Source organism: Dermacentor albipictus, chromosome 5 (assembly GCF_038994185.2).
Source record: "Dermacentor albipictus isolate Rhodes 1998 colony chromosome 5, USDA_Dalb.pri_finalv2, whole genome shotgun sequence".
NCBI lineage: Eukaryota > Metazoa > Arthropoda > Arachnida > Ixodida > Ixodidae > Dermacentor > Dermacentor albipictus.
In genome coordinates this window covers 34,106,753-34,367,419 of record NC_091825.1, presented here as the reverse complement: position 1 = coordinate 34,367,419, position 260,667 = coordinate 34,106,753, and the positions used below count along the sequence as shown (strand labels likewise).

General features: G+C 46.0%; 1 protein-coding gene, 3 long non-coding RNA genes and 1 other non-coding gene across 8 annotated transcripts; 2 read left to right on the top strand and 3 right to left on the bottom strand.

Annotated features, from left to right (window-relative positions):
* Positions 1–16,119: 16,119 nt before the first annotated feature.
* On the bottom strand, positions 16,120–23,360 carry LOC135908086 (uncharacterized). The gene is made up of 4 exons (XR_010566201.2): positions 22,947–23,360; positions 21,850–21,954; positions 19,006–19,140; positions 16,120–16,226 (listed from the first exon to the last, which is right to left on the bottom strand). It is a non-coding gene; the product is annotated as an uncharacterized lncRNA (long non-coding RNA).
* Positions 23,361–46,899: 23,539 nt separating this feature from the next.
* Positions 46,900–47,083, bottom strand: LOC135908123 (U2 spliceosomal RNA). Its single transcript, XR_010566210.1, has one exon. It is a non-coding gene; the product is annotated as a U2 spliceosomal RNA (small nuclear RNA).
* Positions 47,084–52,857: 5,774 nt separating this feature from the next.
* Positions 52,858–231,325, bottom strand: LOC135908084 (juvenile hormone acid O-methyltransferase-like). Of its 3 annotated transcripts, XM_065439831.1 has the most exons (5): positions 231,162–231,325; positions 231,002–231,071; positions 97,580–98,204; positions 96,163–96,328; positions 52,859–53,244 (listed from the first exon to the last, which is right to left on the bottom strand). In XM_065439831.1, exons 3-5 carry the CDS (start codon positions 98,132–98,134, stop codon positions 53,072–53,074), a joined length of 894 nt encoding a protein of 297 aa, XP_065295903.1. In that variant the 5' UTR covers positions 98,135–98,204; positions 231,002–231,071; positions 231,162–231,325; the 3' UTR covers positions 52,859–53,071. The 3 variants fall into 3 exon arrangements, with proteins under 3 accessions (XP_065295904.1, XP_065295903.1, XP_065295902.1); XM_065439832.2 differs by lacking the exons at positions 231,002–231,071; positions 231,162–231,325 and adding an exon at positions 151,155–151,254 and having other exon boundaries at positions 52,858–53,244; XM_065439830.1 differs by lacking the exons at positions 231,002–231,071; positions 231,162–231,325 and adding an exon at positions 181,699–181,781.
* On the top strand, positions 113,662–119,125 carry LOC135908107 (uncharacterized). The gene is made up of 4 exons (XR_010566207.2): positions 113,662–113,786; positions 114,530–114,620; positions 116,995–117,133; positions 118,989–119,125. It is a non-coding gene; the product is annotated as an uncharacterized lncRNA (long non-coding RNA).
* Positions 195,820–258,747, top strand: LOC135908085 (uncharacterized). 2 transcript variants are annotated; one of them, XR_010566200.2, is made up of 3 exons: positions 195,820–195,951; positions 196,055–196,244; positions 258,676–258,747. It is a non-coding gene; the product is annotated as an uncharacterized lncRNA (long non-coding RNA). The 2 variants fall into 2 exon arrangements; XR_010566199.2 differs by lacking the exon at positions 258,676–258,747 and having other exon boundaries at positions 196,055–197,867.
* Positions 258,748–260,667: the final 1,920 nt, after the last annotated feature.

Below are 260,667 nucleotides of genomic sequence, written 5' to 3'. Positions count from 1 at the left end.
AAGCAGCCCCAAACATTTTAAACCACCTAGAACTCATTCAATGGCCGACGTTGAGTGTGAAAGGCTTCGGGCAATGAATGCGCCGCAGATCTGAGAGGCGTGTTCATAGGCCACTGTCTGTAGATGATATTCGTGACGCCAGGCGAATGCAAAGACATACGCAACGTCACCTGGAGAAGGCCGACAGGAGGCAATGGCGTACCTTCTGTTCCAGACTTTACCCCAGAAAACCGCTGTCAAGAATATGCAGCATTGTGCGCGGCCTGAAAAGACTACCTACTCAATTGCATTCTTTCAGTTCTATAGCACTATCCCCTAACAGCAACGAGGTGGAGGTGCGGGAGACATTGTGTTACAAGATCCTGGATACAGCGGTGCTCACAACTTTGCCCCGAGTAGCACAGAACGTTTCAGCGACAGTGACCATTATTCAAGCAGAAGAACCCTTTTTAGATCATGGAGCAAAGTGGGCGTTGATGAACAAGTCCTCATCTCCTGGTCCAGTCTGCGTAAGCTACGCCGAGTCGACACATTTAAGCGACCAGTCAAAAGGGGGCCTGCTTACCATATTCAATGCCAGCTGGGAGAGTGGCCGTGTTAAAGCTTGCTGAAAACGAGCTCATGTTTTTTCTGTCCTCAAGCCTGGTAAGTCTCCAACAGAAATAAACCTCCGTCGTGCGATTGCTATTAGTTGCGCAGGAAAGCTTATGGAGGAAATGGTATTGACGCTCCTAGAACGGTTGTTGAGGAATATGAATGTCTACTCGCCGCAAATTTCATGGCTCATAAAGGTCCCGGCGGCAACATAGACAGCGTGGTCAGCTTTGTCAACTGCACAAAACTAAATATTAGCTGCACGCAAGATCACTATTGGCGTATTCCTCCACATCAAGGGAGCGCATGGTAATGCCACTTACGAGGCTATTTTATTATGGGCGTATTCCTCCACATCAAGGGAGCGTATGATAATGCCACTCACGAGGCTATTTCATACGCTCTGATGTCTGTTAGAGTTAGTGGTCGCATGCACCACTGAATCTCTGACTATCTCACTGATCGCTCAGTCTGCATTTCCACAAAAGATGACACTGCTCACCATACAGTGCATCTAAAACGGTACCCCAGGGCACCGTTTTAGGTGCGACTCTATTTCTCTTTTATATTTGTATTTCTCTTTTTCGACTTTATTTCTCTTTTTTTTCCTCTTAGGTGCGACTTTATTTCTTATCTATTTTATTGGAATAGAGAAGTATTTTCTCACGTTGGTCGAAATCTCTTTATAAGCAGATGACATGGATATGGAGCTGTGGTCGCAGCATACGTGTCCTACGTTCATGATTGCAGAAAACTATCAATTCTATGAAAATTTTCTATTCGCACGAGGTCTAACGATGTCACAAGGAAAGTGTGCCGCCATTCTTTTCACTAGGCATAATGCCTCGCACTACACGTTAAAGATTGCACACTCTCCCATTCGGTTTTGGTCAAGTTACAAGTTCCTGGGCGTGACAATTATTGGACAGACGAATGACGTGGACACCCCACATTCGAATACTAAACGAACAAATTGGGCCATACGCGAGCACCTTCCGTATGCTACAAAGCAACACTCGGGGCTGCTCCGCGAATTCTATGCTACGCATGCATGCAGCTCTCGGTGAAGGTATCCTACGATACAGCCTTCCTGCGCTAAACGGTATTTCCCAAACCAACATAGAAGCACTCATTGGTGTGCAAACAAAATTTTTGAAGGTGTGCCTCGGCCTACTGAAAAACACATCAAGTGTAGGAGCCCTTGCAGAAAGCCGATGCCCATCGGTTCCAGTGCTTCTGCAGCAGGGGTTTCTTGGAGTACACATACACTGTGCCGCCAGAGTGCCGGGTCATCCGCTTGCTTCAGACAGCGGTCTTGTGGTGCGGAGCTTGCTCTTGCTGAATTACCAAAGCCATTATATGTCGACGGAACCCCGGTGGAAAATTATTTCGTGGTGTATTGTCCCTTTCGTGCCTGTGTTCAAGAGCAATAGAAATACTCGTGGTCTTGCGCTGATATATTTTGCTCTAGAGCATCTTAAAACCAGCTACAGGGCTCATCGTCATATTTACACTGATGACTATTACGCCTGCATCTTCTGCCATTGGCTTGTGGATGCCCTCTGCGAGTGTTACCATCTCTAGCACTCTCAGTCACCACACTTCAGCTGTAGCCACTGAACTAGCTGCACTGCATGCTGCTTTTAATACATCATTGACAAGGCATCTGACTCTTCGGCCACCTTCGCCTATTCAAGAGCGGCCCGCCAGTTCCTGAAGTCACCACGCTTGCTGGAAGAACTCGTAATGGACATGAGACAATATTGCAATAAAGCCTGCGAATTGCATCACAGCGTTGTGCTGTAGTGGTTACCAGTCAACTGCGGAATACAAGGCAGTGTCCAGGCTGATCATGCTGCCAAAGCTGTACACGACACTTCAAGAGTAATGGTCCAGATACCTTTCTCAGTAATATGCCGGTCATTGTCGACTGTGCTAAAATTCCCATTGGCTAGCCCAACTATTTGCAATGTGCATACAGAGCTATTGCTATAAGAAAAATTTTATTGTCCAATATATGGTGACTGTTACACCAAGTGGTCGTACTACCCACATAAATGAAGGATATGGAGGCTTAACATCCGACTAGGCAATTTTGGAGCAAAGCCGCGTTCATCAAGCAACTACACCCAACATCGGATGGCATAATGGCAGACCGTGGCTTTCTCATTGATGACATTTGTGGAGACCACTTAACTGAGTTAATCAGGATTCTGTAGAAAAAACACAGAAGCGGATGTCAACGGGTGACGCACTTGAAAGGCAAAAGATAGCATTAGGAAAGGTTCATGTAGAGCGTGCTATACAGCGAGTGAAAATATTCAAATTGTTGTCAACAAGAATTCCATGGAGCATGCAGCGAATGCTTGACAACATTGCCATAGTAGCGGCAGGCATCACAAACCTCTCGTCCCTAATCTTAGCAGGTGATCTATTTTTGTGAACGCTGCATCAATTCACTTTGGTGAACCTAGTATGTGCATCCTTAAAGTGGTACGTGCTGTCCATGCGAGGAAGCTCGAAAAAAATTTGTTGGCGTGGAAGCTCCCTGTTCCTTGTCAGCTGAGGTGAAGCCAGCACTTCGCCGTAAATCATGCCTGAAATAGAACCTTGTCGAGCTGTGTTCACATACAGATCGAGTGGTTTGCACTGGTAATTGAATCGCTTGGCTAATTAGAAACTGAAAGCGTGTTGTTCCTGTAAGAAATACTACAGTCTTGACTGATTACAGTCTTTCTCAAGCAATTTACCTAGCCCTTATGGCTTCATACTAAAACCAGGAACACTAAGATAAACGTCAACCAGTCTTCGTACGGCAAAATAAGTCTTATTGAACTAGGGGGAGTGTGAGGAAAGCAATACTTTTCTTTAAGAGCAAACTGATGTTTTACAGGACCCCCCGTGAAATGGCGGCCATCCAGCTTCACCTTCGGCACATCAATTTCGCTGCAGCAATTTGTTTAATTTCCGTGTTTCTATCGTGCAGTTTTCTTCGTTACAGTAGAATGGTTTAATTTTTCTTTGATTTTTTGCCTTTCTCCGCAATCTTCTTTTGCATTGTTGCACCCCATTTGAACCTAAAATGTGTTGCTATGTTGCCTCAGTTTACCTTTTATCCACGTTAGCAAAAAACTATTTTGTGTGACCTCCAAGGGTCCCGCACCAAACCCTAATGTAAATTCTGGTTATACCCTTGTAGCTGTAAGGTGCTGTTTAGGGACCCTTCTTACCAAAACAATTTTTAAAATTAGTTCATTATGGAATGAAATAGGAGAAACTGGCCTGTTACCATGTTGTCAGGAGGCATATGTCACTGCTAACAGATATTCCCTCATTTTGCCTCAGCTAGGGTTTCCCTGCTTTCCTCATACCGGAGCGGAGATACTGTGTCACGTGAACTTATTGTACACCACGTTTAAAAAATTTGTACACCACGTTTTTTGCTGCGCAGCACACTTACAGTTGCAGCATTGCACATTTGGCTTTAGGTGATTTAACCGCATTCACATACCTTGCCTTGTGACATTGCAAATAGTCTGTCTTGTGTAGAGGCATTTGTGCAGGACCTCGACTCTCCGTCACAGTGTGCGACAGTAAGCCCACGCGGCCTTCTCTTTCGAAATTTAGTGATTTTCGTGGCACTTGGCCATTTCATACTTTTCAGACATAATAGTTACCGTCTGATCTACATGATGCACTTGTTTGTTTGCAATGGCCAAACCTGCTGACGGGCCCTTCAACACATTTTTTTTGTTGATTAGCAACGCCAGGCACGCTTTTATGCTTTTCACATTCTTTTGCAACTTGTAGTCTTCACTAAAGTGCGCATTTATGCTATGCATTATATGCAATTTTCGTCTTATGGTACTCCGAGGTATTTGTACTTTCGTTATTTATGACCTGTGTGCATAGAGTTCTGGTTTGGTTTCAATAGCTGTGTGCTGTCCCTCTTGCCTTACATAAATTGTTTCACAAAATAAGCCACATAAACTCATTTTTTGTTCACTGTGCTCTCTGTTAAGCAATATGCCTCGCTCATTTTACTCGGACCCATTTTTGTTTCGCTTCTAAGCTTATGAGAGTTCTTCTTATCTTGCCGAACAGAACATGAGAAGTAACATGGACCCTCTTCAGATCTGCGTGCAAGGAATATTTTGAAAATTTGGCCACCAGAGGACAGTAACCAGTAAAAATTGTATTTATTTATTTCAGCATGCTGTCAACCCTTTGACAGTGGGGTACGGAAAGAAGAAAGGCTTACTCATAAGCAGTTACAATAATAGTAATTGTCAAGGGAAAATTTGCTAAACAAGTACAAATAACAAGAAAGAAATATACGCAGAACAGTAAGTATGAATACGAATATTCACAAACATGCCAATAGAAACAGGAACTAATCTTATAGAGAATACAAAAACATAGTATGACATCAGGCTGATGAGTACCTGCTAAGTGAGTTATTTAACAGCTCAAGGAAATTACCAATTCTTTGCTGTTCGACTACAAGTCAGTCAAGAGTATTCCATTCCTGAATGCATCTAGGGAGGCAAAATAATAGAATGCATTGTTTTTGCGTGAATATTCTTGGATTGTGAGATCATGTGTATAACGTAGGTGCCTTGTTTTATTAGTTTCGACGTATCTTGTGTGGTCTATGTAAAATAGATGTGCAGTAGCCTATATAAAAAAGTTCTGGCGGTGAATTTTAGCTCGATTTTGGAGTGAGGGCATACCGGCATGGCGTAGCCATTCTGTCGGGGAATTCTAGAATCGGTCATTCAAATTGCTGCAGCTTGTATAAGTAAACTCATTTGCACTTCTTCTTAATTTGTTAAACATAATGCAAATACCTGTCGTGGGAGGCATCACTAAAGACCACCACTAATGGAAGACGAGAAAATTTGTGCAGAGCTAGCATCAGTGCATGGTAATTATCAGTTCCCAAAGCGAAGATAGGGCTCTCCTTACTATAAACATATCAGTAAATCGAAAGTCACATGTCAAAATATAATAATAAGAAAATTGAGGAAGGTCTTAAAGAGGCCCTGAAACATTCTTCTGGCTAATCATAGTGACCTCGCTACTAAAGGACTGTATCACGAATCTCCTGCTGCAGTAAGTTTTCAATCTTCGAAGTATAAGCGGATATACAGGTAGCTATCGTACCGATGCATTGCTTTCTGCTTTCATCTCCACTATTGCACTGGAACCTACACAGGGGGCATAGAAAGGGGGTAAGACCCTGCTCAAAAGTGTTTTCGTTTTTTATCGTCAAATTTTACTGCTTCTGGTTCAGATGTGTGTGGCACTCTCTCGACGTGAGATGGGCGCCTGGAGCTACATCACTTACCGATACCAATCAATATGCACCCTTGTCTGATGATCCTGCCGCGAGGGCTTATCGCCGCTCCTTGCAGCGGTCACAATATCTATGTTTCAGGGCCCCTTAAGAAAAGAACAAACAAACACATCAAAAAGAGAAGTTGGTTTCGCGAGGTCTGCCTGAGTCACCACTGACGATGACGACACTTAGTTGCTCGTGCGCAAATCATCAATGTGTAACGTATGAGCTTAGGAAACGAGCAGTTGGGCTAAAAAAAAAACATAGGATGTGTATTGCTCTGGCCTTGAGGCTAGGTGAGCTCAAGCGCCACAGCGCAAGGTGAAGCTGAGATGAGCTCGGCACACTTCTCCTTACGATGGTACGTGCACATGGACATTTCCTTTAATAAATTCGCTGCAATATGAACAGCACTGAAACGCAGTGTAGCGATTACACAATAGAAGGACTGACAACCACCACAAATGTACCAGGAGATTTTGGTGGAAATGAAAAGACAACCACGTATAGTGATAGCATCGATGACGTTCTTTCTAATTTAAGCAAAAATGACAGTTTTAAATTGGCATGGAAAGTATCGAAATAACGTAAGCGGCGAGAACTGGCTGTGAAACTTTGGTACCTGCGTTTTGTGCAGCGAAATATCTGTAGGAAAGTACGCCTAGGGGGCACGTCGGGTGGCCGCCTGTCACAGTTATGACCAACCCGTCAGTTTACTTTATGCAGCTGCTCCAGCTACGAGCGACATGGACGTGCAACGCATCCCTCAAGACAATGGATTTCGCCAACAGAGCACTCTTGCATCTCGGCTACTGCACAGAATACAATTCACTGTGCCTGAAGTTGTTGGTGCCACCGCAATCATCGACTGCCACCTATATAAGCAATCAACTGCTCAGATTGCTTCTAATGGGCAAGTCGGCTGGCTGCTTGTCAAAGCTATGACGAACCCGTTACATTATGCAGGTTAGTAACGAGCATTATACAGTCAAATCTAATGACCCCTGCATTATCCAGCTGGCGTGCCCCAACAACTTGTGTTTGTGTTGCTTGCATGTACGAAATACAGTGTTGTCATTGCTGAAACTTGGTGGCGACATAGAATCCAATCAAGGTCCATCTACGGAACAATTATAAGAACTTCTTCAGGGCTAAAAGACCATGCATAAACAATTAGATTCAATAGAGTTAAAAGCTCAAGAAGGTTGAAGCATCAATGTCCGTCGTTAAGAACTGGGTACCAAATTATCCAGTCTGAAAAAAGCTGTTCAGGAATTGGAAAAAAAAGTAGGGAGTTTTGAAGACAGAAGTAGGCGAAACAATCTTCTGGTTTTTGACATCCCTGAAAAAATCGGAAGAAGCGCATGCTTCGCTTGAATCAATCGTAGTTGACAACTTCTTCAAAAATAAGCTTGGTGTAGAAGTGAACTCTGTGGAAGGACTGCGTAGAATAGGGCGCACGCAGCCAAATAAACCAAGAGTGGTAATTTCGAAATTCATAGACGACCGGGAAAAACGAAGCCCGTCGAAAAACTGTTTTTAGCTAAAAGTAACTTCTTTTTCAGTGTCAGAGGACTTTTCAGCAGTCACCAGGCAAATCAGGAAGAACTTATGGGATAGTGCGTCGAATAACAGAAAAGCAGGCGCTAAGATGAAACTAACATATCACAAGATTATAATTGATAATAAATGTATGAATGGGACAGTCTTCATATGAAAACTGTTCCTCTTGGTCGGTGCAGCCGCAGGCTTCGTGATGAACAGTGACGAAAAAGCGAGGTTACAAAACAGTTTCGACGCCTGAACATAAACGCCCGAAGCTTAGTGAATAAAGTTGCTGACCTAGAAAGGGTTGTAATGGCACACAAGCCACATGTACTTATAATAACGGAAGCTTGGTTGCACTAACATATCATCATGAAATAACACCACCGGGCTATATGATATATCGTAACGACAGACTCCCGCGGTGGCGTCGTCTCCATTTTGTTCCAAGAATCAATAACTGTAATGCGATTGCTCGACATCAGACTCGAAGAAATTTAATGTATTATTGTTAAAGTTTTTCTAGATGAGCTCGATATGGTAATTGGGGGTTTTTATCGTCTACCGAATTTTTGTGACGAGCTTGTGGATCAGTTGAACGAATGTTTGTGTTTGTACAAAACTAATGCTTGCATTATTTTAATAGGAGGTGATTTTGATTTTCCTAGGGTGATTTGGGCAGATGAGTTTCCAGAGGCCCTTTCACGTGCTTCCGTACCTTTCCTTGATGTTTTACTTTTTCATGATCTGACGCAGTTGGTAAAAATGTCCGCTCATATTGAAAACGACTACAGCACAGTTTTAGATATTTTTCTTGCTAGCAGAGACATATGCTGCCGCAGTCCAGGTGTGCACATATATTGACACGTGTATTTATATTTATCGGGCGACCAGGTTTCACCGCCTAACAAATCTTATCGCACAGCGAGGGACGCGCCTGCATGTATCCGACGTTTCTGGAAAGTTATCGATGCTTCTATCCGCAGTCTGTTGTTGCCGAAACTTGTGTTATCCGATTTATTCGTCTGACGCGAATGATGTAGCACTTTATGGAAGGCACGCGGGTCCCAACGATTAGTCTGGAACATTCGACGATTGTGTATAAAAGCCGACGCGCTTGAACCGCTGATCAGATTTTCGACGATCACCGACCGTGTTCGCCGCTATCGTTGTGCTATAAGTGTAGCCTGTTTTGTGGGCACAGGTTCGCCCAATAAAAGTTAGTTTTGTCTATCACAGTATTGCTACTGTGTTCTTAACGTCACCACCACGTGACATCTGGTGGAGGTGCTTTTGGTCCATGTACCGGACGCCCCCGACAAGCCGTGATCCAAGCCCGGAACGCAAAGACAACACCAACGCAGTCCCGGACCATCGAGCAAGCCGCCGTCTTCAACGACTGCCCCCGGAGCACGGACTTTTGCCTGAGACGACCAGAAAGATGGCCACCAAGTCTACCCCAATGGCAGCCCCGGCATCGCCCATCGTGCTACAGCAGCCCAGGGAGCCTCCGACGTTCCGTGGTTCAACTTTCGAGGACCCGGAAGGCTGGCTTGAGACGTACGAGAGAGTCGCTACGTTTAACAACTGGAACAGCGACGACAAACTGCGATATGTCTTCTTCGTATTGGAAGACGCGGCCAGGACGTGGTTCGAGAACCGAGAAGCCACCCTAACGACCTGGGAACTTTTCCGAAGCGGCTTCCTGCAGACATTCGCAAGCGTCGTACGCCGAGAACGAGCCCAAGCGCTATTGGAAACCCGGGTGCAGCTACCTAATGAGACGACCGCTATCTACACGGAAGAAATGAGCCGTCTCTTCCGCCACGCCGACCCGAAAATGCCCGAGGAGAAGAAAGTTCGCCTGCTGATGCGTGGTGTGAAGGAGGAACTTTTTGCCGGAATGGTACGAAGCCCACCGAAGACCGTCAACGAGTTTCTTCACGAGGCCACCAGCATCGAGAAGACACTCGATGCTGGTGCTCTGCAATGCTAAATACTTCTCATCGATGGACCTCAAGTCTGGCTACTGGCAAATAGAGGTCGACGAAAGGGATCGCGAAAAGACCGCCTTCATCACGCCAGACGGCCTCTACGAGTTCAAGGTTATGCCATTCGGACTGTGTTCGGCGCCTGCAACGTTCCAGCGCGTCATGGACACAGTATTTGCAGGACTGAAGTGGCAGACCTGTCTCGTTTACTTGGATGACGTCGTCGTCTTCGCCGGGAATTTCGACGATCACCTCAAGCGGCTTGCGACAGTACTAGAAGCCATCAAGTTGTCAGGGCTCACTCTGAAGCCGGAAAAATGCCGCTTCGCTTACGATGAGCTTCTGTTCCTAGGCCACGTAATCAGCAAATATGGTGTCCGTCCAGACCCGCAAAAGACAGCTGCAATCGCACAGTTCCCGCAACCCATCAGCAAGAAGGCAGTGCGTAGGTTCCTTGGCATGTGTGCCTACTATAGGCGCTTTGTCAAGCACTTTTCACGCATCGCGGAGCCGCTAACACATCTAACGAAATGTGATGTCGAGTTCAAGTGGGAAACACCGCAGGCCGACGCATTTGAAGAACTCAAACGACGCATGCAGTCGCCGCCGGTACTTGCGCACTTCGACGAGTACGCCGATACAGAAATCCATACTGACGCCAGTAGCCTAGGCCTCGGTGCCGTTCTAGTCCAGAGGAGAAACGGAGTCGAACAGGTGATAGCTTACGCTAGCCGGTCGCTGTCAAAAGCGGAAGGCAACTATTCTACGACCGAAAAGGAATGCCTCGCCATCGTTTGGGCTACAGCTAAATTTCGCCCTTATCTTTATGGCAGGCCATTCAAAGTCGTTAGTGACCATCACGCGTTGTGTTGGCTAGCGAATATAAAGTATCCTTCAGGACGACTCGCGCGGTGGAGCCTCAGACTACAAGAATACGACATCACTGTCACCTACAAGTCCGGACGAAAACACTCCGATGCCGATTGCCTATCACGCGCCCCCATTGACCCGCCGCCGCAAGACGACGAGAATGACGACGCCTTCCTCGGAGTGATAAGCGCGGAAGACTTCGCTGCACAGCAACGGGCAGACGTGGAGCTAAAAGGCCTCGTCGAATATTTGGAAGGGCACACCGACGTTGTCCCCAGGGCATTTAAGCGCGGATTATCTTCCTTCAAGCTTCAAAACAATCTACTCGTGAAGAACTTCTCCCCAGTCCGCGCCAACTACCTTCTTGTTGTCCCGTCAGGATTTCGTCCAGACGTATTGCACGCCCTACATGACGATCCGACCACTGGACACCTAGGAGTTTCCCGGACACTATCAAGGATACAAGAAAAGTATTATTGGCCGCACCTGACCGCCGACGTCGCCCGTTATGTCAGAACATGCCGACACTATCAGCGACGCAAGACATCGCCGACAAGGCCAGCCGGATTACTACAGCATATCGAGCCTCCTTGCCGACCATTCCAGCAGATCCGGATGGACTTGTTGGGACCCTTTCCGACGTCAACAACCGGAAATAAGTGGATCGTCGTGGCGACGGACTACCTCACCCGCTTCGCTGAAACTAAAGCACTTCCGAAAGGTAGCGCAGCCAAAGTGGCGAAATTCTTTGTCGAAAACATCCTGCTGCGACATGGTGCCCCAGAAGTCCTCATCACCGACAGAGGAACGGCCTTTACAGCGGAGCTCACCCAAGCCATTCTGAACTACAGTCAGACAAGGCACAGGAGGACAACGGCCTACCAACCGCAGACGAATGGTCTTACGGAGCGGCTGAATAAGACCCTCGCCGACATGGTAGCGATGTACGTGGACGTCGAACACAAGACGTGGGATGCCGTCCTGCCGTACGTAACATTCGCTTACAACATGGCGGTGCAAGAAACACAGATCACGCCGTTTAAGCTGGTTTACGGCAGGAATCCGACGACGACGCTCGACGCCATGCTGCCCCACGTCACTGACGAGGAAAATCTCGACGTCGCTAGCTATCTCCAGCGCACCGAAGAAGCCCGACAGCTCGCCCGCCTGCGGATCAAGAACCAGCAGAGGACCGACGGCCGACACTACAACCTCCGACGATGCTTTGTCGAGTACCAGCCCGGTGACCGTGTTTGGGTTTGGACCCCCATACGCCGACGAGGACTGAGCGAGAAGCTTTTGCGTCGCTGTTTTGGACCGTACAAGATCATCCGACGTATTGGTGCACTGGACTACGAGGTCGTGCCAGACGGCATTTCGCTGTCACAGCGGCGCCGCTCACGACCTGAAATTGTCCACGTTGTGCGGCTCAAGCCGTACCACCAGCGTTGACGAACTTTGGGACTTCGCGTAACTGACCTTTGGACTTTATTTCTTTTCGTTGTTTTGTTACTTATGTTTAATAAGTGTCCCTTTGTGTTTCGCTCTCTTCGTAGCATCGGGACGATGCTTTTTAAGAGGGGGGTATTGACACGTATTGACACGTGACATATTTATATTTATCGGGCGACCAGGTTTCACCGCCTAACAAATCTTATCGCACAGCGAGGGACGCGCCTGCATGTATCCGACGTTTCTGGAAAGTTATCGATGCTTCTATCCGCAGTCTGTTGTTGCCGAACCTTGTGTTATCTGATTTATTCGCCTGACGCGAATGATGTAGCACTTTATGGAAGGCATGCGGGTCCGAACGATTAGTCTGGAACATTCGACGATTGTGTATAAAAGCCGACGCGCTTGAACCGCTGATCAGATTTTCGACGATCGCCGACCGTGTTCGCCGCTATCGTTGTGCTATAAGTGTAGCCTGTTTTGTGGGCACAGGTTTGCCCAATAAAAGTTAGTTTTGTCTATCAAAGTATTGCTACTGTGTTCTTAACGTCACCGCCACGTGATAATATGATGGCATTACGGACCATAAATAAGTGTCTCTAACCATGCAACTACGCTTTGTTAGAATAGTTGAATAAAAAGACGAGCACGGTAGCTGTTTTCGCGTTCTAGTGGCGTGCACATTCCAGACTGTTTACGCGATTATTTCTCTTATTTTTGGACAGTTTTTGAACAATATAAGTGCACTGTAGACGAATTGTTTCTCTTTTTTAGGGACCAGGTGACAAACTGTACTAATGATTTCGTCCCGCATAAGCACAAGGTATTAAACTCATCGAATCCCTGGGTGACGAAAGAAATTGTATGCCAAGGACGTAAAGTAAAAAAGGTGAGCACTGCTTCAGAAGAACTTCAGTTTGGCCTAGTTGGTATTTACTGCAAATCATATTGACCGCAAAAAAGACGAGGACATAGGAAGAAAACACATAAACACATAAGAACACATACCGCCTGTGCTGTTTATGTGTTTTCTTCCTATGTCCCCGTCTTTTTTGCGGTCAATATGATTTGCAGTAAAAAAGGTGAGAAAACAAAAAACTAGACCGTCAGCTTATGTCATAGGCAATTTAACTGAGATGCATATAAAGCTAAAAGACAGTTTGAAGAAAGCGAAAGAAAAATATCAAAGTGAAGATTCGCAGAATTTTCTTCTAATATCACCAGATAAATTTCAGCATTGCCATTTGTTGGGCGTGTTGGTAAACTGACTTGGAAAGCATATTTAGCGCCAGCGAACAAGGACAGAAAGGAAAAGACACCACAATGCTCTAACTTAGCCCACTGTGGTGTCGTCTCCCTTTTGTCCTTGTTCGCTGGCGCTAAATATGCTTTCCAAGTCACCAGATAAGTTGTGGTGGTACCTTTCGCTTGAAAGAGTACGATTGCCAGCGTATCAGTGAACAAAGAGGTAGTAACTGATAAGAGGGAAATAGCAGAAGCATTGAATAATAATTTTTGCTCACCTAGCACGTCTGGTAATTACTTCACGCCCGATTTCCCACTTATGACGAAATCATAGCTATCGAGAACGTTTCTATCTCCAAAGAAGGCGTACTGTCACTTCTTAATCTAGATCCTAAGAAATCACCAGGGATTGGTGCAATACCGAACGCCTTTGTTATATTGTATGCTAAATGGCGTGCCAAATATCTATTAAAGCGTCATTTTCTCGTGGTGAACTGCCCTGCGATTGGAAGTACGCTAACATCACACCAGTACGTGTAACCAATGACCACTCGCTTGTGTCTTTTTTCAGCCATATTTCCCTACGACGCTCTAGTGTAAAAATTCTTGAACATATAATATTTAAATATCCTACCGTCTTTGTTGAAAGTAGTAACATAATTATCCTCCAGCAACATCATTTCCGCAAAGGATTCTCAGCGGTAACCCAGCTTGTTGAGACAATACATGACCTTGCAGCAGTGGTTGGTATGCATAGCCAAATAGATATTATATTATTAGATTTAACAAAAAGCCTTCGATTGTGTAATCCACCAGAAATTACTGCTTAAACTCAAACCAAGTCTGAAAAACGAGTCTTTATTTTCGTGGATAGTAGAATATCTTTCCATGGGAAGCCAATGTGTGCCAGTCGATTGTGTGAACTCAAGGTCAGCCCGCGTGAAATCAGGTGTCCCACGGGGTTATATTTAAGGGTTATACTTTTTCCTGTTATTTATCAGTGAAATCAGGTGTCCCACAGGGTTGTATTTAAGGGTTATACTTTTTCCTGGTATTTATCAGTGACATCGTACATAATATATATGTAAAAGTAAACGTTTTTGTGGACTATGGTATGCTACCTCAACATGATCGCGGTCCGAGTGATCAAGAATGTTTAAACACTGAATCATCCACATTACGCACATGGCGTATAAATTGGCAGATCACAATTAATCACAAAAAACTGTCGTAATGAGAGTAACATGGAAAAAACAACCGTTTTTGCTTACTCACCACATTGATGGTCATGTTCTCTCAGAGGTCTCTAGACGTAAATACTTAGGGGTAATACTCACATGTGGTTAAAATGGAATTACCACGCTGATCACATTGAAAAATAGGCATGAAAAAGCTGTGTTATCTAAGGACGAGGATTGGAAATGGCACGCCACACATAAAAATTCTCGCCTACAACACATTTATTAGACCGTCGTTGGAATACGCAGCTGTAGTGTGGGATCCCTCTGCTGTGTTCAACATAAAAAAACTGGAAAAGGGAAAAGGAAAATTTATCCGATTTGTCTTTAATTGTTATAGCTGTCAGACTTAGAAAAAGCGGAACTTGAAGGGCTACAAAGAAGAAGTACGGAAAGGCCAAATTTTTTTTTAGTTTTTCGTGACAAAATTGAAATTGATAAGACATCATATATAAAACCATCATCAGAATATACAATGCAATTTTATCACTCTCAGAAAGTTGTCGATTATATAAATAGCACTGATACGTCCAAAAATTAATTTTTTTCCGAGAAGAACCCGTGAATGAAATTGTCTATCAGTTGATGTATAAAAAGTCGAACTATCTATAAATGCACTCGAAAACAATGCTGATTTTTGTCTCATTGTGTTGGTTGTATAATGAAGCATTTCATTATAGATAATGCAATATGTTCTTCTGTTTGTTGAGTTATTTTTCTTTGTTTTTCACCATGTCGTTGGGATAATATATGTTGCAACTATTTTGTGAAAAAGTTATTTATGCTCACTCCTGCTTCAGGCCTGGTACCCACGCTAGCAGTACGGAATAAATAAAAAAAAGATTGTTATGTGCCGCATACTGATTGTTTAAAATGAGTCTCTACACTATAGACGTTTTCACTTTGTTTCAAGTGCATTACTAGCTAAAAAAGAGTGCACAAGTGCGCAACGTTGCCTTCGCAGCACTGAGTTAAGGGGCAGCCCTACTAGAAAATCCTATTTGTTTTCAAACGGGTTTCATCAAATAGGGTTATGGAACGGGACCCCGTTTGATCCTGTTCAGTCCTGACCTGTTTAAATCCCGTTTGTTCCTGTTTAAACCTGACCCGTTTAAATCCTGTTTAAACCTGACCCGTTTAAATCCTGTTTAATCCTGACCCGTTTAAATCCTGTTTAATCCTGACCCGTTTAATCCCGTCCTATCTAACCCAGACCTGTTTGCCCCTGTTCAGACCTATTTTTTGCTACATTCATACCAGGTCCTTTCAGAATGGATTGATGTTGCTTAATATAATTTACTCTTTACACATATTTTGTGCACTTGTGTATTTGCGATCAGCATTGAAGAGAAGTAGATCTCCATTAGGTTCGCAACAAGAAGCCACTTTCATATGTAGGTTTGCCTGGTACATTGCTTGATACGAAGATGAACACAATTTTCGGCATAAATTGATTAGCACTACCAACACTGATGTGATACATTATGAACAAGTTTTGTATGACCCACGAGTACGTTCTCTATGTATGACCTACAAGAAAATGCACCCTGAAGAAGATTGTACCTCCTTTTCATATTTATACTACAAGTATGCAAATGTAATTCTTGCTAGTTTAGTATATGTTCGATTACTTGTACTCTTCTTAATGCAGTGCTTCTTGCTGTAATGGTTTGTACACAAATCCACAGTAAAGTGTAATTTTGGGGTGAAAAATGTCAGGCAAAGTATTGGCATGTACTTGTAAGTGAAAAAGACAAGTATACTTTACATAGGTATTTCTGTACACCCACTTGAGCTTTCATTAAGCCTGAAGTCCTCCGGCCTAAATAAAAGCATGTCATAAATGTCTCAAGCACTGTTTATTGGACCTTCTAACGGTATTTCGATGCATCCAGTCTGCTGAGAGAAGACCGCTGGAGTGGGTTGCTTGGGTGCGAGCGAGCAGGGCACCTGAAAAAGTAAAGCCAATAATTTATCTTGACTCATGCAACAGGTTAGCACATAGGCGAATTTGCCTATGTTCTCACAAATAAGAAAGGTTCAGCATTCCGGTCATAGAAGATAACGAATACATCTTATTGAAAAATATGTGGTTTCATGCACTGCCTATGTTTCAAGGGAACATGGATTACTGTGGGAGAATAAGCTGTCATAATTAGCAGGAGATTGAAGCAAGTCTTATAGGAAAAAGATGGACACATCGTTTGATTAACAATAATTACTAGTATTGAAGCAACAGAATACAAACATGAAATACCTTTAAAAACAACACCGACAGGTTGAGATAATAAATTATTCAGAAACTAAACCCGTCTGCCAGCAAAATACCGTAGTGTACTGGCTTTGACATTGCGCTGCTCAGGCAGAGGGCATGGGATTGAATCCCAGCCACAATGGCTGCATTTAGATGGCAGAGAAATGCCAAAACCCCTATGTAAGGTCTATTGGGTACATGTTAAAGGAGACTAGGGATCCCGCCAACTTGAAGTTATAAAAACCGGGGTAAATTTCGAGATAAGTAAACTCACAAAAGTAGAAGGCCCTGGCCATGCGAAGACCATATAAAGCCTTTTAAGGTAGGTGCCAGCAGCCGCTAAATATCTTGCAAAAGCGAAATATAGCAGAAGCGGTATTTTTCCGTAGATCACTTTTGCAAGCTATTTTACAATTTGACACCCGACATGTTGGGCATCTACGGGCAACAGCAATTCTGGCACAGATCATAGCAAACACTGTTGCACCTAGGTATACATAGACACATAGGTATAGGTACAGTCGCCGACTGATTTTCCGGACATGATTACTCGGTCTGCTTCACGGCACCGCCATTCTCCCCATGGACCATAATATATAACAACTTCCGAAAATTAGGACGCCTTGCAACCTCTCGTCTGATTTTTCGGACACTCCTTGAGCCAACTTGATCGAGAGCACCATGCACCGACTCTCACCGTGGCATGGTTCTACTTGCTGAACGCCATTTTTGTTTTGAACGAAGCCTCCTTGGTGCCCCACGAAGTGGCGCTACTACAAATCCCTGCTCATCATCATCGTTTCTGCCTGGTTTGTAGCTACAGCAGTTCCGGTCTCAGCTTAGTATGCGATGCCAAGACAATCCAGCAGCTGATTTGTTTGTTTCTTCGTGCACGACGCTGCAAGTAGGCCAGGTTTTTTGTTTGTGCAACTGATGTCGGCGTGACGATGTTTGACGAAGCAAGATGGGCCAATTCATTTCACTAATATTTAGAATAGCTACCTGTAAGCACCACCTACCTTTCAACAACATTTGCAAAGCAAAAAACCTCATCCTGAAAATCTGCACACGAAGACATCGGTAGCATCATCAGCGTGGGGCCTCAAGATAATTCGGCAAGCCAAGAAATTACTGACAGCACGAGTGCAATCATGCCAACAGGAAATATGTGGCTGAATAATGCACCTTCTACCACTTGGCAGACAGTGCATTTTCGCAAGGCCCTAACTACGGCAGATCATTGTTAAGGAGTTCCTGAATGCACAACTCTATGCCATTTTCCCGCTGACTCTAGGGAAGCACCTCTGCACAGTTGCAAGAAAAAAAGCTAGATGCCCCAAGAGAAATGAGCCCACTCAAGCCATGGAAGTTATGTTTACCTTGTCTTCCTACAACTACTCTAAACCTAGGACTGCTGTTTTGCACAAGGGAACAAACATCAACATTGGTGCCTCGCCCAACACAAGTGGTCTGCGCCGTAGAAGGTGCCATCAGTCAGCCCACAGATGAGGCCCACACCAGTGCTGTCAGTGTGCTGTACAAATTGCAGAAGCACAGCCTACAAGCTTGTCTGCCTTAGTGTGATCGCAATAATGAACGAAAACCAACGAATCAAGTTTGTTTCGTGCTGAGAACAGTTGCCTCATGCTGGATTTTCCTACAATTCTTTCTAAGCACAGATAATGCTTCGTTTGTTGTGTAGGCATGTAAATAATGAAAAGGCCTGCATCACTATCTCTGAAAAAAATAATGTAAGAAAGCACGTACAGTACACAGGTGCAGTGTCTATCACATACTATTTCGTGCAGTAGAGGCTACATCGGATAAACCGGCAAATGTATAAATGACTGGCAGCGTGACCAAGCAAACTTGATGTGTGGGTCAGTTAGCAGTGGTAGTGCACTACTCTCGGTGCACATGCACCTATGTTTAAAAGCTGCTTGATCGTGACAAAATAAAAAGACAAAAGCGCTGGAGAGATATCTGAAACTTTTCTTATATGTATGACGAGGAACCTAGCACTAGCTCCCCATGCAGAGAATTACTAGACAGTGAGACTGCTTCTTATCATTGTAAAACAAATGTCACACTCACCATGTGATGCATCCTTTTCGTTTCTGTGCGAACAATATGTATTCAGATCTATTCTCCCCCTTTCACCTTTTGCACAATATTACTGTGCGAGCTATAATACTGAACTGTTAGTAGCACTCTGTCCTGTTGCCTCCTTTCTTTCCTTGTGAATTGTGTGCTAAATACGGCTTTTTTTGGTGAAAGAGTGCTAGTTTAACGCATAAACTAGCGCCGTGGCACTTTACAATAAAGGACTGTTATAATTCTCTAAAAATATGTCCATGCAGAACAGTGTCAAAAGAACACCTTAAAGAAAGAACATGAGTGTATCTATCATAAAGACCAATCCTTGTCTTTTTCCTTAACATAATTTTCAATACCGATATTGAAGTACAAGCTCACCATATTATATCACCTTGTCAATGAAGCAAGGCACAATGGCGCCCAACTGTCACGGGACCAACTTGGATGTGGAGATCAGCAACATAGCATGGTCTGCTTACACTTCTTCTCCAGGTCCAGCCACACCTATAGCAGCTATAAAACAAGTGAGCTTAGAATAACAAGCGAAACAATATAAAAAGTGGCAAAGTGAACAAAGCAACTTTCGGTAGGCATAAATAGGATCGCATTGCTGACATTATGCACATAAGTAACTTCATTTTGAGCAACAAAGCATCCAATTTAGGAAACATTATATGTATGAGCTATCTATGTGAGAAAGATTAATCGAACGCCCTCTATTTGCTACACCCCTCCCCTTATGCATGGATGTCTCCCTGACTGAGTGAGCTGGGCTGATCCCAGGTATACTGTAAGTAAAGGGTGTCACTTGGTGGGCCAATCTCGATACCATTGCATGACTTGTACAATAATTTTAATGTGTATTGTAATGCTGGCCATCCTGCAGGCACTGCAACATTATAGCACCCATAAGGCTAATGGTATTACCTGATAAGGTTAACTAATAAGTGTCCCCAGAAGCATAACTCGGCATGTATACTCGGAGGCCATTATTATAAGAGAAGCAATAGCAGAGGCGAAGCTTTATCCTGTGCCATATGCAAAATGGCCGAGCACGCCCAGCTTTTGGTTACATTCTCACTTGTGACCACTGCAACAGGCTGACTGACATGCGTAACCAGCAGTTTGTAGGACCATATTTTCATAACCTGCATTTTTTTTATATCTGAAGAGATCAGCCTCAAGCTCCATGCTGCGCTGCACTCGAGAAGCATTATAAACTGGCAACATTTAAATGCTATGCTGCATGGTTTGTTGCATGCTTTAGGAATTTACTTACTTATTGTACACATAGCTCATAGTCTCCAGTTGGAGTATTGCATGAGGTGGCAAGAAAACAAATTCTGAACTAACAAGGAGAACATTCAACAAAACAAGTCAGACCAAAGAAAAAAAATAACATACTCTCATAATGGGACTATGTATCTGGCAGCTAGCTTATAAAAAAGACAATTAGGAATGTTTTACTACTGGTAGCGCTTTAGGGGATGGAATGTAGAATTCCAAGCATCATACACTTTTAAGCCACCTTTCGTGGTTTTTTGTTTTGAAGTCCTATTCTCTGTACTATTATAGAAATGAATAGCCCCTCCAAAATAAAACAAAGAAAACATGTAATGCACAGTAATGTAACACAATAATGTAATGCACAACAGTGAATACTTAGAAAAATGTAATTAAGAACATGGAGTCTATGTGGGCACAGATGTTAGATGTCTACATGAAAGCATAATAATAAAGGTGGGCAGAGCATTTATGCTATTGTCGGGCAACCTGCTGCAAGACATACAGGTAAAAGGATATGCATGCCTCACAACACAGTCCCTAAAAATATATGTCACAATACAGTGAGTAGGTATATCATGCTTATCTACAATAGCTCCTAATTATATTTATTTCAGAGGGGGCTACCTATGAACCTTGATCAAACTGAAGGTGGGCCAAATTCTAAATATACGATTCAAGTAGACAGAAAAGGGACGTTATGAATATGACATCTACAGCAAAAGTGTTGTACATTATTGTTGTACATTATGTCATACCTGCCAACCTGTGAACATAATATTTTGTAAAAATGCTGCAGACACTAAATTCTTTGTTGGGGACATAACACACATTATTTTAAAGCTTGCTCTCAGCACCCCCATTGTTGCATACACACACACATTATTAATAAAGGGAAAATCGCACATCCACCCACTCGTAGCAATCGCTACAAAAGAAACCCGTACGGATTCCTCGAAAGGAAAGCCTCATAGTTGAAAAAAAGAAACCGTCCAGGTCCGGGACTCAAACCCGGGACCTACGTCTTTCCGAGACAGCCGCTTTACAATCTAAGATAACCAGGCGGCTAGCAGATGGCCGGGCGAATTCGAATTTGTCGACAACATGAAGCAAAGGCAAGGGTGTGACGTAATAGTTCTGCGGAAACGCGCAAGGTGTAGAGAGGTAATTAATAAAGGGGAAAAAAATATTACGTCAAACCCTTGCCTTTGCTTCGTGTTGTCAACTAATTCGACTTCGCCCTGCCATGTGCTAGCCACCTGGTTATCTCAGATGGTAGAGTGGCTGCCTCGGAAAGGTGGTAGTCCCGGGTTCGAGTCCCGGACCAGGACGAATTTTTCTTCAACTGTGCAGCTTTCCTTTTGAGGAACACATACGGGTTCCCTTTGTAGCAAATGCTACGATGTCTGATTTTCACTTTAATAAAAACTTCTCTCCACCTCGTGTGTTTGCGCAGAACTATTACGTCACACACACATTATCAACCATTATTTACCTTGTCGTGCAGCACAAAAAGCAGCAGTGAACTTGAAACCAGTAACTGACAACTTTGTTTTTTCTTTAGATTACAGAGCTTTTACAGCGTGTATGCTGCTGCCGCTTTACGCTGCTTCATGAATTTATCTGACCAAACTTCCCTAAAGCAAGTGCCCCTCTGATGTTCTCGTTAGAGATATTGCATCGCTAATAATAAACCATTACAAGTACCATTACAATTAATTTTACGTGCATTTTAACAATGTCATGCCCTTAATCTCTCAACAGCTTTAAAATATCTTAACCAACACAACTTCATTGTCTTTCTAAAGTGACATCCATAAAATTGTAAAATGAGCCCACATTTGTAAACCCACGGAAAATTCAGGAGAGTTTCCAAGCATGGATGATACCAACAAAATCTGCAGCTCGTGTACGTGGCAGCAACTGCTTTGCACACACCTTGTCACAGTATGCACATCAGGTACTTTGCCGTGCTGTTGAGGCTGCAGAAGTGCCGCAGGTGCATATCTGGAGGTGCCTCTGGTTCACAAAATCTTGCCATCCCTAAACAATAATAAATGCTTAATTTATTGTAATCTCTGCTGAAACTGCAAACTTGTGATATAAAAAGATCACGTCATATTTTGAAAAAAGTCTCATACAACCAGTTACATGAAGCTGCAACTGGTTGTGCAAATATCTGACCGTAACATCACAGGCGGTTAAATAACACGTAAATCGAACTGTAGCAAACATGAATCTACTATGAAAAGGTTCACACAAACGTACAGCTGTATAACGTGAAATGTGAATTGTACTATCAAAAAATTCCTTAGGACATGAAAAGCGTTCCAAAACCTAATTTGTTTATGCGGCGCAACAAAGCACTGCTCCCAAAGGACGATGCGCTCAAAATTTCAACAGACCACCTCTTTTTCTGGAGAGACAATACAGAAAAGAGAAAGATTTTTCGCTTAAAAAGAAACATTGCTTTTGTAATTTCGGCTTCTCTGCAAGATCGCAACCCTTTACAAGTACACGAAAACACACAGGACACTAATACACGTCATCTGACGACACTCTATAAACAGACGAATTTCCATACAAGCTGAAAATCTGGCCATGCGTCGACGAAGAAATCGGGTGCTATCTCGCGCAGCTGTTAGCTGTGAAGACGACACATCGACGTACTACTTCTGGAAATGCCTATACCATTTCTCAATGAAAAATTATGTACACAAGCAGTAACTTTCTTTGCTTGAATTTTTGTGCCCATTTAGATAAAAGAACCACCCGCGCTAGCGTGCTTCATAGGTGAAAGTAAATAAACCACAGATAGAGCTGTTGGTAACATGAATACGTTTTAGGGCAATTTCCATGGAACGTTTTGCTAAATGTGCACTGCGACATGAAGAACAACCATTTGAAAAGCACATTTATAATTCTTGCTGCTTTACTCATTCGGATTCGGTTGTTGTACGGATCTTGCGATACGTACAAGAACGCACACTTCACGAACCATAGACAGGAAGAATGCGCGCAAGCGCCGGACTTACCTTTCTAGGCGTACTCGGAAAACGCTCCTTTTAGCGTCACAGGTGCCGCGGCATCCACTGCACCAACGGTCCTTCCGGCGCACACACTGTTGAATTGCGGATCAACTACAGGACGTAAGAGCACAATTTTCACCAAATTCTTCCGTAGAGTGTGACACGATGCGAGAGTGCCAGAGGAGGAGATCCTTTTCGTGAGCCCGGAACAAAGAAAGTGGCGAAGGCTCATACCTTCGACATCGGCGCACCACACGAAGGATACTGCGGGCTACATTACGCGGTCCCAGGGGTTTTGTGATTCTCAATGAATACAAAATGCACCACAATTACTCTCGGCACAGCGTACATACGATTAAACAGCTGCATCGGACGGCGTCAATGCAGCGCGCACTCACATGTAGCTAAGGCAGAAGACGGCAAAATAATATCACCTGTAACTTTACCGGCGCTACCTGTGCTGCCATCTGTAGGCAGCCACCGAAAGTGCTTTCGGTGATCTCATGGATGGTGACGGCGTTGTATTTCGATGTTATGCGAGTCGTACAGCGTCTTGTACGACGTGTTTCAGCAACGTTGCTTTTAATGAAGAGGACGGCAATGTGCGCATACGCCTTATAGACGTCTCACCCACTTGAATAACACAACAGGAAATTTTCAGTCTGTCGTATTTTGGGACGTTGTGACTGTCGTTCTGTTCTCTGTTGTGTGACGTCTTGTAGTCGAAAATTCTGTAGCTTCTGATCAATATATTTGATTAAAAATTGACAGACACCTCTTTAAGGATAAGAAAAATTATTAATACAAAAAAAATGAAAGTAGAAAAAAAAAAAGCTTTCGCACGGGATTTGAACTGCGGACCTCACGATTCCGAGACAAGCATCTTACCACCGCACCACGCCGAATTTTTTTTTTCTTTCTTTCATGGTATTTATTACAGTAGCAGCAACGCGATATTCACCAGTTGTGCATAGTCAGAGAATGGAGAGCACAATCATAGTCACTCAGAGAAAAGGCATCGTTCATACAGTGGGTAGAAATGGGGCTTCACTTTAGAAGGGTGGTAAGGATAGGCACCTCACCAAAATGGGGTACGAGTCCGGCTGGGTATCAAGTCCATCATAAACCTGCTTTAGGTGTAGTGTCATTTGGATGAAATTCACCCTTGTAGGTACAACCGTTTCGGCGTTTCGGTCCATCATTCGCGTTTTCCACAAACTGTGCATTCCGATGAGAAAAAACATATCGAAAACCGCACCACGCCGAACACGCCCGCACCTCGACTAGGCCAGCAATATAAATCTTTTTCTGAGTTGCTGTTTACATTTACATTTTAAAAGCCAAGATGCGCTTTCACTTCACCGCGTCAACTGCCGCATCTCTATATGCGCGAAAGTGTTGTTACCATCGACAGGTACATCGTGGAATGCTAGAACATCAATTTTGCTGTACCGATATCCATATTTAATAAGAAATTCAGAAATAGACAACGGTGACCGGGGACACTGCAGGTTGTTACTGCTAATTTCGACAGTTGTCTCTTGCTCTTTACAGTTTCGAGCTCGCATATAATTCGTCCGTTCAATGCAAAATAGCTACATAAACACTCGTGGGTGAGTCTTGATCCGGACAGTATACTGGCTTCTCACGGCAGCGCTGTACCAGATTAATGAGACCCGAGCGAGAAAGCTTTTCACGCAACTTTGTGGAACAATCCAAAACTTCTTTTCCGCTTCGCATAAGCTTGTGCAATATTTCTGGGAAATTAACTAATGTGTCAGTGTAACCGCAAATGTAAGTCCACAGGACTGTGTGCCCCATCTTACCAAATAAAACAAAGCGCGGATACGCAGCCATTCCCGCAGATGGTATGATTTTGATCAGCGGCCGATTTTGAGGAGGCCGGTAGCGCGTTGCTGGTGCCGCGTCGTCACGGCACAATTATAACAATTGGCCACGTCGACGTTAATACCGGTGTCGGTGCTATCAGTATTGCCGGCTTCAGAGAAGCACGATTGAATACCGCGCAAGAGAAAAGTACAGTGTACACCACCGATGCGAAGCTGACATTTTAAAGGGCCGCGACGGAAAGTGCTTCTGTTGCGACTTCAGAACTCTTGGCCGTCGCGACCGAATGTTTCTGTTGCGACGTCAGAATTGCTGTCGTAACGTCAGAAATGTCTGTCGCAGCTACAGAAACGTTAGGAACTTCTGTCGTACAACAGAAATTTCTGTATTTGCAGCAGGAATTCCTGTTGTCTTTTTCAACTGGGCAGGACCGGGAATCGGTTTGAAATTCGCAGCTAGCATATCGCAGTTTGGTCTGTGAATGTTCCGAGGTGTTCACGCAATTTCTGCAGAGCTTGATAATGGCCCAATTTAGCACTAGGGGTTAAATTGTCAGGATGTCGAACAATAAAAAAGCTCCTCCCCAGTTATATTCAAGCATTAAACTGGTATGCATGATGCCATCCAGTATAGTTGCCAGAAACCTTCAGATTAAACCAGCTTTTGTGACAAACAGGCGACCCTATATGGTGCCACTGCGTCCAGTATAAGCTAGTTTAGTTGCAAACAGGGCCCCTGTTAAGACCCATTTCTGCGTGAACTGGTCATGCCTATACCTGCTTGCATGCCAAACGGGACCCCGTTCAGACCTGTTCGTGTGTGAACTGGTCCTGTTTATACCTCTTTGCGTGCCAAACGGGACCCCGTTCAGACCTGTTCGTGTGTAAACTGGTCCAGTTTATACCTGTTTGCATGCCAAACGGGACCCCGTTCAAACCTGTTCATGTGTAAACTGGTCCAGTTTATACCTGTTTGCATGCCAAACGGGACCCCGTTCAAACCTGTTCATGTGTAAACTGGTCCTGTTTATACCTGTTTGTTGCTGAACAGGTCCCTGTTAGAACCAGTTTAAACCTGTATAACCCAGTTTGAATTTAAATAGGATTTTCCAATAGGGTGAGCCATGGCATTCATTGTTGACAGTCTTGTTGACTTCAATAAGCACTCTCATAACGCCAACAAGCCTCCACCGGATAGCTTCCTCGCAATTCATTGTCACAAATGCAGATGCATTCCGCGGTTTGAAAATACAGTTGTTACAGGGAGAAGCAAATGCGAATTAACTCGTCTCATCCTTGAAAGTTCTCGCACTGAAGAGTTTGGCAATGCTTGTGTTAGCCAATCGTCCATGTGAATATCAAATGAGGAGTGGAAATTCCTGCGCATGCATTAAACATAATAGTTTTTGCATAGTCTGCAACTGACTTGTACTATCATTTGCTCTGTTACTTTGCCAGTAGACACGTGCTTGCAAAAAAAAAAAAGGAAGGCGAGAGAAAAAAGTGAGGGCATAAAAGTGTCGTCCGTCCGAGAAATAAATTGTTGTTGGAAGTTAGCGCCTGTGTCTGTCCCTTTTCTTCTTTGCATCCTTGTGATGTTTGCGCTATAGGCAAAAAACTGCAAGATGCAGTTACGAGGCGTCTTCGCTATCATTGTGATTATTCAGAATTTTACTGTCCCCGCGCTAAGAATTCACTGTCTACTGGCACTGGCTCCACATACAATTCACACACATGCAGGATCACTTCGTGTGGTGCCCTCTGCGTGAGTTTATTCCCTTGCACCCTTGGCATTTCCAACATAGGAAGTGGGTGGGAACGGCAGGCTTATTTAGCTGCAAAGGTAAACACAGACCTGCGTTAGGCGTACGAGAAAGAAAGCACCTGGGCCGCTATTTTGTAGCGATGCCTTATGCCTTATTCTATGCTATTCTTATCATCCACCACACAGGGCCGCCTGATCCCGTTGATAATGTGGGCAGACCGTCACTCTGACCACTGGCCAAGCGCGAAAAGCCGGAAAAAAGCATAGAATGGGAAAAGGCATCGCTACGAAATACCGGCCCTGGGCAGTAATAAGCCTGCACCAAAATCCCAATTCTGCAGCTATGATTATCTGCTAAATTATTTGAGGGGATACTTATGCAGAAATTATAAAAAAGAAAATGCTACTGGAAAGCATCAGAGTAACAGTAGCACCTCCTTAATAACTAAACTATATCTAGCAGCGACTCTGCAATGGTGGGGCAGGCGCCATTTCTCTATTAGTTTACTCGGTACTGAAAGTTGTTGCCACCTGCTCATTTAGGCCCGCATGAAAACATTCTCAATAGAGTTTTAGAATTGAGGACCCAAACGGCTTCGGGACCCAAGAAATTTCCGGGCCGCAAGTGCGCATGCGCAATAACCAAGCCAGTCTTAGGTTCCCTTGTTGACGTTGTCCGAGACCCAAAAAGTGAAAACTAGCCTGGGTCCCCAAGGCGACATGGGATTTAAAACAGCATTCTCAGCTCGTAGTTCTAACACAGACTTACGTTTATTACCTGTTACTGTTTGCCCTTTTTGCTCCAAAATACATTGTTTATTTTCAATTGTATGAAAAGCGTTTCTTCCTTTTTTTGCTTTCAAGTGTCTTTCTTATTTTTCCCACTTCGACGTCCTGAGCACTCAACCCAACGCTGTCTGCGTTTGACCCAATTCTCAAACTCTGCTGCTCTTCTAAGCCCAGGAGCGGCTAGGAAACGCGGCTTGGAGACCCATAGACTTGAGACCGAATTCGAAAACTTTCTAATGTCATGAGGTGCCGACTTCTTAACTACTTGCCCCAACAGTGTTCAAGTGCAACTGATGCCATACATAGCCATGTGATGGACACATGTACTTGTTATCTTTATCGGGTGACCACGTTTCACTGCCTAACAAATGGTATCGTACAGCGCAGGATGCACCTGCATGTATCGGAAGTTTCTCGAATGTTATCGATGGTTCTATTTACTGTCCGTTGTCACCGAACCTTGTGTAATATGATTTCATGTATGCGCGACGCGAATGGTGTAGAACTTTCTTGAAGACACGTGTGCACCAGCTACTACTCCGGAACCTTCGATGAACGATGTATAAAAGCCAACGCGCTTGACCCGCAGGTCAGATTTTAGACGATGGCCGACTCTGTTCGCCATTATCGCCGTTTTTTTGACTGTAGCCTGTTTTTGAGGGCACAGGTTCGCTCATTATAACGCTAGTTTCGTGATTCCCAGTTTTGCTGCTTTGTTCACCGTCACTACTATGTGATAATATGCTCTTTCATGTAGGCTGTGTGCAGCTGTAGAAAATAATGCATTCTGTTATTGCAGATAAAGATGCAGGCAGGTGAACTGTAAAAGCTAAAGCATGTCATACAGAAAAACGATGTTTTCTGTAGGATACCAAATGCTGTGTAATCTGCTAATACCTTCGTGTTTCCAGTAGAAAACCTGCAGCTATGGTGTACTTGCAGTGACGACGCGCGTGTGTGTGTGTTCCTCTTTCCATCTGATGCCCAAACACCTTGTTTAGTAAGGTGGATTTAGAAAGTCTGCTCCCAGATATATCAATGACCACATATTGTATATGTTACTCAGCCCTTCAATACATTTACATATGAGACTTGCTTTGTATGGGCGGCGATGAAAAAAAAAACACAACACCGCTCAGAACAAAACTGTGCAAAAATATAACAGATGCCATATGCTGCATCCGTGCAGCAAGTAATGCCTAGTTAGGTGAGACGGCACAGTATACGATGAATAGTTGGACAAGTTGCTCTTAATAAAGCCTGTGTAAACTTGGATTTCCCGTTATAACCATGACACTAGCTCATCGATGATTTCCACGCCTCTTTCCAACTGTGAGGACAGCTCTGTTCGTGAAAAACAAAACCCACTGACTTTGTAATCACACAAACGGAATAAGCAAGGTCTAAATATTTGTTTACCAGGCCAGAATTATTTCGCTCGAGAGTAAGCGCCACAGTCATTTAAAAATGTGTCAACTTATAAGCAATGATTTTTATGTTAGTATCTGAGAGAATTAAGCAGTTGGGAGGCGAACACAGCCTTAAAATGCAAGAGACAACTACAGAGCAGCATTCAAAGATAGTGCAGGTTTGTGCAAGAGGTGAGTCAACATTAGTTTACACAGAAACACATTCTCTCCTTTCATTAGTTTACACAGCAGCTAATGGTAGTGACACTCAAGAAGCAGGCAGCAATCAGTTACGATCATGTCATGCATCGCAAGTATAACCAGCACTTGGTGTACAGAGGTTTGTTTTAATTGTAAGTTGGTGGTTCGATTCCTTTTTCTCGTTTCTTTCTACGACAACAACAGCGAGCAGCTTACTGCAGTAACTACTGTTAAACGAAGCAGAAGTCACCATTGGCTTATCATGAATGTAGAATACAAAACAGAAATTTCAGGAACGCAGTACTAGAAAGAAACCTTTGCCACAGCCTGGTAAAGTGTGTTAAACTAGGCTGCATGACAAAGTGCAAAGCTCGAGTTTAGATTCCTTGCTACAGGCTTAGTGTGCAAAGCTTCTATGTGAAAAAGAAAACGTCAGCTGTGTTCGTGTAACGTAAACAGCTATTTTCCTCGATTCTATTCGTGTCCTCGACAACAGGTCAGCGACAGCCCCTCGGGCATCGGTCGCGACGATTGACAGCGAGAGGTACGTGAAAAGGAAAAGAACAGGTTTGGAATAGGAGCAGAGTCAGTTACAATATCCGGCCCTGCTTCAAAAGCTGTTTAAGCAACTGATTTGCTCTTCGCTCCCATGCGCATCGATTCAGGGACTCAGTGACGGGAGACTTACCTGTAAGAGTGGATAAAAAAAATTACCGACGATTACGTTACTTCCTAATGCGAAATTTGAGCGCAGCAAATAAGCTGTTTCACCTTTTCGATAGATTGAGGCAAAGAAATCGAGCAACACATGTATGCGCTATCACAGAATTTTTTTTTTATTTTTCACACGTATTCCTTTAACAAAGACTCCACTAACAGTTCTTGACAGTCATGAAGGAAGCTTTGTGGTCGGAGAAATAGACTGATATATGTTCGACTTGGTACACCAATGCTTGATTCTCAAAGCCGAGATCTATACAAGTGCCTCGCGAGGTTGTCACAGCCGTGGGACGCGTTACGAGCGAGAGGAACGGGATGTTCTCCCGCATAAGTGTTAGGAAATTGCTGTTTGTCTTTATGTCAACATCAAAGTCCCCCACTACTAACATCGGTGTGGATCGATGGACGGTTAATGCGAGTTGCAGGAAGTGCACGACGTCTTTCGTGAGTGCGGTAGCGGACTCACGAAAGCGGTATCAGTCGGTCGCTGCTAGCGCTGGGGGGATGAAAGGGGGGCGGAGCTGGTTACGAGGCCGACGACAACGCCGACGACGACGCGAAACCCAGGAACGGACGCCAAAGAGCCATTTGTGTAGCCAGCCCTCCTCCACAGTCTCTCCTCCTCCCTTCCATCATCCTCCCTCGCCCGGAGAGCCGACAGCGCGCATGCGCGGCGGCGGAGCAGATTCGTCGGCGAGCTGGTTACGAGGCCGACGACAACGCCGACGACGACGCGAAACCCAGGAACGGACGCCAAAGAGCTGCGCTCTAAACGCCGACGACGACGCGAAACCCAGGAACGGACGCCAAAGAGCCATTTGTGTAGCCAGCCCTCCTCCACAGTCTCTCCTCCTCCCTTCCATCATCCTCCCTCGCCCGGAGAGCCGACAGCGCGCATGCGCGGCGGCGGAGCAGATTCGTCGGCGAGCTGGTTACGAGGCCGACGACAACGCCGACGACAACGCCGACGCCGACGACGACGCCGACGACGACGCGAAACCCAGGAACGGACGCCAAAGAGCTGCGCTCTAAAACAGCTGAGACGTACTTGCACTTTTCCGACAATCCAGCAGTGCACGAACACTTTGCCTCCACGATCGATGGGTCTCGGGATGCGCTGGTGGTTCTCGTGAGAATCTCGTGCGGGTCCGCTGCCACGCTGGAGGTTTGCACACACCCCGTGACTACTTCAACCTCACTGGTCACTGTACCACTGGTGCCGACTAAAAGGGACTGCTCGGCGTCAAATACCCACTCTCCCTCCATAAAACAGCACGAAGTATTGTCACACTACAGGAATCTTAATATTTTCATCAGAGAGCGGTCGCAGGGACCTTCGTGAATCCGCCATACTCCACAGATTTCACCGCGCCTCTAAATGTTGGTTTGAGTTGCGAACAGCTGAAAAGTTTTCTGAAACTATTATTTCTTCTCGTTCATTATGCTTACTTTCGATGTGCGTTGCACGTTTAGAAAAGAAAAAAAAAACATTCTTGGTGGATATTTATGGGTGCCTTCAGTAAAGTGTGACCAGTTTTTACTCAATGCCAGGAAATGTGCCATATTTGTTTCATCCGAAAATGACCCATTGCTAAGATCTTTGAGTTGCCTTCTAGACATACCACAGGTGTAATCCATTCAATACCTTGGAGTGATTTATTACAGCTCTCAAAAGCGGCGCCTACTCAGAAATCGTGTGACTAAATGCTAATTGCACAGATACCTTGTGCGCTTAGCACTTAGCATTTAGCGTGAGCTGAGCCATCGTCGAATGGGATTGAGAAGACACACGTCTAATGATATATCGTATGTACGTTGGTCCTATATTAGAATTTCGCTTTCTACTCTTCTCTGCAACCACTGCGTACAAGTCCCACCCTTCATATCCCACCCAGCAATAATGTTCTGAAGAAGTTGTGAATCACCTTAATCCGTTCTAAAACGGTCTTTATTTCCCAGCCTGCGTTGTTTTGGGTGTCAGCTGTCTCTGATTACATACACTGCAAATTACGTTCGTGTAGCAATTACTTGACCTCTTAGACGTGTCCATCTGCCATTTACTTACGTCTCACGCAAGCTCTGTCATTATTCATATGTATTTCCAGGTAATATTTTTTCTAATAACGCAAAATCACTCCCACATGGTCTTTTACAGGGCTTATGCAGAGACATAAAATAAACATCGTAATTGTACATATCGCTTGGCTATGTGAAGAAAAGTCAGATGTAGGTGAATTTAGTCCAACCCACCACTGGTCGTTTTCCCTTCGGCTGCCAGATGTTATACAGATCTTTCTTGCCGAATTCTGGGAAATGGTGCTGGTTATATACAAAGTAGGCCTATCAAAAACACCAGCCGCGACTTCTCACTGATTTCGTGTCTGTGCTCATCCTTTACCGTTTCTCATATCTGGACGTGTAATGGGGACGCTTCATTCATTCATAGTTGGGTGCTTCAGAAGCGTGCGTTTAATTTGGGTTCCACACCATAGGGGACTGTTTATAAATGAAATTGTATATTCTCTTCCCAGAACAAACTATAACGAAAGTTCAAGGGGTTCAGACACAATTATTTATTGTGGGCTAACTTGTGCCCGGGGAGTAAATAAAAAAAACGACTGCCGTGTTCCGAACAGCAGCCTTCTTCTCTTGCTCTCTCGAGCGTCGTTTCACCTCTTCTTCTAATTCTTGTATTACCCGACAACGTTCACCTATGATGCGAGTGCGTGCTGCGAATTCACGTGTCATTATGCGTTTCTTTTTCACCATTATGCCGGTGTCCTCTTGGAGGCGCACGAACCTCCGCGCATTGTTTAAACATGGTTTCTGCCTTGTATCATTATCCCCCCTCCAAGAACGCATGGTCCCGTTCTGATGCGTAAAGCGACGAAATGGTTGACAAGCTGTTGTCCATACTACGGTGGTTCATTGTACAGACTAGATGTGTTTGGCAGAATATTCGCTGCCTAGCTGTCATTCTGACCACATGCACGGTTTCTTTGCGACGTCGGCATCATAATGAGCTCGCTTGGCCTTATGGCATAGCTACGTAGTTTAAGGGGCCGATGCGGCGATGTACTCGGTAAGGGTTGAAATAACGGCGCAAAAGCTTTTCGGACAGGCCGCGCGTCCGCACGGGAGTCCACACCCATACTCTGTCACCTGGTGCATACTCGACTTCTCTTCGCCACAAGTTGTCTCGGTCTGCGTCGATGCACTGTCTTAGCTGAATGCGATGTGGCGTCAGTGGACGTGCGTCTTCGGTCCTCTGTGTAAAGTCGCTGATGTCAGAGTTATGTTCTGCACTGTCGCTGACAGGCAGCATTGCATCCAAGGGCGTCGTAACAGTTCGGCCAAAAATTAGCTGGGATGGCGTTATTTGAGTGGCTTCTTGCAATGCGGTATTGCAAGTGAATGTGTCGTAGGGTAGTATCTTGTCCCATGTATGGTGCTCTTGGTCTACGTAAATTGACAACATATCGGTCAGCGTCCTGTTCAATCGCTCGGTTAGTCCATTTGTTTGAGGGTGATAGGCAGTTGTTTTCCTGTGGCTGGTATGAGTCAGTTTCGTAATGGAGTGCGTCAAATCGTCTGTGAACGCAGTTTCTCGGTCCGTAATAATAACTGCAGGGGCACCGTGTCAAGTACTATGTTGGTGACAAAGAATTCAGCCACTTCAATGACCGTTGCACTGATTAGAGAGGATGTCTCGGTATATTGGGTTAGGTAATCCGTCGCTACTACAATCCATCGTTTCTCTTGTGATGATTTCGGAAATGGACCGAGAAAGTCCATTTCTACTTGTTTGAACGGGGCTTCTGAGGGTTCTATTGGTTGAAGAAGCCCTGCGGGTTTTAATGGAGGCGTTTTGCATCTTCGGCAGTCCCGACATGTTCATACATAATGCTGTACTGAACTAAATAGCTTTGGCCAGTTGTACTTGGCATGAACTTGGGCCAATGTTATCGAGACAGGCTTCCAAGATTTCGGATCGCAAGGCAGAAGGAACAACGAGTAGGAATTTCTTTTGCAGAGGACGCTATTCCTCTTCACATACAATGACAATCGCCGGCTGAAAACTTGCGGAACATGGACGGAGCGTCCCTGCAGGTGCCTGATGAGTAGGATCAACTCGGCGTCAGACTGTTGCTGTTTGGCTATCTGAAATGTGGTCACGGCTCCAGGAAACGCAAAGCCGTGTCCATCTTCCACAGGAGCAGATTCGACCGGCGCACGGGATAAGCAATCAGCGTCACTGTGCTTGCGACCCAGCTTGTACACGGCCATTATGTCGTATTCATGCAGCCTCAGACTCCATCTAGCAAATCGCCCAGAAGGGTCTCTCAGGTTTGCAGGCCAGCACAACGAGTGATGGTCACTGATTGCTCGGAATTGTCTACCGAACAAGCATGGTCGGCAGTTTCCTATGACCCACATTACTGCGAGGCCTTCTTTGTCTGTTGCTTAGAAGTTAGTTTCAGCCCTAGAAAAAGTGCAGCTAGCGTATGCAATCACACTTTCCTCTCCGTTTTGCCACTGAACGAGGACGGCACCAAGTCCTAAATTGCTGGCGCCTGTGCGGATGTCTGTTTCCGCATGGTCATCATCGTGCGCAAGAAGCGGGCGGTTTTGAAGGCGTCATCGGTAACTCATTGAATGCATCTTTTTGTTCAATTAGCAGGACGAAAGGCATATCTTCTTTCGTCAATCGCGTTCACGACTCGGAAATGTTCGAAAAATATTGGACGAAAGGTCTGTAATAGGCACAAAATCTTAAGAATCGCCTCACTGCGCTTTTATCGGTTGGTCTAGGAAACATTTCTACTGCGGTGGTCTTCTCAGGGTCAGGACAGATGCCTTCAGAACTAATCACATGGCCGAGCAAAGGGAGCTCATAGCAGCCGACATGACATTTTTGTCCCTTTATCGTCAGCCCTGCTGAACTAGTAGCTTTGACGGGAGCCCATAGTCGTTCCACATGCTAATAAAAAGTGGCAGAGAAAATCACATCATCAACATGAACAAGACAGGACTGCTACTTTAACCCGGAGAGCGCAGCGTCCATAATCCGGTGAAAGGTAGCAGGTACGCAACAGAGGCCGAACGAAAGCATCTTGGATTCATGTAGCCCATCTGGTGTGACGAATGCTGTCTTCTCACGATCTCTCACGTCCACTTCTATTTGCCAGTATTCCACTTTTGAGATCGCGAGAGCAAAAGAATTTCGCATCCCGTATTCTATCAAGGGTTCATCGATCCTCGGAAGTGGATAGACATCCTTCGCTTTCTGACGACATTAAGCTTTCGATAATCAACACAGAAGCGCAGGGTCTGATGTTTTGTTTTACTAGTACCACAGGCGAAGCCCACGTGCTGGTCGAGGGTTGAATTACGTCGTCTCTTGATTGGGAAGAATTGGGGATAAGAGTTAATGGAGAGTACCGTAGTAACTTGCAATTCGCTGATGATATTGACACGTGTATTTATCTTTATCGGGCGACCAGGTTTCACCGCCTAACAAATCTTATCGCACAGCGCAGGACGCGCTTGCATGCATCCAAAGTTTCTGGAAAGTTATCGATGCTTCTATCCGCAGTCTGTTGTTGCCGAAACTTGTGTTATCCGATTTATTCGTCTGACGCGAATGATGTAGCACTTTATGGAAGGCACGCGGGTCCCAACGATTAGTCTGGAACATTCGACGATTGTGTATAAAAGCCGACGCGCTTGAACCGCTGATCAGATTCTCGACGATCACCGACCGTGTTCGCCGCTATCGTTGTGCTATAAGTGTAGCCTGTTTTGTGGGCACAGGTTCGCCCAATAAAAGTTAGTTTTGTCTATCACAGTATTGCTACTGTGTTCTTAACGTCACCACCACGTGACATCTGGTGGAGGTGCTTTTGGTCCATGTACCGGACGCCCCCGACAAGCCGTGATCCAAGCCCGGAACGCAAAGACAACACCAACGCAGTCCCGGACCATCGAGCAAGCCGCCGTCTTCAACGACTGCCCCCGGAGCACGGACTTTTGCCTGAGACGACCAGAAAGATTGCCACCAAGTCCACCCCAATGGCAGCCCCGGCATCGCCCATCGTGCTATAGCAGCCTAGGGAGCCTCCGACGTTCCGTGGTTCAACTTTCGAGGACCCGGAAGGCTGGCTTGAGACGTACGAGAGAGTCGCTACGTTTAACAACTGGAACAGCGACGACAAACTGCGATATGTCTTCTTCGCATTGGAAGACGCGGCCAGGACGTGGTTCGAGAACCGAGAAGCCACCCTAACGACCTGGGAACTTTTCCGAAGCGGCTTCCTGAAGACATTCGCAAGCGTCGTACGCCGAGAACGAGCCCAAGCGCTATTGGAAACCCGGGTGCAGCTACCTAATGACACGACCGCGATCTACACGGAAGAAATGAGCCGTCTCTTCCGCCACGCCGACCCTGAAATGCCCGAGGAGAAGAAAGTCCGCCTGCTGATGCGTGGTGTGAAGGAGGAACTTTTTGCCCGAATGGTACGAAGCCCACCGAAGACCGTCGATGAGTTTCTTCACGAGGCCACCATCATCGAGAAGACACTCGAGATGCGAAACCGGCAATTCGACCGCCGCACGACCTCGATAAACTACGCCGGAGTTCAGTCACTGGCCGCCGACGACCTACGCGAGACTATCCGAGCTGTTGTGCGGGAGGAGCTACAAAAGCTGTTCCCATCATCACAGCCTCAAATGGCTTCGATTGTCGACGCCGTGCGTGAGGAACTCCAACAACAACTTGGAGTAACCCCTGAATCGCCGCAGCGTGAGCCGCAAGCGATGACCTACGCCGCCGTCGCACGCCGTCAAGGACCCCCTCCGCGACCGCGCCAGGGCCCTGTCACGCCACAGTTTCGTCGTCCGCCGCCGCCGCCGCCAGCACGACCACCCGTCGCCCAGCGCACCTACGCAAGGAAGACGGACATCTGGCGTGCTCCTGACCACCGCCCGCTCTGCTACCACTGCGGAGAAGCGGGTCACGTCTACCGACGATGTCCGTACCGGGAGATGGGACTGCGAGGTTTCGCCGTCAACGCGCCGCGTCCACAGCTTGGCGAGCGCCCACGTGACATCGCCGATTACCTCGCCGCTACTCAGTGGAGCCCTCGACGGCCGTCCCGTTCGCCATCACCAGGCCGCTACCTGTCGCCGCAGCACCGACCATACACTGGCCCAGCCCGGGGCCGGTCAGCGAGCCCATATCCGGAAAACTAAAAGCAGCAACCGATGGAGGTGCGGTTCGACGACATAACAACACATCACATAACATCTCGACACATAACAACGACACGCCGCCGTCCCGACGAAGTCAGGAAGGCAAGACTACACCGACGAACGACGACTTGACGACGCGACGTTCCAACTTCAGTTCAACACGACGCAGCCGTGATCCGACGCCACGACCTAACTGCAACGCCAGACAAAGAACCACCGACCTCGACGTGCTTCTCGACGGCCACGCAGTCACTGCCTTAGTCGACACAGGGGCTGATTACTCCGTCATGAGTGGACACATCGCCGCCCAGTTGAAGAAAGTTAAGACTACGTGGGAAGGCCCTCAAATTCGAACCGCTGGAGGACACCTCATCACGCCGTCTGGAGTCTGCACGGCAAGAATTACCGTTCATGACCGGACTTACCCCGCACCTCCACCAGATGTCACGTGGTGGTGACGTTAAGACCACAGTAGCAATACTGTGATAGACAAAACTAACTTTTATTGGGCGAACCTGTGCCCACAAAACAGGCTACACTTATAGCACAACGATAGCGGCGAACACGGTCGGCGGTCGTCGAAAATCTGATCAGCGGGTCAAGCGCGTCGGCTTTTATAGGTCAGTCGTCGAATGTTCCAGATTAACTGATGGGACCCGCGTGTCTTCCACAAAGTTCTACACCATTCGTGTCACGCGATGAAATCTGATAACACAAGGTTCGGCGACAACAGACTGCGGATAGAAGCATCGATAACTTTCCAGAAACTTTGGATACATGCAAGCGCGTCCTGCGCTGTGCGATAAGATTTGTTAGGCGGTGAAACCTGGTCGCCCGATAAATATAAATACACGTGTCAATATTGCCTTGCTCAGTAACTCATGGGACCAACTGCAATGCATGCTCACTGACCTGGAGAGGCAAAGCAGAAGGGTTGTTCTAAAAATAATGTGCAGAAAACGAAAGTAATGTTTAACAGTCTCGGAAGAGAACAGCAGTTTACGATAGGTAATGAGGCACTGGAAGTGGTAAGGTAATACATCTACTTAGGACAGGTAGTGACCGCGGATCCGGATCATGAGACTGAAATAACCAGAAGAATAAGAATGGGTTGGGGTCCGTTTGGCAGGCATTTTCAGATCATGAACAGGTTGCCATTATTCCTCAAGAGAAATGTTTAAAACAGCTGTGTTTTAGCAGTACTCACGTATGGTGCAGAAACCTGGAGGCTTACGAAAAGGGTTAAAAAATACTTGAATTGAGGACGATGCAACGAGTTATGGAAAGAAGAATGATAGGTGTAACGTTAAGGGATAAGAAAAGAGCACATTGGGTGAGTGAACAAACGCGATTTAATGACATGTTTGTTGAAATCAAGAAAAAGAAATGGGCATGGGCAGGACATGTAATGAGCAGGGAAGATAACCAATGGTCATTAAAGGTTACGGACTGGATTCCAAGGGAAGGGAAGCGTAGCAGGGGGTGGCAAAAAGTTAGGTGGGCGGACGAGATTAAGAAGTTTGCAGGGACAACATGGCGAAAATTAGTACATGACCGGGGTAGTTGGAGAAGTATAGGAGAGGCCTTTGCCCTGCAGTGGGTGTTACCAGGCTAATGATGATGATGATTGTCGAGATAAATTGCCACGCTTTCATTGTTTCGTTGGCTTCTGGCTTGCAAAGCGGCTTCAGCTCTTTTCCTCCGGTCTGGGCTCGGATACGTGGCCAACAGCTCCCTTCGGAAGTTGTCCCGTGACTGAAGGCTGCTTCATGGTTGTCAAACGAGGTTCGTGCAGTCTTGCAACGCAAAGTAACCGTTGTGGAGCTTCCGGTTTTCATCCTATCCACTGTAGTGTGCGATTCGCGCAAAGCCCTCTAACCAGCTCTCGGCGTCTTCGAAGGTTTCGCCGTGGAAAAGCTCTGGCGTCCGCGGCAGATCAAGGACGATGCGGGTTGAGGTGGTCTGGGATGTCATATCGGTATTGTCTGCTGCTACTGCTGCTGCTCTAGTTGGCTCCGGCAAAAGAGGAAACTCAGGCGGCCCCCCACGTAGGCGACAGCTCGAGCGCTGGCGGATAGGCTTGAACTCGTCGGGTGTGAAATTGCGTGTCTCCGGGTAGCATCTTCAACTTGAATGGGACTGGCAATCATTACAAAGCACCTCCGTCAGAATTATAAGGAACAGTTGAAGGGGTTCAGACACAACTATTTATTGTGGGCTAACTTATGCCCGGGGAGTAAATAAAAAGACGACTGCCGCGTTCCGAACAGGAGATAGGAGTGCCTTCTTCTCTTTCCTTCTCGAGCGTCCTTTCACCTCTTGTTAATCATCTTGTATTCCCCGACAACGGTCCCCTACGATGCGAGTGCGTGCTACGATGCACGTGCACCTACGATGCACGTGCCATTTTGTCTTCTATTTTTCACCAATACGCCGTTGTCCTCTTGGAGGGCGCATGAACCCTCGTGCGTTGTTTAAAGATTGTTTCTGCCTTGTATGAATATGAAAGCGGCCCGATGCACCTTTATTGTCCTTTGTCTCTTTTTGTCATTGGCACTAGATTTTGTAGGAGGGTCATTAGGCCGGCAGTGTCAAGCTCCGCAATCACTTGCTCTGCGGATTACGGACATATTGTATACCTCTCGCACAGAAGTTTTGCCAAACAAGACATCCTCGAAGTGTCCAGCGCGTGACTGCGCTGGACACCTTATATTTCTATTTGCACCAGTCTGTACTGGCCCCTCATATTTAGGCTCATTCTGTGCTGAAGCGGAAACTGTATTTCATTTCTTCTCGCCTCTTACGGGTATTTTTGCCATAACAAAAATGATAGGCAACCGTAATCTTTTTCTTAGGCCTCTTAGTGACACTCGCACCCCGGCGTTGGTGTTCTTTAAGTTAACTGTAAGGAAACACACCGCACACACCGAACTCGGAACCAATTGTTTTTCAATAATTAGCGGGTTAAATATCATGACACGTTCTTCCGTGTGACGACTTTAGTGACGTAATTGCTTGCGTTTTCAGCTTCCAGGTTTCCAGGAATTTCGCCAAAGTCGTTTCCACGTGGTGGGTCTCTAATGCCTACGATTATGTGCTTTAGTGTGCGTTAATAAGTGATTTCTAATCATTTCGAATTATTCCGGATACTGCAGTAACTCAACTTGTAACTCAACCTATGCTCTGATATCATATATATATTGTAACCAATAAATTTGTACGGTACTACCTTTGTCTACTTTTATTTGTTTTCAATTTGTCCCCGGTTGTCTCAGTGATTTCTAATTCTAAGTATTCCAGACACTTCTTTAAGTCAACTTGCAGGTAAACTTATGTTTTGATGTCATATGTATAACGAAATCTATCAGTGGTTTACTTTGAATTTCGTTCCGGGCCGTCCCAGCGATTTCTAATTAATTCTAATTATTCCAGACACTTCAGTAACTGAACTTGTAACTGAACTTATGCTCTGGTACGATGTCTATAACTAATTTCACGAATATTGTACCGGGCTATCTTTTTTCGGTTTTTTTAGTGGTTTATTCTGAATGTCTGCCCTTCTTGTTTCAGGAGGTGAACCGGAAGCGCTGCGGAAGAAACAAGAGTGCCACTTGATGCTCGTGCCGCTAAAAACTTTACCTCGGACTGCCGCCTTCGGAATATTTGCGTAGGCATATCTTCACCTGTTCTTTGGCCTTTCGGAGCTTCTTTTGTTGCAGTAAAGCACACGAACTTCTCCTTGGGGTCCAAATTACTTCATCGAAGCTAATCGATGATAAACTGAACTGGCTGACCCCCGTTCCGAACCATAGCTTTTTGTTTAGTACTTTTGGCTCGTAAATTTATTTAGCGGTTTCGATGCAATTGTGTCTTTATATACTGCACTTTTGTTCCTCATACAAAAAAAGCAAATCTTATAGCGATAGCAACTATATGAATACTCCAAGGGCCTTTCTGCCGTCGACGTCGCTGTTGCCGTCAGCGTCACCGTAAGGTTCTGTATAAAGTCTAAGGGCAATGAAATCCTCGCGGCACCCCGAGCGCTGTATCTGCGAGGTAAAGTGTACGAGGGCGAGCCCGCGATTGCGGCTAGATTTTGCGCACGCAAGGAAGGGGACCGCGGAGGAAGCGCGCCTTCTTGCGTCGCGCGAAAGGCCGTGTGGGAATGGGACGGAGGAGGGCGCGTTCCACTCCGGGCAGCGCGGGTGGCAGCGTGGGCGGCAGCGCGCGCCCTCCCAGGCCACTGTATCTTGAAAGCTATCTGCGACCGGGGCACAGGCCGCTGTGCGCTGTTTTTTCGCGGCTTACTTCGCGTTGATGCGAGACGCAGCACGTAGGTCAATTCGTCCGCTGCCGTTGCGGCGGTTCGTTGCTCCAGCGTTTTGACAGTGAGTTTTCGCGGTCATCGAATGAGATGTGTTCATGTTTGCTTGTGCGCGAGTTACACCCTGCTAGTTAATTTAGTAAACATGCCTATGTTTACGAGTTTACACGGCCGATAAATGTGCTATGCTTACTTTGTGCACCTGTCCACTGATTTGCTATCGCAACCGATGCTTCGCCTTGCGGGCGAAATTGCGACATTTTTTTTAGGTTCCATGATCTAAATTATGAATTCTCCTTTGTGGACCCGGTTAATTTAACCACCCAGCTTTTTTCCAGTCAACCGCAGTGAGTAACAATAGCTCTGCAGACTACTTAGTCGAACATTCCAGGCCAATATATATATATATATATATATATATATATATATATATATATATATATATATATATATATATATATATATATAGTCATATCATAAGAAGCCAACAAACACTGACACCAAGGACAACATAGGAGAACTTACTTGTGCTTAATAAATGAAATAAAGAAACGATAAATTAATGGAAATTAAAGTGGCTGAAAACACAACTTGCCGCAGGTGGGAACCGAACCCACGACCTTCTCATATCGCGTACGATGCTCTACCAATTGAGCTACCGCGGGGCTGTTTCCCCATCCACTTTCTTGGGTCTAAATACCCAAGAAATACTCGCCGCGCGCAAGCTCATGATTCTAGGTCGTGTCGTTTCACAAGACGGCATTTGTCCCGACCCATCAAAACTTCGAGCTGTGGCAGAGTTTCCTAAACCTAAGACACTCAAAGAACTGCGCGCCTTCATCAGCCTCTGTTCGTACTTCAGACGCTTTGTTCGCAATTTCACCTCGATTATATCACCTCTGACACAGCTCTTAAGTGGCGCCAACGACCTATCCTCCTGGTCTCCTGCATTCGACAACGCTTTCGTGACCTTACGCCGTCTTCCGACGTTTCCGCCTATACTGCGACACTACGACCCCACCGTCCCAACTGAAGTGCACACCGATACCAGTGGTATTAGAGACTTTTAGCTTGTACGCTATTCCGGTAAACGGGAGCGGTTTGGGCGGATTACCGGATGGTCGGGGCGTAAACGTGAGCGGTGAAGCCGCCTGGGATTGTAGAGCTCAACAAGACAAACGCATAGCTAAAACTGCAGTAACTCACCATATCCTGCTTCGCCACTCGTGCAAATTTTTGGCAGCGGCGTAATTGTGACCACGATTACGACACTGTCGAAAATTTACGCCAGCAGCTAAGCAGAATATAGTAATTAGCCCTGTGTTTGTGTGGTTGAGCTTTGCGCCACCAGCTGGCACCACCCATCTGGCCGCTCACCTTGACGCCCCCGTAAAACCGAAAAACCGCCCGCGCTTGCCCGAATACCGGACACGCTAAAGGTCTCTATTGACCTTGCCGATCTCCTTGCGTAGCACAAGCCTGGCTACTCCGATTACGTCGTTGCTTACGCCAGTCATGCGCTGACCAAAGCGGAACGCAATTACCGCGTCACACAAAAAGAATGCCTGGACATCGTTTGGGCACTCGGGAAGTTTCGCCCTTATTTATCCGGCCTTTCCATGTGGTTACTGGCCATCGCGACCTTTGTTGGTTATCCTCTTTAAACGGCAAACCTGGACGCCTTGGCCGCTGGGCCCTACGAATTCAAGAATGCGATATACACGCCATCTACCGCTCAGGTCGCAAGCACACTGACGCGGACGCTCTGTCCCGTTCTCCGCTGCCAGCCGACACGGCCTCCCTCTGACGGCCTCCCTCTGAGAGAGACTATTGAGGCGGTATCCTCGGTCGACATCGACACCTTCGCGTCAGAACAGCGCAAATATCCTTGGGTCTCTCCTTTCTCCTTTCTATATCTCCTTTCTGGCTCGCCTGCATCTCCCATCTCCCGCTCCCTGCGTCGCCAGGCCGCCCATTTTGCTGTCCGGAATAACCTCTTGTATCGACGCAACTACCAGCCCGATGGTCGCAAGTGGCACCGGCTTATCCCTAGGACTTTGCGTTCGGACATGTGCACGTCTTTCCATACTGACCCACAATGTGCACACGCAGGCGTTTTGAGGACGTATGAGCACATGTGGCAACGTTACTACTGTAGAAGAATGTTTACTTTGATCCAAAAGTTTGTCCGCTCGTGCCCGCAACGTCAACGCCGCAAATCTGCACCTCATCCGGCCCACGGTTTACTACAGCCGCTTCCGTGCCCTGCTCGTCCCTTCGACCATGTGGGAATTGACCTGTACGGGCCGCTACCGCTAACACCCGCTGGCAAACGATGGATTATTGTCGCAGTTGATCACCTTACACGCTATTCTGAAACCGCTGCTTTACCTGCAGTGACCGCAAGTGACGTTGCATCCTTTCTCCTTCATCGCTTCATTCTTCGTCATGGCCCAACTCGGGAGCTGCTGAGTGATAGAGGCCGTGTGTTTTTGTCGCAGGTGGTTAAAGCTCTGCTTTCTCAATGCCGCATAGTTCACCGGACCACCACGGCGTACCATCTGCGAACTAACGGGCTTACGGAGCATTTCAATCGCACCCTTGGCGATATGCTCGTCATGTACGTTTCATCGGAGCATACAAACTGGGACATCATCCTCCCATCTGTCACGTACGCATATAATACGGCTACACAAAGTACTACAGGATTTTCTCCATACTTTCTTCTCTACGGTCGCGATCCTTCCCATACCATCGATATGGTTTTGCCTTATACACCAGACACGTCAGAGTGTGCTCGCGTTTCCGCCGTCACCCGAAACGCCGAGCAGTACCGTCAATTAGCCCGAAAGTTCTCCTCCGCTGACCAACAACGACAAAAAGCCAATCGGGATGATGGCGCTACGAATCCGAACTTCGCTCCCGGCACACTTGCCTTGTTGTCCGTGCCTTATACCACGCCTGGACTTTGGACAAAACTTCTCTCCCAGTATGATCGACCATACCGCATCGTCGAACGCACCTCTCCGGTCAACTATGTCATAGAGCCGCTTGCACCGACATCCAACAAGCGCCGCCTTCGACGGGATGTTGTTCACGTTCACCGCCTGAAGCAATTGTATGACCCGCTTGTCTCCACGTGGTAAGTCGCCAGGATGGCTCCGCTTTTGCACCGGGGATAATTGTAATGCAGAAGAAGAGCACAAGGACAAGGCCAGCGAGATCGTCTATTCCATGCCTGCAATGCAACCAGTGGGCCAGCCGGATCGCCAGTGCTTAGTACGGGTGTGAGCCGTTCGGGCAACCAGCTGTTCCACCTGCCTTCTCGAATACGAACAGATGCTACCATCTGAACTATTGAATACACTCCATTTTAATATATATATATATATATATATATATATATATATATATATATATATATATATATATATATATATGTATATATATATATATATATATATATATATATATATATAAATATAATTGCGCCATAGCATAAGTGACTGGTGTAGTCACGACATCCTGCTGGTGAACAGCCGGCAGCGCTTCCGCGACCTCTTCATGGATCACGTTACGGATATCAGACGGCAAAGTGCTGGCAGAATCCGGAGTGACGGACACCAGAGATAGCTGTCGTGCGACTTCTTCGCGGACAAAATCCTTGATTTGCGTTATCAAGGAGGCTTGTTCTGGGCCGGTGGTAAGGCTGCAGAGTGATGCCGCATTTGGCGTGGAATGTCGCCTGGTCAGAGCTCGCTGCTTACGCAATTCATCATAGCTCTGGCACAAGCTGATGACGTCGCCAACAGTGCACGGGTCCTTGGCCAGAAGCATTTGGAACGCGTCATCGTCGATTCCCTTCATGACGTGCTTGATCTTTTCCGCTTCCGTCATGGCAGCGTTCACGCGCCTGCACAAATCGAGAACGTCTTCTATATAGCTGGTGAATGTCTCACCCGTGTCCTGTGCGCGTGTACGCAAACGCTGCTCGGCTCGGAGTTTCCTGACGGCGGGTCGGTCAAATACTTCTGTAATGGACATCTTGAGCGCCGAACACATTCGGATATCCCTTTCATGATTTCGGAACCAGAGACTGGCCACGCCCGCGAGGTACAATGAGACGTAGGCCAGCTTGTCCGAGTCATTCCATTTGTAGTGAACGCTCACCCGTTCGTAGGACGACAGCCACTCTTCAACGTCGTTCTCGTCGGTTCCGCTGAAGGTGGGAGGCTCCCGCTGGCGAACGGTGCCAGCGCAAAGGACGGGTGGCGATGGAAGAGTCTGCTGGTCGGCGTCCGGCATGGCAGAGGGTAGCGTCCGAGAACGGAGTTCCAGGATGGTAGAGTGGAACGTTACCCCGCACGGCTCCACCACTTATAAAGGAGGTTTATTCGGGTTCGCAGCGACCGCCGGTTCTACGATGCACCGAGCACAGTCCCCGAGCACGAGCCAGACAAGCAGAGGAATGTCGCCAGCTTGCCCGCCGATTCACCTCGGACGACCAGCACCGCCAAAAAGCCGTTCACGATGCCCAGAACTCGACTTCCACTTTCCTCCCAGGCGCTCTCGTCTGGTTGTTAGTGCCACACCGCACGCCTGCGCTCGCTTCAAAGCTCCTTCCGAAGTACAACGGTCCATACCGCGTTCTCGAGAGAACATCAACCGTTAATTACCTGGTTGAGCCGCTAACGCCGCCGTCCGACATGCGACGTCGTAACTGCGAAGTCGTTCACGTTCAGCGTCTCAAGCCGTACCACAATTCTACCGTCCTTCCAGAACACTAAGTCGCCCGGATGGCTCCTTTATTTCCGCGGGGCCATTGTAAGGAAGATGACGAACGTGCGCGCAGTCAGCAGCATCGGCAGCATCAAGCGCGCAGCAGAAGCTCGTGCTCGGGGACTGTGCTCGGTGCATCGTAGAACCGGCGGTCGCTGCGAACCCGAATAAACCTCCTTTATAATATATATATATATATATATATATATATATATATATATATATATATATATATATATATATATATATATATTGTGGCAGCATTGACGATGCCTGCAGGTAGCACGTGTGGGTTTCTTGACCAGTCTCCTTCACCCACAAAGATCACGTACTCGTGTCTGCTGCGGAAGAATGGATGTTTGAGAGGGGTGGCACTGGCTAAAACTCTCAGGGTTAATTCTAGGCATAACACATAAATACCTCAGAAAGTGGATGGGAAAATGGCGCCACGGTAGCTAATTGGTAGAGCATCGCACGCGCAATGCGAAGACGCGGGGTCGTTTCCCACTTGCGCCAGGTTGTTTTTTCAACAACTTGCAATTCCAATAATTTATCATTCTTTAATTAAAATTGTAGGTAATTATCCCTGTGTATTGGTGCATTTTTTCGTTGGCTTCTAATGATATGATTGATAAACATCGGGCCCCTCGGTTAACCTCCTTCTCCTTAATCTACGTATCTAGAAAGATTTTCAGCTACGGTGCCAATGCATGAGATAATAGGGCGTTTCGGGTTGTTCACTTAATGTATAATTGGCAGGAGATAAAATCTACCTGGTACTTGGCTTAGTGGACTTAGAGAATGGGCGGTCGCGAACGGTAGCACGAAAAAATTGCGTGCGTCTATTGAGCCGTGTAGATCCAGAAATTCTCCCTATGAGTGGGCTGATACCGAAGATAGTACAATACCGGGCCGACCCGTGGCGGAGGTGAAGTAAGCTTTAAGCACTCCACGACCTTGCAAAAATACGTTGAATATATTAGGTGCAGATACAACCCGTATTAGATACCAAGCTAATAAGAACAGATGCTACACTTTGACCCGCATCGGCCATGTATATGTTCGCACCGCCCTCACTTTGCCACCGTTCGAAGCGCTTGCGTATATCTCCTTTCCTTTCCTTCCGCTCTCCCACGGTGGCGGTCAAGTAAGCGTGCTACCCGCCAGGACCGTGCGGCGGAAAGATATGCGAGCCGTCTGTGTGGTCCCTATCCCCCGGCCTTGGAACGCTTCACCGGAGCAACGGCCAGGTTTTGGCCAGTTCGTGAGGAACCAATTTTGTGTGGCCTGTGTTGCTTGTGACCGCTTGTGGTTTTCGAGTGACCTTATAACCATTACTGCACTGCGGGCCGTTGACCAACGCACTATCGCCTTGAATACGGTGAAGCAGTGTTTGACCTCGAAGAGCGGTGAGGTGCATGTCTGTTTTACGTGCCGAGATTGGTTAGTAAAAGATATGTCACGTTTGGCAACAATACATGGGTATGTATGCCCCCCCCCCTCTAAGTGCCTCATCATCTTCCGAGACTCAACATAGGGAAAGAGCGACTAGTCGCTCTTGTCCTTCCACTTATGTGCACACGGCGTTTGACGCACAGTAATTGACAGTTTGCCATTATACGGCCCGGATAAACAGCTTCGATGGTCATCCAGCTTGAGAAAGTGGAATGACAGTGATTTTTCTTTTGGCGCTAAAACTCGTCAGCGGCGTTATGACATCCAGATGTAAGATGTGGCACAGATGCAGAGGCTATTAAAATACTCTTGCTAAATTCATAGTTCCAGAATAAGCATTTACTAATAATAATGTGCCAGTTGAAAGCCAAGTGAAATGTGGCGGCACAGAGAGCCGGAGAGCAATTGGTCAGGGGAAAATGCCTATGACCAGAGATCAATCAATCAATCAATCATTTTATTTCCTTAAAGAAGGAGGAGTACAGGACTAAAAGCTTGGACAGCTTGACGAGGTCCCGACCCCTTGTAAGTTGGCATAACAGCAAGATGACAGCCAGTCATACACAAGAAATGAAAAAAAAAACATCACAATGTAACGGGTAATACAGAGTGAAACAAGACGGCAAGAAATAATCAACACTCATAAATAACAGTGGAAAACAAAATTAGGAGAAGGCAATGTCTAGTCTTGCAAATAAATAAGTTGACAAAAACGTTTAATGCGAGAGTTTCGGTTTCTGGAGGGATCAAAATTTTGTCGGTCTAATAGGTTTAAAAGCGAAGGTAATGTATAGGATAAAGATTGCTCATCATAAGAGGTTCTTGGGGTAGGTACGAACCACATTTCTTTATGTCGGGTCTGTAGAATATTTGTATTTTCCCGAATTTTCGCCAGATGAATTGTATCATCAATGCCAAATTTTACGAAATCTTTGTAGCATAACATCAACCTATAATTGTAAAAACAAAATACAGGAAGAATTTCATATTTAGAAAAAAGTGATTTTGTGGAGTGCGTATAATGGACATCAGCTATGTAACGCACAACTCTTTTTTGTAGCAAATGTAGTTTGTGCAAGTTTGTCACACCAGTTGTACCCCACACCATGACGCAGTACTGCATGACAGATACCACCAGAGCATTGTACAGCATAATTTTTACCTTGGTCGGGAGTAAGCGACGCAGACGAGCAATAACACCAATGGCAGATGACAATTTAGATTGCAGATGATCAACATGCTCATTCCAGGTTAGGTGCTTTGTAAAACGCACCCCAAGGATATTAACGCAATCCACTATCTCTAACTGCTCACTGCCCAGACACAAATTCATATTAGTTGTCAACAACTTTCCTCTAGGCGCGTACAAGATAACTTTTGTTTTCTTAGGGTTGATTTTTAAGCAGTTTATCACGGACCACCGCTCTAAGTCAGACAGCGTCTTATTAGCCTTTATTTCTATATCTGTTTCCACGTTGCCTGTAATAAAAACGGTTGTGTCGTCGGCATACGAAACGAATGTAGCGTTATCTGTACAGCGTACTATGTCGTTTATATGAATCAAAAATAAAAGTGGGCCCAAAATGCTGCCTTGCGGCACACCAGTGATAACTGGCTTCCTTGAAGATATTGTGTTACTAGCATCTACGAACTGTGATCTGTGGGACAGATAAGATGTCATAAGCGAGTGGGCGGTTCCACGTACACCATACATTTCTAATTTGTTAAGAAGGATGGAATGATTAATTAAATCAAAAGCCTTAGAGAAATCTATGTATATGCCTAGTGCCATAATATGCTTCCGGCTGAATGCATCTAAAATTATTTCTTTTTGGCTCAGGAGGGCTGTTTCCGTAGAGCGGTGCTTTCTAAAACCATGTTGAAAGTCTGCAATCAAATGGTGACGGTTAAAGAATGAGAGTAATCGCGCATGCATTATTTTCTCAATACCCTTAGAAAATACTGGAATTATTGATATAGGCCGATAATTATTTAATGCTGTTTTATCACCGCGCTTGAAAACGGGAACAACGCGGGTAATTTGCATTCTCTTAGGAAAGGCACCTGTTGATAATATTAAGTTATAAACATGGGCTAGAATAGGGCTTATAATATCGAGCACATACTTTATAGGGCGAATCTGGATACCGTCGGCGTCTAGTGACTTGCTGTTGCTTGTAGCTCTAATAGACGAAAAAACTTCAGGAGAAGTAGTTGGAGCAAGGAAAAGCGATGCTCCATTCCTGTTTACTGGTAGAAACTGAGCGTGGTTAGTTAGGCTTTGTTCAAGGTCCTGTTGCGGTGCTAGAGTAAAGACTTCATTAACTGCATTTGGTACTGCGTCTCCAGAAATTTGTTGCCCATCATGTTCCAATATATCAGGAATAGCTGAGTAAGAGTTAGGCTGTAACAAGGCATTCAATTTGCGCCGAAGTACATCACTTCGTTGATTAGCAGGGTCACTAAATATTCCTAAAAAATAAGCATCCTTGGCAGTTCTAAGTTTATTTGTTAAACTGTTTCTGTATTTCTTAAACGCCTTAAGCAAGGCTTCATCCCTAGATTTCACAAATTTGGCATATAAAACATGTTTTTGTTTAATCATATCAAGAAGCTCAGGGGTCAGCCAAGGTTTCCGCGCTTTAGGTGGCCTCGTAATTTTTTTGCATGGAAAATGCGTATCATACAACGGTTTAAAAATATTAATAAAAGCGGAATATGCAGAGTCGCTGTCTTGTGCACAATAAACACTGTCCCAAGTTTGCTGAGCAATGGCATGGCGAAAAGCCTCCAGATTAGATGGCGTAATTGACTGAATGTAGACTGGTTCCTTAGTTTTTTGAGTCACACGATTGATTTTACTCACTAGCAGAATAATGCCTAGATGGTCACTGATATCAGTGTACAGAACGTCGGCCTCTAATGAATGAATATTTATATTTGATATGAACACATCTAATAAGGAGGCGCTGTCAACAGTGATGCGTGTTGCTGTAGAAATTGTATTTGAAAAACCGCAAGTTGTAATTAGAGTCTGGAAATCGTTTTGCAGCGGAGAAGATGACAGCATGTTTATATTGACGTCACCACCTAAAACAAGATTCATTTTTTCTTCTGTTGCATAACTAAAAAGCTTTTCAACGAAAGCAAGAAAGCGGGTCGCATCACCTGATGGTGGTCTGTACACAACAGAGAACAAGTTTGTATGGCTTTGTAGTGTCAGTACCTCATAATCGGTAGTTATACCAGTGAACTCGTCGACTGGTTCAGCAAAAATATTATCTTTGAGCAAAAGCGCTACACCGCCCCCTCGCTTATCCTGTCGACTACAGAAGAACGACTGATAACCAGATAGCTGGAACAATTGTGATGTGGGCGTTACCCACGTTTCGGTTAACATTATGACAGTAATCGGTATTCCGAAGCTGTGTATTAACATGGTAAGTTCATCAGTCTTGATTTCGAGCGATCGAACATTTTGATGAAAAAATGTCATTGCTGGTTGCTTATCTGATATAAGATCCTTTACCTCGGATGGTACATAACCCATATTTTAGATAAGAAGCTACCAGAAAAAAAATGGACCCAACTGTTGTTCCTACGTCATCTTCTGCAAGTCATCAAGATGGCAAATGGGGACAATGGGGCTGCCGTCTGATTTCCGGGCAAAAATCTTGCCATTACGATACCAGGCATATTTCCAGCCGAGTTGTTTCTTTTTGCTGTTCACCGCTCCAAACAAGCGTTTCATGGGAGGAGATAAGTGTTCATTGATATAAATCGGAGTGCTGGGCTCTAGCTGAATATCTTCTGTTGTCAGCTGCTTTTTCCTTGCCTTCTCTAGGAAAGAATCGCGCTTGGCCCTGTGTCTGAACTGCACCACAATATTAGGGCTATTAGCGTTACCGCTTGTCCTAACTCGGTGGCAAACTTCAACATCAGAATCCTCGAAAGGTACATCGAGTGTACCTGCAAGTTTTCTGGTTATATCCAGGGTGTTTTCTTTTGGCTTCGTTGGTACACCTTTGATTTCTATGTTGAAACACCTGGTATGCTGGTCATTTTGCATGAGCCTTACTTCATGATCCTTGAGTCTTGCGAGCAGGGCATCTCGGTCCTTTTCCAGACCCTCCACTGTGTTCCTTAGATCAGAGTTTTCATTTTTCAGCTCACTCACAGATCTTTTCATTTCCTCATAGTTCTTGTTCGCAAATTCCAAGAATCCCTTCATTTCTCTAATTTCTTTCCTTAAGTCTCTTTCCAGGCATTCGCGCAGTTCTATAAATTCATTCTTCAACTCGCGTTTAAGTTCTTCGAAAAGTTTAGATAACTCTTGCTTGCCTGTCATTGCTACCAGAGCGCGGGACAAAACGGAGATAAGCGAACAAGAACGCGAGATAAACAACGGAAACAACAGTAACAGGAATGTGACAGCAATGTGGCATAAACAGGAATGTGGCAGCAGCAGCTACGGCCGAATGTGCATCCCACTATTTAGGAGGGGCATAAAAATCACCAACCTGTACAGGCGGAAAGAAGTGGTTCAGTATGCGTGCACGTAGCCGTAACCGCTGCTGCCAACTGATGCGAACGTGCTTCTTGCAGGGCTTTTAAACCAAGGGGCTTGGGGTCCCGCGCAGGCGCGCTGCGGTAGACGGCAGGCGGCAGACTCGGCCACTGTCAAGATGCTTTTTCTTGGGGCGATAAGCGGCTCAGCCTGGGTAGATGAAGTCTTCTTGCCGGCAGTTCCTTGCAGCTGTGATCTGTACAGGCGGAAAGAAGTGGTTCAGTATGCGTGCACGTAGCCGTAACCGCTGCTGCCAACTGATGCGAACGTGCTTCTTGCAGGGCTTTTAAACCAAGGGGCTTGGGGTCCCGCGCAGGCGCGCTGCGGTAGACGGCAGGCGGCAGACTCGGCCACTGTCAAGATGCTTTTTCTTGGGGCGATAAGCGGCGCAGCCTGGGTAGATGAAGTCTTCTTGCCGGCAGTTCCTTGCAGCTGTGATCTGTGCAGGCGGAAAGAAGTGGTTCAGTATGCGTGCACGTAGCCGTAACCGCTGCTGCCAATGCTGCTGCTGCTGATGACCAACGCTGCTGCTGATGACCGTAGCTTGCCGCACTTTTGGAAACTGCGCGTCTTAGTCTCATATTGCCTCAGTCAAGTGAGGAAGAAGATCCTAGGCTCACCTTCTTACTAACTGAGCCCCATAGGAATGACTGCTTCCTCTACATGTGCCCGTTTATAAATCTCTCTTAATATGAAAACGATTCCTGCTGATGAACATGGTTCCTTTATCCTTCCGAATCCACACGAAATATACTTTGGCCATAGAATGACGCCTAGAAATAGTTTAACACAGCATACGACCTAATGGTACTGACGCTGTGTGCTTTATTATATGAATCTGATCAAGAATTATTAGCTGTGGTAGAATAGCACATTTAACCAACGCTTTAGGCAGTGTTACACCGGGGTAAGGTGCCAGCTGCCTAACACAGTGTTTTATTCATTGCGCCTGTTTTTGGCGGGTTGGTCATCATATTCCAGTGAATGTAGATAGGCTGACATTCAAATAAAGCCAACACTGACGCTATTCTTGAGGGGCTTTCTCCAAGTGGACTACAACAAAGCTGTGTCTCATGGAGCATCCTTCGGCTGCCGAAGTCGTTCTTTGTGCGAGCAGATTTCTGCAGTCATTCCGGAAGGCGCCCCGTTTCTCTTCGGGAATATTGACTGCCAACTTGAAGGCAGGCACGTAGAGATCTGCGAACACAACAGAATATAGGCTTTCTTGGACGTTCAATTTCAAACCGAATAACATCTTTTAATGTGCGCTTACGTAGTATAGTTACAAGAAAGAGCCCTGCACAGCAGCTTCGTGACACATGAACATGTCGATAGAGAGAGAGAGAGAGACAACTTCATGTAGTCGCCTGCAGAACGATACCATGACTAGCACTGAAAGTAGAACGACAGAAAGCTGAGGTAGTTTGTAAAGATTCATTATGCAAAAAAGAAAAAGGGACGTGGCAGGTTTGTGTCGCTAGAGACCTACAGAACTACTTAGCTTCACTAGTTTTTTCAGACCCATTTTTCTTGCCTAATTCTCAGGCACTAAATCAATATTTGAGAGAGGAAAATCCTACTGATTGTAAAGCTTTTAGTATGCATATTGAAGACCTGTATTATTCCTTGCCGCATGACGGGGTGCTAAATACCGTAAATGAGTGCATTAAAGAACAAGTGCAAGAGTCGGCTTTTATTGACAGATGAGGTGTTTCCACGAGAGCTTTTCTAGAAATTATTTTGATGTACTTAATGTCCACGTTGATTGGGCGGAGAGATGGCGTGTTTCTGCAGAAATCAGGCATTTGTATTGGCTCAAAGGTTGCCCCTATTCTTAGTAATATTTACGTGAGTAAGGTAAATATTGTAATCGTGAGGTAAATATTGGTAGATTTCGTTACGTTGATTAGCTGATTTTCTGCAGTAGGGAAGAATTCGATTCTGCTGCTACCTCAGTAAGTGAGCAAGTTGAACTTTATGGAGGAGGATTAAAGTTTACAAAGGAATCCCTCAGCGACGTGTAATTCAGTTTCTTGTCATTTTCTTGGTCCTCGAACAAAATCACGTTTGTTGGTAATATTCCCCAAGATCTTCGAAGCCGTTGCTAAACTTTCAATCTAAGCATTCCAAAGTAGTAAAAAACGGAATTGCCATGCCATGCCTTAAGTCTTCTATCCCTACATCTTGCATGCACAAAATGAGTGCCAGTTTTAATGTGCATGTCCGGCGCTATTAGAAGCAGGTTATCCTAGTGTAGCAGTGGCCACTGTGGCGGAGCGCTTAACGAAGTCGGTTTCGAGGGAGACGGACGTGGTTACAGAAACCAGTAATAGCAAATAAAGACTAGTGGCTATTTCGTACGTTCATTCAGTGTCGCACAGGCTTAAAAAGTTTCAAGTAGATATGATGTTAATCCTGCTTTCACTGCTCCCAATAAGATAGGTAAGATATGTGCTGCCGTACAGAGGAAAAAGGAACAGGTAAAAGCCAAAAAAAAAGAACAGATATTTGTCCAGTGAAGCACAATAAAAACAACAGTTTTACTGACTGTCGTATGGGTGTGGTTATAAAATTCCCCTTAGCTGTGGCTAGTTCTACCTAGGGCAAACGGGACGTTGTATCAACCAGAGGCTAATGGAACATAAAAGGTCGTTAAGCGGTGGATCGCCTTCCCAGGTAGCACACAAAGTCTTGAAAACGTCGTATTAAGGGATTCAACGTCTGAAACGGATTTTTGACCAAAATCGACGCATCAAAGACGTTCCAAACAAGATAGCTTAAAAACGAGGGGTGAAGACGTCTCGATAACGTTGGAAGCCAGGCAGCATAAAAACAAAGGGTGAATACGTTTTGAAAACGACTCAAGGCGCACAGCCACGCTACGGCGCGTCAGCCTCTTTAGCGGCTTCTACAATATTCAACCCATCAACGCGATCCAACCTTGCGCATGGTGGCGATACCGTCGTCAAATCATGTGACCAAGGTGGCTACGTGATTCGTGATGCCGGGCATAGTCGCGTCGTCATGGCGTCGTAGCGTCACCGCACTCGCATTGCGCTGTGGTGTGTTTGCGGCTGTTCTGAATGTGCTGCCGCTGCCCTTTGCTATGTAAGTGTTGCAGTGTTTTGCTGTCAAGAAAACGATATTTTGTGATCAGTTTGGGTTGTGCGATGTGTTTGTGTGGTTTTAATTTGGAAATCAGTAGTGTTTTCAATTGTTATGTGACCAAGGCGGCCACGTTATTCGTGAAGCCTGGCATAGTTGTGTTATAGCACTCTCATGACACTATGGTCTGTTTGCGACTGTTCTGAATGTGCTGCCGCTGCCCTTTGTCATATAAGTGTTGCAGTGCTTTGCTGTCAAGAAAACGACATTCTGTGATTAGTTTGTGTTGTGCGATCTGTTTGAGCCGGGCATAATAGCGTTATCGCACTTGCATTGCGCTGTGGTATGATAGCGGCTGTTCTGAATGTGCTGCCGCTGCCCTTTGTCATGTAAGTGTTGCAGGGTTTTGCCGTCAAGAAAACGACGTTCTGTGATTAGTTTGGGTTGTGTGATCTGTTTGTGTAGTAGTAGTGGTTTGTGTAGTAGTAGTAGTAAATCAGTAGTGTTTTCAATTGGAGGGCGCGGAGTGGAGGGCACTAATCAGCTCTTCAAGTTCATTGTCATGTTATGTGAGGCGCATTTTCACTGACGCTGTAATTAATGCGTTAATGGCAGTATAAAGACGAAAGTTAGAGGGACGAAATCTTGCCTGTGTGTCCCTAGCGTCGGGATCAGCCGCTATGCGAGATCCTAACAAGAAAGCATTTTGCAGAATCCGAAGAAAGGCGGCACAATTTCTGACTGTGCGCACCTTGCCGATCTCCGCAATATAGCAATCATCGTGGTATTTTAGTCTCCCGTTTAGCAAGAGTGTTGCAGACAAGGGAACTGGTTCAAACAGGCTTTTCTTTTAATCATTCAGTACTAGTGCGGTATCCCAAAAGATGAGGTCAAGTGCTCGCCCTATTTTCTTATCTCGCGCTACAGCGCACTGACAGAATTTTGCGTGCACCATACCGTGCTTTTATCGTTTGCGCTTCAGGTTCTCGATTGTGTTTTCGCCCCTTTTACCCACGTGATGGGTATTGGTATTACTGGGTACCACATGTGTCCATATATTGTGTCCAATATATGAAACGGCCAAATTCGATTTTATTTGACACCTCAAATGGTAGTAATGTATTGAGTCTCTTGTAGCTTCGTGCTTGTTATCAATTTTACTATTTGGCGAATGGATACAGCATGTACGCTGCATTACTCGCTTGTGGATACTACATACGTGAGTCGAGTATGACCTTGGGATAAAATAACTTGTATGCTTTAGGTAGTACGATTGTTTGCAGTTTGGGACATGTGTCGGAATGTACGCTGTGCGCCATTCGCCGCGCTTTACAGCGGCCTGCCGAGTTCGTGCGGTTGCCATGTGTGCGCATGGAGTTCGCGAAGCGTTCTCGCAGTTTATACATATATATATATATATATATATATATATATATATATATATATATATATATATATATATATATATATATATATATATATATATATATATATATATATACATGTGTTCTGTTCGCGCGCTTCGCACAACAGGGCATGTCGCAGTTCTTTGTCCTTGTGCAACACATTTGCTTAGCGTGCGTCTGTGCATTATTTGATACCGGTTTCACACGAGGCTCTTTTAGCCGCTATCCAGTCCGTTACAAACCAAATTTCTCGGTCGTGATTGGCTCCTCTGCGCAAGCTACGAGAGTGAGCCAGTCGCATCGATAATTTCGATCCGGATCGGGCTTGATCGCGATCGAGAGTGGTCGTGTGACACCGGTTTTACACAAGGCTCCCACATAGGGAACACTTTAGGTTCAATGCTACTGAGTGAAGAGCAAGTGCATATATATGCCAGTGGTGGTATGTGGGCAAGTCTTTCTGGTGAAGACAATACTTGTGCATTCAAAACATTTCAATTACCAGCGTAGTGCATCAATGTGTCTACTTCGACAAAATGGAGCGCCAGTGCAGATATCTGAGCATACCTGTCCAGGGCAGCAAGTGTGTCTACATTGAAACCACTACCAGCATGTGCGGCAGTTCTATTTCCAGCAGCGGGACTGCGCAATAATCAGTAGGGTGCTCTCAAGCTGTTTATCTGTGAAGCTCTGCCTGGACTGTGTGCCAAATATTTTAGGACGTGAAAGTGGGGGTGAATTGGTAGACATCAGTGGAACTGTGCCTGGACTTTGTGGCAAATGTTTTTGGATGTGAAAGTGTGAGTGAACTGGCAAAGAATTTGCTCTGGGCTACATGTGTTAAACGTTTTTCTCATTCAGAGTGCTTTTTTTTGCTTTAGGAGACTGGAGATGTGCGCAAAGTGTGAAATGTCAGTGTTCTAATTAATGTATTTTCTGGTTTGCAAATTATTCGTTGCAACTTTGTTTTTACCAGAGAGGTACAACTTTGCCTCTTGTAAAGGGCTTTTTAGATAAAACACTTACTATTTATTATGACCATTGCTTCCTTTGTTACACAAATGCAGCTTCCAGTGCATTCCAGTTTATTTCCATGTTTATGTAAGTTTCTAATATGAGGCTTGCATATTCATTTCTCACGTTCTGGAGTGGCAAGATGCAGCATTACTGTCTCATCGTTCGCTGTACTACAGTAGTGTTCACTTGTTACACTGAATCCCCCGTTTAAGTATTCTGTACTAATTTCACTTTATTACTTTTTTGTTGTATGGTTACTTTTTCTCGCCATTACGTTCTTTGATATATCCTAAAGGCAATATTTCTAATTTTGCATTGTTCCCATTTTTTTTATTTCGGTCACAGGATTGTTTTATGATGGTATGCGGTGGTATTTCTTTTTGTGCTCTATTCAAGCTTCTAGCTTATTGGTAACATGGCTTGGAGGCAGTTACCATCCGATTCATACTCTTGCATTTTTCAGTCTACTTCTTCCATTCGCTCCGATGTCACTTCTGTATTACTCTAGTCCATCTAATAGCACGTGCTCTTTACTATGATAAATTAGACACTTTAGTACACTCCAGGTTTTTCTGTTCATATTTGTATGTGTACTTGGAATTTTGTTTATGTCCTAGTGAATGTTGACTTTCGAGTTCATTACGAATCCTTTCTGCGACTTTTGTCATGGTTGATGTACTTTTACTTCTATTTGCATTTCTCACACAGTTTGTTCGAACCTTGCATAAGCATTACATTTTAATAAATTGTTTTTGCTTTGTCACAATGTTCTCATTTCATGCACTCTTGGCATGAAGGGCTTGGTCTGGCCACCTGCCAAGACGTGGCCATTTGTTCTTTGCAGGAAGTCATTCTCATTGTGGTTGTAAGCATCGTGGCTTACAAAAGGCGGTATTAAGGATTTATTATTCCTAACAGGCTCATTTTCGTGCGACTTGGTAGAGGATGCGCCGGCCATGCGGGGAACAGTGCTTGGCACACTGCCATGGCTCTTACAGTCAACACCGACGCCTCTACTCATCTGGGGCGCGATTGGAGATCGTTGTTCGAAACGCCCGATCAGTTTCACCTCACGCTATTGGCCTAGGCCATGCCAACGGGTGCGGCTGACGACGTCTGCGCGGCATAGGCCAGTCGTGTGAGGCGAAACTAAACGCGTGTTTTGAACAACGATGTCTGATCGCGCCGGTCACCCGCGAAAATCAGCTTCAGATGATCGTAAACCTTTCAAGACCGCTTCTAGACCAGCTTTTTGATAACGTCCTAAAAACGTTTAGAAATTGGTTACGCATAGTTTTGGCAAAGAAATTACTTGTGTCTTTCCCAATCCTATTTCTAGACCAGCTTTTGGAATACGTCTTGCAGACCAGTTCTAGATCGTCTCAAGAAAGTAATTAAGCCGGACATTAGCAGAGATATACGACGTTTTCCCACCGAAGTTCTCTCATTCGTGTCTTCTTTAACCCGTTTTTATCGTCTTGGATAAACGCTACGAAAACGTTACGTATCTCTTTTGTGCTACCTGGGTTCTAATCTTTCCTTACATTGCCAAGATTGTAACTGCACGCCAGAGCTAGATGAATGTGCGATATTCCACAGGCATAAGAATGAAGATACGTCTTATGGTAGAGGCATGGCATATCTATAATGGTGGAAGTGCATGCGTGAGTCAGTCTTCGATTACTTTACATAAGGAAGAGATTAAGTGCTTTAACAGTTATCTCTCACGTACACCGGCACATGTACCCGCCTGACACGTGGTGATACCATTCCTGAGCTTGCGCAGACGAGTTTTGTGTCTTCTTCCTTTTTTCGCCTCAGTGCTCCCTTCAGTTGATAGTCGGCGTTCGTGTTGTCCACTTCACTACTCTCTTGTGTCCTGTCTGCACGCCTCACCTCGTTTTTGCACACTGAAAGAGCACTTACGATAAGAGAGAGAAATGCGTGAAAACTATGTAATGAGTCTAGAATAAACTTTGACATAACTCCTTCGCCCGAAGGCTTTATTACTGCTTAAGTTCACGTCTAACCTATCAACAATAATTCACGACTGACTTGGCACATAATACCGTGTGATCAATTCAATGTATACAAAGCCGTAAGCAGTACGTTCGGCGAAGAGGCGGGGTGAGAATGATAAATAAACATTAAGCGATGACAAAGAAGGCCAGGAAGAGGTTTTGGGTGGGTACGCGTTCCAGGACTCAAGTGGCCACCACGACACGCCAAACTCGACCTATGAGGTCCTTCTGGGCCCCAACGGCAACAGTGAGGATGGCTGTCGCAGTCCCATCTTACGTAATATCTACTTCGTTTCTTCTGTTTCCAGCTCACATTACATACAACTATAGTAGCCCCAAGTATGTCAGCGCTATGCGTATACTCTGCACAAGGTAGTACTAAGGCATTTTTTGTGCTTCTGTAATTTATACTATGAGCTTTCCATAGAAACATTGATAATCGGTCAAAATGTGTGAACATAAACAATTGAGAAATAATTTCCTGCTTTCTGAGTTGCCATTTGGCTTATGGTATAGCTACAAAAGCTTATCGTATCCATAGTACAATGAACAGTTGGTTATTCTGGGTAAGATGCGAGCGAAATAATCATTTGCTGTCATCACCACATGGCTGGAGCTCCGTGAAATTTCAAGGCTGGAGCATCGCGCAAGCTTCGTGCGCGATGCAGACAGCAACGGAGGCGGCAAATGAAGCTTCAATCATAGAAGGCTAGGCGCGAGTAGGAAAAAAAAAATATGCGTGGCTCTGCTATCGCAAACACCAGAGACCACCGGAGCTGGGGGAAGGCCAGTAAAGTAGTGCCCAAGCGCATGCACACTTAGTCTAACTTTCGCTGGGCTTCCCCCATCTCCGCTGGTCTCCAGTATTTGCGTTAGCAGAGCCACGCTTAATTTTTTTTTTTACTGCGAGAAAGAGGACCACCGAAGTTTATCGGAGACCAATGACTTAACACCATGTGTGTCTCTGCCGCGCCGATCCTCCCCCCGCTGGGCTCCATCCACCCTCACCATGTCACTATGCTGCGCGATGCTAGTTTTATACTCTGCTTTCACTCTATCTCAGCTCTCTCTCCTTCAGCTCGGCGAAGCTGCGGGCGTCGAGAGAAACGCAGCGAGGTTCTAGCAGCTCCAGTGCAAAAAAGCAGAAGTAAGAAAGAGGGAACGGAAAAGTGAGGAACATGCGGCCGCAGAGCCGTTAGAAGAGCGCTGCTTGACAGTTCATGGTGCAGAATTTCATGGTCGTTAAAAAAAAGGACAGTTTCCCCCACATCGCGAAACATTCACTGCGATTGCAAGATTATTTATCCACATGAACTCTCGAAACGGTGCTTTAACTACGCGAGGGTGCAGCACTGTGATGTGCTGCAACACGCAAGGCAATTGCTGCTTGGAAGAAGGAAGAACGCCTAGGCAGTTAACAGGCGTCTCACAACGTGGGTGCTATGAGCTCTGCCAATGAGGTTAGAGGCGTCGAAGCGCGGGAGTGTACCAGACGAGACCTATCGGAAACCATGCGCAAAAAGTCAAAGCACAGTCAAGTATTAGATAGCACTAAATTGAAGTTTACTGCTCAGGCCAGAGCATGCACACAGCAGTTCAGCAGGAACGCTAGTTTCGCACAGTGCAGATGAAAGCAGCTGAAGGCAAAACGCCGGCCTCACTCCACCAACGAGATGGTTGAGCGCCGCTCTGATGGTCTGTCCACTTTGCTTCGTCGTTTTATTACAACAGATACGGACCGAATGAACTTTAATGCAAAGGATGGCTCAGTGGCCGAACAGGGGTGAGGGTCAATGGTGAGGTTCATGGAGTCAACAAAGAAATAGGCGCAAATATATGGACGCTACAAGCGAGTTTTCGCCGTTGTCGCCACCGTCAGCGTCGATGTCGCCGTGGGGCTTCATGAATAATCGGTATATGTTTGCTATACGCTAAACTATGCCATTTGGGCTGGTTATATTGCTTCACTATTCAATCATTAAACTATCTAATACCAGGCCTAATGTGTTTGACTAGATTATTCCCCAGAATTTTGAGAATTGCAGCCCACAAATAAACGCTACGATACTTTACATTCACATCGCATCATTTTATTTAGATTTTCTCAGACTAATTAAACCACAGAAGCGTAAAACAAAATCACTGGTCAAGCCTGAAAGTGATGTAATAATACTGGGGAGGCTCTTTACGGGCAGCATAGTGGCGCCTGTGTGAGGTCATTACAGCCCTACAGGGCGTGTTGACACCTTTAAGAGTGCCAGATTTTTTTTTTTTTTTGCAGCCACGTTTATGGCGTCTGCGTCAGTCGGTACACGTTAAGTCAGAACACCGCTCGAGACTTTCAAGCGCCACGCTGACCCTTGCTGTCGAAGTCGGTGTTTCGCCATTCAGGGGAAACACCGACTTCAATTTTTTTCCTACCGGCCATTTTTGATGCTAACGTGTCAAAGGTCCTATTGAGAGAAAAAGCCGGCGTCTGTCTATCACCGAAGCCGAACCTAAAGTCGCATGGGCTGCGACGCCATGGCCCGAGCCAAGAGTGTGCCTCGACGGAGCAGGGCTGGCGAAAGGATACTCCTTTTGCCGCATTAGCGCGCCAGGTGTTGTGTGAGGCGAGAGGGCATCGCCGCGACTCTACTTCACCGTCGCTCTCGTTCTCGGAAGACGGCGCGCAGCACCCTAGCCAGCATCGCGGGCTGCTGCTGCTTGTTGGCTCGGGCAGGACGTACCGCTGCGGAGTCCGAAGCATCTATATCGTCGGCGGCCGCAATCTCGGCCGTAGCGAAACGTTGTCGTCCATGCCAGTACACTGCAGACGAAGTAAGAGAATGGAAGAACGCAGCAAAATGTGCTAATAGGCAGGCAGCGAAATCCACCATCGTCGCCAACTTTCGCAATACAAGGCTGGCCGAAAGAGTAGCAACGCGACGCGCTAGGAGGCAGCACGGATCCCTTCGAAAGCGTGAGGCGGAAGTGGATCGCCACGAAAAGTAGCGTCTCAAGCGGCAAGAGGACGGACCTCTTCGACAGCGCAAAGCCGAAGGAAAGCGTCGTGCTAGGCAGCCCGAAGCATTAATGCTTGCGCATTCTCAACTCATAAGAAGTGCTTAGGTGTGCTCAGATTTTTTTCTTTTTTGGCCTTAGCCTTCTTTTTTACTGTTCTTTTCTCATTCCTCCCTTTGAAAATACATGTCGATGCCGTAATCTCAAATCCAACGTCATTACCGGTGACGACCCTTTACAAAAATTGATTGCTATAGACTTACATTTTTATCAATGCAACTTTCTTTGATTGCAACTGTTGCACAGTACTCAGCAGTACAGGCACTGTCTTGGCGCTAACTTCCTCTTCTTTTATAATTTTACCAGAAAATCCGGTGAATGATTGGCTTACCCACACCAAGTGCTTCTTACATATCTGTAAAAGCTATTCTGCAGTGGCCGAACACGAAAGAACGCTCACGATCAATGTTTCCGTCTTTGCACGAGATACAGCCATAGTGCGGATGGTGTTGCCTTGTGCTTAGGGTCTTCACGGCCTTCTGAAAACGATGGGCCCATTTGGCCACAGTTCTATAATTAGGTTCAGGGTTCCCAAACTGGATTCTGCGGAGGCTGGGGGTTCTGCGAAAAGATATTTAGGCCTCCGTGAATGGCCAAGACATTTACGATGTTCCCCTCCTCCCTCCTTAATCCATTGGATATGGCATTATATTTCGCAATCCCGCACTCCTGGAGGCGTCGCAATAAAGACCCCCTAGCGCTGCAGCAGCCTTCAATACTGATTGCAATGCGTTTCACAGGCCTTCGTTCTCCGCACTGAACATATTTCATTCGGGCTCGCAGGGTGGTCTGAGCGAGAAAGGATCCTGTAGGAACCATGCACCTCTAAGACTGCGTCGGCATGAACGTCTCTAGCGGCGTGAAGCACGGCTACGTCGGGCAAGCAGGCGCTCTGGTAACTTTGATAGTTCTAGTTCTGTGAAATGTGCAGTACAGCGTGCAGCATTTTACCGCGCTCAATACGACTTCAATTTATGGATTTATTAGCCTCCGTTGACAGAACAGTATGCAGAAAACCATTCTACGAATTGGAGTGAAAAGTGCCTATATTTATTGGAATTATGCATGCAAGACACAGCCCAGTATTCATTTCAATAAAGAAAAACGAAAAACATTTGTCAAAACCGCGGGATAGATGATACGGCGCCTTCGAAGAATGCGAATTTGCCGAAAGCGTTCAGCTGTAGCATACGAAGCAACCACTGACGTCACTACACTTTCATATGTAAAAGAAGAACCAGCCTTCAGTAGAGCACGGTTAAAAAGAAGAACCATATTTCATTTGCGTTATAATGAAGCTATGGGAAGGCCACGCATAGTTAGCACTCCCGAAGAGCAGCGTGAACACGATGAGAGGCGACGGCAACAGCAAGGTCACTGCGCACAACGGCGTCGGGATCAGGCAGGACGCAGTGGTTCCAGCGCAAAGAAAGCCAAGCACTGGCTCATGAGCGGCGCGAATACGACGAACGGCGAAGGGAACAGTAAAGTAAATATGCACGAAGGCGTCGCACTCAGGCTCAACGGGACCCAGTGGTTTATTCCTTGTTGCCAATCATTTCAGGTACTGCATTGCTCAATCGTTCAAGGCTACGCCAGATTGCTCTATCGGATCAGGAGGTTCCACAGGTTCACTGGCCAACAGACCTTCAGAGCGTAAACTGGAGGCAATTTTTAATTTAAAAGAAATATGTGGGCACGGTTTTGGAGTTGAAGTCACAACAGTAGGTGGTGCCGAAATCCACGCACCCTAGGGTGACGTCCTCTGAATTTAAAACATGGATCTTAAAGTGCCCCTCACCAGGCGCCGTAGCAAATTTCGGTTACACGCTGGAAGTTATTACGTGTCCTCTAGGGAGCGTTCCGCCACAAATTTTTTTTCAAGTAGGTTCATACATAGCCGAGGTAGAAATATTTCACTGCCGCGAACCCATGATTTCAGTGGGCGGGCTCCACTGCATAGCGAGACTCCCTCTCCACTTCCCTGTCTAGCCTTCGCAAGCGAAATTCCTTTCCTGCGTTTTCCAATGCCGGGCTTCGAGGATACCATGGCACATAAGTAATACTTTTTTTTTCTCCTCGCTTTCTTTTTTCAGGCGCTATGCCTTTCCCCTGACGTAGTCGCGCGGGAGGTCGACTACGTCGCTTGTCTCGATCGCGCAGCGCACAATTTTTCGCGCTGTGCACAAGGAAACCCGACTAGCGGTACAATTACGTACTACACGAATACTGAAACAGAACAAGCGGATAGCAGGGCATGATCACGTGCTGGAGCATGGTAGAAAATGGCATAGTTTCGGTACCTACGCTCGTGACCACATGACCATGGGAACAAGCAGACGAAGTTGAAGTACATCTCCTCTGCTTCGGTGCGAAGTAAAGCAAAAAATACGCCGACATTCCATTTGTGTGTTTTATTATTTCTCTAAACTTGAATTCATCAATGGAACCAACAGATCGCACAAATAACAGATGGTGCATTGAATAATTCTCGAAGGCACGTATCACCACGAGCAAAGTCGCACTGCGGACTCCAGTACGTAGGCGCAGGGACGCGAGTACGGCATCCTCCGGCTTGGAGCGCGGCGGCCGCGAGGAGAAGGAAATATGGCATTCGGTTTGAAATTTCAGATCTTTCTGTGGCGCGTAGCGACGTAATAGTTTGCGGACATGATTGTTAGCACGCAATGTATGCTTTTCGCTTTTCAGCTCAAAATGGCCAGACCTGGTGAAGGGCCCTTTAAAGGCTATATATTTGCTGACTGAAAGCGGCAGAAGCGATTTCGTGAGCCGAAAACACATCACAGAGATTGGGTTTTGGACACCACCTATTTCGCTATTGTGGGATGCAACAGTGCGAAGGGAAAATTAGGCGGAGACAAAATTTTAGCGTTTCCTAGTTGCGCGCCTGGAGACAAAGCACCGTCAAGTTCGCGGGCAACATAAGTACGGTTGTTCCTTCCGTTTGTAAACTGATGTTTCTGAGTGACTGCCAAAAGTGTGGGCCTCTACTGTGGTGGCATATTTAATGAACGTGCCTTAGCTAATCAAACGTGAATTGTTTTAATACGGATGTATTCGTTGATGGTTTTACGATATCTATTGTGTTTTTCTTTCTTTTCTTTTTTTCTTACCAAAATCAGGAAAACTTGGGGGTCCACAACTAAGAACAAAATATGCAGTGAGCCCTTTGTCGGCAATGTGAACTTAAATGAAGAGTTATACCTTTATTACAATACTTATTCTCACGGAAGTCTACAAGAATACGCTGGCTGTTCGTATGAATGGCCTGAATGGTAATGTCAGGCATAAATTTGTCGTTTGATGTATTTTCAAATTTATGTTGTAGAAGAGGAGCATGATACGACTGTTTAAAACTAAGGCAATTGCTCCCAGAAGGGTTGCATGGCTCTTCCTATGATAATGTCCCAGGCCTAAAACGGCGCGTTTATTCGTTCTTGAGGAATGCAGTGGCCTGTAACCTCGATTCCAGCCATCGACACAACCTCTTTCACGACGAAAAGATAGCATGCTTCGTTGAAGTATTCGCCTTTCTTAAAAATATTGCTACATCGAAAAAAAAAAAGGTGAGTGCAGTGCTTCGCCGTAAAATAAATCGCATTTTGTGAAGGCAGGTAGTGTGGGAACCTTTGCTTTAGGACATGGTTCCCTTACGTATTTTTTAAGATTTGACAATTTTCCGCAATATTCTTGTCAAAGTTCGCAGGAATTTTGATGCTGATCCTTTGTTTTGTCCTTCCGTCTTTGGACAGAATGAAAACGATTTACACAAGAAAGCGCAGACAAGAGATTCTGCCTTGTCATGCCGCAATCCGGTTCATACAGACGGCCAACCAGGTCCTTTCCAGTGAAGAGTACGAGGCTGCGGCACCGCTACACTATCTCACCCTTTGTTGCAGAATAAAATTTTACATTAGTACATATTCATTGTTATTGTCACCATCAACATCAGCCTATTTTTATTGACACTAACACGAAAAATTCCTTTCCCAGCGATCTCCAGTTACCGCTGTCTTGGGCTAGCTAAGTCCAACTTGTGCCTGAAAGTTTACTAAATTCATCACGCAACCTAATTTTAGGCTGACCTCGACAGTATTCCCCTCCCCACGCCATCCATTTTGTAAGTCTAATGGTCCACCGGTTATCTACCCTACGCAATACATCGCCTGGCAAGTCCATTTTTTCTTCTAATGCTAACTGGCTCATCGGGTGTCCCCGTTTGCTTTCCGATCAGCAGCGCTCTCTTTCTGTTTTTAAACCGTAGGCCTAATATTCCTCTTTTCTTTGTGCAGTCCTTAACTTATTCTCGTGCTTCGTTGCTAAGATCAGGGTTTCTGCCCGGCACGTTAGCACTGATGGAATGTGATTATTGTGCAGTTTTTTCCCATGAAGCTCGTAATCTATCAGTCAGGATTTGACGGTGCCTGCCGTATGCACCACAACAAATGTTTACTCTTCTGTACGTATGTTTCTAATTGTCAGGGTCCCCAGTGAATAACTGACCCGAATAAACACAGTCCTGCACAGACTCTAGAGGCTGACTGGCGAGCATAAATTCTTGTTTCCTTCCCAGGCTATGGAACATAACATTTGTCTTCTCCGTATTACTCTTCAAATCTACTGTTTCACCTTCTCAGCTAAGGTGCTTAATCTTTTTTTTTTCAATTCATCCCAATTGTTGCTGAATAGGACAATGTCATATGCAAACCGAAGGGTGTTTAGTAATTAGCCGCTGATCATACATTTTAGGCCTTCACAGTCAAATACCTCGAATACTTCTAGGAATGCAGTGACAAAGCTTGGATAGATTGTCTTCTTGCATGGCTTTTTTCTTGATAGGTATTTGTCCCCTTGTCGAGAGTGAAGGTAACTGTGGAAGGTTTGTAGGCATTTCCGAAGATATTTAGGTATGCCTTTTGTACTTCTTGATTACAATATCCATTGATGACTACTGGTTTCTCTAAGCAGTAAAATTACTTTTCATATAGTATGAAAGCAACATAGAGATGCTGATTGTATACCGCGGATTTCTCATCTGCCTGATTGATGATATGGAGGTGATCTATTGTAGCATATCCCTTCCTGAACCTAGCCCGTTCTCTTGGTTGAGTGAAGTCAACTCTCGCTCTGATTTTATTGGAAATTATCTTGGTTAATATGGTAAACGATACAGAACGCAAGCTAATAGGCGAATAATGTCTCAATTCTTTAACGTCTACCTTCTTATGAAATTGTATAATGTTCCCATTCTTTCAGCTCCCTGAAACCCTGCAAGTTGAGAGGAACCGCGTATAAATGATCCCAAGTTTTTCAAGCAATCTCCTCGAACTTTGAATATATTGAATCTTATTCCGTATTCTGCTGCCACTTTTCCGCGGAACACGTCTTACGAGGCACTTGTAGCTTCATTAATAGATATAGAAGGAGAGAAAGAAAGAGAGAGAGAAAGAGAGAGAGAAGCTTTAGTGATACGCTGGAGGTGTTACGCTGGCTCTTCACCTGACATGCTATTCCAGATTCTTGCTGGAGATTACGACATACAGTGTATACAGCGATAAGCACTTAACAACACAGTCACACACGCACATTATACAATATAGAGATATTTACAAAGTTTCGTTGAGATTAGTAGCCCGCAAGAACAACAGAGCTGTCGTGGCTCGTAACTCGCAGGTGGTGGTTTGCCATGGGCCGAGAATGTGCCGCAGTTCCAAGCCCGAGACCCTTTGCAGGTGCACTGCCACCTTCAAGGACTCTCTCTCTCTGACGCGTAGTGGCAGAAGTCGCACAGGACATGTTGCAGGTCTTCAGCGGCGTTGTATTCAAGGCACATTGGCGAGTCCGTCAGTTGAATTTTTCACTTCAGTAATTCGTGCAAGGAGCCTGAGTACGATCTTTGTCACTACTTTCAGCGAAGGCTGCGTGGCTTCTCTGGGCACTGCAGGAATCAGTATAGAAGTTTTCTGACAATTTTAGTATATTGTCGTAATTCCTCATGACATTACCCTTCTCACCTGTCACTGCATACACCTTTGTCTGTCCTAGGCCAAGCTTTTATCTCACCGATATCATGGCCCGGCCATATTGTTCTGCTTCCTAACCTTTCGCACGTTGTAATTTGGAATGTCGCATATATATATTTGGTTGAAAAGTAAGCCTTCCTCCAAGCTCTGTCGGAATTAGAGCTAATTGACATAGAATTTGTTTATCTGGACATTTCAGCCGGGATCAGGCGCTTATGTAGAGTGCGCTAAGACTGTGCAACAAGTTTAAAAGAAGGGAGCACAGGTTGCGAATAAGTTATAATCATCATCTTCGCCATCGCTAGGCGAATACTTAACAAACACACAGCCACTGCATATATAAGAACCACGCAGCTAGTAAATAATTATATGATCACGAAAGTGGATTTTACATAAATGTGCTTTTTTGAAGCATCAGATAAAATAAACAGAGGCAAATAGCGGGAAAGCCTGTCACCATCTAAAAACTGGGGAAAAATACCCTACAGGAATGGGAGGCAAAATTAGACCAATAATTTTTTTTCGTGGTGGTTATTCTTTTCTCGTTCGAGCCAATGTGCACGCTTGTGTATACTGGCTGTTTCTACACTGATTTGCACGTGCACGTGTTGCCACTTCTTGTTTCGGGAAGGGAATTAGTAGCCTCAGGTTAAGCTTACTGTGGTTTAAGAAAAACTGGGTGCAGGGCTCGGAATGGGACAAAACTTAGGGTTCTTGTGACGTGTAAAGGAAGATAAATAAAAGAAAGAGATGCAGAGAAAAAAAGAATAAAGTAAAGGTAACAGGGAGACAGTGCCGATAGAGTTAAGCAGTTTTTCATTATATGTCTGTAGTGTATACGTGAACATTGTAAGGAAAAGTAACCTTGTGTTATTGCTTTCGTGCCCCCTTTTCAGGGCGACATGATTATTAACTCACATATGCCCAGTGTCCTACATGTGATACACTATTTTGATCTGCTTTAACGTCGCTATTTCTTTGACTGAAGACCAGCACCACCTACAGTGAATCAAGCCGGTCTATACCTCAATATGTCTACACATCGCTTATCCATACTATTGCCACGTGCGGACTGTTTCATCCGGGCAAACGAATACTGGGTATGAAAGAGGCCATGGAGCGGAAGGAAAGCATGACGCTTTCTTTCTCGATTGCAATACTTTCACGACTATCTCATAGGGGTTGAGAAATTAAGCGGAGTCAGTTCTGTTGTTCAACTGTCAGAAGGTCGTGAGGTACAACGTGGTAATCCCAGCTGTCTCATATTTAGGACACTGGGAAAATAAAGTGTGAGGCGGACGTATGAGTGAACGGAACCATCCGCTGCGAAATTGTATCACGTGCATAAGCACCGCGCCGATTATTCAGCACCGCTCATGGACACGTTGTGCCACATGTTGTATCATAGATGAATTTGTTTCCTTTGGCGGCTATTCTAGAACATGCTTTGAAGATACACGTCTGCTAAAGCACTGGCTCGTTTTATTTACGCCGCACTGCATAGCCCCTCCCCTTGCATCTGTAACTACATAATAATAACAATTACGGGGAAACACGGGTGCGAGCGATTCATGCAGGGAAGACCGATCAGATACTGACACGAAATGTGGTGCATGTGCATGCCGCCTGGCTTTTCATTTTCAGTCAAGCCCTATGAAGGAAAATTTGGCGTGACCTTTTACAGCAAAAATGACCTTCGTCTTCGTGGTTACGTTGGGATGGACATGGCTGGGAGATTCAAAACAAGAACTGACCTCTGTTTTCACGTCTATGTGTTTTTCGACAATTTCTTCACGAGCTGGAAGCTTGCGCGAAAAGTGACTGCTATTAATTTATCTATTTTATTTATTTAACATACCGCCAATCCTAAGAAGGGAATATTGCAGGGAGGGCAAGAGACGCACAATACAAGAAGTACAAATTGATGAATGAGTATACAAACAGACTAATTTCTTGTGGAGTAGTGAAAGTATTACTATGTTGTTCATGGGGAACATGCAATATTAGTCATCAAGAGTACGTCATCAATATGCACGAATACATGGGTGGTAGAAAGTGGAATAGGTTACATATTTTTTGTGCATTATACGATTTTCAGAGAATGATTTAAGCAAACAATACACGACAATTAACAAGTTTTTAGTGGTATTTGCAACAGAATGGAATAAGGTCGACACGTCATGTCTGCGAGGCAAGTAGGTGAATCTCATGAGATTGTGAAAAGGCTTCTAGTGATGGACTGCGGATAATATGTGAAGATAAATTGTTGCATTGTCTGGTTGCGAGTGGAAAGAAGGAAAACCTAGTAGAGTCGGTGCAAAACGGTAATGTTGTAGCGATTGGGTAAGATTATGACGTATTTGCCCAGTTTCAGATTTAATCTAGTAGCGGGAGCTATATATAAGTAACATATTACGTAGTACTTGATAGATTACTTTCTTTCGGGCAAGTTTGACACGATTTTGTAAAGTGAGTAATCCGGCTCTGTTAATTAGTTGGGATGATGAGGCAGTGAGGTTGTACATGTTGCAAATAAATTTGATTGCCTTTCTCTGCACTCTCTATCCTTGTTATTAGTTTATTAGCATGTGGAAGCCAGAAGAAACTTGCGTATTCTAGGATAGGTCTAACGAATGTGGTATAGGCGAGTAGTTCAATTTCTGGTGTAGTTTGATAAAGCGCCTTCGGAGGAAGAAAAGCCTTTTAAAGCTTTAGGTGTTATGGCTTTAACATGAGAGTACCACCTGAGATTTGCTTATATATTTATATTCTTTAACTGTTCTCGATGGAGGGCCGCCAACTGCATAAGGGTATATCGAGACGTACTGATTTCTAGTAATATGCATGACGGCTCATTGGCTTACATTAACACTCATTTGTCGGTTGCAACACCGGTGTGTTATTCATTTTAGCGCATGATTCAGTATATAGTGATCCATGGGTGAGCTTATTTCTTGATAAATTATGTAATCGACAGCAAACAGTGCTATGTTAGTACTGAGAATACCAGGCAGACCATTAATGAACATTAGAAATAAGATTGGGGCAAGGACACTACCTTGCATAACACCGGAGGTAACCGTGGTGATTTATCAACCTTTCTGATTCACTTCGACAAGCTGAGTCCTGCAAGAGAGATAGTTTTTAACCCATTTTGTAATTGGTTCATCGCCTATTATAAACTGAATCTTCCTAATCATGTTTCTATGGGATACTTTATTGAATACTTTGGACAAGTCAAGTAGGATTAGGTCTATTTGCTTTGGAGATCGATATTAAAGGATAGGTTATGAATAAGTTCTATTAGCTGGGTGACTGTAGATAGCGCTCGGCGGAAACCACGTGAAAAGGTGATAAAAGATGTTTTTTCTCAAGGTACAGAGTAATACGCTGGAGGATGATATGGGGTGGGGGGGTTCAGGAATTTTAGACACCGTGCTAGTTAATGAGATGGGTGGATAGTTGCAGGCATCCGCTTTGTTACCCGATTTCTCGGCGTGAAATGCACGGGAACTGTCCGTGAAAACAGGATTGAAAAACGTCCACTTCTTGCACAAAACATAGAGGAATGTAATAATCAAGGCACATTCGATTACAGAGTCGACATTAATAACGAAGTAATTGTATGCTACTCGATAGACAACAGTGTTGTTACTGTTGTCTCAAATGCTCACGGTGTTGAGCCAACGCAGCAGGTGAAGCGATACTCAAGAAAAAAAGAAAGAAAAAGTCGCGGTAAATCAGCTATTATTGGTTCCTCAGTAGAGTTACAACATGTGAGGTGTAGGGAGAATGGACCAGAACATCTCTAAGTACCGGACGATCATGAGAGGAGAAAAGTGGTGTTCTTCTCCGTTTACCTATCTTCTCGACGCATTCGTGAACAACGCGCCGCGGTTGTGTAAGCTAGGAACATTGACCATCTTTCGTTTTGACCGAACATTGACCATCTTTCGTTTTTGGTCGATTGCAGTTTCCTACCTCAAGACACATGGATGCAAGCAGACCCGCGGAAAGAACCGGCAGTCCCCCATTCAGGTACAAAGTCGTTTTTAGCCCACTGAACATATTTTGTCCCTCAATGCTAACAGCCAAGGTGCACTCATTGCCACGAGTAAACAACCCCTCGGTGCGACCAGTGCGTCGTGGGTGTGCACATGAGATGCTATAAGGTTTATCACACCCGCACAAAGCAGCCCATATGCCCAGATTCCTATATGCAAGACGGATTGGAAAACAGCGTCACACTTGCTTGAGAATAAGTAAAATATCTTACTTTCTGTTGAGAGTACAAGGGCCCTTCTTGTAAAAAAAATATTTATTTTGCCAATTTTTCTAAGTTTGTGCGTGTATGATTTTGGGCATATATGGGTTAAGGCCAGAGCCTTCAGTGGCTTATGCTCCCGATGGTCTGGAAAACGCGGCGTGCGGTGCGAAAGTAATGTGACCACGTTTTGCGCATACGCGCAGTCGTGCCACTGCTGGCGAGGTCACCGTCGTCTTTTTCCACAGCTGGCTCTGATTCCGCTCATCATGCCAGAAAAGGCGAAATTATTTATGATGGATTTCATTCAGGTACTCGAGCCCCAACCTTCGGTGGGAGACGCACCCTCGAGCTTGTGTGGAAGTCGAACCCAGGACGCTTGCTCTTAATAAGTTAATTAAGGCACTTTTATTTAATATAGAGCTCATTAGGGCACCCGAACCCACGACCTGTGTTGGCGCCAAGGTAATTATTGCACAGTTAATTAAGGTAGCGTCAATTAAAGCTCTCGAACTTACAATCTCTGGGGGGGGGGGGAGAAAACAAAAAAGCAACAAGACATTCGAATTAGAATGTCAAGTAGTTTAATGAATGAATCTTGGGCGCACAGGCTTTCAACTTAACCCTTTTTGGCGTATGCTAAGGTGACTGTCAATTTTTGTTTGAATTTTTCAGAGGTAACGGCGAATATGCAGTTGTTTTCATTGATGCCCCCCTCCCCAAAAAAGAGTAAATAAATTAATTAATTACGACCCATAAGTTGGCATGTTGTAGCTGTTTTGAAATGCAGACTGTAAAATACCGACCTTAAACGCCTCAAATGGGCACCATGTGTGCGTGTTTACATGTTTTATAAGGATATCGTGTCTGCGGGTAGGCCAGGCTCAAAGCTGATCTGAAATGCCTTTGACTCTTTTAGAGGAAACCAGACAACCTTTATATGCGCCGGGGATAGGTGAAGGAATCAATTCATTGTTATTATTCCGTGAGACAAGCCGTTTTGGGCATAGGGGGAAAGGTTTCCTTTCACGCAGGAATTGAAGTAAACCCCAATGCTGACGCTCTTTCACGCCTAGCGCTGACTTGCGCCCCATACAGGAGAGCGCCAAACATTAAATCAGATGGAATCAGATGGAATCTACAATCACTTTAGGGGAATCCACGAGACTCCACAGTAAGATTGTGTGATCCATGGACTGACTCGCGTGGAAACAACGCTGCTGTACCGCAGCAGAACCGACTCTACGTGCACCGCGGTTTGGTTATTCAAGACGACGTTGCTCTTTCTGGCTCTGTAGCTTCAGCGTTGATATCTGCGACATTGAGCATTTCATTTGGCTATGCCCGCATTTACACACAGAAAGAAAAGTGATGATTGACAGCCTGCAAAGCATTGGTCTTATGCACGGGACCACTGAAGACGTCGTTTTACCCCGAGGGCCCGCTGCAATCAGGTAGAGAGTGCAACGACTGCTTATTGCCTACCTGCGATACACGGGGCTCATCGAAGCCTGGGGACACACCTCTGATTTCAACTCACAGGAAGCTCAGGCTAACTCCCTCTGCTACAACACCACCACCACTTCCACCATCACCACTGCCATGATGTTTACAGTGGAAATAAAAAAAAATTGAATTGAGAAAAGACGGATGAGGTAGCAGCCGCTGTTGTTTCTAATGCGGTTATCATACTTTTGTCAGCATATTCAGAGAGGAAGCGAAAGCATGATTTAATAGCCATGTACGTGCGTGCCAACAATGATGCAGTAAGCTTCTAGCCACAATAAAATTCCCAGTCAAAAGATAGAGACAACTCAAAATAGACCTCAAATGATGTGGTTGACATAATTCTGGAAATTACACTCTAGGATGGAGGGGGGGGGGTTCAGAATCCCCGGGGGCTGGGGGCTCTGCTCCCCCTAGGAAAACTTTGAAAGGCCCTCGCGCCACGAAGCCCACCGTAGTTGGCGCCTACGGTTTTGGGCATATCCAGTAGGGTTGGCATCTCTCAGGTTACGAGCTCCTTGAATGATGCGTACAATTACAGCGCAAACTGGTGACTACATGCATATTGCACATATTTCCATGGTTTCTCCCGCAAAGAAAGGGGATGGCAGGACGATGCGAGTCTCAAGTACGAAATGCTTGCTTTCGCCTGCAACTACAATAGAAATTTTCGCTCCCGCAAAAAATTCTGGGGTTACCACACTCCGACGCACTACGTTGACATCACTGCCTGTATCCCGGAGCACAAAAACATCCGGCCCATTGATGACACGAGACACCACCGGTAAGTTTCTTAAATTTGTGCACGCTACAACCAAAGGGCTGCAGCGATGGCGTAGAGGTAGAGCATCCGCCTCGCGTGCAAGAGGACCGTGGTACAAATACCGGTGCCGCGCAATTTTCCACCGGATTAAAAAAAAAATCCGTGTGTTCATAAAATTGCTCAAACAGGCCTGGAGTGCGGCCTGATCCTGGTGACCGAAACCGTTAACACACTCCCTGACCAGAGGAGGATTGGCCACCCTGGTGCAGCACTTTGCCACAACCTCCCATATGAACATAACAATCAAACCCTGGCCCTCAGTCCCCAGCAGCTGCGAAGCAAGTGACCACGGTGGTGGTCAGACCTGCAACGCAGCAGAGGGTGCTAAGAATCCCTGGATCCGGACAAGCCGCCATTGGAATCTGAACCTGGCAGCGTTCAACGCTATGACGTTATCTAGTGAGGCGAGTCTAGCAGTGATATTGGAGGTATTAGAGGGCAGTAAATGTGATAAAATAGGGCTCAATGAAGTTAGGAGGACAAATAAAGCATAAACAGCTCTAAAAAGCGGGCACGTCCTTTGCTACTTGGGCTTAGCGGGAAGGCGAGAACTAGGAGTCGGATTCCTGATTAATAAGAATATAGCTGCTAACGTACATGAATTCTATAGCATTAACGAGAGGGTGGACATCTTGTTGTGAACTTTAATAAGAGCTGCAAATTGAAGATCGTACAGGTGTAAGCCCTTTCATCGAGTCATGATAACGAGGAAGTGCAAAACTTCTATGAAGACGTGGAATCGGCGATGGGTAAGGTCAAAACAAAATACACTGTACTGACGGGCGACTTCAGTGCCAAGGTAGGCAAGAAGCAGGCTGGAGACAAGGCAGTGGGGAAATATGGCATAGGCACTAGGAATAGCAGGGGAGAGTTATTAGTATACTTTGCAGAACGGAATAAGATGCGGATAATGAATAACCTTCTTCCGCAAGCGGGATAGCCGAAAGCGGACTTAGAGGAGCCAGAATGACGAGACTAGAAATGAAATAGACCTTATACTCTGCGCTAACCCTGGCATCATACAAGATGTGGACGTGCTCGGCAATATGCGCTGCAGTGACTATAAGATGGGAAGAACTCCAAATAGCCTAGGCTTGAGGAGGGAGTGGGAGAAACTAGTACATAAGAAGCCGATCAATGAGTTAGCGGTAAGAGGGAAAATAGAGGAATTCCGGATTAAGCTACAGAACAGGTATGCGGCTTTAACACAGGAAGAGGACCTTAGCTTTGAACCAATGAACGACAATCTTATGGGCACCATTAAGGAGTCCGCAATAGTAGTCTGTGGCAACTCCGTTAGACAGGATACCAGTAAGGAATTGCAGGAGACGAAAGATCTGGTCAAGAAACGCCAATGTATGGAAGCCTCTAACCCTGCAGCTAGAATAGAACTGGCAGAACTCTCCAAGTTAATCAACAAGCGTAAGACAGCTGACGTAAGGAAGTTTAATATGGATAGAATTAAACATGCTCTCAGGAACGGAGGAATCCTAAAGGCAGTGAAGAAGAAACTAGGAATAGGCAAGAATCAAATTTATGCGTTAAGAGACAAAGCCGGCAATATCATTACTAATATGGATGAGATCGTTCGTGTGGCTGAGGAGTTTATATATAGAAATTTATACAGTACCAGTGGCACCCACGATGATAATGGAAGAGAGAATAGTCCAGAGGAAATTGAAATGTCACAAGTAACACCGGGAAAAGTAAAGAAAGCCTTGGGAGCTATGCAAAAGGGGAAGGCAGCTGGGGAGGATCTTGTAACAGCAGATTTGATGAAGGATTGTGGGCAGATTGTTCTAGAAAAACTGGCCACCGTGCATACGCAATGCCTCATGATTTCGAGCGTACCAGAATCTTGGAAAAACGTTAACATGATCCTAATCCATAAGAAAGGGGATGCCAAAAACTTGAAAAATTATAGGCCGATCAGCTTACCGTCTGTTGCCTACAAAGTACTTACTCAGGTAATTGCGAATACAATCAGGTACACCTTGGACTTCCCTCAACCAAAGGACCAGGCCGGATTCCGCAAAGGCTACTCAACAATAGACCATATTCACAATATTCATCAGGTGATAGAGAAATGTGCGGAATATAACCAAGCTATATACACAGCTTTCATTGATTACGAGAAAGCGTTTGATTCAGTAGAAACCTCAGCAGTCATGGAGACATTGCGGAATCAGGGTGTAGACGAGCCGTATGTAAAAATACTGAAAGATTTCTATAGCGGCTTTACAGCCACCGTAGTCCTTCGTAATAAAGCAAGAAAATCCCAATAATGAAAGGCGTCAGGCAGGGAGATGCGATCTCTCCAATGCTATTCACAGGGTGTTTACAGGAGGTATTCAGAGACTTGGATTTTGAAGACTTGTGGATAAGAGTTAATGGAGAATACCTTAGTAGCTTGACATTGGCTGATGATATTGCCTTGCTTAGTAACTCAGGGGATCAACTGCAATGCATGCTCACTGACCTGGAGAGGCAAAGCCGAAGGGTGGGTCTAAAAATTAATCTGCAGAAAACTAAGGTATTATTTAACAGCCTCGGAAGAGAACAGCAGTTTATGATAGGTAGTGAGGCACTGAAAGTGGTAAGGAAATACATCTATTTAGGTGAAGTAGTGATCGCGGATCCGGATCTTGAGAGTGAAGTAATCAGAAGAATAAAAATTGGCTGGGGTGCATTTGGCAGGCATTCTCAGATCACGAACAGCAGGTTGTGATTATTCCTCACGAGAAAAATATATAACAACTGTGTCTTACCAGTACTCACGTACGCGGCAGAAACCTGGAGGCTTACGGAAAGTGTTCTACTCAAATTGAGGACAATGCAACGAGCTATGGAACGAAGAATGATAGGTGTAACCTTAAGGGATAAGAAAAGAGGAGATTGGATTTAACCCTTAATGCCCAATGGTCATCAAGGTTTACGCACTGGATTCCAAGGGAAGGGAAGCGTAGCAGGGGGCGGCATAAGTTTAGGTGGGTGGATGAGACTAAGAAGTTTGTAGGGACAACATGGCGACAATTTGTTCATAACTGCGGTAGTTGGAGAAGTATGGGAGAGGCCCTTGCCCTGCTGTGGACGTAACCAGGCTGATGATGGTGATGATGATGATGACCACCATTTTGTTGATGGAACATAAAACGTTTGGCTATGCCTGCGTGACAATAACCCTCCCATCTGTCACCCCTTTCCATTTGCGTAGCGTGCTCTTTTAATCTAGATAGAGAATCGTGTGCACTAGATGAATTATCAATGTCACAAGAAGATTGAGCGGGATGATGCGCTCTGTTCGGAGATAAGGGCAGATACAGGACGATGCTGCACTCATGTAACAGTGTCATTACATCTCCCTTTTCTCTTCCCATTCGCCTCCTTCCTGGAGTGCTTGGCTAAAATCACACTCGGCTGATCAACAACGGGCCTTAGCGGAGCAAGTACTCTACTTTACTGGATGTTAGTGCTGGCCATAAATAAAGCTTTTTCCCTTCCTTCTTTTGTGAACACATTCGTGTCTCATACCGATATCGAAGGCTTTTCCCAGAAAACTCCGAATTAGTGCTTGCGCGGCGATAAGGAGCTTTGTGACCAACTCCATTACACAAACACCACTCCGAAAGGGCAGTGTGCACGTTGCGGTCAGGTCTATGACTCAGAATTGGGCTAACTTCTGATTGTGTGCTGAAATGGTATAGATTACTGTGTTGTTGGGCTTCCATAAATTGGTCATCTGCTTTTGTAGTGGCAAACAAGTTGCGGCACTCACTCTCTCGGAGAAGTGATGTTAGTTTTTTTATTGCACTTTGCTAGGAACTACTCACTCATGACCTACTCAGCAAAACCTTCGAAAGTTTCTGAGGCCTCCGAAAGCACTATCCAACTGTCAAAACAGCCTCTGAGCCCCGCAACGTACTGTGCAGCCGTTTAATCAGTCTCAAGTATGGAGGCGCGGAAATCTTCATGATAGCCTTCTGCGGTAAAACGAAACACTGCAGTAAATCTATTTTGACTTTGTCGTAATTTGAACAATCTTTCAGAGACCGTCTTCCATAGACCTACAAGGCTCACTACGTGAGGCGCATCCTGAATGCCATGGCCCACTGCGATTTGTCCCAGTCTTGGCTAGTGGCGACGCACTCAAATATCTTGAGGTAAGCATCCGCATCTCCTTGGGCGTCCTAAAGCTCTGGGAGAGTCTTGTGCGGATTTGTCGTCTGTGAACGCACCGCTTCTGCAGTTTCAAGGGGCCCTCCCACTTGTGGTTTGTCCCCTCAAGCTGCGTTCATTTCAGCGACCTTAATGCATAGCTGAAGGATGCGTTCCTCGGCTTCTGCTCGAGCTCGTTCACACGACGTACACCTGGCAGCAGCTGCTCGTGCTCCACTGCCCTCTCATCGTGATGACGCTTTTATACATTCATTACCCTCTCTTTCAGCTCCACCTCCGACAAGCCTAAGCGTTCGCCAAGTTCCATTTTTGTACGGGCGTCCGTGGTCTTGATCATGTGCTTATCTGATGGAGAATTGCTTCGTCCTGTCGCGGATGCCAATGTGTCACGGTGTAGACCTTTTCACCGTAGCAGATTCTTGAACGGGGTCAATAAATGCCAATTTAGGCAAGAAAATATGAAGCATATACTCGCTGTTGCATACGCACAAACTTGTTTATATCAATTAAGCAATATATATCTTGTAACAAACATTACTGTGAAAAACATTCAACTACGAAGTCTCTAACTAGTCTGCACACTACCCATTTAGGTCCTTAATGTTCACACTTCACCATATGATTCGGTTCACGATGTCGGAGAAGGTTACGGCCTGAATGGCGCATGCATCGAAAGGGCACTGCTGAGGCGCCCGGCTGGAGCCGGACGGGGAATCGACGTGTCGTGAAGGGGCAGAAATGTAAGCCAGGAAGGAAGTGCAGGAATATAAATTCTGTGGTCTGTGTGCTGATTGACGCACCGCAGAAGGTATACCTGCGTGAATGGTTGAGCCGTAGGCTCAGGAGCACCAGGCTTAGGCAGGAGCCCAGACCCATGGTCCAACAAGCTGCTTCATGCGCCGTTGCTGCCTTCTCTCAGCTTCGTCTATAACAAGGGCGGCGCTCCCGCGTTCCACGCACGCGCTGCGAGGCTCTCTGGATAGTTTTCGTTGTAGTTTTATTTGGATAGTTTTCCTCTTTTCAGTTACTTTTGTACGTGCCTTCATCGTGCCCGTCGTCGTCTTCAGCTTTTTTTTGCAACGCAGCATGTGCCCCTCATGACAGAGTACTAGTGTATACCTATCTACACGTGTCGAGAGCGAGATCTACGGAATTGATTTTACTTTTGCGTTTTGTTTAATAAAATATATTCGCAAATGAAATAGTGAATGGTAAAAGTTCTTGCTCACCCTGACAGGTGATCAAGAATAGATCGCCGATAAAGCTTTCGGGAACAGGCATCTTACCTGACTGATTTTAAAGAACTTTGACTCTAGAACGCTCGCTATTGTATTTACACGGTTGGGAAGACCACTGAAGAAAAGAAAGTGCGGCCAGCCACGTGTATCAATAATGGTGTAATCCGCCGTAACGTCACCATTCGGGCACTGTTGTCTAGGACCGGTATAGAATATGCGCTTGGAACGCCGTCGCCCATGGAAGCCGACGCGTGCCATGCGAAACAGCTAGCGCCGTTAGGCTCAGCCAAGCGGATGAGAATTAAACTACGGCTGTCACGTCCACTCCCATTGCAGCTAGCTTGATGAGGCAGGCGGCACCTTTTTTTATCCAGCAGCCGTCGTTGGAGTTAATTTTCTCCCCTTGATATTCTTCTGGTTTCAATGCAATCCTTGCCGTTGAATTCAAAGGTACTTATTCGTAGCGCAGATGTTGCACTATTTTTAGCGTGCAGTCGTTGACAGGTTTTTCTAGTGTGGTCGAGAATACATATGAGTAATTGACCTAATGTTGTCCGTGTGACCTATGTTACTGTAGAGGGAAGACGTGAAATGTATCCAAAAAACTATTCTTGGCCACCACAAAGTCGTCCATCTCAGGCAGAAAATGAGTATTGTCATTATCTTGCGACTGCCACAATGATTTAATAGTAAATAAACTATCTTCAGTTGTCGGTGGTTTAAGAAATATACAGTTTTACTTGCCTACTCTAAATAAGGCGTTAATCTAAAGCTCCTAGTTTTTTATCGCACTAACAGCACTGTGATGTTGTCAGGGTCAACAGAACTATGTCATATGTAAATAGACTGGTCTAGTTACAACAAAGCTAATTGCTAATACGTCGTACGACGGGTATAAAGACCCACTATTATAACAATAGAAGGTAAGCCCGATGGGCACCCTTTACACTGATACATTATTGAAATGCTAGCTCACTTCAAAAACCAAAAGCACGAACCATTTCGAACATCTCTATAGCCCTACGGAAATGATCAAGTTGATGATGGGAGACCCAATCGAAACTGGTATGGTCCTCGTCCAAGCAAGAATGACGGGCATTGAATGTGGAATCGAACACATACTGGTAGCAGTATTTAAGTGCTACATAAAGATAAAATAATATAAACAGTGAAAAATGCTAACCAGTTAGGATGCATCAAGCTGTCTGCAACCACAAAGAAGAGCATGAACCCAAAAGCATGTGATTGTTTATATTGATCATTTGTATTTCGGTTTTCGCGACTTATCTGTACGTCCTAACGTCCTTACTGAATTTTTTTTCTCGTTTTTCTCACTCTTCCTAATTAATGCCATTTACTTGATTTGCGGAATTAAGCTCTCGGTAATTGCATTGTGGCATGTTCCTACTGCTGCTTAACTTTTATTTATTCTACACTGTGTTCGAATAAGGACAAACTAAGAGGAATGCTGACTATATTTAGTTTTCAGCGAAATGTTTATAAGGTGCGAAAATGTTTCTCCAGCAATCTTTCAACCTTAGTATTGCGAAGCTCAGCACGGATTTATTGAAGAAAGTCTTATTTCACCAAAGGTGGAAAAGAGTGTTTTAACTACTGGCGGATTTTACAAATCCGAAGCCCTATCAATCCAAATTTAACGCATGACAACCACCAAGCTTTTTCCGGTCAAGCTACAGCATTAGTACTATTGGCTCACGGGAAGTTCCATTTATGTCACCCAGAGTATGCTTTTCGAAAATTGCCAAACTTTGGGTTTTGTGCAAGTGCGCTTGAGTGACCTTGAAATCAGGGGTCATTGAGGGTCATTTAAGTTCAGGCTATGAGGCTGAAAAATATTTCCGACAAATTTTCAACAGGTTTCTCGCAAACTAATATAAGAAGTACGCAACTGTAGCACGTATATATCTCGATATAAAATCCCGAAGATGCAAAATTGGAAAATTAGAAGATATTAGAGGAGTCTTCAAACATAACCATCGCCCAATAAAAAAATGTTATGTGATACACACCGAGGAAAATTCATTACTGCAAGATATGTTGCAATATTTATTTTAGGAGAGAAAACAGAGCTTACTTTAGGACCCGTGTACAGCCATGTCAACGATGTGCCTCATTCTAATAATACAAGAACACACTCACATTGAATTCTAAACTCATTATGTCACAATGTAGTCACAATGAACAGTAGAAAAACTGTGAATACCAAAACGAACTTTACATTGAGTGAACCTGTGCCCACAAAAGCAAGTTACACGCAAAGCACAGCGATATCGGTGAAGACAGTCATTGATCGTCGAAATCTTATCTGCGGGACAAGCGGGACGGTTTTTATACTCGTACGTGAGTACTTGATAGTTCACGAAAAATCGCTGGTGGCCGCGTGTCTTTCAGAAAATACTACACAATTCGTGTCGTGCATACAATCAGACTACAGAAGGTTCGGTGACAACAGACAACCGATAGCACCATCGATAATATTCGAGAAACTTCCGATACATTCAGGCGCGTCCTGCACTGAGCAGTAACGTTTAAACTTTGTTAACCTGTGAAAAAGCGGTCAACAAGAAAGGTAAATAGGTGCACGTGGCATTGACCCCCCTCTTAGAAAGCATCGTCCCGGGGCTCTATTCTGGACACGCATGGCGGCTGCACGGCCGCCATTATCCGCCATGTTTACTCTCTGATTGGCTGTCGAGAGGTCACGTGTTTTAAAATTTGTGCCGGGAAGCGGAAGTATTGCAAAATGCAATTTTGCGTTTTCATCAAGATGACGAAACGTGACGTGGAGCTGCAAATGTTATGGACTAATACATTTTTTTGGTCCTTGGCAGATATATTGTGATGTTAGCGCTTCAAAAAGAATGTGAGCGGTAGCGTGCAGAAGCCAGTGCAATGCATCTGCAATTGCGCGAATATGTGGTGGCGATTCAAGATATGCGCCATGCCAGCTTGCTGATTGGCTGAAGGAATATCTCATGAGGAGCGTCACAGGAAGGGCTGTTTCGTAAACGTCATTTTGACGACGCGTGACGTTTCGCAGGGCCGCCATTGCTGAGATTTTCCGCCATAATTTTTGCTGCGACGAGCCGCGCGAATTATGCTAATGGGCAGCCATATGCAATGGCAGCCGAGAGGAATGCGTATCGCCACATTTTCCCCGTCGTTTGGCGCCACGAAAATCTTTTGTTCATAACGCGTGCTCATAGTATTTGCATCGCTCTCGGGTGGTGTTGGCATTTGTGTTTTGGGCCATCGTTTTTTAAAAGAACGCGTTTATACGAAATAATATTGGTTGAATATAGCAAACTTTCAGCAATGTTGTCCACTTTTCACTGCTGCAATTGTATTGTAATCGAGATTAATGCCTTTTCGCACAATCAAAAGTTATTACAACGGCCTTTTTCTAACTTACAAAAAGAAATGTACGCAAGGCGGCGCCTTGAAGTTCCCTCCCGCGGTGCGAGTAACCAGCGAAATGAACAAGAGATGGCAGCGCCGGCGCTTGCGTCGCTCTAGTGGATATCTCTGGCGCGCGCAACGCTATCGGTGATATTCGGCCGTTTCTAAGCCAGCCGAGTCGGGCTGAGTCACTTGCGTTTCACGAAATAGCGATAACGTGGCCTAGAACGTGCGCGCATCACCACTGGTAGGTCGCGTATGTTGTCTCAAGAAAGAAAACAAGCGCGTTGGCGCCAACATGCGATGACTCATTCCATTTTCCAGGGACACGCATCCGAGCTACTGAAGCAGACGACGGCTTGTACGCAGCAGACGACGGAAGCGAGAAGCGTTTTCGACAGAATAATCATACGCTTTGAGATAGCTGCTTTATTTTTACTGCGGAGGAAAACTGTTTTGCTTTACCGATAACGCTACATTCAGTGCCTTCATTTCAGTTTCTTAGGCGAAACGTCAAGTTGGCGTCACGTTACGTAAGCAAAACCGGGCCACCAGCGCCATTTTGTTTGCGTCGCGCCTACGTCACGCATCGAAGAAAATGGCGGAATGTCCAGAATAGCGCCCCCGATGCCACAAACAGGACCGCGAAAAAACAAAATTATGCCTAACAAGGAAAAAAACAACAAAGGAACAGAGTGCCTAAGTTTTTTAGCGCTGGTAGAATGGCTTAAGCCGCACAACATAGGCTATTTCAGATCTTGCGCGGCGCCGCTGTGAATGCGAAATGCCGTCTGGGACGACATCATAGTCCAGGGGTGCGATCGGAGATGGTTGTTGTTGTGACGGAAACTAGCGCCACCACTGGTGGACCAGATGTACTCCCAGGGGGCGCACCAAACGCAGCGGCCACGCGGACATGAGAGGCACAAGAGCATGCCGCCATGTTGGCTGTCTGTACATTTAGACAATAAACGCTGTTATTCTCATCTTGACAACTGGCGACGAGGATTAATCAAGTTTGGAGCCGGGCGGTGAGAGGCGACCAGTCGCGATGGCAAAGTTGGAGCCATTTACAGGGGAAGGACACGAATGGGAGGAGTACGTGGAAGTGCTGGAGCAGCACTTCATCGCCAACAGCATCGCGGTTGACAAGCAGCGTGCGGTGTTTTTGAGTTCGTGTGGAAGATCGACGTACTCGTTGCTGCGAATTTTACTGGCACCTCGACGACCAAGTGATGTCCCGCTCACGGAAAGTCTGCAGTTGCTGACCAATCATTACGCACCGAAGCCGTCAGCGATAGTACAGCGGTATCATTTTCATTGCCGGACACAAAGGGATGGCGAAGCAGTCAAGGACTTCGTTGCGGAGCTGCGTAAGTTGGCGGACCCTTGTGCGTTCGGCGGGGAATTAGAAAACAACCTGAGGGACCGAATCGTGCATGGTATTCGGGACGAGGCAATGAGACGGAGCCTGCTTGAAGAGTCTGAGCTAACACTGGACCGCGCTGTCAAGATCATTACCAGCATGGAAGCCGCCGTTTCTGGCGCCAAAATAATGACCGGCCAGGCGGATGGGGTGGCCATTCACCGAGTGTCGAGGACTGGCGAGGTTGTTGGTGATTGTTATCGCTGCGGCGGGCGGCACCACGAGCGGTCGTGCAGGTTCAGGAATCTGCGGTGTTTTTGTTGTCAGAAGAGGGGCCATGCAGCAAAGAAATGCACAAGTAGACAAGAACCGGGAACAAATCTGCAAGGCACGGAACATAAAGATGGACGGCAGGGAGTCGGACTGGCCAGATCTCAACCTAGGCGTGCGGTGATGGTCGTGGATCCGGTAGACGCAGCATCCGACGACGGAACCGGAGAGATAGACGTTGGCAATTTGTGGTCTCTAGAGGGTGGTTCGACGAATGCCGCTGTTCCACAGTCTGACGTTGTGAATGTTCTGGAGCCAAAGGTGCCCCCTATTTGCGCCACGGTACTTGTGGAAGGTCGGTCGCTACGCATGGAAGTTGATACGGGGGCCGTCTACTCGGTGATTGGTGAGGCGGAGTTCACGAGACTGTTTCCGGGGATGGCGCTGGAAAATTCCGAGCTCCAGCTGAGAGGCTACTTCGGACATCAATCAGCGGTCGTGGGGAAGGCGACAGTGATTGCCGAATTCGGAGGAAAGCACGCTCGACTGCCGTTGTTCGTCGTCAAAGGCGGCTCGCGGGCCTTGCTGGGGAGGAACTGGGCAAAAGCTTTTGGTATGCCGCTCGACAGTCTGCTGAATGTGCACGCAGTCAATGACCTGAAGGACCTGGTAAGCCGATTCCCCGAGGTGTTTTCAGAAGGCCTCGGCAACTTTGCCGGAGTGAAGGCCAAGATAAGAGTGCCAGAGGACGCAACACCACGTTTTTTCAGGCCGAGACCAGTACCATTTGCTCTGCAGGACATGGTGGCGCAGGAACTACAACGGTTGCAGAGAGAAGGTATCATCAGGCCAGTGCGCACTGCGGAATGGGCAGCGCCGTTGGTTCCAGTTCTGAAGAAGGACGGGAAAATCAGATTGTGCGGAGACTTCAAAGTCACGGTAAACCGGGCAGCAGATATAGAGACGTACCCAGTGCCACGGGTCGAAGAAATCTGGGCACAGCTTGCGGGAGGCGTGACGTTCTCGAAGTTGGACCTTCGGGATGCATACCAGCAAGTGGAGTTGGATGAGGAGTCTAAGAAATTGGTGACTATCAACACACAGCAGGGACTATTTCAGTACAACCGATTGCCATTCGGAGTGGCATCGGCACCTGCAATTTTCCAGCGCGAAATGGAGAGCCTGCTTCGCGGTTGCCGCCAGACTGTCGTGTATTTCGACGATATACTTGTGTCTGGGGTCTCCGAAGAGGACCATCGTAACAATCTGGAGGAAGTGCTGCGACGACTGAGTGGCGCAGGGTTAAGGTTGAAGCTCCAGAAATGCGTGTTCGAGGCAACAAGCGTGGAGTACCTGGGATATGTCATTGACAAGCATGGTCTGCACCCAGCACCTGAGAAGGTTGAGGCCATTGTACGAGCACCGGCCCCATCTGACACACGGGAGTTGCAGGTTACCTCGGGCTCCTCAATTTTTACCGAAGATTTCTGCCGAACTTGTCAGCGGTGCTCCACCCATTGCACGTCTCGCTCAAGAAAGGCACGTCATGGCACTGGGGGGCCAAACAGGAAGCAGCATTTGCTCAAAGTAAGCAGTTACTGACATCTGCAGAGGTGTTAGTTTATTATGACCCTAAGTTACCCCTATTACTGTGTTGTGATGCATCGCCTTATGGCATTGGAGTTGTGCTGGCACATCGGCTGCAGAACGGAGAGGAGAAGCCTGTAGCGTTCGCATCAAGACGACTAACGTCAGCTGAAAAGAACTACAGTCAGTTAGATAAGGAGGCGCTGGCAGTGGTGTTCGGTGTGCTAAAGTTTCACCAGTTTGTGTGGGGAAGGTCATTTGAAATTTTCACGGACCACAAACCGTTACTGGGACTTTTCGGCCATGAGAGCCGCATACCCCTTCAGAGTTCACCAAGGGTGCTGAGGTGGGCTCTGACACTGAGCGGCTACAACTACCGATTATGCTACAGACCAGGAGCAAGCTTGGGAAATGCAGACGCTTTGAGTAGGCTACCGCATGCTAGGGCACCGCCGGAGGATTCCAGGATTCAGGATGTGTTCATGTTGGAAGGTTTATACCCAGGTGTCCTCTCAGCAGCTGTGGTGGAGTCGCAACCGATCAGGACCCAGTGTTAGCTCCCTTGCGTGTGGCGTTGTGGTCTGGAGAACACTTGCCACCAGGGCAAGAGTGGCGGCCTTTTGCAAACCGAATGGAGGAATTCTCGGTAATGGAGGGCTGTGTGCTACAAGGGAGCCGAGTGGTTGTTCCAGTATCACTAAGGGCGGCAGTGTTGGACCTTTTGCATGAGAGTCATCCTGGAGTGGAAAAAATGAAGTTGGTGGCCCGTAGTCATGTGTGGTGGCCGGGCATTGATGAGGACATCGCTACGAAGGTGGGCAGGTGCACGGTCTGCCAGGTACGTCGGAGAGCTCCCAGGGCAATGCAGCAGGCGCCATGGCCATTCCCAGAGCGAGCGTGGTCTCGTCTACATGTTGATTTTGGTGGGCCGTTTCAAGGTGTGTACTTCTTAGTACTCGTGGATGCATACTCTAAATGGGTGGAAGTGGTCAGAGTGGCATCACCGTCGGCAGAGGCAACCATTGCATGCCTCCGCACCATCTTTGCTAGCCATGGATTACCGGACGTCGTCGTGAGCGACAATGGACCGGCCTTCACAAGTGCAACCTACAAGTCGTTCTTGGCTCGCAATGGGGTGCGTCGTATTTTGATCCCACCATACCATCCCTCATCCAATGGGGCCTCTGAAAGGGTCGTACAAACTGTAAAGGACAAGCTCAAGAAGACGCAGCCTGGGGATTTTGAATGTCGAATTGCTAGAATTCTGTTAGCATACAGAAGCACACCCCATGCCCTCACCGGTCGTTCCCCGGCTGAACTATTGATGGGTCGACGCCTGAAGACAGCGTTAGATTTGCTGAAACCAGACTTGCGCAGCAAGGTGCAATTCCGACAATTGCAGCAGAAGGTGCACAGTGATTTTCCTGCTAGGAGGGAACCAGCTTCCCATGTTGGTGACACTGTCTGGGCGAGGAACTTCAGGTCCGGCGCCAGGTGGGTGCCTGCAGTCGTCGGAGCAGCCACCAATTCTTCATCAACTGAAGTGCAGCTGGCAGATGGCACAGTGTGGAACCGACATGCAGACCACCTGCGGCGCCGCATCGGAGGCACAGACGACAGGCCTATATCTGGAAGGGGCGGCGGCGACGAGCATCAGACCCAAGCGTGCATGCAGCCATTATTGGATCACAAAGAAGCAACGACGCCAGTGCGTTCCGCCACTCTGGGATATGACGCGCAAACAAGTGTGCTACCTTGGCCGGCAGAACCAAGTGACCAAGCAAGTGCCAGTCCTTCTGGCGCCCCAACTATTCCCCAGACACCGGTGATTCGGCGGTCGATCAGAGTGCGCCAACCCTTGCAACGGTATTCACCGTAGCTCGAACTTGGAGCGGAAGGGGTGTTGTGACGGAAACTAGCGCCACCACTGGTGGACCAGATGTACTCCCAGGGGGCGCACCGAACGCAGCGGCCACTCGGACATGAGAGGCACAAGAGCATGCCGCCATGTTGGCTGTCTGTACATTTAGACAATAAACGCTGTTATTCTCATTATGACAGTTGCTCGGCGCGTTCGTTCGGTTACCGGCGCGCGCGATTGGCCTTCTCCGCGCCGACGTCGCCAGCCGCGGGGCGCCGCCCCCTTTTTGGTGACGTGAAAATGACGACACGCTCCTGTGAATCATCCGCCCACCGAGCATTTCGTCCGAACGCGACGGGAGTTGAGAAGTTTGGAGCGAGGATACGGCTTCGCATGGTGCGTCTGGTGGATTGGATTGGATCCAACCGGCGGCCTTTTCGGCTGCAGAATGGCACGAATGGCAGGAGACCGGGTGGCGGTGCGAAACGCGTTTGAAGAAATGACAGAAAGTGAATTCCGGCCTCGTTTTTCTTTCTCGAAACAAATAATTCGTTGTTTGTACAGAGAAATCGACAACATCATCGGTGCCAGCGAGCCACTGGGATGTTGTCGCTGCCTCTTGAAAAGTGCGCCACGCTTCCCGACATTTTTATTTCTTTTTCCTTCTCGCTGTGCGCGACACCGCCTAGGGACGACGCAAAGAACCTAATAGTTATAAATTGCAGTAGTCACACGTACTACTATTTGAAAACGTGTTTGGGCTTGAGAAGAAAAAATGCATTTTTTTAGATAAAGACTTCATTCACTTGGAAGACGAGAAACATTTGGATTTGTAGTATACTGTTTGCAAGCAGACGACAAATGACGGAGGTAAACTTCCGGGGAGGTGACCGCTTCCTGATTGGCTGCTCTCTCCGGCCCGCTGTCACAAATTTTGCATACTGCAACTTCGTGACGTTGCAGCAACTGAACAGAACACGTATCGAACAAAATATCTCCGATCGCGCCCCAGTGTGCCGATTCGCCCGATGATCCTGTAGGGTCCGAAGTAGCGTCACAGAAATTCCTCACCAAGGCCTCGTCGGCGTATGGGGTCCGAACGCAAACCATGCTTGAACCAGCCTTGTACAAGCCTGGCTTGTCGCCTGGCTTGTACTCCACGTATCGTCGTCCGAGACTTTAATGCGAACTGTTGGTCCTCTGCTGGTTCTTGATGCGCAGGCGGTCGAGCGGTTGGGCTCCAGCCATTCGGAGATAGGGGGCGACGTCGACATTCTCTTCGTCGATAACGTGAGGCAGCATGCCGTCGAGAGCCATTCCATCCTTAAACCAGCTTGGATTGCACGATCTGCTTTGTTTCTTGCAGGACCGTGTGAAAAGCGAATGTTACGTACGAAAGGATGGCATTCCCACGTTTTGCGTTCGTCGTCGATGTGCGTTGCCTACATGTCGGCGGGGGTCTTGTTTAGCTTCTGCATAAGATCATTCATCGCTTATGAGAACAAAGAAAAACTGCGCGAAAAAGAACAAGACAGAGAAAGAGCCACACGACATGTTCATGTGGTTCACGACATGTTCTTTGTTCTCTCAATGTCATACCAACTAGCCCCTCACCGTACGCTACTAGCATTCATCGCTGTATGGTAGGCAGCTGTCCTGTAGATTGTGCTGCTGTGTTGCAGAATCGATCGCGAGAGCTCCGCTGTAACAAGCCTTTCCTCTGAGCGCAGTGCGAAGAAATGCATTTACGTGTGCGAATGACAGAGCCGTACCACATGCCCTTGCGCAATCATATTTGGATGCGTGGAGCGTTTGCATATGTTCGTGTGTAGGGCTAGATTTCACTAGTGCGCGTGCGAGGCTGTAATGCTGCTCAACTCCCTTCACACTACCGACACCAAGTCAAACAGTAAACATTTGCCGTTCATGAGCAGCTTCTTTTAGTTTAGCTGAAATGAGTGCGGCTCTGGTGACGCTTTGCCGAAAAAAAGGAGTTTTTTTTTCTTTTTGCCGTGTGGCGTTGCAGAAATGCTCCGGCACAGAAATACTTACTGGTTTTAATTTGGATTGCGAATACTATGCCATTTCTTTTGTTGTGAGCTTTTGTTAAAGCTGTGAGAGATGGTGGGGCGGCATTTCGAATTCGGGAACGCACACAAGCGATGGACGGGTTCAAAAGCATTGGAAAACAAGCAATTTACCCGGACGGAAGAAAACTCGGGAAAAGTATTTCGCTTGGTTTGCCGCCGGAATTCGCGGCTATCAGGAATCCTGTGGAAAACCAAATCATTATACCTTGAGTCTTCTTCATAATCGTCCAAATGAGACTCAAGTCTATCTTGCAACAACTTCAGGTGATAATTAGCACTACAAACATTGCTCATGTCACTCTTAACACTTGCGAGCGGTTACGCCTACATTTTCAGCAAATCGAAGGGTTAAAAAATATTTGGTAATTTTGATTGAATGGCTTTCTGGCTAGAATAAATAACCCTGCCATCAGACTCCGCCATTTTCTCGGGTGTACCTGCGTTATCAATTGACACACAGGGTTTGTCTCGACGTGACTTGACGGAAGAAACAAGAGCGTGGTACCAACACAAACCGACAAAGTCGTAAAAGAACATTTGGGCATGGAATCCGCAAGAAAAAAATATTTTCAGTTCGCTTAATGGAACGAGTAGACTGGTCACGCACCTACGGAGCATAGACTCTCAATACTTGGGACACGTTGGCAGAATGGACATCCAATGTCAACTGAAAGAACGGGTGAAGCGCCGGCCATTTAAAGGCTAGTTAGGTGCGGAGGGTGCTGCTTCAGCTAGTGAGGTCAAGATATTGGACAGGTCGACGATGACTCACTTTTTGAGATAAGCCTTAGACGATAAGCCTCAGGTCGCCTGTAGTTTTATCTATTGCTGAATGGAACTCGCCCCCTTGAAACATTATCTCGCTTACGGAATCATTTCAGCAGCACGGCTAACCTTTATAGAGTTTTCAACGTGTCCGCACCCACATTTTCTTGAATATTCACTTAAACAGCGTTTTCATGTGCCTGGCGTTGCATAAAATTCATTCCGTTTCATATGATATGTATCTATGTAGGCTATTTACCCAAATAATCATTAGATTGTACCCTTACACTCGTGTCCTAATGGGTACTGGTTGTCTACATCGCGTTTTAGGTTCTTATGCGTTTTTCGCGCTACCAACTATTGTATAAACTCCGTTTCTCTTTTCTTTCTTTCTTTTTTCTATTTTGTTTGCCATTTAGATCAATTTCTTTCATTGTTCCTAATGCCTTCCTATATCATTTGCATTGCATACATTGCACTTAAGCTTGAACTTTTTCATCCCCCCCCCTATGTAATGCCCTCACGGGTTCTTAGAGTACTGAAATAAATAAATAAATAAATAAATAAATAAATAAATAAATAAATAAATAAACACGTTTCCGATACCAGGATCATGTACGCCATGTACTTGCTTACTCGGCAAGGAGTGGATGCGCGCCAGCGGGAGGCACGTGAAGTCGACCAGGGATAAAAAAACCGGCGGGGCGCACAGTTAATATCAAAACTTCAGACATGCTGGCAGAGTGGCCGCTCATCTGCAAACTGAAAGAACGGACGAAGCGTCGGCCATTTCAAGGTCAGTTGGGTGCGGCGGGCGCTGCTTTACCTAATGACGTCAAGATATTGCACAGGTCAGCGATGGCTCACGTCTTGACATAAGCTTTAGACAATATGTTTCCGATACCAGGACCACGCATGGCGTGAACCTGCTTAGTCGGCAAGCAGTGTATGCGAGCCCGTAAGAGGTACGTGAAGGGGACCAGGGATAAAAGAACCTGCGGGGCACAGAATTTCAAAACTCGAGACATGCTGGCAGAATGGCCGCTCCTCTTCCACCTTAAAGAACGGACGAAGGGTCAGCCATTTAAAGGCCAGATGCGTGTGGACGGTGCTGCTGTAGCTGACGAGGCAAAGATGATGGACAGGTCATCGGTGGTTAAAGTGTCGTCAGCCTTAGACGATTTGCTGGTAATACCAGGATCTCACGCGGCGTGGGCCTCCATAGTCGGAAAGCAGTGGAAAGGCGCCGACAGCAGGCACGTCAAAGTGACCAGGGATAAAAGAACCTGCGCGGCGTAGAATTTCAAAACTCGAGACATGCTGGCAGATTGGCCGCTCCTCTGCAACGTGAAAAAACGGAAGAAGCGCCGGCTGTTTTAAGGTCTGCGGGGTACGCAGGGCGCTGCTGCAGCTGATGACGTCAAGATGATGGTCAGGTAAGCGATGGTTCAAGTGTTGGCATCAGCCATGGACGATATGTTGGTGATACAATAAGAATAACACACGGCATGGACCACCATAGTCTGCAAGCAGTGGATGCACGCTGGCACCAGGCACGTGAAGGGGAGAAGGGACATAAGAACCCGCGGGGTGTAACATTTCAAAACTCGCATATAACCCTTTGCTAGTGACTCCCTCTCCAGCATGATCATTGCTCCCAATTTCTGAATATTGGGAGGCTTGCCCCCTTTTTCTCGTTTTTCACCCTGTTCTTTCTTATGCTTTGATTCTCTCATGGAACAATGACGGCTTGAAAGAAAAAAATATTTATTGTAATTTTGTATTCTCGTGTTTATATGAATATTACCATTGTCTATCCTTTGTGCGCTTTTCCTAAGTGTCTGTTAGCACACAATTGATGATAATGACCAGACGTCTGCAACATCCTTGCGAAATTCAGTAACTCTGTTCGATTTATTTTGTCTATTCCTACGATATTATTGCTTTGACATATTGACCTGATGTATATCTAGTCGCCAGTATCATGAAACATTTTACGCCGCAGTTTAAACGAGCACAACGAAATATACGGAACAAACGCTGGTATCTGGCTGTGTCCCGTCTAAAATTGCACCGTAGACCAGGTTTCATAATCGTAATCAGCTAACCTAACTTACTGTCTTGAACTAGTTGCGCAACGTAGGACATGTCTAGCAATTTTGGGCTTTGTTCCTAACACCATTTGTTGAACTTTGCTAAAATGTAGCAGCCCTACTCAAAGGCTAGAATTTTGGAAAAGAAATAATTTTAAGAGAACCAAAAGTTCAGCAAGTCTGACTTAGGAACATAGGGGAGGTTACTGCATTTTAATAGCATGCGCACTCAGTCACCCTTAGTGCTGCGTTAGCGCAGTGTATTTGTCCTGACCAAAACAGTGTAAGAACGTAGCACTCTGCCGACTGCACTACGATGATAAATGCGTATGTTATTAGAAGGGAGTACCTTCTCGACATAGCTAATTAAAACTTTTCTGAACTTGCAGGATCTTTTGAAATATTTTTTAAATGCTGCTTATTCAGTTATGCTGGTGTATTGCGCTGACGTTGAGAATTGGCCGAATGTCCATTGTTCAGAAATTATGGATATTGCGAGGCTCCATTGCTTTAATTTTCTAAAGTCCTAGGAGATGATCGCTTTGGAAAAGCTGACTTACTAACAATATTTACGTCTGAATATGTTACAAAATTTTAACCATGTCTTTGGTGTCTACGCAATTATATTTTCAAGAAATCCCTTTCCTTTGTGTCAGTAGCACAAGCCTGACAATGGTGCCTAGCCTCACGAAAATATTGGCATCTGTACTGGTTTATTTTCTTGGGTGACCGATTTTTCACCGGTTAACAAAGCATAAACGTCATCGCTCAGCGGAGGACGCACCGGCATGTATCAGAAGTTTCTCGAATCTTATCAATGGTTCTATCCGTTGTCACTGAACCTTATGTAGTCTGATTGCATGCGTGGCGTGAATTGTGTACTACTTCCTGAAAGACATGTGGTAGCCGCGATTATTCTGAAACCTTCGATGACTCATGTATAAAAGCCGACACGCTTGCACCATCGATCAGATTTCGACAATCGCCGACTATGTTCGCCGCTACCGTTCTTCTTCGAGTGAGGTCGGTGACTAGATATGACTGTGATTAGGCTTGGGTAGACACGCATCGTTCGACGGTGCGACGCCTGTTGTGCCACAGGGAAAGCGCAAGTGCTAGACATGCAGATAGATGCCGTGAACAAGAGCAACAACGAAGCACAAATGAACAGGACGCGAACGCAGTCGCTACATTGGTCTCGATGGTTCGACGCCTGTTGAATTCTGCACCCTCTCCAGTGAAGCAGTTCGCCGGGCCATATTCACACGGTAATCCTACGCTGCTGGCGACGACGGCTCAAAGACTGTCGCCCCTGTGCAATGCTCAGAGAAGGTGGCCCGGCCTCGTTCTCATCCATGGCCGAGCTCGCATGACTAGGCGAGCACGGCGCTCCTCATAACTAGGCGACCGGCCAGTCACGTGGTCATGCTGCGACCCAGCTGTTGATAGCGCATGCACCAAGCTGCTGGCGGCAGCGAAGCTCGGCGTGGCGAGTCACGTGATGCGTTGCCAAGGCTACGGCATAGTTGGGGTCAAATGAAAGTCAAATTGCTGGCGACGGCGAAACTCGGTTCGACGCTGTTAGTAAAGCTTTCGCCTTAAAGGTTAGTTTCGTCTTTCACACATTTGCGACTGTTTTCTTCATCTTAGCTACAGCGCGTCAACATTGCGTAGCATGTATCCCCACAACTTCACGCAGTATTTTATATTGGTAATTCGGTGTTGTAGTTTGTATTCTCCCATATTTTTCTCATTCAGTTTAGAACTCCTCATTAGCAAAGTAATTTCTGAATTGTACCCTACCTGAAGTGCATAAAATTGCTTTTATTGTACCTGTAAAACCATTCGTAATACACGCTGGTGTCGTCCGGAACGTCGAAATAAACGAGTTTTTCAGAGTATATTGTCTCTGATATGTATATTTGCGTTTGTGGCATACCAATATCCCGTATCGAAGTTATGTGTAATGGCAGCTTTAAAGCCACCGAAAGTTAACTCACCCATCCAAGCCTCCACATCAGGCATGATCCACTGGCTATCGTACACAGAGCACGACACGAGATTAAACCCTGCTCCGGCCGCAGCCTTTCGCTCTGCCTGCACAATTGCCTCTGCCACAATAGGAGCCTTGAAGGAGAAGCGCTCGGAGTACAGTTCTTTAGGATCCTGCAAAGTATATAAAGTCTTCCATGAATAGTGATACTACGCGCTTTGCTTTCGAGAAATACAAGCGGAAACTTAGAGGTACCATAGGAAGTTACGAGACAAGCATGCCAGATGGCTTGCAACGTTTCCTCGCGGGTTTGCAATATGTATGCTTCTGGATGCGCAATACTGCACACACGGTTTTGTGATGAGACATGTTCAGCACTTTTGGTTAGCTGATTCAGTGAAATATGGAGAAATATAAACAGTTGGTAATGCAGACGACTAGCAAACACTTGACTAATGTCGACAATTCCGAAAATCCTAGGTAGGCATTAGTGGAAGACGCCAAATATGAGCACACTTTGCATTACCATAATCAGGCATATAGGAGAGGCACAAACAATCCCATGTGTGCCCTTAGCCAAGGAGCCTTGGACGGGGGTGACTTACAGGACTGAACTTGACAAAATAATATTAGGACCCGCTCAATTGAATAATAAAACTTATGCATTAATAGCGTTTGGTTCAAGCTCAAGTTAGGCTCAAGATGTACAAATCGCAACGTTTCCATACTGAAAACGAAAAAAAACGCACAAAGAATACAAGTGTGACAATCTCGCTCTTCAAATTATAAGTTAGCGGAATAGCAGCAATACACAGCGTATACCACGCTCAGCAGAAACATTGTCATTAGTGGTCACGCAAGCTTCATGCGCAAAATAATGTGAACACGCAAAGATCCACCATGTCCTGAAGAGCAAAACAATAAGTCAAATTACTATTTCTGCAGTACATATAAGTTTTGTGTGGTTTTTAACGAATGTTCTATGCTGTTCTACACCTTTGTTTTAGAAACTTAAAAACTCCCGTATAGAACTCCCGCCTACCCTACTGGCTAGCTAGATAGATAGTCATATTGATGTGGTCGTCAATGCACCACATGATATTATCGTACTTATCCGCCTCCATGCAAGTTGGTTAGCATTACTGGCAAACCCGTCTCACAGCAGCATGTTGTACTCCTCGTATACTTGTGTATCGACATTATCGTTCACCGAATCATTGTGCTAGACTCTGAGATTTGGTGCGCTACAACATTTGCTGTATCGTTTTTCCACGTATGCAATCGTAAAAGAGAAACCGTGGCCATTAGCAAAAACAGAGGATTTCGTTGGGTTAAATTTTGTGGAAGGAAAAACATTAGAGGAGCATTGATTGCTCATCTTAAATCTATTCACCAACTCCGTATTAGTGCAAATATTTACCCACCGGAACGTAGTTCTTCCACTGCTCCATGCAGCTGAGCCGGTGCATGACGTCCGTGATGACAGACCCCGTGAGCGTAACGAGGGCGCATTCCCCGCCATTTTTCAGTAGCCGGAACATTCTTCTGTACGCGCCCTCCAAGTCTCGGACGCATTGAAGTGCTAGAAACGAGTAGATACGCTCGAATTGACCGTACTTATCAATTAGCGGCTGTGGATCATCCTTCTCAATGTCAAGCAGCTCATAGATGATGTCAGGGTGGCTGGCGTGCTCGCGCGCGTACTCCAACAAGGTGTCCTCCCTGTCCACGGCCACGATTTTCCGGCAGGGACGGACTTGTTCCAGTAGGGCATCTCTGGTGAAACCTCCAGAACCACAGCCGACGTCCAGGTACTGGTGTGCAACGCTAGTGGGTTGCTTGAAGTGCACACGTCTCAGGGCGTCAAGTTTGTGAGAGTATCCAGGTTTCTTGGCATGCTTCAAGGACGAAGGGTCGATGTAGCAAGAACGACCCCTTATCGACGCTGCATCTTTCGAGACCGTGCTTCCTTCTGCCATAATGGCCGCCTGTCTTGCTCAGGTACTGTTATTCTCGGAGAGAATGCAGGACGTCGTTTATTGGTTCTCCCTAAAAACATATAACAATTGTTACACACAGCTCATCAAAATCCAAGGATAGGGCTAGAGTGCCCAACTTGCAGAACCACTCAGCAACTTTGAATCGCACTATTTGGCAACTAGCTTATCGGTCAACTGCACAATACTTATCTCTACCTTGTAGGTAAGCAAAGTCGTAACTGATCGTCCGTGCAAAAACACGTGCAGCAACTTCTGCAGTGCTCTCAAGGGGGGCGGGGGGGGGGGGGCAGAGCGAAGGTGGGAAATGCTTGTTCCCTGCAAGCCTAAGGTTATCACGGCGATGGCAAGGGCACTATTGTTAAAAAATTTTTGCGATGGCTTTGTACATTTTATCGAACGGAAAGCATTGACAATAACCATAAAAGAAAGATAACAAGGTACACAACTTAAAGCTTATAAAAACCTCCACTATTTTTTTCCCAAGCAATGTTATTGCTATGTCATGATGTTCAATTTTTTGCCGACGCCAGCACCGGTGCTATCCCAAGCCGCCCTGGTCAACATGCAGCACGCATTTGTACGAATAGACGTAATACTTGGGATCCCATATTTTCGGTTTTATGCTTTTGTAAACTCAGAGCGTAAAAGTCGCATGCTTTATTTAAAGAGGAAAAGCGCGCAGAAATCAAGGATTCTTTTTTCTGGCAGCCAAAAATTTGGTCTTTTTCAGGTAACATCAAATGATTAACGCAAGCTCTCTGCCTTTGGGCGCAAACATCCTATTTGAATAAGCAAAGCCATTCACAAGAAGGCGTGAGGGCAGGGAGCTGCTCGTAAATCATGTGACGCACTCTACAAATCGTGGTTGTCTCGTCGATTAATAGCATACAAAAGCCGAATTACCGAAAACAAGCAACAACAAATGAAGACGAGTTTGGCGATCCTATTTTTTTTTTCTTTGTTGTCTGGACTTTTCGAAACATAGAACAAAAAGTAGCAATAGTTATGCGCATGTACATGATTAGCAAAAGGTGCGATGTTTTTCCTCATCTTACAACTCTTTGTTTGCGCAGATAATATCATGTATTCGGAAAATTTATGTGTTGATCGAAGTCATGCCGGGCTTGGTTTCACTGGATTTCAGCTCGCGCGCTTGCAAGAAAGTTATTAGAATGCCAACTAGACGAATGAACCACCTATCTTCGAGCTTAAGGTAGTTGGGTAAACACCCTCTCACCGTCACAGCTGGTGGTCGCTGTGCAATGCAATGTCAGCGCTGCGATACATTCCATTCCCAGCGCATTACCGCAGTTTACATGTATGCGTTATGCGGGAAATGCGATCCACTGCTCCATTATCACAATCGTGTAAACGTTCCTTCTGCAAAAAATCAACACGCTTTCGTTCGCCGAAGACCGCAGGAAATGAATATATATACATATATATATATATATATATATATATATATATATATATATATATATATATATATATATATATGCCGGTTTTCGGTTGAGTGTTAAGCGAACACGAGGTGTATGCTCTACTTCTAAAATTATAATAATAATACTCTTAAATCAATATTACTCGATGTCTTGTTCACAAAGATTGGGCTCCATTTTTTTAGTTTCCTGGCACCTTCATTTATATTATAATTTATGAGGGTAATCTTCGGAGTGAAATAGTGTTTAAAGAGATTTTCGTAAGTGTGGCGCGAGGTACAAGCATGGGGAGTTAACAGGTTTTATTAGAAAACAAATCACCCTACACACGCCGTCGTTTTGTGCCCATCGTGGGGCTGTCTTAGTTCGTCCACGCAAATCAGCTCGCGATTTCTTGTCCCATCGCGTTTTGCACGCACGCTGTCCGACCACATGAAAGCCAAGCTGTACAGCGATCCACTTGCAGTCCACGATACTGTCTGGCTCCGTTGAAATGCACCATGCATCCACAGCCTCCTTGTCCGATAGGGTAACACGAAGTTCTTGTGAATATTTCTTTGTGCATCAGTGTTTTGTACTTCGTTTGTGTTTTTGAGGACACTTTCTGCAAAGGCTCATTGCCCTGAGGGGAACCTAATGAACCGAAATGCACGTCCGACGCCAAATGCGCTGCCTATGGCCACTCATTTGTTGTTCGCGTTCAACATGGAACTCAAAGAGGATCATGCCAATGTGGAAAAACGTTTTTTTTTTGGATGCCGATCGGCTGATGGTAGGCAGTGCAAAGCAAACGGAGCTTCTGTCAGCGTTAGCCTTCAACGACTTAGCGCCGAAGCAAGCGCTATAGACCCAGTAAGAATCACCGTACGTGATTGCAAGTGTGGGGCACAACCGAATGGACAGCGGTGAGGCAGCCGCGCTGCTGTGTGAGAGCAGTGAAGCGCATATGCCGGGGATAACGGCGATGTGCTCGGCGCTACTGGACAGCATATTGCACTGGTATGCGTGTCTTGTAGCATGAATGGGCGAAGAAAAGCACAGTGGTTCTCTGAGGTGATGCGCTCATTGAGAGAGTGTAAGGGAGGGTCGGTGGCTGTTCAATGTCAATGCGAAGGAAGTCAATGATTCAGAATGTGCAGGGACCAGCTTAGCTTCTGTTGAGCTTCGTGGATTGACAGAATAGAGAAATGGGCAGTCCGAATCTTGATGCAGCCGCCGGATCTGCAAAACACCGAGATCACGTGCAGTTGTAGGCGTGAAGTCTAGTGCTGGCTGGTAAGAAAATGACGGATGTTTGTCGGAAAGGCACTGGCATTTTTTTCGAGAAATTTGGCTTTCAGGGTGCAAGAAAGGTGCAAACAGAAGCGAATAGAAGATTTACCTCCCCACAACTGAAGCTGGGTAAAATAGCGCGAACCTCATGGCCCCTCGCTTCAGTACGAACGATCTGTGGGGGTTGATGGATCAAACGGACTCTACTACATGGGTTTGTGTATTATGAGAGCAGAAAACACTGAAAATTCTGAAGCTTGTTAGGGTCTTCAGTGGAGAAGTTAACATTTTCCTTTGTATGATCGGGAGAGCTGCAGAAGTTATTTCGGCAGGATTCCTAATAACAACGAAAAAGAGCGTGATTAACAAGAGACGAGAAAGAAAGATGACACCAGCGTAGAGTGGAACCTGGGGTTTATTGTCACGAACACAAATATGTATAGCACAGCACACAGACGTGTAAAAGTAGGGGTTGGTAGATTTTCGAATGTTTTAATACGAATCAGATATTGTAAGCTAGCCGTCAGTATAGCCACTAGAATATATTTGATTCGTTATTTTCCAGTATTCTGAACAAACGAAGCATTCAGGAACACCTGACTTTTTAGCTCTGGTTACTGTCCTCCGTCTGCTAAAGAATGTGTCGCAAACTAAAGGGAGGGAAACAATGATAGTCGAACAGAACGAATGATAGTACGAACAGAACGAGAAATGGAAGCTTCCTTTAAGGTTTCACGGCGGGAGCCCACAATGCCTGTTGGCTCCATTCTCTTATGCTTTGCGGGAAATATGAATATTTGAAGCAATTTGAGTTGACAGAGTATTCGTTAAGTCTTTGAGAGTGCCTGAAGCATGTTGATCTAGAACGATTGCATGGAACCTAATTTCTGCATTTGTCAACGCCGGTGAGGGAAGCGACGGCCGCTTCAACCTTCACTTTGTATATTTTGCAGAGTGCCCATATCATGGCCTACTGTTGCAAGACCACCTGATCCCTGCCACTCAAGAAGCAAAGAACATGCGGGCTCGTTGCCGCAAGTACATCTGCACCCTTGCATTTCTGCAACGTGTACACCGTCTCGAGACATCGCAGAAGCAGGTCGTATCCTATTGGCCACTCCACTTGATGTCAACTACCCATGGCTTTAACTTCAGCAGCAAGCACCCCGTCTTCATTTGGCAGCCGCGGCGGCCGAACCGACGGTCACATCATCCTTGTACACTTTGTGGGTTGATGATAGCACGAGTGTCTGCTTTGATCTTTTTAATGTGCTGTCTCAGCTGCTGCTACTACTTCATTTCTTTTTTCTCTTGTACGTTTTGCAATGTGAAAGGAACTTGTTAAGGTTTTTGACGGATTGAAACGACAGTTCAAGCAGGAAATGCGGGAGTTGCTTGAAAACCTGAAACGTGAGCTGCGAAAGGATATTAGAAAGATGGAGACCAGTGTTGGCTATATCAGTGAACACTTTGATGACGTGAGAAAGTCTGATTCAGGTGGAGAAAGAAAATGACGATTTACAGCAAGTTGTAAAAGCTTTGCGAGAGGAGTGCGATGCCCTGGGTACACAAGTGAACGCGTATGAATTCACACGTTTTCAGACATAGTAATACAGTCGACACTTCAATATTGAACTAAAAGATGTGCCACAGACACGGTCGAGGCCACCTTGAACCGTTTGAAGAAGATTCTAAAAGCAATATCTATGCCTTTGAATGAAAGCGACATGAAAGCCGGCCACAGCGTTCAATCTGTAGGTAAGACAAGTGTGCCAATAAGTGTTCAGATCGTGCGCAGGGAAGCATGTGACCATTTTCTAGCAAAGACAAAAAAGCAAAAACTATTATCGGAAGACGTTGCATTGGAACCGAAGGCACCAATATTTTTAATGAGCACTTGTGTCTTGCCAGGAAGTGCCTCTTCGGAGCAGCAAATGAAAAACGAAAACAATGCGGCGGCAAATACGCTTGCACTAAGGATGAAAAATGTTTTTTTAATGAAAATCTGAAGGAACGCCTGTCATTGCCGTCAGTCACGCTGGTAACTGGGTGAAAATTGCGTGGTAAAGCTAAAGGATGTCCTTCTGTAAACTAGACAGATAATGGGCTTCAATCTGTCTGAAATCAAACAGTCTGGCGACGCAAAAAGTCAGCCATGACTTTCTTTAACGGAAACGCAAGGTCACTTGTAGATAAGGACCATAAAATGACATTGCTATTAGAAAATTTTGGTTTACACTTTATAGCAGTAATGCTGACAGAAACTTGGTATCAAGGAGCGTCGTGTGCCTTTCCTGCCTCTGGTTATCATAGCTACTTTAGAAATCGCGAAGGTAAGCGCGGCGGTGCTGTTGCGCTTGTGGCGAAAGAAGGCATATTTGTCGACAGTGTGCCTCAGTTTACGATCATGAATTGGGACTGTGAAGTGTTTACACTGAGAAGTCCCAAAACAGTGTTGTGTGTTTGTTACTGCCACCCCTCCGATGATTTCAAGTAGTTTATTAGTTTTCTTGACGGTTTTCTTGCTTTTGCTTCATAGCACAATTGAGAATTCGTCCTTGGAGGCGATAAAAATCTGAGCTTGCTTGCATCTACATGACAGCAAAAAGATCTTGATTCGGTTATTGTTACCAATAGTGCTTCTAAATTATTCACTAGTTCTACGCCTATTTCCTCAGACGGTAACTCTGTTTGACGTTTTTATTACAAATATTAATCCCAATAGAATAACAGCTGATGTCATCTATAGAAGCAATAATGATCATTTTGGTATACCTATGCTAGTAGCAAACGGTCAACTTCCGAAGCAAAATGCTTCAAACACGCGTAACGTCCAAGTAAGAAACTCAAACTTTTTTGGCAAATTATCCGTCAAGAAACTTGGAGTGTTGCCTGGGCATCAGGGGACAGCGATGTTGCCCACTGTAGTTTCATCAACATGTTGAAAAGCCTCTACAACGCCAACTTCCCAATTGAAGAAAATAAATAAGCCTAACAAGGCTGGCAAGCCTTGGATCACTTGCAGATTGTTAAAAATTATACAGCATAAAAACGCCTTGCACGCAAGATCTGTGAAAACAAGTGGCCCATTGTTGTTAGCAGCATTCAAATCATATAAAAATGAGCTATGTTAAACGAATCAAAAGATTCATATTATATCTATTTATTCTGTGAGAAAAATACACAAGCATCGGAGGTGCTATGGCGCAAGCTAAACGCGCTTATTTACCCAGCCAGAGGGCCAGCTATCTCGCATAGCGTCTTGAATGGAGGTATACAGCTATCGGGACGATCGCTCACAGATGTCACTAAGAGGAAGCTTTAGCTCGGGCCCAACTCCGACGCGGCCGATTCAAATACATGTAAAACACAATAACCTTTTTCGGAGATAACCCCTAGACGGGTCTTAATGAAATTTGTTGAAATTGAGAAAGAAAGTTAAATTCTAGTCGCTGTTGCAAGCGGAATTTCCATTTAGGGGTTGAATGTTCTTAAGATTTTTAAATATTTGACCGTATGAAAAAAATAGAAGCATGAAGTTTACAAGTTCATAGCTCTGCTTCAAGAACTGATATTGCGTTCTGTGAATGGAATTCATTAGACCATTCAAAGCGGACAAATTAGATATCTCATTTTACATCTTAAGCGAAATTGTTACGTTGGTTACAAGGGTTCTGCAAAAGTTGTATTTCCCTTTTACTAACTTTCTTTGATATTCATATGTAACATATCAATTTTGTCCGCTTTAGATCTACTATTAGATGCAATTCCCAGAATTGTATTCTGATTTTTTGTTTTTGAGTTATACAGTTGTAAACTTGATAGTTTCGTTTTTTGAATATATTTAATTCTTGGCAATTTTGAAAAAAAATTCACTACCTAACTCAAATATTCGAAACTAACAGACACTAGATTTTAAGTTTTTCTTTTAAATGCAAGAAACCTCGTCAAATTTGGTGCTGCGGTTACCGAGAAAAACGAATTCTCCTTTTACATGTATTTAGATATTAGCCCCCGAGCTAAAGCTTCTTAACCGCGTCCTTGCTCAGCAGTCGCATGACAGCAATGACCAAATCGTTGAGAGCCCTGTTTCTGGTCAATTTCTTATTGGGAGCGCTGGCCCGGATTCGCTTTTCGTCGCTCCAGCTAGTTGCGCTGAAAGTTTTTCGGATATTAATTCGATGAAGTATAACATGACCAAAGATGCAAAGGGAATTCAAGCAGGCTGAGTAAAATACGTCCTTGACATTATAACCCCAGTCGTCACGCAACACTATTTTGTCAAGGGGTGTTTTTCCTAAAATGAGGCAGATTTCCCGCGTTGTGCTAACATGCAAAAACGGTGACAAGAACATTCTAAATAATTACCCTCATATGTCATTACTGTCGGTATTCTCAAAAGGTATAAAGAAAATAATGCACTCTTGAATCATATCGTACCTTTATACAAATAACCTCTTTCAAAATGTTCAGCATGGTTTTAGAACGCACCGTTCTACGGAAACGGCACTAGTTATGCAAAAACAAATTATTATACAAACGTTCAATAGCAAGGAATTCGTAATAGGTCGGTACATCGACTTTTCTAAAGCATTTTACATCTTTATCCCCCATTCTTCTCTTTAAATATTCATAAATTTGGTGTCCGTGGCCGCACATGCGCTCCTGGAGTCCTTACACACAGAACTCAGTACGTAGATATCGGCACTGCAACGTCTTACATGTAGCCTTCGGGAAAAGGAGTCCCCCAAGAAAGCGCATTAGTACCGTTATTATTCTGTATATGCGTAAACGACGTCGTACTCATCAAAGATAATGCGCAGTTTGTCGTGTACGCCGATGACTCTGCAGTATTCATTTCACGAACAGTGAAAAGTGAAATAAAGCGAACAACCATTGTGGTTATCGAAAGGTAAACGAATCGGGCAGACATGAATCGCCTAATAATAAATTCAGGAAAAACAAAGGCGATGTTATGCCGACCTTAAGGCAAGAAATTACTACAGCTAATGAATGATCGCTCAGGCAATTTTGCTATCAATTTCGTAAGATACGTGAACATTCTTGGACGTATTTTTTCAGAACATTTAACCTGGACTGAGCATACTGACCACATTCAATCTAAAATTTTCAGCACTGTCGGCATTACATCAAGGCTGAGGCCAGTGGCGTAGCTAGGTCGTCTGACACCCGGGGCCCATAGGTCTTCTGTCACCCCCCTCCCCGGGTGTAGCCGGTGGAAAGAGGGGTGTCTCCAGACGTATATGACACCCCCCCCCCCTCACTGGCCCCTTGCACCCGGGGCCCACGGCCCCCCGGCCCCCCCTGTTGCTACGCCACTGGCTGAGGCACATAATGTGAAAGTTATAATTTTGCTTTATAATTCACTTGTCTCCTCTCTTCTAGAGTACTGGAGTATTGCGTGGCGCACAAGTGGCGTCACAACTATAAAAAAGCTGCATATACTTCAAAAAAGAGAAGTCAGGTGTATAGCAAATGTACCGCACCTCTGCCCTAGACCTGAACTTTTTCTTAAATATCATATTTTACCGGTGCTTCCTTTATTTTTCTGCAGACTAAGAATGATGTACATCTGCTTCCTCCGTTATAACGACAATAAATGTCTCTATTTAGCGAACTTGAAAGAATATCCATGTACAAGGCATACAAGGTTCAAAGAACCATGGGCTGTGCCAACCCCCAGAGTATACGGTTATACACCAACATTACGTTATACAATGCCTGTGCTAATGAATAGATTATTCAGGGATTTTGATCGTCTGTGCGCTTCTTAAAGCCATTAATTGTTTTAGCGGAAGAAATTGTCCTAGAATAGCAGTCTCCTCTTACTGTATTATTCTAAAGCCATTAATTGTTTTTATCGGGACAAATTGTCCTAGAATAACACTCTCCTCTTACTGTATTACTCCCATGAAAGTTCTCTTTGTTTTGTATTTGTTTATGCAAACTCAAATCATGTTCTTGTGCGCATATTGAATGTGATTAGCGCTTTAAGTTTTTGCTGTTATGAACGATGTTCGCTCTCCGCGACAGCTGTACTGCCATGTCGGGACCGCTGTGAACTCGCTCGGGCAACTTTTAGTCCCGTCCCCTCCTTTATGACGAAGGAAAATGAAATGGAATGGAATATAACTCAGTCTCGACCTGTAAATGTGTATGTCACCATGAAATAATTGAAACAAAAACTTCATTGTGGCTAGTTTTGCCACACATTGCAGTGTTAATAATCCAGCTTTCTTGAGTAATTCAGTCGGAGAATCGTTTAGCTTGTATTTATTATGAATGAACCTTATTGCCTTCCGCTGTACTCCTCCATACTTGCAATAAGTTCCTTTGTGTACCGGAGCCAAGCAATATTGGCTTACTCTAGCATTGGTCTAACAAGCATTTTGTAAGCCAGCAGCTTCGTATGTGTGGGGCGGAAGACCAAGGCGTCTTCTCAAAAAGAAGAGTCGCTTTAGTGCACTTGAAGTGGCATTGTTAACATAGGTTTTCCATCGACGATCATGCGTTATAATGACGCCTAAATGTGTATGCCCAAATGCACGACTGAGAGGCGTGTCGTTAATAATGTAAGTAAAATGAGATATTTGTTTCTTTGAAGTTCTGGTGAACGTTACAGATTTTTTGCAGTTACAGTTACCTGTCATTTTTCACACCAAGAAAACAGAAGCTCTAGGGCATTATTTAGTGCATGGTGATCATAATCGGAATTGATTTCACGGTACGAAATACAATCGTACCGTACAACAGACGTTGCTAGTTGTAGTAGCTGTGTGACTGTTGAGATATCGCGACGGAAGCCGTGTTGGTAAGAGGGAAGAATAGATTTCTGTTCGAGGTATGTGTTCTTGTCTTTAAGTACTGCGTGTTTTAGAAGTTTACTTATGGTCTGGATTAGGGAAATAGGCCTGAAAAAAATGCCTCTGATGTGCGGGGATGGCTTTAGGAGTTTCCCACTCGGCAGGAGCTAAAGAAATAAATTATGTGGTTTTATCAGCCAAAACCGTGATCTGATGATGAGGCGCGCCATAGTGCTAGGCACGCCGTAGAAATTTGGACCACCTGGGGTTATTTAACGTGCACCTAAATCTAAGTGCACGGATGTTTTCGGATTTCGCCCGAAATCCGAAACCCGCCGCGGCCACTAAGCAAACGCGGCGGGTGCAGCACGATGTGAGCACGTCGTTAATAATTTACTAAAGATATGCAATAGATATTTGGCATTACACTCAGCGTATCTCTTAAGAAATATATTAGGTATGTTATCGGGGCCAATTGATTTCTCCGTGTCAACGTTTAACGAAACCTTCCGGAGGCCTGGTTCTATCATTGTGAGCGGCTCAACTGGCTTTCAGCCACGTGGTACTACGTGCGGAATTTTTTGATAATCGATGTTAAATTTTGACTGAAAGTAAGTCTTAAAAGAATTTGCGGAGTTTTTGTTGTCATCACTGGAAACGGCGGGGCTATCATGGTGTTTAGGGCTAAGGTAATTCCAAAATTTCTGTGGCGGGCTTTTTAAAAATTTAGGAAGAGTCTTAGAAAAATAGTTCGTAGCTAGCTGAATTTTCATTTCATATTTGTAATGGATGCATTAAGCGCATGTCTGTTTACGTGAATAGGCTTTAGCTTTTTTTTACTTTTCGTTTAGCTTGCATAATTTCGCGTGTTGTCCATGGATTTGTGTTTCTTTGCCTTTTTCATATTGATTGACAGGTAATTTAGAAGGCAAAAAAATATAACGTCTGTGTATCTCTTCCACAAAGCATTTATAGCTGTGGAAACGTCCATAGAAAGCTCTTCAAATGTAGCGTATTCAGAAACTGAGATGGTCGATAATACTGACATCATCAGCATTTGAAACAGCATAAAACATGCTACACTTTTCAACAACAGGAATAGTGATTTCTGCGCGGACAGTACAATATATTATTCCATGATCAGATATGCCTTGCACAAATTGTAAATTTACGTTTTCAAATGGAAAATGACGACTGAGAAATGTGAGATCAAAACTATTTGATGTAGTTCCCTCAGTGCGCGCGAGCTGTTTAACCATCTTATTCGGGTGAAAATCCAACATCATATTATTGATTATTTCAGAGGATGTCGTTGAAAGTACATGGCTTTCCAATCAATAGCGGGTAAGTTGAAGTCACCCACTAAGATTAGCCGGCGACATGAGACATGACGTTGTAGATAGTTGCATAGTGAACGTGCAATGCCATAGTCAGATGTGGAACAGCGTTGAACACACCTGACCGTAACCGCACGCTGGGCCAACGCGAATTAGCAAAAAATTGCTTCAACATTTTCGACATCAGGAAGCCTTGAAAAAGGGGAGAGCTTTCTTTATAAACATTTCAACGCCACCGCATCGTGTCTGTCTCTCTTTTCTTGCTACTGAAAAGTGTGGTGCGGCGCATTCAAGGCGAATTCAATTCAACCCATGTGTCTGTCAAGGCAAATAAATGCGGTTCTAGACTAATCAACACCGATTCCAGTGAATCTACTTTATTAACAATGCTACGTGCATTTAAATTTATGAAACTTATTTCGACTGCTGCAAGATTCGGCGGGGACGCAGCGAATTCTATTCGCCTTGCTGCTCTTTTTTCGAGCTAAGTATGCTCAACTTTCTCATTAATGGTACCACATGATTTGGCTCTCATCCGATTTGCACAGCTCAGCGTTAATTCTCAGTTTGTCATAGGTTAAAGACACGCTCTCTCCTGCTTCTTTTTCTGTTTTGCAATAGCTCCAGTGTTCTTTCCTAAGTCTCGAATACGGACTGAGAAATCTTAATTTATTGGATAATTGGTCCCTTTCAACCTGCAACAGTTTTTCAACGACTTCTTTATCTTGAAAGTCGGCAAGTTTTGTCATTGCCAGTCGTGTTTTTCTTTTGGCTGCAGGTTTCACAAGTCTGTCAATCCTTTTGAAAGTAACAGGCTCCATTTTCAGAATGCTTTTAACGATTGTTTCATTTAAAACTTCTACAAAGGAGTCATCACGTTCTTTTTCATTCTCAGGGTCACCATAAAGGAAAAGAATGGACCTTCTGGAACGATCTTCCAGATCGTCCATCTTAGGCTCGAGGGTATGCATAGTTTTATCCAAATTAGCCAATTTAATAATACAAGCCGTTACTTTACCACCTAATGCCATCAACAGTACTAGCTTGCAGTCAATTGCGGTTAATCGTTCTTGCCTAATTTCCTTCAGTTTCTCCACAATCAGTTGCTGTTGGTTCGAAATAGTAGCTGTATCAGGGCCGGGGCTAGTTTTAATGTCACCGTATAAAAAGAATAGTTTTTTGTTCAATCGAACGTGAACGCATCCACACAGCAGCTATGCAAGCTGCCTTGGGCACGGAAGTACAACTAAAAACTAATTATTTGACCTGAAACATATGCGATAACGTTTTCTTACTTGAGCCAAGAAGGTGAACGGATCAGGCGGATGCATTTTGGCGGTTCTGCCGTGTCCACAGTACCGATGCAGGTTTTAAGGTAATGTTTGTGCTTTTATTTGCTAATTCTAGTAAAAAATAAAGTAGGGAAAAGCTTTCGAAGCTCAAGTGCACCAACCTTGACCAGGTGGTCGTGCGAGGTCTCCCTTCTACGGAGTGTTAAGCCTAGCAAACCGCATAGCACCGTCTAACGCGATGCGCGCTTCTGAGTTCAGGAATAAACAAGTCTGACGAGGTTAACTCACCATGGAGCTCAACTCTGGCATATGTACAACATTCTATGGAAGAATGCTTATAGAACGTTTTCAGAACTTCTAATGCGGCCTGTCTATAGAATGGCTCTACATCCACCCTCCATAAACGTTCTATAAAGGTCGTATTGACATCTTATGTACCACATTCTATAGAAAAATGTTTATAGAACGTTTTCAGAACTTCTAATGCGGCCTGTCTGTAGAATTGCTCTACATCTACCCTCCATAATTGTTCTATAGAGGTCGTATTGACATCTTATATACCAAATTCTATAGCAAAATGTTTATGGAACATTTCCAGAGCTAATGCGGCCTGTCTCTATACTGGCTCGCCATTCGCGTTCTAAAAATGTGCCTTCATATGACATATGTACTGAGTTCTAGAAAGGAACGTTTATAGGACATTAAAGAAGCTAAAGTGCGGCCTGTTTAAGAACAGCTCTAGATTTGCACTCTATAAACATTCAACAGAAGACGTCGAATACTGTTGAATAATATCTCAGTGTCTTTTTAACCAGGGAAGGCAACAGTGCACCCATGAAAAATTTTGTACATGAAACAAACGATATGAAAAAGTGCTGTACATTACTTCAGAGCGAAGTGGGCAATTGCAGTTGGGCAGTTATGTGCTGTGTCTCAGTGCTGTGGGCCCACAGAACGGAGAGCGTACTGAGATATTGACACATCACAGTAAAGATTCATACACTGTAAGACGTTTAGATATTTTGTTCTTTACTTTGATGTACAGAGCTGTATCCCTAATTTCATGTAAAATCGCTATTCGCGCACTTTTCGAGGAATAAAGCCTCATTATTTCAACTCCATGCCTATTGCGAAACTCAGTATCCAGTGCAGCGCCGGATTATGGGCCCAGTGCCGCGCACTGGATGCATGGGGCGTTTGGCCGGTGCGGCGTACTGGGAGGCGCTAGCTACTTGTGAGAAGAACAGCTCTAGCGTGTTAAATACGCGATGCCGGGACACCGTAGATATTTTTTTTGGTTACAGAAAGCAACAGAGAGCGTTTCAGTGCCATAAAAAATACGAAAAAAAATACTTGCTTCGATTGTCGCACCTACAGACCTTAAGCCCTGCACATTATCGCTGCGCCACACTGTAAAAAATTTCCGTAATTTTACGGATGATTTCTGTCATTATACGGAGAACTGCAGATAAAAATACGGAAAGTGTGTCATATATCAAAAATACGGCAAAATCTGCCGTTAATATACGGAAAGTGCTTTCCGTTTTAAGCTATACGGATATTTTCACTGTAATGATATAATGGCTATACACTGTTTTGGACGAAACAGACAGAATTCCGTATTTTTGTTGATCGAACATCCGTATTATTGTGAGAAAATTTAAGCTGTCTGAATGAGCAGTCGTACTCACAAAGTTTGAGCTAAGAATATTTTATTGAACACGCAAACTGTACGGATTATGAAGATGCGTACAAAATGTGAGAGCTAGCCTTCTACCAAAAGCCGCAATAACAGATTGTATAAATATGTGACCGGAATAGAAGATGCGTATACGCATCTTCTATTCCGGTCGCAGTTTGCCGCGCATATGGGCCTTGTAACGCTGACCATATGCGCAAATATATGCGCGTTCTCGCAATGTTCTCAAATTAAGCGCTTTGCAGTTAATAATACAGCATATATGTTTAAGGGAACGAAGAGCCGTGGGCATATATGTAAACAAGCTTGCGGCACTCAGGTGCTGGTGCACTCGGACTGACATTGGTGCTCTACGCCAAAAATTGTACGCACTATAAATCAGTACCGAAACGCAGGGAGTGGTATAATGATCGTAACTGCGTTTACATTTAGCAACAAATGGTCTCGAAGGAGACTGGCGACCTGTAGATCCAAGTACAACGGTCGGATGAAATTTTCGAATGCGGCAAGCAATTAACCCAGGTGTGAAAGGGCATTGCTGAACTGCAATGTAGTTGGTTTAACTCATTCCCATAATATTTACAAAATAACTCGTCTCTGACAATAACCACCCATTCATTGAGACAAATCGACTACGCACAATCTTCACTGTTCATGTGTTAATTCTTGCGGTGAGATGTAATCGCAAACATTTGGCGCTTCATCTCGAAACAAGACCGGTAAGCGCGCTCATTGTTGTACGGCAGAATAAAGAACACGAACATGCACCGACATGTGTGCAAACTACTGGAAGGTGAGTGAAGATGAAGGACCTATTACCGTGCTAGTACTGTGTGTACTGTCCAAAAGAAGAATAAAAAAGACGGAAAAGAATGCCCAGTGCCGAGATGTAACGATTCAAGCTTTATTACTTTTCGACCTAGAATGCAACAGCATTAGTTCGATGTGCTTTATACATGGGTAAATGTTATGACAGAACTCATTACATGCACCAACCAGCCCAAATTATCACTATACTGGAGCTTATGGACGCATAGCAGTGCACTGCTTTGCACTTCATTGCCGCACAGGAGTTTGCTATCCCCAGTAGCGAACGGTTTGGTTGACGTCCCAGCCTTTCTGCTTCTTGCATTCTCTCTCCGTTTGTATAAAACGCACTAACTTGTGGGAGAGAAAGCGTTTTCCTACTTTAGAATTCAATTAATTATCAAGCAATTGTTTTGCAGTTCCAGTAACTAAAGCACAAATGCGAAAACGAAACCGAATCTGTTCTGTTCTCCGCGCTCACAGAGTGCGGCACCAGGGGGCAGCGCGCGCTGCGCGGCCGTTAGGAGTGGCTGACGGAGGTGCACATGTGTAGTAAGCGGGAATTTTTCGTGTCGTGTTGTAAAAGTTGTTAATTCGCCGTAAATATCTCTTGATTTGTGCTCAGGAGTGGAGCAAGACCCCAAGGAAGAGAGATTGACGCATCGGGAGCGAAGAACAGAAACGATGGATGGTTACGCTGCTTGGGTATCGGCACGTTCGAATTGGCAAAGTTCCGAATTTGTCGCTGTGTGGTGTACGCTTGTGCGCTCGACATTTGCCGTCATCGCGCGGAGATATTTGCGCTGGATGTCTTTCACTTCGTGTACAAAACTCTGCAGGCTGCGGCATCGAAGAAGTTGTCCTGTGTTTGGGTGCACGTATGCGCTTGGACACGGATAGCCTGCTTGCTCTCAACGGGTGTTCAACAGTCTACGCGCGCTCGTAACTTGCTCATGAGGTAAGCCCTTTTAATCTTATTTGGTTTGCATAACGTAGGCGTTAAAATGATGTGTGGTAAGCCGGTGACGCGAACAGAAATATTGTTTCAAAAGACCACTATGCAACGTCTTAGGGCAAAAATGACGCATGAATGGGGAAAGGGATCACCCTATCTTTTGAAATCGATTCCAGTGGTAGCGCGATCGGCTCGATCGCAATTTCCGTGAGGTACTTCTAACTTTTTGCTCACTTGGGTTAAAAGCGTAGAAGAAAACTGCGTTCAGTTGCGCACTTGTGTTGACGATTGTATTGGCTTGAGAGCATACTGTATCCGATAGAAGAACTTCTGTTAGAATACGGAAATAAACGTTCGAGGCAATAGCAGTGGCTCACTACCTGTGATCGTTACTTTCTTGCTTGGGTGCACGTTTGAATTGTGACCAGAAAAAAAAGTTATTTGGCTGTTCTGCTGTGTTTCCTTGGTGCAACTTTTTTCAGTGCAGCAAGATGTGTTGTTTCGAATGATGTCTGGGCAGTCAAGGCATTCGTGTCAGTAAGCAAGCAGTAAACGGGGTATCAGTGCGAAAAAATTTGGACATACAAGAGAAGCGAATGGTATCATCATATACTCTTTTATTTTACGAATAATTTAGTTGCATTAATAAAGTAGAGAGTGGATATGCATGAAAGTCAGATTGTGTTGATACTCAGCAAAAACAAGGTAACTTATCATTACTAATCAATCCTTTTTTTTACTGAAAGGCATGTTGCTGTTCTGCTCACGCTGAGAAGAGGTCAGCTGCCTGCAGTCGGTCCATCTCTCTCAAGTTATCGCAGTATTGTAGCTCTCAAAGTGAGTGGATTTTTTTTTCTCTTGGCTATTTGCTACCTGAATCATGAACATCTACTTAGATGTGTAGGTGATCACTGTCAGTGACATTGGAGTGCTGGTGGACAAGCACTCCTTTATGATTGCAACGCATATGACAGAGTGCAGCTGTGGCAGTATGTGAAGGTGTTAATCTATAAGCCAAATTAGGTTCCTTGAGGTAATATATTTGAGGCACAGAGCATGTTCATAAAGAAAAACCTATATTTGCCAGGACTAACGCTTATCAAAATTCGCCTCTAGTTTTATCTATTGCTGATTGGAAGTCGTTACCTGCAAACGTTGTCTCGCTTACGGAATCATCATCATTTCATGCAGCGCTGCTAACCTTTTTAGATTGTGTCAACCTGTCCGAACCCACATTCCCTTGAATATTTACTTAAACAGTGTGTTCAAGTGCTTGGCATTGTATAAAATTCATTCCGTTTCATCTTATATGTATCTGTGTAGGCTGTTTACCTAAATCATTATTCGATTGTATCCTTAAACTCGTGTTCTGATGGGTACTGATTGTTTGCATCACATTTTAGGTTCCTATGCGTGCTTCACGCTACTAAACATTGTATAAACTCCATTACCCTTCTCTTTCATTATTTCTTTCTTTCTTTTGTTTGCTTCTGCTAGATGTTTTTTGTGGTTCCTAATGCCTTCATATATTTACATTGTACAGGTTTCACTTATGCGTGAACTTTTCCGTCCCCCCCATGTAATGCCCTAACGGGCCCTTAGGGTACTCAAATAAATAAATAAATAAATATATTGATGACATTGGATTGTGGTCTAGCAGGCAAAATGCTAAACAAGGAGAACTAATCTTCATTTGCACTTGGTAAGATGTGGAAGCAACTCAGGCTGTTTTACATAAAATGGGACATTTGTAGATGTCTTCTACAACGCTGCAGTCCGGAATAACTTCCGATGTAAGTGATACCACTATAATTTCTCTGTAAAGCATGCACCACAGTTTAGCATAGGGGGAGGCTGGCATCAGCAGGCGTCTACTTACTGTGAAGTTCAAATGAGGTGTTACTGTTAGGGTGACTATATATAATTTATGGTTTAATTCTAATCTTGTATGAGGCAGACATAGTTTACCTACTTCGTTAAACAATAGTGATGTAATATCTATGTATACAAGTATTACCCATTCATTTATGCCATTTGGACAATGACAGAAATGCATGGGTAATACTTGTATACATAGACATTACCTCACTATTGTTTAACCAATTGGTGCCCCTGCATGCTAAATTTTACAGGGCTATTATTAAGTAATGTCAACTTTTGTTGTAACATTAAGGCACCTTTTATATTATTACAGATTACCACCATTGTGTGCCATCCTAGTGTGATATTTACACTAAATATATTTGACATTGCTATAAAACCCTGCACTGTGGTGCATCATGAATTTTTTTTATGGTTTCTGGCCTCGGAATGCACTTCACGTTATATTCTTGTTTGCAACAAAACTATATTGCAGTTTTCTCTCCTTATATTTTGTGGCACTTGAAACTGCGGTGAGCTAAACCACTGGGCAGCAATACTGGAATCGCACTGCGTGTGGAGCTGTCTTCAAACACACACAAGGAATACATAATTGCTTTTTTAGCGCAAAACAACGGACAAAACAAAGATGACAGAACAAGGCGCTACTCTCAACTGGCATCACTTTATTGCATCCCTCCTTTGTAGACAGCAGAATCTAGAAGAACATGCGCTGTGAACACCGTATGCAGGAACCACCAACATCTGATCACAAGAGCACACTCATGTGACAGAATAAAAAAAAACATATTGAGCACTGTACAAGGTTAAAGAAAGCACACTAATATATATATATATATATATATATATATATATATATATATATATATATATATATATATACCCCAATGACTGCACGAAGAAAGCTTCCGATAGCTCTGGCGGTGGTATCCCGGCTCTTTTTCAAAATCGTAGTATCACGAAACATTGCGAACATAAGCGATCCATACCAACAGGCAGAGGTTCCCATTTGGCTCAACATTGTTAAACATGGAAGTGCAAAGCCATGTTTCGTGATATTACAATTTTGAAAAAATGCTGTGATACCACCGCCCGAGAGTTTAAATTTTAAATTTTCAATTTAAATTTTAGTGTAGCTTTACAGTGTACGCTTCTTTTGTTGCATTCTTTCAGAGGGATGGTAATGTTTCGCGTGTATAGCAACTAGACTGTCTGTATACAGTAGTAAAAATGTGCGAACTGAATTTTTTAATGACTTGATAGAATGTGTAGAACAATAAAGCCATACAATCAACGCAAAGTGATGTGACTTTCTCTGCACATGTTGCAGGTTCAAAAAGTATGGCGGAAGCTGTTGCCAAGGTTCCCACCGGAAAAGAAAGCCAGTATAGAAGGGTACACACCACTGATCTCTACTACAGGGGATGGACAGCACATCGAGCGCCCTTGACTGAAGCCAACCTTGTCCCGTAAGTTGTGCTTCACAACTTTGCAGCAGCACTTTGTTTGCACGGGTGTGTGGCATTTCTTCCCCTAACATGCCTGCCTGATGTGCCATAAGCTACCCAAGCAGTGTTTCAAGGTGTCCAGAATTTTTTCATTGCAGTGTCTACAGTGTTGCTAACATAAGTGGCTTCCAATGGAAACACTGGAAAATGAGAAAAAACGATGTAATAGAACACTATCGTGTACGGGTTCAGATTGTCATAAAAACGCATAGCATACTTGTAGAGACCTCCTAAAATGTGAAAAACCACAAAGAAAAGTTTTTCGGCAGCAGTATTATCTGATCGCACGCACTAGTTAGTCCACCATATGCCCTGCTTCCAGGACAAGCGACCGCATGACACCGCATTTCCACTGGCTTCACCTGCATCAGGTGCAGTTTGCTGCATGCAGCAAAATATATTAGAAATCAGTGGTGCACAATGTTTTCTGTCCCCTTTCTCGACGCCTACTGGACACATGGTAAACTTTTTCCAAAGCAGAAAAAGGGAAAGGGCTCTGAACACATTGTATATTAAAGTGGCTTCTACTGGGCAACGCAAGTACTGTGGCATAGTAGATTTTCACCAGGCAACCTGGGAGCCCGAAAAAGCCACTGTTTACTTCCAAATGACCAACATGTGAGCATGTTGAAGTTCTTTTTTTATTCTCATCGCTTATTTAGCTAGTGGAGACAACTTTCACAACTGGAGAAGAAGCCTTGGAAGCATGAACACTTAACAAAACCAGCTTCAATATATCATGTGTCTGCATCACAATTTCATGGCTGCATGAGTGAACCCTCTGGTTAACATGTGAGAGTGTCCATGATGTTTGCCATGCATTATCCACTTTATTTACAGGTCAACCCTATCTTGAGATTTAAGCTGATGTTGCGTTTAGAGAAATTATGGCTGAGAGCCAGCTTTTGAGAATGGAGATTGAGCTCGACAGATTAAACGCCAGCACAAGTCGTTGAGGATTTCAGATCAAGAATCTTCAAAGGCCAGTTCATTTAGTGGCGTTATATTCTGCTCAAAGTTGTTGATTGTTACGTTCACATGGTGCCCAAGCATTGCGGTAACAACTTCACTTGAAGTACATAGCAAGGGTGTATTCGACGTAAGCTGGTGGCTTTTTTCTGCGTTTTCAAAAACTGGTTTCTTGTTCAGTTTAAATTTTCAAATTTCGTATTGTTTATTAGGTGTTGCGTCCTATTTCCTTTTCCTGCAGCTTCTTAGTTAAACATCTGAATAGTGAACACAACATGACCTTTTGCTTGATTTTCTAGATTACACGCCCTCGATGCAAAACAATTTCACTTCAAAACTGCTTGTACCGTACTGAAAGAAAAACTTGAAGCAGCCATAGCCATTAATAACACGCAAGAGATGATTATGAAAATTGTAATATTGTTTTATGATCTACAGAGTGTCGTAACTATCATGCACCAAGATTTAGAAATATGTAAATGCAATGTAACTAGACAGAATGAAGGTAATGTTGTTTGCCATCGCTTGGAGATACTCAGATTATTTTTTGCATACTGCGTAATTACGTAATTCCTAATTAGTTAATAAATATCTCAAATAACTAAATGAAAAGTGTCAATGAAAAGTTGTAGAGCAATATGAAAGCCTCCCGATACACTTTTCTGTTACTGTTACTCATTGTGTGCTACATAAAAGTGTTTTTCCAAGGAATAAGCCTGTGAATACATGTAAAGTGTCTTGAGTGGCCAGTCATGTGTCAATTTTGTGGTGCAAAGCCACGAATACAACTTAAATTGTTTCTTTTAAGAAAACGACTTAGTTCAAGAAATTATCCTTCTTTATGCAGCCTGTGGAGACAAGGTTTTTTAGACATGGCCATGGCCCTCAAGGAAGATGCCGAGGCCACAGGCAGTTCGTCCAGTGACCGTGAAAAGGTCCCCTGTGGCACAAGTCTAATTTGGCACCTCCATCTTTCTCCTGCAGCTTTTCTGTCTACTTTAATAACCAGGTGGGTCAACGATTGCAAAGAGAAAAAAGGATCAACAGCTTCAAACGTAGAACTTGCTCAAGCTCAATGCATTTTGGTGTGAAGTTTTTCCCTTATCATTTATGAAAAAACGGGTAATAAGTATATGATATGGTCTTCATACGGACACCTCTTTCCCATAGAGAACTAGAAGTAAACAAAGCAGCTTATGAAGGCTTGTATATTAGTTAGGATGATGTGGCATAGATAGGACAATGATTATGAATGTTTCTGCTGAATCTAGTGGTAGTAGAGTGAATAATAAGCTCATATACGGATTAAAAGACATTTCGTTCTAATGCCAGAATTTTAAATCATCCCAAATAATTCTTGCATTTGATAGTCTATGCACATTGAGCGGCAGTGCTTCTTGATGCTTGCTTCTTGCTGACATCATTCTTATGCTGCATAATTCACCAGTTTAAATTCCCTATTTCTCCCGTTCAAGCAACTTGACATTCATCATAACAAACCTTGTAGATGAGTTCCAGAAACTTGCTGATGAGATTAGAGGGCGGCGTGCATCCCAGGCTTAGATATGCATTCAAGAGCTTCATACCTTGCAAATGTGAGAAATACTCCTGCTAAGCAAGTTCCTGGTGTCATACAAGGGTATTGGCGAATACGAATTTGCCTAAATTGGGAACACAGTCAATCTAAAACATGTCAAGCGATGTCGCTGACAATACACACACATTCCAACTGAAGTAAATACAAATAAATATAGCACCAAATGCAGAATCATTGGCATGGTGCCATTCTTTCAGTGGAATAAAATTGTCCTGTGTTGTAAATCTGGAATCCTTTATAATACAGGCTACTAAATACCTCATGAGGGTTGTGACATGAAATACGCATGTATTTATTCCTCGTTTTTTTTACTTTAAGACACGATAATGCTTAAATAGCAGTGAAAGAACTGAGATCAGAGTACTTAATACTTTATATTGCTCCAAAAATCCGTTTCTCTGCCGATCACAGCATTTGACACTAACAATTTTGTGACAGAAAATGTGAGACAGAAGGCACATAACACTTATGGTGGTGCTTTTCACTTCGATTGTTTGGGAACGAAACCCATACTGTACATGTTATGGCCCTACGTGTCGTTACCTTTGAACAACAAAAAGGTAGGCGGTTTGCGTTTTGCAAATGTGCATGCAGGTTTTTACTGTGTGCAATTAAAATTAGAAACCTTCACAGCTGATACTAAATGCATTCTCCACAGGTTTAGGTTATACAGATGCACTACTTTACACAGAACACACTCTTTTACCTTGTCACTGCCCACACTCTTAGGCAAAGTTACACCCTTTGGAGTGCCCCTTCTGCCACACAGCGATAATTGTCATCTGCCTTGATTCGTTTCCTTTCTTTAATGCAGCGAGCCCTGTACTTTCCAGTAACGAACGGCATACACGTTATCAGCATGATAGCATGCCTGACAGGAAAGTAGCGGGCGTGGCGTTTTCAAGAAAGGAAACGCATCAAGGCAGATAACGATTATTGTGTGGCAGAAGGGGCACTCCAAAGGGTGTAACTTTGCCTATGAGTGCAGGTGGTGATTCAGATTCTTCAAAGGTGTTTCATTGTATGGGATGGCACATCGTACTTCACGTATTTGCAGGATATTGCATTCCAATTGTGTCATATGAGATAAAATGAGATAAATCCATTAGAGAGATTTAAATTGCCCTAAATTTATTACAACTGTGTACTGGTAAACTGGCAGCAGCTTCCAGTGCTTGTGGAAAAACAATTGTAACTGTCATATTATATGTAACTGCTAGTGCACAGGCATCGGCAGCAGCAATGGTTAGGGTACTCTTGTTTCTTCTATTCTGGGGTATGCATCCTCCACCAGAAAATATTTTTTTTCCTCTTCCTCTTCTGCCACATTGGAACTTGAAATGGGGTGTAATTTGTAGGGAACACTCTTGCATAAACTTCATGAACATTTCTTCTTGTCTGTGCCACAGATCATTCTTGCTAGGACTGTAAAAGCAGGGTGCCTGTTTACAGCACCCGTAGGGAACAATCTGTGAAGCTTTAACGAACAGTAAGGATAATGAGTAATCGAATAATTTTTAGTAATCTTCAACAAATTTAGCACTCTGCTTTCCACTGTGGTGTTTTTCAAACTCTAATGTTTGCACAAGGTTTGACTGCAGGATGTCATTCTGCTGCACAGAATGTCATTAGCTTTCGTATGCATTGGTCACTATCTCACAAAGGGGCTGCTCCTTTGTTAGTTCGAATGTAGCATTAATGTAAAACACATTTCATGTCATAACAAAAAGAATTGTGCCCTCTTATCCCGTAATTCTCCTCACTTGATGTCTAGTGTTATAATAGCATGGTTGACACCATGAGAGTCAGTGTGGTGTATAATTATGTCTATGGTGGGTTGGGGGGGTGTACAATAACTTAAGCAACTTTTCCAGACGACTTGAATCAGTATTGTGGAATGCTGTTTTTTTTTTCACTCACTGTTGCCAAGTTTCACCTTGGTTGTGGCAACAGGTATAATGTAGATCGCTAGCGCTCCTGCCAACACACATAATGTGCCGGCATCTGTGTTGAAAGAAAGACCAGCTAATGGTTTGCCAGGAGCTAAGGTCCATTTAGATAATTAAATTTTGAGCTTACACCAGTGGAAATAACTGGTGATGAAAGCACACCCAGGAAAACTGCCCATATTTTCTTTCATTGTAATAATGCTGAAGCTTTGAACCGCATTTGAACTGGCTTGTTTAAAAAATGACCCATTTCCTTGTTCAAGTAAGACAAAGGTTCCACAGAAAGATAGAAACTTGAAGCTGTCAACAGCAGCATGAATATAAACAGCGCTCGACGTTTTGCAATCTTGCACCTGGTTATATTATCCATCCCATTTTTTTTCCACAGGCTGTTCTTTACTGTTGTATGGTCATACCCAGTTTATTTTAATGTCCCTATTTTTAATATTTGGTTAATATATCTTTTCTTCATCGGCTTTCAACCAAATATATATTCATAATGTGCCTTCATTTACCATTTACAGTGATCTTAACCAGATGCATCTTGATACAAAATTTATTTTCCTTAATTCTTCGTTTCCCTTTTCCAAAAGTGCAAGCTGTTTATCTTGATACCTATTTTCTCTTCTGGGAAGATTAGGTCTACTGGTATAATGACTGTTTACATGTGTACATCGTTTTCTATTATGGTCACCCCCTACTCGTAGCAAGTACTGACAGCAATGCTCATACCCACTCCATCACAATCGCCACTGCTAAGCACACCCTTCCTTCCTTTATTTTAACACTTTGGCTTCTCTTGACCTATTATATACACCAATTTCTTCTCCCCCAATGAGGCTAGGGGCCAGTGAGCTATGCACAATCCAAAACAACACAGCCAAGGAAAACATTTGCTACCCTAATGACAAGTACCTATGTCGAAATGTTGGCTACAGCAGCATCCCTTGTTTCAACAATGTTGGTCTACTTACATGTTTTTCTAACACAAAAGTTACGGCTTTGTCGTGTTCTGTGATTATACTTTTTTGCCGCTTTCTTTAGGATGGATATTCCCGAACACTATTTGTTTCTTCTAACAGCAGCAAGTTTATCCTTGCAAGCATTTGGGGTCAAGAACAACTTTCACCAGGAAGAAGTGCAAGACGACTGATTGAAGAAAATAAAGTTGCTTCTGTGATCTAAGAACTTGAGGACTGAAATGTTGCACATTTTTGTATATATGCTATGCAGTTCATTCATATCACAAAGTGCAAAATGTTTTAATCTCTGCAGCCATGTCAGTGTGTTGACAAGACAATTTTCTCAATGGTGACCAGCTGCTTTGGCTGTGAGCTACCTTCATTGCATTTGCATTAAAGGAGATGTACTATCGTGCACAAAAGTACCCTGGAAGTGCGAGCGTTGGCCAAATTGCATTTCTGTTCAAGACCGCTGAAAACAATGGCTCAAGTATACACATTCTGAACGCAGAAGGTAGCACGGCTGATCCGAGCAAATAGTGCACCATAAAATTCGGTCGACTCTCGCACGTCCTAGGCAAATTTGTCCTCGATGGCACATTCTCCGAACAATAGATTTGCTCTGCAAGAGGAAATACGGGAAGCACCTGTACTTTAACGGATATATTACAGATATAGCATACGGAGTCTTTCGTTTTCTGAATACGGCAAGCACCTGTATTTTAACGGTTATAGTACAAATTCAGCATACAGTGTGTTCCGTTTTCTGAATACGAGAAGCACCGTACATTAACGGTTATAGTACAGATTCAGAATACAGAGTCTTCCGTTTTCTAGATACAGAAGCACTCGTATCTTGTATTACGGTCTTTCTTTTACAGTTGTCCGTTCTACGGAAATGACCGTTCTTAATTTACAGAAGAGTGTTCGGTCACAAATTACCAGCAAATTTTCTGTTAAGTAAGGAAATTTTTTTTGACAGTGCACGCCAACAGACCAGTACCAGCGGATAATTTGCCTTGTCAAAATCGAGAAGCAATTTTAGTTTCAAAGAGTCTTCTCGCACAGACATGGTAGATGCGCTATCGCCAAGAAACTAAAACTCACGCCTGTGCCAAAAAGAAATATTTGCTGTCCGTATTCATTAGCGTGCTCGGAAGTGCCATAACATCGAGTTTAATTTTCGATCGGTATTTTAAATTCCAAGAAAGTCCTAAATGAACCGCCGATCCGGGAAGCTGTATACGCGGTTACTGCCGATTTCGATAGCCGTGTATTGTTCTTCACGCGAGGGATATGCTACGTTTTCTTAGTTCAGTAACGCCTTTAATTCAGTCTACACGTCTGTCTAGTCATATATCTTCGTCAGAGAAGCGCAGGCTAGTGCTGGGAGCATTTGGCGACAGCACATACACCTGCGTTTATGACGCCTCACATCGGCACTCATCACTTCTTGTGCTGGCACAGTACATGAAAAAATGGTTTATTTAAGAACAGCGATGCGAAATCTGAAATATAGAGTGATTTATCCTTGCTTGACTTCTTGATTCCTGAGCCTAGACGCGCCGATAGCGTGCAGACCGACTCGGTGGATACGTATAGGCCTAAGGTTCGGTTGGGACCGAAATCGGCGCGGGTAGCTGGCAAAAGCTAAAATGTGTGTATTTGAGCCTCAGAACTCTTTTTAGTAGAATAGGGAAAGTGGAAGCGCACGAAATGCCTCAGCTTTGTTATCGCTGCGATAATATCAATCTGCGGTAGGCCTCGAACTCGGGGTCCGCTCGAGCGCGTCTGAACGACTTATAGATTTCATGTCCAGTCAACAACACTGCGACGACGGCGACAAATCCTAGTCATATGCTACCTGCGAACTACTAAAAAACGTGGCATCATCTGCGTTTGCGCGGTTTCGTTCAAGAATTTACCTACCCGCCCTGGGAAAAGGGTGCAAAAAACGAAAGTTATCGTCAGTGTCAAATGTGCGCGAGTAAACAAGGCAGCTCATGTACCTCTATTCCAAGCTGCGACATGAAATAGAGTTTTATGACCCCAAGATATAGCGTGATTTAGGACAAGAGACTAGTATCAAGCGATGACATTGTATAAAGCATTTAATATTCAGCAGCGCTCGTCCTTGCGTATTGGATCCAGCATGGCACAAACACAACCAGTGCAGTTTCCAGTGCGAGGAAGAAGAAGAAGAGCCAAGCGGCGTAGACGTGCTTCGCATGGGCTCTGTCTACTTTCATTATTCTTTTAAGTAATTCACATCGGAGGACCGAAGTCTTTGTCGGACGACCTTCATGAAGTCTTCCGGAACCCCCTTGGGAAGTTTGAAGACCGTGAGTGCATATTATTTTGCGCTTTTGGACTTTGAAGTTCTCCGGGGTGGCGCTGCCGTGTTAAGCCTGACGCCGCCGTACGTAGCAGTGCGTAGGTAGGCGAGGCGCTCCGCCGCCTTTGCCGCCGCTCGCTTGCTACGACACTCACTATGGCGCACAATGCTGGATCCCAGCCGGCCGCTTCTACTTCTACCGGAGGGGGTGGAGGTGGAGTTGTTGCTACAGCGCCACCCGCCCCCGGTGCTATTGTTCGAGCTGCCGCTGGGCCTTCGTCGCAGCAAACTACAGCCATGGACTTCCAAGACATTTCGGAAGATCGCCACGACGACCCTGCCACTATGGAAGAGGACCTTTCGCAAGGGACGCCATCGGAATGTCCTTATTCCAACTGGTCATTACACCTCAAGCGAAGAACGAAGAAGAAGCTCGCCAGAGGCGAGCAAGTGTGCGTGGCAGGCAGGGTGATCTCTCCGCTATCACCCTCCTCTGCCACCGCATTATCATCATCATCCTACGCAGCTGCAGGCGCTGGGGCATCAAAGAAGCCTTCTCTTAAGAAGAGGCGACGACTCTCCCCCCTGCCACGCAGCGACTTCAAAATCATCATTCGACCCAAGAAGGGCCTTCAGGTGAAGAGTTTCAGCAACCACCAAATATCAAAAGCCGTCTCGGCCGCCTGCGGAGGGAAAGTTGACGATTAGCATTTCATCGTGCGCTTAAGACCCGGTTCCAACATAATTATTGTTAGTACCCCAGATCAGGAGGTCGCGGATATTGCGCGCAAGATCACGCGGATTGTGCTGGGCGGCAACCTTTACGAAGTCAACTCTTACGTTGCGGCACCAGACGGAGTGGCCCGGGGCGTCATTCATGGAATCGACCCGGATACCCCGCCCGAGCAGCTTAGGACTCACCTAAGGGTTAGGACCCAAGGCGTGGAAATCGTGCAGGCCCGCATGCTGGGAACGACCAAGACGGCCTTGATCACGTTCAGCTCTCACGTAGCTCCACGATACGTCTACTACTACGGAGGGGAGACCGAGTGCCACCCCTACAAGCCCACAAAACAAATCTGCTATGTTTGCCAGCGCATGGGACACCGATCGGACGTTTGTCCTACCCCGAACATCAAAATTTGTCTCGCTTGTGGGACGCACGACCCGACGGACGACCACGAGTGCTCGCTCAAGTGCCCCGTCTGCGGCGAAGCCCACGCCACGGGGTCTTGCGAGTGCAAACAAAAGCTAAAAAACAAGAGCACTACCACCAAGAAGCATCCTCCACCCGGAAGGAGGAAGGAAGACGACGACAATGATGGAGGAAGGCCAAGGCGAAGCCGCCTACGGTGGTTCAGCTCGGAATACTCGGCGAGCAGCTCAAGGTCCCGGGCCCAATCCAGGTGCCAAAAAGCGCGCTGGTTTCACATTGGAAGGCAATGGAAGACGCTGATTTTTGCAATAGGCATTTCAGAGGTTTTTTACGATCAAGCCAGAGCATCTTTAAAAAGACACTCATTGACGAAGGCGAACATCATACTAATCAAAAATAGAAAAACCAAAGTAGTATAATGGAAGCGCGCGTTGTGGTTTCTATCACATATGCAGATAAATCACAAAGATAAACAAGAAACACTAAGGAAAACTGCGCGGTAGCAGCCGCGTCATATCTATTTGCTGGCATGCAGTGACTGCAGCACTTGGGGCGGGTACACATCGAACGCCGCCGCACATTTCTGGCACACATCACTGAAATGCGACAAATGCAAGCTGCAGAAACGTGAAGTTTTTTTTTCGAGGAATCTTCGTGGGTCACACAATGCACAGAGAAGGCACCGACGATGTGTGCTCGATCCGCGCATGATAAGCACACCGCCATGAAAGCAAGATACGAAACACCTAAGCGTAACCTGCGCCTCACGGGTAAAACTAACAATCGTCGTATATTTGTTGCTGTGCGACGGATACAGTTAGAAAGCACACGGAAACATCACACACTGCACACGTGTACCTTCGAGGTCGCGTCGAGAATTTGTGGGCTACATTTAAACCACAGCAGGAAGTTACTTCAATGAAAAACGAAGTGACGGCGCAGGCAGTGCCGGTAACGGCTGCGCATAACGTAATTTAGGGCTTTAAAGCCAGTCACAGAAGATGAAATCGTTAAAAATCACACCCCTGTGATAGCTTTTTCAGGGTAATGTGTTCAGATATTGAAGGCCACGCTTTTGCTGACTGCGTGCGGCATAAGCGATTCAAAAGCAAGAATACTGCATGTAATTTATTTCTGCCCTATAGGTTATAGCATACAATATGAGCATGTCAATGTTTCTTCTTGTCTCGCAACATGGCCCAAAAGGGCACAAAACCTGCTGTAGTGGTTATTGTAGAAATCACGGAGGCCACAACTGCCGCACTATTATACAGATGGCGCTGGCGGCGCCGGTTACAGTGTACTAGAATAATGTCATTAGACAGTTTTAGTAACACCTACGTAGAGGCTTCACGTACGCAAACGTGAAAAGCCTACGTACCTTACGTGCACGCCATCTGAAACGCTTTTAGCTACACGTACGCGACGCACGCCAAGAGGGACCCCGTAGCTCCACCTATCGGGAAATGTGAACACGGCGGTAGCCAATTCAACCCGTCGCCGTGTTTCGATGCGAGCCGTCTGCGCGCGCGCGGCCCCCTATCGCTTGTTCGTGATCTTGCGGAACTCCCGCGCGAAGCTGTCTACGTGCGCAAGAAACGCACGCAAAGAATTGAATAGAGAGTTTTAGTATAGCGTAAAGCAGCAAACGCAAAGAGTTAGCGTTAGCGTTAGCGTTGCGTGCACCACACTGCGCATGCGCTATACGTAAACGCTGCTGGAGCTCTTACGTACGTACGCTATTTTCAGGATTTAGCGTTGAACGCTAACGCACGCAAGGGGAGCCTTACGTACGGCAAGATGGCGGCGCCGGTCGAAGTGAGAGCAGCCCGCTTCGGATCTATCGAGCCGTCTGCCTGCACTGCTAGGCTCTATCCTTCCCCACTAATGCTCGTGTTCGCCTTAGATTTGTGTGATGATGCTTCGGCAGCGGTGCACAGGTGACAAATGGGCGTTGTTTACGATATACGTTCTCGATTAGCGGCGCAGTAGGCTTAACGAGAGGGTTTGCTCATAGAGTTAGTAGAACAACTCTATGGGTTTGCTAAAAGTGTTTGCTGTATCCGCCTCGAGATGGTGCCAAGTGTATTTCGCTCGTTCGCTTGGTGTAAAGCCGCATGTGGAACCGATGCATGTCATGTTTTCCGCGGCAAAACATAGTAGTGTGGTCGGTGCTGTGGTCACAATGCGTGTGCGTTTTACCAACGACGACGATATGAACCTCGTGAAGGAGGTTTTCGCCTTGAACCCATTCGGATGGACGTCAAGGTGGGCGTCCGTTGCAAAAAATTGGAAAGAAGTGGGAAATCCGCTTTCTGGAAGAGAAATTGCCGGCGAAACGTCCCCTCCGGTATAGCTTCGACGTTGAGTGGATCTTGAGGACACGTAGAACCTGCGCGGTCGCTCTCATTCCCGAAGCATGAGGGTGTCTATGTCATCCCAACTTAAAAAGGTCACGTAATATGGGTCCCACAGAACACTCGATCGCAGCATGCCAAGATTAATCGGTATGTTTCGCGACTCTCGACAAAACAACGCTCAAACCAAACACCTACATGCGTAATTAACGCAGCGACTGTGGCTTTCGATAAGCTTGACTTAGGGACACACTTGCGGATTCGGCATTGGATAAGCTCGACATTTCGTGTGGATTTGGCTTTCCAGTACTTTGTGTCTTTACATCTAGATGGCGCTGTATTTGTTTGCGTTAACGTTAACGCTTTTCTCCGTTCCGCTATTCTAAAACACTACCTTGTGCCGCGCAGTGCAGTCTTTCTTTGCGTTAGCGTTGCGTGGCACGCTAACGCTAACGCAAGGGTTTTACGCTATACTAAAACTCTCTAATCTCACGTACGTCCGTGAGATGCGCGCGCGTCTGCTACGTTGTACGCATGCGCACTGCTCACACATAGAAGCTATACGTACGCACAGCCTCTACGTACGTGCAACTAAAACTGTCTATTATCCTAGTACACTGTAGCGCCGGTATTTTCGTATTCTACGTGACCGGTAGAATACGAAGATAAGGCGTGTTGTTATTGTTCCATCTTCAATCGGTAGTGTGAGCTACTTCGGTGTGTTTGTTTGATCGTGTGTTATTAGGTTTGCTGTAATGAAATGAGACGTAGTTCGCGAGCACGAAAGTGCCAGAAGATGGCTTGCGTCTCGCTGTAAACACGCCGTATGCGTCGCGCGCCAGCTAATTGTAGACCAATGATTTTCATGCCGTGGAGGGCGTTCCCTTTGTCTCTGCTGGTTGTCGTGGAAAGTTTGGTGGACGTCGCAAAGAAGTCATGCGTATTATTAGCGTGCCTCAGCTCGTCCACTACGCAGCGGCTTGTATGCTGCAAACAACATCGCGGGCGCAGCCCTTGAAACTTGGCGATCGCCTTTCGACCTCGTCGCACCGTTGAAACGGTAAACAATCGTGCTCGCCAACTACACGTGCGTTCATGGGTGTTGTGTGTGCTTCCCGTGTGTGTATAGAGTGCCTTGCCAACGTAGAAAGTGGAACATCCACGACAACAGATAAACCTGTGCTCATACTTGCTGCGCGCTGGTTGTAAGAATTGTGTACGCAACTCTATTGCCACAGTGCGGAATCGATAATCCTGATAAGCGTTTCCTTCCGCAGAGAAATGTTTCGGAAACCGTGTTCACCTTGTGCAGCTGTGCGTGAGCCCCCACTTGTCTGCTAAAGTCGCATAATAACGACCCGTCTACCTCTTCACCTTTCAATGACCTTTCCTCGTTTATAAATGCTTCGACGCTGTCCACAATCTCTGCTTACGAGGTTTTCGTTTAACGAACAGTTCTAGGGAAAGAATGTAAGCCAATCACAGCTTGCTACTAGGACAGCTTTATTTTCTAGACAAGATGTGTTGACATAACTTTGACTTAACTAAGCATGACAGGGGAAAGTTGTTTAAACTAAGTAAGGGAAAATACAATAAGATTACATTGCAGTCTGCTGCTACGGCGTGTCGAAAATTTCGTTTGAGGAAGTGGTCCCTATTACGATGGAATTCGATGATTGCTATCATTTGCTCCCTTTCCACTTTAGTGCAGACATTGTTTTCATGACTCTTTTAGGTAGTGATTGCAAGTTTTCACGATATCACAGCTTTATTGTGCCACTGCTATAATCTAACATAGAACTCATTTTGTAGTGGTGAGGCCGTGACCCACAACATAAACCAGAAGATTGAGGAGCCCCCAGAAATGCAGACCCCGTGGAGATATGGCTGCAGCAGCATGGCGTGTGATCTGGATGGTCATGTCAGCTGTGTATGTAATTAACGTGTTCCAAAAAGAGGGCTTGGTATCATTCATAGTGACGTTTATCAACACATTACTTAACACAGCTTACTAAAGAGACTAAACATTTATGCAACTTTATTGAACTTACTGCCTATTTGTGTTCATAGCCATTATGCCCACATTATTGTGTTCTGTATAAAATTATACCTAACCTTTCCTGAAGTTTAGTATTTCTTCTGCATAAGTTGCTTACCTCCAAGTTACATTTTATTTTTGCTTTGTACGTGGTATATTTATCACTTTTTATTGTGGTTTTATTCTTCGAAAACTATTTACTATGCTGTACCCCTTATTTGCATAATTTTTTTTCTGTTTGTGCTACAATCTCGTGCAGTTTTGTGTGCATGTAGGAATCCGAAGTGTGGTGGGTTTAATATGTCACATGTCTAAGCACGTAGTGTGCACACCATTATTTATCATTGATATCTTTATAGTTACTTCTGTGTTCCCATACTAACGGCCACTGGCAAATACACATTTGAGGAGCTTGAATTTCTTGAAAACTAATATGAAGGTGAGTACTTTCTATGGTGCATTTACTTCCAGTAGTACGTAGGCACAGACTGATTTGGATCCCTTGTGACCTAGACAGAATGCCTTTTTTTGTTGCATTAAATATGGGGCTCACCCATATGTCTTGCTAAATATGTGGTATGCCTCATCGATTTCACTTGTCAATTTTTACGGTTGATAAAAGCTGATGAACGATTGTAATCCAATATGAAGCCCCATTGTGGAAACGTACGGCCAAGTTGGACCACCATACTGGTCTTTTGAATGAAATATGGTGATCTCTTATACACATGATTAGATACCGGCCAGTTTGCCCTATGCATGCTTGACCACATGTGAAAGGGATACAGTACTTTGGCTGTGACACACACGACAAATTCGGTGGTATCGTTCACCGAGCAAGCTTCCCTTGCCTGCTTGCCTTTCTCAATTCACTTGCACAGTGCTGTGCATATGCTGCATACTTTCTTTTCCACTGGATATATAGGCACCCTGACAAGAAAGGCTTGCTTAACGATACCATTAAATTTGACTTGTGTCTGTCTGGGGTAGTGTAGTCTATTCCTGTGATCATGTTTATATTTGGTAAAATGTACATGCAGCAGACTGGCCGGTGCCTCAACACATGCCTAAGAGAACACCATAATTCACTCACCGGACCAGCGTGTTCGTCCCACTTGACCATGCACTGATGGGACTGGGGCTGGGCACCAGATTTAGACTGTTCATCGGTTTTGTTCGCCTACGGCAACCAATTCACCAACAAAATCGCTGAGGAATGCCACATAATAAGACTGGGTCACAATCTGTTTACTGAATTATAAGCAACCTTTGTAGTAACAAATTTGTTTGTGGCGACTAGTTCAGGCACCTTATTTCTTGTCAAATCTTCTGCTTGACCTATATAACAGTTATGCAATAAATTTTCAAAGTTACGTAATTCCTGAGTATATTTTTTTCACATGCTATGTAGCAAGAAGGACCCTGTTTAATTAAAACTGAATTAGCTTTTCAATTACAAAAGGAAGTCGTATCATTGCGTTTAGGATACACATCCGTGTGCATACTCGTACTAGATTAGAAACTAATTGTTTCGATAACTCAATAAGCACAAATATACTGTGCCCATTGTATCTCACAGTGGCACTGCGACTGTGTTCCAAATAGCACAAATTGGCAGTTATCCAACATGATTTGAGAAAACAGCCCAAAACATTATTGATCCCCATGCAATGGATGCTTACATGCATCATCATGATTGCTCAATGTGAAACTCCATGTGAGAAATTTATTATTGGCATATTAGGCATACTACATGCCAACTATGGCTAACAGCAGATGGAATATTAATTTTGTCTGTCGTTCAACACTAGAAGCCAGGAAGTCATTTCCTTCTTTTCAAAAAATTTGTTTGCTATGCATAGTGTGACGTCTGTATAGGACTCTTAGCTCATGGTTGTTCCTGTTTGCTTATGTTATAAATGGGAATGTGTTGTCATTGCGCAATGAGATTAACGTGTGACTGGGCTGTTGTCGTTTGGAGATACTTTTTGTCATTAGCAATGATATTCTAGTGCCAGGCACATTGTCGCAGTGCTAATGTCACAGAGTCTTGGGAAAGTAAAAATATTCTCAAAGGTGTTTTTCAAAAGAACTGCCGCTGTTTGGCAGAATGGTGAGGGAGGTGGGGTGTTCTGCCGCTTTTCTGTTATATTTTTTCTGAAATACTGAAATGAAACTTAACATAGTGCTACAACTATATAGAAATTTGAGCCATGTTTGTGCCTGCTAATACACTATGGCTTAATATTCACTACACTTTTTGAAAATAATTTCAATTGTATTTTCCAAGCTCCACCATCGCCGAATACTAGATGGACCAAATGAGGCCCAAAACTAGCCTCTCCTCGCTCCTTTCCTAGGAAGTGAAATAGCATGTGATCATGTAAGAATGAACTTGCAACATGTGAGCAGTAGCTAAAGCTCCATACATGTCATGCTGGTGGTGGAATGCTACGACAAACTGCAATATTTGTTTGTTTACTTATTCACTTATTATTTATTCATTCATATTGCATGAATGCTTTGCAGTTTTACAGCAAGGAATCAGGTAAAATAAAGAAATATCGTTGCATCAATGTAAACATGTTATACAAAAAAGCAAAATTCACGTAGCTCAGTACCATGATGAAACGTTTTTAGACAACTAGTCTGCTTTTGATACGAATTCATGAAAACTGCAAATTTTGTAGAGACAAAGCTGTAAGTTTAACAAATCTTACTGATAAGTAAAAGTGAAATCACATTTCTATTGGACCTAAGACTGCAACTTAATTTGGCAAAATTGCGATACAATATGCTGCTCTTATGTGCAATCATTAATTTGTTTGTAGATACGCAAAAATCTCAAACATTGCAACAATTCCATGCAAGCTGTAAATTCATATATCAAATTTGTTGACTTTAGGCATAGCAGATGGAGTCTGCAGAACTGCCATATCTGTGTCTGGAACAGAGACCTCGATTATTAGGCTTCGTGGTGTTGTTTTTCTTAAACCTGTCAAATAGTTCTTCCTGCAACGAATAGAATTCTCGGATGCCAGAAACTTAATTCAATTTAGTCCTGTGTTTGTCTAAAAAGTATTTCTGTATTTTGGACGTATTTGGGTATGATAATTTACAGAATTACCGGACTTGTGGTTGTTCTGTTTTGTGTTAATTTACAGTTGCAAACTGGGTAAGTTCTTTTCCTTCAAGTTTTGGCGTTAATGTGAAACTACGATTTGAAAATTTGAAATGTATGAAACCTCATCAAACTTGGTCTCATAGTTGCCAAGAAAAACAACTTTACTGTTCATGTGCATTACATAGGAGCTCCCGAGCTAAATCTTCTTTTAGGCATTGCGTGTGTCGGTCTGATTTGTATTTGTCACCCTCATTTTAGAATATTGGCTCTTATCTCAACATTGTTTCCCTTACAATGAAATTCAAGCTATTAAACTTTGTACGATATATAGTGTACAATAAAATTCAAGCTTCTAAGCTTTGTAGGATATATGAAGAGAACTGTTTGCCACATTTTTGCAGGGACTGCCAGTGTTATGTTTGCACTTAAACAGACTAAAATGCTGTGTGGTCTCGTCAGAATGACACAGCATTGCAGTGCACATTCATATCACTCTATTTTCAGGCTTTAGTATCCAAATATTTAATGTGCACTGCTGGAACTGGCAGTCCTGCAGTTTTAATGGTAATGCCTCTTGTCCAAGTCAGGCCTGTTATTACGCATGTATCTAGTCTGAAGTGCAATAAACATTTCAAACTGAATACTTTGTGGTTGTAGCACCAATGTTTTTGCCACTGGATGTTTCGTAGTCTTAATTGCCTACAGTACAGTTCTCTCGTACTTTGGTAAATTGCAAGCACTTTACATACATCGGCCTAGCTTTTACAGGCATTTGCTAGTAGGGACTCAAAATTTTTCTTTACCATCTCTCAAGCAACTCGACAGAAATGTTCTATAGAAATGTGCCTCTAGAGTACCTATAAGAATGCGGTGGCCAAATAACTTTTGGAACTCTATAGGAAAATTTTATAGGTAATCAAATAAACACAATATAGGTGTATAGAAAAAATTCAAAAGACTTTTTCAAAAAACACAATAAAAATTTTTGTAAGGGTGTTGTCCATAGAACCTATCGCCGACAAAAAAAAAGAAAAAAAAACGTTCCCGCCAGGATCAAACCTGGGCTGCTGCGTGGGGGTCAGCTACTCTACCACTGAGCCATGCCAGCGCTTGCTACCATGTAGCAGGAAAATGTCCTATAAACGCGTCCTAGCACGTGAGCAGAGACGCAATGTGAATTCGCAACGCATAGTGTCCATACGTGCACATGTTGCACTGCAGCTGCATAATATTAGACTTGGTAGAACTCCATGTAGCATATTCACAGGTAGCGGTACAAGGCAGTTAAAGAAGGTTTGAGGAAGAAAAAACAGTTTGAGGAGATGTATACAAGAATGCTAGAAAACAAAACGAAACCTGATTAGATGAAGCTGGCTAGGTTACTATGTCCCCAGCGCGTTTCAAAGAGAATGACGATAAGTCATCATTCGAATCGTATCGTGCCACTTGGCTTGGGATGCGAAATGAACGCCGCATAGCGTGTATACGTGCACCCTTTGCATTGCAGTTGCATACTATCACACCATATGGCATGCCGTGAAGCAGTTGCTTAGGTAGCGGTACAAGGTAGATAGAAAAGTCTTGATGAAGAAAAAGCTTATGGAGATTTTTAAATATTGGTTTAATGAAAAACATACTTGATATGTATGTAACCATTTGTCACCGTCCTGTTTCAAAGGGAATGCGAATAAGTCATCGCTTATTAGTGTAGTATCGTGCTATTTGTATCGTGCAATTTGACACGCGATGTGACATGCGCGCCACTTAGCACCGATGCGTACAAACTGTGCATTGCGGTCAGTTCAAATTGCACCAAGAGTCCCGACATAAAGGAGTTGCATGCTGCGTGTAGATGGACCTGGTTAACTCGAGCAGGCTGGGTGACTATTTGCCACCACTCCGTTTCGAATGGGATGCCAATAAATCATCACTATCATTATCATCGTCATCAACAGCAACCTACCATGCCACAGGTCAAGGGATGTAACATGTGCGCCACGCAATATGGATACCTGTGTTTACTCTTCGGTGCACATTATGGTGCCTCCTCGCAAGAGGCGAACCTGAAGAAGCCATTCGTAGAGATAGAAGCGCGGTTCCAACCTGGTGACATCGGGCTCAGCAGCGCTGTGCATAGAGCAGCACAAGGCACAGTCCAGATGGTCCTCTTGAAAACGACGCGAAGCGGCTTCACGCGAATACCCTGTAGTCCGTGGCACCGAAAATGCAGCTCCTATGTCGCCGCTCTTCCAGCTCACGCTGTGACTGTGCTGCATGTGCCGCTCAGGCCTGGTACTTTCCTCCTTGTGACCACGATGTCCACATAAATAGCAGTGAAAACCAATGCGACGCGTTGTGAGCATATGGTTACGTGCTGTCGCCGAATACTGACAGCTGCTCTAGGAGAAGCTTCTCTTAGATCCCGCTACACAGAAATATCAATTGCCGTGGATTGCTGAAATAAGATGATGTAGAACTGCGGGGCACATTTTAACAGTATTTTGCCAAGCTAACAAAAAACTGTTGGTGTGTTATAGAGAAATGTTTTCGTAGCCTATCTCGCACAACCGCTATGCTGGCGTTGGTGCTTCTGCAACAAAAATGAAAATAAGTGAGCATTTGTGCCGTCGATATTCTTGTAAAGGGGGTTTAGTGAACATAACTGCGCTATGCTCTTTCATCAGTGCGAAGAACGAGTAACAGCTACCAAAATCGGCAATTACTGCCAATTTTGGTAGCTGCGTTTCGAGATGCCTGCCTGGGCTGCGTTTCGAATTGCCGGTGCATTTGACTTTTTTTTTTCATAACAAGAAATCAGTGTTGTAGCATCTGATGAAAGAGGCATAAGGTTCAGTTCCGTGAAGAAAGAGTATCTACTCTGCCTGGTCGCGACATTAAAACGGCATCCGAAACTTAGTCAGTCTGTGGACATCGTAAATTATCGGGACCTCTTCACCTCCCGGCTCAAGATCACCAGGTAAAAAATTTCGAATTTATTTGGGGCTGGATTCTTGTGCACTAAATGCTCTCCCTCTATTTCTGCATTTAGCAATTTATATGCCGTAAGCAGGCACAGCATTTCTTCTGCTCTGGAACTGCTTTTCGTAGCACTACCCGGTGCCTTCTAGACTGCCGCACGAATTTAGCGATCCAGAGTCCAGTGCATCTCAGGGCCCCTAATTATGCATGACACTGGATACAGGGTCCCACTGGCACTGCGTTCCCATTGCGTAATTTCTTCATGCGGCGAAACATAGCGTGCAGCATTGGAAATTTAGCGACTGGCCTTTCTTTACCGAAGTCCTCCCTTTATAAGACATCGCTTGCTTCCAATTTTAATGTTCTCGCTATTGCCATGTGTTCTTACTCCGGGAACTGCATTTAACTTGCTAGCAACCTTACATTGTCGATCAGCGCATAACGCGCCTGCACGACTTCGAACTTACTCGACCACTATCGCTGTTTCTATCTGTCCTATATTTTCTCGCTGGGCCTTGTGTATCCAGCTTGTGTGCGCCATGCTAAAGGTGTTATATTTTATACAATGTATGCGAGCACACGCGATTACACTGCATCCTCCGACGAGTCGTGTATAAAAGGCGAGGCACTTGACCCGCAGATAAGATTCTCGACGACCGCCAACTGTGCTTGGAGCTATCGTTGTATCCTGACTGTCGCTTGTTTTTCTGGGCACAGGCTCGCACAACAAAAAAAGGTAGTTTCCTGATTCAGAGTTCTCGCTACTGTGTTCTTGACCGTGACTACAAAGGGACACCTGCTGGAGGTACTTTGTATTCGTTTATCGGTCGCCACCGCAAAGCGGTGAAACAAGCCCGAACCATAAAGAAAGAAATTGAACAAGAAGAGTCAATTGGTGAAAACTGGCAAAAAGAAATACGTCACGCTAGTATTTATGCCGTTCGTTAGCTATCGCGAGGATCGGGAAATGACAACCATTGCAGTCTGTGAAGATGGATTCACAGTGGAAGCTGACTACAGTCAAAGCTCTCAAACAAAAAGCAAAGTGCTTTCCATGCCGTCCCCAATTCACAGAGTGGAATGCTTGCCCGGCTCGCGATTGTAGTTTCTGTTCAGCATCGCGGGAACGTTCTTCGTCGGTGGTCGTCTCCCGCCGGCGCGGTTTACATTCTCGTTGCTGTTCCCTCCGGTTCTCCTCTTACGCATGTTGTTCTTCGGGTGTACTAACTACACGTGTCCGCCCCATCGATAAGGCAGCTGTCTTTGGCGCCAATGCCTCGCCTGCTTATACACTGCGATAACCTTGACGTCAACCCGCCGTGGTTGCTCAGTGGCTATGGTGTTGGGCTGCTGAGCACGAGGTCGCGGGATCGAATCCCAGCCACGGCGGCCGCATTTCGATGGGGGCGAAATGCGAAAACACCCGTGTGCTTAGATTTAGGTGCACGGTAAAGAACCCCAGGTGGTCAAAATTTCCGGAGTCCTCCACTACGGCGTGCCTCATAATCAGAAAGTGGTTTTGGCACGTAAAACCCCAAATATTATATTATTATTAACCTTGACGTCACGCTATTTTTCACCGCGAGTGTTCTAATCTGTTCCGCATTTTTACATCTGCGCCACCGCACTGCACCCGTACGTGATCACATACAAAGCAAACAATGAAAATAATTGTAGATGGGTTTGTTGGAAATCCCTAGGCCCATTTTTGTTACCGGACGCCGACAAAACTACGGAATGTTAGTCATATACAGCGGCTGCTATAAAAAAAATGTCAAAGGAAGTTAACAGACATCGGTTTAGTTTTTTATTCCTTCCCGCTAAAACTAAAAAAAAAGTTCCCGTATAAATGAACTTATATTTTGCGGGTTATTTTTCTTGCGTTACCTAGTGACAGGCCAAAGACACGCTAGACGCACCAGATGCATGCGTCATGCGCCAGACAGGCCACCGAAGCCAGCGAGGCCGGCTGCGCATGTGAGTGTTCGCGTGTTCTGTTTTCTATCTATCCCGGTTACTTGGGCTCCCGGCGTATTCTTGCGTTCATTCGGCACTTAGACATGGCACCACTGCCATACTCGACTATCCAAGCTGAGATATCTTGTTTGATGGTCTGGGCAGTATTTCAAGCAATTGAGCTGTAGGGCACAGATCTGAGACTTGTTACGCAGTTTGCGAGAAACAGCTCGGCCGTCCTGGCACAGTTAATTTGAGTAAATGTATCGTACTGGGACATGTTTGCGGCGCAATATTCGGGCCGCAACAGTATTGTAAGTTATTTCTGTAGTTTCTGGGTACGCTCGCCGCACCTAGCTTTGTGACACAGCGAAAAGTAGCTTGGCCACGTGACGCAAATTCGCGTGTACTGAACCTTACCAGAGCATGTTTGTGGCGCTTTCTATAACGTCACATTATTAAAAATTAAGTTCAGTACATTTTGAAGCAGTTTGGAAGCAGCCTGGCCCCTGTGACGCAATTAATTTCGCGTGTACTGAATCTTCTAGGGCCCATGTAGGGGACGAATTTTATGCTACCCCTCTCCCTCACCAAAATATACCTTCTAATTCCGTCGCTCGTCGAAAACGCGACGAGTGATTGCCAAGAGTGACAACACGGGTGTGCGTTGGTTGTGCTGGCAGAGCGCGCAAACGTTAACGCGGAGAAGCTCAAAAACCAGCAATTTGTAACTAAGAAATTCTGTCCTCTGGACGACTGAAAACAGCCATCCGACTAACGCATTTGCCTTTAATGCTATCCCCATTGCTTTCTGTGCATGCGCCGCGTTGTATTCTAAGACGCTGTTATCATATATACTTGAGGGGTTTATTAAACGGCAGAAGTTGTCTCTGGCAAGGTAGTGTGGTTAGGATACCTGGTTCCCATCCAGATGGCCCGGGCGCGATTCCGCGGGGTCGGAACAATTTTTCTGCGCTCATTTACTTTGCTTTTTATCATTATTTTCTTAAGTACGCATCGATAGAGTGCAAGGTTAGGTTATGTTAGGCGGATGGCACGCTAAACAGATGGTCTCACCGTTCTCCTCCTTTCCACCGCAGACCTCGCGCATCCATCGCGATAGTAATCTGGCGCATGCGCAGAGAGCAGTGAGGGTGAGATCAAGAGCAAAAACAAAAATAATTCATCCCCGGCATTTTGCGAGTGTCTAGCACGTTCTGGGTGAGAGGTGTTGTGTCCACCTCTGTGGGCATAGTAGGAGGAAGAAATGCAAGAAAAGAAAGGTACGAAGGTCAACCAGCCTCACGTCCTGTTTGCTACCCTACACAGGGCAAGGGGCCGTGGGAAGGTAAGAAAGGGGAAGGAGGGAAGAAGGTACTATTGTTGTGAATACGTGCAGATGTCCATAACTTCAGGCGTATAATCGGTCACTGAGGCCAGTCACTTTCATAATATGTAGCAGTGCCGGCGTCGCCTTGTAAGCCTGCGATGCGTGGGGCAATGCTCCGAGAATCTTAGTCTCTGAAAATGGTCTGTTTTCTAATCGGTTTAACACACTTTAACGCACATCGAAGAACGTCGCGTTCGCTGTCATAGAGATTACAAATATACTACACGTGCTCGATTGTGTCTTCAAAGTTTCACGACTCACAGACTGGTGTGTCGGACATCCCATTAAGGAATAAGGAATGCCATGTTGTGCCGGGAACGCGCCAGTCACCCGTGTATGTGGGCTGTTAAAGTGAAGGGATTAACGCCCGATAGTGGGGCAATGCTTCGACATCATCTGATGGAAGATGAAGACGACGCTGTTCGATCTGTTGTCACCTCAGCTCTGCAATGTTTGCGTAGGTTTTGCTATTCATTAAGTGAGTTATTTAAGGCGGTACGGTCCCTATAGGAATGGTACGGCTGCTCCGGCGCCGGCATCCTTAAAGGGACAGCGCCATCCGAAGGAAGTCAGCGTGGCGGAGGCGGCCATGGCCTCGCAAGGTGTGGAGCTGCCAGACATCAGGGACGATAAGCAGTCCAGTGCGTCATCATCGCTCAGTGGGAACGGTACAACTATCGTCGACCCTGACGAGGAAGTGGTTGATATGGCGGAAGTGCACAGCGACGGCGTCAAGGTGGTGAGTCATCGGAAGCAAAGAATGGTCGGAATGCCAGTGGCAGTTTCGCCAACAGAGAAAGGTGTTGATTTGAGAGAGCGGAATCCTATCAGGCTCTTCGAAGCCATTGAAGTACTGCTGGGATCTGCCCCGATTCGCAGCCGCTTAACAACGCAAGGTGCTCTTTATTTAGATATCGCAACGGAAGAGCAAGTTGACATTCTTCACCGGTGCTCTCAGATTGGTGACATAAGAGCTAAAGTCCGGCTGCCCCACTCCTACATGACTAACACATGTGTTATTAGGGGAGTACCAGTGTGGCATTCGGAAAGCGACCTTTGTGACTACTTGAAACCGCAAGGTGTTCTGCACGTGAAACGTATGATACGCCGGGTGGAGACTAAAGAAAAGGAATGGGCATCAAAACCTACTAACTCTATTGTGATAACGTTTGCTGCCAACACTGAGCGCCCCGAAAAAATTGACCTCGGTTTTACTAAGCATGCAGTCGAAGAATTCGTTGAACCTCCTCTCCGATGCTTTAGGTGCCAACGCTTTGGGCATGTAGCCAAAGTTTGCATAAAAGATCAACGTTACAAACGATGCGGTGGCGCCCACGATTACAAAACCTGCAAAGCAGATTTTGCTTGCGCTAATTGTGGTGGTGACCATCTAGCGAGTTTCGGTGGCTGCCCCTTCCGTGTAAGCGCCTTACACCGCCGAGTGTCCTTCATTAGTGGTCCCAAACCACAACCTACTGAGAAGCGGATACCTGAAAGTGACGAGTTCGCGGCGTTAGATTCGGAAGTTGAGTTCCCTGCGTTAGAGTCGGAAGTTCGTAGCGTGGTAACAAGCAACGTCAGTGAGCGACTTGAGCCTAGCAAGACGGTAAAGTCCTCTGTGGGTGAGTCGGTTGTTCGATCTGCTGCAGCAAAAAGTGTCCAAGTTTCTCAGCGACCAGATCACAGCCAGACTCGACAACATGGAGGACAATCCCTCGCCTCAAAAGATATGAAGAAACCAGCTGCAGTGGCCAAGAGTGGGTCCCAGTCCGCAACTTTTGTTGAAGTTGTGAGGCAGTGCGTCCAGCAAAATAAGGAGCTCAAAAAACAGGACCAGTCCGACCTTCTGCAAGTTTTGTTTGAAGTCCTGCGTTCATGTTCAAGCGATGCAGACTGGCACCCTGAAGAACTTTCTACAGCTCGTTCTTTCCTTTGAGTCCACCTGATTAATACCTTCGCAGCGACCTTTGCCTTTTAATATGGCTAGTCTTCTTCAACCTCGTGCAATTAAAAATCACCGGAAAGTGCCGTTTATTATGCAGTGGAACTGCGCTGAGATTATAAGTCGATTAGCAGAACTTAAATTATTTCTGAAAGATACGCGTGTTCCAGTATTGGCCCTCTCGGAGGCTGGCCTACCAAGCGGGAGATTGTTTACTGGATATGCCGCCCATAAGAATTGCAGCATAAAGTCATTTCCCGCGGGAAGTGCCGCCCTTTACATACGAAGAGAGATTCCTCATGTGACTTTGAACGTCACCGATCTTTGCACCGATAATATTGAGGTAGCGGCTTAGAGGATACCGCTTGGATTCCGAACTCTTTCTGTCGCATCCGTATACGTGTCTCCGCGGAAGAAGGTAGCAATGGACTTGTTTCTCCAGCAGCTTTGTGACCGTTGCCCAGCGCCCCAAATTGCCAGCGGGGACTTCAATGCCCATCACTCTGTCTGGGGTGACATGAACACAGATTCCCGCAGACGCAAACTTGTAGAAGTTATCGACAGTTTGGACCTGTGCGTGGCCAATGACGGAAGTCCCACTTTCTTCCGGCCTCCAGCCTCAGCCACATCTATAGACATAACCTTGCATTCATCGGACGTCCGCGTGAAGTGGTCAACTGCATCTGACCGCATGGGAAATGATCACTATTCAATTTTAGTGTTTACTGCCGACTTTCATATGCGCGGCGCTAAAATTAGCCATGTTGTTAATTGGGAACAGTACAGGGAGCAACTTGCATGTGTTCCTGGTGATGTGATAGACAAAATGATTTCTGGTAAGATGGCTGCTACCCCAGCGGTCAAGTTGCCTAATCATTTTCCGACTCCGGATTTAAAACTCAAGAACCTTTGCGCAGCACGCAGAAGGGCGGAGCGACAACTGATGCGGAAGAAGGATGACAGATCCTTGAAAATGACCTTCAATAGTCTTACCTCGGCTATTCGACGCCATAAGAACAAGCTCTGTAGGTCGCAGTGGGCGCCCTTCTGCGATAGCTTGACGGCTTTCTCACCGATGACGAGAATTTGGCCAGACATTGGCAGTCTTGCTGGTGATTCTCGTCCTAGTAAACCTTTCGAAGCGCTTGCACTGCGCAAGCAGAAACCTCTCGTGTGCTTGGCAGAAGAATTTGCAGATGCATTTGTAAGTGTAAGTTCAGGAGTTTATCCCTGCGCTCTGCCTGCAACATATACGTCTGTGACTTCGAGAGCTACAGACAGCACTCAGCAGCCTTCGGCGTCGATGTGCACCAGGTCCTGATGGCATCACCAACCCGATGATGCAGAACCTACCTCTGGAACACCGGAAGATGCTCCTAGGCTATCTCAATCGAGTGTGGGAGACTGGCGACGTTCCTCCTTCATGGAAGGTGGCTTGTGTTGTCTCAGTGCTGAAGCCCGGAAAGAAAATGAGAGACTTACCCCCGTATGCAGAAATGCAACTTAAGTTGAAGCCCATGCTTGACTTGATCTGAGTGACGCCTATCGGGAACGCGCCGAAGGAAACGCAGTGAGCGTCTTTGGGCACGTTAACGCCAGGCGTCATCTAAATCAAGTCAAGCATGTGCTTCGACTTAAGTTGCATTTCTGCATACGGGGGTTAGCCTCGTATCGTCCTGTATCACTGACGTCATGCGTGGCTAAGCTCATGGAGAAGCTGGTAAGTAAGCGTTTATCTTGGTGGCTCGAAGACAGAAGGGCTCTGCCAACATGCATGACTGGATTCCGAACAGGTTTAAGCGCGCAAGGTAGCGTTTTGGACTTGATAAGCCATATTGAACATCATAGAGCTTTCGGCTTTTCAACACTAGTTATTTTCCTAGACGTATAAGGCTTATGATAGCGTCCTTGAGAGCTCAATACTAAATAGTTTGCAGGCCATGGGCGTACAGGGCTATCTTCTGCAATTCATTCACTCATTTATCGGTGATCGTAAAAGTCAAGTGCGGTTAGGAAGTACCACAAGCACCGAAAGAGTGGTATCGCGAGGTGTACCTCAGGGAAGTGTTCTTAATTTCCCCAACGCTCTTTAACGTTGTAATGGCTGGTCTTCCCGCTGAAGTGCAAAAACGTTGCAGGCATATCCATATGTCGATATACGCAAAGGACATTTGTCTTTGGTTAACCGGATATCAATACAAGCGTTTAGCTTTGAAAGCTCGACAGGCATTAGTTTCAGTACACAATTACCTTCGAGGTGTTGGATTGACTCTCTCGGTGGGAAAATCTGGCTTCATCATGTTTCCAGGTTAGAGGAAGAAGGTATGCGCGGCTGAAGATAAACCTTGATCAATCTTGCCTTCGGCAATTGAAGCACAAGCGCTTTTTGGGCGTCATTATTGACTACCGCCTACAGTGGCAACGAGCTGTGGACTCGGTTGTGACATCGATATCTTCGCGTCTCAATGTGATCCGTAAAGTTGCAAGTGAGCAATGGGGAAATCACCCATCTTCAATGATCAGGTTGCACGATGCACTAGTGACGAGTCGAATAATGTATCAGCTCCCTTTAATTTCCCCTTCGCATCACCGCTAGAACGACTTGAGGTTCTGCACAGAAAGGGCCTAAAAAGGGCTCTTGGCGTTCCGCAGACTGCTCCTAACAGTGCAGTACTTTATGAATGTCTATCGAGACCTCTTAGCATAGTCGCTTCACAAAGGTTATTGATGCAAATTGGCCGCCTCAAACAGACGGCAGCCGGCCGAGCCCTTCTACAGCGCCTTCGAAAGAGATCTGAGTCCCGAGTGCACTTGGCACTAAATACTCTTGGTTACCTCGGGATTGACGCTAGAGGTCGAACTAAGAGGTTGAAACCACCTTGGTCATTCGCGAGCCTCGATTGTTCGTTGACAATTCCTCACGCACGCGCTAAGCGGAGTTCTTCTCTGGCGGCGACGCGTTCGCTGGTACTGGAACATCTTGAGACTGAATATGCACGTCATCTTCAAATCTTTACTGATGGCTATGTGGACAAGGTCAAAGGATCTAGTGCAGTTGCGTTTCACATTCCCTCTTTGAAGTATGACTGGTCTGTTCGCTTCACTGCAGTCGTGTCCTCCACAACGGCCGAAAGCATTGCCATTGAGGCAGCTCTAAAAAACTACGGTTTTGTACGCCTGAACCTGTTGTCGTTATTACAGATTCAAAATCTGCCCTTCAAAGGTTAGAGCACGGGTTTCCTACTGATGCCTTAAGTCTTAGCTCCCTACGCTCGGTGCACAATCTCCATATCAAAGGCTTTTCCATACGTTTCCGATGGGTGCCCTCGCACTTAGGTATCATAGGCGACGAGATGGCGGACAGCCTCGCCCGTAGAGCGCTGTTTGGGAATCCATTGAGAAGAGTGCCTCAAGAGGACAATAGACTCTTCAGAGAAGCGGTGCTATGCCACTTCAGTTGTTTGTGGAGCTCACCTCACAACCCATGTGTGATCAAGGGTCTCAAAAGAAACCAAGCCACTTTACTGCTCCGCATTTGCACGGGCTCTGCTCGTAACCCTGCGTGTATGTATAAGGCTGGCCTGGCTTTATCACCATTATGTTCAACGTGTGGTGTGTGTGGTGACATAGAGCATTACCTAATGTCCTGTACTGCGTATAACGCGGAAAGGAGGGTGTTATTCGGGTCCCTCAAGAAGACAGGAGTTCCTCACAGTTCTCTTCATAACATTGATTTCCCGCGCGGGAACCGGTTGTGTAGGAAGGAGGCCTCTCGCCTTCATTTAAATTACCTACAGGAGACGGATTTGGCCTCCACATGGTTAACTGAGGAGTGACCATTTGTAGTTGTGAGGTCTGTGTCTCATTATGTGATTTATTTATTTTAGGTGTCGCTACGGTGGAGCAATTGCCGGCAGCAACTGCAAGGCTGATCCCCCCAGCAGCCTACAACTCAACTCGAAATCATCTGTTTTCTTTGTATTTTACGGTATTCTTTGGGATGAGTCGGGTATTTTCTACGCCATGTATGTAAAAGAGAATACGGTGTGTTTGTAACACCGCCCATTAACCACTTTCGTACATTTCACCTCTACACACTGTTTTCCTATGAAGTATAAATACCAAAATGACATTTCGTTGGAATTTACTTTTTATTTCAGCTGATACCCTTCGGTGGAACTTCGTACGGTAACTATTGCTGTTTACTTGGCACCACAAAATTGGATGAATGCACAAAAAGCCCGGAACGAGCATTCATACAGAGCAAAATAAACATTTCCTTGGTGGCGATGCGAGCAGCCGTACCGATCAGACGCACGTTCGCATCGCTCCGACGTTTTTGAAGCTTCGGGCCCGGAAGTTTTTGGGCTAGGCTTCCAAAGATGGATGGGCCGCCACCTTCATGTTCCTCGACACCCCAGGATAACCTCTCCAAAGTTTCCACATCAACGACTGCTCCAGAAAACCAGTTGGAATCATCGGGCACGCCCACTGCCGGTGGCAACATGGCTTCCGAGCAGCTGCAGCAAGACGCGAAGGCAGCATCGCTTCAGAGCGGTGGCACAGCTAACGCGACGGAATCTTCCGAGCTGCTTGACGCCGATGCAAGCATGCCGGATGCGGATGACGAATACAGCCAAGGGGTTGCGACGATACCTGTCTCTAATTTCTTTTCCCTTCATGCCACGGAAAACGCGCCTGGAAAGAGCCGTTCTCAGGTAGGATCTTGCAATTTTCCATCTGCGAAATTTGCCACGAAATCAAGGTGGCCGTTCTGCGATCCCCAGATAGTTCAACACAACGAATGCGTCGCGAGTAAAAAGCACGGCCATCAGCTTAGCAGCTCAAACTCAGCTAACAACGCCCGCAGCGCAAATGCGTTTTTCCAAGTGCAGGTCCGTGCGTCAGCTTCCAGGGCCACTTTGTCAGGCAACTTTGCTGATAATGGGCAAACTGAAGAGGATGATTGGCAATATATTGGATTAAGCGGTTGGATACTTTGTTTGCAAAAATGTACTTTACTTTGTTTGAGCTGCTACTTGTCCTCGCGGGTGACGTCGAGCAGAATCCCGGCCCAATGTCGAAGGTTGAGGCAGACGCCTTCGCTGCTGCCTTGGAACGAATAAGTAAGCTTGAAGACGCCGTGACTGCTATGCAAGCCGATTGTAAAAATTTCCAAAAAAGACAGGCAGCTGCTTTGGAAACTGCACGCAAACATGCAGAAAATGAGAAGGCTTTGCGCAGTGACTTGATACGTGCGAACGAGGAACGCGCTGCCGCCGTAAACGAAATTAAAGTGCTAAATACGAAGCTAGTAGCGTTGGAATCATCTGTGCCATCTCAACCAGCTGGGGATTCTGGAACGTGTTTGGAAACATTGCGTGACGTTTCGAATCAGCTGTATAAAATATCTTCTAGATGTGAAAATGCGGAAAACCGTATGCGACGATCCAACCTGCTCTTCTTTGGAATAGCAGATGAGGCTAAGGAAAACTGGGCAGCTTCAGAAAAAAAAGTGATACAATTTTGCTCCGAAAAATTGGGTACGGAATTCACGACTGCGCAGTTTGAGAGGGTGCACCGATTAGGGAAGTTTGCGGAAGGCAGGGTGAGGCCTATTATTGCGAAAATGACGTTTTTCAAAGACAAAGGCCGTATCTTGTCTTCTGCACGAAAACTGAAAGGGTCTGGTTTTTCAATTCGCGAGGATTTTTCGCCAGCTACCCGGCAGGCAAGAAAGCAGCTAATTGCTTTTGCGAAAACTGAAGCAAAGCCATTTACGTTGTCAACCGATCGACTACGAATTGGGGATGCCATTTATATTTTCGATAGCACTCGGAATACAGTTGTTCCTTGTGTTAAATAGCAGCAAACCACACTGCATGATGTGAACTGTAAGAAGTCAAAGTTACCTGTCATCGCACCATCATTATCAATATCTTTCACAAATATCCGAAGTCTGTTGCCTAAACGCGACGATATTGCCTCATTTCTTGATGACTGCAGTTCAGATATTCTTGTTCTCACTGAAACATGGCTACACTCTGAAATAACAGATAATGAAATATTTCCACATGATAGCACATATAACATTTTAAGGTGTGATCGGACCGAAAAGAGAGGTGGTGGCGTACTCCTTGGGATCAAAAGAACAGTTACCTCACAAGTTATTAATGTAGATTCTAGTATTGAGATAGTATGGGCTGAATGTCAAACCTACAGAAAGAAGCTACTGATAGGATGTTGTTATCGTCCTCCCGATGCAAACCAGTACTTTCTTGTCGAACTGCGCAATAGTATTTCTAAAGCCCTTGAGCTCTCTCAGGCTGATATCATCTATGTTTTTGGCGACTTTAATTTTCCTTTGATCGACTGGAATAACCTATCATCCTCTTGTCATACATCAATGGAGTTCATTTCTTTAATGTTAGATTTCAATTTATTCCAAATAATTACCCAGCCCACCCGTGGCACTAACATTTTAGATTTAGTTTTCACTAACACCCCTGAAACAATTGGTGAAGTTGTTTGCTTAGACGGTTTCAGTGATCACAAGCTACTACAACTTACTCTTAACATTCCCTTGAAGTATACACGCGTCTCAAACAAAATCCTCCGTGATTACAACAGGGGAGACTATGGCAATATTAACAAAGAACTTGAGACTTTTCTTTCTGGCACCTTTCTAGCTTCGTTTTCTGCTCGGTCAGTCAACGAAAACTGGCTTCTGTTTAAGGAAAAGCTGTGTGCTTTAGTGGAAACGTATATCCCCCAAATAAGAATAACAGGCGATAGACAGAACCCTTGGTTCACCAAGCACCTTCGACGGCTCAGAAACAAGAAGAAAAGGCTATACGCAACTGCAAAGCGTACAAACTCACCCGTGGTATGGGACAAATATAGCTCATTTTCGAAAGTTTACTGTTCATCTTTAAGATAGGCTAAAGAAAAATACTACTCTCAAGATCTACCTTCACTACTTAAAAACAACCCCCGAAAATTCTGGCAGGTGATTTCACCCAATAGTGGCTCACAACACATCTCACTAAATGATAGGAATCAAGCTCCAATCAGTGCCAAGGAATGCCCAGTCGTCTTTAATGAATTTTTTTCATGCATATTCACAATAGAAGACCATTCTAATCTGCCGGAAGTCACTGATCTAGATTACCAGTACATGCAATCCATCGATGTAACAGAGGATGGTATCACAGGTCTCATAAATAACCTTAAGTTGACTACTTCTTCGGGTGTCGATAATATTAACTCAAAAATTTTAAAGAATACAGTCACGTTATCTAGCAAATTCTTATGCAATATATTCCGCCAGTCATTGTCATCAGGCCAGCTTCCCTTAGACTGGAAAATTGCAAAAGTGATACCAGTTCACAAAAATGGTAGCAAGAATTCCCCAGAAAACTATCGGCCGATATCATTGACAAGTATTTGCTGCAAAATGCTTGAACATATCATTGCATCTCACATATATCATCATCTGGAATCAAATAATTTTTTCTTTATTAACCAACATGGGTTTAGGAAAGGCTTGTCATGTGAGACGCAGTTACTAGAATTCACTACAGACTTGCATTTTAACATGGACCATAATCTTCAAACAGATTGCTTTTTTCTCGACTTCTCCAAAGCCTTCGACCGTGTGGCTCACTGTCGTTTAATTTCCAAGTTATCCGTTCTCAAATTAGACTGCTTAACGCTCTCCTGGATTCGTAACTTCCTCACAAATCGTCAGCAATTTACAGTCGTTAATAATTTTACGTCACCCCTTGGATATGTCAGTTCCGGTGTACCGCAGGGTAGCGTACTAGGACCCTTGCTTTTTCTTATTTACATCAATGATCTGCCCAATAACATCTCATCCTGCATGCGTGTTTTCGCCGATGATTGTATAATATATCGACCCATTCGCAGCCTTGATGACCATCGCATTCTTCAAGAGGACCTTCATCTCGTTACCAAATGGTGTGAAGACTGGCAAATGAAACTTAACTCATCTAAATGCCAACTAATGACATTCACGCGAAAAACAACAACTCATAGGTTTTCCTATTATATCAACTCAAATATAGTATCTCAGGCATCAGCATATAAATATCTAGGTGTAAATCTTACACCGAGCCTTTCCTGGGCCTTTCACATTGCAACCATATGCGCAAACGCTTCCAAATCTCTTGGGTATATTCGCCGCAACTTGCGTAATTGCCCGTCTAACATCCGTAAATTAGCATTCGTATCATTTGTACGCCCTCAGCTCGAATTCGCGTCCCCTATATGGTCTCCCTACCATGAATACCTAATCCACATGTTAGAAGCCATCCAAAACCGAGCTAGTCGATTTATTTCCCGAAATTACAGCTACCAGTCAAGCATTACTCAAATAAAACTCGACCTTTCACTTCAATCACTGAGTAGCCGACGTGACATAGCCCTCCTGTCCTTGCTCCATAGATATGTTCACCAAGTCAAGCCACCAAACTTGCCACTGGAACGCGCGTCTTGCACATCACGACGACTATATAATGATTTAAGCCTCACTCGCATTTATGGCAACACTAACGCATTTAACTTCTCGGCTTTACCACGAGCGATTCGGTTATGGAATTCGCTTCCTAATAGCACTGTCGCTCACATGAGCAATGATAAATTCAGACAACTACTGAACCTACAGTCTTCATCATAACAAATATATTCATCTGTACATATGTCATGTCATATAATACGTGACTTTCTTGTTATTGTGGTTTCAATTTTGTTTGCTTTATGTACTCGCGCTATGTACGTTATTTCGCGCAAGTGTTACATTGCCTTTTATGTTAGAGTGAATTGCCCTTTTCATTGCTTTCCCGATAACGCTTTGTATTGATTTAGCGTTTTTATTTAAAAAAAAAACACTGTTTGGCAGCATGTGATCATTACAAACATTTTTAGCTCACATTTTTTAGCGCTCATATATATGTTTTCTCTTGTCATTTGTTCAATGACGCCCCCCTTACTCAATGCTCCCCTTGGGGCCTGTAAGGTACTTTGAAATAAAAAAATAAATAAATAAATATGTCCGGCGAAAGAACAAAACTACATCCGCCGATCCCATCAGTGTTAAACACACTGTCATAATTAAGCTCACCTCGCCTGGACTACTAGGCACTTTGCCAGCACACTGGCTGCATGGAGCCATTGCCGACGAGCTACAGACAATTCATTTTCACTCACACTTTCAAGTATGCCCTCTCGAACGAACCAATGAGTTTTCAGTTGACGTTTCGCACACTCATGCTAGGGACTGTCTTCTCGGACTTCAGTCTCATAATTTCTGGAAGAGAAACACCAATACAGGCTTATGAAACCATTCGCCCGGGCCAGATCCGTGGCGTCATCTATCTTGCCAATGGGCTTACAAGGGAACAGCTTATGGCCGAACTCAAGTGCTACTTGTGCAGGATAGCGAGTGCCAGGACCATGGGTAAGAATGTAGCAGCTCTTATCACCTTTAAAGGCTCTAAACTTCCAGGCAAAATCCATCTATACAGCACTGTCCTACCGGTAATACCTTACCATCCTAAAGCTGCAATTTGTGAGACCTGTCACAAAATCGGGCACCAAAAAATTCGTGCCCGGTAGTGGACCAACGTCAATGAACGGTGTGCGGTCGCCCTGCACATGGCCACCTCGAGATCTGTCCGGCAGAACCCCTATGCCGCCACTGTGGCGGTCAACATGCAGCCACAGACCCGAAGCACCCTGCTCGGCAACTCGCTACGAAAACCCTTAGGAACGGCATTCTGTGCCTGATACGACTGTCCCGAAGAAAGGAGCGTCAGCATCGAGCCGAGCTTCGTCGAGTCAACCAAACGTTTACGCAGGATGCGCAAAAGAACCGTGGCAGTACACAGCGGTCATTCTCGGGGCAATATGTGTTTGGTCCCAAGGACTTCCCTCCAATACCAAACCAGCCACTGTCGAAGACAACAGATAGTAGGCGTAAAGCTAAGCGCCAAGACCTTCGCAAACAATCCACCGAACCTGAGAGCTTTCGTCAAACGAATGCCACTCCATCTTCACAAACAACACCTTTTGAACAACAGGTGACGGTACCCAAGTACGCACGCGCACATAGCGTCTATGCTGAAGCCCTCTGCAATACACGACAAGGTGCAGAAATGCATCCTGTTGCTGGCCGCTCACGCACCGTACGCTTAGACAATGACCAACTTAGACAAATAGTTGAAGTAGTTACCAACGAGGCTATCAAGCGCATGCTTCCACTTTTGGGTACGCCGCAGATTTCTGCAAGACAAGAGACCGGACTTGGGCACTCATTAGCTTCAATTTCGTGGACCTCCCAGTTTAACAATGGCGGGTACTAGTGCGAAAACTCATGGCTATTTTGCTCCGGATTCTACTGTTTTGTTCATACAATGGAACTGCCGGGGAATCCGGCGTAAACGAGCAGAACTCCAGAGGAGACTGTCCATCACGCGCACGCTTCCGATAGCTACCTTACTTCAGGAGACTAGTACTAATAGCCCTAATCTAATGGTATACAAGCCTTATTGCACCCCTTCCATTCAACACCGACGTCCTGGGCCAGGATCGTGGAGGGCGCCTGCAGTAGCCAATGAATGGGCAAGCATGCGTTCTTGCCCTCTCACACGCCACCCACACAGAGCTTGATACTTCCGCGTCGTGCACGCAGACGCAGGAGGTAGCGCGAGTGTGCATCTCTCTAGACGGTGACCAACAGGCCTTGGTGCTTTCGGTTTGTGCCAGGTCATTCGGCACTGCGACGTATCGAGTGGATATATTTTTTGTGGCACATTATTTAAGAATACACCCACAGAATCACGTTCTAGTTGGGGACGATTTCAACGCCATGCACACATTCTGGAACTACCACCAGTCAGATGCTCGTGGAAGACACCTATGGCAGCACATTGCCAAAGCCAAACTAATCACCGTCAATGAACTAACGTTACCCACTCGCCTTTGCCAACACGGAGGCAAGCAAGATACTTCTCCAGACCTGACACTAGTTTCTCATCCCCAAGAAATTGTATGGACGTGGGCTGAAGATGTCATGGACAGTGACCAGTACCCAGTGGTGGTCACTGAAATCATAGTTCCTCAAGGCACTGTCATATCTCCCGCTCTTTTTAACATTGCCACGTCAGGCCTCCCACCAATGCCGACACGATACCCGGTCTTAATTATGCCGTGTATGCGGACGATATAACCCTGTGGACCAACTCACGGCCCCCTAGCGAGCGAGAACTAGCCCTGCAGGCAGGCCTCAACGCCGTTCATGACTACAATAAGGAGTGTGGCATGCAAACCTCACCGCAGAAAACCGAGTACGTGGCTGTCATTAATGGACTGTGGCTGCAAGCCGAGGCCGAACGCGACCTTCTCTCCCTTTGTTTAGGGGACTCTGTCAGGGACACCTCGAGGGCGGCAATCTGGGGAACTTCAACAACGCCATCGCATAGAGGAGCCCGTCTCAAGGGATGAATTTCGGCAAGCTCTCAATGCAGATGACGCTCCCACCCATTTAGATCTTATCATCAGTCGAATTAACGATGCTAAGAAGAAAGCTACAACAAAGCTTTCAGTTAAATTCGATGCCCCGAAGCCGGATTCCCATCTTTTGAGCCTGTGGAATCGTAGGCTTCATGCTCTAAAGGCGTATCGTAGATCTAGTTGCACAGCTCTTCGCTGGAGCACGCTTTCTCGCATTACTCAGGCGATTGAGCGGTATACCATGCAACTCGCTCTCAGAGGTTGGCAGCTGCTGTGCCACTCGCTTAATGGCACAGGTAACTTGTCGAAGGCCTGGCGAATATTTCGTGCTATCCTCTGACGCAAGCCACGAAATTCACTCTCCCAAAGCATAGCTCTGAAAATGAACGTCTCCCCGGCTGAGCTAGCTATTGAAGCAGGGAAGGTCTTTTTTCCCCAACCAGAAAATGTAGGTGCCCTGCCTGCGGACACCTCATCAGACAAATCCCACGAATACAACGTCCCCTTCACGTTGGATGAACTAGAGGCAGCACTGTATGACTCTAACCACAATAGCACCCTGGGCCGGATGGAATACGTTATTCAACGTTTCTGAACCTTCCCAAATCGTGTAAACTGGCCCTCTTGAAAGTGATAAATGAACGTTCGATCAACAGTGATCTTCCCCCTGCCTGCAAGAAATCAGAGGTGATATTGATTTCAAAATCTGGCAGGCCAACTCGGTCATTACAAGAGTTCAGGCCAATTTCCTTAACGTCTAACGTTTGTAAAGTGATGGAACGCTTTACGTAGACTTCAATGGTACTTAGACAAACATAACATTCTGTCTGCTATGCAAGTAGAATTTCGCCGTGAGCTCTGCGCGCAAGGTATTCTCAGAAGGCTTCACAGGCACGTTCTCGCATACCCTAGCAGCACACAGCTCCGGGTAATGGTTGCAGTCGACCTCAAAAAGGCGTTTGATTCCGTGCCCCACACTACCATACTTCACCGACTTCAGGTGGTGGGAATAGGAGGGAATCTGTACCGTTTCATGAAAGCATTTCTTGAGGACGGAACATTCGCAGTGATGGTTGGGGATACGATCGGTGAATGGCAACATAATGAAATCGGAGTTCCTCAAGGTGCTGTCATATCTCCCGCTCTCTTTAACGTTGCCATGTCAGGCCTCCCACCAATGCTGACATCGATACCCGCTCCTAATTATGCCCTGTATACGGACGATATAGCCCTGTGGACCGACTCGGCGCCCCCTGGGGAGCAAGAACTTGCCCTGCAGGCAGGCCTCAATGCCGTCCACGACTACATTAAGGAGTGTGACATGCAAACCTCACCGCAGAAAACCGAGTACGTGGCTGTCAATAATGGACCGTGGCTGAGAGCCGAGGCCGAACGCAACCTTGTCTCCCTTTATTTAAGGGACTCCGTCATTTGCCGAAAACAAATAATCAGCATACTCGGCATGTTAATTGATGAAGATGGAGGAGCCAAAAGCTGGCTTCGTGGCACAGTTCTTAGTTGCCATCAGGCCTTACACCTTATCCACCGCGTCTCAGCGCGTGGGTGGAAAATTGCAGAAGTTGGGCTCTCCCAAATAGCCCTAGCTCTCGTCACATCAAAAGTACTATACGCACATCTTTCATCATCATCATCATCATCATCATCATCATCAGCATGGTTACGCCCACTGCAGGGCAAAAGCCTCTCCCATATTTCTCCAACCACCCCGGTCATGTACTAATTGTGGCCATGCCGTCCCTGCAAACTTCTTAATCTCATCCGCCCACCTAACTTTCTGCCGTCCCCTGCTACGCTCCCCTTCCCTTGGAATCCAGTCCGTAACCCCTAATGACCATCGGTTATCTTCCCTCCTCATTACATGTCCTGTCCATGCCCATTCCTTTTTATTGATTTCAACTAAGATGTCATTAACTCGCGTTTGTTCCCTCACCCAATCTGCTCTTTTCTTATCCCTTAACGTTACACCTATCATTCTTCTTTCCATAGCTCGTTGCGTCGTCCTCAATTTGAGTAGAACCCTTTTCGTAAGCCTCCAGGTTTCTGCCCCGTAGGTGAGTACTGGTAAGACACAGCTCTTATACACTTTTCTCTTGAGGGATAATGGCAACCTGCTGTTCATGATCTGAGAATGCCTGCCAAACGCACCCCAGCCCATTCTTATTCTTCTGATTATTTCTGTCTCATGATCGGGATCCGCAGTCACTACCTGCCCTAAGTAGATGTATTCCCTTACTACTTCCAGTGCCTCGCTGCCTATTGTAAACTGCTGTTCTCTTCCGAGACTGTTAAACATTACTATAGTTTTCTGCAGATTAATTTTTAGACCCACTCTTCTGCTTTGCCTCTCCAGGTCAGTGAGCATGCATTGCAGTTGGTCCCCTGAGTTACTAAGCAAGGCAATATCATCAGCGAATCGCAAGTTACTAAGGTATTCTCCATTAACTTTTATCCCCATTTCTTCCCAATCCAGATCTCTGAATACCTCCTGTAAACACGCTGTGAATAGCATTGGAGAGATCGTATCTCCCTGCCTGACGCCTTTCTTTATTGGGATTTTGTTGCTTTCTTTATGGAGGACTACGGTCGCTGTGGAGCCGCTATAGATATTTTTAAGTATTTTTACATATGGCTCGTCTACACCCTGATTCCGTAATGCCTCCATGACTGCTGAGGTTTCGACAGAATCAACTGCTTCCTCGTAATCAATGAAAGCTATATATAAGGGTTGGTTATATTCCGCACATTTCTCTATCACCTGATTGATAGTGTGAATATGATCTATTGTTGAGTAGCCTTTACGGAATCCTGCCTGGTCCTTTGCTTGACAGAAGTCTAAGGTGTTCCTGATTCTATTTGCGATTACCTTAGTAAATAATTTGTAGGCAACGGACAGTAAGCTGATCGGTCTGTAATTTTTCAAGTCTTTGGCGTCCCCTTTCTTATGGATTAGGATTATGCTAGCGTTTTTCCAAGATTCCGGTACGCTCGACGTTATGAGGCATTGCGTATACAGGGTGGCCAGTTTCTCTAGAACAATCTGCCCACCGTCCTTCAACAAATCTGCTGTTACCTGATCCTCCCCAGCTGCCTTCCCCCTTTGCATATCTCCCAAGGCTTTCTTTACTTATTCCGGCGTTACCTGTGGGATTTCGAATTCCTCTAGGCTATTTTCTCTTCCATTATCGTCATGGGTGGCACTGGTACTGTATGAATCTCTATAGAACTCCTCAGCCACTTGTACTATCTCATCCATATTAGTAATGATATTACCGGCTTTGTCTCTTAACGCATACATCTGATTCTTGCCAATTCCTAGTTTCTTCTTCACTGTTTTTAGGCATCCTCCGTTCCTGAGAGCATGTTCAATTCTATCCATATTATACTTCCTTATGTGAGCTGTCTTATGCTTGTTGATTCACATCACATCTTTACATGCGACTTAACGCAACCCAATGCCTTCAGCTTGAGCGCATTAAACGCAAGGCGACGCGCCTGGTTACCGACCTACCACAGTGCTGCCCTATTGCCGACTTACACACATGCAGCAGAATCAATGCCCTGCATGATCAGGCCGAACAGCAATTGCACGGCCAGTGGGTCCATCTATCCACAACGGCGGCTGGTGGTCAGATCCTGTGGACATTAGGCTACAATGTCGATAATCTAGCGCTCATCTCATCTCCTGCCCCACCATGGGAACTTATCGATCTTGTAGATGGTATGCCACTGCCAAAACATGAGTTCCGCTAATCCACGAAGGCGTAAAGCTGCCGCAAAACGCTACGCGAAGATGTCATGCGAGCTAGCCCAAGATGGGGCCATGCCACTTTACACAGACGCCGCTCAGTCTCGAAATGGTGCCGGCGTGGTTTGTCTGTTGATTCCGAATCAGATAACACTGCAGTCCAATGACTTCCCGAGGAACATCTTGAACTCATAGCCATACGCCTTGCCATCGCTCGCATAGTAGATTGACAGAGTCCGGCTCCTTTCACCTATCATGTTTATACTTACTCGCAAGCAGCATACACCGCCTGTCGCTAAGGGGGAGCAGACTATGCCGTTCTTAAGGCCATTCGTGCTGAAGTCCGTCGCCTGCGAGGGGAAGGCTACACCACAATTGTCAAATGGATTCCTGCACATGAAGGAATCACTGGAAACGAAAAGGCACACCGGGACGCGTGCGCTGCAGCTCTTTCCGCACCTTTGACTGGACCCACTGTCGTTTCCGCTTCCTGGGCCCCTGCCGCCTTTACACACCCGATGGCGCCCCCAATGAATAGGGCCGAGACATTGCACCACGCACAGTGCTGCCGCCGGAACATTCTCCAGGATTTGGCCAACCCTGAGAAACTATATCGCCGCCCACCCAGCATATCTCGCAGGATAGAGGCGGTTCTTCTTCGCCGAGCCCAGACCGGCCAGCTTCTGTCACCAGCAAAGCTACACCTCATTAACCCGCACTCACACCCGAGCCCTAAGTGCCCGGCATGCTCCGCCAGAAGTGCGGCCGAACATCCTCTGTAGAGCTGCTCTGCCTTTGACATGGTCCGAGAAAGGACACAACACTCCCTGGGCGGGAACCGACCTGGCACCCTGCAGGAGTGGTTCGATCCGTCATCGCACATCGGGCTCAAGGGCTCAGTCCAGCTTTGGAGGGCTTTTTAGGACTTTTCAAGGACAAGGAAGGGCCTGGCCACCTCTTTGCAGAGCCGACCTCGGGACCACTCCACCTCAAAAAAGAAGAGAGCACCGGTCCCCTTCCTTCTCCCCCCTAAAGCACCCTTTTTCTGCCGCAAGGCCTCGCCTATTAAATTCAGGAATAAAGACGTTTAAAAAAAGATTTCATCATTTCGCAAAGTGTCTTGCGTCTACTTCATGAAATCACAGTTCCACAGATTGATACAGGCTTGTAAAGATCGTTCAAATTCATTTTTTTTGTTAAATAATAAAATGGTTCCGCACAGACCAATGCGGTTGAGCAGTAGAAGCAAAAAAAAAAATGCAGCCCCGATCAGCTCAGCCGGTGTGACGCGTAGCAGCTAGCCCTCAAAACGCCTGCGGCCAAAATCGAAACCGCAAGTCTGGTTCAAGTATTAACGCGCCAACGCGGCGGCTTGGTGCGTTATAGTCTTCGGCCGCTGGGCTCTATCGGAGTGTACGCTCTGGTTGAATTTCTCTCAGTGTGTCCGAACAGCAAACATAACCCCTACGTCGCCATAGACCATCGAGCCAGCCGCAGGCTACAAACCCTCCAGAGCACGTGCTTCAACCTGAGCAGAGCAGACAGACGAACACCAAGTCACTAGGCACGATGAAAGCTTCAGCGTCTCTTGCACTCCTGCAACAACCTCGCGAGCCGGCGATAATTGCCGGATCATCGGTTGAAGACCCAGAAATCCGGCTAGAGACGCCAAGAAAAAGTCGGGACGTAATAACTCGAACTGCGAGAACAAGCTGGTCATATATATTTCTCTTCGTTTGACTCTGCTGGGACATGGTTGGAGAATCGAGTGCCAACCTTAACGTCAAAGGCCCTATTTCACAGTGACTTTTTTCACGCCTTTACGTACGCCCCACGGAAAGGGCTGAGGTCCTTCTAGAAGGCTGAATACACCTACCTAACGAAAAATTGGCCATCTTCACTGAAAAGGTGATCCGCATGTTTCGTCATGCTCACCATGACATGCCAGAAATAAAAAGCTCGTTTCCTGTTGACGACTATGAAGCAAGACGTGAGCCCGTATTCTGAAACGTCTGACTTCCGCGAAACTATCGCCTTGACCACGTTTCCGCCAACGGCGCTCGCAGATTGGCTGTTTTAGCAAAACTGGAAAATAAACAGCGCCATCTGGTAATTTCGGCCTACGTCATTTTAACCTCTTGGAGTCGATGGGTGCTCTCGACATATACTAAATAGACGAACACGTCTTTTGGCGTTCGGTTGGTGGTGGAGTGTAGTAGATATGGGAGGTGTTTGTTTATAGTAGTCTTTTTGGTGGTGTCTTAAACTCGTTGTTTTGTGGCGATATTTGTTGATTCATTTAAAACAAAACATTTCATGCATCCTTTTTAAATTTGTTTTACCTAAAGCGGCCGCATCCAACCGTAGTCGATGCGCAGAACACGTACTGCGGCCACTCCACTCAAAAACAGCACACTAGGTGGATAAAAGAAAAAAAAAGTGCTTGTTTCACATGATGTGCGATCACGTGACTGCGACACGTGTGGGCAATGTTTATAAGAAGCCGTGTTTCTTTCGGAATAAACGTTGTTGAAAGTCAGCGCTTGTGGTGTCTTCCTGTCTCGTCTCTTGTCTACATTTTGCGCTGCTACTAGCAGGATGGAAAACCAACAAGCCCAAGCTGCTATTCTAGAGAGCATACTGGAGCCGCTCTGCACCCGCGCGGTGCGGTCTCGTGCGATGTGAAGCGTTCGGCAGCACGTGTTGGTAGTGCACGCTGACATCACGGGTAAGCAGTCGCTTGATTTATCGAGCATGACTATCACGGAATGCGAACGTTTGTGAATACCGCTCCTGTTTGCCTGAGTAATTCACAGCCGATAGGAGGCCGTCGCTGAACGAGAGAACATGATCGCCATATGGTTATGCACGAGTAAGAGGTGTAAGCACTTAGCACAGGCGACTTGCAGGAGACCAGCGAAGAAATTGTGCATGAGGAGCTGCAGATGATGTTCCCAAAGTGGCAGCTTCAGGTGGCCTGGATCGCTGACGTCGTGAAAAAAGATCTACCGATTATTGGGAGTGCACGAAGTTCAGGCAGAATCACCAGAGCGCAAGCGTTGATCAATGACACGCGCCGCCGTCGATCACCGTTGGGGTTCTCCGCGCTCGCGCCAGGGTCCCATTGCCCCGCGATGCCATCGCCAGCTTCGGTCACCACCGCATCAAGCCCGCCTGTCTGTGAGCCCACGCAACGCACCAAGAAACAAGGACCTATGGTGCGCTCCGGACCACTGTCTGCTGTGCTGTCACTGCGGAGAACCGGGCCACATGTAGGAAAAGACGGAATTCTGAGTGTCCGCGTGGATTATCGTCGGCTGCGCATGATCCAGAAGAAGTGCGTATACCCGCTCCCACGCATAAACAACGCGTTGTACCGGCTTTGCAAATCCAATTATTTCTCATCGATGGATCTCAAGAGTGGCTATTATAAAAGTCGCCGAGGAAGATTTCACAAAGACCATCTGGATCACCCCAGACTACCTCTAGGAGTTCATGCTCATGCCATTAGGGTTGTGGTGTGCGTCTGCAATGTTCCCGCATGGGACGGACACAGTGTTAGCAGAGTTGAAGGAGCAGACCTGTCGGGTGTACTTGAATGACGTGGTCGTCTTCGCCGGGACTTCGGGTGAACACCTAAGGCGGTTTGACACAGTACTATAGTTCATCAAATCATCAAGGCTAAGTCTAAAGCCGGAATGGTTCCGCTTCACCTGAATACGCTGACATTCTGCTCCTGGGCGACGTCATTAGCAAATCAGGAGTCCTTCCTTATGGGCAGAATCCATCTACCATCGCTTACATTCCAGAGCCTGCCGAGAAGAAAGGAATGCGCAGATTCCTTGGCCTGTGTGCCCATTACAGACGCTTCGTCAAATACTTTTCAAGCATCACCGGGCCATTGACATATCTCTCGAAATCTGGCGTCGAGTTCAAGTGAGAAGCACCGAAAATCGAAGCATTCAAAGAGCTTAAACAACACCTGCAGTCACCACCAGTACTCGCCCATTTTGACGAAGACGCTGGCACCAAAATACTCACCGACCCAAGAAGCCCAGGTCTCGCTGCCATCCTAGTACAAAGGAAAGACTGATATAAAAATGGCAGACACCACAAAGAGCTGTCAGCGCTTTGCGGTGTCTACTCTGTTAGTCGAAGAAGTCAAATTATTGTCCATTGTGATGAAACAGACGTGCATAACTAACTAGCTGAGCAGTTAGTCCAGAGAAAATTAGCTAACGTTATCGCCCAGGCAAGACGCGTCGTGTATGTTTTCACTGAGCGCAACACGATCTGTCGTGTACGTTCTCACTGAACCTTGTGTAGATTGCACGCGCCACGCGCAGAGTGTTGCATTTTTTGGAAGGTATGTGAGTTCCAGCGATTACGCTAAAACTTTCGACGAGTAATGTATAAAAGCCCACGCGCTTGACCTGATGATCAGATTTTCGACAATCGCAGGCTGTGCTCGCCACTATCGTTGTGCATAGAGTGTCGCTAATTTTTCTGGGCTCTGTGATGGCACCGTGTCGAATATTTAGATCAGACATCGGATGCAACGTTTGCTAGGTAATTTAAATGTCAAGTTCGAACAATACCTTGTTCTGTAAATAGCGTCGCTACGTTTGCTCTCGTACCGACGCATCCGATCGCTTCAACAAAAACTAAATAATCATCAACGTAGCCTATCGTTTTTAGTGCACCTTCCAACGAAGCGGCAGGGTTATGATTAATCCTGTGCAAGTGTATCTTTCTAAGTATTGGCGCAACGAGGGAACCAATATAAACTCTCGCTCTCTGCGTATACACATTATCCTTTTACGCAACCAGAGTTTAAGCGAAATGTAAAGACAAATATTTCCAGAAAGGCACCATAGGAACACCACACTTGCCTCTCCAAACTCATCCATCACTGCCGCTCCGTGTACAGTGTTGCGCAAGCCTGTGCATAGTTGCAAGGACTACAATGAGTAATCTATGCATATGCTAAAGATTTACAAAGAACAAGAAGTTCCAGGGGCCCGTCACCACAGTTTTCACCAGGGTAATTTATTTATTTATTTATTTGAAAATACTGCCAGCTGCTTTTTAGCAGCCAAAGCAGGAGTGGTACATAGAAAATACAAAGGGATACTGTACAAGCAAAAAAGTCAAAATAAAATTCGAACACAGCAAGCTCACACACACACAGTGCTTCACAGATCATACTTGTACGCTACTGCGCAGAACAATATCTCTGAAACTAATGACATGAGTTGAATAAAAATTCGGTACGAAAGGAATTGCGTGCTTCGCTCACAACTGAGAAATAGCCGATAAGAAAGAGTCAACAGTACGTTTGTGCGTTACCTCTTGTGGAAGCCTGTTCCATTCTCTTATCGTTCTAGGAAAAAATGAAAATTGATAAGCGATAGTTCTAGCCTGGGGTACAATAAGGGTAAGTTCGTGCTTTCCGCGGGTACTTCTACACGTGTTAAATTGTAAGTATTCCTCAAAATTCATTTTAGTTTGGCCGTTCACTATCGTGTAAAGCATCTTCAGACGGTGTAGCTTACGGCGTTCTTCCAGTGTTGGAAGGCCAGACCTTGAACGGAGATCAGATAGTGATACTTGTCTTCCGTAGGCATTAAAAATAAACCTGAGTGCCTTTTTTTGTACTTTTTCCAGCCTATCTGTATCAGTTTTAGTGTGTGGGTCCCAAACGACATCACCATATTCAAGTAGAGGACGCACCAGTGAAGTATAACCAACTAGTTTCGTCTTGCTTGTACAGTGCTTCAGACGTTGCCGCAGTAACCATAGTCTTTTTGAGGCTGTCGAAACTATCTTTTTAATGTGCGCACTCCATCTTAAATCGCGAGATATTTCAATGCCCAGATATTTAAACGTATCAACAAGAGTAACGCCAACGTCGTTAATTTTGTATGCATGCGATAGTGGACTCTTCTTTTTTGTTACGGTCATTTGGGAGCACTTAGGGATATTTAGGCTCATTTTCCAGGTCTGGCACCAATTAGCAATTGAGGTTAGAGAATTACTTAAGAGTAATTGATCATCTTTAGTTTGAATGGCATGATAAACAACACAGTCATCCGCAAAAAATCGGCATTGTACAGCAGTGTCAAGTGAGAGATCATTCAGATAAATAAGAAAAAGTAATGGTCCAAGGACGGACCCTTGAGGTACGCCTGAAAGTACTGGAAGCATTGATGATTTAGAGTCACCTATTTGAACATATTGTTGGCGATGCGTTAGGTAAGAGTCGAGCCACCTCAGAATACGCTCATTTCTAAAGAGATGCTTTAGTTTTAATATCATTTTGGAATGCGACACGCGGTCAAAGGCTTTTTCAAAGTCTAGAAAGATTATGTCGACCTGGCCACTGTTATCAAGAACTGCAAACAAATCATTAGTAATATGGAGTAACTGTGTCACTGTTGAAAGGCCACGCCTGAATCCGTGTTGACTGTTCATGAAGAAATTGTTGCCTTCTAGGAAGCTGCTTAAATGTTTGAAAAGGAAATGTTCTAGTACTTTGCTAGCTGTGCACAACAACGACACCGGGCGATAGTTAGTTACTGTGAGCTTATCGCCAGTCTTGTGTATTGGTACAATTTTGCCTATTTTCCAGTCGGAAGGAACTTCTCCTTTCTCCAAACTTTTGCTAAAAATAACATAAAGATACTTGGCACACCACTCCGCGTATCTAAACAAAAATGCATTGGGGATTTCGTCGGGTCCCGAAGATTTCCTAATGTCTAAGCTAAGCAATGCTGAAAAAATACCTTCTTCTGTGATTATTAGCTCTGGAAGTTCATACATAGTTGCGTGGCTGAAATCTATATTGTTATCGGCACTGCGCAGAAAAACGGACGAAAAATAGTCGTTGTATGCCGTTGCTATACAAGTTGGGTCAATGACGTCCTTATCGTGTATTTTCAATTTGTTAACTGGTTCCTTCTTTTGCGTCAAGTGAAGCCAAAACTTTCTCGGATCGCTGGAAAGAAAGTTGTGCATTTTGACGTTAAAAAAAGTGAATCTGGACGATTTTATTTTCGAACGCAAGTCCGATCGCAGCTCAGCCAAGGTGCCGCTATCTCTCTGGTTTTTAGACGATAATCGTTTTACGCGCCGCTTTATATGAATGATTTCGCGCGTTATCCAGGGGCTTCGACGTTTGCTATTATGTTTTTTCGGGATATATTTGTTCATGCAATGACGCACCGAACATTTGAAGTGCTGCCACAAACTATTAACAGTTGTAAAGTTTCTGTGGCACTGTAAAAAGAAATCATAGTCTAGTTCTAAGAAATCGAATATGCTGACATCGTCTGCATTATTAAAATCATAGTAGGTCCTTGGCTTGTTGCGCTCAGCTTTACGCCACAGTTGGCTTTTAAAAAGGACAGAGAAATGGTCCGATATACCGGGCACTATATCAACAGTATAACCTAGTTGACTGACATTTTCGGATATGAAGACGAGGTCGAGAATCGAACTTGATACGGCAGTCTGGCGCGTTGGGGTATGCACTACCTGGTGTAGATCGAACGCATATGCGATGTCTAGCAACAGATCCGCGTGATGGCATGTTGAAGTAGCACACATCAAGTCCCAGTCTATATTAGGCATGTTGAAGTCGCCACTCATTATAACGCAACTGTAGCGCTTTTTGTTGTCGTATAGAAAGTCGTGTAGTGCCTCCAGCATAGAAATATCAGCATTGGGTGGCCTATAGACAGCTCCGATAAGTGCGTTTTGGCCGGAAAGTTTGGCAGCTATCCACACCATTTCAATCTGCTTATGGTGTGGGACCAGCGTATACTGAGTGCCTTTCTTTATCAGAAGTGCCACACCTCCCCCTCTTGAACAGCGATCATAACGGATGATTTCATGCGTGACAGGTACAACATCTGCATCACCTATGCTATCGTGAAGCCAAGTCTCTGTTACCACGGTGATGTCAGGATCGTAAGCAATGAGTAAACCTTCTAGATCGTCGCTTTTATTTACAATGCTTCTAGCATTGACATTCATTAAGGATAAAGCTCTTCGTTTGTGAGGAACTGTCGGCTGAGGAGGGGGGTTGTTTGGATTGCATTGTTGGGTGCAATCATCCCAAGAGCGTGGTCATTGCCTAGTAGACTGAACAAGTTCGTTCCGCGCCTCATTCCAAAAGTAAAGGGTCCCATTAATTCTAACCTTGTCGAAAACAAGGATGACTTTATCCCCTTTGGACCTGTTTACTTTGGTACTTGCCCATAGCTTCTTGCGGATAGACTGTACCCTAGGCGAAAAGTCCTCCGAAATACTGAATTCTGTATCTCGCAATTTAGCACAGCTTTTCAAAATCCTAAGTTTGTCTCTCCCATCAACAAGCTTGAGAATAACTGGACGACACTTATTCTTTGTTGGCTTACCGATTCTATGGATTCGTTCAATGCCCACGTTGGGCAGCTTCAACAGGTCGTCAAGGATATTTTTCGATACTGTCCGCTCAAGAGAGGCAATATCCTCCCCTTTTGCTTCCTTTACTCCAAAAATGATGAGGTTACCGCGTCTGCTTCGGTTCTCGAGGTCGTCAATCTTCAAAAGTAAGCTGTCGACTGTCTCTTGCAAGGCATCAACTTTACTCGTATATTTGGTGACCGTTGAAGCTAAGTTATCCAATTTCATGTCAATGGCGTTCAATTTGTCGGTAGACTCTTTAAGTTTACTGTTCGTTGTTTGCTTGAGGTCTCGTATGTCGTCGAGTATGATTTTAAGAATGTCATCAGTAGAAGGACCCGGATTAGATTCAATGTCCCCACAACATGGTAACAGATTAACAAAACAGTGATACATCATCAATGTAAGATCAAAAATGGACCGTGGGCACGGCAGAAGCAAGAGGCATACGTTGTTGCTACGGTAAGAATGAACCAAATGGTCCTGCCTCACCTGCACAATAAACAAGAAGGGATTCGTGAGACGCATGGTCTCGGTGCCTCCGCCGTGCCCACTGGTCGTGATCCGTGCACTGCAGTCCTTTAAGTACACCCATGTAGGAGACGTAGATGACGTTGGTGTCACGTGAACGTCTGGCGTAGCTCTCCAACCGCGCAGGCTCCATAGACAATCGTCGGCACCATGAATCGATGTGTCAAACCCGGCAACTTGATGCGCAGTCGTAGTGGCATTTGGTTGATTGTCGGTGTTCAGTTCCTCGGCCGGTACAGGTGAAAAAGTGAAAAGGACGGCCTGCACAATAAACAAGAAGGGATTCGTGAGACGCATGGTCTCGGTGCCTCCGCCGTGCCCACTGGTCGTGATCCGTGCACTGCAGTCCTTTAAGTACACCCATGTAGGAGACGTAGATGACGTTGGTGTCACGTGAACGTCTGGCGTAGCTCTCCAACCGCGCAGGCTCCATAGACAATCGTCGGCACCATGAATCGATGTGTCAAACCCGGCAACTTGATGCGCAGTCGTAGTGGCATTTGGTTGATTGTCGGTGTTCAGTTCCTCGGCCGGTACAGGTGAAAAAGTGAAAAGGACGGCCTGCACAATAAACAAGAAGGGATTCGTGAGACGCATGGTCTCGGTGCCTCCGCCGTGCCCAATCATCAGATGTTTCGCCAGAGTTTTTAAGGAGCGTCATGACTGAAGATTTACCTCGATGCATAAGGAAGAGAGGTGGTTTTCTAGGTAGCCAGAGATGAAATATTGCCATGTAGAATGCCCAGAAAGCATTATCCGAAAATATTGTTTTTTGTGAGTTGTGGCTGTAAACAAAGTCTAAGCAAGTGCACCTTCTTGTTATTCACAGCTGCAACCGAGCTTCGACTCACCTGAGCTAACAGCTTTTTCAAGTATGCCTGTCTGCCCTCTCATTAGGCTTATATTCGCAGCTTGTAACTCGTTCTCAGGATAAGCCCCTTCGTGCATGACAATGACGGTTTCTGTCTTTTCGGCAATTAAAGGCCTAATTAGACTTGCAATCAAGAGAGGGAAAAGAATGCGGAGAAAGGCAGTGAGGTTAACCAGAGGTAGTTCTGGTTGGCTACCCTGCACGGGGGGAAAGCTTAAGGGGGATAAAAAGAGAAAAAGAGTGGAAGGGGGAGATAGAGAGACAGAGATTTGAGCACAAACAAAGTGAGTACACTATAGAGCAGTAGGGGGCGGCATTCTTAAAGTCTATCGTGAAGCCACGCCGACCGTAGGGTCCTTATTAACGCGAGTAAGGCCTTCAATGTGGGTGTTCTTTCGGAGCACTGACCTAAAGCATTGAGTTCTAATAGTGGATGATTCTCCAACTGGACCAGTACTCTGCACATCACTTGTCTCTGGGCACTATATCGCGGGCAGATACAGATAATATGTGCGAGCGTCTCATTGATGTTGCATGCGTCGCACGTGGGACTGTTGACTATTCCAATGAGGAAAGCATATGACGTCGTAAAGGCAACGCCTAGCCGGAGACGGTATAGCATGGTCTGTTCACGTCGTGGTAACCCAGGCCGGAGGTGCATCCGTATGTCCGGAGGCAGCGAACGCAAACGGCACATGGTGAAAACATTCCAGTTCCATAGGGGCAATGTAAAATCACGGGACATCAATCGCAGCCAAGCCGCAGCGTTTGTTCGCGAAAACGAATGAAGACTCGTTGACCACTTTTATCTGGAGACCGGGTGGCTTCGTCCGCGTAGTCATTCCCGCTGTTGTTACAATGTCTTGGAAGCCATAGAAAGATTACCTTGTGTCCCTTGTCATGGCGCCTATGATATATGTGTCGAATTTCTGAGGCCAGGTGTTCATTGGGTCCGTGGTGCATTGGGCTTTGCGTGCACTGAAAGGCTGCCTCGGAGTCACTAAAGACTGGACCTTGTTGCGGTGGCTACTGCTTAATGAAATCAAGTGCGGCACGAAGTGCCGCAAGTTCTGCAGCCGCTGATGTGGTCACACATGAAGTTCTTAATTTGATTACTTCAGATTTTGCCGGAATGATGACTGCGGCAGCACTGCTGTGGAGTTTTACCGAACCATCTGTGTAGACGCGTTGCCGCAATCTATACACGCTGTGAATGCGTTCCAAAGACGCTTGTTTCAACATTGCAACGGCACGCCAGCTTTGTTTCTGATGCCTGGAATTGTCAACTGCACATGCGGACGGTGCAGACACCGCAATGGGTCTGATAATTGTGTAGCAGGTTTAAATTGTGACGGCAAGTAGGACTGATGACTTACAACACTTTTGGCAAAAGTTGAATGTGGCCTTTTTGCTGGCGAGCATGCAAGATGGTGCGAGGAAATCCGAGGCAGGTGTCGGATGTGTGCTCTCAGGATGTCTGTATCAATGTAGACAGTCAAAGGAGCGTCTCTGGCTATGGCCACTGTCGCAATTGATGACGTAGTTTTGGTGAGACCGAGACGAGATCTGAGGGCTTGTGCTTGCCCGCTCTGCAGTATGCGGATATTTGTAGTGCAAGTATTTCCTAGTACAAGTAAGCTGTGCCGCAGGAGACCCCAAAAGAGTGCTTTATTTAGTTGCAACATTGATTGTACTGTTGCGTCCCATGACTTCCCGCCGAAAATCGCAAGAAGATCCACAATGGCGGCCAAACACATTGTCAGGTACGACAGGTGAGGGCTTCAAAACAAGTCTATATCAATGATGACGCCAAGAAATCGGTGCGCTGGTCTATATTGTATATTTTGGTCATTAATCCGCTAAGCATACGGGGCCATCGCTTTGCGAGTAAAAGCAACGAGTACACATTTCTCAGCTGAAAGCTCAAGGCCTTGTCTTTTTAGGTATGTTGACACAGCCGTTGAAGCTTTCTGAAGTCGTGCGCGGACTTGTACACGGTCACGCCTGTAGCTCATATGCAAATGTCGCCTGTATATACGGATAGCTGAACAGTTTGCGGTAACGGATCAGCTAGACCAACGAGCACCAATTTAAAAAGGGTAGGGCTGAGTACTCCGCCTTGCGGTATACCACGACTGGTATAGCTAGACGGCCTTGGTCCGTCTTCACTCAAAATAAAGAACGATCTGCTATTCAAATAGTTGCCTATCGAGCGAAAGGTGAGTCCACCAATCCGTACAGCTTCTAAGGCGGCCAGAATTGCATGATGGTCTACGTTGTTGCACGCCCCTTTAACATCAAGGAATAGGGCCGCAGTGATTTGTTTCAGATGTTTCTGGTGTTATACGTATGTTACAAGGTCGGCTACGCTGTCTATTGACGAGCGGCCGCGTCGAAAACCAACCGTTACCTCTGGAGAGATGTTTTAAAATTGCAAGTACCATTCTAACCGTGTAGGATCATTCTCTTCATTACCTTGCCGGCAAAGCTGGCCAGTGCTATTGAACGGTAAGATAAGAATTCCAATGGGGATTTGCCAGCTTTGAGGAGTGGAACAAGCCGACTGGATTTCCACGTGGTAGGGACTAGGCCGTCACGCCATGATGCGTTGTAGAAGCCAAGAAGGGCATCTCAGGCCTCTTGAATAAGGTTTGCAAGCGCAGAGTATGTGATGCCATCGGGACCTGGTGGCGAAAATCGGCTGCACCCAGCAAGTGCGGCCTCCAGTTCTTCTATGGAGAAAGAAGCGTCCATACAAGGATCTTGGGAGCAAGCGGGGACAATCGGATTAGGCGTGCAAGGTGAATACGGGAACCCCTGACCCGTGATCCTCTTGCAGTAATATTCGGCTACGTCGACTTCTCGGCGTCCTTGATATAGGGCTAGATATTTAAATGGACGGCGCTGTTGAGGAGCTGTTCGAAGTCTGCGGATTGTTCTCCAGACAACCGACAGAGGTATACGTGGATTGAGACTCACAAAAGTATTTACAGCGTTGATTTTGCAGTACAGCAAAGTGACGCTGAATTTCGTTTGGAATGCCTCTGGCCTCTCTAAGTTCGTAGACCGGTTTAGTTTGTCTGTACCATCGCTCCGCTCACCGGCGGATTGCATGGAGGCTCAGTATTCCCGCATCAAAATCTGTGCATTTCTCTAATGGTCGAAATGAACACATAGCATTCTGAATATTCTTGGCGATCTCAAGTTCTAGTGTGGACGAAACGCCTTCGTGGCAGGCGCCTTCCATAAGGGATTTAAACACGGGCCAGTCTATTGTTGTTTAAAATTTGATAGAATGGATTTGGTTAGGCCATTTATCTTCAAGTAGGTAGGAATGTGGTCGCTTCCGTGGGTTTCTATATCCGCGAACTAAGGGACGCGGCGCGTGAGGCATCGCGAGGCAAAAGCCAAGTCTGAACAACTAAAGTACGTCCGGCCGCGCAAAAATGTGGGACTGCCATCGTTTAGACAGCAAAGTTCATGGTTGCAAGCAAAGGACACGAGGTTTCTTCCTTCGGAATTTATCTTGTTGCTTCTCCAAAGTGAATGATGCGCCAGGAAATCCCCAACAACAATCCATTGACCAGGAGTCGCATCTATAATGCCACTCAGTCTCTGTCTAAAGAACGAACTTGATGGAGAAAGGTAAGCGCCCACTAAAGTAAACGCAAGTTTCAATTTTTTCACGGTCAAACAGACATACTGATTACTGGCATGTGGCCGCACTGGATGAACAACGTAAGTCAGTTGGACGATCATATGTGCACGATCACTTTGCTAATGTCATTACAAGCCGGTAACACATAAGTTTCATGGCCTGAGATCCGGACGGGTTTCTGTACGTTCGGTTCACAGACGACAATAATGTGGAATTGATCGGTGAAAACGTAATTGCGAAAATCAGCAATACGGGATTTCAGCCGACGGGCATTCCATTGCATATTACACGTTTCCTTGACTCGACTTAAGAACGGCTGACGCGGTAGAGCCATTGTGGTTGCTACTTGAGGCTCGGAAGAACCGGATGTAGGCTGTCCAGAACTTGTAGTGCAACTCGACCAGATGGTGTTTGCATGTCGTTTATCACCATGCGAATGACTTTCATTAGATATTTGATTATGGTGATTACTTTATTGTCTTGGGACCTCACACGTGATCTGTGCCCTCATTGGTGCATCAGTAGTCGACCATCAATCTTTGTAACCTAATGTCGGAAGTGCAGGCCAGTCGTTTGCAGTAGACGTATTCAGTGCGTCACCAGACACCCTGTTGTTAGTGTGGGTAAGCGTCTTTGGAGCACCAGCTGCAGGAAGTAGCGTCTGTTTTTCGACGGTATCAGTATTTCTAGTTGACGAAGCTTGTCTGCGGTGGCGGCGGAAACGACGCCGTCGCATTCTGGCGGCGGCCTCTCTGGGAGTTAAGTTGTCTCTCACCATTTGTTTTAGGACTTTCAGCTCTGTCATGTGTCTCGGGCAGTCTTTAGACGATGCTTCATGGGGACCAGAGTAATTGGCACACTTGAAGTGAGTCGCACGGCAAGCACAAGCCTGAGCTGCTCAGAACACGTTGGGCATACGCTCGGATTTTTGCATATGCCGCTGACATGCCCGATCTTCAAACAATTAGGGCACTGTAGTGGTCTTGTAACGAACGGTCACACTGAAGGACAAAAAAATTCAACCTTCACGTGGGACGGCAAGTTACCTCCCTCGAAGGTTATCCTCACACAGAGTGATTCTCCTTGGCAACGGATTTCAATTATAGTTGCATCTGCTGTGGCGGGTTAGCCCAAAATATCAGAACGTTGTCCTTGATTGACTCATCGATATCATAAATCACGCCTGTTGTAGTATCGCTGTCCTGTGGTATTATGGTACGAATTATCGTGCCCAGCATTTTGACTGTACTCAAGATATGCAATGCTGCTCTGTTCTTCACATCAACCGCGATAATGTTCTCACGGGTTTAAATTCTCATATCCGTAATCTCATTTGGAACAAGAACCTCCGGTGTGACAGATAGGGCTTGCCTGTTTTGATGATTCAAGTCGTCGGTCGGCGCCTCGGGCAAGAAGAGGATGGTATGAGCTGTGTCATTTGCCTTTTCCGTCGGCGTCGTCCTTGTTAAAGACGAGGAAGCAGTGACGATTCTCCTCTTTCATTTTTGCCTCACAACTGTCAAGTAGTCGCCGTGGTACAGAGTAAGCAGAGTAGTACAGCAAGGTCTCCTCGCTGCCTATGCCACCCATCAGGTGATTGCGCTTCCCCGGAGTGCTCGACGCTGTGACGTCGGTCTCCTCCGGACGTCTAGCTGACTCCGCTTCTATCACCGAAGGTCTCGGGAGTGGCGCCTCCCTAAAACACGCAAGAACACCCGTAAAATGAGAGCAGTGGAAAACGCGGTTCCGCACAAGAGGCACTCCTTCGTCACCTCCAAGTACACAAAGGCATTACCCATACTCTTGTTGCCAGACCTTCCTTTGAACGCGCTTACGACGCTTTACCCGTCGGCGACGCACCTTGCCTTCTCAGAAGCCTAAGGAACCCCGTCAAAAACAGTGCGTGCCACTGTCAGGAGCACTGTAGACCTCAGTGTTGGCTCGAAGCAGAATTTCGGGCCCAACGCTAAGGTTTTCAAATGGGTCGCATGCAAGGCAGCTTCATACAGGACGACTACCTTGCCGTGAGGCGCCTTTGTCTTTTTCTTCTTTAGAAGCGTATTCCAGACAAACTCAAAAGGAATTCTGTGCTATGTGACTTTCTTCTACACAAATATTTGTACAGGTGCATCTTCCTTCTTCCTGCCTATGATATCGTCTTAACCATGTCTTAATACACGGTCGAAATGGCGCGCAGAATCCAGCGAAACTTTCGTATCAGATGACGAATGAGGACGTATAAATCCGCTTACTGCGCAAGCTTTGGGATTGCCAGGTTGCGTAATAGAAGCTTCGACCGAGTGACATGGCACTCGCATTCGGCAATAGCCGAAATTACATTCAGCGCTCCTGCAGCTGAGTTCGTCTAAAAACGCCGACAATCCTCTAAAGCTATTGCGGATTGCTTTCAAATGTACGTGAAAAAACGTCAAGTCATCAAGGTAAAGCAGTCACGATGAACAGCTAAATTCTCGTAAAGGAGTGTACAGTAGACGCGGCAATGTTGCACAGGCTTTACGTATCCCCGCTGTAGATTTGGAGGTAACCTGCACAGACCATTTAAAGTGACAAAGTCGGTCGTCGCGCGATTGGTATATATATATATATATATATATATATATATATATATATATATATATATATATATATATATAGTGTGTATTGTCAATGATATGTTCCCCCTTCCCTCCCTTCCCTTAAGAAATAAATGGCATCATGTACGCAATTCAGTGCGCCTTCAGTACGCCAAAAATGGCACATGTCCTTTTTTGTTTTCATAGCGAAATTCTAGAAAGCAACGCAGAACGTCCCAATATTGCTCTTCATTTTGACCGGGACGACGAGTGAGCTGAGCGACTGGAGGATGGCTCAGTAATTTCCTTAGAAAAAATTATTCGCATCTCACGTGTGTGACGCACCGTTCAACTTCTGACACGCGATAAAGCCCTCTGTAGATAGGAGGAGCTTCCTTATCGTGAATCGGATGGGTCACTACATTGGTGCGCCCCAGCAGACAATCTCCGAAGCCACATAATTCGTTGTATGCAATAAAATTAATAATTCAGGTAATAAACTCTGCGCGCATGCGGGCTCATTTGGAGCGCGCAGCTTTCTCGCGAACGACCGATGCTTGCTGAACGAGCGGTTTGCCTACGCTGCAGTACTGAAGACTGCAGAATCGCTGCAGTATTATTTGTCGGCCTTTAGGCATAAGAAGCGTACTTTGCATCAACGTAGCTAATAAAACAGGCGTCTCAGCTTAAGCTTTCTACGACCCTTCCATTTACGCAGTCGCATTTTGTTTAAGGAAACGCCGGGAAGTGCAAGCAGAAACGTTCAATAACGATAACGTACCAATGTTGTCGCTATAGCTACCTCATAGCGTACCAAACATAGCGTACCAAGCGTTTCAGGTGGAGGCCTGCATTTACATTTACATATTTCTTATTATCGTATGAAGAAATAATTTTTACGTTTTTCTTCTATGTGAAACTACGGACTAGTTTCCTTCGGCCAGCACATCACTTAATGAGCTTGTGAGCCTCTACCTTGACAAAATCGATATGGCTGCCAAACGATGTACCCGTGTACGGATAGATAAACTTGCTGTTCAGTCTGCGCGACTCGCCTTTTCAGCTGTTTGTCGCCCACCGTATGGTAATGTCGCCGCCGATTTCATTCATGTATTTGAATGCAAAGCCACGTTTCTCCCCGCAAATTATTTGATATGTTTAGGCGGAGATTTCAACACTGATTAGAATAGTGACAGCTGTGGACATAACACGTTTAGCCTACCTCTCAGAGCACAGGCGCGGAAAAGGCAATTGACAACCCCACGTGCGTTACAGATACGTCTTCATCGAAACTACACAAAATGATCACGAATCATGCCAATGCATTCTGCTCTGGCCGCTTTGCCAATAAAATCCGTGGTGACTTGCCTGTCTTGCAAAGTGCTAACACACGTTTTCGCCAAAACAGGCCACTGCGAGGTAATCTCGGAGGATAGACTTTACATATATATATATATATATATATATATATATATATATATATATATATATATATATATATATATATATATATGTGTGTGTGTGTGTGTGTGTGTGTGTGTGTGTGTGTGTGTGTGTGTCTGTGTGTAAGAGAAGTGTTGCGTTGGCCGACTGGAACACATATCCACCAAATCCACTTCTCAGGAAGCCTACAACGCGGTCATCACGATTTTTTTCGATTTATAATAAAAGCTTTCCCATCATTCGCCTTATGCCTACAGGGAAGACAAGAAAACCCTAAATAAAGCATCGGCTTATCCGTCTCGTCAAAAATGAATACAAACTGTTTGCTACATTTATAAAAACCTAAAAACCGTATCATTCCGCCAATTAGATTTCATATAGATTGAAGAGTGAGCTTCGATCTGCTACGGACTACTATCATAACTTATTCGACAGAAACCTATACGAAGTTTTATTCAAAGTGCAGTATTTTCTAGTACACCGTAAGAGAAGGGCAAAAGGCAATATGCTTGATGGGGCGCTCTCCCAAAAAATAAGTCATAGCATTTGACAGACAACAGCAAGAAAGCGCCACCACACAGCGAACATAAAGCAAGGTCAGTTTCGCATTATGCAAACATGCATTGAATAAGATTGTGTAATACTTACAGTTGCATGGCACTGACAATGAATGCGTGTGCAACTTTTCGCTATGTAGCAATCACTACGTAACGCTCTCTTTGTAAGCCTTAAAAGAGGTACCCTTGTTGATGAGGTTATCAATGTGCTTGTTTGTGTTAAGCTGCACAAGTTGAAATTCGAACTTTGGCGTTCGATAGTTCGTTGTGATCTGTGGTGTTTTTCGAGAGAGAGACATGCCGAGAGAGAGACATGGATGTGATTTTAAATTTGAAAAAATTTTCCCTTTATTATTAGGAGCATGATAGTGACCCGGTGCAGCGGTGGCGTAGACGTAGAACACCCGCCTCGCGTGCAAGAGGTCCGTGGTTCGAATCCCGGTGCCAGCAATTTTCCACCGGATTAAAAAAAAATCCGCTTCTTGATAAAATTGCGTAAACAGGCCTGGAGTGTGGCCTGATCCCGGTGACCAGAACCGGTAACGCACTGCCTCACCAGAGCAGGATTGGCCACCCTGGTGCAGCACTTGGCCACAACCTCCTATATGAACACAACAATCAAACCCCGGCCCTCAGTCCCCAGCAGCTGAGAAGCAACTAACCACGGCGACGGTCACACCTGCGACGCAGCAGAGGGTGCTAAGAATCCCTGGCTCCGGACAGGCCGCCATTGGAATACGAACCTGGCAACGTTTAACGCTAGAACGTTACCTAGTGAGGCCAGTCTAGCAGTGCTATTGGAGCAAATAGCGGGCATTAAATGGGATATATATAATAGGGCTCAGTGAAGTTAGGAGGCCAAAAGAAGCATATACGGTGCTGAAAAGCGGGCACGTCCTGTGCCACCGGGGCTTAGCGGAGAGACGAGAACTAGGAGTCGGATTCCTGATAAATAAGAATATAGCTGGTAACATACAGGAATTCTATAGCATGAACGAGAGGGTGGCAGGTCTTGTTGTGAAACTTAATAAGAGGTACAAAATGAAGGTTGTACAAGTCTACGCCCTTACATCCAGTCATGATGACCAGGAAGTCGAGAGCTTCTATGTGAACGTGGAATCGGTGATGGGTAGAGCGAAAATAAAATACAGTATACTAATGGGCGAATTTAATGCCAAGGTAGGCAAGAAGCAGGCTGGAGACAAGGCAGTGGGGGAATGTGGCATAGGCACTAGGAATAGCAGGGGAGAGTTATTAGTAGAGTTTGCGGAACAGAATAATATGTGGATAATGAATACCTTCTTCCGCAAGCGGGATAGCCGAAAGTGGACGTGGAGGAGCCCGAACTGCGAGACTAGAAATGAAATAGACCTCGTACTCTGCGCTAACCCCTGGTACCATACAACATGTGGACGTGCTCAGTTAGGTGCGCTGCAGTGACCATAGGATGGTGAGAACTCGAATTAACATAGACCTGAGGAGGGAACGGAAGAAACTCGCACATAAGAAGCCGATCAATGATTAGCGGTAAGAGGGAAAATAGAGGAGTTCCAGATCAAGATACAGAATAGGCATTCGGCTTTAACTCAGGAAGAGGACCTTAGTGTTGAAGCAATGGACGACAATCTTGTTGGCACCATTAAGGGGTGCGCAATGGAAGTCAGTGGCAGCTCCGTTAGGCAGGATACCAGTAAACTATCGTATGAGACGAAAGATCTGATCAAGAAACTCCAATGTATGAAAGCCTCTAACCCTACAGCTAGAATAGAACTGGCAAAGCCTTCGAAGTTAATCAACTAGCGTAAGACAGCTGACATAAGGAAGTATAATATGGATAGAATTGAACATGCTCTCAGGAACGGTGGAAGCCTAAAAGCAGTGAAGAAGAAACTAGGAATTGGCAAGAATCAGTTGTATGCGTTAAGAGACAAAGCCTGCAATATCATTACTAATATGGATGAGATAGTTCAAGTGGCTGAGGAGTTCTATAGCGATTTATACAGTACCAGTGTTACCCACGACAATAATAGAAGATAAAATAGCCTAGAGGAATTCGAAATCCCACAAGTAACACCGGAAGAAGCAAAGAAAGCCTTGGGAGATATGCAAAGGTGGAAGGCAGCTGGGGAGGATCAGGTAACAGCAGATTTGTTGAAGGATGGTGGGCAGATTGTTCTAGATAAACTGGCCACGCTGTATACGCAATGCCTCATGAACTCGAGCGTACCGGAACCTTGGAAGAACGCTAACAATAATCCTAATCCATAAGAAAGGGGGCGCGAAAGACTTGAAAAATTATAGACCGATCAGCTTACTGTCAGTTGCCTACAAACTATTTACTAAGGTAATCGCAAATAGAATCAGGAACACCTTAGACTTCTGTCAAGCAAAAGACCAGGCAGGATTCCCTAAAGGCTACTCAACAATAGATTATATTCACACTATCAATCAGGTGATAGAGAAATGTGCGGAATATAACCAACCCTTATATATAGCTTTCATTGATTACGAGAAAGCGTTTGATTCTGTCGAAACCTCAGCAGTCATGGAGGCATTACGGAATCAGGGTGTAGACGAGCCGTATGTAAAAATACTCAAAGATATCTATAGCGGTTCGACAGCCACCATAGTCCTCCATAAGCAAAGCAACAAAATCCCAATAAAGAAGGGCGTCAGGCAGGGAGATACGATCTCTCCAATGCGGTTCACAGCGTGTTTACAGGAGATATTCAGAGACGTGGATTGGGAAGAATGGGGGATAAAAGTTAATGGGGAATACCTTAGTAACTTGCGATTCGCTGATGATATTGCCTTGCTTAGTAACTCAGGGGACCAATTGCAATGCATGCTTACTGACCTGGAGAGGCAAAGCAGAACAGTGGGTCTAAAATTAATCTGCAGAACACTAAAGTAATGTTTAACAGTCTCGGAAGAGAACAGCAATTTACAATAGGTAGCGAGTCACTGGAAGTGTTAAGGAAATACATCTGCTTAGGGCAGGTAGTAACGGTGGATCCGGATCATGATACGGAAATATCAGAAGAATAAGAATGGTCTGGGGTGCGTTTGGCATGCACCCCAGATCGGACACAGCATGTCGCCATTATCCCTCAAGAGAAAAGTGTATAACAGCTGTGTCTTACCAGCACTCACGTGCGGCGTAGAAACCTGGAGGCTTACGAAAAGGGTTCTACTGAAATTGAGGACGAGTAACGAGCTATGGAAAGGAGAATGATGGGTGTAACGTTAAGGGTTAAGAAAAGAGCAGATTGGGTGAGAAAACAAACGCGAGTTAATGACATCTTAGTTGAAATCAAGAAAAAGGAATGGGCATGGGCAGGACATGTAATGAGGAGGGAAGATAACCGATGGTCATTAAGAGTTACAGACTGGATTCCAAGGGAATGGAATCGTAGCAGGGGGCGGCAGAAAGTTAGGTGGCCGGATGAGATTAAGAAGTTTGCAGGGACGACATGACCACAATTAGTACACAACCGTGGTTGTTGGAGAAGTATGGGAGAGGTCTTTGCCTTGCTGTGGGCGCAACCGGGCTGATAATGATAATGATGTTAATAATGATAGTGACACGTGCACTTGTTTATCTTTCTCGGCTGACCGTCTTTTCACCGTCTAATGTTATCGCTCAGCGCAGGACGCCCCCGCCTGTATTGGAAGTTCCTCGAATGTTATCGATGGTTCTATCCACTGCCTGTTGCCACCGAACCATGTGTAATCTGATTGTATGCGCGACGGGAATTGTGTAGTGCGTTCTGGAAGACACGAGGGCACAAGCGATTACTCTGGTACATCCGATGGCTCATGTATAAAAGCCAAATCGGTTGACTGGCTGATCAAATTTTCGCCGATCGCCGATGTGTCCACCACTATTGTTGTGCTTTGAGTGTAGCCTGTCTTTCTGGGCACAGGTTCACTCAAGAAAGAGTTAGTTATGCCATTCAGTTACGCTACTGTCTTGTTGACAATCACTACCACGTGACAATATGACTCTCTTGCATATCGGTAGACTTATATTTCTTTTACATTTATTTTACATAGGCAAATAAAATGTGTAGTGGTGCTCTGGGAATATCACATGCTGGCGGCAGTTCTCATTGCCCTCTTTTGAAGGATAAAGATTGAATTCAAGTTTGTATTAGTCATATAATTCCAGGCCAACGAAAACTGATGCAAATGAATCTGAATGAGCGTAAAGTTGTTTCTTTAGACATAGAGGAAGGAGGCACATAAATGTCCGAATTATTCCCACAGATCGAGAAACTTTTGATCGGATATTTCTTACGTGTTCTGTCCATGAAACTTTTTGATGGATACTGACACCAAGAAATTTGGCCGATGAGACACTTTCAGTTACGCTGGGAAAACGTGTGAAATCGCGATTATTACTAACGTGTCTGTCTCTCTTTTGCACCTATTTGCACAGAGCCATATTTCCCATTCACTTAACTATGCATTCGCATTCTTGGTTATAGGGTCCGCGCTGCACCCGGGAAAAGTACGTTAGTGTCGTCTGCGTACAATGCCATTTTGGGTGTACTCGGAGTGTTCACTATATCGTTGATGGACAAAAGAACAGTGTAGGCACACCAAAGTCGACAGATTTGAAAGGTGAAGAAAAGCCATTTAGTTGTTTGCATTGCAATGTAGAGGTTAATCAACTAGCTCTTTCACAAAATTACAATTCACTTTCTTTTTGGGAAGCCATATCATTCCGGTGCAATAGGGTTATTCCTATGCAGAATATTAATCAGCCTGATGTTTAAATATATTAAGCAATTTTAGAGAATATGGACCAGGTAGATAGAGGGTAAATAATTGTTAAGATCCTCATGACTGCCATTTCTATGGATGACACACACCCTCGCAATTTTAACTCTTCATTAGATTTTCGAAGTAGAAGCATTTGATTACACTTATGCGGATATATTGGTGCTATTATAGAATATATTGCTTTTATGGCTTCAGCATTAACATTGTCAATTCTGGTGAAGGTATTGTTGTTTAGTTTCGCAATATAGGCTTCAGTTTCTCTTGTGGTTGTGGGAGCAAAAAAAAGTGTTTTCTATATAATAAATGTTGTAAAATGCCTGGGGTTGGTGTAAATGTCGCGGTTAGTATTGACTTTTACTACTTGTATAAAATCACCCTTAAATTTGTTCTCTAGGATTTGACCTGCATGCTACGTACCATCTCGCAAAATCACCTTTTGGATTATCCAGATTGTTGTTGATAGCAATATATTCAACGCTTTCTATATTTGTTGAGAAAAGAATTCATCAGCAAAGTTTTTTGCATAGTGTTCTTCCTTCACCTATATTTAGATATGGGGCTAACTTATATCTGGTTTCCTTGAATAGTTTCTAAGGTATGTAGATCTCTATTCTTTAAAAACAAACTAGAGAGCCTGTTTTCATCCTGTATTCTTTTACAAAATTCTTTAGACATTCAAGGCTTCTTCGCCTCTTTATATCTAGTGCGCCGTACCACAGTAAAAGTCGAGTCGTAGGCGCCAATTTTATATTATTTAAGAAAAACGCTGGCAGATGCCACGCCCCCTGGAAACCAATGTTATGCGAAGCAGGGTGCGGGGAGCCTATCAAGTTAGCGTAGCCGGCTGTTTCACGACCCACATGACATGCATGTCATGACATTCATGTGATGACCTGCAATATATGCTCCTGATACACTCTTGTCTTACAATGGTACATACCAATTTACCAATTTTGGTGGTTTTTACTTGGTGTACCAATTTTGGTACATACCAAGTTAACGAAACGACCATGAGAGCACCAAGACCTAGGCGGCTGTTTCATGACCTACATCACGCGCTGTCATGACCTGTAACTTATGCTCCTGATAAACTCTTGTCTTACTTTACCAATTTTGGTACGTACCAAGACTCAGGCGGCTGCTTCACGACCTGCATGACACGCATGTTATAACATTGTTTTCATGAGTGTATTATTTATATTCTTCACTGTAGTAAAGCTATGCCAATTTTGGTACATACCAAGTTAACGAAACGACCATGAGAGCACCATACTTAGGCGGCTGTGTCACGATATACATGACATGCATGTTATGGCATTCATATTATGACCAGCAATTTATGCTCATGACGCACTCTTCTCTTATTACGCCAATTTTGGTACATACCAAGTTTACGAAACGACCATGAGAGCATCAACACATAGGGGGCTAGATAGATAGACAGTGTCAAAGGGGCAAATATTTGCAAGATACGCTTCCAATCGATACAATAAGAAATTGATGGGTCTGTTAACATAGCACCGAGCCAACATGAGTAAGCGGGTGGAAATATTCGCACTCGGCAGCTACAAAAGTAGTTAATGAAATGAATTTAGAAGCACCCACCTGCGAAACAGAAGAAACGCTGCTTAGAAGCGCTCAACGTGAAGCTGACCACGCTGCCTATGCTACCGAATGCGAGCGTGTGAAAGAGACTCCCAGTAAACAATGAAGAAAGGTCGAAGGAAATGATGACGTCATTGACAGATGATAGCGGTCATGCGACCAGCGAGTGTAGAGTACCACTGTTCAATTTATCTTCGTGGGCTTGCTTGTCTGGCCCAAGGCTTGTCGCGGCAGCGATGAAATCTAGCGAGCCTTACCCAAGGACGTTAAAGAAGGAATGCTGCAGTTGAGGGAGCGCCTGTCAAGTGAAGCCGCCGCGTCGCCATCTTGTGTGGGGCAAATTCACGCCAGTCGCAACAAATTATGTATTTCGGGCCGTCGTGTCTCACCGTGCGCGGGGCTGTGCCGATCCCAAAATGAGCTAGCGCAATCGTGTGTTTTTGGGGAAGTTAACGTATAAGCAGTTCAGATGTTGGCGTTATCCTTCCCATTTAAATAAGGTGGCAGATTACCATTGTCTTGCTCTACAATAAAGGAAAATTTTATATTTGTGGCTCATCATCATTGCCATTATCATCAGCTTATTTTATGTCCACTGCAAGACGAAAGCCTCTCCCTGCGATTTTCAATTACCCCTATCCTGCGCCAATCGATTCTAACTAGGACCCGCAAATTTCCTAATTTCGTCTCAACACCTAGTCGTTTGCCGTCTTCTCCCGCGCTTGCCTTTTCTTGGTACCCATTCTGTCACCTAATGGTCCAATGGTTACCTAATCTGCGCATTACATGAACTGCCCATCGCCATTTTTTTCTCTTAATGTCTATTAGAATATCGTCTATACCCATTTGCTCTCTGATCCAAACCGCTCTCTTTCTGTTTCTTAAAATTATGCCTATCATTTTTCGTTCCATCGCTCTTTGCGTGGTCCTTAACTTGTTCTCAAGCTTCTTTGTCTGGCTCTAAGTCTGTGCCCATATGTCAGCACCGGTAAAATGCTCTGATTGTATACTTTCCTTTTCAATGATAACGGTAGGCTCTTAGTCAGGAGCTCACAATGTCGGCGTATGGGATCCATTTCATTTTTATTCTTCTGTGAATTTCCTCCTCATGGTCAGAGTTCCCTGTGATTAGTTGACCTAGGTAAACGTACTCCTTCACAGACTCTAGAGGCTGTCTTGCGATCTTGAGCTATTGTTCCCTTGCCCGGTTATTTGCCATTATTTTTGTCTTCTGCATATTAATGTTCAACCCCACCCTTACACTCTCCCTGTTAAGGTCCTCAATCATTTGCTATAACTCGTCCGCAGTGTTGCTGAATAGAACGATGTCATCGGCAAACCGAACGTTGCTGAGGTTTTCACCGTCGATCCTTACTCCTAAACCTTCCCAGTTTAACAGCTCGAATACATCATCCAAGTACGCAGTGAATGGCATTGTAGAGATTGAGTCACCTTCTCTGACCCCGTTTTTTATAGGCATCTTCCCATTTTTCTTGTGCAGAATTAAAGTGGCTGTGGAATATCTGGAGATATTTTCCACGGTATTTACGTGAGCGGTCTGCACTCCTTGATTCCGCAATGCCTTTTTGAATGCTGGGATCTCTACTTAATGAAAGGCTTTTTCGAAATCTATGAAAGCCATGAAGAGAGGCTCATTGTACTCTGTGGATATCTCGATAACCTGATTAATGACATGGATGTGACCCATTGTAGAGTATCCTTTCCTGAAGCCAGCCTGTTCCCTTGGTTGACTAAACTACTGTGTTACCCTTATTCTATTGGAGCTTATTTTGCTAAAAATTTTATATAATACTGGTAGTAAGCTAGTGGACCTATAATTTTTCAGTTCTTTGAGGTCTCCCTTTTTGTGGATTAGCATAATATTTGCATTCTTCCAGTTTTCTGGGAACCTTGCAGCCGATAGACACTCCGTATAGAGAGCCGACAATTTTCCTAGCGTTATGTATCCTCCATCTTTGATTAATCCGACTGTTATTCTGTCCTCTCCTGCGGTTTTTCCCTGTTTCATATCTTGCAGGGCCCTTGTGTCCTCGTCTCTACTTATAGGAGGAGTTTGTGCATACTGTTCATTATTGTTTTGAATAGAGTACTCCTGAGTCCTCTGAGTACTGTACAGGTAAGTACAGAATCCTTCCGCTGGTTTTAGTATACCTTCGAGATTGCTAATGATATTACCCTGCTTATCTTTCAGTGCATAAAATCTTGGTTTGTCCTATGCCAAGTTCTCTTCTCACTGATTTTAGGCTGCGTTTATTTTTTACGGCTTCTTCAGTCTTTCTCACGTTATAATTTCGAGTATCACTTATTTTCGTTTTGTTGAACAGCTTTGTCCGTTCCGCGAATTCTGTCTTATGTCCTGATTGGGAAACTTTCATTCTTTGGCGTTTCTTTATTAGGTCCTTTGTTACTTCGGAGACCTTACCTACTGAATGCCTTGGTGCCTTACCTCACACTTCAATTGCTGCTTCTGAAGCCAGCCTTGACACGGTTTCATTAAATACCTCTAGGTTATAATTATCACGCCTCTGTTCTAAGGCTGCATATATGTTTGCAAGTACCAGCCCAAAATGGTCTGCTTTTATCCTTACTGCCTCTAAACTGACCTGTTCTTTTATTGACCAATTTTACTTTCTCTCTGTTCAAATTGAGCTGAATCCTATCCCTCACTAACCTATGATCACTGCACTTTACCCTACCTATCACTTCTACATCCTGCACTATGCTGGGTTCAGCAGAAAGTAAGAAATCAATTTCATTTCTTGTTTCACCATAAGGGCTTTTCCAGGTCCACTTTCTTTTGCTACGTTTCCTCAAAAAGGTGTTCTTTATTCTCAGCTTATTCCTTTCTGTGAATTCTGCCAGCATCCTTCCTCTCGCATTTCTAGGATCAATGCCGTAGTTGCCGATTGCCTGTTCATCCACCTGGTTTTTCCCCACTTTTGCATTGAAGTCACGCGTTACTGCTGTATCCGGGATTTGCACTTTTCTCATCGGTAATTCAACATCTTCATAAAACTGATCTAGTTCCTCATCGTCATGACTCGATGTCGAAGCGTAGGCTTGTACTACCTTTCACGTATACCTCTTTTAAGGTTTGATTACGACAACTGCTACCCTCTCATTCATGCTGTAGAATTCGTCAATGTTTCCCGCTATGTCCTTATGGATTAGAAATCCTACCTCGCATTGCTTTTTATCAGAGATACCTCTACAGCAGAGTACGTGGCCGTTATTTAGCAATGTGTAAGTCTCACAAGTTCTAATCTCGCTAAGGCCGATAATATCCCTAACGATGTCTGATAGTTTCTCCAAGAGTGCTACCAAGCTAGTATGACTCGAGAGGGTTTGGATGTTAAACATTGCAAGGGTCAGTTTCCATGCGCGGCCTGTCCGGGTCCAGAGGTTCTTAGCACCGTCTGCTGCGGTACAGGTCTGACCGCCACCTTGGTGAGGTGCTCCGCCGCTGCTGGGGACTGAGGGCTATTGGCTAATTGTAGATATTGCCGCGACAAACTTGGTGACATTCAAGTTGCGCGCCCTTTGTAATGGACACTGTGCTCGCCGTACCATGGTCTTTTTCAGCAACAACAGGCAGCGATCTTCATGGCAGGGGCAGCCAGCTGGACCCGGCTTGCATGCGCCACACGCACGAGGTGTTACGCGAGGAGAAAGAGGAAGACGGTTCGAGGCCAGTTTTGAGAACGTGACTGCCGGTGATTTTTTCACCACCACAGTGACTTTTACTTGTGGGCACAAGTTTGCCCTTAATAAATATCATTGTTTTATTGACATCGTTACGTTTCTGGTGGAGGTGCGGGGTAAGAGTCGAAGCCACACGAACGAAAGTCAGCGCCGCCCCGCCCACCAGCGAGTCCATCCCGTGGAACTGCCACCTGTGCACCAGCGGACCAGCCGCCGTCTTCGAGGTGACTCGCCCGAATTCAGCCCTCTTCTCTTCATGCCAAGAGAAGCTCAGACAACGGACGCCGCCACAATGACTACCCAGGTAACACCGGCACAGCTTGTCGTAAAGCAACCTCGCAAGCCGCCAACATTCCATAATGAGTCATTCGAAGACGTGGAAGATTGGTAGGAACTGTTCGGGAGAGTGGCAAGGTTTAAGGAATGAAATGAGAGACAGAAGCTCCGTAACGTATATTTCGCTTTGGAGGACTTCGCAAAAACATGCTATGAAAACCACGAACCGTCTTTGTTCTCTTGGGAGGCATTTCGACGACAAGTGCTAGCAACGTAGGCCAGCACGAATCGTAAAGAAAAGGCGCAAATCACACTTCAAGCCAGGAACCAGCTCAAAAACGAAAACGTGGCGATGTACATTGAGGACTTGTCCCGCCTGTTCAAGCGTGCTGATCCAACCATGAGTGAAGATAAGAAGCTCTGCCATCTCATGCCTGGAGTAAAGCAGGAACTCTTCGCAGTTCTCGTCCGCAACCCAGCGCGCACGGTCGCCGAGTTCAGGTGTGAAGCGACGACAATCAAAAAGACGCTGGAACAGCGGGCCCGGCGATGTAACCGTGAGTCAAGCTGCGCACCTGCCCATTTCTTCCCAGGAGGCCTGCCAAATGACTTGGAAGCCCTTCGGGAGCTCGTACGGTCAGTAATCAGGGAAGAGCTCAAGTTGCAGACACCTCAGGCTCCACTATGCACTATCTATCGTCGACGTTGTCCGGGACGAACTGCGGAACGGCATACGGGATCCAGAGCGTGAGCCACAGCCGACGCGGCGCACCCCAACGTACGGCGACGTACTCAGGCAACCCGCGGTACACAGTAGTAGAGCAGTTGCGACGACTGTTCCCTACCTGCTGACAGTACGCAGTGCAACTCGTCCACTGGAACCACCGGCTGCCTATCAGCCTTCAGCACGTAGGGCACCTCGTTTTGTGGAACAAAGGCCCCGGAAAAGTGACGTCTGGCGGGACCACGAGCGCAGGCCTCTGTGTTTTCACTGCGGAGAAGCGGGTCACCTGTATAGGTTCTGCCCATACCGTCAAGCTCGATTAAGGGGTTTTCCCTTAAGTGCGCCATGCCCCCGAAACGGTGAACGGCCAGCAGAGATCGAAGAATACTTGTCCATGCGCCAAATCCCCACTGCTCCTCGCCAACATCAACCACAGTCACCGTCGCCCAAGCGCTACCGATCGCCTAGCCCATGTGCGTCTTCAAGATTGCCTAGGCGTCGTTCACCAAGCCCACACCAGGAAAACTAAAGCAAGCAACCTGTGGAGGTGAGGCCACTGATAACCAGAGTTACGAAGATCCTCCAACTCCAACGCGGTTGCAGTGCGATGACAAGATAATTCCGGTAGACAGATGCAGGAGCGAAACGATTGCAGGAGACGCGGTTGATAATAGATGGATGCGAGCTGAATGCCTCAGTCGGCAACCGCGCTGGTTATTCACTAATAAGCTTCAAGATGGCGAAACACTGAAAAAGGTTGTGACACAGTGGACTGGAGCGCTGATACGCACGGCAGGCGGTCATCTTATTACGCCCCTTGGCCGATGCACCGCAAGACTTTAGAGAAAAGGCTTCACTTACGTTTCTGACTTTATTGTACTGACAGAATGTTCACGGGAAGTTATATTGGGAATGGATTTTCTACAAGCTAACGGCGCCATAATTAACCTACGTAGGTCCAGTGTGTCTTTCTCGACAGAACAAGCTATACCTGTGGAAGCATCGGAGGAGCGACGTCGTGCTGCTCTGCGCTTCGTTGATGATGATGTAACTGTGCCGTCACGCTGCAGTGTAATTGTTCTTGTGGAGAATGAAACATTTTACGACCGCGAAGGCATAGCGGAAGGAAACGTAGAGCTCCTCTTCAACAAAGGTATTCGCATGGCTCGGGGGAGTGTTCACTTAAGCGATGGCCGTGCAAATGTCGCACTTACGAATTTCGGAAATGAATTCCAACACATCGCAAAAGCAACAGCTATTGCCTATTCCCACGAGTTCTGTGTAGCGACCGAATTATGCAGCCTAACGACAACGTCAACTGCCCTGCGAGGGACCTGCAGTGTCAACAGATCAATTACCTTCAACGCGAGACTCCCGGAAGCCCAAGAGAAACAGACATGTGCCCTGATCAAGGATTTTCCGACTGCTTCTCCACTTCCTCGAAGGTACGGCGCGCGTCTGTTGCAAAGCACAGAATTATAACAGAGGACGCCACCATACCGGTATGCCAGCACCCATATCGAGTTTCACCAAAAGAAAGGGAGATCATCAAGAAGCAAGTAGAGGAGATGCTTTCTGATGACGTTATTCAGCCTTCCAGCAGTCCATGGGTGTCTCCCGTAGCGCTCGTTAAGAGCAAAAAATAACACACTTCGATTCTGCGTCGGCTACCGTAAATTGAACAGCGTAACTAAGCGGGATGTGTAACTCCTTCCGCGTACCGACGATACGTTAGATCGGCTCCGATGTGCAAAGTTTTTCTCCTGCATGGATCTCAAGAGTGGATATTGGGAAATAGAGGTGGATGAACGGGACCGGGAAAAGACAGCATTCGTAACCCCTGATGGCCTCTACGAATTTAAAGCATTTCCATTCGGCCTCTGTTCCGCGCCCGCAGCGTTCCAACGAATGATGTACTCTGTGCTCGCAGGATTGAAATGGCAGTCACGCTTAGTGTATTTGGATGATGTGGTCGTATTTTCCACTACATTTGGCCAACATCTAGAGCACCTGCGACTAGTATTAGTATTATAGCTATTCGCTCATCAGACTTCACAATTAAGCCGGAATAATGTCAATTCCGCTTCGACGAACTTCGGTTTCTCGGACACGTCATCAGTGCTGAAGGCATTCGGCCAGATCCCGGAAAGACAGCAGCTATTGCGAGGATCCCGACACCCACAGACAAAAAGTCAGCGCGACGTTTCTTGGGTTTATGCGCATACTACTGGTGATTTATGGAAAACTTTTCAAAGATTGCTGAGCCCCTTACGATACTGACAAGAGAAGATCAACCTTTCATGTGGAAAAGTGAACAAGACGCCTTTGACAAGTTAAGGGAACGCCTGCAAGCTTCTCCAATCCTTGCCCAGTTTGATGAGACAGCCGACACTGAAGTTCATACCGATTCTAGTGCCGTCGGCTTCGGTGTCATACTGCTGCAGTGGAATAACGGCCAAAAGAATGTAATTGCTTATGCCAGCCGTAAGCTCTCGAAAGCAGAGGCAAACTACTCCGCAACCGAGAAAGAGTGTCTTGCAGTCATTTAGCCAATATGTAAACTTCGGCCCTACCTCTATGGTAGTCCATTCAGAGCAGTCATTGATCACCATTCGCTTTGCTGGCTGGCGAATCTCAAGGATCCATCCGGACGAATAGCAAGATGGAGCCTTAGGCTTCAAGAGTATGACATTACTGTCGCACACTGTTCCGGGAGGAAACACAGCGATGTCGATTGCTTGTCACGCACACCCGCCGAGACAACTGTGTCAGAAGAAGAGGATTTTCCCTTCCTTGGCATTGTTGACGCGTCACATATTGCTCAACAGCAACGAGATGCCCCGGAATTGCTTCCAATTATACAGCGCCTGGAGGGACTCGACGTTCAATTCTCGCGTTTTTTCTTTAGAGGGCTATCCTCGTTCTGTCTGCGAGGAAGTGTCCTATACAAGATAAACTTCGAGCACAGCACGACAGAGTTTTTACTTGTCGCACCCACATCTATGCGAGAAGAAATTTTGCATGCATGTCACTATGAACCGTCGTCTGGACACATGGGAGTGAGCCGTATAGACGCCAGGATTCGTCTGAAATACTGGACCAAGTTATTAGCTTCAGTGCAGCACTATGTCAAGATTTCTCGCGAGTGTCAAAGGCGCAAGACTCCATCCGTAAAACCGGCAGGCCTCCTCCAGCCAATAGAGCCACCAAAAGCGCCATTCCAACAAGTTGGTATGGACCTCCATGGACCTTTCCCAACATAATCTTTAGGCAAAAAGTTGATAGTTGTGGCCACAGACTATCTGACCCGTTACGTAGAAACTGATTCCATGTACAGTGCAAAGGCTGTCGAAGTTGCAAAATTCTTTGTCCACAATATCGTGCTCAGACATGGCGCTCCCACAGTTGTTATTACCGATCGTGGAACGGCCTTTACTGCGAACCTAATGAAATGCTTGTTGCAAATGACACATACTGATCATACGAGAACTGGGGCCTACCACCCTCAGACAAAAGTTTAACTGAACGCCTCAACAGAACACTGACTGACATGCTTTCGATGTACGTCGACGTTGAACATAGGCTGTGGGACGAAATTTTGCCGTACACCACCTTCGCATATAACACGGCCGTTCAAGAAACAACACGAGTTGCCCCGTTTGAACTTGTATTCGGCCGAGCAGTAAACACAACTTTGGATGCTATGTTGCCGTTAGATGAAGAAAACAATAACTCATCTGACCTAGACGATTTCTTGCAACGAGCCGAGGGGGCACCACAGATGGCAAGGTACCGAATACGCCGCCAACAATGCATCGACACCAGCCGGTACAACCAACGCCATAGTGAAGCTCATTACCAGCCCGCTGACAAGGTGTGGGTATAGATCCCAGTGCGAGGCCATGGACTGTCTGAAAAGCTTCTGTGTCGATACTTCGGCCCTTACGAAGCACTTCGCCGTATAAGCGACGTCACTTGCGAAGTGGAATCCGCTGGACACGAGAGCCCACGACGGCGCAACTCCATGGAACTTGTGCATGTGGTCCGCATGAAACCCTATCAGGAGACGTCATGAACAACAACAACAAAAAGTGACAGCCCAAAGGAACCCCTACTTCCTCTCACGCATTGGGCCGATGCGGTAAGGAGGGGGATAATGCCACGACTAACTTTGTGACATTCAAGTTACGCGCCCTTTGTATTGGACACTGTGCACGCCGTACCGTGGAGTTGTTCAGCAACAACAGGAGGAAGAAGAAGAAGACCACAGTGTCAGCACCGGCTCGCGTCGGGCTCCGTAGTTTCGTGAGTTTTTTTATGGTGTTTTCAGCAGAAAACGACACGAAACGCTTTCACCAGCTTCCTAATGTTATAAGGACCGCATCGACGCCACCCCCGTGGAAATCCAACCACCGAGGGCCCCAGGAGGATTCTTGAAAGTTTCGTCACCACGGGTGAGCCGCTAACCCTAACCGGCGGCGGCAGCCGCTCGCTTCGCCGACGGGGATTCCCGCGACGGCACTTGGCCTAACCATGGTGAACGAAGCGACTACGATCGTTGACCCCCTCCATACAACTTCCGGAGGACACGAAGAAGAGCGCATGGACCAGACTACCGAACCGGTGAGCCAAGAAACTCTGTACCATAGCACCGTGAGAGAAGATCTCAATTGGCAATCCGTACGAACACAAAAGCAACGCAAGCAAGATGCCTTGGAGAAGCGACGCGGTAGTGTGAAGCCCCAAGACCCCGAAACTACCACTTAGACATCAACAACGCGGAGAGTCGCTAGACCTCCGCCGCTTCCGAAAAATGACTACAAAATAATCATTCGTCGAAACCAAGGTCTGCCATTAAGAAACGTGCTCACTCATACACTTGCACGAGCGATCATCGACGCGTGCCACAACGAGTTCACGGATGACAAATTCATACTGAGAATCAACCCGGGATCCAACATAGCCATCCTGTCGACCCAGTACGAAGAGGTCGCCGAAAAAGCAAGACACATCCACACCTTAACGCTTAGTGGCAGAAATCACGCAGTGCGCGCATACACCGCTCAAGGAGAAGGCGCCCTCAGAGGAGTGGTACATGGAATACCGTTACACACAACCACTGAAACCCTCATGGCCCACCTCAGAGTGAGAACACAAGGCGTGGAAATCCTTGCAGCCAGGATGATCGGTGCTACTCAAAGTGCAGCGCTTACCTTTATTGGTGCCCATCTTCCACGATTTGTGTACTACTACGGAGGTGAACTCCGTTGCTACCCATTTCGACCGACGCTCCAAGTCTGCAAGATCTGCAGGGAAAAGGGACACCGTACCGACGTGTGCCCAAACCCAGACAGACCCATCTGTAGATTGTGCGGACTGCTTAACCCAACCGACGGACACAAATGCGATATAAACTGCGCCTCGTGCGGGGAGGCCCACCCAACCGGTGACCATTCGTGCAAGCAGCGACTCAAACCGGTTCGACCCCGACCCACACCATCATCAGCCCCGATGAAGTCGAAAGCCCCACGATGGTTCGCCTCGGAAGACGAAGAAGAGACCTACAGGGCGGACACTCGCGGCCGGCCGGTCAATACTGAGGAACGCTCCCGCTCCCAATCCCGCTCCCGGTCAGCGAGCCGCGAGCATCGGGCACCAACGAAACCCAAAAGGAACCCCTCGCCTCTGGCAAGGAAGCAGAAGCCTTCACACGAGGTAAGCTGGGCGGAAGTCGTCTCTCCCAAGCCACGAAACACATCCACACCAATCGCACAAAACCCAGAATATCAGAGAGTCATTGAGGAAAATAGACAGCAAAAACAGCGTCTAATCGACTACGAGCACAAAATCGAAACTTTAATGAAAAGAGTAGCCATGCTTGAATCGACACACGATGCGACCTGTGAGCGATTGCCACGATCTCAATTACCACAGCTAAGCACTCTCACCGGACATCCGCCACTACAAACACAACTGCTCCCCTCGCCCCAAACAACACAGCCAAAGCAGCCTCAGGCGCACTCACCGTCTGAGAGTAACCTGGTAACCCAGGACCAAATGCAACAAGCACTGCAACAATCAGAACAACAAATAATACAACAAATACAGCAACAATTTTAACAGTTCTTTAAGGAATTCCAAGAATTAAAGAAATACGTTAACGAATCCCTAACCAAGGAACCCAAGCGTAAACGAAAAAGTAGCAAAATACCCTCTCAGACAGATGACGGTAGCATGCTAACTTCCGACACAGACAGCACAATACCCTCTAAGTCCCATCATGGCCCGTAAACCTCAAATGGAAACCGAAAGCATCACGATCTGGTCTTGGAACTGTAGGTACATTAAAAGCAACCACGCATCCCTCTCGCTATACGTACAGGCGGCGCTAGTACCCCCGGATATTATCTGCTTGCAAGAGGCGGGAAAGCAACCGAAGCCAATTATGGGGTATCAAATACCGTACGACCCCAGCTACCGTAGTGTGGCCACGCTCGTCCGCAAAGATTTGGCAACAACCCTCACAGTGCTCCCCGGTGAGGAAATCCCACATCTCATCACCACGATATGGCCTGTCAAGAAGGGAAGACCTAAACCAGTCGTATGCAACGTATACAGTCCCCCCCGCGACAGAAAGGCTGACTTCGCGTCATTGTTCCGGCACCTACAGGGAATGCTGGAGCACCGCGATCGCCTTATTATAACCATTTCAATGCAAAGCACAACACGTGGGGCTACTTGAAAGCAGACACCGAGGGCGCCAAGCTCTTAAAAGCCATAGAGCGCCACGAATACACACTAATTACAGTGCCGGGTACGCCTACTCGAATAGGAAACAGTGCCAGCAGGGACACGACTCCTGATCTCACCATCACCAACGATACCGTGGGAACAAGCTGGAGGGTCCTAGACGACTCACTGGGTAGTGATCACTCCATTATCGAAATCACCAGCGCCTCGGCCAAACTACGCCGACCCCTAGGGAAGGCCAAAATTACAAATTGGCCTAAGTTTAGGGAGAGGCAACAGCTCGATTTAGATACAAGTCTGCCCTTCCCGGAACATCAAGGCCGCTTAACGACGATCAAGGAGTGGGCCAAACGCATCAAAGAACTATATGATGCCAACACTAAAGTTTACCAAACCGATACCGACACGCCGGGAATCGACAACCATCTAATACACTTATGGGAAGCATGCAGAGGCCTCACAAGAAGATGGCGCAAACAGAAGCTAAATCGAAAACTTAGACTTAGGATTTCAAACGTCACTAACAAGCCAACGATTATGCCCTGAAGGTTCACAGGGACAACTGGCGCACGTTCTGCGATTCGCTTAAAGGCACGCTAAGCACCAAAAAGACATGGAACATACTCCTAAGCATCATCGCTCCTTCAAATACCAAAACAGAAACAAACACAACCCTACAAAAACTCGTTGGCGAATATCCGGGAACCGAGGATGAACTCATACAGGAACTCCAGCAAACGTACACGGGAATCCGGACCGGGCATGCGAAACCATACCCTCAATATCCGGGAGCTCCGAACGAGATACTTGATGCACCCATCACGTATGCGGAGGTATACGCGGCAGCACAGAGCTTCAAGAAAAACACGGCACCGGGCCCCGACGGGATCACCAACGCCATCTTGAGAAACCTAAGTGATGAAACCCTGCGAGCCTTTACAAAGCAGCTGAACGAAGAAATATGGGCGCCGGGTGGAACATTACCCGAGGAATGGACTACAGCTCACATAGTCCTTATACCCAAACCAGGAAAACCGCGCAGGCTCGATCAATTAAGACCGATCTCACTTACGTCTTGCCTAGGCAAGCTTCTTGAACGAATTGTACTCACTCGAATGGAATAACACATGGAAGAACATGGGCTACACCCCAGATGCATGTACGGATTTCGGAAAGACATGTCATCACAGGATGTCTTCCTCCTCCTCAAGGAAGAGGTCCTCAACCCACAACCGGGCAGGAACAACAACATACTCCTAGCCCTCGACGTAGAAAAAGCATTTGATAATATAGCACACGAAACCATCCTAGATGGCCTCGCCGCCGTAGGATGCGGAGAGCGAGTATACCATTATGTCGTGGCTTTTCTCAGCCACCGCAAAGCTCGCATCGGAATAGCAGGCGTACAATCGGACATATATGATCTACCGCAGAAGGGTACTCCGCAAGGGTCAATATTATCTCCTTTCCTCTTCAACATAGGACTTAGAAAACTTGCTTTACAACTGGAAAACATCCCAAAACTCGGATGTGCCTTCTATTCCGACGATATCACTCTATGGGCAACCAAGGGTTTATACGGCGACAGAGAAAACACGTTACTCACAGCTATCGGATACATCGAGTCATACCTAACCACAGCAGGAATGAGGTGTGTCCCACACAAGTCGGAGTACCTTCAAGTCCGGCCTAAGCAAACTAAGGAACATCGAGCCCCGCCAATACATCTCGAGATTGCCGGACAACTTATAAAGCGCGTCCCGACCGCACGCATACTAGGTATGCACATCCAGGAGAACAACGGCATAAAGCTAGCCTCAGAGAAATTAAATCACGTTATAAGAAGCACCGCATCACTCATCTCCAGAGTAGCGCGCAGCAAAGATGGTTTCACAGAGGACGAAACCTTAAGACTGGTACAAGCCCTCGTCATCAGCCGTGTCACGTACGCGCTACCGTATCAAGTCAAGTGCAAAAGCGAGACAGAACGCATGGACACTCTTATAAAAAGCGCGTACAAAACGGCCTTACCGCTACCGTCAAGCACAAGCGCAAAGAAATTACTAGCGCTAGGCGTATACAACACCTTTGAGGAGCTAGCAAGTGCCACGCTCATAGCGCAGAGGGAGCGCCTCAACAAGACTCAACAAGGAAGACACCTTCTTCAACGGCTAGGGTACCCGCTGACACCTCAGTACTGCAAAGAAGAAACACAACTCTTGCCTAACCACATTAGAGAGAACATTGTAGTAGACCCTATCCCCAAGAACATGCACCCCACCCACAATCAGGAGAGAAGAGCAGCGCGTGCCCGCATGTTGCACAAACGTTGTTTCAGAGACCCGGATACATACTACATGGACGCTAGCCCGTATCCCTCGTCGCCATGTTGCGGGCTCAAATACACAATCGCCGTTGTCAATCAGGGGAACCTGGTTGTCTCAACCTCCATCCGCGCCACATGCAGTGCAGCAGCAGAAGCGGGGGTGTGTCCCTACATATCGTTCGGCGGGGGTGTGTCCCTACATTCGGTGGGAGCGGCGGAACGCGCTGGACGCAACGCTCTTACCTTGCTCTTCTGTTTTCTCAGACCGGAATCGACCAATTCACTGCAGACCAGATCCTTTGAATCGCGCGCCACCGGTTATCTGAGAACGAGTGTGCTGTCACAACTGGAAAGGCCACGGCATATCGTTCGGCGGGGGTGTGTCCCTACATTCGGTGGCAGCGGCGGAACGCGCTGGACGCAACGCTCTTACCTTGCTCTTCTGTTTTCTCAGGTACTCCCTCCGCCGGATTGGGTGCCCGACTCCTTTTGCCGCTGGACTCTGTCGCTGCTCATTGCAGAGGTGATAAAGTGGAAACTCTCATCCTTCACTGCAGACCGGAATCGACCAATTCACTGCAGACCGGATCCTTTGAATCGCGCGCCACCGGTTATCTGAGAACGAGTGTGCTGCCACAACTGGAAAGGCCACGGCATATCGTTCGGCGGGGGTGTGTCCCTACATTCGGTGGCAGCGGCGGAACGCGCTGGACGCAACGCTCTTACCTTGCTCTTCTGTTTTCTCAGGTTGGTAACTATCTGTCTGCCGTTTCTTCCTGTGTTCTGCCGCTGCCATCAACGGGTATAGCATTGTGCTAGGGTTGAACAGTGTTTGTCGCGAAGTGTCCCTGTACTGGCGATGTCTCGTTGTTATTCTTGCCGCAAGGTACTGCACGATATTGACTCTGTTCTAACTTGTGGTCAATGCGAGTTTTCTTTTCATTGCGGTGAATGCTCAGGAGTAAGCGAAAACACGCTGAAGGGTAAACGGGAGCAGTACAGGAAGAGTTGGAAATGTGAGGCATGCAGGGCTGGCGGAGGCAAAAGTGGCACCAGCACGCCGGCGCCAAGGACAGACTCTGACATTCTTACAAAACTCGCAGAAATGGACCGTAAGCTCAGTTCACTCCTTGTGATTCCAAACAAAATGACAGAAATCGAGAAGTCGATGCAAATGCTATCTGATCAATTTGACAAAATTCAAAATCGTCAAGATATCCAAGAGAAGGAAATCAAGGAAATGAAACGTCAGGTAGAAAAGATTGAGCGTAGTGGCGCTTCAGAACAACTCTGTCGACTTGAGTCTGACCTTGAAGCACTTGAGTGGCGCAGTAGAAGACTAAACATTGAAATACATGGGATTGCGGAAACCGAGGGGGAGAATCTACTTGAGAAGGTTAACAACCTAGGTGCACAACTGGAAATGCAACCCATCACAACCCAAGATATAGTCGCTATTCACAGATTGCCGGCTAAGACAGGGAAAGCGCGCGGGATCATCTTGCGCTTCGTGCGCCAGGAGACTAGAGACGCTTGGATTGCCAAGCGAAAGCTTTTGAGAGAAAAGAAAAACAGGGTTTTTATTAATGAAAACCTAACCTCACGAACCAGAAAGCTTCTTGCTGCCACTAAAGAATGGGCGAAGAATGCAGACTATCAATTTGTTTGGCATTCAAATGACAAGGTGCTGATGCGTAAATCGAGTGGTGAACCAGTGACGGTAGTGAAAGACGTGAACGAACTCCGGGCAATCAGCACCTGAGTCTTCGTCTTTGGTGTTACTTTGGTGTTACTGATCTCATTCCAATGGAGCAGCTCGGTCTTATCGATAAACAAAAATGGTTTTCTTCCTTTGCTGCAGTTAAAGGCGTGAGCTGTTTACATATGAATGTACAATCTGCTTGTAACAAACTTGGTGAACTAGAAACCTTTTTCGATGACATAAATGACCTCTGTGATGTCATTATGTTATGTGAAACCTGGTACTCAAATGATGTTAATATTCTTCGACTGCCGCAAAAGAAAACATTTTGCTTGAACAGAACAACTCGACGTGGCGGTGGTGTCTCTCTGCTGGTGAAAAATTCCATACCCTGTGACATATTGGAAGACTTTACAACAATAACGCATAATGTCGAGTCATTGTGCATTCAAGCTGATGGTGTTGTATTTGGTGTGTGCTATCGTCCACCAGACGGTATCGTGCAGGAGTTCCTCACTTTTGTAGATAATCTGTTGGCGTACGCATGCGAAAACAAGCAAAAAGTGATCCTTGGCGGCGATTATAACATTGACATGAGTGCATGTAGTGCTAGACAGCATGACTTATTAAATATAATCTTGTCGAACGGTTGTATAAATGTTATAGAATCGAGTACAAGAATCACAATGTCCTCGGAGACCACGTTAGATCTATTTATTACAAATTATGAGCCTTCATATGTGAAAAGTGCTGTATTAAGCAGCCCAATTGGTGATCATAATCCAATATGCATTTTTATCGAGCGCCAATTAAAAAAGGTTAACAAAAATATAACTAGGATATTTCAGAACATCAATGAGCGTACAATGGCAGCGTTTCAAACAGAATTACAACTAGTAAGTTGGAAGGACGTACTTGAGGGATATAATGCAGAAAGAGCCTACAATATCTTCATTGAAAAATTCTTAGTTATCTATAAGAAACACTTCACCGTCCAGCAATATAAACCCAAGTCGTGCCGAAAACCATGGATAACAAGAGAGCTATTAAAGAAAATAAGAAAACGCGAAAAGTTGTACGCCAGATTCATTAAAACTCGTGAAATTGCTGATCTTAAAGAATTTAAAGTTTTCAGGAACAGTCTAAACAAGGAAATAAGGAAAACCAGAGATAACTATTATCTACAATCCTTTTTATTGTGTGATGGAAACTCAGAAAAACTGTGGAGGAACCTTGATAATATATTGGAGCGGAAACAACGCGCAGAACCTATTGAAAAAATTAGCCTAGAAGGTCGTTTAGTCTCCGAAACAGACATGGTGAATGCGTTTAACGAATACTTCCTGAACAGAGAAACACAAGCGCATACGCACCCAAAAACCACTCTCTCCCTACCTGGAAACCCACACACAATCTTTTTCCATCCAACTAATGTCGACGAGGTCTGCTCTGTATTTATGGCGATGAAAAACTCTATAAAAGCTGTGATTCAGACGACCTGCAGATAAAGCCCATAAAATATGTCATACATGATATAACCCCCATTCTAGTTCATATCTATAATATCTCTATTGCTGAAGGCATCTTTCCATCAAAAATGAAAGTTGCTAAAGTCATTCCAATATATAAGAAGGCTGACAGGCTCAATATTCAAAATTATCGCCCCATATCAATTTTACCGCACTTTTCTAAGGGACTTGAAAAAATAATATTTATCCAGTTAACATCCTTCTGTGAAGAATATCGCGTTGTCACGAAAGCTCAGTATGGCTTTCAAAAAAACAAATCAACACAGTTAGCACTACTACACCAGAAAGACCATATACTGCAAAATTTTGAAAGGAAGCAACTGACAATAGGTATATTTGTAGACTTTACTCAGGCATTCGATCATATTAATCATAACCTATTATTAACAAAGCTTGATACGTATGGTATCAGGGGCCTCCCACTGCAGCTAATTAAGTCATATTTAGAAAAAAGACGGCAATATGTGCACATAAATAACTTTAAATCGTTTTCTGGAGAAATAAAAACAGGAGTCCCACAAGGAAGCATTCTTGGACCGCTACTTTTTAACTTATACATAAACGATATTGTTCTGATCTATCCCAAGGCAAAATTTATCATATATGCAGACGACACTAGTGTGTTCATTTCATCGGCATCTTATACTAGTTTAATAAACAGCGCAAACGAGTTTCTCCAGAACATATCCTCATGGTCTATAGAAAATTATCTAAAATTAAATTCAAATAAGACAAAAGCCGTAATCTTTTATGCGAAAGACACAAAGATTCCACAAAGACACACTTTAGAGATGAACAAAGGGAGCATAGAAATAGTAAATGAAATTAAAGTATTAGGTACATACTTCTCTAGTACGCTAAACTGGGATCGACAAGTAGACTCTGTAGTACAAAAGCTTAGCCGTATCACAGGAATGCTAAACAAGAACAGATATCGTCTACCAACATCCGTAAAAATATTAATTTATCACTCACTATTTGCATCACACATTAATTACACACACCTTGTGTGGGGCACAACAACTGAAACTAACCTCAGGAAAATACACTTACTACAGAAAAAGATCGTACGTATAATTGCAAATGTGCCATATCACAGTCACAGTGAACACCTTTTTAAACAATACAACATACCTACAATCTACTCTCTATACAACCGCTCTCTCCTTCGTACATGGCACTCAAACTTAAACTCTGAAAACAGCGTATTTAATGAAATTGCTTGTCTGCAAAGAAATACAGCTACCTATATTACCCGACGCGGAGAATATTGGTCTATACCCCCTTCAAGAACTAACTACGGTTTGCAAATGACGAAAAATAAATTACCCAGACTGCTTAATACATTACATGACGCTGGTATTGACATCATTAACATAACACGGTCAGAACTGTCATTACTTATCAGAACCTTCTCCAAAATAATGAACCAAGCGTAATTCCTTTCTCACCTATATTCACATGTGTGCCTTGTTAATGTTTGTAATGACATAATTTTTGCTCGTCCTTTTCTTTCACATAATAATTCCAATAATAATCGACCATCGATTCTTTTCACCTTTAATTATGCATCGTCAAGTGTACGCGATTTTAACTTTTATTTATGTATTGCCAAGTGTATGTAATGTGGTGGTGCCTACTATCTGCATTGCTTTTATTTGTCCTTATCCCATTTCTTTGTTCTTTGTTTGTTTGTTCCGTCATAGAAAAGTCTCTTGATTGATGATTGTAAGTATTATTTATATGTAATGTTCTTTGCGTACGGTTGATTGCGCTACTCACTGCCACCATGTAACACGGGGGCTAAGGGCACCTCAAGCTGCCTCATTGCAGCTTTTATCTTAGCCCTCGTCATTGTATTTTAGCAATGGAAACAAATAAAGAAAAGAAAAAGAAAAGCAGCAGCAATCGCTCTCGCACTTCGCGACGCTGAGAGCAAGGGAAAGTCCGCCCGTGTCCTTACTGACTCACAAGCGGCGTGTCGTTTATACTTAAATGGAACATTCCCTACATAAGCCATTCGAATCCTGGGTCGCACGCTAGAATGGACCCACGGTATCATCTGGCACCCCGGGCACCAAGGTCTGCGGGGCAACGAAGAGGCGGACTGCGCAGCTCGAGGTCTCACTAGCCGAGCGGCAGACCACACCGTTCTTCAGCCCTCGACAGACCGACGAGCGACCCACGAGTTATTACCGACAGGTCAACAAATACTACAGGACCAACGGCTCGGAAGAACGCAATATGCTCCCCCACACAAAGCTCTCAATAAACTCCAGGCAAGGGACTGGCGCCGCCTGCAAACTAACACATACCCACACTTGTCTCATCTACACGCAATCTACCCAGACAGTTATACGTCCCGAACGTGTCCCTGGTGTAGCAACCACACAGCGACACTCGCGCACATAACACACGAATGCACCGACCGTCCGGGCGACGCAATTTTGCCACGAGTCACAACACACACACTCACTACGTGGTCTTGGGAGGCGAGACTCTCCGAACTGGACCTGGGAAGCCAATTGGCGACCCTCGACCAGGCCCGGCGAGCCGCGATCGCCAGTGGAGCCCTGTCAGAGGGAACGACCCAGGAATAACCCGCGCAACGGTTTCTGCAATAATAAAGTTTCTCCTCCTCCTCCTCAGCAACAACAGGCAGCGATTTCGTGGCACGGGCAGCCAGTTGGACCCGGCTCACATGCGCCACGCGCACGAGGTGTCACGCGAGGAGAAAGAGGAAGACGGTTCGAGGCCAATTTTGAGAACGCGACTGCCGGGGATTTCTTATGGACAGACCCATTACAAGAGAGGAAGTTTACGCGGCAACTAGAGCGACAACCAAAAACACAGCCGTGGGCGCCGCAAGATGAGAAACTCCTTAATACGCAACCTCAACGACGAGGCGATAGATCAGTTCACAGCATACCTCAACACACTGTGGGCAGAGGGCACGATACCGAAGGAATGGAAGCACGCTGTCGTGGTGATGATACCTAAAGCCGGCAAAAAGCTTCAGATTGAAAACCTGAGGCCCATCTCCCTCACCTCGTACCTCCGTCAGCTCTACGAAAGAATAGTCACCAGAAGAATCCAACACCACCTGGAGGACAAGGAGCTATACCCGCACAGCATGTTTGGCTTCCGGGCGAACCTGTCAACAGAGGACGTCCTGCTACAGATAAAAGAAGAAATCATAAACACGTCACCCAAAGCAGGCGAAAACGCTATCAAAAGGGCCTTCGACAACGTTAGCCACGAAGCCATCATGGAAGGACTGAACAAAGCCAACTGCGGCAAGAGAATCCATGACTACGTGAGGGCCTTCCTGACCAAACGCACGGCAACGGTGGGATTGGGGGATCTGCAATGTGACGTCTATACCACCCCACGCAAAGGCACGCCGCAGGGCTCCCTGATCTCACCAATACTCTTCAACATCGCAATGATCCGACAGGCTCGAAGAATCAGCAAGATTGATGGCATCCAGCATGCAATATATGCTGACAACATCACCGTCTGGGTCTATCGAGGCTCCCTGGGACAGAAGCAAGAAAAACTGCAGGAAGCGGCCGAGTGCGTGGAACAATACGTCAGAGGCCTTGCTTGCTCCACCGAAAAATCATAAATCCTGAGAGTGGGAAGAACCCCCACCAAGGAGGAACAAATAGTAAAACTAGAGGGACAAAGCAAACCTGAAAAGAGCATGATACAATGCAGCCACACAATCAGCTTACTCAAAAAATCGACAAAACAAGTAAGCCGAATGATAACGAGGGTATCCCAAAGAAGAAGCGGAATGAGAGAAGAAGACACAATCAAGCTGGTCAGAAGCCTAGTGGTCAGCAGAGTCACGTACTCGCTCCCGTACCACAACATGACCAAGCACGAAAAAGAACAGACGGAAACGCTACTAAGGAAAGCGTATAAGACGGCGCTACATCCGCCTAGAAACATGCCCAACGATACACTGTTACAGATGAGCCTAAGCAACTTCTTCGAAGAACTCGCGGAAGCGCAGCTCTTTGCACAGATCGCCAGGCTCCAGCAGACGGCCACCGGCCGCAAGCCCCTAAAAAGAATAGGGCATAACAAAGACGGAATAGAGGATCGGGCAGCTAGCATCCCAGACAGCTTTCGCCAGACACTGGAGATTAGCCCCCTACCGAGAAACATGTACCCGAATCTCCACGCCGCCAGAAGGCAGGCACGAGAAGATTTCGTGGAACGAAACCTAGCCGCACTAGAAAACACAGTGCACACAGACGCGGCCGTATACCCATGGAACCGCAACACTAGAATGTTTGGAGTCGCGGCAGCAGTGGTAAATTACACGGGAGAACCAATTAGCTGCGCGACCCTGAGAAACTGCATGGTAACGGAGGGGGAGGAAGTCGTCGTAGCTCTAGCGGCTGCTGAAGGTTACCACAGGAACAAATCTCTGATAATTCTAATGGACTGCAAAGCAACATGCAGGCAGAGTTAGTAAGGAAGCACTGAGAATCCTCCTCAATACAGAGCCTCCTAACAAAAACATAAAACATAGGATCTTCTGGATACCGGCATACACCGGGATAGAGGGCAACTCGAGGCTGGACCGCCTAGTTCGCGAACTCACGCATCGAGCAGGCTAGTCGGAAACCCTAGAGGCCCCCTTAACGGTGGAGCCGACGTATGCAGAAATACTTAACCGCTACAAAGGAAGGAGACCTAAATACCCCCCACCCCACACATCACTCACACAACATGAGGCAGTAAGCTGGCGAAGACTGCAATCAGGTACGTTCTTCAACCTGCACACATTACACAATATGTTCCCTACCCAGTACAGGGATACATGTCCGTGGTGCGGGACAACTCCCACGTTATACCACATCTCGTGGGAATGCAAGCGTAATTTCGCATTCCATAAAGTAAATAACCCAAGTGCGGAGCAATGGGAGGGTCTGCTCACCAGCAGCGAGCTCGCAGCCCAACGGGCAATTGTGCAGCACACCTGCGAGGCAGCAAGACTCAGCGGTGCCCTCGAATAGGGGCGCCGACCTTGTGAAGCAGCCAGGACTCAAGACATGAAGACACCGGCCCACCGTCAATCTCTCTGAGATCTAGAGAAATAAAGTTTTTCCATTCCATTTCCATTCACGACCGCAATGACATTTACTTGGGGGCACAAGTTCGCCCTTAATAAATATCGTTGTTTTATTAACATCGTTAGAATATCACCAGGGAGGTTGTGCACTACTACTGCACCAGGGAGGCCAATTCTTGTTCTGGTGAGGAGGCACCTTTGTTCAAGCTTAGTGGTCATAGTGATTTGGTTGCACCTGGATTAGTATAGCCCCACTTCCTCTCGGCATCTTTCGCTGGTGTCAGGCGTCACTCCAAGCCTGCAGATGTAGTGCATCTCACTAAAGGTTGCCAAAGTTGCGCCACCAAAGCTCCGAGACCCTCCAGGCAATGACAATGCTAAAGCACCGGCAACCCCTGACGATATTGAATAACGAATAGTTGCAATTGTTGCACGCACTGCCATTTGTCATGCTACATTTTCAGTAGCTAATTGCTTTTTGTTCTGACATATTTAATGATTGATCAATTCCTTCAGAGCATTAAAGAAGGGGAAAAAACAGAAATTATTGCGCGAATTGTTTTCCACTTTAAGCAGCTGCAAATTGATGCCGATAAAATGGCAAAATGTCCCAGTACTCGGATATCTGTGACCGGAAGACCTCTGATATGGCACCCCTCATTACCCATAGTGTTTTATTAAAACTTGAAAATCCATTAAGCAATTAAATACCACTGGAAAGGCAGCGAACAACGCTGCGAAGTTTTTGGTAGGCCGCTTCTTGCCCCCCGTAAGATGTCCGCCGCCGGCTTCACCCGTGCTCAAAGGCAGGTATAGGCGGCTTACACTCCAGCAGTTTTTCTTAAACCTCCTTGGCTTTACCCGCATCCATAGAAGACTACATCCAGCACACAGAATCGATATAAAAATAACTGCGAAACAGAAGAAAGGCTGCGGGCATTTCGAGCGATCGTTCTGCTCTGATGTGTTTCTACAGCGGAGCTGTTTAGGATAAATTGTGGCGCTTTGTGTGCATTGGCAAAAAAAGGTGGCGGCCACTACAGAGCTGCATGAGTTAAAGCATAAAGGAAAAGTGCGTCGCCGGGTATGCTTCAGCTGCGTTTAATCAGCAGAAACCTCAAAACGTATTATGGTAAACAATATCGTAATAAAACGAAATCGGTAGATCCTACGCCCTGTGGTAATCAATGTTATGCGAATAAGTATGCGGGGAGCCTACTAATTTAACGGAGCGACAATGAGAGCACCAATGCATAGGCGGCTGTTTCATCACCTACATGACACGGATTTCATGGAATTCGGCTTTTCATTTATATTCCGCTTACAATCTTCTGTTGCTATGCCAATTTTTGTACATACCAAGACCTAGGCGGCTGTTTCATGACCTACATGACATACATGTCTTGTCATTCATGCCAGGACCTATAATTTACATTCTTCATACGCTTGTCATACTGTGCCATTTCGGTCCATACCAGGTTAACGAAGCGACCATGAGAGCTGCAAGACGTAGGCGCCTCTTTCATGACCTATATGACACACATGTTATAGTAATTCATGTCGTGACCCATTATCTATGCTCGTCACACACTACTGTCATACTATGCCAATTTTGGTACATACCAAGCTAACGGGACGACCATGAGAGCACCAAGACGTAGGTGGTTAGAAAGATACTGTCAAAGTGGCAAATGTTCGCCAAGAAATGCTTTGGATTTAGAATGTAAAACCGGCAAAAGACATTGTTTAGTATGAATTGCGGTTTGACGTCACTGGCTCTATAGGAAAACCACGTAACCTTATCTCAGTTTCCTGCAACCAGCACGTACAATGGGTAGGCAGCGTTTGGTGAGGACTGAGAAAGAACAGTGCGCCTACGAAGAACACAGTCGAGAACAAAAGCGGGAATGTATGCGGCAACGGCAGGCGGCACGTAATAGGGACGAAGATTGAGTACGCAAATGCCAAGCGTACACACCTTTGGTTGGATCACCCCTCCCGAGTCCACCCCCATCGTAATTCTGGGCGATTTCAACATAGACGTGTCTCGGCCAGACGGGGAGTGCTTCGTGGCGTTATTCTTGGAAAGGTTTGGCACTCAATGTTATAGAAACATCATTGTGCCCACGACATGTCATCGATTGTATATATAGACCTGACATTGGCCAAGAACCCTTGCAGTGTTGCCACAGAGCCATTGGCCGCATGCCGTAGTAATCATAAAGTGATAGTTACCTTGGTTACCACATAATAAATCCAAATAAGCAAGCAACAGACGATTAAATATCTAAAAAAAGCATCGAGTATGCAATTTAATAAAAAGAAAAAAATGAAAAAAAACGAAATTTATTGTGGTATGTGGGTTTTACTTTCAATCAACACATTGATTATCAACATATTTATCCCCATATATACAACTCAAAAGTGAAAAATGGGCGAGTTGGTATGGAAGCATGGCTAAGTTCAGAGTGCGAACAACTCGGACGAAAGCTAAGGCACAAGAAAAGACAGGACACGGAGCTCTATGTACAGCACCGCTGGTCACCGCCTTCACATAATGGAATGGCTCTAAATTTTTCCGTAGCTCCGGATTGTCGCCCCGTTTCTTGTTGCTTTCCCCACTACTGGGACCCTTTTGCTTATGGACCGTTTTGGCGGTTCATAATCACTACTGCTGCCTATTGGCAAGGTTCATCGGCATCTATACACACTCCTGCTGCCGCGTCCAGCCCGAGTTCTTCTGCGACTTCGCGAGTGCGAGTGTCCCCGCGGCACTCGCCGTGTCGGCGCGGAGCACCCAAGCAGCTCTCCGTTGTGTCAAGGGAGCGGAACGTTACTGATGAAACCGCCATCCAAGCCAGGAACGTCTCCTTCGCGGGCACGAATGCAACGTGCAAAGGCGAGTTGAAAGTACCCTGGGGATTGATAAGACCAGCATGGAGCACAACAGCCCTGCTGTCACGGCGCACACCTCGGCCAAGAGAACGACGGAAGATACTGGCCATCCATCGGATGAAAATCTAGATCCAGCAGTGCCAAAAGACGTCGCTCATCATGAGGCATGCCCGCACGACTGACACATACGTCTTCAGTGTCAAGTCTAGGCAGCGGTCTTTCGTGCCTAATCACGCTTCAAGGCCCTAATTCCCCACCTGAACGTGTCCTGTATTACGGCTGCGTACAGCGCCCGCGTCCGTTAAGCTCTCCGTTGTGCAATGCTAATCTTGCTTCAAAGAGGGACACAAGAAGTCATCGTGCCGCTACCCACCCAAGGAAGACAGCATGGAGCCTGAGCCATCAGCATCGTTTGGATGCGGCCTATACCAAACAAGTGATCATGACATCATTTGCACGACTTGCCTTACGAAGTTGAAGGCCACTAAAAAAGCTTGACAACGCCGTTCTTGACAGCCAGCAAGCACCTCTTAAACGGCGCCTCACTAGGCCTCATGGCAAATTTTGGTTATACGCTAGAAATTGCTATGTGTCCTCTAGGGAGCGTTCTTCCATAAAAATTTTTCAACTCGGCTCATCATTAGCCGAGATAGAAACATTTCAGTGCCATGTAGAAACCCTTGATTTCAGGAGGCGAGCTCCACTGCCAAGCTAGAGACTCTATCCACTCTCCCCGTCTAGACAGCGCAAGCGCAATTCCTTCCCTGCGTTCTCCCATACTGGGCATGCGGGGTCGCGTGACGCATACGTCACGGGCCGAGCCTTTGATTATATTTTTCTCGTCGCGCTTTTTTCGTGGCGCTGCGCACTATCGCTGACGGTGTCGCACGAGAGCTGTTCTGATTGTCTGGTTTCACTCAGCGCACGATTGCGCGCGCTGTGCCCAAGGACATATGACTAGCGGTATAATTCAGTGCTACACAAATATTGAGGCAGAACAAGCGGATCGCAAAGCATGATCACGGCGCTAGAACACGGTAGAAATTGGCATAGTTTTGGTACCTGCGCACGTGACTGCATGGCCGTGGGATCAAGTAGACGAAGGGGAAGTGCATCGTTTTTGCTTCGATACGAAGTAAAACAAAAAAGACAGACATTCCCTTTGTGTGTTTGATTATGTCTCTAAACTTCAATTCGTCAGTTCAAGCAACAGATCACACAAATGATCACACAAATGACAGATGATGCTTTGAATAATTTTCGAAATCACATGTCGCCATGAGTGACGTCACACTAGGGTCACGAGTGTGAAGCGCAAGGACACGAATACGTTACCGTGCAGCTTGGAGCATGGGCGCCGCGAGGGAAAGGAAAAACGGCGTTCGGATTGAAATTGCAGACCTTTCCACGGCACGCTGCAATGTGATTCCTTGCAAACACGATCGTTTGCGCGTATTGTATGCTCTGCGTCTTTCAGCTCAAAATGACCAGACCTGTTGAGGGGCCTTTAAAGTCCATCGATGAAAGAAGTCTTTGTGCACAAGCCAACGCGATTCGGCTCCTTAAACGAGTCACTTCACGGAAGGCTGGCATGAGAGAGGAGAGCCTTATTAGCCTTGTCCAATCCTTCGTAATCAGCCACGTAGCGTACGTTGCAGCCTACCACAGATGGCTGCAACACGAACATAACAAAATCAACGTGCTCATCAGAAGAGCGTACAAGACGGCGCTGGGCCTGTTCGAGTCCACGAGCACGACCCGCTTGGTACAACTCGGGATACACAATACGCTTGAAGAAATAGCCGAAGCGCAACGCACCTCTCTACTGGAGCGCCTGTCCATAACCAAAGCCGGGAGGAAGATACTGGACGATCTGGGAATAGGATGCTCGAACGAGGTGGAGATGAAGCTCCCCGTCCCCGAAGAGGTCCGACGCCAGACCGGAGTCGACCCCATGCCGAAGAACATGAATCCCGAGTTCAACAAGGGAAGAACAGCGGCGAGGGCCAAGACTCTCATCGACCAGCATGCCAATGACGAGCACGCGCTGTACGTGGACGTGGCCAAATACCAACGGAACGCCTTCGCAGCGGTCGTCATACATGCGTCAACCGGCGCGACGAGGACGGCAGCGAGCGTGAGAAGCGCCGGAGTGGAACAAGCGGAGGAGGTGGCCCTCGTCCGGGCCATCGCTGATGCAGACTGCCACATGGTGCTGAGTGAGTCGAGACAGACGGTGCGAAACTTCGCCAAAGGCCAAATCTACAGGGAGGCTGAGCGCGCACTACGAGCGGTCAAACTACAAGACAGAAAAGTAAGACTCAGGTGATTCCCGGCGCACGCGGGTGACGCGTCGGAACGCAATGAGAACCTCAATGAGCGGGCACACGCAGCGGCGCGAGCGCTAGCCAACCGCGCCCCGGCGACAGACCGTCCGACGTGGTTCGGAACCAAAGACCACATGATGGATTACAATGAAATCTCGAAGGCCTACCGCCTGGCTCGCAGGACTCTCCCACCCCCACAACCGAGGCTGAGTCGAGCGGAGGCGGTACTACTGAGACAGCTCCAGACCGGATCGCTACCGAGCCCGAGACTGATGCATCTCATGTTCCCCGAGACATCCGACAGATAAGTGCAGTCTGCCGGAGGGAGACGGCCGATTAGACGTACATCTTGTGGGATTGCGTTAAAAATCCAGAAGAAGCAAAATCAAGAACGCTCCCACCGCGGTTCGAGGAAGCCGCGAAGAGCTACGGCCGAGACGAACAGCTCTGAGCCGTCCAGCAGGTCCTCGGGGCGCTCGAAAGGCAGGGACCCAGCGAGCCGGCAACGGCGAGCGGAGACCCGCGCCGCGTAACGGCGACTTCGAATATGACTTAGGCCCTCGTAGGGGTGCGCGGGCACCCAACTGCAGGCACAAATATAATTGGCTCTAGTCCAATGTGCACAAGCGTTACACGGTTCTGGCCTCGCTGGAAGAGGACGCTAGCCATGTGACAGGAAATACAGCGACAAGTGTTGCTGCGACACTTACATTCTAGCGCAGCTGTTGGGTCGCCTATTTTACGACCACAACGAACATTACAATCAATAGACACACCACTTCACTTGGCGATCGAAGAGTTCGAGATCGTCGCTCGCCTAGACACCCTTGAAAAGGAAATCCAGCGGCTCGAGGAACGCCGTACAGTGCTCCAGCGTCGACATGACGGACCACGGTCGTCGCATTGCCTGTCCACGTCCAATCCTGCTCATATGGCTATTCCGGCATCTATGTCGAAACCTCTGTCACCCCAAGAACGTTTCCTTTTGTTGCGCAACATCTCCAGCTTCTCGCCTCGGTTCAACTGGCCAGCCTTAAGCTGTCATTGGTGCTACGTCTTCAAGTGCACCAGAAGGCATTTTACCGTGGAAGTGCCACAGCATCGCTGGCAAAGTCGGAGAGGAGCGCCACCATCTCAGATATGGGAAGGTGCGAGTATGGGCTCTACTGCTTCAAGTATCCAGCGGCCTGCCGCCCATTTCAGGATTTGTGGCGTACACATCACCTATAATGAGTGCTACGCCCGGTGTCCCTCCAGGAAAAACTGCAGGTTATGTAAGATCCACTTTTCATCAGAGGCGTGTTGATCTTTCACGGTGGTGCACTTTATGGCAAGAAGTCGTGGTCCTATCGGTTGTCTTCAACGCATGGACGTTATCATTGTTTAGTAATATTTCCACCCCCACAGCGGTCGTGCAGATAGGTTGTGTGTCGGCTGGTTGGTGGACCTGCGACAGAAACATCCTGGTGGCCGCTTTATGGTAGCAGGAGAATTTGACACGCGCCCACCACATGACTTTACACCATTTCCAATGTGCGCGGTACGTGTATGATGAACACGTTTACGCATGTGTAATTCACGCTGCTTAATAATGTGTCAGTGCCTACTAGTCGGCGTGACTACCATCGCGAGCCGCCACACTCTCCGGACATATCTTGGTTGTTAGGAAGGACAATCGTCCGTCTAGTGGTCATGGGAACCTGACTGCTGGGGTGGGTAGCGACCACGGGCCCTACAACTTAAATCTATTCCAATATGTTTTATTCCAATCTCCTGCGTCAAATTTACGTAACCGCCGACGCAAGCATTGGGCGGTGACTCACAGGGTTGTCTGAATAGACCAATGAAACGCTCTCCTCATATATAGGAGGTAACTTTTGTTTGCTTTAAAAACAAATAACATAGTCTACAATGAGCGGCTATTTGGCTGACAAGATTCGAGGAGCACGCTCAATGGAGAGGGATTGAATGGGGACGAGCCAGTGCACTAAAAATTGATAACCGCATGAAGAGGTGGTGCCAGCGTCTGTGATTGGTCCGTTTTCCCATACTTAGCTTGAGGTTGCTGATTGAAAATCGCGCCGGCATGCAACGAAAGGTTAAGAATGACGCCTAAACGGATCTTCAGCAAAGACGAGTTGGCCGAGCGAGGTCGTAAACGTGCCGAAAGTGCTCGATAGCGTCACACGGTCACGCAAAGAGCTTTGTCGTACGCAAATAAAAACATGTTCTCCAGCTGGTGTAAGTAGCCAGTGCCCGAGCGAAAAACGGGAGCCATCTTTTATTCTTATCGGAACAGGGCAGCCTACGGCTATTCAGAAAAAAAACCTCAGTTTTGTTCGGCATATTAATGTATCTTTAATCCGTACACGTCACTTTTAAGAGCTTCTGACGTCGCGTGACAGGCAGGTGAAGTGGGTGCAGCCCGAAAACATTTGACCAATAGCCGATGGCTATTGGCTAATGGCGTCGGATCAGAAATATTTTTTTTTCTTTTGTTCGGTCCAATCATGCATAATCAGCGTGTAAGAGTCATATCAGTGGGGGAGCTATTGCGGTTTTCGTGACGTCGCGTGACAGACAGGCGAAGTGGGGGTGGTTCAAAAATGATTTTGACCAGACGCGGAGGGCTGATTGGAGAATTGGAATAAAAAGATCGGAATTGCTTTACGTTATAGCGCCCCACCATCCGATTAACGTCGGCTTATCTTCGGGCGCAACAGGCCGCCCCCGCCAACTGGATCGAGTGGTTGATTGGGACCGGTACAGAGTGGCATCGAAAGCACTGTATCCAGCTCTATGCCCATTGTCTCCCGTACATTGCCTCCCATCGCATTGTCTCAGTGCGGCACTAGTTTAAGCAACGCGTACGTCGTGAGTTGATGAATCGCGAACCCTTCCATATTTGCAAATTCTGCGTCTCTGGGCGTCGCGCCGCCACGCATAACTTGCATCAGAACGTGACCTTGCATCAAATGCTCTTCGATTAGTTGCCCAACGCCTTACTCCAGTATCTTGGCACCATGAACACCACTTAGAACGTGGCCGCTGAATGGCCTGGTGCTCTTCTTTCGGTCCTTTGTTCCCTAATGCCAATATTTCGAGTACCTTCCGGGTAATGAAATGCGGTCGGCTTCCTCTAGAGCCCGCAGCCTGCACCCTGTTAGCATTTGGCCAGACACCAGCAGTATTCACTGAAACTGTCGCCCACACCTTTCTTCCTGGTTTGGACAGAGCACCACCTCCTTTTGTTATTCAATATGACCGTGCCGCGGGTTGAGGCAGGCCGCCTACGCCCGCCGACATCGGCGGTACACAAGCTGCCTTCACTATGGTCGAATTTTAACGACAAGAGACTTGTCGAAGCCATGTAAGGCACCAGGACTGGGTGACATGCCGTATGAAATTTAGCAAAACACGGAAGGATAGGTTCTCGATGTGCTGCTAGGGGTCATAGCGAAGCTAGAGTACAGGGGCCATTCCTGATTCATGGCGGCATGTACAAATGGCCCCTTTTCCAAAACCCACAATGCCTCCAGACAATATCTCTCATATGCGCCCAATAGATCTGGCCTCCACTTTAGGCAAGCTGATGGACCATATGCTCGGTACTCGTATTACATGGTGGCTCGAGCGATGCTGCTGGCATCACCCTGGCGAAATCGGGTTGCGTCCTCATCTGCTCACGTTTGAGTGCCTTACGTACCTTTCTTCAATGATTCTCGTCGGAGGCCACTGCCGAAAAATTTTGCACCATTCTCCTAATCGACATTCAGGGAGCATTTGACCATGCGAGTCACGAAGCAATTGTTGGAATTCTCCATTGGCTTCAGTTCCCAAGCAAGTGTCTGCAGATTCGTAGAAGCCTTCCTGCACGCTTGTACCTGCTCCATTGGCCCGGTTGGCCAAGCAGCAGGTCAGTTCGTCACACATCGGGATGTCAGACCCGTTGAAGCTAAGCAACTGCTTAGTCGATCAGCAGCAGCAGTTCACGCAAATGTACATTCTTTGAGAAAATCAATCGGAGTATAACGAACACAAGAAGTCCAAACCTTGATCTCGCTCTCTAAATGTCTTGACAATGTTTACCCTCTCTGTGGACACGTCATGCTAATATATTTAAACCAGGCAGTCATACACGTCTCCTAAATTGCACTGACAGACCATTTAGACTGCGTGCAACTGATTTGTCCAGTTTTCTCCGAAGATAACTTATCAAATTTTACTTTGTGTTGAGTTCTTGTCGCTCTTCCCAGAGTGTGCAAAAACTCGATAGGTCGGTCGAGAGCTTTAAGAATGTCCTTTTTATTATGTGCCGTCTTTGTTTTTCTACGTTCTTCTTCGCACTGAGGCCTCAAAAACATTAAAATACACTTTATTGCGTGCGTACGAGAAGGCTACTACGCATGGGTATTCGTCCTCAATGGAGAGGTCGAACGCGGCGCCGGTTGCTTCTTGTGCCGGCACCTATAATGAAAAGCTGATTAGAAGGTGTACGAATGATAGTGACACGTGTATTTATATTTATCGGGCGACCAGGTTTCACCGCCTAACAAATCCAGATGTCACGTGGTGGTGACGTTAAGAACACAGTAGCAACACTGTGATAGACAAAACTAACTTTTATTGGGCGAACCTGTGCCCACAAAACAGGCTACACTTATAGCACAACGATAGCGGCGAACACGGTCGGCGATCGTCGAAAATCTGATCAGTGGTTCAAGCGCGTCGGCTTTTATACACAATCGTCGAATGTTCCAGACTAATCGTTGGGACCCGCGTGCCTTCCATAAAGTTCTACATCATTCGCGTCAGGCGAATAAATCAGATAACACAAGGTTCGGCAACAACAGACTGCGGATAGAAGCATCGATAACTTTCCAGAAACTTCGGATACATGCAAGCGCGTCCCGCGCAGTGCGATAAGATTTGTTAGGCGGTGAAACCTGGTCGCCCGATAAATATAAATACACGTGTCAATTATTGACACGTGTATTTATATTTACGGAAGGCACGCTTTATGGAAGGCAACTTTATGGAAGGCACGCGGGTCCCAACGATTAGTGTGGAACATTCGACGATTGTGTATAAAAGCCGACGCGCTTGAACTGCTGATCAGATTTTCGACGATCGCCGACCGTGTTCGCCGCTATCGTTGTGCTATAAGTGTAGCCTGTTTTGTGGGCACAGGTTCGCCCAATAAAAGTTAGTTTTGTCTATCACAGTGTTGTTACTGTGTTCTTAACGTCACCACCACGTGACATCTGGTGGAGGTGCTTTTGGTCCATGTACCGGACGCCCCCGCCAAGCCGTGATCCAAGCCCGGAACGCAAAGACAACACCAATGCAGTCCCGGACCTTCGAGCAAGCCGCCGTCTTCAACAACTGCCCCCGGAGCACGGACTTTTGCCTGAGACGACCAGAAAGATTGCCACCAAGTCCACCCCAATGGCAACCCCGGCATCGCCCATCGTGCTACAGCAGCCCAGGGAGCCTCCGACATTCCGTGGTTCAACTTTCGAGGACCCGGAAGGCTGGCTTGAGACGTACGAGAGCGTCGCTACGTTTAACAACTGGAACAGCGACGACAAACTGCGATATGTCTTCTTCGCATTGGAAGACGCGGCCAGGACGTGGTTCGAGAACCGAAAAGCCACCCTAACGACCTGGGAACTTTTCCGAAGCGGCTTCCTGCAGACATTCGCAAGCGTCGTACGCCGAGAACGAGCCCAAGCGCTATTGGAAACCCGGGTGCAGCTACCTAATGAAACGACCGCGATCTACACGGAAGAAATGAGCCGTCTCTTCCGCCACGCCGACCCTGAAATGCCCGAGGAGAAGAAAGTCCGCCTGCTGATGCGTGATGTGAAGGAGGAACTTTTTGCCGGAATGGTACGAAGCCCACCGAAGACCGTCCACGAGTTTCTTCACGAGACCACCAGCATCGAGAAGACACTCGAGATGCAAAACCGGCAATTCGACCGCCGCACGACCTCGACAAACTACGCCGGAGTTCAGTCACTGGCCGCCTATCCGAGCCTATAGTTCAGTCACTGGCCGCCTATAGTTCAGTCACTGGCCGCCTATAGTTCAGAGCCTATAGTTCAGTCACTGGCCGCCTATAGACTATCCGAGCTGTCGTGCGGGAGGAGCTACAAAAGCTGTTCCCATCATCACAGCCTCAAATGGCTTCGATTGCCGACGCCGTGCGTGAGGAACTCCAACAACAACTTGGAGTAGCCCCTGAATGGCCGCAGCGTGAGCCGCAAGCGATGACCTACGCCGCCGTCGCACGCCGTCAAGGACCCCCTCCGCGACCGCGCCAGGGCCCTGTCACGCCACAGTTTCGTCGTCCGCCGCCGCCGCCGCCAGCACGACCACCCGTCGCCCAGCGCACCTACGCGAGGAAGACGGACATCTGGCGTGCTCCTGACCACCGCCTGCTCTTATACCACTGCGGAGAAGCGGGTCACGTCTACCGACGATGTCCGTACCGGGAGATGGGACTGCGAGGTTTCGCCGTCAACGCGCCGCGTCCACAGCTTGGCGAGCGCCCACGTGACATCGCCGATTACCTCGCCGCTACTCAGTGGAGCCCTCGACGGCCGTCCCGTTCGCCATCACCAGGCCGCTACCTGTCGCCGCAGCGCCGACCATACACTGGCCCAGCCCGGGGCCGGTCAGCGAGCCCATATCCGGAAAACTAAAAGCAGCAACCGATGGAGGTGCGGTTGCTGTTCGTCGAACTGACGAAGATCCTCCGCCGCCGACGAAGACGACGACGAAATGATCTCGACGACATAACAACGACTCGCCGCCGTCCCGATGAAGTCAGGAAGGCAAGACTACACCGACGAACGACGACTTGACGACGCGACGTTCCAACTTCAGTTCAACACGAAGCAGCCGTGATCCGACGCCACGACCTAACTGCAACGCCAGACAAAGAACCACCGACCTCGACGTGCTTCTCGACGGCCACGCAGTCACTGCCTTAGTCGACACAGGGGCTGATTACTCCGTCATGAGTGGACACATCGCCGCCCAGTTGAAGAAAGTTAAGACTACGTGGGAAGGCCCTCAAATTCGAACCGCTGGAGGACACCTCATCACGCCGTCTGGAGTCTGCACGGCAAGAATTACCATTCATGACCGGACTTACCCTTCCACCTTCGTTATCCTCCAACAGTGTTCACGAGACGTCATTCTCGGCATGGACTTCCTGAACCAACACGGCGCAATCATCGACCTGAAGTCGAAGTCAATAACGCTGTCGGAAGATCAAGCGATACCGCCGGAGAGCCCTCGTAGTCACCACGCCTTGAGGGTGCTCGAAGATCAAGTGAGCATCCCGCCTCGCTCCAGCATTGTCATTTCGGTCGGCCCCGAAACACCCGTTGACGTAGAAGGCGTCATCGAAGGCGACCAACGTCTACTGCTCGACCGTGAATTTTGCGTCGCAAGAGGGATCGCTCGAATGCACGGAGGAAACACGAAGGTGTTGACAAACTTCAGCCAGGAGTTCAAGCACATCAACAAGGGCACGACGATCGCATACATCGAGGAATTTCAGGAAACCAGCGATGCGTTTGTCCTCTCGGATTCTGTTGCATGTACCCCGACGACCGTAGTTCCCGAGCCAGACGTCGACATAAATCCAAGTCTCCCCGTGATTAAGAAGCAACAGCTCAGAAGTCTGCTTCGACGATACAAAGACTGCTTTTCGACGTCATCGAGGATTCGACAAACCCCAGTCGCAAAGCATCGCATAATAACCGAAGAGTACGCTCGACCACTCCGCCAGAGCCCTTACCGAGTTTCGACGCGAGAACGCGAAGCTATGAGACACCAAGTCGACGAAATGCTGCGCGACGAAATCATCCAGCCGTGGAAAAGCCCGTGGGCGTCTCCAGTTGTTTTAGTGAAGAAAAAGGACGGAACCCTACGTTTCTGCGTCGATTATCGTCGATTGAACAAAATCACGAAGAAAGACGTATACCCCCTCCCACGGATAGACGACGCATTGGATCGGCTCTGCAATGCTAAATACTTCTCATCGATGGACCTCAAGTCTGGCTACTCTCAAATAGAGGTCGACGAAAGGGATCGCGAAAAGACCGCCTTCATCACACCAGATGGCCTCTACGAGTTCAAGGTTATGCCATTCGGACTGTGTTCGGCGCCTGCAACGTTCCAGCGCGTCATGGACACAGTATTAGCAGGACTGAAGTGGCAGACCTGTCTCGTTTACTTGGATGACGTCGTCGTCTTCGCCGGGAATTTCGACGATCACCGCAAGCGGCTTGCGACAGTACTAGAAGCCATCAAGTCGTCAGGGCTTACTCTAAAGCCGGAAAAATGCCGCTTCGCTTACGATGAGCTTCTGTTCCTAGGCCACGTAATCAGCAAATCTGGTGTCCGTCCAGACCCGCAAAAGACAGCTGCAATCGCACAGTTCCCGCAACCCATCAACGAGAAGGCAGTGCGTAGGTTCCTTGGTATGTGTGCCTACTATAGGCGCTTTGTCAAGGACTTTTCACGCATCGCGGAGCCGCTAACACATCTAACGAAATGTGATGTCGAGTTCAAGTGGGAAACACCGCAGGCCGACGCATTTGAAGAACTCAAACGACGCATGCAGTCGCCGCCTGTACTTGCGCACTTCGACGAGTACGCCGATACAGAAATCCATACTGACGCCAGTAGCCTAGGCCTCGGTGCCGTTCTAGTCCAGAGGAGAAACGGAATCGAACAGGTGATAGCTTACGCTAGCCGGTCGCTGTCAAAAGCGGAAGGCAACTATTCTACGACCGAAAAGGAATGCCTCGCCATCGTTTGGGCTACAGCTAAATTGCGCCCTTATCTTTATGGCAGGCCATTCAAAGTCGTCAGTGACCATCACGCGTTGTGTTGGCTAGCGAATATAAAGGATCCTTCAGGACGACTCGCGCGGTGGAGCCTCAGACTACAAGAATACGACATCACTGTCACCTACAAGTCCGGACGAAAACACTCCGATGCCGATTGCCTATCACGCGCCCCCATTGACCCGCCGCCGCAAGACGACGAGAATGACGACGCCTTCCTCGGAATGATAAGCGCGGAAGACTTCGCTGCACAGCAACGGGCAGACGCGGAGCTAAAAGGCCTCGTCGAATATTTGGAAGGACACACCGACGTTGTCCCCAGGGCATTTAAGCGCGGATTATCTTCCTTCACGCTTCAAAACAATCTACTCGTGAAGAAGAACTTCTCCCCAGTCCGCGCCAACTACCTTCTTGTTGTCCCGTCAGGACTTCGTCCAGAAGTATTGCACGCCCTACATGACGATCCGACCGCTGGACACCTAGGATTTTCCCGGACACTATCAAGGATACAAGAAAAGTATTATTGGCCGCACCTGACCACCGACGTCGCCCGTTATGTCAGAACATGCCGAGACTGTCAGCGACGCAAGACACCGCCGACAAGGCCAGCCGGATTACTACAGCCAATCGAGCCTCCTTGCCGACCATTCCAGCAGATCGGGATGGACTTGTTGGGACCCTTTCCGACGTCAACAACCGGAAATAAGTGGATCGTCGTGGCGACGGACTACCTCACCCGCTTCGCTGAAACTAAAGCACTGCCGAAAGGTAGCGCAGCCGAAGTGGCGAAATTCTTTGTCGAAAACATCCTGCTGCGACATGGTGCCCCAGAAGTCCTCATCACCGACAGAGGAACGGCCTTTACAGCGGAGCTCACCCAAGCCATTCTGAACTACAGTCAGACAAGGCACAGGAGGACAACGGCCTACCACCCGCAGACGAATGGTCTTACGGAGCGGCTGAATAAGACCTTCGCCGACATGCTAGCGATGTACGTGGACGTCGAACACAAGACGTGGGATGCCGTCCAGCCGTACGCAACATTCGCTTACAACAAGGCGGTGCGAGAAACAACACAGATCACGACGTTTAAGCTGGTTTACGGCAGGAATCCGTCCACGACGCTCGACGCCATGCTGCCCCACGTCACTGACGAGGAAAATCTCGACGTCGCTAGCTATCTCCAGCGCGTCGAAGAAGCCCGAAAGCTCGCCCGCCTGCGGATCAAGAACCAGCAGAGGACCGACAGCCGACACTACAACCTCCGACGACGCTTTGTCGAGTACCTGCCCGGTGACCGTGTTTGGGTTTGGACCCCTATACGCCGACGAGGACTGAGCGAGAAGCTTTTGCGTCGCTATTTTGGACCGTACAAGATCATCCGACGTATTGGTACACTGGACTACGAGGTCGTGCCAGACGGCATTTCGCTGTCACAGCGGCGCCGCTCACGACCTGAAATTGTCCACGTTGTGCGGCTCAAGCCGTACCACAAGCGCTGACGAACTTTGGGACTTCCCGTAACTGACCTTTGGACTTTATTTCTTTTCGTTGTTTTGTTACTTATGTTTAATAAGTGTCCCTTTGTGTTTCGCTCTCTTTGTAGCATCGGGACGATGCTTTTTAAGAGGGGGGTATTGACACGTGTATTTATATTTATCGGGCGACCAGGTTTCACCGCCTAACAAATCTTGTCGCACAGCGCGGGACGCGCTTGCATGTGTCCGAAGTTTCTGGAAAGTTATCGATGCTTCTATCCGCAGTCTGTTGTTGCCGAACCTTGTGTTATCTGATTTATTCGCCTGACGCGAATGATGTAGAACTTTATGGAAGGCACGCGGGTCCCAACGATTAGTCTGGACATTCGACGATTGTGTATAAAAGCCGACGCGCTTGAACCGCTGATCAGATTTTCGACGACCGCCGACCGTGTTCGCCGCTATCGTTGTGCTATAAGTGTAGCCTGTTTTGTGGGCACAGGCTTGCCCAATAAAAGTTAGTTTTGTCTATCACAGTGTTGCTACTGTGTTCTTAACGTCACCACCACGTGACAATAGCGAGTACACGCCTTTTTCTAGTAAGGGGCATTGAAGTGTTTTTAGCAAACAATGAAATAATGCACTGTAATCGACGAGTGGTCTTCTTTTCCTTTCCGAGTCCGACGACCTCTGATAGGGGCGGCCGAACAGTTCTATTCTGTCTCACTGCTGTTTCGGCTGCTTCAATAACCGCGATGATCAGTGTAAATGGAGTAGGCCGGGCACTTATCTTTCTCAGGAAGGAAGGCAGGCGTGGGCGCAAGCCGTGGGCGTAACACCGTACTTAGCGGCACTATCTGTCCATCTAATAAGCATCGCTTTGGGTAAAATGGTCTAAAATAATTTTTATTAGTAAATTGAATTCACCTTTTCTATCTATAGCAAAAGGAGTTTGTTTTTGGAAAACAAAGTGAGAAAATTTGCGATTTTGTAGCATCGTGTACCTATAGCACAGAATCTAATTTCTTATATATAATAATATTGGAGACGTCTTCAATGTGCACTGCACATTATATAAAGAATGATGACAACGATAATGATTCAAAGGATAATTTTACTTTGGCATTAGAGTAAATTTATTTCTCACCCACAAGCGTTGACCTACCTGCAAATACAAGCCCTTTATTAACATTGTTATCACAGCCAGAAGCTGAAGAACTCCGGGAACGGCTTTGCAATTGTTCACTCGTATATTCGGTATAACCAGTGCATGGGTATTCACGTTTAACAAATATGCCCTCCCAGTTTTCTGCTTTCAAACTTTTTAGACATGTGTATACATAGCAAAGTAAAAATTATACGACGTGATGAAAGAACTGAACTCTGAGAGGTCTCGACGTCCTTCTTGACTTCTTGCACATTCTAGGTGCAAAGGCGAAAATAAATAAGAAAGGCTTATAATATTTATTTAATGGGATTTGGTAATAATGTCGAGCCGTTGCGTGATGAGCGCGATCTCATTTCACTATCAAACTCTGCGCACTGACTGAATGAGGCGCGAAAACCAGTGCCATATACGAGGAAGTGGTGGAATGGGACAGCTTCCCAGTATAACGCCGCAGCAAAGTGCAAAAAAAATCATACCTTGCCGAAAGTAACGATAGATAATAAAATAACGGCGAAAATTGATCTAGAATGAGCAGGCCTAACATAGAGCATGTTGATTCGTGTTTTTACGAGGAGCGTATCACTCGAAAAATTCTCATCGAATCTGGACGAATGCCAAAATTATTGTATTGGACCGCGTACTTGTTTATCGGGTGATCGCGTTGCATGTTCTAGCAAATCTTTCGCTCAAGCGCAGGACACTCCTGCATGAATGGGAAGTTTCTCGAATGTAACCCATGGTTATATCCGCTTTCTTTTGTCACCGGATCTGGCTTAGTCGGAGTGCATGCATGTGCGACGCTAATTGTGTGGTACTTTCTTGAAGACACGCGGGTACGAGCGATTGTTCTGGAACGTTAGGTGATTCACGTATAAAAGCCGACGCGCTTGAGCCGCTGATCAGACTTTAGATGATCGCTGACTGTGTTCGCCTCTATCGTTGTTCTTTGAATGTAGCCGGTTTTTGAGGTCATAGCATAGATAAAGAAATTATACAAGAGCGGACACTCCCATAGAGCCCAGCGGCCGTATTGACTGCAGCGTACCAAGCCACCGGCGTCAATACCTGAACTACACTTCCGGTTTCAGTTTCGGGCGCGCGCGTTTTGAACGCTAGCTGGAACGCGTTGCGCCGGCTGCGCTGATCAACGCGTTTTTTTTTCTTTTTGCTTGAACAGTTTAACCGCGCGCACTTTTCGTGAAAAATCGTTTTAACCTAAGTAAAAATGACCACGAAAAATCTTTACTAGCCTCCATCGAACTTGTTCAACGTGCCATTTTATAAAGTATAGGCAAAACGCCTATACTTTATACGCTCAAGCATTCCCTTTTCTCGGGAATTATTTCCTGCAATTTAAGAGCACAAATGCTCTAGCGACGGTGCGTTTTCAAAACAACTTGGCCTCAGCCGACACGATAGTACGCTATAAACACAGAGGTTGCCACAACACGGGTTCTCAGCCAGATGATGCTAGACGCTCGCAGAATGCCTTGTATTCGTCTCAAGAGAAATATGTGGGTGCAAAGCCTGTTTTCAGTGGTTCAGAAGAGATAGATTTTGAGTTGTTGGTTTTTTGAGCTCCTCGGCGTTATATTTTGCGCTTTCCACCGGTGAAAGCAACACACTGCAGTCTTATAACTCTTGGCAATCGCTCGTCAGGCCTTCGTGAAGCGTGAGCTCTGAAAAAAGGTACATGTTGCGGGGCCATAGAAAGCGTAACAAACTTGTTTCACTAAAGTTCAGTACACTCCGAGTTAAGTGTCCCCACGCCCGGCTTGCTTTTTTGCTAACTGCGTCACAACCCCAGGCGTGGCGATCGTTCCTCGAAAGTATGCCACAACGTAACGAAATTAATTACAATAATTTCGGGGGTCAGAGGATGCGTCACGAACTTGTGCTAGTGAGATTCAGTACACGCGAGAATACTTCACATGGCCTAGCTGCTTTTCGCTAACTGCTTCACAAAGCCGGGCGGGGCAAGCGTGCAAAAAACTACCGAAAAAAGAAAAAAAATAGTGTTGGGGCTCATAGAAAGCGCCACAAACACCTCCCAGCACTTGTGATTAACTCAAGTTAACTACGCAAAGACTGCCGAGCTGTTTTTCGCTAACTGAGGCTCAACTGTCGGTTCCGTGCCGTGAAAGCCAAAATTGCGTGAAATGCGTTCCAGACTGTCAAACAAAATTTCTTACCGTGCCGTATTCCAATAGTGCAGAGGTGCCATGTCGAAGTGCAGAAGGAACGCAAAAATACGTCGGGAGTCCACATGCTACATCCAAAAGAACCGGGTCATCGAACAGGCGAACTTCACAAGCGTAGCCTTCCCCGCTCGCTTCGGTGGCGTGTCTGGCTCATCACATATGCATCTGCCGCGTATTGCGTGCCGTTAGCTTGTTGCTAGGTGATGCAAGAAACATAAGTCCCAAGGTATATGCTCATATATACGCAACACATTTTAGTTTTAGCAGAAAAGAATTAAAAAAATAAAACGTTGTCTGTAAGTTTATTTCACTTTTTTTATGCTCGCATGAACTAACGAATGGGAATAACACTAGGCGTGACGTGCTTCCTGTTGCCAGTTCTGGTCGAAAATCCCGTCTTGTCAAATTTTTTCCTCTGTGGTTTTGCTGCTTCCTTCACCGCCACTACTACGTGATATCTGGTGGAGGTGCTTTGCGTTCATGCACTGGATGGCCCCAACAGACCATGGTCTAAGCCAGAACTCCGAAGACAGCACCAACATCGCCAAGGACCAGCGAGGTAGCCGCAGTAGCAAGGATTTCCCCCCGAGCACTGATACGACGAGGGAGATCGTGGCCAAGTCAACAACCTCATTGGCAGCCCCAGCGTGGCCCATCGCGCTTCAACAACCCAGAGAGACACCTACCTTTCGTGGAGCTTCGTGGGCCGAACTGGAAACCTGGCTCGAGGCTTTCGAAAAAATCACAGCCTTCAACAACTGGACCTCTGTGGATAAACTACGCCACGTGTATTCTCAGTGGAAGAGAGAGAGAATCAACTTTTGTACTGAGCCCTTAGCGACGGTTGGTGCGCGCTGGCACGAGATGGGGCGGAACCTTCTTCTCAGGTCCCATATATGTCCAGCTGCCACTGAACCAGGAATCCACCTTTACAATGGAGGACTTGTAGTAACTTCTTAATACCTTCACGAACGCCGTCTGGAAAGCAAAAGAAGTTCGAGTGCAGCTACGTTATGAGAACATTGCCATCTTTACGTAAGAAATGAGCCGTCTATACCACCACGCTGATCCGAAAATGTCCGCAGAGAAAAAAGTCCGCCTACTCAGGCGTAGCCTGAAGCAATAACTTTTCGTTGGAAAACTGCAAACCCCACCGAAGGCCCTCGAACAATTTCTTCGTGAGGCCACCAGCATTGAGAAAATACTGTAAATGAGGAACCGACAATTAAACCACCACAAAAACTCAACAAACTACTCGAGAGTTCAGTCATTGGGTACCAACGACGTGCGCGAAGCTATCAGAGCGGTCGTGTGGGTGTAGCTTCAGAAGTTGTTTTCTTCATCACAGTCCGAAGTGGCTTCGATTGCCGACGTCGCACGCATGAAGATCCAACAGTCACTCCGAGCCTCTCATTCCCCGTAGCGTCAGTGCCGTCACCAGCACGCTAACCCGTTGCCCCGCGCAGTAAGGAAGACTGCCGTTTGGGGGGCCTTAGACCAACGTCCGCTGTGATACCACTGCGAAAATGCAGGACATGTCTACCGCCGATGTCCCTACCGCGAAATGGGCTTACGAGGATTCGCCGCCAAAGCACCGCGTCTACACATTTGCGAGTGGCCCCGCGACATCACCGACTACATAGCCGGAACGCAGTGGAGACCCCGAAGTCCTTCCCGTTCGCCGTCGCCTGGATGCTACGTGTCGGCGCAACCTCGAACGAACACTGGCCCAGCCGAGGGCCGATCCGTAAGGCCGTGTCAGCAACCATAGGAGATGGGTTTGCTCTAGGTCGAAATGACGAAGATAATCCGCCGCCGACAATGACGCCGATGAACCTCTCTCGACGTGATATCAACGAGGCGCTGCCATCCACACGAATCTGGAAGCAAATAATACGCCGACAATAGACCACCTGACGACGCCATGCACCAGCCACTGGTCAACGCGACGAAGCCAAGACCTGACTGGGACGGAAGACGAAGAACTACCCACCTTGACATGTTTCTCAACGGCCACGAAGTCAACACGCTAGAAAACACTGGAGCCGACTATACGGTCATCAGTGGCTTATTCGCCGCCAGCTAAAAGAAAGTAAAGTCTGCTTGGGACGGCCCTCAAATTTGGACAGCTGGAGGACACCTCATAATAGCGATTGAAATCTTCACGCCCAGAATTACACTACATGACGGGACCTATTCTGCGACGGTCGTTGTCCTCCAACAGTGCTCGCAAGACGTAATTCTCGGCATGGACTTCCAACTAATGAGGCGCAATCATCAACCTGAAGTCGTAGTCAATAACGCTGCCCAAAGACCAAGTGACACGACGCAGACGCATTCCAGTCGACGTGCCTTGAGTGTACTTGAAGACCAAGTCAGCATCCCGTCTCACTCCAGCATTATCATTCCGTCGGCACCGAAACATCCGCACACGTAGAAGGTGTCATCGAGGGCGACCAACGTCTACTGCTCGACCGTGAAATTTACGTCGCAAGAATAATCACTCGTCTGTACGGAGGGAAAGGGAAAGTGATGTTCACAAACTTCAGCCAGGAATTAAAGTACATAAACAAGGGCGTGACGATCACATACGTTTATGAAATTTTAGAAACCAGTAGTGCGTTTGCGCTCTCGGATTCCGCCGCATCTACCAAGATGTTCGTAGTTCTCGAACCAGACTTCGCCACAAGTCCAAGTCTCCCCATGAGTAAGCAGCGACAGCTCAGAAGTCTTCTCAGGCGACAGGAAGAGGGGTTTTCGGTGACGTCGAAGATTCGGCAAATATCAGCGGAAAAGCATCCCATAAAAACCGAAGAGGGTGCTCGACCACTCCGCCAGTGTCCTTACTGACTTTACACGTGAGAACGAGAAGCTATAAGGTAAAAAATTGACAATATACTGCGGTAAGACATAATAGAGCTGTCCAAAAGCTCGTGGGAATCTCTTGTAGTCTCGGTGAACAAAAGGGACGGAAGCCTACGTTTCTGCGTCGATTATTGTTGACTTAACAAGATAGAGAAGGACGAATTCCTCCTCGCACGGATAGACGACGCAATGGATCGGCTCTGCAAAGCTAAATATGCGTACTTCTCGTCGATAGATATCAAGACTGGCTACTGATAAATATAAGTCACGAGAAAGACCACGAGAAGACCCCCTTCATTATGCCAGACAGCCTCTATGAGTTAAGGACCATGTAATTTGGACTGTGCTCGGCACCTGCAGCGTTACAGCGTACAATGGAGGTGGTCTTGGCAGGATTGAAGTGCAGACCTGTCTTGTTTACTAGGGTCACATCGTCGCGCTCGCCGGAAATTTTGACGATCACCTTAGGCGGCTTCCGACTGTACTAAAGGCCATCAAGTCATAATGGTTCACTGTGAAGCCGCAAAAGTGCCGCTTCGCTTAGGATGTGCTTCTGTTCCTGGCCCATTGCCCACCCTGACCCGCAGAAGAAAGCTGCCATCGCAATGTTCAAGCAGCCCATCGACAAGAAGACATGCGTTGACTCCTTGGCATGTATGCCTACCACTAAAAGCGCTTTGTCAAGTGTTTTTACGTATCGCTTAACCGCTGACACATCTGACTGAATGTGATGAGTTCTAGTGGGAAACGCCGCGCGCCGATGCTTTTGAAGAACTCAAGCGACGCATGCAATCGTCACGAGTACTTGCCCACTTTGTCGAGGACACCCGATACGGAAATCTACCCTTACTTCAGTTGCCTAGGTCTCGGTGTGGTGTCAAACGTAACCTTTTCTTCCAGCATGGCAGTGTAAGAAACAGCGTAAATCACGCCTTTGAAGCTGGTTTACAGCAGGAACTCATTGGCGAATCTCAACGCCATGCTGCCACACGGCACTGACGAAGAGGATATGGATGTCGCCGCCAATTTCCAGGGTGCCAAAGGCTGACATCTCGCCCGCCTGCGCACCAAGAGCCAACAGAGACCCCACAATCAGCACTACAATCTTCAACGACGTTACCTTGAGTACCACCCAGGTTACCACGTTCGGGTCTGGGTTCCGATAAATCGACGAGTACTCAGCGAGCAACTGCTACGCCGCTATATCGGGCCCTATTTGATTATCCGACGCCATGGCACTCTACACTATGAGGCCGTGCCCGAAGGCATTTCTCAATCACAGCGGTGCCGCGTACGACCTTAAGTCATGCACTTGGTGCGTCTTAAGCCTTTCTATATACGCCCGCTGACGAACTTGGGTACTTAGTTTCCTTGTTATTTGGCTGTTGTGTTTTTTATTATGCATGGTTTTGTTTTCACTTTGCAGCTTCGGGAAGATGCTTTCTTTAAGAGGTTGGTATTGACACGTGTGCTTGTTTATCGATTGACCGTGTTTGACCGCCCAACAAATGATGTCACTCAGCGCAGAAGGCGCCTACATGTATCGGAAGGTTCTCGACTGTTATCGATGGCTGTAGCCGTTGTCTGTTGCCGCCGAAGCTTGTAAGCCAATTGTGATACCGTTCACAGTGCGAAACGGCATGAGCTACACAAGAAAGATACAGCGCTTCTCCGTGTATCTTTTTTTCTCGTGTCGTTTCGCGACACGAGAATACACGGACAAGCGTTGTATCTTTCTTGTGTAGTCCGTGACAATTCGCAGTATAGTTGCAGTATGGAATACCAAAGTGCCCAACGCCTACTGTCCATTTGAAGTAATCTGATTGCATGTATGCGTAACGCGAAGTGCGTAGTAATTCCTTGAAGACACGTGGTCACCAGCGATCACTGTGCAATCTTTGATGACTCTTGTATAAAAGCCGATGCACTTCACCCGCTGATCAGATTGTCGACGACCGCTGAGTGTGATCGCCGCTGTCGTTCTTTGAGTGTAGCCTGTTCTTGAGGGCGTAGGTTCATCTAATAAAGGACACGTTTCGTCATTCACAGTTTGCTGCTTTCTTCCCCGCCACTTTTGAGGGACCGGGATGCTTCTTAGGAAATCTCTGTATTGGAGTTTCAGTAATGTTGTTATAGTATGCGTTACTGAAAAACCGAGTAACACAATCGCAATAAAGGAATCAATAGTAGTTATGAAAAGAAAAGCTGTCAACTTGTTAGACTTCTGTCAATATTGGGAACTTCTAAATACCTTTTTTAACAATGTTTCCAGTAAACGTCAGTAGAAATTGAAGATGAATCTTTATAGGATGAATAGGCAAAATTGTGAAGCACTAGGCGCTAAATAATTTTCGTCGTAAATATTTGCTAAACGTTGCATCGCAGAATTCAACTTTGAAAAGATGTTACGTTTCAAAATTGTTTGAGACGTAGCAAAAATATCTCGGAAAATCACTGAGCAAGGTATTAAGCATCAGAACTTTTTCAAACAATATCTGAGACGGTTGAGCTGCACATCTGAGACACTTGGCGCGGAATAACCCGGATGATACTGTGTAAATGCAACTGAATGTCTTGTATAATCCGTAATAATAAATAGTGGAGAGTATTAGGCAATTGTTTTCAAAGTACATAACGAACCTACGCACTTGAGACGGTTTGCACACGTCAAACATAAAATAGCGTTGATTTACTTTAAACATAAATTATATATGTGATTGTCCGTCGTCTTAACAGACGCCAAACGATAGTTAAGCAATCTAATTGACAATCTTTAATTGACACACATGCACTAGCGAAATCGCTCGAATGTTCCTCACATTTTCTCAAAAACATAAGGTTGGTGAGTGATCCAGATTTATTTCCAGAAAACGGAGAAAAGAGGCTTACGATGTTTTTGAGAGTTTTTAGCCGCATCATCATCATCAGCAGCAGCAGCAGCAGCAGCCTGGTTACGCCCACTGCCGGGCAAAGGCCTCTCCCATACTTCTCGAACTACCCCGGTCATGTACTAATTGTGGCCATGTTGTCCCTGCAAACTTCTTAGTCTCATCCGCCCACTCAACTTTCTGCCACCCCCTGCTACGCTTCCCTTCGCTTGGAATCCCATCCGTAACCCTTAATGACCATCGGTTATCTTCCCTCCTCATTACATGTCCTGTCCATTCCCAATTCTTTTTCTTGATTTCGACTAAGATGTCATTAACTAGCGTTTGTATTCTCACCCAATCTGCTCTTTTCTTATCCCTTAACGTTATACCTATCATTCTTCTTTCTATAGATCGTTGCGTCGTCCTCAATTTAAGTAGAGCCCTTATCGTAAGCCTCCAGGCTTCTGCCCCGCACGTGAGTACTGGTAAGGCACAGCTGTTATACATTTTTCTCTTGAGGGATAATGGCGACCTGCTGTTCATGATCTGAGAATGCCTGCCAAGCCCACCCCAACCCATTCTTATTCTTCTGGTTATTTCAGTCTCATGATCCGGATCCGCTGTCACTACCTGCCCTAAGTATATGTATTGCCTAACAACTTTCAGCGCCTCGCTGCCTATCGTAAAGTGCTCTTCTCTTCCGAGACTGTTAAACATTACTTTTGCTTTCTGCAGAATAATGTTTAGACCCACCCTTCTGCTAAGCCTCTCTAGGTAAGTGAGCATGCATAGCAGTTGGTCCCCTGAGTTACTAAGGAAGGCAATATCATCAGCGAATCACAACGTACTAAGGTATTCTCCATGAGTCTTATCCACAATTATTCCCAATCTAGGTCTCTGAATACCTCCTGTAAATGCGCTGTGAATAGCATTGGAGAGATCGTATCGCCCAGCCTGACGCCTTTCTTTATTGGGGTTTTGTTGCCTTCTTTATGGACGACTACGGTAGCTGTGGAGCCGCTGTAGATATCTTTGAGTATTTTTACATACGGTTCGTCTACACCCTGATTCCATATTGCCTCCATGACTACTGAGGTTTCGATTGAATCAAACGCTTTCTCGTAATCAATGAAAGTTGTATATAAGGGTTGGTTATATTCCGCACATTTCTCTATCACCTGATTGATAGTGTGAATATGGTCTATTGTTGAGTAGCCTTTGCGGGATCCTGCCTGGTCTTTTGGTTGACGCTTCGCTATAAAATCGAACAGGGACAAGTATCACCTTGGAGGACAGCTGGTGTTACATTAGAATGTATGGTTTGCAACGAGTGAAATCAATAAAGCACATTCCGTGTGGATGATATGATTGAATTTATTGACAATACCGTGATCCGTCCTGACAATACCGTGATCCAGAACCTTTCCTTTTAGCTAGGAGCAAAAAATTTGGTCGAACGCCTTCTACAAGAGAGAAAGGCAAAGGAAAGGCAGGGAGGTTAACCAGAGGTTATCTCCGGTTTGCTACCCTGTACCAGGGGAGGGGAAAATAAAACAAATCTGTATATTTGGTATTTGTTTTTGAACACTTCAGAGAAATTGCACACTGTCTCTAATAGCTCAGTAACATTTGACAGTTTCGGCCTAAAGCCATGTAAGCATTGAGTCAGTATATAAGAAAATTTAAGGTAGTTGAAGAAATTTTTTGACTGACTATTCTAGTAAGGCAAACCATGTGCGTTTGATCGAAAGAGCCTGGTAGTTCTTTATGCGCTATACTTTTTTTCACACATTTGTGAAGAGACACGTTTTGCTGTGAGCGAGTCTTTATAAAAAATATGAAGTGCTTTTCCTTTTTTAAAGAATTGCGTTCGGCAGTATCTTTAGGATGCATAAGAAGGAATCCACTGAAAACTGAGCTTATATAAAACTGTTTATCGTGCGTCTTCCCGTGGAGGGACTTTAGAATAATTTTAGAATTATCCATACTTTGTAAGCCTGTAGGTGGTAACAAGTTGGAAATGGAGAAGCACCATCTGGCAGAAGAATTAAAAATGCCTACGCATGAGCGCGCAAGTTTACCTACTCACTTATCAGCACTCATCAATATTACTACCTCGTGTTTAATGATTGTATTATTGGGGAAAAAGTAAATCTTTACAGTACCACGAGCGAGAGATTTCGTTTCTATTGCTTCCGTAGTAGTCATGCAGCACTTGCCGGAAATTAATCGACGTCACTCCTGTTATATTCCGACACTAAAAGGGATGGTTACACTGTAGTCGCACTTACTCGTGGGTAGGTACATGCTTTAATCATAGGAATATTATGTGTTCTTGCGCTATAATTTCATCAAACATAGTAATTCTCCCTTCCAACTCATTCAGCGTAATACTTTAAGGAAATACAAAACAGATACCTTCTATTCACGGTATCCTGTTTGTAGATGTGTGCTTTTCTACAACACGTCGAAGCATTGAGATCATGTCACCGCGCGCACGTAGTTCTACTCACTTATTTTTGATGAGCCACGTGTCGCGGTCTCTTCGCATCAAAGCGTGGTTCGCCAGCAATATGAGCTGCCCTGCAGTCAAAGACGACCCAATACTCTTTGAATGTTCTTTACGAGGCGAGAGTAACCGACGGCTAAACGACGATTGTGAATCTAGCTTACCTTGTTGTGAGGACTATATGAGACTAAGAGATAGGAAAGTGACTCTATACGTTCAAAAACTTTCTTGTAAATATACTCTTTGTTATAGGAATGCCGCCGCAATAATGGGCAATGGCTGTAGCGGCGTTTGTGACTACTGCAACGGGCCGTAACTCGGCGCAGCAATTTCGACAACCGAAAAGAAAGGTTGTGCAGCATGCGCAACGTAGCTCTTTACAGGCGATCTGACATGAATGTCACAGGAAGCGGCGAAGTGATGCCCACAAACAAGAAACGATATGAAAAAAATAATACTAAAGACAGGCAATGGCCACGCAGCCATACTGCCAATCAAGAAAGCTAATTTTTTTTTTTACTCTTTTCCTGCGACCAACGGGAATGTGCAAGCGCCGGTACTGCAGGCTTTAATTTATTATATACGTCCAGATTTCCCGCTGTCAGATCTCATGCGATCTAATTGCATGCGTAACGCATGCGCAACGTAGCTCTTTACAGGCGATCTGACATGAATGTCACAGGAAGCGGCGAAGTGATGCCCACAAACAAGAAACGAGATGAAAAAAATAATACTAAAGACAGGCAATGGCCACGCAGCCATACTGCCAATCAAGAAAGCTAATTTTTTTTTACTCTTTTCCTGCGACCAACGGGAATATGCAAGCGCAGGTACTGCAGGCTTTAATTTATTATATACGTCCAGATTTCCCGCTGTCAGATCTCATGCGATCTAATTGCATGCGTAACGCATGCGCAACGTAGCTCTTTACAGGCGATCTGACATGAATGTGACAGGAAGCGGCGAAGTGATGCCCACAAACAAGAAACGAGATGAAAAAAATAATACTAAAGACAGGCAATGGCCACGCAGCCATACTGCCAATCAAGAAAGCTAATTTTTTTTTACTCTTTTCCTGCGACCAACGGGAATATGCAAGCGCAGGTACTGCAGGCTTTAATTTATTATATACGTCCATTTTTCCCGCTGTCAGATCTCATGCGATCGGTCGAATGAGGCTTCGTGAAACTTTCACCTTAATTAGAAAAATTAGAAAAAGAATATTTTAGTATATATACGGGGGTGCCCTTGGTCATGGGAAATTCAAAAAAAGATAAGCATGTGGACCATGCAATAAATAGGGCATTTGATATTTTTGCGGGCGCAAAGTTAGGGTAAGTAAACCGCTGGCCTTACAAATGCGCGCGAAACGCTATACAAGAGAACCCCAAAGGAGTGCGAGAGAATGCAATCCGGCATGGCGCTTTGCGTATGCAAATGTACCTTTGGGTACCCAAACTCCTTTGCATACGCAACATTTAATACTCTCTAAATGCAACTGCAAATGGGCTGTACCTATATATTTATTTTTGATGACCACTGCTTCTAGTAGTAGGGTCCTTTCACTCATTTCAAGGACAGATGCGTAGGCACGATCCACTACATCACCGATAGTTTCTTTTTTTTCGCTGGATACTTCAAGTTCCAGTCAATAACGCACGATACTCAGTCAAATGATGCGTTCTGAGGGTCAGAAATGTCCCCTGTTGCACTATAATGCGTTCCTTCTTAGGTAGACTGTGCGTTCCCAAATTGAAGCTTGAAGTTTATTGTGGTTTTCTAGCAATACAACCAGAATTTCACCATAGCCAAGACTAAAGAGGAACTGGTCTCCTGACTAGGCCTTGGTATCATAGGACTTTAATGTGGCAGTGACGTATGATGAAATATGCAATGACATACATGTGCATACATATTGGACTGACACATTACCAAAATTCACACATAACGAAATTTCCAAGGCTCAGTAACTGTTCAGCGGAAAGATAATATCACAGGTAAATGACCTCGTACATCTCACAATGTCAGCGTGTCTATCGCATATCCAACTTTGCCACAACGTCAAGAAACAGAAACGCAGTGAAAGCCTTATCTCGGAACATTTAGGGTTGTGACGTGACTCAACTAGGGATAGACAGACCAAAGTTTGTCCTCATCCATATTATTGTAGTACCTAGGGAGGGGCAGGTTTCCGGAAACGAAACTTGCCACATGGTTGTGTCGCCACTCAAGCATGCGCACAACACTCGGCCCGTTACGAGGAAGAGCGTCTTGGTACAGAACATCTTGTACGCCATGACGTCGACAAATTCCGTCGTGGTTAAGCAGCACGAGACACACAGCACTGCGCGTCGACTACGCAGCGCACCCAGGCTGATCGGCCGTTCTTACGTGATTCCGCTCTGTGAATAAGGTGCCCAAGGAACCTCGCCGCGCCGACTCCACTTTACGAATTCGTTGAATTGAAGATTGCAATGGCGCCGATGCACGTTCGGAGGCTGTGGATGCACTCGTCTTTCGCATTACCACGCATAAACTAGTGTTCCACATTGCCATGGCCCTTGTTCTCAATGTGGCGCGTCGTGCAGCCTACCGCAGCTTCCGCGCCACTAGGCGAGGCCACCGCGGTTGCACTGGTGCAATCTCGAAGGTCACGACTACTTGAGCCAACCGGCACATCGCCACAGTTAGAGAGGGGAGTGCGATGGCAAAAACTACCTGCTGCTTATCGATCAGCTAGGCGCAGTGTTGAGGAAGACCAGGCGCGGAATTCACTAAGCGAACTTATGAACAAGATTGGCGGAAGAGAAATCTTGCAAAAAAAAGCGCATTCACAAAGTTAAACTGTTAATTAGTAAGATCCGCAAGACTGTGATGACCGCCGCTGCAATGACGAGCGCTGTAGTCGAAAAATTCATGAGCCATTCCACTCTCTGAAGGTGGATGATCAGCTAAGCTGATCAGCTAAGCAACTAAACTGAGGTGGCAAAGAATTTTGAACATAGGTACGAACCTGCTTATAGTCCTGTTCTGTGGTCATGGTGACAATATATGTTCCCACACATAATCCCGTATCACCTTTGTTATTAACTGTGTCCGTCACGTAAGACAATGAATGACTCATAGACCCGTGAGCAATGGCTCATACCCCCATAAACGCGGCCTCTCCATTATGACGACAGCAGTGAATTTCTATGCTGGAATGATGCGCGGCAACGGAACGAACTGAAGAGGCCGACGACGATGACGACGAATGCGCAAGCCCTGGCACGATCGCGTTCGCGCGATTGGCGCGATAACTTTCTAACAGTTCTTTTTGAAAAAAGTAGTGCGAAACGTATTTTTCAAGGACAGGTCTTTTTATCCTCGTGCCAAGGACCTCTGTGGGTTTCAGGTGTGACAAGGGTTGTTCAAGGATGCATTACAGGTCCCCTAGCCCACAGGGTTATGCGCCATTGAGCTTGGACCCTTTCTGCACTATCACAAGGATCGGCCCACATGATGACAGTTTCTGCGCACAGATGACAATAACCCCCAAATCTGGGCCATGTATAGCTTCGCTGTCAGAATGCATATATGTAAGGGTGGCGCAGGTGCTAACTTCGATACTTCCGCCGACAGTGCGCGTAAGTGAATTACATAACCCAAACAGCCATCGCAGATGACGGCTTCAAAATAAAATTGTACGATACGGTTGTAGCAGTCTTGCGAACGTAATTATGTCTATCTGCACCGCTCGAACTGACGCGGGTGAGCTATGAAACGTGCCATTGTGGCTTATTGGCCAGGACGCACAATTGGTAGCCGAGGATGGCACGTGCTTATATCTTCGTGTCGCGTTGTAAGTTGTCATCTCGAAATGCATAGAACTGTTTAAGTGCACAATTGTATTGACCGTGCTCTGTGTTGGAAGGCAGTAACATTATTGCTCTGCGGCAAAGTTCTGCATAATGTCTGACAGGCGGTGTTTTATATGCGTGCTATAGCCTGGATTTTCATAGTCGTCGTGACCCTCTATTGGGTGTGAGCAAATACAAGTGTCCGTCCCTGTCAACCCTCATAGTTGTCATTCATGTGTTTTGAGAAGTTGTATCGTGTTTTTTATTTAGTTCGAGCATCCCCTTGCTCATAGGGCTGTGGATGATTATTTTTTGAACGCCTTGGTGTTATAATTATCCGTGAGAGTTGAAACAATGAAAAAAGATACATCTAAACATTTCTAATTATACAACATTGTGGCTGTTGCGCAAGACGATGTCACCTTCCGCGCTGTTAGGCTTAGGCATCTATTATATATTTAGTTTCTGCGCCCCCGGTTTTCTCATTCTGTGGTCCACGGTGTGAACTAATATACGCCTACGACGGATGGCAAACCTGTGATATGACGCAGGATGTCCATACAATGACACACACACACACACACACACGCAGATATATATATATATATATATATATATATATATATATATATATATATATATATATATATATATATATATGTTGTTTTGCAGACCCATGTTACAAGTACATGAAACCTATTGACATTACTATTGATGGTATGGCTCAGCTTATTAATAACTGGAAAGTTTCGTCTTCAGCAGGTATTGACGATATTAATTCTAAATTACTAAAAACTACAGTCCCAGTATCTAGCAAGCTTTTATTCCACATTTTTCATCAATCTTTAATGACAGGTGAGGTACCCCAAGATTGGAAAACAGCCAAAGTCATACCCATCTTCAAAGATGCTGACAAGAACTTGGCTGAGAACCACAAACCGATATCGCTAATGTGCATATGCTGTAAAATGATGGAACATATTATTGCATCTCATGTTTACCATCATCTAGAATCGAACAACTTCTTTTATCAAAATCAACATGCTTTCAGATATGTAAAAATACTGAAAGATAGCTATAGGCAGGTTGCGAACGTAGTTCCCGCGCCTACTAGAGCGCCCCTCGCGGCGGCGAGCGCGGAACCGGAAGGATACGACTGGCCCACTTGCGTTCGGAAAGCCTGATTGTGCACTGTTTCGCGCGTAGCTGTTGCCTTTTCTGAGCAATGCCGAAGTGCAACCCGAGCTGTTGAGTAGTGGGCTGCAACAGTACGTACTCCAACTCACGAGGAACAAAGTTTTACAGGTATCCAAGCTAACCGTATGAAGCAGAACGGCGTCAGCACTGGATTGCGCTCGTCCGATGGCATAAGCTGTTTTGTGTTCTGGCGTTATGCCAAGTGCGTTATAACGCTGAATTCTTTGCCTTTACAGCAATGATGGGAGCAACGGGACACCTACAGTCGCTGGCGTAGCTAGGTCGTCTGGCGCCCGGGGCCCATAGGTCTTCTGTCCCCCCCTTCCCCTGGTTTATTGGAGGAAGGCGAGGATATCAACAACTTCCGTGTGTCCCCAGACGTATATGACACCCCCCCCCCCTTGCTACGCCACTGCCTGCAGCGCGTACCAGGATATGCATCAAACAAAGTAGTTTGTTCCTATACTGTACCGCAGTAAAGCCATGGAACTCTTTCCCAATCCTCTCCCATTCAAACAGCGCTAGGGCTTGCTGAGAGATTTGAGGAGGGGTTGCAGCCGGCTGAGCTGGCATACACTGTTTTGCGCCCAGCATATCAACGAAGGTGCAGATGCCCCCGCAGGGGCGTCTGCGTCAGCAGGCGTTTGGTGTGTTGCGACACCACGTACCCGAGCACACGAGGGTTGGACCCTCCCGCGTGAAGCCGTGCTCGGCTTAGCCGTGTCTGGAAAAAAGGGGATCCTGGGGGTTGAGCCGATGCTGGGTGTTTGGACCTTTAAGGCCGCCCGGCGGAGCCAACACACCCCTTTGGCCTCTGCTTCACTATGACGGCCCCTCCAGGCTGACACACCTGGAGGAAACCGGCAGTCGCCTTTTCCTGTCCTCCTCTCTAGTCTTCGTCTTTCTCTCCCACTTTTCCATCTTTCCTGACTCCTCTTCTTATTACTTCCGTATTTCTTGGCGGCAAGAGTTAACCGAGTGTAATATATCCAATCTTGGGTATATATATTAGGTTATAGCGGCGATGCATGGCTGGCGTCTGCAGGTATTCTTCCAACCTTGTAGCGTCCCCTTCTTGGGCTCGGTGGTGGGTGGCCACCATCGCCGCCGAATTTTCCAAATTTTTATGGCTGAAGCTTTTCCCCTATTACCTGATCGCTCCCTGAAGAGGGGGCGCACCGATGAACAGTTCAACTTTTTCATGCAACCGAAAGTGTCCTTTCCTAAATACCACGTTGTACACAGCCAGCACGAAACCAAGACAGTCCGAATGATATTAGCATTTCTTGAAGCTAAATCTATCACAGAAGCAATAGGCCCAGGTTATCAAGTTACGAAGATGGGAAGTGGCGATCTTCTACTAGAAGTTCGCGACAAGCCACACTATGACAAACTATCGAAACTTGTAGCGTTTGGGGACATCCCCGTTTCTGTAGGACCACACAGGTCGATGAACACAGCGCGCGGTGTCATCTCAGAAGATGGCCTAATCGAACTTACTGAAAGTGAACTACTAGAAGGATGGCAATAACAGAACGTCGTCAAGGTACAAAGGATAAAAATAAGGCGAGATGACAAAGAAATACCAACCAGGCACATAATCATCACATTTGGAACCAGCAACTTACCAGATTCAATAGAAACAGGGTACTGCAAACTGGGGGTAAGGCCACACATTCCTAACCCACGCCGATGCTTCAAGTGTCAGCGGTTCGGGCACGCTTCGCAAAGTTGCCGAGGGCGCACTACTTGTGCAAAATGTGCATCAAACGAGCACTCGTCCGACACTTGCACTTCCGCCACAGGTTGCGCTAACTGTGAAGGGGACCACCCCGCATACTCTCGTTCTTGCCCATCATGGAAAAAAGAAAAACAAGTAATCAAAATCAAAGTCAAACATAACCTTTCCTTCCAAGAGGCGCGCAAGCGCTTCTCGTTGAACCAATGTATTCCGTCCTACACTGATGTGGCGCGCCGGAGGGCAGCGCTACATCATTCGGTGGCCGTCCAAGTCACACGGAGTGTGATGGCGGTCACGCTATTGCCCCCCCCCCAGCCGGAACAGCCAGCGCTGTTCCAGCCCCCGCAAAGAAGGAACAGCAGACCCTCGGGCCTGTTGAACCCAGGGCCACTGCTCGTGCAGATCGGCCCACCACTCCCGCGAAAATCCCCGCTCCGCGGGCAGTATCCACCGCCTCAGACGAGGTGATGGATACGAGCACAAATCCGGCGTCTCAGACGCCCAAGGAACGGCTTGGCTCCCTCGAGCGCGCCGGGAAGAAAGAGAGAGCTCGCATCAAGGGGCCTGGAAAGGCCTCGTGAGCAAAGCTATATTTCTTAGACACATAGCAAAAAAACACATACATTATGGATACACAGATAATACAATGGAATGTGAGCGGTTTACTCCACAACCTAGACGACATTAAGGAACTTTTACATAGGTACACCCCAAAGGTGCTGTGTGTCCAAGAAACATATCTTAAACATTCACAAACAAATTTTCTCCGACAGTATGCCATTTTCCGGAAAGACCGCAACGACGCCCTTGCCTCGTCTGGCGGTGTGGCAATAATTGTAGATAAGGGTGTTGCATGCCGGCAATTACAGCTTAAAACACCCCTAGAGGCAGTTGCAGTCCGTGCGATATTGTTTAATAAACTAGTAACAATTTGCTCACTATATATCCCCCCGAACTGCCATCTTTCAAAAATGGAATTACAAAGCTTCCTTAATGAACTGCATGAACCTCATATTGTCGTCGGAGATTTCAATATACACAACACCCTTTTGGGAGGTTGTCGTTGTGATGCCAGGGGATGCTTAGTAGAAAGCCTCCTCTTCACTACAGGTGCATGCTTACTAAATAATAAAGAGCCTACATTCTATAGCGTGGCAAACAAAACATTTTCATCGATCGATTTGAGCATTGCATCTGGTACACTCGTACCGTATCTAGAGTGGAACGTGCTTAAAAACCCATATGGGAGTGATCATTTTCCAATTCTCATAAAATCAACAAAACATGATCAATGCTCCCCATGTGTCCCCCACTGGATAGTCGAGTCAGCCGACTGGAAGCGTTATAAAGAACTCACCCGCATGACTTGGGAAGACATATCTGCACTTTCTATTGATGACGCCGTGGCATATCCGACAGGATTTATTGTTGATGCGGCGTCACTGTGTATCCCTGAATCAAATGGTTCGCCCACTAGGCGACGTGTTCCCTGGTGGAATGCGGAGTGCAAAGAAGCCCGTAAAAATCAAAATAAGGCTTGGAGTCAACTTCGCGAATCTCCAACTGTCGAGAATCTTATCAATTTCAAGAAAATAAACTCACTAGATAGAAGAGCACGCCGCCGGGCCCAACGGGAAAGTTGGCAAAAATACACCAGTAGCATCAATTCATTTACAGACGAACGGAAAGCCTGGAATAGGGTCAACAAAATAAAAGGCCACCGAACCCACCCTCTACCTTTAGTAAACACACAAGGAGACACTATTGAGGACCAGGCTGATTCGCTAGGGGCACATTTCCAGTACATCTCAAGTTCATCCCATTACTCATATACATTTCTAAGATATCAGGACAAGCGGAACGACAGCCTCTGAACCGGAAAGGAAATAAAAATGAACCTTACAACCGGCCATTTAACATGGTGGAATTTCAGGCTGCATTGAACTGTTGCAATAAATCAGCTCCTGGAGGCGATCGAATAGTTTATGAGATGATAGAACACCTACACGCCGAAACACACAAAACACTACTATCACTCTTTAATTCCATATTCTCTGCCAGTTACATTCCATCTGCCTGGAAGGAAGCAGTCGTCATTCCTATTCTTAAAGAGGGCAAGGATCCAACTTCGGTCTGCTGCTACAGGTCTATAGCCCTGACAAGCTGCCTATGCAAACTCTTTGAGAAAATGGTAAACAGAAGGCTAATCCATTATCTTGAAAGTAAGAATATACTATACCCCTTGCAGTGTGGTTTTAGGGAGGGCAGATGTACGACAGATCCCCTTGTCCGCATGGAGGCGAATATCCGAGATGCGTTCGTGGACAAGCAGTATTTATTAGCGCTATTTTTAGACATGGAAAAGGCATACGACACAGCCTGGCGTTTTGGAATTCTTCGTGATCTGGCTAGTATGGGTGCCAGAGGCAATCTGTTGCACCTGATCCAAAGCTACCCCTCTAATCGTACGTTCCGTGTGAGGATTGGTCAAGTGCTGTCTCGTCAATTTACGCAGGAAACAGGTGTGCCACAAGATGGTGTACTGAGCTGCACACTCTTCATCGTAAAAATGAATTCCCTCTGTAGCGTTATACCACGAACAATGTTTTATTCAGTGTATGTGGATGACGTACAGATAGGATTTAAATCACGCAACATTTCTATCTGTGAGCGACATATACAGCTTGGCCAAAACAAAATATCTAAGTGGGCTGACGAGAATGGATTCAAGTTAAACCCCCCAAAAAGCACATGCGTTCTATTCTCTAAGAAGAGAGGTATATTACCTCACCCTGTTGTCCATCTTAATGGACAACCGCTATCTGTCAGCCACGAACATAAATTTTTAGGAATCATCTTAGACTCTAAACTAACATTTGTCCCTCACCTTAAATATCTGAGAGCGAGATGTCTGAAGACAATGAATTTGCTAAAGCTCTTGTCCCGCACATCTTGGGGAAGTGACAGGAGATGCCTTTTGAGCCTCTACAAAAGCCTTATACAGTCCCGTCTAGACTATGGAGCAATAGTATATAGCTCTGCTGCACCTAGTGCTTTAAAGATGCTAGATCCCATTCACCACTTGGGTATACGCCTGGCTACAGGCGCTTTTAGGACAAGTCCCGTAGAAAGCCTCTATGTGGAGTGTAATGAGTGGTCATTACATGTCCAAAGGACATATTTAACTTTTTCTTGTGCTCTCAAGGTCAAATCAGATGTTCAGCATCCATGTTACTCATCTATTCATGAAGTCTCTACAGCCAGATTATTTCGTAACCGCCCAGCTATTAGAGCTCCGCTGAGCCTTCGTTTGACAGCACTTCGTTGACAGCCTTCGTTTGACAGTCGCAGAGAATGTCCTAATGGCACCCACCCGCTTGCTCCCACCATGGGAATGGCAGACCATTGAATGCGACGTCTCTTTCGTAGAAATAACTAAGAGGGCACCAGAAGCACATATACAATTCCATTTTAGTGAACTCCAGGTGAAGTACTCCTGCACAGAATATTATACAGACGCTTCCAAGTCCTCTAAAAGAGTTTCCTACGCAGCTCTGGGACCTTCATTTTCAGTATCCGGAGCAATAAATCCACACACAAGTATATTTACAGCTGAAGCCTACGCTATACTATCGGCGGTTCAAAACATAACGCTCACAAAACTTGCTAGGGCTATGGTATTTACAGATTCATTAAGTGTAGTCAGAGCCCTACTTAGACCAAGAAAATATAAAAACTCAGTATTTAGTGAGCTGTACAGTCTGTTGTGCTCCCTATATATGTGCAATCAAGTGATTGTCATATGCTGGGTACCTGGTCACAAAGGTGTAAAGGGCAACGAAGCTGCTGACGAAAGTGCTAGGTCAGTCATTTTTAGCGATGCAGATTCAAATATCCCCATCCCTGCCACAGACCTAAAGCCCTTTCTACGCAGTAAATTGAGGAATCACTGGCAGGGCGAATGGGATACACGAACAATGAATAAGCTTCACATAATAAAACCAAAACTGGGGAACTGGATAAATGGGAATATAGCAAGGTACAAGGAAGTACTTCTTTGCCGTTACGGATAGGCCACCCATACGGCACCCACTCTCATCTCTTGACTGGGGGCGATCCTCCAACTTGTGTTAAGTGCGGCAACAGTCTCACAGTCCTCCATGTTCTTATTCAGTGCCCTGCAATAGAAACAGACACGAAAAAGTATTTCCCTGCTGCATATCGCGAGAATTTACCCCTTCAGCCTGAATTTTTTCTTAGCGATGAACCGCTTTTTAATCTGCAAACAGTCTTAGAGTTTTTAGCCGAAACGGACACCCTGATAATCATCTGGCCAGGCAACTTTTAGCGCATGACTAACAGCCCTGCATTCAAGGGCTCTCTTGAAACTCTCTTGTCAGTGTTAAGTTTTATTGCATCAAGTTTTAACGAAAGTCCATTGCCATAGCCCATATCACATCCTAGTCACCGTCACTATTTTAGCACCTATGTATTCTACTCAACTTGCAGCGGAAGTTTTTAGGCCCTTTTACAGCCATATCTCATCTACCATGATGAGTTCATTGTGCACGTCATCCACAACACATCCTCAACATTACCACCTGTCATGGCGCTCTTTGGCCAAACCCGGCCCTTGCGCCATAAAACACCACACATCATCAAGGTGCAGATGAGATCACCAAAATTTTTGACAACGTGGTTTAGTGGAACCTCCTTTGCACGCACTGAAAAGTCGCAACATAAAAGTATCGCACTTCCAGTAACTTGGGTGAAAATATTTTCCCAGCGTAGTCTAACACAACTGGTAAGTTTTTCCCCATTTTTTTGTGTTTGGGGAGAGCAACGTTAGAATACCTCTGGTAGGTCTTACGAGTCGTTCGTACGCCCCACGTTCTTGGATGAGATGTTTTGGATTCGTATTTGCCGTCATGTATGTACAGGGAAACTACCGCGGCGTCCTTGCACTTCCCTGCGATGCCAGCACGGCAATCGCAGCTCCCCGCTAGGATTCGTCTGCTGTCGCCGATTTTCAAGAATCAATTTCGCCTACAATTTCATGCGTCCACACCGTAGATAACGAAGTAAATTACGCTGCGCTTCACGCATCTCGCTGGTGCATTATTTTTCGTTTGCGGAATAAACCTAGCAGTCATTTCCGATCAGTGCGAATTCAACACTTCCCTCACGTCGTAGACGTGCCCAACTTCAAATAGACGACTTCCTTTCTCTAAATTCTTTTCCAGAAAAAATCTATGAAGATCTTGTAATTTCCCGAAACCCGGTTAAAATTAATATCGGCACGCTGTTTCGCGCCATTGCTACCGTTTGACAGGAGGCCAAACACGCAGTGCGGGCTGCTGACACCGTGAGTAATCCTACCACATTCGCGCAACTATTCGTCAGATGGCGCTAGCGGTCGGAAAGACAGGGCGCCGCCTAGCTCTTGCAGCGTGCCCATAGCGGCTCTGCAGCCACCGTAGTCCTCCATAAAGGAACCAACAATATCCTAATCAAGAAAAGCGTCAGGCAGGGAGATACGATCTCTCCAATACTATTCACAGCGTGCTTACAGGAGGTATTCAGAGACGTGGAGTGGGAAGAATTGGGGATGAGAGTTCATGGAGAATACCTTAATAACTTCAGAATCGCTGATGATATTGCCTTGCTTAGTAACTCAGGGGACCAGTTGCAATGCATGCTGACTGACCTGGAGAGGCAAAGCAGAAGAGTGGGTCTAAAAATTAATCTGCAGAAAACTGAAGTAATGTTTAACAGCCTCGGAAGATAACAGCAGTTTACGATAGGTAGCGAGGCACTGGAAGTGGTAAGGGAATAGATCTACTTAACTAGGTAGTGACCACGGATACGGATCATGAGACTGAAATAATCAGAAGAATAAGAATGGGCTGGGGTGCGTTTGGCAAGAATTCTCAAATTATGAACAGGAGGTTGCCACTATCCCTCAAGAGAAAAGTATATAACAGCTGTGTCTTACCAGTACTCAGGTATGGGGCAGAAACCTGGAGACTTACGAAAAGGGTTCTGCTTAAATTGAAGACGGCGCAGCGAGCTATGGAGAGAAGAATGATGGGTGTAACGTTAAGGGATAAGAAAAGAGGAGATTGGGTGAGGGAACAAACGCGAGGTAATGACATCTTAGTTGAAATCAAGAAAAAGAAATGGGCATGGGCAGGATATGAAATGAGGAGGGAAGATATCCGATGGTCATTAAGGGTTACGGACCGGATAGCAAGGGAAGGGAAGCGTAGCAGGGGGCGGCAGAAAGTTACCTGGGCGGATGAGGTTCAGACGTCTGTAGGGACAACATGGCCACAATAAGTACATGACTGGGGTAGTTGGAGAAGTATGGGAGAGGCCTTTGCCCTGCAGTGGGCGTAACCAGGCTGATGATGACGATGAAGATTGTTGAATATTATGCGTATTCTGGAGACATTCCTGCATCCCGCAGGAACCTGCTGCACTGCTGGAAGCTGGACATCACGACGATAAAGCGCCTGATCTGTGTGCTTTCACAAATATGCGTACAAAACTGGCACTACCTTTCGAGTTGTAGGATAAGTTTGTGTAATATGCAATCATATAACTGTATTTCCATTTTCAGGATTCCTAGTGGCTAATCAGGAATTTTATGTTTTCGTGGGGTGAACTCAATTTAATGAACTTACCTAAAGTAGCCTCCTGTGAATTAAATATAATTGTACTCCATATATATTCTATAATAATGTGGCCAAATTGCCTTTTTAAGAACCGCGAATTGAGGTTTCGTGCCGAGAATAATGTGTTCTAGAGCGTCTAGAATAATGTGTTCTACCACCTAAAGATGTGGTTTAGGTAAAAGTGACTTAAGCAATGCGTTCGCACAAAAGCTGTATTATCCATAGTTTCACTGAAGCCTGTCTGATCGGTATCAAACTTGACAAAGAAAGACATAGACCAGCGAAATACAACATTAAAAGCAACACATTTCGGCTTCTATATGGAAGCTTTGTTCGAAATGGGGCAAAAAGTAGAAGTGCATATTTAAATAGGTATTAGCACCAGATGTGGGAGGGTTCCTTGGTTACAGATGAGCGTGTGTCCTGTTGATTGCATTTCTAGGGAATCCGGGTACTGGTATGGCTTCCAATTTCTTTCCAGGCCGATTATGCTTGAGTTCATCAAGTCACTATCGTGTTTAGACGTCGCTGCATGCTCTGGCAAAGCATTTGATGCTACTATTTTCTTATCCACATCGTTCTGACGTTGGCATAGCCATTGTTTAAAGTTGTCCATCAGCCTAATGTAGATAGCATTCACATACATATGTTATGTCTCAAAGGTCCGAATTCATGTCAGTAAAATTTTTGATAGGGTTTGTTACTCGGATGGTTGTCTCGTTGGATTAGCATGGTTTGTCACTGGGATTGCTCTCTTGTTTAACTTCTTGTCGGGTTCCTATGGATTTGATTTTGTGCACAATGAGATGTTACAAACACACCTTGCATATGCAGGAAAAAAAAAAGGTTTACAACAAAAATAACATATATGCATCGGCACTTATACGTGTCAATAAGATACTCTAGCCCCATTTCTGCGTACAGAAAAAGAAGTTATGTCTCCTTGAGGGCATGGCAGCTTGCACTAATGAACCTCCAAGCCATGGTTTGCTCTAATCCCTGTTTTTGATATATAAATGCTTAGGTGGCATGTACAAACCGCTTGCATCAATTTCTCCTTGGGATGAGCTGTCTAAAAGTTAATTTTGAGTAATAATTGCAATAATTAACTCATTTCACCTGTCTTCTAATCACTATAAAATTCTATGCTTCTACCTTGACAAACATTTTACGAAATTAGTTTGTTGAGGCCCAATATACAGGGCTTTCTAAATTGAACATATCAGTAACTATTAAAGACTGTGCTAAGTACGAATTTGCTGCTTGTGTATGTGGTTTATTAACTTTGTCAGACAAAATCTTTGCACCGAAGTGCAGTCAGTAACTTGAAAAGTGCATGTCTGCAAGGAAAAATCAGAGAATTGTGTTCGAAGACAATTGCATCTTGTTTGATAGTTCTCGAGCACTTGTGCGTCACTAATCAAGCACAGCTTGACCCTTGGTCCACTACTGAATCAGGCTTGAAGCTTTCAATGTCTGCTAATCGCTAACCAGCAGATCTCACTCTCTGTCAAGGGTTGGCACGCATTTGCTTAGATTTAGGCAGACGCATGTGTTCTTTTGCATTAAAGTTCCCAATACTTTCTAGTCTTAGGTGAAAGTGCACAGCTCAGCACAATGAATGCACGGTATACGTAAGGCTGCTTTGTTCTTTAAACCGAATCAGCAAGAAGCAGCTACTGACATTTTTACAAACCTTGCCCTATTTCCTAACCAGTCCTTGATCAAAAGTGTATAAAATGAATCTGTGCGTGTTCTGTTGTTTCACAGGTAGACATCAGTGACGGTGAATATGTTGAGAAGGGCCTGCTGAAGAGTCTGCGCATGGATGCTAACAATTCAGGCTTGCACTTCGCGGCGGGCCTCCTTAAAGCTCCTTTTACAAAAGAAAACGTTGAACAGAGGTTCTTGCCCGCAGGGGCGTCTGCGTCAGCAGGCGTTTGGTGTGTTGCGACACTACGTACCCCAGCACACGAGGGTTGGACCCCCCCGTGTGTAGCCGTGCGCGGCTTAGCCGTGTCTGGGGAAAGGGGGATCCTGGAGGTTGAGCCAATGCTGGGTGTTTGGACCTTTAAGGCCCCCCGGCGGCGGCAACACACCACTTTGGCCTCTGTTTCACATAGACGGAACCTCCAGAATGACCCACCTGGAGGACATCGGCAGTCGCCTTTTCCTGTCTCTCCATCCTCGATCTTCGTCTTTATCTCTCACTTTTTGACCTTTCCTGTCTCCTTCTCTCTTCTTTTTACTTCCTTTCTCCTGGCGGCAAGGGTTAACCCTGTGTGCTATCAAACCTGGGGTACACCATATTCGGTTATAGCGACGGCGTACGACTGGCGTCGTGCAGACTTGTATGCAAGCTCTGCCGCGTCCCCTCGTTGGGCTCCGTGGTGGGCGGTCGGCGCTGTTGCCGAATATATACATTTTCTCATGCAAACTTCTTTCCCCTCCCTTGCTGATCGCCTTCAGAAACGAGGGCGCACAGAAGATGTCTTCAATTTTCTTGGACGCCAAACCCAGAATTTTCCCCGCTTTCACGTTATTCATTCAGAAAAGCCAAACAAAGTAGTCCGAAACATTTCACCATTCCTTGTTTCAAAATCGCTGACTGATGTTTTTGGTCCAGGTTACAAGGTGTCAAGGATGGCATGTGGCGACCTCCTCTTGGAGCTCCGCGATGTAAAACAGTATGAGAAACTACCGCAACTAGTGTCATTTGGGGAGACCCCCATAACAGTAACCCCGCACCGTACAATGAACACCACCCGTGGTGTTGTGTCAGATGATGATTTGCTTGAGCTGATTGAAGCGGAACTCCTGGAGGGCATCAGCGAACAAAATGTGATCAATGTCAGAAGAATTAAGACGAGGCGAGAAGGTAAAGAGATTCAGACGAAGCATTTAATAATCACCTTTGGTTCAAGTTTCTTGCCCGAGTCAATCGAGGCCGGGTATATCAAGCTCCGTGTCAGGCCGTACGTGCCAAACCCACTCCGTTGTTTCAAATGCCAGCGCTTTAGCCACACCTCGCAGAGCTGCCGAGGTCGCCAAACTTGTGCTAAATTCAGTGCCCAAGAACACACCAGTGAAACTTGTGAGAATGCTCTCCATTGTGTAAACTGTGATGGGGAGCACGCCGCGTACTAGCGGTCGTGCCCCTCCTGGAAGAAGGAAAAAGAAATAGTAACCATCAAAGTAAAAGAGAACATATCGTTCAGAGAGGCACGCAGGCGGGTTTCATACCTGCCCAAGAAAAGTTTTGCCGATGTGACGCGTCAGGGGGCAGCGACACAACGGCCACCAGCAGCTGTCCGACCCACATCCAGCGAGTCGGCAGTTACGCCATCTGCCCGCGCGGCGGTTGCAGCTAGCGCTGCTCCGTCAACCCAGCAGACGGGGCCATCGACCCCGAAGGCGGGCGCAGCTGAGGCTGTCCCAACCTCCCCGGCCCCTTCCAGCGCTGGCAACAGCCGGCGCAGCCGAACTCCTCAGGGAGCCCCATCGACCTCCGGGCTGGTGGGCGCAGGGGTCTTGCCCTCCAAGGCGGGACCTTCGCTGGTAACTTCCCGCTCGCAAGAGCACGTGTCCGGCGCCTCACAAGAGGCAATGGACACTACACCTGTCCCCAAGGCGCACCATGTGCTGAAGGAGCTGCGAGGCTCACTCGAACGCTCCAGAAAGGGCAGAACCCCTGTTACAGGGCCTCGAAAGAATTCTGTAACCTAGAGAGAGAGAGAATCAACTTTTGTGCTGAGCCCTTAGTGACGGGTGGTGCGCGCTTGCACCAGATGGGGTGGAACCTTATTCTCAGGTCCCATATGTGTCCAGCAGTTCCTGGCCCCCAGCCGCCAGCGCGAGCTGGGTCGGTAGGTCGGGGCTGGACAACAAGGTCTCCCATCGCTCGGGGGGGTTGGGGCTGGGGAGGGTGGGGGGTAGGGGTGGTGGAGGGTTCTTGAGCTTAGTGCACTCTGCAAGGATGTGTGCTAGAGTGCCTTTTGGCCGTCTGCAAAAAGGGCATGAAGTGTCATGCTCTGTTGGGAACATCTTATGCAAGAGCACTGGATGCGCTAGCGACCCCGCTTGCATACGTCGCACGATCGTTTGCTGAATTCGGTTGAGTTGCGGATGCGGACGGGGAAGCCTACATCTGCCGCTTCTGTACATTTGCGTGATGTCTTTGTAGCTTGTCACGGGGTGCGGTAGCCCTGGCTCGTCCTCGGCCCGGATCGATAGTTCTCGGGCATAGTGGTCGGCGAGTGCGTTGCCTTCCACTTGCGAGTGAGCCGGGACCCACACGAGCTCAACGGCCCGCCCCGGTGATTTGCATTTGTTGAGGATCGCTAGTGCCACGGAAGAGATGTTCCCCTTGCGGTAGCTTGCATAGGCGGTCTGGGAGTCTGTGACAACGGTCCTCACTCCCGGTTGTGCGAGTGCGAGGGCCACGGCCACTTCTTCTGCTTCGGCTGTATTCGTCGTCCGTATCGACGCGCCTGTGACAAGTTTATCTATGGTGGTGACGACCGCCGTTGCTCTGGTTCCGTGCTTGGGAAGTGAGGCGTCCGCGTAGAGGACCTCGGGGTCCTCTTCCAGCTGTCGAGCCAGTGCCTTGGCCCGCGCAGAGCGTCTCTCGTTGTTCCTCCCCGGCTGCATGTTCCGGGGGAGGGGCTTGGTCTTAATAATGTCTCTCCACGTTGTTGGGAGTGGCTCCGTTGTCGGTAGCTGTTCAATTTGCCATCCTATCTTGCGTAGGACGGCCCGACCGTGCTCTGTCCGGCTCAGCCTTACCCTCTGGTGGGATAGGTGTGCTTCCACCAGCTCTTCCACCGTGTTGTGGGCACCCATTTCCAGCAGCTTCTGCGTTGACGAGTAGACTGGGATGCCCATGGCGAGTTTTACTGCTTTCCTTATCGTCGTGTTCAGCGTTTCGCGGTTCACCTTCGCAAGCTGGAGGTACGGGGCGGAGTACGTTACGCGTGACACGACGAATGCCTGCACCAGGCGCAGTGCGTCTTCTTCTTTGATTCCTCTGTTCCGGTTGGTGACTCTCCGGATCATGCTGAGGACTTGCTCGGATGTGGTCTTGATTTTGTTGACGGCTGCGTGCGCCTTGCCGTCGCTGCACAACAGCAGGCCCAGTATCCGGATCTGCTGCGTTGGTTTGATCTCTGTGCCGTCGATGGTGATGATTATGTTTGGCGCCGGCTCTTTCTTCGGTCTTCTGGGCTGTACCATGAGCAGCTCCGATTTCTGTGGAGCGCAGCTCAGGCCACAGGTCCTGGCATACTCGTGGACGGTCGTTGCCGCTCTCTGCAGGGCTTCCTCCACCCAGGCATCGGAACCCGCGCGGTTCGTCCACACCGTTATATCGTCGGCATAGTACGCGTGGTCCACGCCCTCGATCTGATTGAGTAGTTCGGGCAGGGGCAGGAGTGCTAGGTTGAAAAGCAGAGGCGACAGGACAGACCCCTGTGGGGTACCCCTGTCTCCGAGCTCCACAGGCTCTGACCGTTCATTTCCTATCCGGATAGTTGTTGCTCTATTGGTTAGGAAATCTTTGATATAACCGTAGGTCTTGCGGCCACACCCCGTCTTGCGCAGGTTCTCGAGCACGCTGGCGTGGGACACGTTGTCAAAGGCCCCTTTGAGGCCCAAAGCCAGTATACCCCGGGGCGCGTGCCTCGTTGCTTTTTTAATCACCAATTCGTGTAATTGGATCAAGACGTCTTGGGTGCTCAGGTGCTGGCGGAATCCATACATGGTCGCCGGCATCTGATTTGTCTCGTCCAGGTGTGCTTGAAGTCTTCTGAGAACCATGCGTTCCATGACCTTGCCCACACAGGACGTGAGCGAGATGGGGCGCATGTTCTCGATGGTCAGAGGTTTGCCGGGTTTAGGTATGAACCGTACCTCGGCCTCTTTCCATTCTGCGGGCAACTTCGAGCTTTCCCAGGTTCTGTTGATGTGACCCAGGAGCCCACGTGCCGCCGCATCACTCATGTTATTGAGCAGCTTGTATGTAATGGCGTCCATTCCTGGTGCGCTCGCCTTATTACTCTCGTCTATGGCTGTTAACAACTCCGTGATGGTGAACGGTTCATCCAATGCCGGATTTTCCGGTCCCCCGTACTCCTCCGGTATCGGAAATCGCCCGCTCTCCGTCTTGAGGTAGATCGCCTTGAGGTCTTCAATGAGCCTTTGGCCGTTGCCATCGTAAGCGTTCAGAACTTTGGTGAGGTTGCGGTTGGTTGCGGTCTTGCTGCTCAACGGGTCGATCAGGTGTCTGAGCAGGCACCAGGTCTTGCGCGCCGACAGCGTTCCCTGCAGCCCGTCGCACGTACTCATCCAGTTCTCTCGGCACAGCTTGGTTGCGTATTCAGCGATCTGTTTGTTGAGGAGCGCGATGCGTTTGACGAGCTTCTTGTTTCGTCGTTGACGCTTCCATCTTCGCGTGAGCGAGTGCCGCGCCTCCTGTAACCTAAGACATCACCTCCATTTCCATACACACAGCACTCATTACTTTCAATATGGATACACAAATTATTCAATGGAATGTTAGAGGTATTCTTAGGAACCTTGATGATGTGCAACGTCTTATCCAAAAACACAATCCAAAAGTGCTGTGTCTACAGGAAACACATTTAAAACCACAACACACAAACTTTCTCCGTCCTTAGGTCAAGTTCCGCAAAGATCGCGATGATGCTGTCGTATCATCAGGCGGTGTTGCCATTTTTATTCATAAAAGTATTCCCTGTCAGTATTTACAGCTACAAACGCCCCTTGAAGCAGTGGTGGTTCGAGCTGTCCTTCTAAATAAGCTCGTCACCATTTGCTCGCTTTACGTACCCCCACACTACAAATTAATGAAACATTAATTCCAATCCTTTATAGATCAATTGCCAGAACCATATGTTGTCCTTGGCAATTTCAATGCGCACAGCTCCCTGTGGGGCGACTCTCGTACAGACGCACGAGGTCGTCTTGTTGAACAGTTCCTTTTTTCTTCAGGTGCGTGCTTGCTGAATAAGAAGTAACCCACGTATTACTCCCTAACAAACAGAACCTTTTCTTCAATAGATCTTGTCATAGTTTCCCCGTCCATACTGCTCGAACTCGAATGGGAAGTTACGACCAATCCTTACGGGAGCCACCACTTCCCTATACCACTTCCCTATACCACTTCCCTATACTGATAAGAACATCTGAAGAAAACGAATATCCTCCACAAGCTCCTAGGTGGAAGATAGACACAGCCGACTGGGAGAAATTTCGAACGCTTACTAACATCTCATGGGCCGACATTCCTCTTTAGAAATTGATGCTGCTGTGGAGTATCTTACATCATTCATAATAGATGCCGCATCAAAATGCATATCCGAAGTGAGTGGTCTGGCATGCAAACGACGTGTACCATGGTGGAACAGCGAATGTACGATTGTCCGTAAGAATCAGAACAAGGCGTGGGGGTTGCTACGGGCTTCTCCCACTGTAGAGAATGGTATGAACTTTAAAAAAATAAAGTCCCAAGGCAGGCGAACCCGCCGACAGGCCAGAAAAGAAAGCTGGCACAAGTTTTTATTGAGTAATAACTCGTTTAGGGATGAGGCCAAAGCCTGGAACAGAGTTATTAGGATTAGAGGGCGGCAAACATATTCACTCCCCCTGGTAAACACACAGGGCGATACGCTGCAAGACCAGGCAGACTCACATGGGGAATATTTTGAGAGCGTGTCAAGTCCAACAAATTATACACAATCCTTTCTCAAATACAAACAAACAGAAGAACGTAAGCCATTAACAAGTAAAGGTCGAGAGAATGAGCCTTACAACCGTCCTTTTTGTATTGCCGAATTGAGAGCTGCCTTGAGCGCATGCAACAGCTCCGCACCAGGATCTGATAGAATCATGTATGAAGCGCTCATCATCATCATCAGCCTGGTTACGCCCACTGCAGGCCAAAGGCGTCTCCCATACTTCTCCAACAACCCCGGTCATGTACTAATTGTGGCCATGCCGTCCCTGCAAACTTCTTAACCTCATCCGCCCACCTGACTTTCTGCCGCCCACTGCTACGCTTCCCTTCCCTTGGGATCCAGTCCGTAACCCTTAATGACCATCGGCTATCCTCCCTCCTCATTACATACCCTGCCCATGCCCATTTCTTTTTCTTGATTTCAATTAAGATGTCATTAACTCGCGTTTGTTCCCTCACCCAATCTGCTCTTTTCTTATCCCTTAACGTTACACCTATCATTCTTCTTTCCATAGCTCGTTGCGTCGTCCTCAATTTGAGTAGAACCCTTTTCGTAAGCCTCCAGGTTTCTGCCCCGTAGGTGAGTACTGGTAAGACGCAGCTATTATACACTTTCCTCTTGAGGGATAATGGCAACCTGCTGTTCATGATCTGAGAATGCCTGCCAAACCCACCCCAGCCCACTCTTATTCTTCTGATTATTTCTGTCTCATGATCCGTATCTGCCGTCACTACCTGCCCTAAGTACACGTATTCCCTTACTACTTCCAGTGTCTCGCTGCCTCTTGTAAATTGCTGTTCTCTTCCGAGACTGTTAAACATTACTTTAGTTTTCTGTAGATTAATTTTTAAACCCACTCTTCTGCTTTGCCTCTCCAGGTCAGTGAACATGCATTGCAATTGGTCCCCTGAGTTATTAAGCAAGGCAATATCATCAGCGAATCGCAAGTTACTAAGGTATTCTCCATTAACTTTTATCCCCATTTCTTCCCAATCCAGGTCTCTGAATACCTCCTGTAAACACGCTGTGAATAGCATTGGAGAGATCGTATCTCCCTGTCTGACGCCTTTCTTTATTGGGATTTTGTTGCTTTCATTATGGAGGACTATGGTGGCTGTGGAGCCGCTATAGATATTTTTCAGTATTTTTACATACGGCTCGTCTACACCCTGATTCCGTAATGCCTCCATGACTGCTGAGGTTTCGACACAATCAAACGCTTTCTCGTAATCAATGAAAGCTATATATAAGGGTTGGTTATATTCCGTACATTTCTCTATCACCTGATTGATAGTGTGAATATGATCTATTGTTGAGTAGCCTTTACAGAATCCTGCCTGGTCCTTTGGTTGACAGAAGTCTAAGGTGTTCCTGATTCTATTTGCGATTACCTTAGTAAGTAGTTTGTAGGCAACGGACAGTAAGCTGATCGGTCTATAATTTTTCTAGTCCTCGGCGTCCCCTTTCTTATGGATTAGGATTATGTTAGCGTTCTTCCAAGATTCCGGTACGCTCGAGGTCATGAGGCATTGCGTATACAGGGTGGCCAGTTTCTCTAGAACAATCTGCCCACCATCCCTCAACAAATCTGCTGTTACCTGATCCTCCCCAGCTGCCTTCCCCCTTTGCATATCTCCTAAGGCTTTCTTTACTTCTTCCGGCGTTACCTTTGGGATTTCGAATTCCTCTAGACTATTTTGTCTTCCATTATCGTCATCGGTGCCACTGGTACTGTATAAATCTCTATAGAACTCCTCAGCCACTTGAACTATCTCAGACATATTAGTAACGATATTGCCGGCTTTGTCTCTTAACGCACACATCTGATTCTTGCCTATTCCTAGTTTCTTCTTCACTGTTTTTAGGCTTCCTCCGTTCCTGAGAGCCTGCTCAATTATATCCATATTATAGTTCCTGATGTCCGCTGTCTTACGCTTGTTGATTAACTTAGAAAGTTCTGCCAGTTATATTCTAGCTGTAGGGTTAGAGGCTTTCATACATTGGCGTTTCTTGATCAGATCTTTCGTCTGCTGCGATAGCTTACTGGTTTCCTGTCTAATGGCGTTACCACCGACTTCTAGTGCGCACTCCTTAATGATGCCCATAAGATTGTCGCTCATTGCTTCAACACTAAGGTCCTCTTCCTGAGTTAAAGCCGAATACCTGTTCTGTAGCTTGATCCGGAATTCCTCTAGTTTCCCTCTTACCGCTAACTCATTGATTGGCTTCTTGTGTACCAGTTTCTTCCATTCCCTCCTCAAGTCTAGGCTAATTTGAGGTATTACCATCCTATGGTCACTGCAGCGTACCTTGCCGAGCACGTCTACATCTTGTATGTTGCCAGGGTACGTGCAGAGTATGAAGTCGATTTCATTTCTAGTCTCACCATTCGGGCTCCTCCACGTCCACTTTCGACTAACCCGCTTCCGGAAAAAGGTATTCATTATCCGCATATTATTCTCTTCTGCAAACTCTGCTAATAACTCTCCTCTGCTATTCCTAGGGCCTATGCCATATTCCCCCACTGACTTGTCTCCAGCCTGCTTCTTGCCTACCTTGGAATTAAATCACCCATCAGTATAGTGTATTTTGTTTTGACTTTACCCATCGCCGATTCCACGTCTTCATAAAAGCTTTTGACTTCCTGGTCATCATGACTGCATGTAGGGGCATAGACTTGTACCACCTTCAATTTGTACCTCTTATTAAGTTTCACAACAAGACCTGCCACCCTCTCGTTAATGCTATAGAATTCCTGTATGTTACCAGCTATATTCTTATTAATCAGGAATCCGACTCCTAGTTCTCTTCTCTCCGCTAAGCCCCTTCTCTCCGCTAATGCTTAAAAACTTACACAATGACACGAAAGGTTACACTAGTCAAACTTTTCAACACCATTTGGGATGCAGGGTACCTTCCAATCGCATGGAAGGAAGCCATTGTGGTCCCTATTTTGAAACAAGGGAAAGACCCTTCCTCAGTGGCAAGTTACCGCCGGATAGCCCTCACAAGTTGCATTTGTAAAGTGTTTCAAAAAATGATTAATCGGCGACTCATTTATTTCCTTGAACTGAGCAAAATCCTTGATCCCTATCAGTGCGGTTTCCGAGAAGGGCGCTCCACATCTAACCATCTTGTACGTGTAGAAGCAAATATCCGGGACGGATATCTACACAAACTATTCTTCTTATCCATATTCCTCGATATGGAGAAGGCGTACGATACGACATGGCGTTACGGAATTTTAAGAGACTTGTCAGAAATGGGCATCCATGGTAATATGCTAAACCTAATAGAAAGCTATCTGTCCAGTCGTACCTTCCGGGTAAAAGTCGGTAATGTAATTTCGCGTCCTTTTGCGCAAGAAACAGTTGTACCCCAAGGAGGCGTGCTCAGCTGCACACTCTTCATCGTGAAGATGAACACGCTTCGCGCTTCATTACCACCGGCAATCTTTTATTCTGTCTACGTGGACGACATACAAATAGCTTTCAAATCCTGTAACCTCGCAGTGTGCGAGAGACAGGTACAGCATGGCCTGAACAAAGTCTCAATGTGGGCAGACAAGAATGGATTTAAGATCAATCCTAACAAAAGCTCTTGTGTTCTTTTTACAAGAAAGAGAGGAATGATCCCAGATCCTTGCTTAGAACTGGGTGGACAACAAATACCTGTAAACAAAGAGCACAAATTTCTAGGTGTTACACTGGACTACAGACTAACTTTCATCCCCCACATTAAACATCTTAAAGAAAAATGTCTAAAAACAATGAACATAATGATACTTCTATCCCAGACTACGTGGGGTAGTGACGGGAAGTGTTTATTGAAACTCTATGAAAGCCTCACTCGATCACGATTAGACTTTGGTGCCGTGATTTATCACTCTGCCGCCCCGAGAGCACTAAAGATGCTAGACCCAGTCCACAATCTAGGAATCCGACTGGCCACAGGCGCTTTCAGAACAAGTCCCATACAAAGTTTATATGCAGAATCAAATGAGTGGTCACTTCATCTTCAGAGAACATACATCAGCCAAACTTATTTTCTGAAAGTCCACTCAAATCCTCAACATCCCTGTTTTAATACCATTAATGATATGACATATGCTATACTCTTTCGCAATCGTTCTCCGTAAGACAGCCTTTCTTGCTGCGTGTGAGGGAGCTTAGTGAAGAAATGCAGGTTCCACTCCTCGACCTTCGCCTTATGCATCCTGCCAAGCTGCTACCTCCTTGGGAGTGGCAGCTCATACAATGCGATATATCTTTTGTGGACGTCACAAAACATGCCCCAGAGATTGAAATCCAAATGCATTTCCGGGAACTCCAGCACAAATACTCCTGCACGGAGTTCTACACAGACGCATCAAAGTCACACGACGGGGTGTCCTATGCAGCCATCGGTCCATCTTTCTGAGAATCCGAGATACTACATCCGCTAACCAGTATCTTTACGGCTGAGGCCTACGCACTGTTGTTGGTTGTAAAGCATATAAAGAAATCAAAACTACAGAAATCAATTATATATACGGACTCCCTTAGTGTTGTGAAAGCCTTGATGTCTTTCTGTAGCCACAAAAATCCGGTAAATAATGAACTCTACTCCGTACTGTGTAAAGCATATATATCTAACCAACATGTGATAATATGCTGGGTGCCTGGACATAGGAGCATCGAGGGAAATGTACTAGCGGACCAAATGGCCACATCAATTTCATTGCATGTAGTTAATCCTACTGCTTCGGTCCCTGTCACAGACCTGAAGCCTTTCTAAAGAAGGAAACTATGAAACCGCTGGCAACGCATGTGGGACGAAGAAATAAATAATAAACTGCATGTAATAAAGCCACAATTAGGTTTCTGACCTGCTGTAACAAAATCCCGCCGGACAGATGTCCTATTCTGCCGTCTAAGAATAGGACACACTTATGGGACACATAACTTCTTACTCACGGGAAACGAGCCTCCAACCTGTGGTAGATGCGGGGAGAGGCTGACCGTCCTCCATGTCCTACTGGATTGTCGGGAAGCCGAATCCGAAAGAAAAAAAAACATTTTCTCTTAGCATACCGGCACCACATCCCCCTTCATCCTGTTATGTGACTTGGTCCAGAACCACTCTTTGGCACCAACGCCATCCTAGGTTTTTTGAAAGATGTCGTGTTGCATGTTATTAGCCCCACACGTTCTTAGCGCTTCCTCTCTTCAGAGGATGCCGCTGCGATAATTATTTTGAATAGCGCATGCCTCTAGGCCCTTGTGGTTCAAGGGCTCTGGCGAGGCAGTACAGTTGTAAGCAATTTAACATCTCGCATATTTTAAACAATGCATCATTCTTTTACGATGGATTTTAATGTTCATAGTATTCATCATTAGTAATCGCCATAATTTTATAGCACGTAGATTTTACGCAGTTTACAGCGACTATATTTAGACCACTTTAAAGCCAAGTCACATCTTCCATAATACATCGTTAACACTACCACTTGCCATGGCGCTCTTTGGCCAAACCTGGCCCTTGCGCCACAAAATACCACACATCATCATCACCATCAAAAGATGTCCTTATTGGGTGGCCGGGAAATCCCTTCCGCAGAAGGATCCGTTGGATTCCAAGAAGATCAACGCCATACTCGGTACGTGTGTGACAAAAAGGCATCTTAATATTCTTTGTACAGTTTTCCACAAAACTTTTTTCATGGCAAATTCAGTGCGATCTGTTAGGACAGTGCTTTCTTTCCTGCTAAAATAGCTATTAACCTGATTATAATAGCGTATTATAATACAAGCTTTCCCAACATAACTAGAAAATTGTCATTACTGTTGGTATATGTATTTTTGAGATAGAGGCCCTGGTAATATGAATGCACTGATAATACAATATCCTGTCTTGTGGAAAGCTAACATGTTTAGTAACAAGCTCACTTTGTCAATGTCTGCCTGCAGAGCAAAGGCATTTTATAATCTTGCTGTAGAACGTTCATTTTGCCTGTTCAACTGCTTACATACTGCTTGTATCATTTCCTGGTTCTTAAGTGCCACATCTAAGTCAACTCATCTATGTACCTGTGTCCAAGCAAGGCTGCAACTCAGTTTCGACTGGCACCTTGCCTTTCCTCAGATTATTCACACATGAAACTTCCATGAACTGGTCACGATACTAATATGGAAGTTCATTAAACTGAAGTTGATTTAGAGCTTTTGTTTGGTAGATGACAATTGGTATGATGGAGCTTATGTGTCATGTATCTGTTGGTGTTGCGCACATCCATCGCGCTCCCAGCTCTAATGCATTAATTCAGCCATTTCGTGCATTTTAGGACTTTGCACAAAATTGGTGGAGATGTTTAGAGCTCACAGGGTTGAAAACTTGTGCATTGCGCACTTCATTCTTCAGAAAAAGATGCATTGTGTGTTGCAATGCCACAGTAGGAAAACCAATATATTGCCTTTTTTTCTGTTTTCTAGACTACACAAGGCCACATTTCAGCGCAATTCCAGGGCAGCTGAAGAACTCGGTCTCCTCATTACTAGCCGTGGGATATTAAATGGATGTGTTCAAGCACACATGTAAACCTGTCTTCTTCTGTTGCATGCCACACCTAGCCACTTGGCAGCCCGTCACACCTGCCTTTGTTTAGTGCCTGCTTCTATGAGGGAAACAATTCCTGTACGTAGTAACTATATACCTTACAATGGCCAGCATTCTAAAGTTTCTTGGCAAATGTCCAGCTAAATTATGCTGCTTCATTATGGACATTAAGTAGTTTTCATTAAAGCTTGCATGATATTCACTAAATAATTACTGCAGTCAGTTGAATGGTATATCTATTTTAAAACGGCAACAAATGTGTGTTACTCAAAACATCACTATAGTGCTCAGTGATGTACGACGAATTCTCGGACAGTTGCAAACAGGTTTTTAGGAAGTACATAAAAATTTTATTCGGTGTATAATAAAACGTTTTGTAAATGCTTGCAACATATCCGTGGCCAATAGTTGACAGGATGTTACCAGCAAGTTGCTAGGATATATAAAGGTGGTTAATAAATAGTCGTTTTACAATGGACACATTCTAATGACATAAGATAATAAGCAGCCGGTACGAATTCTATCTACATTTTATATCTATATGTTCAATTCCATATCAGTAACCAATAGTCGGTAGTCGGTACTAGAAAGTTGTTATGACGTCTAAAGACGGTTCATTGAATGTCGGTAGGCTCTAGTAACATTTGTCTAAAGGTGGTTTATTCAACGTTACTAAGAATTTTTAAGGGCGCGTGTACTACGTGACAGCTTGAACCTGGTATAATATTTCTTGCTATAATTGTTTTTGTGCGCCTATGGAAAAACCCAATCATACTGAACATATAATTTGCAGGCGTCAACGTTTTACGCCTCAGCGCAATCTTTATAATGAGTCGCAGTTTTACCTCAAAGACAAAACGTTGGTTGCGATAGCATAATATTAGACAACTATAAGCATTAAGGTTAGTAGTTTTATCAGCTGTATAAACTGCTGTGAACATTCGCGTACTAAATAAATTAAAAAGCACGGTGCCACGCGCGCAAACGCAAACATGAACACATCTCGCTCGATGACCGCGAACGCTGGCGTGATGAAGAGGCAGCGGTGAGAAAATTCCCCTTAGTGCTGCCTCTCTCTTCGACACAAACGAGGCGTGCGAGAAAAAAAGGCCCGCAAAGCCATCAACTTTCTTACGTGGGCTAACCTTCGAGCCGGCTACAGATTACCCCCTAGATTACCGCCTCAGTCGAGCAGCCGCGGCCGGAACAGAAGCAGAATCACTCGCTGCACTGTCTCTCCACCCTCGGGAAGCGCGGAAATATTCACGCTCCTCGCCTAGTGCGAGAGAGAAGACGCTACTGCACCAAGCCACCGTCCTTATCGGCCCACCTTCACATAATTTCTCTCGCAGATAGAACATGCGGCACGCGGCTGCCGCCTTAACTCACTTGGCCCTGCTGGAGGCTACGTTCGTTTGTACGCGGACAGTTTGCACACCAACGCTCTACCTTTCCTCTTTAGTAATATTACCTTATTTTTCACAAACCATGATCCATCCTCATTCACTAGAAATGAAGGCAATATTTTTTTTGTTTGAAGTTAATTTCAACCCATATGACATCGAAGATAACATGCTTCATGCATGATTCTGACAAAGTTTTATACTTATTTATGTGTAAACTCCGGTGCCAATGACGAGGTAAAAAAGTTGTCTGTTGCATTGAATGATTTGGAATGCCAAAGCAGAAAACTGAAGCTTGAGATTCATGGTCTCAAAATGCATGAAGATGAGTCCCTAATCAACAAAATGAACCTGCTTGCGTCAAAGTTAGAGCTTAATTCCCTGACCACTCAATCTGCTCTTGCCGTGCACAGGCTTCCTTCTAACCCTGATGAGATTCACAATGTCCGCACCAGGCCCCGACCT

Bases quoted from the DNA above. Each gene is read 5' to 3' on its own strand.
- LOC135908084 (XM_065439831.1), bottom strand. From the start codon at position 98,134: ATGGCAGAAGGAAGCACGGTCTCGAAAGATGCAGCGTCGATAAGGGGT. The intron at 96,329-97,579 runs GTGGGTAAATAT...TATACTTTGCAG, and splicing joins AGTGGAAGAACTACGTTCCG to GATCCTAAAGAACTGTACTC. The intron at 53,245-96,162 runs GTGAGTTAACTT...TTGTGTTCGCAG, and splicing joins TGATGTGGAGGCTTGGATGG to ATCTCTACGTGCCTGCCTTC.